Source organism: Crocodylus siamensis, chromosome 2 (assembly GCF_052110815.1).
Source record: "Crocodylus siamensis isolate JL-2025a chromosome 2, ASM5211081v1, whole genome shotgun sequence".
Classification (NCBI taxonomy): Eukaryota; Metazoa; Chordata; order Crocodylia; family Crocodylidae; genus Crocodylus; species Crocodylus siamensis.
In genome coordinates, this window is record NC_143396.1 from 115622222 (window position 1) to 115910579 (window position 288358).

Genomic DNA, 288358 nt, shown 5'->3' on the forward strand with positions numbered 1-288358 from the left:
TTCAGCATACTGTTATGCAGTGTAGAGATACTCAAGCTAACTCTAAATGGATTTGGGTTATTTTTAGGTACAAGAAGCAGTTTAGTTGCAGTAGAACAGAGCTCTGTGAGAGCTAATTTACCCAGCCTTTTTCTTTTTTTTTACGCTTTTGTGTGACTGCTCAGAGGACCTTTTTCAGCCAAGTAAATTCCCTCTCACACACTTCCTTCTGGTACCTGTACTAGTTTAGCTATCTCTGCCCTGCACATCAGTGTGCAGATTTACACGCTGTTCTTTTATCTAGTCTGTGTCAGATGAATCCCTGGGAAGCAGAGCTATGACACCACCACCCATCCCAGCCCCCTGATATAAGGCTGTGGGGCCATCATATCCTTATGCAGCTGCAATATAAGGCTACGGACAACTGGATACAACTCACAATATAAACAGGGACACTTAGGACAAGACCAGCTGCGGGCCAAGCTGCAAATTGCAGAAATGCTAGTGTACGTTAGTGGGGCGTAGGTTGTAGCCATGTTGGTCTAAGGGCATAGGCAGACAAGTTTCTTTGTGTGAATCTGGTATCTTTTATTAAACCAACTTAAATAGCTGGAAAACATTTGGATATATAGCTTGCTTAAAGTTTTTTTCCAAGTAATAAAAGTTATCTGATTCACCCAAAGAACCTTGTTTGCCAGTCTAGGTTAGTGCCACTTATATCCTCCTTTGTCTAGTTTTACATATATAACTTGGCTGCAGCTGAAGTTATAGCCCAAATCTAAAGCTACACGCTACTTAACAGGTACAAGCTGCGAAGTGCAAAGCATACATAATGCCCATTGCTTTTGTCCCCAAAGACAATTGGAGCACTCTGTGAATTCAGAGACAGGTCTAGTACATGCATCCTGGTAATCCACAGACCTTCATAAAATAGTGATTTCCTAGAGAAGCTGCATCGGATAATGATGGAGTTCCTAAGGCTTACTGACCAGAGGGCTTCAATATTTTCATGGTCAACTTTTGTAATGTGATGACCTCTCTATAACTTTCCCATCAGTGAACCTACACGCACACACATACCCCAAACCTCAGTGAACTTACACACACAGCTATTCACATCCATTGTTTGATTTCTGGACTGTCTGTGGCTAGAAAACCTCCTTTTCTGCAGTGACCACTGCTCTTTCAGGCTAAAATTAAAACCTCCCTGGACTCCAAGTAAGCAGCCATGAAGCCCAATAACAACTTTCAAGGGAATTGCACCTTTTAAAAAAACCCTTGAAATGGAAAATTTAGTAATTTAGTGAGAGCTCTTTAACCACCAACATTAATGTCAACCATCCATTATCCATACCAATTTCTATGGTTCTCTGATGCCCTGTGATGGAAAAAGTAGGAAGGAAAACAACTGAAGCATTATCAGTGGCATGGTGAAAAGCTCTGAAAGGCACTGAAAGCGTCCAGCCCAAGGGTTTTTTGCCCTGGCCACACATTAAGCAAAGAAAGTCTTCTTCTTTACCAAAATGGTTCACCGAAATGGTTCCCTAAAATTAAATCCCACTAAAACTATTGTAGCCTGATAGCCACCTTGTTAACCACAAATGTTGTAGCACTCCCAACTATGAATTATCAGACTGCTCCCTGGAAGAACTCACATTCATCTGAAATGACCTCTCAGAACAGCAAGAAACATGTAGTAAACAAAGACCTGATAACATGGTGTCTTGGAATATCCTCTTTCATATCTTGGAAAGTCCTAGAAGTACTGCAGAAAAGCTTGCAACTCAGATCCATGCTGTTTTCAATTAACAAAAGAGTCAGGAGTGCCTGTAACGTAATACTAGCTATGATCATCATAAGCTCACTTAGACCAGGGAAAGCTCTCTCACACTTTAGATTGCAATCATGTGGCAAACATTTGGCAAAACTGACTTCTCCAACTAATTCCCAGTAGTTTTCCATAATCCTGATCAGGGTATTAGAGAATTAAGCACAGACAATATACAATTAATATAACTAATAAACACTGATTGCAAAAGCATATACTCAAGGGCATTCATCAGTACAACATGACTACTGTTGTAATCATATGCTATGACTATAGAAAGCGAAATTTTGTAAGGATTTTTTTTCTATCACAAATGTTTTCCTGAGAAGACAGTTTTCTCGGAAAACATTTCCTGATGGTATTTTTAAAAAGAATTAGAATTCTTTTCTTTTAATACAGGGTAAACTCTGAGATGCCAATATGAGTCTTTCAAAGTTAAACTATGAACCTGAAGTTTCCATAGTATTTGAGCACCTCACTGCAGTTCATGAAAGCTTCTGCTATATGTACAAATTGCTTCCACTCTGAATAAAAAAATGACTCTGAAGTACTGTAGGGATTGTGTTTAATGGCATCTCTTGGAAGACCTGAGTGAAGAACTAGTAACTTTTTTTCCACTGTTGTTTATAACCGATATAAACCAGAATCTTCTGTCTCTTTCTTCCCTTACATTAATGAACCCTGAAAATTATCTAAGATTACTTATAGTATATGGTAAAATAAGGGAAGGAAAAGAGAGATACACCCTTTTCTACTGTGGTTTGTCTGTGGAAAGTAGCCAGTTAATTATCCTGTTCTTCCCCTGTCAACTCATCAAGCAAGCATGGCTTGTAAAATCAGGCAATACATACTACAGACTGCACTAGCAGGATTACAGTTCTAATTTGACAGCTTGCTGTTATCTGGATGTTCCCTGGAAAAGCTTAGTTAAATTGGCAAGTTTCTCTGCTTCCTGTCACTAACATAATTTCATAGTCTGAACAGCTTAATTATTGATATGTGGGATAATAGTGATTAAAAATCAGAGATGCACTTATTTGAAAGGGGAGGAAAACTACAATAGAGCTAAGTGAAGTGTGGCCCAGGGACAAATGCACCCCCGCAATGACACAGTGTATCCACAACCTAAAGGCTACCAAGATCAAGATGGTTCAGCACATGACGAGATTATTCACCTATGCTGATAGCATATCTCTGTGTAGGAGGTATGTATTATTGGGACGGGCCCAGTTCCGCTCCTTCTCCCCTTTAATAATACTTTATCAAAATACAGTGCAATTCACATTAGGATCTTAAAGCACTTTGGTATATTTATGTGGCTATCTATGGTCAACCCTGAAGATTGTCCTCAACCAGCCCACATGACATAAGCTGCTTCTCCTTGACTTACCTAGCAGCTGATGTACACTGTTCATCATGCACCGCCTTGCTAGAAGCAGTCCGTTGCCTTTTCTTCTACGCCTGACTGTAATTACAGGTATTTGAGACAGGAAGTGGAGTGCAGAAGGGCTGAGAGTCAAGACCAGAAGCTATGACATTGGTATTAATGGTGGCAGAGGAAGATGAGACAGAGCCTTGATCTCAGGCCCTGAAAATCAGCAGGGCTTTTCGGACTGGGATGGACATAACTAAAATCTCAATTTCTGTGCTGGGAAAGAAGTGCAGTCCCAAGAGCCCTACATGTGAAATTGTATATTGGTGCATTAAAATACAGTGCTTGTCAACCTACTACTCTCACACAATATCTTCCCTAATCTTGGGCATTGACACTTGCTTTCTATCTCCTTCCCAGCTTTAATTCTTGATCCCTGCACCATGCATGGACACATTGCTTTATGAGATGCAAATAATTCTTCACCATCAATGGGAAAACTTGGTTGAATGAGAACGTGGGGTGTTAATTAGAACGATTTTGCCAATACAAGCTCAGGCTTCCACATATCGCATAGGATGTGCATGGACACTCCATGACACAATAACTGACAGCTCTAGCTAGACTGTAATTTAACTTTAGCCTTTCCTGGTGCATGAGAGTTATTTTCTGAGGTTTCAGACTGACATTTCATTCCAAATTTCAGCTACAAGAATAGCATTGGCAGCTGGGAAAATATAGGGTTAAGTGATTTTATAGTGTTACCCAGCTGTTACCAGACCCCCATACATCACTCCATATGGACAGCATCCATAGTCTGATTACCTTGCCACACATTCAATTTATGGCACAATGGAAAACAGCCATGAAAATATTATACATCTTTTGTAGAATATTTTTGTGGCTAGTTTCCCATTTGTCATGCCATTTAATTCCTTGAGCGTGTGGCAGAGTTATTATTTACAGCGTGATTAACTGGTTAACTGCATCTTAAGTGTAACGTCTGCCAGGGGCCTGAGCTCTGATATGTGTGCACACATACACAAAAAAAGTAACAGCCGTTAAATATCAAAATAACATTTTTCCTCTCTAGACTGGCTGCCTGTTGGTTTTTTTGTCTTTTGAGTCCATCTGTGTCTTCCCAGGTTATGGAAGTGGGAAAAACATCTGTCTTCTTTTTAAATAGTTTGTGTGTTTGCTTCTAAAAGGAAGTCAGAAACTGCCAAGGATTAATTGTCAAGATCCTTTATTGTTTTCCTTTTTATACCTGTTATATCTGAACTAAAAGTCCGTGCTGTCTCACCAGTATAAACCTGGATTAACTAATTTTAGGAAAATCAGCTCTTTAAAGGACAAAGAGCTAATCTATAATAATACATCTTATCTGATCATCCATAGAGGCTGTGCTAACACTAAGATTTTTTATTTAACATTTCTAACATCTCTTCAGCTCCATATGTGGTAGTAGCACTCAAAGGGATGCTGTGGCAAGTCTGGTACACCCAGCCTTTTAGCCAATAGGATATCTAGGCCTTTTCAGACCAGAGTCAGATGAATGTGGTTAATAGCCTTGTGGTTCTTGTATTATTCTACACACACTCACACAGGTACTGGCACAAATTGAGCTGTGTTGGTCCTGGATTATTAGAGGGAGAAGTGCTGGTGAAGACAAGGCTTAGAAATATCCTTTTAGAAAAAAAGCTGAATCCTTAATATATATAAATCAATGCTTTGGGGGCTAAATTCATCAAAGTGAAATATGCAGCCTGGTCTTGTCTTATCCCTTATGAAAAGGATTTAATCTCTTTACCATTCTATATGCAGAAAGCCCAAAAAGGTCAGTTTCTTCTTTTGTTATATTAGTGTATATATGAGTTAAACCTCATGAAATCAGAATTACTCCAAATTTACATTAGTTTAGTGGAATGAACCCGAATTTGACCCATTGTGCAGACAGTGACTGTGGTGCTGCATTACTTTGGCCAAGCACTGAACACTATCAAAAGAATGATTGTAAGATTGATCACAGGAATAAGCACAGATGTTGCTCAGGCTGTTTCTCTTCTTAATCCAGAATATGATGTATCAACAGCAGCAGTAGCTTCAGGAAAATTTTTGATGGACAAGAAATAAGGTATTATATCCAGCTCTTATCTACAATGTCATATGGTATTTCATGCCTGATGTATCCTATTCACAAAGCAGTATAGTTTGATGCCTAAGCAATTAAAGTCAGGATTCTAGTTACCAAGATTTTGAAAATAACAAAATTCCTTTATACTTCTGTGTGGGATGAAAATCAAACCCTGGATTTTTACACATGCAAGTTTATGCTCAAGAATTTAACAACCTTGTTTAGCACATTCATTTAGTTACTTCAGATAGTTAAGATAAGGGTCAGATACACGTCTGTGTGTTTATTGAAGCCTACACTCTGAAACTTTAGAGGTTCTTTCTTTTCCATAAACCCAAACATGGTTTTCTCATTTATCATTCAGTTCTATTAATTTAATTTATCACAAGACACAATAATCTTAAAAAGCAAGTATGTTACTGTCCAACTCTGCAGAGGTTGTGGGGAACTTGCTTAATGTCTCCAGAAAACTAAACCACGTAGTGACAACAGCACATACTTAAAATATCACAAAGAATGGCATGCAATAAAATATGTGATTTAGCTCCTCCGGGGCAGGGACGGGAGGACCATTACTGTAATAATTAGGAATAAGACTCCTGGAGAAAAATGAAAACCTTCCATCCAGATCTGTAACATGTATTTTCAAAATACTTAGAGTCCTCTCAAAGATATTTTTTCTTTTGTTTTCGAGTTGACATCTGGAAGCTGCAGTTTAGCCTTAAAACGTCAGAATAATTTTATTTAAATGCAGGGGTGCTTAACATAAGACGTTCAAAGTAAATGAAGTTCAAAACAAAAACAATGTAAAAGTTTTGTTCTCTTAAGATGAAATTATTTTCTTAGTCACAGCAACAAATTCTGTTGTTTAAATTTTCCAGTGTAACAGTAATTTTTGTATAGTACTTGAAAATACAGAATTCTATGATTTAAACTTGGGACATATTCTAAATACAGGGTGCAGACAGGCATAACGCTTCTCCTAGTATTAAATTATATGGATATATTAAGCTGATTGGATATAACTATTATACCTGTCAACATAAATAGGAGCTAAACAGCTGTAATTTTAAACCTTTCATATTGGTATTGGAGCAAACAGACATAACAATTAATTCAGAGCCATGTGCCATCCACCATCTGCTTTTAAAATGATCTTAAAGTTACATCTGACCACAACTATGGTAACAGTTATATGTATTTAGGTTTACTTCCAGATTTACATCCAACTGAGATCATAATTTGACCCAGTATCTTGAAACAGAAAAACTATAGTATCCTAGCTATTAATGCCATGTATGTAACTGCCATATAATACACCACATTGCAGTATATGGCAATGAAGAATATAGTATATTGAATAGATCACCCCTGGCAAAAGTACCTTCTGGGTGGAATAACAAGTCTCCTTTGGGATATGTTCTTGGAATTTGCAAGTATCTGCTTTTAAAATCTACCAAAAATCTTAAGGGAGATTTCAGTAGATTTTTCTGTTTTTTGAAGGGGTCTTTATTCACTCTGGAATCAGATCTTTCCTACAAGAAACAGTTAATCTGTATAATTCATAAAGATACTTCTCTGAAAAGAACAATTTTTGCTTTGGAATGTACCAGCTTACCCCAAGAGGCAGGTATTTTCTAACCCAATTAGATTTCCTTACAAGGTTAAAAATATTCCTGAAGCTGTCTTCCATGCTAGGCTGTACAGGCTGAATACTGCTATGTTATCAATACAATCAGTATATTTCTTCAGAAACAAAGTGTAAACATCCAGCCACTGCACTGAATAGAAATGTGCTAAGTACTTTTGCTTCCTTTCTTGGTTATAGTTATGAGAAAGCGTTTGTTTGAATGTGGGGGAAAATTAATAGATTCCCGAGACTCCATTCTTTTGCCAGCATTCACAGTGGTCTCTTCATGTTGTGTAACACATGGGAAAAGGAAAAAATGGAAAGCCTCTTGTTAAAATATTTGCTGCATATTACTTCCACCCCCTTGTAAATGTACATAAGACCCAGTAACTAGGAATTTGTGAGAATTTTACCCCCAATTTCATTAAGAATAGGTTTAGGCTCTCAGGACAATCAGAAAACTCTAAATTTTGCTTTTTACATTCACTGGCATGAATCCAAAGCAACTCCATTGCATCTCTCCTGCAGCTTTCACATAAACGTTGAATATGCTCGGGAGGGAATGGTATTCTGGAACTGCACAGGTAAATGCGGTTACCTACTGCACAGGTAAATGTCCTGGATGTGGATATACCACAAACCATTACAGCTATTAAAGAATGGGAGATTGGTGTGCTGCTGCTCCTGCTAGCACCCTCTGCCTGGTCAGAGGATTTAGCATGTGGCTAGGTTGTCAGAGGCTACCAAGTGATCCAGTATTATGAGCTTGGATGTTGCCCATTGTCCATGGCTAATAGGAGATTATGCACATTGTCAACACCATTTCTGTACTATAGCTTTCCTGCTTAAATTCTAGCTGTTTAGTGACCTGCAGGGAAATGAGTTTTGTGATTTCCATTTTCTTTCCAAGGGACAATCACACAACTATTATTATTTGGCAAACTCAGTGTTGCCAACTCTTATGATTTGTGGTGGTGTTCTTAAAATCTACACTTCAGGAATATGAAAAACATAGCTCTTTCTTTTATCTGTATATTTATATTTAAATGTAAAAATATAGATAAAAGAAAGCATTATGTTTTTCACATTCCCAAAGTGTAGACTTTAAGAACAACTCCAAAAATCATGAGAGCTGGCAATACTGCAAACTTGCAGATTGAGTTTAGAGATGCCAGGGACTCAAATAGGTATAGAGTTTGAACTATGCTTTCATGAATAGCTTGGTGTATTTAGGACACTGCTGAGGCCACATTGAAAGTGTTCTGTGAAGTGTGAGTACACTGTGCTCACGCACTGCCCTGTGCCCACTTTGTGAGTAACTAGAGGACTTCCCGCTCCAAAGATGCTCTTTGGCAAGCACAAAAATTAAACATGCACATAAAGTAGCGAGTTTAACTGTAATCTACCCTAGATGCTTTCTTCTTGTCCCCAGTTTTTAGCCCTGGTTTCTCTCATGAACAGACTTTTAGCAATGTGAGAGAGCACAAAATAGGCAGGTTTCTTCTTAACAGCCACATGGATGCTATCACTAGGACTCCAGAAGACAATGAGACAACTCTATTTATTAACTCTGGATCCCTCTGCACTGAACTTCTATTTCCTCTCTGTGTGTCAAACATCTGTGGATGATCCCACAAAAACTCTGGCAGCTGGCTGGAAAGCAAATACAAGTGAAAGCATCTGTGTTCCAGAGAGCACAGCTGTATGAGTGACTGCTGATCTGTCTGAGGAGGACACAACATGCCAGCTGTTTAACAGGATGAATTGGAAGAGAGATCCATGGGAGACTGTCAGAGAGAGGCCATGGCACACTTCAAAAGCATTTTTCTTTCCACTCCTCTCCTTTTATGTATTTACTCATATTGCTTGAGTTATTTCACCTCCTTCATGTGGTAAACATTAGCAAAAAAGCAGGTACAATTCCGAGCATTGATCTTTGGGCAATTTCTTTAGGTAAGGAACATAAGCTCCAATACTTTTTCAGGTGTCAGGACAGATGGATTATCTCATTATTAACCCCCAAATTCTCAGGGAGATGAAATGTCTCTATTTTGCCTTGCTACCTAAATTAGCTGCCCTGCAGATCATTTTGCTTAGCTTGTCTACGGTCAAAAATGTCCTGCCCAGAGAGAACTTAAATTGTGGAAGCATTCGTTTCTTTAATGCCTTTCTGTAAACTGTTTTACTTCATTGTGCTGCACTGAACTTGGCAACTAATCTGTTCTTCTGAGGAATAAGATATCAGCAGTATTTTCCTCATCTTTAGACTAATTGCAGATTAACCTGAAACTCCACTTCTTTTTTAGTCAGCAGCAGAGAAGAGCAAGTATTGAGAAAATTATTTGTAACCTTATCCAAGGCTTTTGTATCTTATAGCTATTTTTGTGAGTTTCGTGAACAATTGTATGAGCAAAGTTTTGCTAGCGCAGCTGAAGTGTAGAGTGAATCTCAGGCCAGTAATAGAGATTTCCTGATTAAATGAAATGCATTTTGGCAGAATTGGAGCATTTTAAAGGTCACATTATTCATTCAAGGAATGACAACACCCTGAGCAAAACACAAAGGTATAATATATGTTCCAAGGATCTTATAGTTTAAAAAACAAAAATATCTAAGAAGAGCATATTGTGAGGCCATGATGGGGGTTTAGCATTAGTTCTAGGATAGTGACAATGACATGGGTTAGTGATTATGAATGGACGGAAAAGTGATTTTTCAAGAGGGATTAGAATGAGAGAAGGTGACAAAATATAGAAGTTTGCAGGAAGTGGGAGTTCTAAAAAGTAAAGGTGGGAGGAGGAAGGGAAAGAAATATTGAAGCTGGCAATGGACCATGATAAAAATGTGTAAAGAATCAAGAATAGAGATGAACAGAACCTTGAAGATACCGGTAAGAACTTTAATCTTAATTTTCAGACAGAAAGGTAAATGGTAGGAGTACTAAGGAGGAGGTATTGGGCTGCTTTCTTCTGGAAACAGGCAGAGACCAAGATGAGGGGGGAAAGAGGTTAGTTGGAATATCTAAATTCTGAGCCATGGGGTCAAGAGAGAAAAAATGAGTGATTTTTAAAGAAGCAAATATGAAATGGTTAACAGGAACATTTAACAGAGGCAGAGAAGGGAGCGAACAACTGAAGTTCATCTCGAAGAAAAAAGACTTCTTACTCCATTTGCTTTGCAGTCAACATTGTCCAGGAACTATTTAGTGCTCTATGCACTCGAACAGCTCTTCAGAAACAGCAGGAGTCCTGAGGAGCTCAAATAAAATCTTTTTTGTTGTTGTTGTAGGAGAAGCTGCTTTGGTCTGAAGTTTCCCTGCTGTGGCAGAAAAGAATCAAACTGACCTCATGCCTTGAGCCACTTTCTGTGAGAAACAGCATGAATCCCTGCAGCAGGGGCACAGCAAATCAAGGCTTCTAGCAAAGCAGAACAGCAACATTGTTTCAGCTCAATAGCACTGTGTGTGTGTGCAATCTATATCCTAACCTAGAGCCTGAAAGCACTTGGACTTTCTTACAGCTGTAATCTTGCTGACAGGTAAAAAAACCCAAACAAACAAACGTAATTCTTTTGCTTTCCAGGTATTCCCTGTCCCCCTTTTAGTACTAATTCTTTTGGTCCAGTTTCGGTTCTTTTGTATATTTCTTTGATTTTATTTTAGATAGATGTTCCTGCATGATAAATTGTCTACTCTCAGTTACCTTAGTACCAGTCACAGGCAGGGTTGTAGGTTTGCAATTTGGAGCAGAATTTAGCTTGGTGATTTTAAAAGTGCTGTTCATTACTCTACTGAACCCGGACAGGAGGCTGGTATGGCTGAAGCGAGAAACACCTTTTTGCAGTCACCCCAAACCCAGACTCTTCCTATTCAGAATTTTGAACAAAGCATATACCTCTCTTCCTTTTCTTTTACTATTTTTCTGTTTCACTCTTTTTTGTGTTCAGCTTCCAGCCAGGTTGTTCTTACAGTGTTTTTGGAAGTAATAACTACTGAATAGATAAATGGGGGAGCGGAAGGAGCGGGGACTCAAAAGCTTCAGAGAGGGTGAGTTTGTCACTAAAGTGCAGGCTAAGTCTTGATAAATTCAGTTTCAGTTCCTAACTCCGCTTCTTATGTAAACTTGAGCAAACTGTGTGTCATTCACTAGTGTTTCCTTATCTGTAAAGTGGGAAGAATATTTCCTTCCCCATGAGTCTTATGAAGAGAAAAGGCAATCAGGACTTGTAGTAGAGATGATATCTTATTGGTCTAATAAAGATTTTTGCAAAAAAAAAAATTCTTTAATTGCAAGCTTTCAGGCACAAACACCCTTCATCAGACATATTGGAGAAATGACTGTAAAGGTTCTCATGAAGATAAATTCATTGGTGTTTTCAAGGCACTGAAATTATACAGTGGGGAACTCTATAAAAATGTCTGGAGAACTAATTTGGCCAAGTTTCCAGTTTGAGAATTCACCTTTCCATTGAAATGTACTGTGCCAACTGTTTAATTCTTCCATAGTTGAAGGTCTGGGGAAGAGATGGCGCCCTTGTTGATTAGTTTAGTCAGTTTTGTGTAAGTACAGACAAAAAACACATGGTCAATTAACTGGAGATTTTTACTGCCAAGAAATTGATATTAAGCTGTCAAGAAAGGGAAAAGTCTGACCAGACTTTTTAAACTAATTTTTAAATGTGATATTAATTTTGACAGTTATAATTATGTTTATAGTGAGTTGTCACACCTGTCGCTAGGCAATGTATTTTTCCTGGGGCAAATTTGTCCTCATAGGAAAACAATATAATCAAACAAATAGTGTACAAACAACAATCAGATGAAGCCAAACCTGTGGTCCTTCCTCGGACCCTGAGAGGGCAACCCCCACTCTGTACTTCCCCTCAACACCACAGCCCTCCTTCTCTCTCTTGCTCCCCGCTTTGCGGGGGGTTTTCTCTAGGGCTAGCCAACCATCAGCTGGCCCAGTGCTCCTAGGAAGGCAGATTATTATGATCCAAATCTTTGCAGCTGGGCTGCAGCCCCTCAGTCAGGCATTTTGTTATGATGTTGGTTATTGCTTTTGTTTAAATTATGTCAGATTAAATGCAAACTAAATAGCATTGGGCAAGTTACCGGGAAAGCCTCAGGCACTGCAAATTTCCATCACATTTGTACATTTATCTAAATGTTGTCTTTTCAGTTTATTTCCTGGGCATGCCCTCACTTCTTTATTGATACTAAGATATTTTAAAGTGTCTGTTTGGAGTCCTAGAAGCCAAAAATCTACACAAAACACATAGATGTAGCCTTCTAGATTCATTTTAGATGGACAGAAAGACCACACATGGCAAAAAGAGAATTCAGAACCCATCACCAAAAAAATCTTGCTTTTCAGCCCACTTTGCTCCTCAGGCTAGGCACAGACTTTCAAAAAGTCCAAGGAAAAATTGATCCCTTTACTCCTCATCAGTGGTTTGCCTACCACCTCACCTCTGGGCAGGCTTTGGCATTAGTACTGTCCTCCTTAGTAACGGGGGCTTCCTGTTCCACACTTCCCTCCCTTTTTTCAAGTTACAGTTGGGGTTCCTGCCCCTTCTTTGCTTCTCAATGTCATTGCTGCTTTTTGGACCACAAATACTCTTCATCTAAAGAGTTGTTGTGGGTCTTGTCAGTTTTCTTGCTTTCCCCCTACACTAGAACCACAATCTTCTAATTTTTGTCCCTTCCCTTTTTGGCCTGAGAAGCTTCTTTCTTCACATCCTTTTCTATTTTGTGCCTCCTGGAGAAGTCTACATTGATATTCTGTTTTCTGGGGCAGTGCTCTATGGAGAAATAGTATGGTTGTAAACTCAAGGCCCGTCTCATCAGTCGTGAGTTACCGGTTTTCATGGACTGCAACCACTGTAAGGGGGCGTGATCTGTGACAAGAGTAAATTGCTATCCTAGTAAATGATATCTGGCAAATAATATGCTGCAGTCTGCTGGGAGCAAGAGGAGAAAGGGAAAGAGGAAGAGGAGCCAGGTACCAGATAGTTTTTCTGGGAAGGTAAATGAGCAAGATCTGCCTATGTTTGACTAGCTAAGTGTTTGTTTGGTGGGCTATGTACTTGGACATGTGCTCTAAACAGCTAAGAGTGCTGCTAGCTAAATGACTGCTGCCTGTGTCTGACAAAAGTCCTCACGAGGGGGTGGAGCCAGGCTCAGGAGAGTATACAAGGAGACTATCTGATACTGGCTGGGTTAACCTGAGTGATCAAAAGTGACTACAGAGCTCTGGGTACAAGGCTAAGGGGGAGAGGGACTCAGGTGGTGTTTGTTCTCAAGCCTTTTGCACAAGGGGAAGGGCCCAGATAGGATTAAACATCCCACAGATCAATGCTTGCCTATGCAGATGGTGTCACCAGCTGGGTTTTGGCTACTTTGAGCAGGGGATGTTGTTCAAAGAAGAAGGATTGCAAGGAAGAGACGGGATCTACCTGACAAAGAAAAGGAAGAGCATCTTCATAGACAGGCTTGCTAACTTTGCTAGGGGATGGGAACTAAAATCTTAGGGTAAGTGGGGGAAGTGGGTGACCTGAAGGAAACACAAGCAGGAGGGGGCAACAAGGGAGGCCTTCTCATTCTTCCTGAGAAAGTAGGGCAATTGGCTAATTACCTCAAGTGTCTGTACGCAGAGCCTGGGAAACAAGCAGGAAGAATTAGAAGTCCTCGCTCACAGTCAAAAAACCATGACATGATTAGAATAATGGAGACTTGATGAGATAGCTCACATGACTGGGTGCATATAAACTGTTCAGGAAAGACCATCATGGGAGAAGAGGAGGAGGCGTTCCACTTCATGTAAAATAGCTGTATGATTGCTCAGAGCTCCAGTGAGAAGTTGGAGACAGGTTGTGACCATGATGCCCCATAGTGTCTGTGCAGCTCCCACCCAGCTCCTTTTCTAAAGTTGCCATCCTTCATTGTTCACCCGCCACGCCTTGTTGTTATTGAAGTTAAGTAAGGGAGGCTGTCCATGGGCCTTAGAGTGAGCCCAAGTCCAATCAGCTCCTCAGTGGGTCCCTCCCAGACCTCATCAGTCTCAATCCAGCCCTTATGCTAAATAGGCATCCTTGGCTTGGCTGTGCCCCTGCATGGCACCTATAGCCTTAAGGGCAAATTGTGTGGCTCCTTTCCTCCCTTACACCATGCCCCAAAGATCATGACTGTTAGCTCTTCCAATGTTCCTTTCTCTTAGCCCCTCTTGGGATTTTCAGACCCTCTGGGTCTCTCCACCCTCTTTTTCAGGACCCTCAGACCCCTGGCCCCTCATGCAGTCCCTCTCAGGAACTGTAGGCCCTCTAATCCCTGCTCCATCCCTCTCTGGCTGGTGGGTCCTCTTTTCCACATCTCAGCCCCTACCTTGGCTGGTGGGCTCTGCTCCCTGGCTCAGCCCCTCCTCCAGGATGAGGAACCCTTTGTCCATGCACTCAGCCCCTTCTCTGGGCTGGGGAATTCTCTGCAAGCATTGAGCCCATCTCCAGCAGGGCTCAAAGCCTGTAACTCAAATAATAATACCAACATAAAACAAAGGCCCCTTGCCTGCATAAACCATTTCTTCTCTGCCCCAGGTAATATTTTCTGGTTCCCAGGCTTGCAGAGTTGCTCTGCTTCCCCTACCATCTTGGGTTCTTCAGGAGCCCCTCTGCTCAGGCTCTCAGGGATAGACTACCTGACCAGATCAGGCTCTATCTACCTGACCAGATCAGGCCCTCCTCCAGTCAGGTGAGCCTCCAATCAGCACCCATACCACCTGGAAGCTGCCTCACACACAGGTTCTCTCTGTAAAGTGGCAGGCACGCCACAGTACCCTTCTACACAGGCCTGTTGAAAGTCTGTAGGTTAGGATCAGAGGGGACAGCAAGAGTGATGTTATGTAGGGTGTGTGCTATAGACCACCAGATCAGGAGGATGAGGTAGATGACGCTTTCTTCCAATAGCTAGCAGATGTTCTCGATTACAGGCCCTGGTTCTCATGGCAGAATTCAGTCACCCAGACACCTGCTGGGAGGGCAATACTGCAGTGAACAGGAGATCTAGGACATTTTAGGAGAGTGTTGGAAACAACTTCCTGGTGCAGGTATGGGAGAGGACAATTAGGGGCTGTGCTCTTCTTGACCTCCTGCTTACAAACATGGAAGAATTCGTGGGGAATGTAGTAGTGGATGTCAACTTGGGCATGAGCAACCATTAGATAATTAAGTTCAGTATCCTGAGGAAAGATAGGAAGGAGAGCAGCAGAGTACAGACCCTGGACATCAGAAAAGTGGACTTTGACTTGCTTATTAAACTCATAAGCAGGAACCCCTGGGAGACAGTCTGAGAGTCCAGGAGAGGTGACTATTCATTAAAGAAACCTTACTGAGAGCACAGAAACAAACCGGCCCAATGTACGGGAAGAATATGTCAGGCAACCAGCTTGGCTTAGCAGAGAACTCTTCAGTGAGCTTAAACAGAAAAAGGAATCTTACAAGTAGTGGAAACTACAACAAGGGAGGAGTATAAAAGTATTGCTCAAGGCATGCAGGGATGAAATCAAGTAGGCCAAAGAGCATTTGGAGTTGCAGCTAGCAAGTGATGTGAAGGGTAACAAGAAGGGTTTCTGCAAGTATGAAGTATGTCAGCAACAAGAGGAAGATCAGTGAAAGCATGAGTGCCTTACTGAATGGGGGAGGCAGTCTAGTTGACAGATGAGGCAGAAAAGGCTGAAGTACTCTATGCCTTTTTCACCTCAGTCTTCACAGGTAAGGTCAGCTCCCAGATTACTGCACCTGGCAGCACAGTTTGGGAAGGAAGTTAGCAGCCCTCAGTGGTGAAATAATAGGTTAGGCACTGTTTAGAAAAGCTGGATGTGTACAAGTCCATGGGGCTGGATGCAGTAGACCCAAGGGTGGTGAGGGAGTTGGCTGATGTGATTGTAGAGCCACTGGCCATCATCTCTGAAAACTTGTGGCAATTGAAAGAGGACCCAGATGAGTGGAAAAGGGTAAACATAATGCCTATTTTAGGAAAGGGAAGAAGGAGGGTCCAGGGAACTACAGACCAGTCAGCCTTACCTTAGTCCCTGGAAAAAGTAAGCACTTGGGGGAGAAGAAGGTAATTAGGAAGAATCAGCTATATTCACCAAGGACAAATCTTGCCTGACTAACCTGAGTGTCTTCTATGATGAGATGACTGGCTCTATGGATGTGGGGAGACCAATGGATGTGATATACCTGGACTTTTGATACAAGGCTTTTGATACAGTCTCCCATGGCTTTCTCATACGCAAGCTAAGGAAGTATGGGTTGGATGAATGGACTGTAAGGTGGATTTAAAACTGCCTGGGTAATCAGGCTTAGAGGGTAGTAGTCAATGGTCAACGTCTAGTTAGCAGCCAGTATCAAGTGGAGTGCCCTACAGATTGGTCCTGGGGTTAGTTTTGTTCAATATTTTTATCAATGACCTGGAAGATGAGATGGAGTGTGCCCTCAGCAAGTTTGCAAATGACACTAAACTGTGGGGAATAGTAGATACACTGGAGAGTAAGGCTAGGATTCAGAAAGGCCTTGACAAATTGGAAGATTAGACCAAAAGACTCTCATGAGGTTCAACAAGGACAAGTGCAAAGTTCTGCACTTAGGATGGAACAATCGCATGCACCGGTACAGGCTGGGGACAGCCAAGAAGCAGCTCTGCAGAAAAGCATCTGGGTCTTACAGTGGACAATAAGCTGAATATGACCCAACAGTGTATTAGTAGGAGGGTTGCTAGCAGATCAAGAGAAGTGATCCCCTCTATTTAGCACTGGTGAGGCCACATCTGGAGTACTGTGTCCAGTTTTGGGGCTCCCACTACAGAAAGGATGTAGACCAATTGGAGAGAGTCAGCAGAGGGCAACAAAAATTATTAGTGGCCTGGGGCACATGACTTATGAGGAAAGACTGAGGGAACTGTGCTTATTTAGTCTGGAGAAGAGAAGACTGGGGGGAAAGGGGGGATTTAATAGCACCCTTCAGCTACCTGAAAGGCTGTTTCAAAAAGGATGAAGCTAGACTGTTCTCAGTGGTGGCAGATGACAGAACAAGGAGCAATGGTCTCAAGTTGCAGCAAGGGGAATGTAGATTATATATTAGGAATCACTTTCTCATTAGGAGGATAGTAAAGCACTGGAACCAGTTAACCCAGAGAGGCTGTGGAATCTCTTTTAGACAAAGTTTTAGCCGGGATGATCTAGCTGGGTCTTGGGTTTGAGCTGGGAGTTGGAATAGATGACCTCCTGAGGTCCTTTCCAACCCACATCTTCTATGATTCTGTCTCAGTATTTCCATTACTCACTTAATTGATAAGCATTCCTTCTCAATTGTGGAACAACCCCATGCACTGGTACAGGCTGGGGCCCTTTCTGGAGGTTGTAGCTTCTAGCTTATATAAACAATAGGGACTTGGACCCCTCCCATCTTCTGACACAGAATGGCTTCTAATGCTATGTCCGAGGTGTCTATTTGCACTATAAACAGTTGCTTAAAGTCTGGAATATATACCACCGGCAAATGACATAGGTCTCCTTTCACTTTCTGGAAAGCCTGTTCTGCTTCTGAGGTCCTCTTCACCTTTGTGGGTGCTCCAGTTTTTGTGAGTTCTACAGGTGCAGGATCTTCAGATAATCTCAGTATAGGCCTCCAATAGTAACTGGGTAACAAAAATCCAAGACCTGCTTCTTAGTTGCTGGGTGAGCATAAATCCGCAAAGCCTCCACTCTGTCTAGGAGGGGATGAATCTGTCCTCCCCATGCTAGGAACCCTAGGTATTGAGTCTCTTCTTTCCCTAGGACACATTTCTTTGGCTTATCTGTCAACCCTGTTTACCTTAGTTCTTGGAGACTTATCTGAGAGCCTGTAGATTGTGTTCACAATCTACCAAGAAGATAATCATGTCATCAATATAAACTGCCATGATTCTGACATGGCATGTGGCAACCACTCCATGGAGCCCAAAAGGTATACATTTGAATTCATATAGGTTGGATTTCTATGTGGTGGGTTATTCCGTTCACTACCCCAGGGGCTTCTTGGAATACATCCTGGTATTCCCTCACAACTGTCCTAACTTGAGCCCTCTGTGTATCTGTCAGTTGAGCTCCTAATTGCACATGAGAGCTGTAGTTCTTTTTCCTTGGGGACCCATTTGAGTCCATCTGGGTATGGGGTTACCTAGAGCCCTCCTTAATTTTTCAGTGTCTTTTTTGCCTAGAAACTTTGCCTGTAGTGTTCCTCTGAGACTTCTATGTTGTGGCAATGGTTTCTTTAATTTTTTGGTAGTCCCATGCATTTGCCTAGATAATGCTTGACAAGCTGCTTGGGGCTGTCCTGTTAACAGGACACCTAGCCACATCAAAGGTTTCTAGCAAAGTCTTGGGATCATCCCCCTTGGTCACTTTTAGGAGGGTGAAATCCTGGCTGCTCCCCTCAGTTTTCCCATGTGGGTGTTTGAGCTGCTCGTATAGTGTTTGTTGTCTGGTAAACAGTGCATTCTGCTCTTCTATTTGCTGGGCCTGACTATGCACCATTTCTTCCAGCTGCTACTGTTGTCTCTGTAATAGCTGGGTGATCATATTTCAGCATTTTTTAACTTCCTCCTATTGTTGGATTAGGTGATGAAATAATCTGTTCTCCTCCATGTTGGCTCTTGGGTCCTTACAGCATTTTGCACAGTGTTATGCACAATGAGTTCAGTTTGCTGGCCACTGCACTACTGTGACAGCTATAGAGGAGGATGTGAGGGGCTGCCATGATGCCCCCTCTATCTGGTCTGGCTCCACACATTACCCCTGGTTGCAACCTATTCATTCACCTGCCACACTTTGCTGGTAAAGGAAAAAAGTGAAGGGAAACTGCCTTGCTGGGGCAAATGAGTTTTAAGTCCCTCTCTTTCTTATGGCTCTCAGTGTGTATGTCCTCAGTCCTATTCAGCTTCAGGGGTTAGACTCATGGCCTCCTTCCTCCCCCATACCCATTCCCAAGATTTGTATTTGAGCAGGGCTTCTCTCTCACTCCTCTGGCCACAAAAACTTTGTTGGGGCTTTGGCCTTCCCGGCTTTGGCCCCCTTCCTCTGGCTGGGTCCCCTAACCCAAGGGCCATTGTTGTAGACCCCAGCTTCTTGGCCCCAGGCTTCATGGCCTCAGGCCACCCCTCTTATGGGCTTTCACCTTCCCAGGTTTGACCTGTCTGTATTTTATGCCCAACCCTGATAGGGCCCAAACACTGTCAGGTCCCTCAGGCACAACTATGGCTTGTGTCCCTGCCCTGGCAGGCTCAAGCCCTCCACATGCCCCCTGGCACCACCCATGGCCTCTGCTTCTCCCCTTTTAGCCACTCCTGGTCCACCAGTGTTAAATCAAAACATAAAAGAAAGCCATTGTTTTAACCAAAAGTCTACCCTGTTCAGGGTAAACCAAAACCAACCCAACACACAAAAAAGCACTATCACTTAAAAATCCCCTTCCCCCCTCTCTTGGGGTAACTAACATGTTTCAACACAGCCCATCTCTGGGTTTTCACCATTCTCTGTGCTTAGAATTCTTTGTGTCTCCCTTGGTACCTCCCCCCTACAAGTGCCCAGAGGATGGCATATTTAAGCATCCTGGCATGCAGCCCCTTCTAACCAGATGACTTTGGTGCAGCTGTGTCTCCTTATTCCTCATGAGGTTGTTTGCCCTACTTCCTAGCTTTGGCATTAGTACTCTCCTCCTTAGTAACAGGAGCCTTTGGAAAAAGGCCAATGTGGTGCCGATCTTCAAGAAAGGGAGGAGAGTGGATCCGGCTAACTACAGGCCCATTAGCCTGACTTCTATCCTGAGGAAGATCTTAGAAAAGTTTATTAAGGAGGCCATCCTTGATGGACTGGCCCAGGCTAACATCCTAAGGGATAGCCAGCACGGGTTTGTTGCGGGTAGGTCTTGTTTGACCAATCTCATTTCTTTCTATGACCAGGTGACCTATCACCTGGACAAGGGAGAAGAGATTGATGTCATATATCTTGATTTCAAAAAAGATTTTGATCTGGTATCCCATGATCACCTCTTGGCCAAACTGGCCAGTTGTGGCCTTGGCTCCACCACGATCCGCTGGCTGGGAAATTGGCTCCGTGGTCAGACCCAGAGGGTTGTAATTGATGGCAGTCACTCATCGTGGTGCCCTGTGACTAGTGGGGGTCCCTCAAGGGTCTGTCGTTGGACCCATACTGTTCAACACCTTCATTAACGATGTGGACATTGGAGTCAGGAGTGGACTGGCCAAGTTCGCCGATGACACCAAACTTTGGGGCAAAGCATCCACGCCAGAAGATAGGCGGGTGATCCAGGCTGACCTGGACAAGCTCAGCAAATGGGCAGACGAGAACCTGGTGGTGTTTAACACTGAAAAATGCAAGGTTCTCCACCTTGGGAGGAAAAACCTGCAGCATCCTTATAGGCTCAGCAGTGCTACGTTGGATAGCACTACAGAAGAAAGAGACTTGGGGGTCATCATTGACCACAAGATGAACATGAGCCTGCAATGCGATGCTGCGGCTAATAAAGCGACCAAAACGCTGGCTTGCGTCCATAGATGCTTCTCAAGCAAATCCCGGGACGTCATTCTCCCCTTGTACTCGGCCTTGGTGAGGCCACAGCTGGAGTACTGTGTCCAGTTTTGGGCTCCACAATTCAAAAAGGATGTGGAGAAGCTTGAGAGAGTCCAGAGGAGAGCCACGCGCATGATCAGAGGTCAGGAAAACAGATCTTACGATGAGAGGCTGAGAGACATGGGGCTCTTTAGCCTGGAAAAGCGTAGGCTCAGGGGTGATCTGATGGCCACCTATAAGTTTATCGGGGTGACCACCAGTATCTGGGGGAACGTTTGTTCACCAAAGCGCCCCAAGGGATGACGAGGTTGAACGGTCACAAACTCCTGCAAGACCATTTCAGGCTGGACATAAGGAAGAATTTCTTTACTGTCCGAGCCCCCAAGGTCTGGAACAGTCTGCCAGCGGAGGTGGTTCAAGCACCTACATTGAACACCTTCAAGAGTAAATTGGATGCTTATCTTGCTGGGATCCTATGACCCCAGCTGACTTCCTGCCCTTTGGGCAGGGGGCTGGACTCGATGATCTCCCGAGGTCCCTTCCAGCCCTGATGTCTATGAAATCTATGAAATCTTATAGTCAAGCTCCAGGAGGCTGTGCTCAAACATAAGGGCATGGGTCCATGGCTGGGTGTGTGGCCAGAGTTGGTCTCTGTGGGACAGTGCCCAAGTGCAGGCATTCTCCTGGGTTTAGTGTGAGGTGTGTGTGTACATTGTGGGGTGCTTCATGATGGGGTATGGGGACACAGCCAAGGGACACGGGTGTCCAGGTCCCAAGGCTCATGCAGGGGAGCCTTCCCCACTCCCCAAATGCCTGCTGGCAGCTGACAAATATCCAGAAACAGGAGGTGTGGCTAGGGAGAAGGTATATCCTGGTTTAGGTATGGAAGAGCTTGGGGGCCTGGCCAGCTGGGCACTCAACCAAAGCAGCTAAGTGCAGGCCAAGTTCTAGCATGCCTCCCTGCAAGAGGGGAGCAGAGCAGGGGGCCACAAAGGAGACTGGGATGCTGGTGGACAGTGACTTAAGTTGAATCTATAGGGGATCCGGGTCAGCAGTTTAATTTACCAGTCTAACCTAAATTGATGAAGTTGGAGTGCACATTGATCCAGGTCTATCTTAGACCAGGTTCCACCATTTTAGACCAGCCTATGTGTGCCAAACTTCTGTACAGTTATGAGTTTAGATTGATTTCCGATCATTTGGTCCGGTTTATGTGCAATTTCTGGATCTGGCCTCAGACACCCACACCCCTTTAGGGAAAGGCTTGGAAAACTAGAGTGTATGAGTTACTCTTGTGTTCAGTGTCAGTTTAACTGAACAGTCAAGTCTGAGTCATGTAAATAGTGTGCCAATATCAGTTCTTCCTATGAGTTGTCACATTTTGCACCACATTCTATTTTTTAACTGGTGTTCCTCACCCTTCTGGATCAGGCTGGGCACAACGGGCACTTCTGTTTACAAGTCATACACAGCCACCTTGTTACTTAAGATTTAGTTAAAAATTAAAAACCTTGTTCCAACCACATTTCAGGCTTCTAAAAGAAAACCAAACTCTGCAGAAATTTTCTTAGAAGGAACCTTCTGGCATATTCAGCATCTTCAGCACAGCAGGAAGGAATTCCAGGCTCATGAAGAGTGTCCTTGATATTCCTACCTGGAATAAAATGCCAGCTTCAATAAAATACATACTTGTTGATTTATTACTGTCCCTATGTACTCAGATCTTTCTGACTGCTTTCCTTTCATTGGTTCTAATTAATTAGTTCTAAAAATTAGGCACCACAATGCATGGCATTTAGTTGGCTATTAGATCTGATCCTTAGTGTTTTGAATAATGTGCTGCAATGAGCTACATTTTCATGACTTTAGCAGAATGACTATGGGTCCAAATTTTCCAAAGAAAAATTCCCAACTCTACATGCAAACATATCCTTGGTTAGGACACTCAGGAAGGAGAAGGCCTAGGTTCTGCCCCTTACTTTGGGCAGGGAGTCGGCTGGCCCGCAGGGGAGGTATTTTGTTCACTAACTCCATCATGTAAAATGTGAAAACAGACCTGTGAACAGGGACCATAACATCAGTTCTTTCTCAGTTGAGTACCCTAAGCACTAAGTTAAGTCTTCATGTTCCCTCTTCAGGAATGAATATACAAACAAGTTACTGCAAGATAATCTAGTGCATGAAGATACAGTGTATCAGCTATTGTGTAATAACTGTGTGCATCTACGCGACCCGCCCATTGTACAGTTGTTACTGCACAGTCATTTAGTACTTGCATAACCAAGTACTAAATGACTGAGCAGTAACCAGCATTTCTGTGCAGTAGCATCCCTGCATGGTTGATGAGTAGTGCTTTCTGCACAATATCTCATTAGTCATTACTACTGCGCAGTAGCTCATTACTACTCTGCAGTAATGTCACATCACAGTTTGTGCCTGGCAACACTACTGCACCGTAGTAATGAGCTCAGTAAGTGTCTCGTGTAGATGCAGCCACTGGGAGGTACTTCACCCCACTTCCATTAAGGAATAAGCTACCGGATGCTAATCAGGGAAAAATAGCCGGTGTGCAGAAAGTGCCTTGAGAATACCTGAAGTTCACCCTCTGACTTACCTCACAGTAACTGGTTTGTGTACCCATACCCTTCCTATTTGTGTAGCCACACCCTTGTTCTCTCATAGGCCCAGCAAAGCTTGACTGTTTATCTGCTCTGTGAAACGGGTTGAAAAGAAATACTATTCCACTATGTCCCGTAGGCATATGACTAGATTAGTTTTATGGAAGATGTAGGTGTGACTCCCCACAGGCAGAGGAGAGAGTTAAAGCCAGGTCTCTCACTTCTTGGTCAAGTATGCTATTCATTATGCTGATCTACAGAAAAGGGCAGGGGGTATCATCACCTCCTTGTCTATGAAGGAAACCATAAATGAAAGTGGCAGTTGGCAATTTGATCCCATTGGCATGAAATATGTTCTGAGACAGCTCATGAGATCAAGGTTGTTGGAGGACTCCAGTAGAGAAACGCCCTGCTTTTTTGATCAAACTTCAGTATAGTCTCAAGATTGACACTGGGCTGTTTGGACCTGTTAAAACTCAGGGAGTTCTGGGTATATCTATAAGTGTCCTTGAAACTTTAGAAATATGCAGCACCTCTAGAGGCTAGGTGGGAGATGAGTAGGGGTTTTCAGGATCACTATTTTAGACTTAGGTGCCTAAATCCTGCCAAAATGCCACTTTAGGAACCTAAGTGCCTTATGAGATCTGATTAGATAAATATAGAATGTTAATATATTACTGTATCCATATTTATTTTACTATTATCAAGATTGCTTCTAGTCAGCCCTTCTGGGCTTTGCTTATGTGCACATATTCTGTGAATGCTAAATTATATTGCTATTGATATTTTATGTTTTGGATAATATAGTCACCTTATTTGTTAAAGGCATTTGCAAACCATACGTAAAGTGTCTTCACGGGACACACACAAACTGCTATCCTGGTTTTCTAGATGTTATTCTGTTGCATTTCCTGCAGGCATTTCGTACAGCTTTTCTTTATGTAGCAATGTCAAACTTGTGCCCTTTCAAGTCATTTACCGCTCCTACCATCAATCGTGTGCCCATCTGATAAAGCTAAAGACCTATCAACATTAATAAAATTAAATTAAAAAAGGAAATGTTTACAGCTTTGAGAATTCCTTTGTGAATCCCATCTGATCAGTGAGCAATATGACAACTTATACAAGTCATTAGAAAGCTTCATTGAACTACTTTTTATGTTATATGTATATTTAATTGTAATACTTCACAGTAAGGAAGTGTTTTGCATCAAATAATGCTGTCTGTTATGATTAAGAGGGAGAACCAGATCCCCCTTCCCAGTGAAGTTAAGAAAACTGATTTTTACTGGTTGAGGGTCTGGCCTGTAATGTTAGGAAGACAATTTATAGTTAGCTTTATTTTTTATTTTGCTCTTCTGAGACAATTGATATATTTTTCTAATAGCTCCAACATATCACAGGGACCAATCCTATAAATTGTTGAGTTCTCCCAGTACCTAGGGAAGATAATGGGAGCTGACAGTGCTCTGCATCTCACTGAATCAGGCTATCAGTTCTGGATAGAAACCTAGGGGCAAGTCCACTAAAAGACTTAGTTATGTTATCGGTGTCTCAAGATTCCTACTCACCTACCATTTAACCTCATAGCTGTCTGAAATTCCTTCACCGTTAAACGTGCACTATTTGGCATTCACAGAACCATCAAAATCCCAATGTTGATAACTTGCTCAGCTTCTAAACACCAGCAGAGCTTTAAAACGATGTGTTCCCCTGCTTACCTTGCCTTCATGGTGTGATCTAGTAGTATCCAGTCAGTTCCAGCAAAAAGACTTTGGTGCCAGACAAGAATTTTTCAGAGTTGGCTGGCTGTGTAGGCCTCGTTATTACCAAGACGCCAGCAGTTCAAGCACCCTTCTGTGAGATGGAATACCAGTTTTGAAATCCTGACTCTCCCTGCTTTGGAGAAAAGGCATTAAGCCAGGTCCTCTACATCCCTGAAGAGTGTCATAATAACCATCAAGTAACAGAGTATTCTGTGGCAAGTCTGGCTTAGTCTCTCCTGAAATGTGATGCACATTGCCACAAACAGTTAATAGTTCTATGGGAAATGCTTTTAAATGTCAGTACCTATGGACAGAACACAGCACAAGTACTTCAGTTCCATTTCTCCTGAAACAAGGGAGGTAGCTGGTGATGCCAAGCTATTTGATGGGTGGAACCAAACAGTCATCTCAATATTTTTTTCCCCATGAGCTGGAGTGAATGTAAACTATAAACCTAGCAGTGAAAGGCTTTCTTTCTCATCACCTATGAGTTCTAGTCTTTCACTCATCAGCTCAGCTAGGGCTGAAAAAAAACTAAGAGGCAGGATGCATGAACGCTGTGGGGAACACCTCTCATCAGTTTGCAGTTGATCTAACATCAGCAATGATGGGCTCTGAATAGCTTCATTCAGATCTGTTGGCTGAACAAATGTCTACACCACAGATGTCTTGAGGGATGGGCATGAAAACTGAAGGGAAAAATGGATGGATCCTGAATATAGTACGCCATACTCCTCCAAAAAAAATCAAACAGAACCCAGAAATACACATGCGTATGTATATTGCCACCTCTTTCCGACCTAACTGTTCTTGTAAATTTTGTTGTCTGTAGTTAAAAATGGCCTGCAACCTAAATACTTACAGCTAGCAATGCTGCAACTGCAATATTTACTTGAATATAAGATGACCTTAACTGTAAGATGTCCCACCCAATAATTCAATTCTATATTTAGAAAATTTATAAATTTGTTATAATTTTATAGGTATAGTCTACTTATAGTAGGGCAGCCTTGAATTTGTTCCCTTCCCACTGCTATATCAGGGAAAATAAAGCTGAGAGAATCAGGTAGCCCCCTTGTCCTCTCCTCCCTCCAATTATTTTCCACTGAAGCCCCTCCCCCAGTTCGGATTGTCAGACCCCATTCTCCCTGAGCACATGGGAGTGAGGGGCAAACATGAAAACAGTGACCTTGAAATAAACATGACCATAGTAACTTGTATATAGGACTCTCACATTTGTGGAAGTCCAGCGGGAAAAACAATGCTGAAGGCCAACAAGCATGGATTCATAGCAGGTAGATCCTGCCTGACTAACCTTGTTTATTTTTATGACCAGGTCACAAAATGTTTAGATGCAGAAATCAAGGTAGATGTCATCTGCTTGGACTTTAAGAAAGCCTTCAATGCAGTATCTCATCCTACTCTCACAGATAAACTGAGTGGCGGTGATGTAGATGATTACACGGTCAGGTGGGTGGCAAATTGGCTTAGGGGTTGCACCCAGCGAGTGGTGGTGGATGGGTCAGTATCAACCTGGAAAAATGTGGGCAGTGGAGTCCCACAGGGCTTGGTCCTTGGACCTGAGCTGTTCAATGTCTTCATCAGTGACTTAGATGAGGGTGTGGAAAGCACTCTGGCCCAATTTGTAGATAGGGTAGGGGACTATCACAGGGCACTAAGGTGCCTGCTCCCTTAAGGGTAGAAACTGCCTAGAGAGAGGGCCCTAGGAGCCAGGCAGAACCCCACAGGTGCAGGTGGCCGTGGCAGCAAGCTAATGAGTGAATTAGCCTATATCTGCATCTGGCCAGGTGACCAGATGCACAGGGCTCTGGGCACATATAAGCCCCAGGGCTGAGGCCAGCAGGGATTAGTTCTCTGGCTGCTGCCAGGGGAGGGAGTTCCTGCAGAGAACTGCCCAGAGATGCTGTGGTCACCTGATGTGCTGCTTACAGGACTAATGGTGCTCCAGGAGCTCATCAGGTACCCTGGGCTGCAAGGTACTTAATGCTTGGGGAGAATTTTGCCTCTTTTAAAGAGACGTAGTGCACCCTGCATTGTTTGTATTACGTTATAACCCAGGGGCTCATATTTTGGTTGTTGTTTGTACACTGGTGGACTGGGCTGAAGTTATTGGGGAGGAGGAGGCTTCATTGAGGCACACTACCATGTAGAGCCCCAGCACCAGTGAGGGTGCACAGACAGGGCTGCGGAGAGCCCAGAGCCAATGAGGGTGCATTTACAAGGGCCCAGGACCTAGTGACAACAGGAAAACAAGCTAGATGGAGGCCTCATAAAAAAAGGACAATGTTTAATTACTACCTGCAAGGCATGGGGAAAGGGACTGTGGACACTAACCTAACCTGGCTTAAAAGAAAGATGAGAGAGAAAATTCTTCTTGGCACAAGCACCCTGGATGAGAGTAAACATAGAGTAGTCTCAATACTTTTCTGTCAGAGTGAAGGTGGAAAAAGGAGAGCTTAAAGCGATGCAGGAGGAAGGTGGTGCCCAGGTGGAAAAGCAAGAAGAGGTATTGGAGGCAATGAGAAGATTTTATGAAGACCTATACCAGAATAAGAAAGCAGACAGGAAGAAGATGAAGGATTTCTTGAAGGAGACTGAAGAAAAAGTAAAGGATGAGGAAGCAAAGAAGATAAAAGAAAAGATACACTTAAAGGAAGTGGAGGAGTACTTAAAATCCTTTAAAAAACGGAAATCACCAGGAGCAGACAGAATGCCTATGGAATTTTACAAGAAGGTTTGCATATGGATAAGGAAAGGTATAGCAGAAGTTTCAAGGAAATACCCTCAAGGTAGGAGAGAGCATCCATTGGAAGCCCATTCCAAATTCTGGCCACGCTTACCATGAAGTTCTTCCTAATGTCTAGCCTAAATCTGTTCTCTGTCAGTCTGTGACCATTGTTCCTTGTTACCCCAAGAGGCACTCCGGTGAACAGAGCATCCCCAGTTCCTTGCTGGACCCCCCTAATGCATTTGTAGGCAGCCACAAGATCACCTCTCAGCTTTCCCTTGCAGAGGCTGAAGACTTCCTGGTTCCTTAGTCTCTCCTCATAGGGCTTGGCCTGCAAACCCTTAATCATACAAATGACCCTCCTCTGGACCCTCTCGAGATTATCCATGTCCTTCTTAAAGTACGGCACCCAGAACTGGATGCAGTACTCCAACTGCACTCTGACCAATGCTGCATAGAGGGGAATTATCACCTCCTTGGCTCTATTTGTCATGCATCTGCTGATGCATTTTAAAGTGCAATTAGCTTTGCTGATGATTTTGTCACACTGACAACTCATGTTCATCTTGGAGTCCACTATAACTCCGAGATCTCTTTTTGCTTCTGGGCTGCAATCGTTCCCTACCCTCCGGGGTGTTGACTTCACCCCACAATTTAGTATCATCCACAAACTTGGACAGAGTACACTTCACATCCATATCTAAGTCACTGATGAAGACATGGAAAAGTACGTGTCCAAAAACCAAGCCCTGTGGGACACCACTGCCCACATCCTTCCAGGTCAATCCAGCCCATCTACTACCACTCTCTGGGTGTGACTCCCAAGCCAATTTGCCACCCACTGGACTGCATAATCAACCAGCCTCTTTATTTATTTACAAGAATGGGATGAGATACCATATCGAAGGCCTTCCTAAAATCAAAGTAAATGACATCCACCTCTTCTCTTGCATCTAAGCATTTGTTACCTGGTCATAAAAAGAAACCAGATTAGTCAGGTATGATCTACCTGCTATGAATCCATGCTGGTTGCCCTGCTGCATTATTTTTTCCCACTGGACTTTCACAAATGTGATCTTTAATAATTTTTTTCAAAGACTTTTCCAAGGATAGAGGTGAGACTGATTGGCCTATAATTACTCGGATCCTCCTTCCTCCCCTTGAAAATAGGGACCACACTGGCCCTTTTCCAGTCCCCCGGGACCTGACTTGAGCGCCATGAGTGCTCAAACAGCTGTGCCAGCATACAAATGAATGCTGAAGTTAAAGGTAATACAGCATGGAAAATGGTGACAGTAAGGCTACAGAAAACACTTTAGTTATGGTCCAGAAGGGTACTGTGTCCTTTGCTGGAAAAGTGGCAGCATTTAAGGCTGTGCTACTGCCGATTATTCCGTATACAGGAATTGTATTTCCACTGACATGGCAGCAGATGGCAAATGTACAGAAAGAAATATGTAGGTAAAGTTATTTGGGTAGATGTGATATCTCTTATTAGACAAACTGAATAGTTGGTACAAAGTTCTTTGAAGCTTTCAGGCACAAACACCCTTCTTCAGGCACAGGGAGATTCTGCTGTTCTGAGATCTCCAAGGAATGAAAGAAGCTAAAAGTGTGATAGGATGTCAGTGAGATGTAAATAGGTGGAAATTAGGAAAACAATAGGTAGAGAAGGGAGGGGAGGGGGGAACAAGGGGGAAAAATGGGTGAAGGAATGGCAAAGCTAAGCAAGGTAGAAAAGAGGAAATCTGTATGTTCTTCTGGAATGCCAAAAGAGAAGGGTTAGCTACAGCTGAACTGTAAAAAGCAAGAGAAGTGTGGGGATAGGGGCTGCCAGACCTGGGATTGTTCACCTATGCAAAATATGTGAATACAATATGCAAGGCAGTAACAGAGGAAGAAGGGAAAGCAGCTCTTATCAACTAATTTCGTGCAGCTGCAATTTTGAGGAAATGGGGGTATATCAAACCTCTTTGAAGATTTCATGGGCAACTGCTGATTCATTACATCAGGATGAAAGGGATTTATGCAGAGGTATAAAACAAGGAAGGTAGGATTGAAGGTCCTGAAGGATCATAAGAAATTGATGAAAGCGGTAAGAAAGAGACAGGATGGCACTAGTGGGAAACTTGACAGAAGGACAAGTGAAGAAGGGAGCAGTGATGAGTAAACAACTAAAAAATGAACATGCTGACCAAGAAATATCTAAGAAATATCTTGCCAGTGAGAGAAATGCAACACAGATAGGGATTGATGAGCTCAACAAGGTGCCCAAGGGAGAGGTGCAGGGAAGAAGAAATAGTGGGACATGTATTTGGGGAGTGTACATATGCAAATGAGGTGTGGGAAAGGGTCTGCTGCTTTCTGAGTGTCACCAAAATAAACCTGTCATTAGCATGGGAGATAGATGGTACTATATGAACTCATACCAAAGAAACCAGAAGAAACATTATTAAGGACTTTATTAGCATGTGTTAAAACTAGGGTGTGGAAAGTAATAAACCTCTGGGTGTTTACATGGTTGGCTTTCACTGAAAGAGAGTGCCTGAAGTTGGGGCCACATGAACTGAAATACTACATCACCTGGGAGAAGGAAGACATCAGAGAAGAAGAGGCAGAGAATAAGTGGAAGAAAAAGGACTGGACACAATTGTTTCACTAACCAAACAGAGGATTGATGCGGGCGGGGGGAGAGAGAGTTTCAGGTGATTACTGAAGTAACAGCTTTTTCATGGAGTTCTGTATAAGGAAAGATCTCTGTAAGGGTTTGGTTTTCTTGGGAAGTTAATGTATGTTGTTTAAGGGTTTAATGTAGATAGCCTAATGTTTTTGATATGTAGTTGTTTCTGTGCTATGAAGTCTTGGTAAAATAAGGATGCTTAATATGAGTAGCTTTGTAAGTGTAAGGTGATAATAATGTTTTAAATAAATTTTGTAAAGAGAAAAAGAAAAAAGGCTCCCTTCAGTATGTTTCCTTAAAATATGGGTCATGTGTTTTATTGTCATGCTCAGGTTTGACTGCATTTAGTTAAATTCATAGTTGGTTTCTGTTACTGAGCACATCTTGCTTTTGGCAGCAGTTTAATGATAGACAATTTACTTAATGAGGTTTCTCGTATGTGAATATAAGATGGGGGGCAAAGAGGGCTTTTTTCCTCATGTTGATGGGGGGGAACCTTGTTGTGTATTTAAGTAAATACAATAGTAGTAGCAGCAACTACTCTGAAAGGCTTGGTCTGTACTCATAGGCGGAAGGAGAGAAAAAATTGGGGTGGGGGGGAGAGCATATGTGTGCGTGCCCCCCCCATGGGAAAGTCTGTGGGGAAAGGGACAGGGGGAGGGGAAAGGGCTATTGGGGTGGGGGGAAGGAGTGGGGCTGGGGCTATCACCAGGAAGGAGCGGAGCCAAGCCAGGATTGGGACTGGGGCCCTGGCTGCCTCTTCCCCCATGCCTCAGGTCATTGCCCAGCACCGGCACACTGGCACACCCTGTGCCAACAAATCTGCCACCCCTCAGCTCTGCCCCAGCCTTGGCTGCCTCCCTGCACCAGCACCGGCCCCAGCCCCAGCCCCAGCCTCCGGGCAGGGTGTGGGACAAAGCCGCAGCTTGTCCAGGGGCTGTGGTGAGGGGTTGGCAGCTTCCGCCCGCTGCATGCATCCAAGGAGACATGGGGGGCATGTGCTCCTGGATCTGCTTGGGGCAGGGTGGGCTGCCACTGCAGGCTGGGGCTGGGGCAGCTCTAGGCTCTTCCCAGTGGGGGAGGTTGGGAAGCAGTGGTACTGGGAGGAGGGTTGGGTTGGCTACAGCAAATTTTGGAGTGGCTGCATCCTCCTCCACCCCCTCCCAGCACCGCAGCCCTGGTCCCAGCTCTCAGCAGTAGCCTGTCCTGCCCCGTGCAGATTTGGGGGCACATGCCCCCAATGCCTCCCAGGGTGTAGCAACAGGAGCTGCACCCCCCAGATGAGCCACTTGCAGCTCAGTTCCATGCCTCACCGGCTGTACAGTGCCTGCTCCTCCCTTAGCTCCAGGCTGCCCCAGCCCCACTCTCGCCCTCACCACTAACTGTGCACCCCTCCCTACCCCTGCTGCAGCTGCCACAAGCCCGCAGCTGGGCTGCCTTGAAGCCCTACTGCTGCCCCACGTTTGGGGGTGCTAAGTCCCATTAGCCCCTTCTTCCACCGCCTATGCCTGTACTCATTCAAGATAGCTGAGATATAAATTCAAAACCAATCATTCTTCTAATTTACCAGTCATAGTGCTATGATTAACTAATCTGACTCTCCTGCTTGTTTACTGTTTTATTTCTGTTGCTTTAGGTAGGGATCTAATGAACTTGAGGGAGCTGACAGTTGATTTTGTGGGCAACTGCCAGGCCCCCCCACAACTCTGATTGGCCAAGGGGCCCCAGTGGCCCTGTCCTTCCCACAGATTGCCACATGGCCTGAAACCACAGCTTAATTACCCTGATGAAGTCTGGGGACCATCCCCCCTCCCCTCCTCCTGTGCTCCAAGACTGCAGGGCTTCCTGCCCTCTTTTTTTTTTCCCCAGTAAGCCCAAGGTTTTTGTTGTTTTTTATGAAGTTTACTGTCTTTCCAGACCCTGTGGTTTTTTGCAGAGTCTGCCCAATTACTCAATTTTTGCAACAATCATGCGGTCACACTTTCAGTAGGTCCCTAGCTGTGGGGCTGACAAATTGGAAGTGTATTCACTGACCTTTTAGAGCCATAGATTCATTCTTTACTTAAGTACCTGAGTGTGTTAGTATCTTCTATAAGCCTACTTGATTAATATTTTCACCTCCAATGCATAATACTGGAGTGGCATATGTTGTGTTTAATTATAGGCTCCATGTTGCTTTTTCCACTTTAATTAGAAAGATGATGGAGAGCTTGGTATTGTACCCACACCAGTGAGAGGTATTTCATGGCACAGCTCCCAGCATAATGAGGCCCCATTCCTGACAGAGATCTTAGACAGTATACTTGTAGTAATTATTATTAATAATGATTTCTCTAGAATCATGCAAGTGTGTTGAACAGCAGCTTTACATTTTTTGTTTTACTGGAGTATACTTACTGTAGACACCTTAAAAAGCAGTTAAATTTACTTGGGATAAGTATAGTATGGGTTTGGTCAAAAGAGCACCTCATCTTTCAAAACTGCCTGGTAGATGTATCACTAGAAAATATTCAACTATTTAATTACTATGGGATCTGGACAACATCAAGATTCAGTTTTGAGTACTATAGTAATACTGTAAGTAAATACTGTCAGATGAATGGTATAATTTTAGATTCAGAAAATGTTTAAACATTGGGACAATAGCCAGTTATGATTGTAATGTACTAAATTATGATAGTATCAGGACAATATCTACAAATCCTTTAGGCAATATATATCAGTATACTTTATAGGTTTTACATGAAAGCATTGGGTAGACCTGGACAATGTTACTTCATTATTCTACAATAATAAAAGGGATGGCCCAGCCAACTATAGACCAGTTAGCTGACATCCAAAATCATAGAAAGGCTGATTCAGGATGCAGTCAATTAAAAAAAAAAGGTAGGACAATTAATATCCGTCAACATGATATGATGCAGAATTGCTCATCAAATAACTTAGTATTGTTTTCTTTGAAATTACAGTTCAGTGGATAAAAGTAATCATGTTAACACAAAAGACTTCTGTAAAAAATTGGACATAGATCTTCATGACATTCTGATAAAAAATAGCACCATGCAAAATCAATATAGCCCATGGGAAATGGGCTGAAATCAGGTTAACTGTTAGATCTTAAAAATAAGTTGTAAATGGAATATCATCATCTAATGGAACATCTAATGTTCCTAGTGAAGTCCCTGTAGTTATAGTAATAATCATTTAGTGATGCTCTCTAACTAAGGATCCTGAAGAAGTTGATAATTGGGAGCTAGTCCCTCAGTAGCCAAGCTACTCAGTACTTAAGTAGCTTGTTAGGAGGAGACAGCCAAAGGGTTTGCAGAGGCTGCCTACAGTTCCATGGTTAAAGTTGTTGTTTAGTACTTCTCATTCACATGCCTGTATTTTTTGAACCAGATGGTCACTACATGATATCAGGTGTGACAAATGAGAAAGAACTTGAAAGAATTTAAGATCCAAACTGAAAAACAAGTTGGAAACTGAGAGCAAGGGGAGTAGTGCAGCCATGTGGAAGGACAAGGGCCTCTATCAGCAATCTGCCTGCACAATTAACTTCCAGCTAAGTCAAGGAAGTTTTGCAACCTCCACCTGCCCTTCTGTTGTCAAGCAGAGAACTGGAGGGCATTCAGACCAAGGTCTGAGTGGTATCTGGCAGCCACAAGGACAGAAGAGAATAATAACAAAGGCTGATCTTCAACCTTCATGCATATTGGGGATGAGGAAGCCCTGGCCGAAAATAAAACCTTTACTTCTGAAAAGGTCAAAATATAGAATTAAGTCAAATACTGTCCAAATTTGAGGAGTACTGCATGCCAAGAAAGAACGAGACTCTAGAAAGACACAGATGTTTTATGTGCAAGTGAACAACAGAACAAAAAAAAGCCCAATATGTTACTGAACTGAAGAGACTGAGTGAAAACTGTGCTTCTGGGAACTTGACAGAATCTCTGGTTAGAGATAAGGTTATTTGTGGCATTATGGACCCTGCATTACAAGAAGGGCTACTGCATGAGGGAGACTCATCCCTAGAAAAGACTGTCCAAATGTGAAGGGCATGAGACCAGTCTGCAGAGCTGAATATGTGAAAATGTGGCCAGAAAAAGCCACCGCCCAGGCAGGGGGGAACTTTTCATTGGCAAGGAGATTAAGCAAGAGAGCAAACAGCAAGTGTAGAAGACAGCAAGCCCCCAGCTATTGTGCTGCATTTGAAAAGCTCTGTTTTAACTGTAATAAGAGGAACCATTTTGCCAAGTGCTGTTGATCCCAAACACCTCAAGTGCATATAGATGAGCATAAAGTAGAGAAGTGTTTCTTAGATATGGTTGAATAAAGCAAATCAATGATAGAAACTGGATTTTGTCAGCATAAGTACAAAAAACAATGGTTCCATTTAAACTGGACACTGGAGCTCAGGTTAATATTTTACCTGAGGATAAATATAGAAAAGAAACCAAAAGTGAGTGCAGCAAAAATCAAAATAATAGGCTATTCAGAATCAAATATACCAGTGACAGGGAAATATTTTGCTGTTATTCATTATAAAAAATAAAGAATACAAACTCACATGCATGGGGTACCTAGGAAGGTGATGCCAATTTCAGGTGTGGCAGCTTGTGAGAAACTGAATCTAGTTAAGTGTGTGCTTGCAGTATAAGACACAACATTCATGATGATCCTCTTGGCCATTACAGCCAAAATCTGGACTGTCTTCTTAGGAAGAAGCCAATTGCTCCAGAACACAAGAAGCAATCATGTCCTCATGGGAAGAAATGTACCTGTAGATGCAAATGTAAATACTATCATGCAGAAAGAGGAAATAAGCCTTGGTGGTCTGTAACCAATTAATTTTGTGCTATGTGCAAAAGCACAGCTGCCAAAAGTGCAAGTCAGTCGGATATAAGACGTGGCAGAAAAGCTTCCTACCAAAAATAAATCAGAAGCTGGATCAGATACTTTATCAATCTGTGAGGAAAGTGAAACTTCCTCCTGAAAGACTCATAGGTTGCTTACAGACATGAAAGAAACAAAAGAAAACAGAGCTTTACTTGAAGTTCAGAGCACTTCCACACCAAGCACAGCACACGTCCAGAAGAGGCATTGCATTAATTTGACCTGGCTAGCCCAACACCTGTATAGAGCACACGCTTCAGCAGGGCTTTTTGGTGCTTTTATCTAATACCTGACTGAATCAGCTATTAGATAAAAGTGCCACAAAGCCCCACTGAAGCACGTAATCTATATAGATGCTGAGGAGCCGGGTCAAACTAAAGCTTTTCTTCTTCCAGTAAAGCATTGTTTGGGAGGGGGAGGCGGGGTTCATGGCTGTCAGCAGCCATCAAGACTTGCAAAAAGAGTTGCAGAGAAGGGGGAGTAGGAATGGAAGTGGTAATAAAGACTAATTTCAAAGTGAAGTGCTAATAACCTTTTATCTGTGAATGGGTGTTAATTGATTTTTGGGTTAAGAGGGAATATGTAGTAACACAAGTTATGATTTATGATGTTCCTTAACTAAGGAGACTGAGGAAGTTGGTAATTGGGAGATGATCCATAAGTTATGTAGATTATTAGGAAGAGTGAGACAAAGGATCAGCAGAGGTTGCTTAATGTTCCACAATTAACATTTGTTGTTTAATTCTTCACATTCATGAATTCCTTTTTTTATTGAATTCAATGGTCTCGACAGTCCCACAGGGTATGACTTGATGTTATTTGATATCTCCCTTGGTGAATATAAATTATAAAATTACTGCTAAAAAAATTTGTAGATGACAAAAATGTGGAGTGGCAATGGAGTCTTGTCCATGGAACAAATCACTCAGGATAATTCAGTAAGGTGGCTCATTTGAACATCTGCTTGAATACAGCCAAATGCGGTCATAAGCAAGAAACAAAGAGCACAGACAAAAGTGACAATTTTCACCTGATCTAGTCACAGAAAATGGTTTATAGCCATGACCAAACACAAGTGCATAGCTGCAGACCACTTAAAAAATGATTGATTGAGTGAAAATCTGAACCCGTTTCAAAACATAGCATCTTCCCTTCCCTCCCATTCTGGAAATGGGAACAGGCTGTTGCAAGGGGAAACCAGCTGCAGGCTTACTAGAGTACTGCAAGCTAGAGTATCGCATCCAGTATAGGTCCCCCCACTTCAGGAAGGATGTGGAGAAGCTTGAGAGAGTCTAGAGGAGAGCCACTAGTATGATCCAAGGCCTGGAGGGAAGGCCATACGAGGAAAGGCTGAGGGACTTGGGACTCTTCAGTCTAGAGAAGAGAAGGCTCAGGGGGGACTTGGTGGCAGCCTACAACTTCATAAGAGGGGTACATCAGGACCTGGGACAACACCTGTTCACCCAAGCTCCCCAAGGGATAACAAGGTCTAACAGCCATAAACTCCAGGAAGGCCAATTTAGACTGGATATTAGAAAAAAGTTCTTTACGGTGCATGTGTTTAGGGTTTGGAACAAACTCCCCATAGAGGTGATGCAAGCACCTACTCTGGATTCCTTCAGAAAACAGCTGGATTTGTTTCTTGCTGGGGTCACTTGATCCCAGCTGACTTCCCACCTATAGCAGGGGAGCTGGACCCAATAATCTCCTGAGGTCCCTTCCAGCCCCTAAGGTCTATGAAATCTTCTGTAACTTGTGTCTGTGCTTCCTCCCAGCTGTTTTCAGAATGGAAGGGTGGAAAGGGAGCAGAGGGAGTTCAGTCTGAGGGTCTTTCATCCCCCGCTGGAGGATGGGATGAGTGTATTTGAACCCTTGCAAGGTGGGGGAGGGCCTTCAGTTCACCCACCCACCCTTCAGTGCTCTCTGGGAAACCCCTAAAACAAGTTCCTTCTCCCTTTCTTCCCTCCAATTCTGGAAACGGGGACAGGCTGTTGCAAGGGGAAACTGGCTGTAGGCTTGCAGCCAGCAACTAGACTCACCCTCCCTCCCCCCACCCCAGAACCAACAGTGAACTTCTGTTTGGTCCGGGGATTGTTGTAACTCAGAACGTTTCCTGCAAAACATTCTCAGTTACAGCAAGGAGCAGCACTTCTGTCTGTGCCCAAAGAACATAGGTCATGCCTGAAAGAAAGGAAACAGTATCCTGGAATACAGTGATACTGAAAAAGGCTTAGGGACGACAAAGGGGCTAGTTAACAGCTCCAAGTGCAATGGTATAAGGATGGAGATAGATTTAATTCTTCAGTGCATTTGCAAAGGAATATCGGGTAGGAGTGGGATGGCGATGTTAGCTCTATCACATTAGAGAAGAATACTGTGCCAGATTTAATGCCCATATGTTAGAAAAAAGGGATAGGAAACAGGATAGGAAGAGAGCTACAATAATGATGCATGTCTGGAAAATATGCCTTATAGTGAGAGACCAGAGAAGCTCAGGTTTATTTTGTTTATCTATGAGAGGTGATTAAGATCTACAGATAGATGCATGGGAAGCATATTTCTGATGGTAGAGGTCTTCTTAAACAAACCAAACAAACAAAGACCCCCAAGAATAAAAGGTTGGAACTGAAGAGCAACAAATACAGGGTAAAGCTAATTTGGAATTTTTTTTAACAGCAAGGGTAATTAAACATTAGAGCAACTTAATTAGAGATGCCATATATTGTAAACCACAGGTAATCTCTAATTAAAGACTAGAGTCTTTTCAAAAGATATGAAGATATTACGGGGTGAAGTCCCATGGTCTGTTATTCAGGAAACATGAAGAGAAGATAATCGTGACGTATATTGTATTATGCAAATGGTCACTGCAAAGAACTGTGTCCTAATAACACACCCTGAGCAGACAGTGATAAGGTTGCACTTCCTGTTCTCTTCTGCTGGAAGAAAGCCAATGCCAGCTGCTGCCTTCTCAGATGTCAGCTTGCTGCAAAGCCTTGCATGAAGTTGCACGATTGTTAGTTAAACATAGGAGCAGAAGGGAAGGCAGGTATAGTGCTGAGCTGCAGTTTCAATTATTAATTGAGGTATCTCTGTATCACAGCCACTATACAGAGAGAGAATGATTGCAACTACCATGCTTCCACCCACTTACCCCTTTAGTGAAATCTTGGCCCTGCTGAAATCAGTAGGAACTTCTTCATTGATTTCAATGGAGGCAGGTTTCACACCTTGTTTCTGTACAGGTGAGCATGATCCTCACTGTAAAAGTAGCAGCAGGTCTTGACTATAACCACATGACTGAGATATTAACACAACTGCCCATGTCTGATGCTAGAACCAGGAAATAAAGATCCATCTTGCTAGAATCCCTTTATGTCACTTCTTTTTATTATGCAGAGAAAGGTTTATATTGTTGTTCTCCTTCTCCTATTTTGTAGGTGCTGCAGTGTTTTAAACATACAGCATAACATCTAAAGGTTACTTCTTACCCTTGACAAGGGATGGTGGAGAGAGACGCCTACACGAAAGGCAAAATTTAAGCCATTCTTGGGATAAATATATAAAGCAAGTCACTTGGTATTACTCCATAACCTTAAAGAAAACTGCAGTGCTGTGTCTGCTGTAAAAATATAAGGCAACCATAAGAACTACTAGCATGTTTTGGTCCTGGATTTTCTGCTAAGGGTAATATTTGATTGGATTCCTCAGATCAAAACCTGATCCCCTGGAATTCCCACTGTAAGTTCTTTATTTGATACATTATATCCCAGAAACTTTTCTGGGTTAAATAATCCAAAGTAGCAATAAAATTAAATGGCCAGAATCTTGCCCATATAGTACAAATATGGAAGCAGCCAGTTCTTAGGGCAGTAACAGGAGTGGACAAGGTTCACAAGGTTCCAACCAGTTGTAAAGAGATCATCATTTCATGGCACCAGTGTCTTTGGCCCTGAGCTTTCCTTTTGCATTATGACTAAGTAAACCAGACTGAATTTGACTAAGTTTATCCCTAAGAAAAAGAAAACAAGGCCTCAGTACGTGCTTACTGATCTGCCCGTTTTATGCTTGATAATTATATTTGTGTTTGGTATGGAAGTAAACTCAGAGATGTAACTAGGAATGTTGCCATTCTGGGCAGAGGTATTGGAGATCATGGGGGGAAAGGAGGGCTGTAGAGTGCCAGACAGCCTTAAGGTGCAGCTTGCATCACTGCGGCACAGACTCCCCACACAGAGGCTGCAGCTGCCGTGATACAGGCTGCTGTTGCCATGGTGCAGGCTCTCCAAGACCCACCATTTTGGTGCCCCATCTTAATTGGCACCAAAGGGTGGTACCCTACTTATCCACCTCTAGTTATGCTACTAAAGAACAGATGATCAGGAACAGTATTAAGATCAAGAATATAAATAAATAGGTAAATATAAAATAAAAGGCTCAAACAATTACAACAAAAAAGATGCACTGGTTGCTTATTTTGTGAGCAGAGCTTGTTGTGGCATAATGAAATGAAATCCAAGCTTAATATACCTAGCTGTTGCATCTATTCAGTAATGTGGATGGTGGCATTCAAGGAAGAAGTTTGTGTTGAGTTCCTAGGGTAAAGTACTAAAATTGTGATCACACTGAAAAAATGTAGGGGCTATTTCAGGCAAAATGCCAAGTCTTATGAAAAAAAAATTATCCAGAAAAGTAGTGTAGCAACTTGCAACATCTCATCTTGATCATCTGAATTAATAATTGCCACATATTGGAAACATGAGATTGATGTGCTGAGAAGGCTTCTGGAATAGCAAGGAGAAGTGCCTAAGAGTGCATGCCAAAAAGATTGATGGGCACATTTGGCATTGGCAGACATATTCCTGTATGAATTCTGATTGCTAGCTTGAAGGCCTCTTTATGTCTATATGAGAAGCTGCAAAGCTTATGAAATATTTCAAACCAAATCATCCAAGACAAATCAAGTAAATACAAATGTTTCTACAAGAGTCCAAATGCTGTTCTTACTCTGGGGGCAACCTCTGTGCCAGTTCTGTACAAGAAGCTTTAGGCTGGTCAGGCTCTTTTAGGTGAAATGCAGTGTCACTGCCTCCAGTGCATCTGTAGAAATTACCTTTAAAAAAACAAATGGGAGGAGAAAGAGGAAGGCCTTTCTTCCTCCCTGTCCCTCTGCAGTAGTAGATGGACCTGCCTATGCATGAAGAAGAGGCCCTGTCTTTAAGAGTAGCATAGGTCCAGCTCTGGCACACATTCTACAGGAAAAATCCTGCTGGACTCAGCCCAGAATTCCTCCTGGGGAGTCTGTCTACAGCCTGCCCTAAGCACACATTGTCCAGAATGCCCAAGAGTATCAAGGCAGAATCTTTCCCTTTATTTAGCTCCTCAAAGACTTTTGGACACAACAGGATATAATGCTACTAAATAAATAAATCGTTCCATAACAAAAATAGAGTCAGCTCCTCATGAATACGAGGCCAAATTCAGACCAGTTTAACCCCCGTGGAGTTGTGCCATTTTATACCATCTGAATTTAGCCCCAAAGCAACTTGGCGTTGTTGAGATGCCTCCATTTCAGATTAGAACAGTGCTGACGCATTCCTTTGCCTGCTTCACCCTTCATTAGTTTACCAAGATGAACCTGAAACAAAGAGCTTTGCAGTCTGATTTCGAACCACTGGGTAACATCTTCATAGAGAAAATCTTTCTCCTAAGATTTTCAGTGGAAAGCACAACAAATTAAAAACCTGAAGAGCAGAGGTCACTGGAGATGCTACTTCTCAGTTTATGAAATAGAAGAGAGTAGGATCCAGCTGATCATTTGTGTATTACAAGCACTTCTGAGAAGCTACTGCTTTCCTGATGGTCCTAAAAAATATTGGATGTTGCTTTGATCAAGACAAAATGTTATATTATGTTCAAATCAAAATAAGAGGAAAGTGCTACTTTGCATGACTTCCAGTAAAATAAATGCAACATTCTCCCAAAGGAGAAAACAAATTATGTAGTAAGGGAGCAGTCTGTGTGGATTTGGGAAGAATTTCAAGTAATTATTAGGAAACTATTGGAAGAATAAACTCACAAGACACCCTCGTGACTCACTGGGTTATAACATTAGAAATTTGTTCTTTAATTACAGTAAGTCAGCATAGGCCACCATTGTGGCCCATAGTAACAGTGCAAAGGAGTCAGAAAATGTGAGTAAACAGCCAGACGGAGATTCAGACTGCATGTAGCTTCTAACTGTGTATGGACAGGTGTCAGACTTGCATAGCTTCCTGTACACTACTTTATCTTGCTCCTACTGGCAATTTAGAACAGGTTCCTCTTAGTTGGGCCAGGAGCCAAAATCAACCAAACATTGTCCAGACCCAAGCTTAACGAAGGACAGAAGGGTGGTAAAATCCACCAACCCTCTAACTCCCAGGTAAGCTAAATGCATCTATTAAGTCCAGTAAGTTTGTGGCCACCAGTAAAATCAATTTAATTCTGTGAAACAATTCTCACTTTACAAGTATATGCACTGAAATACACAAATAAAAGTCCAGTCTTAAACCAGGCTTTTTTTCTTGTTTGTATGTGTGAGTAATGAATATGCAGTGTGTGGGGTAGAGGGCAAAAGTGGGCCACTTGCACATACACACATACCTTTAAATATCTGTATTTCTCAAAATTAACTCTTCCTTCACCATGCTCCAGTTTTGGGCATATTTACATCACATGTTATATATTGGATTGGGGATATCCCTGGCACTTTACTTTACCTACGTCTCCTTTTATAGGTATACAAAAATCATATCAATTAAAAAAACTTTCTTCATCCAACACACCAAAATAATTTAAGTTAGCGGAATAAAAGGCAACCAACGCAGCCCTAACGCAGCCTCCTTGAAAAAGGCAAAGAGCATGGATCTGTGTCCAAGCACCTCAAATAATGCTGAGGAAATAAACCTGAACAGTTCATATTCTCAGGAATTTTAAGACATCCTGAGTTCATAATTCTTGTCTAATTTCTTTAAAAGAATCAATTTAATGTGACCTAGTTGTGCTGTATTTTTCAATTAACTGTGTATGTAGTGACATTGTCAGTGTCAACTCCATAGGCTCAGATTGTAACCCTCTTGGCACCTTTTAAAAAATATTAAAAATTAAAAATGGTGAGTTGTATGTCCCTGAAAGCCTAGCTAGAGAGACCTCAAGATTGTAGTTCTGCTTCTATCCAAACTCTGTCCTTTCAGTATACCCCACTCTTGACTTGGAAAAGATACAGAGAAAGTTCTGTCTCAAGCTTGTCTCTTTGGGTGCATGCAGACGTTCACTGTACCCACTCTACTGTAAGTTGGGTTCAGCATGTGCACATGATCACCAGTGCTGGAAGCTATGCTGGGAACCTGATCTTAGTAAGTTGGGATGGGAGGAGGGGCAAGCGGGATCAGGATCAGGGAGGGTTACTGGGTCTGCGGGAGATCTGGTGGGCCCTCAGGGGAGTTGTCCAGCCAGGGTTGGTTCAGGGGGTGGGGTAGGAACAGTGCAGCCCCATGGCTGGGGTGAGTGGCTGGGCTTTCCCAGTCCCAGGACTGTGCTCCAAACATATGCAGACTTTCATTAGAGTGGGCTAATCCATTTCCAATCTAATTTAGTTAATCTCATTAGGTGAACTAAATCACGTAAAACCAGCCATGTTTTGCCTATTCTAACCTCCCCAAACATTGTACAGATAAGCACTTAGATGGACCTATTCCTAATTAGGTATAATTAACCGTAACTGTAATGTGCCGTTTGACACATTTCTTGAAGTATCTGGGCAAGAGCTCTGGTCCAAACTATGAAAGTAAGTAGCAATCTTCGAGTGCCAGCATGAGACAAAGAACCTGGTTCTTTGCCAGGAGTATGTGTAGTCAGGCCTGCATGCAAGTGTTATGAAACTTTTTTGTTTGTCTATAGTTTGATCACAATGGATTCCCATCTGCCAACAACTGACACTGCAGGAGAGATGATTATAAGGACATCACACAGGGGAGGATTGGTAAGAAACACCTTTTTATGCTTAAACTTTTGGAACCTTAGTGGATAGTTGTTATAGCTGGGGGGAAGGAAGCAAAGATAAGTGACTCTAAGTTACCTATGCCCTCACTGATGCTGGGAGCAGACAGTGAATCAGCCTCACATGCAACCTAGAGGAACCACACAGTGATTTATAGCAACTGAAAGAATCTCATAGGCCTCTGCCACCCAGGAGTGCATCACATTTCTGTTTTGTTTCCCGATGCCCACAGCAGGCCTCTTGCTTGCTCAGGTATGTTCTTTGAGGAAAGCGGGACTATATATGACTCCACTGGTTTTATACCTGCTGCACATTCTCCACACTGGGTGAATCCTCATCTGTTTGAGGCAGCTGTAAGTCTCTTGTGCATGACTGGACCAATGCCAAATAGGTTTCTATAGGACTGAGGAGCTGGCCTTTTATGAAGAATAATGTCACTAATGGGGAATGGTGCAGAGGAGACACAGACTGGGTCCAGCAGAAAATCAAGAACAGAGTACTACTGTCTCAGAAAATAGCACCTTTTAAATGTTGATCCTTGACTGAATATCTTGCAGGTTCAGGTGTAGCAAAAAATGGTGCAGCAAAACATGGAAGCCAAACTACAGCTGACCTAAAAAAAAAGGGGTTTCAGGGACAATTTTCTGCACTGTTCCAACAAATAGAAAAGGGTCTGACCCTGTAGGCAAAAGGGTTTCCATTTAATGTGCCCCTCTTTTTTTTTACATTTTCACAGTGTTGATAGTGTAGCTTTAAAGGATTACAGTCTGCCTGTGCTATAATTGATCAAACAATCACAGCCTTTGAGGAAGTGAACTGTGCAGAGGGTGAGGTCACTAAATGACTCGTAAATTTTGGAGCTAAAGAAAATCACTTAAATACTAAGAAGAAAATCTTATGTATTCTCTTTTAAAGGGAAACCATGTAGAAATGACTGATTATTTAATGTGGGTATGAATAAACATTGCCTCTTTTTAAGCATATAAATAAATCATTGTCTATGGACTATATCTGTGCATATTTGTTGTTTTTGACAATGACGAGTTAACACAGACTCTAATTTATATATTTCAGATGTGTAGAACAAGTATTTATCTTTAATTGTATCTTTGCTTTGCATTCATTGTGAAGCATACAAAACAAGAATGTATCATCTCAAAACACTACCAGATCTATCGTCTCTCCAGAAGTAAAGCATGAATGCTGCTATGAAATAGTTTTGTGTTGAAAAACCATTCTGGCTATTTTACTGAACACACAAACATCCTGTTTTGCTACAAGTAGCTCTTGGATTTTAATAGAGTTTACTTACATGTATATTACCCAAAATCCTTTTCAAGCCATCGCTATTACACATCAGTGCTGTCAACTGAGTTCTGGGAACAAACTGGAAAATTTGAGTGAGAGCTGAGATGCACTGAGTTATTTCCTGTATGCTTTGCATGCCAGAATTATGGAAGGCTTTTCCCACTTTGAGCCTTCACATCTTGCTTTTGGCTTTTATATACACTCCTCACCTTCAGAAGGAAAAGAGAATGTTTAATATTACTCATGGAAATTTATGGGATACAGTGAGAAAAGTCTGGTTTATTTCCAACTGTCTGTAGTCTTGAGAGAAAAAGGTATTCTGATCTCTGCTCTGTAGCAGTCTTCTGAGCCTCTGTCATGTAATTCTAGGAAGACAATCTTTTGTATGGACTATATTCTTTTATCTATGGACTACATCAGGGCTTTGCTACAAGCTCTGAGCAAAGGGCATAACAGTGTTGCACTAATACAGCAGTGCAACACTACCTTCCTCCAGGATTTTCCTTTGCCTTGTGCTGGGGAAAGTTCACTGTCTAAGGTGTATACCTGATGCAGAGTATGTTCCTCCAAACTGATTGTTAAAGGTAGTATTAAAGGTACTACTTACTGTACTAGGGAGGCTTGCAGCAGCAAGTACGTAGATGGGTAATACCTTGTTGCTTTCATGTGTCTATGCAAATGTGGTCAGGATTTTACTCTAAAATTTGTACAATGTGCAGTGCAATGGACACTTATTTTCAACTGAGGCTTATGCTATAAACATTTATTATTACCAGCACTACTAATGACAATAATATGACACATGGGATAGCGTATGTTGCAGCTGACATACACACTGAGTCGTCTTCTGTTTTGAACAAGATTGTAAGAAACTGTTCATTTCAGAGTGGAAGACATCTATGAGATTGTTCCTCTAAGCCTGTGTTGTCTATGATTATTTACATAAGTATTATATATATTTTTGTAAGTACTAACAAAATAATCTGCACAAATAAAGCAAACCAGCTAGTACAAATACATCACAACCATGTTCGCAAATGGATTTGGAAATATAACCCCAGTTTGCATTAGCCAGAAAAAAGATAAGGTTACTGTGAAGACTTAGGCTTTAGCAACTTCAGGGTAGAATGATTTTAAAACTGAGAACATTTATGAAGTATGATTTTAAAAATCATAAGGAAATTTAGGGGGAGAAATGTAGAAAAGGTAACGCATTTTTTCATTATTTTAATGAAAAATATCCAAAGCAAAGCTAGTAAAATATAAATTAGCATGCATATTTATTGTCAGGTGACTGGAAGGGAAAACTTGTGACAACATAGGAGCACAGGAACTGCCCTAATGGACTAGGTTTGCTGTCCACTGAGTTTAGTATCCCGTCTCTGACAATGGCCTGTGTACTTAGATGTTTGGAGGAAAGTGTAAAAATTCTTCTCACATGTTTGCACTCGAAAAGAATTACTGGCTTCAGTGGTCTTATGTGGAAATACGTTTCAGGGTCTAATTATGAATTCTATGAAAAAAAGTATTTTCCTTCACCAGCTCTGAATTTTTTCCACCTTTTGTTTCACTGTTTCATTGTCCCCTGTTCTTGTCCTTTAAAACAAAGATGGCAGAAGTCCCTGGTACATCTTTTCTATGCCATTCATTATTTTTTATACTTTTATCCTGTTCCCTCTTATTCAACTCCATTCTAAGGTCTCTTCTGCAGTCTCTTTCTAGGACAGACATTTTGCATGCCCTTGATCATTCAATGGTTTATTCTACCGATGCTACGCCATCACCTTGCAAAAAGCAGCATGGTATTTCTTTATCTCATTTCTTACGCAGTCTAACATCTGTTGTTAAAATCATGGAGCAGAGGCCTTCACAGAGGCACCCACATTCTGTTCCTGAGCTAACAGTTAACTTAAACCTTATATGGTGGTATGAGTAGTTTAATGTTTTGTCTTCTATATACATTGCTTTGCCTTTATGAAAACCGAGCATCATTTATTGTCATGTTGCCCGTTCATCTTTGTTTTGGTCTCTCTGAAGTTCTCTTTTCGGTCCTTTATTGAAGTGTCTCTTTTTGGCCTAAATAGTATCTTATGACCATTTAGTCATGTTGGCTTACAATTTTTGCCTTCCTGATCCACTTCTTCTTCAGCAACACTTCTGAGACTGTATAATAAAACGAGACAGGTATATTCCTGTTAAGTTTCCCTTCCTATAGGTAGCACTTTATTATAATAAATCCTTAGGGATGAAATTAATGGATACTGCATAAAACCAAAGCAAGTGGATTTCAGGCCTAGAAGGTAAATGAGGACAGAGGAAGGAATCTACTTCCCCAGCCCATGGGCAGACTGCATAGCTATTGACCTGTTTTATGTCCTGCTACCTCCACATACATCCTAAATCCCGCATTAGCCCTTTTGCAGCTGGTGTGGAGTCCCTTTAAACAGTGTGACATGATTTCAGGGGTGTCTGCTTTCCAGTTTCCAGAGATTTGCAATAGCTTTATTTGGAGCTGAAGACACTGTATTCATCTTTGACACTGGGATGAATTCCATCCTGTAATAATATTATTTAAGTCTTCTTTGTTATTAGGTAGGCCACTTGTTTTACATCCATTTCCTTCTTTCCTGCTGATGATATCTATCACTGTGTATTGGCATAAGATATCAGAAATGCTAAAACTCAGGACCTAGAAAGTTATGAATTGGACTATATCAAGCTTCCTGCAGTGGACAGGGGTGGGGGAGAACCGTGCAACAGAAGGTGGTCTGAATCTTGAGATGCGGTATTTCCTAACAACGCTGTGAAATGGCAGGGGGAGTCTCTAAAGTGAGAGACCATAGAAACTGCGAGTGCCTCTGAAAACAAGGTGATTTAAAAAAAAAAATTCAAGTACCTAAAAAGGATTTCAAACTGCTGAGGGTACCCCAGACTGAAAATCTGGGTGTTGGTGCCCTAATCATAGCATCAGAGAGAAGATGGGCTGGAAGGGACCTCAACGGGTCATCTAGTTCAGTGGTTCTCGACCTTATTGTACCAGGACCCATTTGTAAACACCAATGGCCGGTCCCAACCCAGTGCCCCTCACTGCCCTCCACCCCCAGCCCCCAGCACGTGGGGCAGAGGGTGGGTGTGTGCAGGGCTAGGGGGGGCTCCCAAGCAGCCCCGTGCAGACTAGAACTCTACCAACTTGCAAAGGAAAAGTCACAGTTTCCCACATTTTTCTCCTTTAAAGGAGAATCCATTTTTAGAGTTTGTTCACAATCCTTTCATATACTCTTGTGACCCACTTTTGGGTCTTGAACCATGGGCTGAGAAATGCTGATCTAGTCCAGAGTTTCTCAACCAGTGTGCTGTGGCACAATGGTGCACCATCAGAAATGAACAGATCTACCGTGGAATTTTTGGGGGAAATAATCACACATTAGAAAAATAAATGAATAAGTGAAATATATCATTTATATAAATTATTTTGTGGACAGAACTATGTCTTGTGTATTAGTATTGGGCTATGGACAGACCTGTGCATTAGTGTATTATGCCATGCTTCCTTTCTGGTGTATGAATGTGAGATGGTAGGTCATGCTACACACTAATGACTTTGTACATGGTAAAAAAAAAAATCGTGGGGGGTTGTGCACTACAGAAAAAAATTATTAATGTAAGTGTGGCCTTGGGCTGGAAAAGGTTAGGAAACACTAATCTAGTCCAGGATCAGCTCTCTCCAAACCATCCCATTCGAACCATAATTTAAAACTCTTTAGTAAGACTGCCCTCAAATCTGCCCCAGCACAGACCTAACACCCTGACCACCACAGGTTCCCATGTTGATCCTCCAACAGTGAGGTTTTCTCTACCTTGAGCCTTTCCACCTTGGAGAACACACAATACCAGCAGAATCTCCCTATGCCTGACAAAGGGTGTTTGTGTCTGAAAGCTTGCAAAGAACTTTTTTCCCAACCTTTTGGTTGGTCTAATAAAAGATATCACATCTCACCAAAGAACCTTGCCCGCCTATGCCCTTAGACCAACAGGGCTACAACCAACAACCCTCCAACAGTGAGTAGGTAGTTTATTTTCTGCCTATGGGGACTTTTTACCATCTTTAATTTTCCCTGAGCCTGAGGAAGGGTGCGTGCGCCTGAAAGCTTGCAGAAAAAGATTTTTTTTTTGCAATTTCTTAGTTGGTCTAATAAAAGGTATCTTCTTCTTTTCGGTTTGCAAATATATTTATTTCTATATACAGGTTTCCCTTACTTTATGCAGGTTCTGTATGTGTGAATTTGCTGTTATGTAATGACCCTTTTTATACCAAAAATTTGTTATATGCAAGGTAAATTCACTCTTATGCGATCGGTGTGGTGGAAACCTGCAGTCAACTGTTTGGTGCGGTGCATTGTGGGAGTGACATACAGCACACCAAAATATAGTTTCCTGTGTGAGTCTGTGCTCCTCGCTCGTTCTGTAGTTCCCATCCCCATTACAATAGTGTCCTGTGCTTATGTGTACTGTCTGCTGTTGGTGAGTACCAAAATTGTCTTGTAAAAGTGGTAGAAATTGGTTTGGGGGTCAGTACAGTCAAGGTCTTGGAACATATCTCTATTTGTTACATTGTAAAGTGGGTTCCCTTTATGTGAATTCCAGTGATGCACCGTTTTCCAGGAATACATATACAGCATAAAGCGAAGGAAACCTGTATATAAATAAATATATGTATGTAACTCCATCTCCAACACTCTGCCACGTGGCCCCTGTGGTTCACTTGGCAGCTCAAAGCACGCTAAAAACCTGTTACGCAGTTTGCACCGTGCAACCGTGCACCCATCTCCATACCCGTACCCCGACCCACTGCCCTCTTCAGAGGGTCTGCTCCTGAAAAAGTAGCCAGACCCTTCTCCACCAAATGAGGTCTGCCATTTCTTTCCCATTGTCCCCTTCTGTCTTCCTGTCGCACCAGCTCGTATCATCTCTGAACTAAGAGCGCTAGAGTTTTGCATTTGTCCAGGGCTGGCCAGTCCTATCCTGCAAAACCTGTGGCTGCAGGGGACCCTGCAGCCCAGGGGCCCCTGCATCCAGCCACTTGCCCCCCTCCCACCACTGCCAGCAGCTTTTTCAGCTGCTTGCCACCCCCCCCACTACCACCCTGTCCTGCCCCACTGCTACTCCCTGCCCCCATTCCTGCCTCCCCCCCACCCTGCTGCCACTGCCGGCTTCTTTGCATCAGGCAGCTCCAAAACTATTTCTTGCAGGGGACCCCCCCAAATTGCGGGCCAACCTTGCCTTTGTCCAACCGTGAGGCACTTCGCAAGGTTGGGGAGCTTGGCCCTGCCACTTTTCCAGATGAATCATGCCACTCCTTGAAGAGAGGCAAAAGAAAAGCCTAGATATAAGGCTCCGGGTGGCCATCTGCAGCGACCCTCTCCTTAGGGACCCACTGAGGCACCTGAGCACCCCCCGGCTGCGCCCTTCCCAAGGCAGCCCAACCCCCCGCCTCCTTTTCCCCTTCCTCTCCCGCGGGCGCCTCAGCGGGGCAGGAGCTACCCCCAGGCCGGGCTGAGGCCGGGCGGGCGGGAAGGGGCCAGGCAGCGGCGGGGGCCGGGCGAGCACCTGGGAGCGGGGGGTGGCGCCGGGCGGGGCGGGAGGAGGCTCCTGCGGGAGCCGCCGCTCGGGGCTGGGCGGGAGTACGGGGAGCGCGGCGCGGCGCGGCGTGGAGCGGTCGGCATGGAGCAGGACGCGGTGGAAGCCTGGCTGGACGACCACGGCGGCTTCGCCCGCTCCTACTTCGTCCGGAAGGCCACCAGGTAGGAGCCCGCTGCGCCCGTCCCCCCGCCCTGCGGCGGTGGGGTGGGGGCGGCCGCCGCTGCCGCCAGGGGGCAGGCCCGCGCCGGGAAGTTTCCCTTTGAACTTGAGGGCTGCCTGCTGCACCCCCCGCAGTGCTGGGAGCGGCGCGCGGGGCTGGCCATGCTGCCCTTCGGGGACAGGACCAGGTATCTGGCGCGGGCGGGAGAAGGGATGCGCTGGGGCCCGGGAAGAATTGCCCCCCCTCCTCCCTTGCCCCCCGCTCTGCTCCTCAAGCCTCCCCCTTGTACCCCAAGCTGCGGCATGGGCAGCGCGAGGCCAGGGTAAGCCAAGTGGAGCTGGTGCTGGGGGAAGAGCAGCCCTTAGATTGCTCTTCAGCCACTTCGGAAACTGGGGGTCGCCAGGAAGGCTGCATTCATAGTAACCCTGATGCTGGGCTGGTTTCCCTCCTCCACCAGAGAGGCTTGGTGGGCCTCCTGGACGGCTCCCTTTGGGGAAGGGTGGCTGCAGGCAGAATCCAGTTTGGTGCCATTCCCATGGCTAAGTGAAAGGTCCCTGACTTGGAGAGGAGGTGGCCGGAAAAACACCTCTGGACTGGCAGGGCTTGCCTGGCAGCCGGTTGATGCTTTTTACAACAGTGGGAGCACTGCATTGTTTTTCAGGGACGTCCGCCTGACCTGAGCGGAGTTTTTCCTCTTTGGAATTTACTTTCTCCATGGCAGGTTGTCCAGGACAGGCAGTTGCTCCTATCTTGTACGTTAGTGGTGGTGGAAGAGGCACCTTTTACAAACCATTTGCTAGTCTGGCTGGTTCTTTTCTTCCTATTACGCTTAATAAAACTGAGCAGTTGGAGAGAAGCAGCGCGTTTTGTTAGCAGTTTGGCATTCTGCATTAAGCCACTGTTTTGGATCCCTGGCTTGAGTGAGAGTGCTACGCTGTTCGTTCCACGTTGTGCGTTGTGTTTGTTTTTTAAAACGTGCACAATTTGTGCTACGGTAATAGTTACCTTGAAAGAAAATGCATGCAGTTTCCACAGTAGGGTTTCCGTTGCTTAACTTTTTACTTGGTCTTCCTTTGACATTGTTTTTAACCGTTGCTCTAAAAGTCTAACTTTGTACTGCAGTGGTTTGGGTTTATTTCTTTAGGAATATAAGCAGATCTTTAGAACAATAAACCAAAAAAAGAAAGAAAGAATTAATCAGGTCAGCCAAAGGACCTTCTCTTTAACATTGCAAATATGAGTACAAATGTGCAAAATGGAATTCAGCTGCACCATTTGTTACAGAGTAATGTGATACTTTGGGGCTGGGAAGGAATACTAAGGTCATGATCCAAAACCTACTGAAGTATCTCTACACTGACTGCAGCCGGCTTTAAATCAGGGTCTAATTTAGCAACCATGTGTCGCAACATAAAAATTGATTATATGTGATGTTCCTCTCCACGTCATACATTCATCCTGCCAGTCCCCACTCCCTGAGTAGCCTTTTGACTGTGCCCACATGAGTAAGGATTTGCATACATTGTGTCTCAAATAAAAACAGAAAGATTAATTTGGGTGGCTTTATCTGAAAAGATTAGGTTTACAAATGAGAGTAACAGTTCCATACCTCGGTTCTAAATTCTAAGGGATGTTTTTGCCTTGTTCCCTTTTGCATAAATCACTTTGACATGGATGTGTTTCTCTGTGGCTTCAGAAATAAGCACACCTCCTGAAAGGCAGGACTTGAAGAGAAAAGATACATGTTTGTTTATTCACAATTGGTTCTACTTAATACAGCTATATTCATAAACCAGAAATGTCATATGCTCCATTTGGAACCTTTGACATTAGATATTCTGGACCCATGTGAGTATGGGCTAAAGGTCCAAGCAGAAAGAAAATGTGAAAGTTGGTTTTATGGCAACAGTTTAAACTTTATTATCGGCCATCATTAAAAGTCAAGGTCTGATCCTGCAGGATGGTATATACCTTTCTGTGGAGGTTTTCAGGAGGAATTCCAAGTCGTGCATCATCAGGCTGCATTATTGTTTTGAGTCCAGGATGATTCAGTGAACTGGTGAATTTTGTGTGTAGGTTTAACTGTGTGTTATGTTTCATTTTCTACCAAATACAGTGAAAGTGTGCAGCCTAGGCCCTGTAGTGTGAATACTTATAAGCAGCTCTAACTTGCATAGACAGTCTAAGTACACATGAATAAAAACTGCTCACCTGAGTAATGCCTTACAGTATCAGGCTGCTTGCTACATTTTATAACTTTGTTTTGTTCTGGGCAGACTAAAGATATGCAAGAAGCATAGAAATAGATATTCAATTTGAATTTTTATGATTGCTTTGATCAGAGTACAGAGTAATGAGGATACTTCTTCCTAGCAAACTCAATGAAATTATAACAGGGATGAGTTCAGTGTAGGCTACGTAAGCTATTTACAGTATTTTTAGGGTATGTACCTCTTAGGCAGTTTGTTCTTAGTTCTCCTCATTAAGTTGCTCCTTTTTTCCCCAGCTTCCTTTGTGGTTGAAAATTTTAGCATTTTATATCTAAATAGAAACAACGTCACAAAAAATGGAGAGAAGGGTTTTTTTTTTCCCCAGAGTAAAACTAATTCTTCTAAACTTGTACTGCATCTGAGTTGCTTTTAGATTGTAGCTTGTGTTGACCCCATATTATGGTTGTACCTTTTTTGTAACTGATGTTAAAATTATAATCCTTAATATTGGACTAGGATAGCAGTATAACTTGCAGTCCTTACACCTATAAACTTGTAGTGAATTAGGCCTGAATCTGATTTCTGTAGCCTCTTACTAAAGTTTTAGTAAAATAAATAAAAAAAAAGGTAAATAAAAAAAAATACAAGTGACTTTTATATTTGATAAAACCTTTATCCAGTTGTCATATCAAATTCTACATTAAACTTAAATCCCAGTTGGAGATGCCAGACTACACTATTCCTGGTTTTTCTTATTGTCCCTCTTTAAAAAAAAAAAAAAACTAAAAGAAATTCCTGTACTTCTTTTTATGTCCTTTGCAATGAACTACAGGTACTGTTGAAAGGAAAAAAATCTGCTCTTGGTTGCCGGCAGTTTTAGGGCTGGCTTCCTAAATACATGGCGTAATAGATGAAAATCATTAAACTAAGCTTTGTGTTTTTCTTAAAAGTATTTGCTATAAATACTTCTTGGCTTGTTAAGTATAGTTGGAAAATGTTTACAAGTGATTTGCTTCATTGCTGAAGATTCTGGGGGTGACATTCACCAGAAAAAGACACCCTGGTTCGAATCCAGTGATTGCATGGCTTGAATATAGCAGTGATATTTGTTCTTTTGCAAAAGGGCAGGTACAATTTATTTCCCTTTTTATTGGCTCCAAGTAGTCCGTTTGGGGTATACCAGCTGTGATATTAGGTTTCTCAGTTAAGTGGCCTTCAGGTTTACATGTTTAGAGGGATACACAGCAAGCTCTTTCATCCCGGGCCATCCATTTGGTGTTTAGCTTTTAAGCTTATGCTTATTAAGTATATTTTTTGTGTTCTCTCATGGTTTTGTGTTGTAATACGTTTGCTTAATTTGTTTCCACTTAAGAAAAAGGTTGTGCGTTTTTGAACAAATGGAAAGAAGTTCAGGCTAATGCATATATTCTGAACTATTAAAAATGCTGTACTGAAAGTTTTTTTAGGAGAGTTATTTTCGAATAGCCAAATTAGGAACATATTTTCAAATCTCTAAAAATATTAATCTTAAAAATATGTAACATTTTTACTTTAATGAGCCAAATCCATCCCTGGTGTAGCCTGTGACTTAAATGAAGTTATGTTATGCTGACTTCACTGTGTTTTCTCCCATTTGCACCTTTGCTTCATGTTATATGCATGTATAGAGCTTTGCTAGAGGGAGAAGTGCAGGTAGGAGAAATGCATGATAGGGCTTCTTAGGAAGGATTTTGAAATGTGGTTTTATTTATTTATTTATTTTGTAAAGCCAATTACCTTAAAAACCTTTTCCTCACTTGTAAGTAGTTTCCACTTCCTTTAGCCCTTTTCAGGAAGCTCACATCCCTGAAGAGATGTCTACAGTGTGTATTAACATCATTCTAGTATACCTTTTTAAGGCACCAATCCAGCAAATGCTGGATGCATGAAGAAATTTTACTCATGTGAATAATTTACACTGTGCCTGAATATTTTCAGACTATGCACGCAAATAAATGTAGGCAGGTTGCAGAAAAGGGTAGTTTTGGGAGCAGGGTTTAAAGAAAACAGACAACGTACTAATACACCTTGAAAAAACTATCACTTATTCAGGAAAGTTTGGAGTCTTTAAAGCAACAATTTGTACTTTTATTCTCAGCTGACCACAATCTGGCTTCCTCTATCACACAGAACTGTCGGTAGGAGTTCTGCACAGGAATCAAGTGTAGACTAGTTTCCAATTAGTACAGAGCTGCCACATGAGAGAGCGCTTTTGCTGCCTGTTGTACACCTCAGATGTTAAAGAAACACTAAGGCATGCCCAATGTTAATTGAAATGCATTTTGCAGTCCTTGGAGGACCTGGAAGGAAAAAAAAAAAGTGTGTGGTTGTGGGGTGGGTGGGAATTGTTATAACAGTTCCTTCTCTCTCTATCTTCAGAGTAATTTACAGCTAGTGCCATTGCAGTATTTATAATACCAGCAGGCATTAGAAAGCCCAATCTTGCTCCCATTGCAGTTAATACCACAACTTCCTAAGACTTAAGAGAGCAATGCCTGTAGATTATTTTTCTTAATAAAAATGAGGGTAGAGGAAATGTAAGTCTGTAGGCAGCTCTCTTTTTAGGTTGGTTTTTATTTTGGAATTTTATTTGCAAGCAGTGTACAAAATCAGAGCATAACTCTTATGATGTTAGAAAAAACATGAGGGGGAGGCAGTTCACTACATTTATAGATGGGGAGGTATGATGGATAATTAGATATTCCCTGTAGTGCTAAAAAAATTTTCAATGGATATACACCTATAAAAATGTGGAAATTTTGGTTATCAGCTTCTATTGAAGAATCCTCCTGAATTTTTCACTTGTACAGAGAGCTAACAGAAGAGTTGTGCATCACTTAAATTCCGCTTTAGTTCTACTTTGAAGGCTGGCCTTCTGTACAAGAGCTGAATTAAGCCTATGTATTCGATGTGTCTTAACTTAAAATGTGCATGTTTAAATGTTCATGGTATATTCTTATGCACATTTGAATGTTTAAAGGTGAATTGTGTGGAGGATGTAGGATCCAGGTCAAGCACTGTAAACAATAGAGATTTATACAATACGTTTCCTGAGTCGGCCTCCGGCTGCGCAATTTATTTTCATTTTGAACTTTAAATTAAGGGAAAACTATTTTGCCTATGTCATAGACAAATACAATTACCAAAATTACACAATACAGGTCTCCCTCCTCTGTACTGGCAAAGAAGATGTAAGTAAATTTACATGGACTACTTTATGTGATTTATATGAATTGCTCGAAAATAGCATTAGATGCAAAAGACTATTTACAAAATGCCAGAAAAGAAACCTTATTCAAATAGCTCTTGTGAATAATTCAATGGTGGTAATTTCACATTGGGTCTGGCACTGGGTATATAGCCACAAAATATATTTGCTTAGTAAAATATATATGTATATATATTCCCATTTATTTATGCATCAAGAGTGGACTCATCCCAGTGCAGAGGGCTAGCCCAAAGCCTCTGCACCACTTAAAACGCACTTAGGCCCTATTTTGGGAGCTTAAGTAGGATCTAAGTGGTATATAGGCCTTGTGCTGGCTGGCTGTGGAAGGCTGAATTTCATTTTTAATATTTCCTTATTAACTTCAATAAGAGAACAATTGAGTCCTCAGTTTTTCTGACAAGAAGCAAGCAGAAAAAAAAAGGCCATGTTTGATTATTTGAGACCTTGACTTTTGTATCCTTGTGGCTTTGTTATGCCTTTCTTTGGGTTGTGAACTCCTTTCTAGGAATGCATAATTGTTCTTGTAAAAATTTGAGCCTGTAGTTTAATTATGAAAGATAACTTGCAAATAGTCAGGAATAGTAAGTTAACATCAGGACACTCAGTTTTCTTGGTATTTTCAGCTTGGCCAAGAAATCAAACAATAAGATATATTTGGGAAGGCAGAGGGGGGTAGGTGGGGGGCAACCCAGCATTAGACAAGATTTAATTTTTTTAAATTTATGTAATACCAGAAAGCCATTTATTTCACCTCTTTCATTAATACTATCACTGCATTGAGAGCCAAAGAGCTCTATTTAGCTTTGGATTAATACCTGTATAACACCCACACACACAGGTTGTGTATGGTAAAGGGTGTGCTTTTGGTGGTTGTGTATCGTTGGGGGGGAATATTACCCCTGATTTGGCCAGGTGCTCTGCATATTGAAACCTGGGGCCTGTATTTGGGCAAAATATTTAAAATCTTCTGGCCTCATTGGGGCAAAAAGGGGGAGTGGGGGAAGAGGGGGGAAATAAGGGTCTCAGACTCCGAGACAGACTTTCTCACCCTGTACCTGAGGCTTTGCTTCTACGTATCTTTCACTTACCTCTCCAGTGAAGAGGTGGGGGAGACACCTCCCCCACCCCTCATGGGCAGCAGTTTTTCTGGCTCCTAATTCAGCTGTGCAGATCTGAGCTACCCCAGGAGAAAAAAGAAAAACCTTTGTGAGCTGTTTTTATATATCTGGTGTGACATCACCCAAGCCGTGTCCAATTAGGAAGTGCCATGCTCCAGCCTCTCTCTTACTCAGTCCACCTGGAGAATCTGCTTCCTCTGGCCCAATGAGAACAGCTCAACGAAGGTTTTTCCTTCTTTCTCTTGGGGCTGTTCAGGCCTGCACAGCTGAATTGGGAACGAGAAAAACTGCTCCCCATGCTAGGGCGGTCTCCCCACCTCTTCACTGGAGAGGCAAGTGAAAGCTCTGTAAAATGAAAGCCTTAGGTATAGGGAGAGAAAGTCTGTCTCAGAGTCTGAGACCCCTATTTCCTTGCTCTTCACCCCCCCCCCCATTTTTTTTTGAGTGGGATACTACCATGGGGGTATTAATGCCTGGAGCAGACTGACTAGGAATGGAGTCCTGGCAGTTACTGGCCACATGGACCTGGCCCCACTGTTTTGTAATTGTAGTGCCTCAGCACAGTGGTATAGCTGAGACTGGATGTCCAGGCTGCATCCATGGGCTTTTGCCCTATTTTTCTATTTCACAGCTAGTGCATTTCAGTCTAGCTATGTGGCTGAACCCCAGCCATATGTTTGGCTGGCAGATTTGGACCTGGCACGTTTGAGTCAAGATGAGACCTGGTACTTTTTGTTGTTGATCCAGGCCTCTCGGCCTCTTGAAGGCTCAGATCAAGTGTAGGCTTGGCTGGCTTTTGCTGCCCAGTTCAGGCCCAAGCCAAGATAGGCCTGACCTTACCTCTGAGTTGTTGTATAGTTTTCTGCCCAGCAGAGTTGGGATTGGGACTAGGGATTTTGGGGTGAGGTGTGCTGACGAAAGCAGCAATTAACTCCTCAAAGCCACCATGTGGAAATGGAGGTCAGCACTCTACCACTTCTCCAGGAGCAATGGTGCTGGTAGCAATGCAAAAGGACTTTTGAGCATCTCCCCGTGGCACAGTGAACCCAAGGAACAGCTCATAAGACTCTGGTGTGGGCCCCCCTCTCCAGCCCATTACTGAAGGGCAGGTGTAGGGCTGAAGGCCCCCAGAACTACCCTTTGGGGAGCCTCAAGTCTCAGACTGTCTGGGCCAAGATGAAGTCTCCCCAAGAGGGTGCCACCTTTGTAGTTAATAGTGTTTTAAAATTCTGTTTAGAGTTTTCTTTTGGGGTTTTTTGTTTTTAGTTTCTGTAATGTATTTGGGGTTTTGTATTTACAAGCAGGGGGTTTTGTTTATATGGGATACCCCAGCAAATTTAGTGTTCCCATATTTCTGGGTGGGGGCTTGAGCCACAAGTATAATTTATGGGGTGCCCTGACATGTGAACCCAACCCTTCTTGCTGCTGGTTGGTGCTGGCAGAAGGGTGACACCTGTTTACTTGAAACATGAGTTCTCTCATTGAAGTCAACTAGTTACTAGACTGCTTGCATGTCTAAAGTTATGTAAGTGTTTAGGTTTGCTAAATTGTGCCCATAAATGGATACTGTCTTTAAAATCATCATTCTTATGTCTTTAGAAAAGCTTGTGTCTATTGCTGTTACAATTACTTTCGGTTTCAATTCTAACTCAAAAGGATTAAATAAAAAAATAGTTTTCTTATTCTGCTTTGTTCATCGTTTTCTCTGTTTTCCTTATATAGTCATGCAGTTTCCCCTATTTATTTACACCAGTGGTTCTTACCTTTTTAGACTCTGTTTAGAAAAATAATAGAGCAGCTCTTCTCTTGCAGAGGACTCAGAAATACCACAACAGGTCAGAATATTTTTAACAGTATGTATTGGTATTTGAAGTCCCTAGGCTTATCATGGGAATCATGCAACAGTGCTAACATTTGCATGGCACCCCGTGGTACCCTTGAAAGGTTCTCAAGGCAGCCTTGCTAAGAATAGTTTACTTACCAATTTCACAAAGCAAGAGAAAAAAGATTTTTTTTTAAATATCTGAATTTGTAATTGTGAAAGTCACAAGCATTGGGAAGAGAATTCAGGGGCAAACTTAGTACCAAAACAGCTTTAAATGCTTCTTCTACATTTACTTTTCAAGTTGATGTGGAGCTTTCAGATGATTTCCACATCTGAGATGAAGGAACTGGAAAGTAATTTGTTGACATCTAGTGGTTATTCTGAGAAAAGAAAATTGAGAAATTGATTATTAGACTCCTCTTCAGAGACTACTGACATCAAAAACAGCAGAATAAGGCCCTAAGAATTCATGCAGCTAAGTATTAGCAGTCTGTGCCAGATGACTTCAGACTGAATGTCTCTCATCATGTTTATCATCAGTTAGCTAGATTCAGCAAAACATGCCATAGTGCTGTTGCTGAAAAGTGTGTGTTTAAACTTCAGGTGATCTGTATCAAATACGTTCAAGTAACAGACAAAATGTATTGGGATTAATTTTGTTTTGTTTTAAATTTATCTATTATTCATGGGCTCTTTGGCACTGTAATTATTATTATGGGTCTTTGATATGCCCGGGGCCAAGTGTATTTTAATAATAATATTTTTTGTCCTGCTTTATCACCTTTCATCTGAGACTCTCAAAGTGCCTCTCAAATGTTAAGGGTTGTATTGCAAATGTCGTACAAGTGTGAAATCTTGGCTTGTGTCAGTGAGGCAATCACAATTGGCCATAACTCATTAAATGTCACTTTATTTTTCTGTGGTGGGTAACTACAATATACATCTATTTTATGGATGAACAAGATGAAATGGAGAGAGAGGATGAGGGATGACTTACCTAAGACACAGGCACTGCCTGGCCAGACAGACGTGGTGGGGAAGCTTGCACATGCTGCCAGCATCCACCACCCCATGCTGCCACCACTCTGCATCTGGTCACACACTTCACCCCCCCCCCCCCGCATTCAGCCATGTGCCACCCCCTCCCCCCACCCCCACTCTGTGTCCGGTTGCCGGGGGTACACTTATTTAAAAAAGGTTGAAAACTCCTGATCTAAGATAGCACACTGAAGTAATGGCAGAACAGCAGACAATGGGAGGGTGGTTTGGTGTATTGGCCACTCTTCTGGGAACTGAGAGACCTTTTTTTTCCCCAGCTCTGCCACTGACCTGCTGTTTGACATTGTTCAAGTCACTTTTCTTTCTGCCTCTGTTTCTTTCCCATCCTTTTTTTGTCCTTCCCTATTTACATTTTAACCTTGTTGCTGTAGCACCTAATCCAGTGGAGCCCTGATCACAGCTGAGGATTCTGGGTTCTACTACAATTCAAATTAAAAAAAAAATGAATAGGATATATGTAGTTGTGCTTATGATTATGGAGAGACACATACAGGGACAGATCCAAAGGTGCTTCACGGTAATGGAAGGAACCCCTTTCCAGCCCTCCCCTTGCCTTTCAGTTAGTGCCATAGGAGCAGCAGCTATGGACTTTTTTAAGCCTCCCAAAGAATTAAGAATTCCCTCCTTCCTTTTCCATCCATAGCATGTCCTATCCCCTCTCATTTCCCTGCTCTCCCACCTACCAGTGCTGCTGTCCCTGCTGATCCAGGGACAGAAGGGGTCCATAGCTACTCCTGTCCTTTTCCAGGTAGGCTTCTGGTGAGTCAGACTTAGCTGGGGACAGCAACAGTGGTGGATTGACTCTTCTCTGCTTGTTTCCCCTGGGTGTTTCCTGCCAGTCTGGGTGAAGACGCATGGGAAAGGAACCCACCCACTGCCACCTCTGCTGTCCCTGGCCAATTCTGGCTCTCCATGAAACCTAGCTGGAGTAGGGCAGGAGTAGCTTTGTAGTCTACCCCTCACCCCAGGACACCTGGGGACAATGGAGGGGAGGGGACATATCACTGAGAACAAAGGGGAAAAAAGGGAGGATCCAGAACAAGGAGGGAAGATTCTTACCTGGTTGGGCGATTTAAAGTCCCCAGCTGCTGCTCGCACTGGGGGGTATGCCTACCCAGCGGTAGTGGGGGAGCTGGGAGCCGGGAGTGCAGACACTCCTCCAGTGTCACTGGATGCTCCCGCACCTCCCTTTACAAAATCTGCATCCACCTATAGACGCATACAAAAACATTTCCTTTAAATATTTTTGTTCTCCATGTTAAAAAAAATAACATCTTACATTCCCCTGTAGTAAAAAATAGCCTTTCCCACTTCTTCCTCTGTTGACTCATGCCACATGGCAAATGTAGTAGCCACTATTCTCACTGTGTCCTGACCTTCACCACTTGAATGAGAGGGAGGATGGAATGCGACTAAATGCAAATGACAGTAACGTGGTTTTCCTTGACAGTAGGGAAATTAATCTGTAGTTCTGTATGTAAAGCCAAAATCCCAAATTTAAAATATGAGCACAGACCTTTCCGTCACTTTTCATCCATCCATTACCGAATAGCCACACATTTCCTTGTATTTTAGTTGTACAGGTGCTCACATATTAGGTAGTTTGCAAAACTTCTGTTGATTTCTTCTGTGAGCTGATTAGGTACAGTATAAAGCATCCATATGGGATAAACGAAGATAATCTGAGACGTCTGCATTTCAGATTTTTACAAAAAAAGAAGTTTAAAGCATGTTTATTGTGTAGGTGATTAGAAGGAGGAATGGCAGGGATACTGTATGTGCTTGTCAGCAATGGAAGATACACTACGTTTGGCAGAGGGGTGGTCAGGAGCTGGTATTACTGTGTTAAGTCCAGCTCTTTTCAGGAAAACAACTAATAAAGCTGGGGGTAATATGGGTGTACTCCACTTTGAAGCACACCAGATATGTGTATATTCTGCTTAATGGCATAATTCAATGTAAGTTTCTGATTGTTGCATATTGATTATATTAAAGACTTGTTATCTATATGTCAGTTAAATACATACATTTTTTGATGTATGAAGAATCTTTCAGGGTTACCTTTTCTCATTAGGAATTCTGGGCAAAGTTCTGGATGCCCCAGGACAGGCTCATGGGAAACAGAGTAACATAAGGCAGCACATAAGGAATGAATGTGTATTATCATAATAGCTCACCAAGCAATGCCTGAAGGGTTGTGCTGGGGTAAAAGAATTGTATGGGTTTGAAAGGGGATCAGATCCTAATTGATTTGTAGGTCACCTCGCCTTAGGCATTTTGGCATTTAAAGTGTAGGCACCTTTCCTAGGACACTGATTTACACTGAGAGTTCATTGTCTACCTTTTGGTACAATGAATGGGGAAACTTGGTGCCTCACAATCCAGAATACCTTAGGTGCTTAGGGCAGAGAGGAGCCTACAAGCAGTCAATAAATAACAAGACTCTGCAGACCCCTGCTTTTGTGTCTGATCTTGGACATCTGATTCAATGCTGCAAGGATATGCCTCCCTACATGCCTGCATCAGATCCAAATCACTTGGAGGGGAGATGCCTAGCTAAACCAGAATGACTTAACAGCAGCACTGAGTTAAGTCTAAAACACAGTATCCCTGCTCACTCTTGAGAGTATGGGCAGTGGCCCAGGTCTAGGTACCTTGGAATTTTTCAGGCCTGAGCAATTCTGGAATCATTCTTCATGACATGAGGGATGTCTGCACCATGGGAACAGCCTGCCCACACTGGGACAGTTCCAAGTACCCACTGTCCACATGCTCCTGCTTGTATAGTCCAGACTTGGAAATGCTGTCGCAGGGCCACAGCAGGGTCTTTCCTAGCTACCCCTTTGAAGCATGCCACAGTTTGAGGCAGCAGAAGAGTGGCAGGAGAAGGATGATCTCTCAGTAACTGTCATATTTCCAGTTTCAGGTGTCAGCAGGTGCAGATGAACAGGTTGGGTTGGGAGTGCCCTGGCTGGCGCACAGTGCCAGTACGATGTAGACATGAGCTTAGTATAAATTCTGCCTGAATCCTATGTAGGGAGACGCCTGAGTGGTAGATTACAACCTGGTTTCCAGGGAATGTGCTTTCTTGCAACACACCTGGATGCCAGTGTTTGCTTCTGCCTACTGCACTCCTGATCTCTGCACTCACATCTGCAGCAAGGCCCTCTTTAAGGGCCTTTGCTCACTGGAGACTGCTTGTGTGAATGTGGAGCATTTCCAGAATCTAACTCTTAATTTGAATCAACTTGAATTTTCCATTTTCCATTAATTTCACTTGCTTGCTGGTACAGATAGACTACTTGTATTATTGTCTGCTGAGTAAATAATTGTTTCTAAAAGTGTTGTCTTTGTCATGCTTGGCTAAATGAAAATGTACCAAAAAAGGAAACATAAGTCATTCCTCTGATTTTTTTAAATTGTTTTTTAATTAAATGGGCTAAACAGATAATGTTTTGCATTTCCTTCAACATAAAACACAAGTCCTTCCACCCATGCATACAGTTGTGTGAGAGAAAGGAGCTAAATGATTTCCTTATAAAAAGAGTTATTCAGAAAAAATCAGTAAACTTGTTCTCATTCCAGTTAAATTTAAACAGTTTTACTGTTACTTTTATTCTGGCAATGCCTAAACAATTTAAAGTTTAAGAAAGTATTTCAGGAGGGTTTCAGTAGCTGAAGATTCTTTTCCCTCAATCTGCATGATCCTTAAAATCACGGGCATTGTTGGCAGGTTACTGGACCATTGTCAAAGTAACATTAAAAGGAAAAAGAATATGCTACTCTTAATTATACATTCTGTTACTTTCTTGGAGAATTTCACAAGAGTTTTGTTCAGATTCTAGGGGCTTTACAAACATTAGTACTCTAAAACTTCCAATGAGTAGTCAGTCCAAGCAAAATGAGAGTACCTGAGAGAAGGCCTGCAGGGTTGAGCTCCATATTTCAGGCATGCCTTGAAAGTAGGTGAATGGAATGGATTCGTCCTTCACAGGCAGTGATGACCTCATTCAGCAGGGGAAGGGGGAGAAGAATAGAGAAAAGAAATGGGAAAGAAAAAGGGAAGGAGAAAAGAGAAAAAGAGATGGAAGAAAAAGGAGAAAAACGGGAAATGGAAGAGAACGAAGGAGGGTCATGTGAGTATGTAGGTGACTTATAAGTTTTGAACAATATTTGTTTTGAACAATCTGCTGCAGCAGGGGCAGGAGAGCAATGAGGACTAGATATGGGAGGTTTTCGTTTTCCTGGCCACGTATTTCTTCATTGCTTCTGCCATGCATTACTGTTTAAAGGCCAAGCATGGGATGGTGTCATCAGGAAGCACGGGATCAGAAGCTGCAATAGGAATGGTCTTCTCCTGCTTAGACTATGTGCTGAGCACAAGCTTTTGGTTACTAATACTGTCTTCCATTTCCCAACTGGAAGAAGACATAGTGCATGCACCCTCACTCCAAGCACTGGCATCTTGTCAGCTATGCCATTGTCCGAAGGAGGAACAGATATGATGTCCTTGTAACCAAAGCAATGTGTGGTGCTCAATGTGGGACTGATTATCATTAAAGATCATGATTCAAACCAGACGGCATCTGAATGGATGCAGTGAACCAAAGTGACTCAAAACTGTAGTGCTGATAAATGATAGCGCTAGGCTGTGTTTTGCAAACCATCTGAAAGATCAGTTTCACACTATACTGCTCCATTCTGACTCCATTGAAGTCAACTGGAAGCGGCTCTGTGAAGCTATACACTCTGCAGCCCTTGAGACCTTGGGAGCAAGTGTCCACAGACACCAAGACTGGTTTGATGAAAATGGTGAGGAGATGCGATGTCTCCACAGAGCCTACCTCTATGATAAGTCCGCGTCAGCACAACACACCTACAGCTCGATATGGAAGACTATTCAACACAAGCTGCGATGAATGCAGGACACATGGTTGAGGAACAAAGCAGATGAGATCCAGTACTATGCTGACCGAAACAATGCAAAGAAGTTCTTCAATGCCATAAAGGCTGGCTACAGTCTGCCCGTTCTCAGATCCTCCCCTCTGCTGTTTGCTGATGGGACCACGCTGTTAACTGGCAAAGCCCAGATCCTCCAGAGATGCACTGAACACTTCAGTGCTGTCATCGATCAGACCTCCTCTGTCAACATGGATGCTATATACAGGCTGCCTCAAATCACCGCCAACACCTCACTTAAAGCTCCACCTACAATCACAGAAGTCCAAAAGGCTATACAACAAATGTCTAGTAGCAAAGCTCGTGGAGCTGACGTGATTCCAGCAGAGGTCTACAAATCAGGTGGTCATGGCCTTATAGGGAAACTAACCAAGATCTTCTGCAGTAGGTGGTCACAGGAGGTAGTCTCCCAAGAATTCAAGGATGCCTCCATTGTCCATTGTACAAGAGGAAGGGAAATCGCCAACTCTGTGACAACCACAGGGGCATCTCCCTCCTCTCAACTGCGGGAGAGAGACTTCTGAGAGTCCTCCTCATCTGGTTGACCAACCATCTAAATGACCTACTGCCTGAGAGTCAATGCAGCTTCAGAAAAGGATGTGGAACCACTGACATGGTGTTTGCAGTCTGGCACCTTCAAGAAAATTGCCAGGAACAGAACATTGACCTTCTCCTCACATTCGTTGATCTAACCAAAACCTTTGACACCGTGAACGCCTCTGGGAAGCTGGATACCTTCAAGTCAGCCGGCCCTGACAGTCTACACCCCAGGGTACTCAAGGAGCTGATGAGCATCATAGCCCAGCCTCTGGCACGGATCTTTTGAAAACTCCTGGTGCTCTGGTGTAGTGCCCAAAGACTGGAAGAAGGCCAGTGTGGTGCCTATCTTCAAGAAAGGGAGGAAAGTGGATCTGGCTAACTATAGGCCCATCAGCCTGACTTCTATCCCAGGGAAGATCTTAGAAAAGTTTATTAAAGAGGCCATCCTTAATGGACTGCCTGATGCCAACATCCTAAGGGACAGCCAGCATGGGTTTGTTGCGGGTAGGTCTTGTTTGACCAATCTTATTTCCTTCTACGACCAGGTGACCTATCACCTGGACAAGGGAGAAGAAATTGATATCGTATATCTTGACTTCAAAAAAGCCTTCGATCTGGTATCCCATGATCACCTCTTGGCAAAACTGGCCAGTTGTGGCCTTGGGTCCACCACAATCCACTGACTGGAAAATTGGCTGCATGGTCGGACCCAGAGGATAGTAATTGATGGAAGTCACTCATCATGGTGCCCTGTGACCAGTGGGGTCCCCCAAGGCTCTGTCCTTGGAGCCATATTGTTCAACATCTCCATTAATGATGTGGACATTGGAGTCAGGAGTGGACTGGCAAAGTTCGCCGACGACACCAAACTTTGGAGCAAAGCATCCACACCAGAAGACAGGTGGGTGATCCAGGCTGACCTGGACAGGCTCAGCAAATGGGCGGATGAGAACCTGATGGTGATTAACACCGAAAAATGCAAGGTTCTCCACCTTGGGAAGAAAAACCTGCAGCATCCTTATAGGCTTGGCAGTGCTACACTGGCTAGCACTACGGAAGAAGGAGACTTGGGGGTCATCATTGACCACAAGATGAACATGAGCCTGCAATGTGATGCTGCGGCTAGTAAAGCGACCAAAACACTGGCTTGCATCCATAGATGCTTCTCAAGCAAATCCCGGGATGTCATTCTCCCCCTGTACTCGGCCTTGGTGAGGCCGCAGCTGGAGTACTGCATCCAGTTTTGGGCTCCACAATTCAAAAAGGACGTGGAGAAGCTTGAGAGAGTCCAGAGGAGAGCCACGCACATGATCAGAGGTCAGGAAAGCAGACCTTATGACGACAGGCTGTGAGCCATGGGGTTCTTTAGCCTGGAAAAGTGCAGGCTCAGGGGTGATCTGATGGCCACCTATAAATTTATCAGGGGTGACCACCAGTATCTGGGGGAACGTTTGTTCACCAGAGCGCCCCAAGGGATGATGAGGTCAAACGGTTATAAACTACTACAAGACCATTTCAGGCTGGACATAAGGAAGAATTTCTTTATTGTCCGAGCCCCCAAGGTCTGGAACAGCCTGCCATCGGAGGTGGTTCAAGCACCTACATTGAACACCTTCAAGAGTAAATTGGATGCTTACCTTGCTGGGATCCTCTGACCCCAGGTGACTTCCTACCCTTTGGGCGTGGGGCTGGACTCAATGGTCTTCCGAGGTCTCTTCCAGCCCTAATGTCTATGAAATCATGAAGAAGTACAAATGCCCTGAAATTCATCAGTATGGTTCAACAGTTCCACAATGGCATCATGGCATGCTGTTTGTGAATGGCGAATGCTCTGACCCCTTTCCAGTCACAAAGGGCGTCAAGCAGGGCTGTGTGCTCGCACCTACCCTCTTCAGCTTGGTAGTCTCTGCTGTGTTGTTGGATGACTTCCAAGATGATGACCTTGGTATGAGGATCAGGTACCATTTTGACGGAGATATCTTCAAGCTGTGCATGCTCTGAGTGAGCTTCAAAATCGAGAGAGCTGCCTTTGGCAACTTGCACAGTCATAAGTGAAGAGGATTATACACAGGCTCACAGACTGACATGCAAAGATCCATGGATCTACTCTCATCAGTGTGTGACACCCTAAAAATTCTCAGCTTTTGCATAATTTCTGGACCATCAAAGCTACAACATCACTCTTTGGTTACCAAAAGTCATGAGTCGGATCACATGCAATCATAATACTGCCTTCAAAATCATGAGCGCTTGACAGAGAAAGAGATCTATTTATTTATTTATCTTCTATTTTTAAAGCCTTTAGAACTCGGTCTACCCAGATTGTTTAATTGTTCTCTCATACCTTAGTTAGGAACTTACTGTTGTTTTTGAAAATTAAGATTTATATGTAACCACTTTCCAATAGGTAATTGAGTTTTAAGAAAAACACCAAATATCATGAAACTCGTTAATAACATGAGAGTTGTCAATAATTATTTTATTCTGAGATAATTCACAGCATTTTTATAGTGCTATTTATGTATTGATTCACTTGCTTAATTCTTCTGAGGATGCTTATGGCCACTGTCATCATTTGTTTCTTAATTTCCCTTTTAAAATGAAGGAAATGGAATTTAAAGATACCAAATATTAGCTTTCTTATTTTGTGTCCTAATGAAATAACTTATAGCATAAGTTGGTTGACATGTTCCTTGCAAAGGAAGGTTTTATTTAATGCCTTAGCACAAAATCATACTTCCAACATATTAACATTTAATTGTTTCAAATACTGTAAGGAAGGCTGGTTTATAATCAAAACCCTGATAACATATTAGTCATTCCTCCCTTTTCTTCATCTGGAAGAGAATTTGCATGAGACATATGGATAAGGTTAAAACTCCATCTGAGAGACATTATATAATGACACTATAATGAAGAGAGATCACAGAAGATGATTATTATGTGTAAAAATTCAGTTTACTTCCTTTTAGTTTCTAAACAGTTTTTAAGTTAATCACATTGATCTTTTTCTTTCCATGGTAACAGTAGAAACATTTAATTCCATAAAGAAATCATTTCATTGCCTGACATTTTTGCCAGTAATTGGATAGATTTGAGAATTTGTGTACAGGCACTTTATAATAGCTGTTGATTGGGGGTATAAATAATAACAGTGTACCTAACATTGTATTATGTTCTTCATGGAAATTGTATAAACAAATGGGATGAAGTGCTGACCCCACTGAAATCAATTATAATGCTCACATTGACTTCTCTGGGTCCAGGATTTCATCCAGGGTACCTTACCTGAAAGGGCTTATAGTCTGAAACCCCATGCTTCAAAAAAAACCTTACAAATATGCTTAACTGAATGGACTGTTGGGCCCATCAAGGTCAATGGGACTCGCCATACATAACAGTATTTTTCCCTAAGGTTGAAGAATCAGGACCAATATACCACCATTAGGTGAAGATCAAATTCTATCCATTGCTTTGAAGTATACTTGAAATAATGGCTTTAGGAATTAATCAATCACTTTGACTTTCCTTTGTCAATCGTTTGTAGCACCCACCTAAAGTACTGAATTCTGCAATATAGTTGAGGTCTTTCTTTAAATAGAAAACAGATTTATACAGAGCTGTGTTCATACTGAACATATATAGATGCAAATCTAGCATGATTAATTTCCCTGCTGATTGATAGCAGGGATTAACACCTCCATATTGGATAAATTAAGATAATCTGAGATTTCTGCATTTCAGATTTTAACCAAATAAAAGTTTAAAATATGTTTATTGTGTAGGCGATTAGAAGGAATGGCAGGGATACTATATGTGCTTGTCAGCAGTGAAAGATGCACTGCATTTGGGGGAATAGTCAGGAGCTGTTATTACTGTATTGAATCCAAGTCTTTTTAGGAAAACAAATAGTGAAGCTGGGGGTATTTGGGGAATATGGTGTACTCCACTTTGAAGCACACCAGATACATGTATATTCTGCTTAATAGTGTACCCCAACGCCAGTAGCTGAGTGTTGCATATTGCCTATATTATATTAAAGACTTACGTGCATATCAGTTAAATGTGTAAATCTTTTGAAGTATGAAAGATTTTCAGGCCCCATAGTCTACTTTATAGCTTAAACTCATGTTAACTGCATTGTAACTATATTTACATCTGTCTGCTTTATAACTAACTGAAGTCCATATAACTGCCAGAGAGAGTGAAGAGGAGACAGCTGTCAGAGAGATGCTATTAGAGCCTTGAATGTCAGGGGAACTGGTCAGTTTTTAAACCGCTAAAGTAACTGTCCTCACATCACTATAAACAATGCTAAGTACACTGCCTTCTCAGTACTGATATTAGCATTTTCAGAAAAGACTATTTTCTTTTGTTTTCTAATAGGTTTGTAATAATCAATGTCAGGTTTTGAAAATGAGGGGGCACTAATCAGTTTCAAGATTGGAAATATCACATTACTGATAGTGCTGTGTATTTCATATGCAGTGATTGATTTATATAAAATTGAGAGAGATGCATGTTTCAGGTAAATCCGCGTTTTTTTTCAGTCCCAAGGATGTGCACTTCATGGAGTTCACTGCAGTGAACTTTCTAAAAAATGGAGTTTGGGGAATGGGGAGGAGTGAAACTATTAATGAATTCAAATCAAATTATGCCAGATGGCAAAGTGGCTGAAAAAATGGGGGTCAGGGAGAAGTCCAAGTGAAGTGTCATTAGAGATTTTTTCCCCAATATCTTTTAAATTAAATACTTTTAAACATGCCAACATTTTTCATTTTGACATTTTTTAAAGAATTGTTTGTTTTACTTTACTTCAAAAGGAAAAAAGTCAATAAAAAAATTTTAAAGGTTAAAAGAAGATTCAGAAGAAAAAAAGGATTTCATTTCAGGTCCCTTCCTTTGCCCAACTCTATTCAAGCATATATTTAGAGGAGGGGATGTTTTGTAAATAGTATGAAAAAGTGACCACATCACATGCTTTAAAATTTACACTTCTTAGTTTTTGAAAAGGCACAGGTGGTGATAAGCTGCTATTAAATTCATGTTACATATTTACCAGTTGCAGCATTTTAAGGAATGGTGAAATTACTTCATTTCAATTTTAATATACATTGAAAAATTATAATTATTGTAACTGGGAGACTGAAAGTCTACATAGTTATGAATAAGAGGCTCGATACATAGTTAAAAGGATTTCCTTAATTCATTTCAGGCAACTTCTTTTTATTAAAACAACAAAACCAAATAATACCGTGCCTTTTAAAAAGTCATAGCTGCATGCAGGTGAGCAAATATACTAGACCTCCAGAGACTGGCAGGAACATCCATTCATTTTGAAATAAATATATTTTCTGAATTTTCTGAAGATTTTTTTTTTTTTTTATCAAGCTCCTCTTAATAATGCTGCTGACCTGCTCCAGTAATCATGCTTGCAGCTTACCTTTTTCTTTGTTACTGGGATTGAAAAGTCACTCAAGAAGAGCTCCCTCAAGCCCTTTCATTTAGGACCTTACGTACTCAGTACCATCCAGGATTGAACCGTTGTGCAGTAATTCTCCTCCGCAGCTTCCTGTCTTATCTGATCCAGGTTTTTGTTGCTGTCTGTCCAACAGCCTAAATTCTCTTTTCATAATTTTGCTTGTACTGTCAAATTTTCAGTTTCCAGGTTTTCTCACTATAATCTGGCTCTCTGACAACCCCTGCTCTACCATCTGTGTAGAATAAAGTTCTGTTCAAGCTGGACAAAAGCAGATTTTTTTGGAAACAGAGACATTGTATTAATGTGCCAGTACCTTACTGCTTTTCCACATTTAGAGACTGGGGGGGAGGGATAAATCTTAACTAAAATGCCAGAATATATTATCAAGTAACACAAATGTTGCACACGTATGCTGTCACCCATTAAACTGAACGGCCATAATTCTGTGAGTAAAGTTCCACATGTAGAAAACACTTTTAGTTGAAAACACTTTTAAACAAAAATGCCCCCTTTCTAAATTAAAAATTTTGTTATTTCAAATTTTTCTCCTTTTGGATGAAGAATCAGATTTGTTTTCATTCTTATATATTTTAAATAACTCTAATGAGAATAGTGTTTCATTTTGTTGTCTTGCATATTGATTTCCAACATAGGAAAAACAAGGGGGGCTTTGTTTTTATGAATAAATTAAAGGCTAAACTTTTGAGATTATCGTATTTATAATTTTTCAGTTTTTAAGTATGGAAAGCGATGTCCTAAGTGGTAGTACCCTGCCTTAGTCATTTCCTTTGATCAGGCATATTTCTTTTTTTATGAGACATGATGTTGGTACTTGAGTTAGATTGAGCGCTGGCTGGAAACAAAGAATATCATGTTAGAGAAGCAGAAAGGGGCATTTAAGCTGCTTTAAAGGGCAATGTTGTGGCATGTACAAACCCCCCAAATGTTCAAATGCATCTACTATGGGTAAAAGCATTGACAAACATTGTCCTGGGGTGTTCCCTTCTATTTATGCTCGGATCGAAAACATTTATTCTTCAATCTGTTCTTATCTTTCAGAGATTCATGTACAATATTTCTTATTCTTTGATTTTGTTTTGTAGAGAAATGGTCAATGCATGGTTTGCTGAGAGAGTTCATCCTATCCCAGTTTGCAAGGAGGGAACCAAAACCCACAGTGAATCTTGCTCTTGCTCTGCTCAACTGGCTACCTGTGCTGAGATCACCAACCCTGGTACCCCAGCTAGGAAAATCTCTGCCTCTGAATTTGATAGGCCTCTAAGACCTATTGTTGTCAAGGACTCTGTAGGAACCGTGAGCTTTCTCTCAGACTCTGAAAAGAAGGAACAGATGCCTCTACAATCTCCAAAGATTGGGACTGATATAGGAGATCAGTGCTCAAGACTCTTAGAACTAGTGAAAGATATTTCTAGCCACTTGGATGTCACAGCTCTTTGCCACAAAATTTTTCTGCACATCCATGAGCTTATAGCTGCAGATCGCTATTCCCTTTTTCTGGTCTGTGAGGACAGTTCCAATGAGAAATTTCTTGTCAGCCGGCTATTTGATGTTGCAGAAGGTTCCACCTTGGAAGAAGCTTCCAACAATTGTATCCGCTTGGAATGGAACAAGGGGATTGTGGGACACGTAGCAGCCTTGGGCCAACCTTTGAATATCAAGAATGCATATGAGGTAAATATGAAACATTGTAAAACTGAAAATTTGGCTGTTATAATTTAGGACTAAAATGTGAGTGCACATAGTATTAGCCAGTATCTGATACTCTATGTGAACAATTGTATAAAATCTAAAGCTGTATATAACTGGGCAAAGTGGGATGACTTTGAGTGCAGGAATATTTAGGCTGAAGGTCAGGGTAAAAAAATTGATAATAAATTCTAACAGTCTGTGAAAAAGCTGCTGAAGTGATGTGGTAGAAAACCTGTAAGTGATTTAAAATTCAGCAGGACAAACCAGAGATTACAACTCTACCATCATAGGGCAGATTTTTGTGCTTCTAAAGTTAGTGATCAAAGAAATTTTCCCAACTGGAATTGCACCAAAGATAATGTGCAGAATATTACTTCTAACTGATTACCTCTTAATCATTCTGAGTGGATTTTTCTAAAGTTATAATGATATTTGTAAGCAGTGTTTCTCAGCAGCTTCACATAGGATGGGTATAAAATAGGCCTTAACTGTTGTCATACACGAGGGAGCTGATAGGTCCCTATCCAGGTAAGCACACGGATGCTTAGTACATTACTTCAATTGGACTACTCAAGTGCTTAATGCCACACACATACTTAAATTTATTTACCTGAATTGGGGCTGGAGTTCTGAATCAGATAGTGAAACCAGACATTGCTGACTTAAAAACTAGTCTTTAAGAATACATTGCTACTTTTTAGTATGATAAAAATGCACTTAATATATTGTAATGATACATTGTAAAAGAAATGGAAAGGAAAGGTAATTGATCCAATCCCACCATTTTGTAACTGAGCTTTTTGATATTCCCACTGCTGTGTGTATACATGCAAAGGGAATCTTTAAACATTTTTTTTTTTACTCGTAGTGTGCATGAGAGTGATAATACCAATGAGTTTCTGATGTAACAGAATTCTTTTACACACTTTAAAATGAGTATTTGAGGGTGGGATTTAAAGGGGACGTGCTCAGTTTCAAGTGAATTTGATTGCTTAACTCCATTAGGCTCCTTTTGAAAATTCGGGCCATGGTGACCTGTTGTTTGATTATTATAAAAATGACTTGGCAGTTGAGTCACATTGAAATCACCTCCTTGCAGTAGTAATGCAAAAAAAAAAATAGTGATTTTTTATTTGCACACAGTAGAAACTGGACTCTTTTTCCTCTGACTTCCTGATCTGTGTAAACCTTACACTTGAAACCATTTCTTCTCTACCCAGCACTACAGTTATGTAGTGAAGAAAGAGCTTTTTGTTTGGGCTTTAATAGCTCTTATCTTAATATAGGCCACATACAGACATTCATTTTCAATTGGGGATTGTTGTTCTTCCAGGAGAAACCACAAGTATAGAGATGTCCAGGATTTTTCTTCCAGAGCACAAATTGCTACTCCAGAAGAAAAATAATCTGGGAACAACCAGGGTTAAATCACTCTCAGAAGACCTTCTCCTTAGAGACCAAATATCTGTACAACTTGCCTTGCTGAAAAAAGCCATGTCACAATCCTCCAGCATCCCAGGGTGCTTTGCCCTACCCCTTCCTTTCCCCTTGCCCCCTCCCAAGACAGTGTGTTACTCTGGCTGGACTGTACTACTCCAGCCAGGTAGGGAAAAGAACAACCCTCCTTATAATCTCCACATTGTGCTGCAGGGAGACGCAAGCAATCCAGGTCAGCTGATCAGGACTGCCCTGTATACTGCTGCCCTATATACACCTGTCTCCAGGCAGACTGAGGGAACCTGCAGAGAGAGTGTGCTGAGATGTGTGTATTGCGGGGGGAAAGCGGGGCACAGCTTTGTAGTGTCAGGACTGCAAGCTCCTTGCTCTTCAGGGTCCCAGCATTCAGATGTCTCCACCTCAGATTTTCTACCAGGAGAACAAACCAAGGAGAATTCTTCCAGTTCATTTGAACATATAAAAGCTCTAGTGCTTGAAGTTTGTCTTCTCACTTTTGTGTTGACACCATTCTGGTCCATCATTTTAGATTATTTTATTTAAACAATATGAATATAAATGCATGTGGATATTTTTTCTGATTTTTCAGTGCCTATTTTATGGACATTATGGATACATTTTGTAGCAACAATGATGAGTTTTTAGTAAATGATTATTTTTCCTTAAAGGACTGGCCCTCTCTAAAGCTCCAGGGCTAGACTTTTCATTGATCAAGGGTAAGATTATTTAGTAGCTTGTTTTGATCTGGAAATAGCTTTTAACAGTGAAAAAAAGACCTTTCTAATATTTGGGAATAGGTTTCTATGAAATATATTCCCAAATGTTTGTTCTTATGTGTGTTTATTGTTGGCTTTAGATCCAAAATCATTCATTTCAGGACCTTTTTAGCCATGACTATTTTTCTGAATAGTTTGGTAATTTCTTGTGAGGATGGAAATGAGGCAGAAATCGTAAACTTGCACATACAGCTATTATAGTAAATATCTAGGCTGGAAAAAGCTTTACCTAAGTTTGTTGCATTTTCCAACCCTTACATTTATCCACAAGTGCTTATATTGTACATACACAGTTTATTTTCTACAACATTTCCTATAATTCATTCTGTCAGTACTAACTTTTATATTTACATAGTTACTATCTTCTAATGGAAACATTGTTGCCCTGGGTAACAGTTATGTGAATGTTGGAATTCCTCTAGCCCTATAAACTGGAAGGAAGGAAAACAGTCTTTGAGCAAGTGGGTAATTTAATTACATTTTTTTTCCCTTACAAGGATCCCCGATTCAATGCAGAGGTCGACCAGATCACAGGGTATAAGACACAGAGTATTCTTTGTATGCCAATAAAGAACCACAGGGAAGAGGTAAGTTGCAATACCTGGATCATCTTGTACAACAGTGTTTCTAGCTGTGTTACTCTTTTCAGCTGTAAATCATTATTACACAATATAAAATATGAAATAGATTTGTTTGGGTTCTATGACAGATATTTTTACGCTTTCCCGTTCACTGATGCAAACCAAATGGCATTGGTCAGAAGAACTTGGATTCAGATCAGTGAAAGGACATAGGTACTTGAAATGAGACTTTTTATTTAACTTCTCTCACTGAATAAACTAGCTAAATTATTGTCTAATTAAATTGGGAGTAATGGCCCTGGCTGACCCAAATAATTAAGCAGATCTTCCTTTCCTACCTATAACTTGTGTTTAAAATAGTTTTTCACTGCTTTATTTATCATTAGAAATTTACACTCCATGGCCACACATTGATCATGCTTTTGATACTGTTATCCCAGTCAAACATCCACTCCACCTTCGGGATGCTGGTTGGCAACAGTTACAATGGCATTGAACTAGTCAATGAGCAAATAGAACTCCACCATGCTCTGATATCTGACCGAGTGGTGGTAGCACATGTGACTGATGCAAGGGGGGGGCTTTATATTTTGCTCAGATTGCTTTTTTTCTACATATAGATAGAAACAACTCAAGAATGCCATAAACCGAGTAGTTGAAATCATAAATTCATGGCCAAAATTCAGCTGGCTGTGGTATAGATGTTTTGCTACTTGCCCATTCCTGCTGAAACGTGAGGGAGCATTAGGTACTGGTAGTCCCTACTTAGATACACTGGCACTGATTTAATGGTTTGAATGAACCTATAAAATCTTAGCTGAGTTTCCCTTTCTAAGTGAAACAGCGCTTCTAGTTGAAGTAAAGCAGTCACTTCTTTTTTTAAAAACATGGACTACAAATTAACTAACTAGCAAAGGCTGAAATGGAAAAAAAATTGTGTGTTACATTCTCTCCTATTTGCATGAATTTTGAGGGCTCTGACGGCACTTTTTTAAAGTCACTAACCATAAGGTTTTTATCACCTTCACTATAACGCTGAACTGGCACATTTCTGGAATGAGATTTTGATTCAGTGAATTGAGTCGTAAATTACAGTCTGTTTTCAGCATCTCTCTTAAAAAAAAACCCCAAAAACCAAAAAACACCCAGGCTGCACTCCTCCCCCTCCCCCCCAATGCAGCTTCTATAATACCCTATCTTGCAGCTAAAATAATTTGCTTAGTTCCACAATGTCAATAGTTAAAATCCAGATACAGAAAAGTCCACTCCTCTGCTATATACCTGAGAGACATCTTACATAGAAGAAAAGCTTTGAAAACTGGCCCCTGGAGAATGCAAGTATTATCTTCTGATCTGTTTGTTGTCCACTACTGTTTTTAAAGCAATATTTAGCATTCAAACAAAATTATCTAAAAATAAAATCTAAAGAAAATTGTATGTTTGACTATCAAAATGTATGATACTGAAGACTTTTTCAAAAGAGGTAGAGCATGCTCAGGTTTTCCAAAACTTCCATGCGGAGTCTGAGATGAGGAGTCCTCCAAGGTCACTCAAAAATAAAGAAACATTTTTTAAAAATTACACAGTGTGAGGAGGAAGGAGCAGTTCTGACCCATGGGGAAGACTGAAGGATTTTAGGCAGGCTTGGTAAAAGAAAGCAACAGAATTACAGAACTTCAGTGTAATAATAAAACAAACTATTCTAAAGCTGATTCTAGCTGAGAGAACCATGAAGAAGTATGTATTTCAAATCTGGGTCTGAACAACTCTGCTGTATTTATCTTCAGGCTTAAAGGCAATAGGAGGCTTATACAGTGCTAGTTTTGTTTGTAATGAGCTCCCTTTTCTCCCCATGAAATAATACAGAAGCACGCTGATCAAACGTCAAGTTTGACTTAAAGGGCTTTGCAGAGAGTTCTGATATGTGAGGCCCCTATGCACAATCTCTGATAACTAAGTAAAACTTCTGTCCAACCATCCATATCAGATATCACCATATGGTATGTTCTGGCAATAGTTATAATCATTTAAAAGAAGAAGCAAGAAAGTTATTCAGCCACAAAAACTGGGTCTTACTCTACCAAGGGAAAAACAAACTGGCCAGCAGTAAAGCCATTTCAAACTACTTTCCTATTTGAAACTTTCAAGAAATTAACATAAAGCAATGTGTAGCATAGCATTTAGTTCCTTCTGGGATTTTCCTTCTGGAACGTCTCAAGTGTCAGTAGAAGTTTCATAGTTAGACTCTACATTTTATTAAGTTAATCACACTGACTATAAAATGTATGTATAAAAGAAGAAAAACCACAATAAAAACTTTAAAATGGCCTGAATTCTTATCATCAATAGTACAGTGGCCACTACTAAGAGTAAATATTCGCCAGCTCATATTAGCCAGCACTTAGCACAGAGTTCCCACGGTTATTTTTTTGCCTTAGTTATAAGGGGAAACTAGCATCATCTGGCTACAACTCTAGTTGTAAGCCTTATACCAGTTCAGTATAATAATGCCATTTCAGACATCTGGATTGTTGCAGTTATCTTCTCTCTCTTGTGAAGATTGCTTATACATTTTGGTTAAAAGCACTGTAGTTAAAAGCATTCTTAGTGTACCAAGACCACTGCACACTGCGGAAAGGAAGCTTTTATAACATCATAGGAACTTATGGTTGGAAGGGACCTCATGAGATCATCTATCCAGCCCTCTTCTCTAAGCAGGATCATCTCTAATAAAGCCATGCTAGTTAAGGGTCTGTCCAACCTGCTTTTGAAAACTTCCAGGGATGGAGATTACACAACTTCTCTCAGTAGCCAGTTCCAATGTTTGACCAGCTTAGTCAGAAAGTTCCTCCTCATCTCCAACCTAAATTCCCCCTGCTGGAACTTGAATCCATTGCTCCTAGTCCTGTCCTGTATAGCCACAGAGAAACACCTGTCTCCATCCTCTTTATAATTAGAATCCTTTCTTTGCAATGTTTGAATAAAATACTAAATTTCTCAAACAATGATACAAGTCTATGTTAAATTCTAGGAAATAATTCTCTAGTACAGAGGTTCCCAAAGTTTTTCTTACTGCATATCCGCTTCCAGATGTACCAGCTGTCCACATACCCCTACCAGCATATGTTTTATATTTTAACCTCTTAAATGCTAGTTATTATTATAATGAAAATTTAATCAGCCATTACACAATTTCTCACGTGTACCCCCCGCAGAGATGTCTTGCATACCCCCAGGGGTATGTGTATCACAGTTTGGGATCCCCTTCTTAGCCTAAATCAACTCCTCTTTGGGTTATACTCCAAAATGTATAGGATTTTTCAACAGGAACTCTGAGCTGAATTAACTGAAGCATCACTCCCACGCTCTGATCTGAAGTACGTGAGATTCAACTTCCTGCTGGCTTACTAGGTGAATGTTTCATTCTGGCAAAGATCACTCCAATTGTTTGGCTTGTTTATTTTTGTTTTTAATTTTGCCTTGTGTCCTGTCACTGAGTAGTTCTTCCCAATAACTCAGGGTGCTGTGCTATTTATAACATCTTTTTCTTAAAGTCTTGCTGAACTTGATGTTATAAATCTAAGTCCTGTCATTGAACCTAGGAAAGTTCTCCACCCTCACCCCACCCCACTGCAGGTATCAGTTATGTCTAGGGAGTGCAGTGTAGCTTAGACCTACCCAAGTTAACTTTAAACCAGTTAACTCAGATACCTGTAAAAGTCCATCTGTGACAACACAGAGTTAATGCTTGATTGCAGTGTGGATATACCACCACTTGACTCACTAGACATGTCCTTCAACTGATGCATGTAGATATTGGCAGTTCAGCAGCCAGTGAAGGCATGTGGTAACAAAGAGAAGGAGATATGATAATGTTAATTAAAAACTGGAGTCTCTAAATAAATATTGTATTTTCATGCACATGGCTTGCCCTCAATTAAGATAACCCCCCTTGTTTTTGCTAGGCAGAATGAAGAAGAAAATATATTCCTGGGCACATCTACACATACTATTACTGCACATGAATAAACTGTAGAGCTTATTGCCCCACAGCTTATCACTCCCAGGTGCACTGTTTTAACATGCACTTGGAAGCAATTAACTCCAGAGCAATAAAGTCTGCAGTTTATTCATGTGCAGCACATGAAGCTGGGTCAGAGCAGCCCTGGCTGGCAGGGAGCCCAAGGAGTCAGCCTGCCAGACTGGGGCAGCTTCCCCTGGCTCAACATGCTGTGGACAAGCTGGCTAGGGCATGAAGAAGCTTTATTACAGGGCTAGCCAGCAGGCAGTCCCCACGTTAAAGCAGCCTTATTCCCCAGCTATCCCTTCCAGCATCTACACATGCACTACTGCAGAGTTTTTTAGTTTGTAGTAGGATAGTACTTTTATTTATGAGAACTATCCTGCTACAGAGTAAATTAATTTACTCAAGCCTAATAGGGGTACGTGTGTAGATGCTGAGACATTTACTGTGCAGCTAATTAGTCAACTGTGCAGTAAAAAGTCTCAGGTAGATGCAACCCCTGTAGTAAGTAGTAACTGAGTAGCAGCAGCTAGAGAGCTGAGCCTCCGTGTGGATTCTATGCAGACTTCACTTTTGCTTTTGCTTGGTAAGTGGCAAAAACTGCTCTTGCCATATTTCCTCATGTCTGGAAACTTGAGTTTCCAGAAGCTGGTTTTGGAAGGGGTGGGAGGGAAGGTGTACCTGGGATGTGAGAAGATATGGTAATTGTCCTGGTCTGCACTTTGTAGACATGAATCAAACACCACTTCTACAAGTAGGGAAGCAGAATAAACTTGAAATCACAAAGCCCACTATTTCATATGAATAGGCTTCTTTCTCTTTAAATGATAGAGTTGACTTTCTTCTTCCTTTCACCATCCCTTGCTTTAGCATTTTTCTAGAGGTGCCAGTTTTACTAAATCATGAAATCTTCTCAGGGAGCAAAAGAATGTTCTTAAAGTCAGCAAAAAAGAAAATAATAATGAAGAAGGGAATTGGCTCCCTTTGGGGCTGAAGTAGCTTTCACAGAATTAGGTCTGAGATCTGAATGTGCAAAAAATATAGCAGGAAACATCAGATAAAACTCAGAATATAGCTATGAGCAATGAAAAAATAAGTTGTTTTCCATGAAATGCTGAGGTGTGCACTGCCACTTCTAGGGCTAGGAGTCAACTATCAATTTCAAACAAATAGTAAGTATAATAGCCTCTGACAAATTAAAGGAAATCTGTTTTCCTCCTCCTCCTCCTCCTGCAGGCTTCCCTCCCTTCCCACCCCACCCCCCCTGCTATTTTGGGCTTGGACATCTGGCATATTTATACCGATTTACTTAGCCTTTACACTGTTGTTAAAAAGAATAGGTACAGCTCTATGTTGGTGTAACATATTTGAATCTGTAGTAGAATTACCGAAGAAAAATCTACTAAAACACTACAGTTTAAGTTGCAATAATGTAGGTTTGTGTGTCTGTAGCTTGTTACCCAGTAGCTGTTTGCCTGAGACAAAGAGGCTATTACCTGCTCCCTACCGCTTAGTGGTGAGGTGCCAGAGTGGTAGCCAGCTGCATGCAGCTGTCTGCTTGCCTGGTCACTTTGGATCCTGGTATAGTGCATAGCTATGTCCAAAGCCAGTACAAGTTACACCACTGTGAAATGTGTCATGTGTCCATATCATTTGTGTGAGTTTTTGGTATTTGCAACATACTTCTTATAGAGAACTATAGAAAAAAAAAGTGCATGCCAAATATGTATATCCTTTGCTAGGCACAAAGTGGATTCTACATGTTTTATATACAAGTTATTAGGCAAGTTTTCTGTATTTTTCATCTTATGGTTGTATATCAAACATCATTCTGTTTTAGTTTGGGGCCAGATCTTCAGCTTGTGTAACCCAGAATTGATTTCTTACTGTTAACGCAGTTACATCAATTCATGTCATTTGACTATCTGGTCCATTTAAGATTTTCCTCTAGAAACATTTGTCCTAATTTTGTAATTACCCTAGAGACTGTAACAGATCCTCTTGAGTTGTATGTCTTTTCCTAATTACCTGGGTCTAGGAGAGTTCCCAATAGCTTGGTTAAAAAGTACACATCTGAGGTTTTTATCCTCATTATTGTTACTAGACCAAAATCTGCATAAGTCAATGGAGTTCACTGGGATTTGCTAGGATATAAATGAGGTCAGAGTCTGGCCTGATACAGTTTTCAAAACAGGTGATTCTGTATGAAGAAATGGCAGATATCACTAAGACATCTTCTAAAAGTTTATCATATCACTGAACCAAAGACATTCTAAAGGTTGTCATCCACATAGAAGTTTTACCTTGATCAGGAGAAACTTGACTTGCTAATTGTTTTATTCCTTTTCCCCCTTTTGATTGTCTGTTAATGAGGGGTGTTGATAAGGGTCCAAAAATGAGCAAGTTAACTTGGTAGGCATGCCTTCCCCAGTGAAAGAGAAACCTGCAGTGCTAATGAGGGGAGGCTAAACGGTCTCTTTAGTATATACTAACCATGTGTTTTTACTGTTTCCTTGCAGCTGCTTAAGCACCACAAGCTTTCCTTTCATAGAGGGAGAGTGTTTACCTAAGCCAAAAGTGCTCACCTTTTGGATGCTTTAGTTGGTCTGTGATCTCATTAAAATTGTCTTAACTCACTGTGGTACACAGCTAATAAAAATGAAAAGAAGCCAGTGGTGTGAGTAAGGATCTGAACTGCAGCCCGCACACCTCTAGGTTATAGCAAGAGGAGGTGAAGTGGGTAAACAGTTTAGTTACTGTTCAGAGTCAGCTGCAGAAGGATTTAAAGCAAGCTTCACCTCAGTATAGCTATGTGAATGGTAGCTGGATAAGAAATGCATCTCAGTGAAGTCAATAGGAATCTTGCTGCAGGGAAAATTGGGCCACTGGGATGGATCTGACAACCAACCCCTTATTTTAAATAGATTTTTTTTAGCATATCACTTCCAGTGGTCCATACTGCAAAATGATGATATGACTTGTGATACCATTATTCTGGGAAGACTAGTGAAAAACTAAAGACTTTGGCAGATGTTATATTGGTCATGTGTTCGATGTGAGTATCATAAATTGTAATACAACAGTGGGCCACACATTAAAATTATCATGGGATATTTCCATGCCACAAAGGAGTTGATGTTCCACAAGCAACTTCTTTGTGGCTGTTCCACCATTTTTAACCAGGGTTGAACTGGTTTTAACGTTTGGTATATTATCTGTCACACAATACTCATATAATAGCTGACAAATGTAACATCTGCCAGGGGCCAAGAATAATCTTTCCCATTATGAATCTGAAACTGCTCTTACACCCTCTTTTACTTTTTAACAATAAGAATTTTAATGAATTTCATATGTATAGACAAAAAAGTTCTTTTGATGTTTTCTGTCCTAAAGAGGAATTGAAAACACCATCATTTGAATCCTGCAGACTTTATACCTGTAGGCTCACAAATCAAGCCAAATCTTTAGAGCATCATTTCTGGTTTGTTGCAGATGTTTAAAAAATGTAATTAAATTGAAAGTTTAGTTTTTAGCATAGCTTAATCTGGGCCAACTTTTTGGGCAGGTATTCTACAAATTATGCCTGCATACTTTCTGAGTGCCACTTCAATCCCCTTCCCCTGCCTAATCTTCTGGTCTGCTTTCTGCTCCATGCCCTGTGCTCCTTGCCTGATCTGCTGCTCTGTTCTCTGCTTCCTGCCCTACCTGCTACTGTGTTGCTTCTTCTCTGCCTGATCTGCCACACACACAAGCTGTTGTACCACTTGTGGTACACGTGCCATAGGTTAGCCACCTCTAGCTTATCCGTCTCAGTGTGTAATCATTCTAGATATCACCATTAATAGTATGGTCTTCTATACTGGCAATTTCTCAACCCTAATTCACCACCATTACAGCTTTGCAGGGGATGGAAATGGCAGGAAAGAATGCAGGTAGGACCTAAGTACTCTTAATGAGTGGCTGTTTGAATAGTGCTAGATGCATTCACTTTTTTTTCTACAGGTTCTGTTCTTGCGGCTGTTGATGTAGTTCTGTCTTTGGTGATTTACACCTATAACAGTTTTTGTGTAGACAGTATCAGACAAAATGTTCTTTGGCCTGTTCTGTTAGGTTCTGAGCCTGGCTTGGTGTCAGTTCATAGATTTTTAGGGTTGGAAGGGACCTCAGTAGATCAATGAGTCTGCCCCCCTGCGCTGGGTAGGAAAGAGCGCTGGGGTCAGATGACATTAGCTACCTCAAAAGCCGTAGAGTTAAATCAGTTTCTGTTGGCCAAGAATTCGGACATTAGACTTGGGCCTAGGAGATGCTGCATGAAAGAGAAAGAAATTGATTAAAGTACTATTTTCATAGACATCAGGGCTGGAAGGGACCTCGAGAGATCATCGAGTCCAGCCCCCTGCCCAAAGGGCAGGAAGTCAGCTGGGGTCATAGGATCCCAGCAAGATAAGCATCCAATTTACTCTTGAAGGTGTTCAATGTAGGTGCTTGAACCACCTCCACTGGCAGACTGTTCCAGACCTTGGGGACTTGGACAGTAAAGAAATTCTTCCTTATGTCCAGCCTGAAGCGGTCTTGCAGGATTTTGTGACCGTTCGACCCCGTCATTCCTTGGGGCGCTCTGGTGAACAAACGTTCCCCCAGATCCTGGTGGTCACCCCGATAAACTTATAGATGGCCATCAGATCAACCCTGAGCCTGCGCTTTTCCAAGCTAAAGAGTCCCATGTCTCTCAGCCTATCATCATAAGATCTGTTTTCCTGACCTCTGATCATGCGCATGGCTTTCCTCTGGACTCTCTTAAGCTTTTCCACATCCTTTTTGAATTGTGGAGCCCAAAACTGGACACAGTACTCCAGCTGCGGCCTCACCAAGGCCGAGTACAAGGGGAGAATGACGTCCCAGGATTTGGTCGAGAAGCCTCTATGGATGCAAGCCAGCGTTTTGGTCGCTTTATTAGCCGCAGCATCGCATTGGAGGCTCATATTTGTCTTGTGGTCAATGATGACCCCTTAGTCTCTTTCTTCTGTAGTGCTATCCAACGTAGCACTGCCGAGCCTATAAGGATGCTGCAGGTTTTTCCTCCCAAGGTGGAGAACCCTGCATTTTTCAGTATTAAACACCATCAGGTTCTCATCTGCCCATTTGCTGAGCTTGTCCAGGTCAGCCTGGATCACCCGCCTATCTTCTGGCGTGGATGCTTTGCCCCAAAGTTTGGTGTCATCGGCGAACTTGGCCCATCCACTCCTGACTCCAGTGTCCACATCATTAATGAAGATGTTGAACAGTATGGGTCCCAGGACAGAGCCTTGAGGGACCCCACTGGTCACAGGGCACCACGATGAGTGACTGCCATCAATTACAACCCTCTGGGTCCGACCACGGAGCCAATTTCCCAGCCAGCGGATCGTGGTGGACCCAAGGCCACAACTGGCCAGTTTAGCCAAGAGGTGATCGTGGGATACCAGATCAAAAGCTTTTTTGAAGTCAAGATATATGTCATCAATCTCATCTCCCTTGTCCAGGTGATAGGTCACCTGGTCATAGAAGGAAATGAGATTGGTCAAACAAGACCTATCCGCAACAAACCCATGCTGGCTATCCCTTAGGATGTTAGCCTGGGCCAGTCCATTAAGGATGGCCTCCTTAATAAACTTTTCTAAGATCTTCCCCAGGATAGAAGTCAGGCTAATGGGCCTGTAGTTAGCCGGATCCACTCTCCTCCCTTTCTTGAAGATCGGCACCACATTGGCCTTCTTCCGGTCTTCGGGCACTACACCAGAGCACCAGGAGTTTTCAAAGATCCGTGCCAGGGGCTGGGCTATGACGCTCGCCAGCTCCTTGAGTACCCTGGGGTGCAGATTGTCAGGGCCGGCTGACTTGAAGGTATCCAGCTTCTCAAGATGTTCCTTCACGAGGTCAGCATTTATAGAGGGTGGGGGATCCCCAACACCCGGATCTCCCTGTCCCATAGCAGGCATGGGCGTCCCGTGGGACTGATGAAAGACCGACGCGAAGTACCTATTTAATAGGTTGGCTTTTTCCTGGGCGTCAGTTGTCAGTTGCCCCATCTGGTTTAGCAGGGGTCCAACATTGCCCTTGCTTTTCCTCCGGCTCCCCACATATCTGAAAACGGACTTTTTGTTGTCCTTGATGCTTGAAGCTAGTTGGAGTTCAGTTGCAGCCTTGGCTTTCCTGGTTTGCTCCCTGCAGGACCGGACCAGTGCAGAATAATCCTCCTTGGAGGTGAATCCTGTCCTCCATCCTTTGTAGGCTTTCCTTTTTAGCTGCAGGAGGTTCGCTAGGTCCCTGGAGAGCCAGGAGGGCTGCTGTGCCTTCTTGCTGCCTTTCCTCCATGTTGGAATAGATTTGGCTTGTGCATTGAGGATCGCTTCCTTGAGAAGCAGCTACTCTTCTTGAACTCCCATCTCCCTGGGGTCATGGTCCCTAAGGGCCTGACCAACAAGCCTCTTGAGCTTGTCAATTCGGCTTTTCTGAAGTCAAGGACTTCTGTGTTGCTGACTGACTTGCCAGCTTTACGGCGGATGGTGAAGGTGATCAGCTTGTGGTCGCTGTCACCCAGCTTCCCATCGATCACTAGGTCGCCGATTAGGTCGTCCCCCGTAGCCAGTACCAGGTCGAGCAGCGCTTTGCCTCTTGTTGGCCCATAGACTTCTTGAGTCAGGTAGAGGTCATCCACGTGCGAGAGAAAGCTTTGCGACGCTCGGATTTTGCTGAGTGATCTTCCCACGAGATGTCCGGGTAATTGAAGTCACCCATGACAACCAAGGTTCTGGAGCAAGCGGCCTCAGTCAGTTCCCGGGTGAACTCCTGGTCAATCTCAGGACTTCAAGTGGGAGGTCTGTAGTAGACTCCCACCGTTGTGGCCCCTGTGCCGTATTCCCCATGAATTTTTACCCAGAGGGTCTCTAGCTGTCCATGCCAGTCGCCAACATCAGCTTGCAGGGACATGTAGCTTTCCTTCACATAGAGAGCTACACCCCCGCCCCTTTTGTCAACACGATCCCTCCTGTACAGGGTATAGTCCTCTATAACCGTGGTCCAGTCATGGGTGGAGTCCCACCAGGTCTCCGTTATCCCATTGACGTCATAATTCTTTGCACTGAGCAGGAGGATGAGCTCCTCCTGCTTGTTGCCCAGGCTCCTGTGCCCTTAGGGGCTTTTGCCTTGCCCACAGATTGGGGCAGGGGTGGGCTCCCTTAAGTGCCTTGGTCTGCTGGCTTTGCAAGGGTCGCTCAGCGGGCCAGCAGTGGCAGTAGTCCCCCCATCCCCCAGCGGGCTTAGTTTAAAGCCCGGTGGAGCAGGTCAGCCAGCCTGGCTGAGAAGAGCCTCCTCCCCAGGGGGGAGAGGTGGAGGCTATCTTCCCAGCAGCTCGCTGCCTCTCTCGCCAAAGAGCGGGCTGTGGTCATGGAAGCCAAAGCCTTCCCGATGGCACCAGCTCTGCCGTCTTTGGTTCACTGCATGGATCCTCCTCTCCCTCCTCAGCCCGTAGCCCGAGACTGGGAGGATTGACGAAAACACCACCTGAGCTCCCAGACCCCTAAGCCCCGCTCCCAATTCCCTGTAGCACCTCATGACCTGGCTGGGGGTGCTCCGGGCCGTGTCATTGGTGCCCACGTGAATAAGGAGCATGGGGTAGTGGTCTGTGGGCCGGAGGATCATAAGATCATAAGGAGGATCAATAGGAAGATCATAAGATCAGAGAAAAATGGGGCTGAAAGGACCCACTAGGTCATCTAGTCCAGTGCCCTGCTCACGGCAGAAATATCCCTAAATCATCACAACGAGGTGTTTGTTAACCACCCTCACAGTAAGAAAATTCTTCCTAATATCAAACCTAAATTTCCCTGACTGCAATTTGCTGCAACATTTTCTTTTTCTTTTGATACACGTATGTAGGAAATATGTGTAGATTTATATCTATACTGTTAGAAATGGTATTGGTAAAAATCCCATTATTCAAAGATTAAAAAAAAAACCCAGAATGCATGGGGAATTAAAAATAGCAACATCCAGACCTGAATGTCTTCTCATTTTCAGTGTAAGTCAAGAGTATCTCCACTGAGAAAAGACCTGATTTTCTTTTCTCCTACCATACCGTTTTCTATTTGTGTCCAACATGAAATCACAAAGGTAAATTTATGACACTATCATCATTCTTATGGCAGAAGATTGCAAGCACAAAGATAAAAGCAAGATCCATAAGAAGGTGAAACAAATTTGTGCGATGGTACACCAGTCAACATACACATATCTGTAAGAATTGCAATAAGAACATAGATCATTACTGCGCAACTGAATTATTTTTGGACAAATTTTCTCATTCTTCATACTTGCCCCTGTGAAAGTCTTTCTTTAAATTCCTTTGTTTTTGTTGGCTTCTGTAACAGTTCCCAGTTTCCAAAAAGGATGTCCATGTTCTGGAAGTACAATACAGGGTTTTAAATTGGTCACAAGTTGATGGGGATGGAACAATTTCAAAGCAACCCTGAAATTTCATTTCTGCCCAAACATCAGAATCACAGCTTGTACCCAGGGAGGTGGAATTAGTGCTCGTCAGAAGTCTCATTTTCACCCTCAACTATGCAGCAGTTTAGCAATCTGGCAGCCAGATGGATGCTTGGTTACTATTAGGAGTGTTTACAGAGAGCTGGGCAACAGCTTTCTCCACTCCAAAGGTAGTGGAGAATAAACAAAAAGGCAAATAAAACCTGATGAGGGAAAACAACGCAAACTCTGGGCTGTGAGCTTGTCAGGGATTGGGGGGAAGAGAATGTTGAGGAAAAATGTGAAATGCATTGCCTAATTTTAAGGTGGGATTATGTATACATTTCCTTTGAATGTTAATCCATTCAGCAATCTCTATTGATTAGTTGGGAATTTTCCTCACTCTGGACTTTTTAAAATTCTGCTTGTCTTGTTCAACAGCCTGCAAGTATCTCTGTCTAGTTGTGGAGACAGGAGTGCTGCCCCAAGCACTTGACTCAGTTATATGTAAAAAGTGTTCGACTGATTGACTAAATGTGAGATTTCAGTATTGTGCAAGGGCAGCTGCTTTGTGAAAGTAAGCCAATAAACTCCTCAGTGTTGTAAGAGGAAATGGCTTAGATCAGGGGTCAGCAGCGTTTTTGAGTAGAGTGCCAAAAACATCCACAACCTTGACTTGTAAGATGTTGGCATGCCAGGGAAAGATGGTAGGAGAGCCACAAGGGATCCAATACTTGCTGTGGCAGTTCAGCTCTAGCCCCTTCCCTGCCATCTGTCCCAAGGTACATGTGCCAAGCAAAAAGCCTTTGCGTGCCACGCTCTAACACCAAGCCAAAGGTTGCCTACCCCTGGCTAAATCTTGGCCTGTGGTATGTTTGCTTTGCTTTAGTTCTGTGTGGCAAAATGGCTATTACCCCAGTTCATGGCTAGCTGAGAATTCCTCTGGCCTGTCCTGAAGACCAGAGGCAAAGGACAGCTTGAAGGTAGCAGACAGCCACCTTTACTAACCTCAGGTTCATGTCAGAGTTGTGTTGGATGTGGATCTAATCCAGGGTGCACTTGGTACTGGTTTCTAGGGAATGCTTTTTAATAGGGGTGCACCGATAAAGAGAATTTTTGGCCAATACAGATGGCTGATTTTTAACGAGCCATATTGGCTGATACCGATCTGAAAGCTGATATGTAGTCGGGCAGTTTGTAGAGCAGTATCTGACTGGTAAGTCTGTTGTAGGGGAAGAGGCAAGGGTGGAGGGAAGGGGTGTGAGGGGGCACAGATCAAGACCCCGGTGGTGAGGGAGGGAGTGGGGCTGAGGTAGGTGCTGCGTAGCCAGGGCAGAGCATGGGATGGAGCTGCGAGTGGCTTGTCTGGAGGGAGTGGAAGAGCAGCTCCCACTGCTGCATGCCCCAGCCGATTGCTGATACAGTCAATTTTCCTTATATTGGTGCTGATCCAATATGGGACCAATGTATTGGTGCATCTCTACTTTTTAAGGCTAAGCCCTTAAATATTGCATCATGTTTGAGCAGAGTATTGTTTTTAAATTCATACTCCACCTTTCACCTAAATCAGTTTACTGCATCAAAAGATCACTTCTCTGGCTGAATATCTTCAGTAGGTCTAAAAACATCAGAAACTCCATTCTTAAGGGACTACCACTGAGGATTATTTTATGCATTTTAAGAAATAAATTTTAATCTCAATACAGAGAATAACTTGAAATGAGAAGTTCCAGCAGATGTGTTTTGTATTCTGAAAAGAATTGGCCAGGATTGTAAAGCACCCTAATCAGGCTTTTATATATAAAAAAATGCACAATCTTGTTTGTTTCAAAGGAATTAACAGATGTTTAAGGAAGTTAGCTTCTCTGTTCATAAGAGGTCTTCCTAGTAGTAAATATATCAGTCTGTTGCTTTCACTAATTATTTCAGAAATAACAGCACAAAGTACTTTTTTCTGGTTCAAACAACAACTATTCTTTTTACCTTCTGTGGAGTGACTTGATACGTATAAATTACATGATGCATATGGGAACTCTGTTATCTGAGGCTAGTTTGTCAGTCATGCTAATATTCAGCACATCTAAAAGTTCAGACATTGGTTACATTAAAGGTGTAGAAAGGGTGCTGTAGGCCTGGAGCTTAATCTAGGGCAAGGCTGTCCAATTTCTAAGTAGCCAGTAGCTTCACACCATGCTCCCAGGCACCCCTTCCTCACTACACCAAGTGTGCCTGGGTACCCTACATGCTGCAGGGCATCCCACCTCATCTGAAGCTCCCCAGCTGTAGGCTCCCTGCTTCATCACATTTTTTGGGTACCCTAGACTGCAGACTTCCCCAGGGCTGTAGTCTGCATTGAGCAGCACTGTCCTGCCCTGCTCTGCAGTCAAAGCAATGGAGGAAACAGTGGTCAGGTAAGAGCCTGGAGCCCTCTATTTAATCCCTTGCAGGCCACAAGTTTGACAGCTTTGATCTAGGGTATCAACCATGGGCATGTAATTATACCTGTATTCAGAATTTGTCATCTGCTTTAAATAGTGCTATCCATACAGTCCAAAGGCAGACTCTAGACAATTGCCTAATTATTTGTCATTTGATTTTCATTGCATCAGGTTGTTGGTGTGGCTCAAGCTATTAATAAGAAATCTGGAATTGGTGGCACGTTCACAGAGCAAGATGAAAAGGTATTTATTATAGGTGGACTCTGTGTGTGTGTGTGTGTGTGTGTGTGTGTGTGTGTGTGTTCATTCTATGAGCAATAGATTTCTTTTATGGCAGCAAGAAACCTTGAAATTACCAAATTTATACTAATCTTTGAACAAGTAAAAATTATTGGCAGACTATTTTTTTATCTTTCTGAGGTTTTCAGAAATGAGGATGTAAATTAGTTTACTTTGGGGTCAGGTTTCTTTCCTCCCCCGTTATTTACTGAATGTATTGTTAAACAATCCAGATTCAACAGCTCGCAGCAGTGGTCACCTGTGAAAAGAATCTCGCCATGGACACTACAAATATCAGATTATCATTAAAGCTGCCAAGCAACTTCTAAAATAATTGCATAACTTAATTTCTGTATACACTATTTGCAAAAAAAGAAATGAGGCATTGGAGAAATTATAGTCAAAGCGCATCTTTCATAATCAGCAGTGCAGAAAACATCTTGATTCTGAACTCTCATTTGTGGTGTGTTTTTTTTGTTTGTTTATTTTGTTTTTTCTCAAGTGTATTGAGACTTCATATTCAGGCTGTGATGCACCAAGAAGGGTTGAATTCAGGCCAAAGGAGTTGACTTAAACTTTGGCAATAACAAAGTCAGAATTCACTCTCTTCCCTTTCTAATGGAATGCATAATGAATATCTGCAGGACATCAGAATTAATCCCTTGCTGAAAAGGAAAGCATTCATAGCTTTGCTAATTCACGTTTTAAAGATTTAATTTCTTCATGTAATAGATTTGCATCATCTTCATTTGATTTTTTTTTTTTTTTTTTATGGGTGAAATTACATTCACATGTATTAAGAAGTTTTAGATAACCACCTCCTTCTGATAAAGCTGTACCTAGATAAACAGGAATATCAGCAGTTTGTTTTGAAATTGGAAAGGAGATTCCTAATGAGATAGCAATCACAAATGAAGACCAACCAAAGAAAACATTTTGTGTGATTTGCCAAAATTAACCTTAAACGTGAAGCATTATCACAAAATTATACTGCTGGAGTTCTGACCATAACAGATGGATGGGCTTTTCGTTAAAAGATATAAACACTCATATTTCTATTTGGTTGAAATCCTGGAGAGAAAAATAGCATAACCATTCTTGTTCTTCTGTAAATACCTCTTGTCTTAATATGCTGTGAAACCATTTTAGGTCTGTGCCTTCATCTCACCTAAGACTGAGATGCTAGCAAGATATTGGAAAAAATGTATTAAAAATGTCCTGGTGGAAGTTAAATGTCAACTTAATTAATCTTGGTATCTCATTGCTTTTCAGGATTTTGCTGCTTATCTAACGTTTTGTGGAATTGTTCTTCACAATGCCCAGCTGTATGAGACTTCATTGCTTGAAAATAGGCGTAACCAGGTATGACCACCAGACTTATTAAGGGACATGGGGATTTTTATAGTAAGGTAATATTTAGATCCTGTTATGTACAGTTTATGCTTTTTCCTATATGGTGGACGCTCCTTGTCTGTTTTTAATTTGTTTCTTTCTTGGGGAAACCATATGAAAAAGGTTTGTAGAAACAAATAGGTGGAAACTATTTCAAAATTTTCCGGTAGGGTAGAATTTCAAAGTTGCTGCTAGAGTGTTCAGAAAAAAGCTTTTGGGTCAGATTTGCAGACCTAGTTCCAAAATCCTTAGACACACTAAGTGATAATCCAGGCACAGTTAACCAGATGAGAATTCCCTCGGCAGAAGTTACAGCTGTACACTATAACAATGCAGTGTCACAAAGGAAGTAAGATTTTTTTCAGATCCGTTAGTCATAGTAGATGACAACTGTGTTCAGAAGTAATTTCTACGTCACATAAAACTTAAACCTATTTTTCACTGCTGTGAAAGCTAAAATGCGCACACGTGCATGCATACATATACTGACAAATATGGAAAAGACATATGCATAACTAATGTTGTCCATCTGTGAGGGGAGAAAAATGTTGTCGTAAAGTGAAAATACTTTCCAAGGCTTGGGCTTATTTGGAAAAGCAGAATGCTAAATGCCATTCTGGGCCTAAACACGTCTTTCTGGTTTAAGACATTGTGCAGCTACATACACTTCTTAATTTCATTAGGAGTCTTCACACTGAATGCTGTTCATGATACAGGTTCTTGATCTGCTCTCTGTCTGATCATCAAAATTTAATCTGCTCTCTGTCTGATAATCAAAATGTTGGTCATAGGAATGCATTTTAATTTATCAGACGGGGAGAGAGTCAGGAGGACAGGTAGCATAACTATTGCTTAACTTTCTGTGAAAATTCAAAAAGCTGGTTTTTTGGGTTTTTTTTTCCTTCCAGGTACTTCTTGATCTTGCTAGTTTGATTTTTGAAGAGCAACAATCCTTGGAAGTAATTCTGAAGAAGATTGCTGCAACTATAATCTCCTTCATGCAGGTGCAGAAATGCACCATTTTCATAGTGGATGAAGATTGCCCTGTGAGTGTGCTTCGTTTTAACCTGTAAATCCTATGAACCAAGCCCTTCACTTTTCTGTATTCTGTTATGGCTGCAGCAAGTACAAGGAACTGGCATATGAAGCCTGCTTTATAAAATAAGAGTCTGGACAGGAAATGCACTAATTTTTCACTGTCCTCTTTAATTCACTCCTCCCGTTCCAATGCCTACTCATCCTTTGCTTGCAGACTTGCTGATCCTAAATCAGACTCTCTGTGATTTGATACAGCCAATTTGCATAGAAGGCTTATAATCTGTCAGCATGATTCTACCAGGAGGATCATTTTAATTTAAATGTGGCCCTGTTCTGGCATAGGCCTGATGCACAAGGGCTGATAATACAAGGTAACAGAAAAAAGAGGAGAAACTGGGGGGGGAAAAAAAAGTGTTACAGCAGGGTCAGGGCCACGAGGCATTGGCACCTGGCATGTTTACACCAGGGTAGAAAAGGAGTGGATATGTGGTGTATGTCCTTCCACTAGTGTAAATTATTAGAATTTGACTCTTTTTTGACTTGGAGAGATGTGGGCAGTGGGGCCCCCCAGGGCTTGGTCCTCGGGCCTGCACTGTTCAACATCTTCATCAGCAACTTGGACAAGGAGGTGAAAAGCACCTTGTTCAAATTCATGGATGACACTAAGATGTGGGGAGAAGTGGGCACGCTGGAGGAGAGGGACAGGCTGCAACTAGATCTGGACAGGTTAAAGGGGTGGGCAGATGAGAACAGGATGGGTTTCAATATTGACTAAGTGCAAGGTATTGTACCAGGGGAGGAAAAACTAGCAGCATACTTACAGTCTGGGAAACTCCCTTCTCATGAGCACAGAGACAGAAAAAGATCTTGGAGTCATTAGCGATTCCAAAATTAACATGGGCCGCCAGTGTGGGGACGTGGTCAGGAAGGCTAACCACACTTTGTCATACATCCGTAGATGCATCACGAGCAGATCCAAGGAGATGATCCTCCCCCTCTATGTGACACTGGTCAGGCCACAGTTGGAGTACTGCGTCCAGTTTTGGGGACCGCACTTCAGGAGGGATGTGTGGACAGTGTCGAGAGAGTCCAGAGGCCACTCGCATGATCAGGGGACAGCAGGGCAGGCCCTATGAACAGAGGCTATGGGACCTGAACCTGTTCAGTCTCCACAAGAGAAGGCTGAGAGGGGATCTGGTGGCCATCTACAAACTGGCCAAGGTGCACCAGCAGTCAGTGGGAGAGTCTCTGTTCCCTTGAGCACTACCAGGAGTAACAAGGAATAATGGCCATAAGTTGACTGAGGGTAGATTCAGGCGAGATATCAGGAGGCACTAATTCACAGTCAGGGCGGCTAGGATCTGGAACCAACTTCCAAGGGAAGTGGTGCTCGCTCCTACCTTGGGGGTCTTTAAGAGGAGGCTAGATATTCACCTAGCCGGGGTCATTTGACCCTAGTGTTCTTTCCTGCCCATGGCAGGAGGTCGGACTTGATGATCTTCTGAGGTCCCTTCCAGCCCTAATGTCTATGAAATCTATGCCCTCTTTGCATGCTTGCTCACTTGCTCTATAACTTAATGCTTTATGCAATACATCCAAAGCCTGCAATCAGTGGCTTCTCTGTCTCAATGTTCTCATCTGTAAGATGCAGATGATGATGATGTGTTGCTTCATGGTGGTGTCTGGGGCTAAATTCCTTAGTATTTACAAGGTGCTGAAATACTGTCATGATAAGGAGCCACATCTTTTCAATACATTTAAAAGATGCAATGGGCTTAGTGGCATGATGCTCCTGAACTGTCTGCATGTCTGCAGAGTATGCACTCTGTCTGCGATGTGGTGAATGTTGAGAGAGATTGTACTAACATTAAGCTTTGGAGTTGCTTTGTAAACATGTCTGTGCTCACTATGGGGCGGAGAAACTTTGCTGAGATGCAAGAAGCTTCAGTGATGTAAAGTGGCTATATTTCTTTGCTTGGAGCCAGATATGTTGGTGTGGGGTGTTAAATGCACTGAAATTTGCCTCAAGGCACACACAAATCACTGCAGTTTATTTTCCCTTTATTACTGCTGTCACTGTTAATTATGATTTTTATTACCCACAATCTCGATATATTTCTTTGCAGTAAGAATCTCTTTTGCCTTTCCAGGATTCCTTTTCTAGTGTGTTTCACATGGAGTCTGAGGAATTGGAAGATTCAGCAGATGTCCTAAAGAGGTGAAACTTGCTCTGAATTTCAGTTCATCATAGGCCAATGAAAATGTCTATGCTTGCAATCGTTTTTCACAACAAACAACTTTCATGTTATGCAAACAGACAGCATTTTAGTCTTATCTCTCTTGTGGTTTAGGGTTTTCCTTGAGATGCACACATCTAACTTTCTCTGGCTTCAGTAGAGTCACCCAGCTATATCAGAGGTCAGAATAGGGCCTGCTTTTTAAATCTTTCTTCATTTTCTATGCAATGTTTTTTGAAGTTAAATACACATGGGGAAAAATGGTTAGCTCTGTAGCTCCATCTTACACATTTGTCATTAATTATCTTCCCTTTATTTTACACATTTGTCATTATCTTCCCTTTATTTTTTAAGATAACTATTAGATTTTGGTAACACAAACAAGTTTAACATCATAAGAGCACTTCTTCCGGAGAAAGACAAATTGAGGCACAACTCTTCATGGTCACAGGATAGCTGTGACCCCTGTGTCATTCCCCTCCCACCCCCAACCCAGCCCAAGCACAGAATGAAACGAGATACAGTGCATTTTTTCAGCCTTCCCTCTGTGGATGTGGAAGGGAAGGGAACCTAGAAGAGTATACTTGACTATTTTGCAATACCCTTCTTCAGAAGGGCTTTGGTAAGGCGGTAAGAAGCAGCACTATGCTAGCCAAACTGTATTGTATGACGGGCTGCATCCTCCTGCACACATCTCCTGTCATGCTCCAGTTACACAATCATAACAGAAATATTGCCAACCAGCAACTTCAAAGAATGCCCTTCTAGTTTACATTTCAGGTAGGGCAGGTTTTGAGCCCTACTTAAAACCCAAAGATTTGGCAGCATAGTTTTAGAAGATGAATATAATCTAACCAAGTAAATTGGAAGATTACGGCTAATACCTCCCATAAATAGGATTATTTTCATAGATTTTCAGCACTAGAAAAATTCTTTACAACATTGCAATTGTGGTTGCTTCGATTGCAGTATTGATTCAGTGACTCTTCACCATGAGTTTTTGTCAGTTAGGAATAAATCAATATCTAGGAGTTCTGGTTGAGTCTTGAGTTCTATATCAGTATAATTTAAGTAGTAGTAGCATCTAAAGACCATGGTAAGAATTAGTGTTAAGCATTGTACATAAATGTAGTAAGGCTCTGAATGAGTAAGTGCTCACTTAAGGGCACACAGTAAATAGTAATCATAATTAGTAACAGTGCTACACATTCAGACAATTTATGGTGCCACAGTGGCAAAGCAGCCACAAAGATATGCACAAAATATGTGAAAGATCCTTTGGCTTATTTGTATGGCACCATAAATTGAATGTGCTACACATTCAATTTATGGGGGGACAGGGGTTAGCAACAGGAGTGGGACAGCCCTGGTTCTGATGCTGAAAATTGGCTGCTGGGACAGCAGGTTGCTAAGTTCTCTGTGGGAGGGAGTCTAAGGGCTCTAGCTGCTGGAAAACTGGTAACTCCTGAGACAAGCATCCTTTCCTTTCCTAGTCTGCAGTCCCTGCACTTTGAAGGCAGAGGCACTTTAACATGCCAGGCTGTAGGATGAGCCCATTATTTTTAGATGGCAAGAAGGGGTGGGGGGAGGCTTCTAAAAGACACATGTTAATCTGGGCTGTCCTTGGGGTTGGGCTGACAATCAGCTGACTGTCATACCTGGCCCTGGGAGCCCCAGGTATCACACCAACCCAGCCAAGACTGTGAGGACCCGTCTGACAGCTAGTTGTCAGCCCCAGTCTCAACAACCCCAGATCTGGAACCAGATGGGAGACAGGAGCAGCTCTGGGCCTGGAGCATCTCTCTGATTGGGCTGGGGATAGCTCAGTAGTGGCAGGATTGGGATTGGAGGAATTTTATGGCCCATCCCAAACATCACACTTCCTGCTATGTATATCTACCATGGCAATGATGCAATTATTTTAACATCTGCCAGGGGCCTACGTGTCAAGTAATTATCATCTTAAAGTTTGGGGACTCATGTATTTGTAATTCTTTACATTTACTATACAATACATAAAGAATCCATTTCCTAGGGCTAAAGGAGCTCAACAAACTTCTCACATTTCAGAAACATTTCCCTTTAAGCAACTGGGGCCATGAGCCTCATATTAAGTGAAGCAGCATAATGATGATTAGCTAAATTTCTTGCTTTAAGCACCTAACCTTCAACCCAGGTCATTACTGGATTTTTAAAGTAGTGCTTTTTATTTGAACTCCTCTATATGGAGTATTCTCTCCAGCAAGAGAGATCGAATTTTGCTGAACTTTTTAGTCCAGTGTTTTCTGTGGCGGGGCACTTGGTGTTCCTGCCACTTTAAGAGGTCAGGCAGTCTGCAGGGCCACTGGCAGGTGGGATCAGGCCTAATTAGAAAGTCAGCTGACCTGGGGGCTGGCAGGTGCAGCTTGGCCTGATCAAGGGTGTCACCTGACTGCATGGGCAGTGCCTGATTGGAGCAGGGCTGGGCTTTCACAGATGGGTCACAAATTGGCTAGAGGGCCACATGCAGAGAGTGGTGGTGGACAGGTCATTTTCAACCTGGACGAATGTGAGCAGTGGGGTACCCCAGGGCTTGGTCCTTGGGCCCACACTGTTCAACATCTTTATCAGTGACTTGGATGAGGGGGTGAAAAGTACCTTGTTAAATTCGCGGATGACACTAAAATGTGGGGACAGGTGGGCACACTAGAAGGGAGGGACAGGCTACATCTAGATCTGGACAGGTTACAGGGGCGGGCAGATGAGAACAGGATGGGATTCAATACTGACAAGTACAAGGTGATGCACCTAGGGAAAAAGAACGAGCAGCATATCTACAGGCTGGGGAACTCCCTTCTCATCAGTGCAGAGGCAGAAAAAGATCTTGGAGTCATTATTTATTGTAAGATGAACATGGGCCACCAACGTGAGGTTGCAGTCAGTAAGGCTAACCGCACCTTGTCATGCATCCACAGATGCATCATGAACAGGTCAATGGAGATGATCCTCCCCTTCTATGTGACACTGGTCAGGCTGCAGTTGGAGTACTGCGTCTAGTTCTGGGGGCTGCACTTCAGGAGGGATGTGGCCAGCATCAACAGGGTCCAGAGGAGGGCCACTCGCATGATCAGGGGGCAACAGGGCAGCCCCTACAAGGAGAAGTTACAGGACCTGAACCTGTTCAGCCTCCACAAGAGAAGGCTGAGAGGAGATCTGGTGACCATCTATAAACTTACCAGGGGGGAATGGGAGAGTCCCTGTTCCCCTGAGCGCTACCAGGAATAACGGCTGTAAGTTGACTGAGAGTAGGTTCAGGTTGGACATCAGGAAGCACTACTTCACACTCAGGGTGGCTAGGAGCTGTAATAGATTTCCAAGGGAAGTGGTTCTCGCTCCTACCTTGGGGGTCTTCAAAAGGAGGCTAGATAATCACCTGGCTGGGATCATTTGACCCCAGCATTCATCACTGTCCATGGCAGGGGGTCGGACTTGATGATCTACTCAGGTCCCTTCCGACCCTATCAGCTATGAAACTATGAAAATGAGTAGAAATTACTGCTTTCTTTTCTTAACACCCCACCTTCCTTTGCTGCTGGCTCCACACTCTAGTTTTGTGCCTATCCTTGCATATGTGCCTTTAAAGCTGAAAAATAATTGAAGCCTAGTCACATAGCAGAAGGGTAGAATGCAGAAGCCCGATGAGAATGGGCGTACAGAAGGAGGTGGGCCCTCTTCCAAAGAAGGCAAAGAGGGTCATTAGAATTAAAGTGTCTTATTTAAATACATAAGAGTATGCAATTAAGAGAGAACTGGTTGATTTGTAAGTTATTTTAAGCCCTTATGTGGGGAAAGCAGATGGTCTGTGTCAGTAACAGAATCACTATGCAATCAATTGTGCATTCACTCTGAGAGCGCATTTTATATGAACTTAGAAGCAGAAAATTTACAAATGTTACCATCTGCTCTTGGTTTAAAATATGTGGATATCATCTATTACTAATATACAGTGTTGTCAGCTATCTACAGATGTATATTATTTAAGGGTTCTATTTATGTGACTTAAGCTGTCATTCGTTTTCTGACCTTCATTCTGTTAGACTGTACTTGATTCATTTATTAAGTGTGGTAATCCATTTCTAAAATATCTCTAACTGTCCTAACATTTAAGAATGTAAATACAACTCAAGCCTGGAGCTTGTCTGTATGACAGAGATTTTTTTAATGAATTTAATTAAATTGGTGCAAGCCACTTTAGACCCTTCAGTTTCAGTTTAAATTAGGCTTATTTACTGAATAAATGAGAAGCAGGTTTCAGCTAAACTAAAATGTTCACACAGGGTACATCTATATGAGAAACTGCACATTTGCCTAATAACACTGTACAATAGCGTGTCATGGCAGAAACCATGCTAATAGCATATTGTGCAGTGTAATTAAGCTCATGTGCAGTAAATGTCACTAAATAACAGTGCACCAGCTCTACTGCGCACTTGCTCAGTAACTTTAGGTACTGCACATTTATTTAGTGCTTTATTAAGTAAGTACTAAACTAAATGTGCTGTATCTAAAGTGCATTAATGAGCGTGTAGACATGCCCACAGGGAGTGAAACCCAATTCAAATGAAAGGGAAACACAGATAGAGCTTGTATTGATTTTATTAGGTACATCTTGAACAAAGAAAGAGCTAAATAAATTCATGTATATCTTGTGTATTTCCTCATATTTAATGACACAAAATAAACATGCCTCAAAGTTGAGGATTATAATGCGCTCGGAATATTATGAATTATTTGTTCTTCTGTAGTGGCAAGTGCATCTAGGATGTTTGAACACTATAATCTCCCTTAGTTTAATTTAAATGAGATGTGAATATAAAAATTTAAGCTGTTCTGGTCAAATAGCTGTAGAGTGCTATTCTATATTTTCATTGACAACATGGGTCACAGAGTAGATGAGCACAGCCCACAGCTTTGTGGTGGGTCAGAGATGGCCCTTGGATCAGTGTGTGGGAATTGGGCTTAACTCTGCTTTTCCTTTAGATTTATACATGATAGTTTACGTTAGCATTATGATGTGCGTGGTCTCCTACAAAGATTGGAATAAATAATATCTGTCTATCTTTGGTACTCCATCAGGGACTACGATGCAAACAAAATCAATTATATGTATGCTCAGTATGTCAAGAATACAATGGAACCTCTTAATATACCAGATGTCTGCAAAGACAGAAGATTTCCATGGACGGTAAGGAAATTGAAATGAAGTTCGGGATTTAGTAGTAAAAGACATAGGTGATCTTTGTTTGCCTTCCTTCTATGACCAAATCTTGTGTTTGCTACCATTATTACCACTAGCTTTATTTAGCTTATTGACTGCCGGCAGCCAGAACTGTTTAGACATAGGAAACACAGTTTCTGCTTTAAGAAGTTTTACATTCTCTAAAGCTAAACAATACTGTTTTAACACAGTGGGCAGGGTGTCCAGTAGATGGATTTATCACAAAGAAGGTCAGTTATTTCTCCATGAAAGCAGGTGGCTATGCTGGGAGAAAGAAGTATGTTCTTAGGAAAGCATTTGAAGTGAAGGGAGAGGATGGAAGTTTTTCACACCAGTCCTCTACAGTTTACTTTGAGACTTGGGAATGGTCTCAGAGGTCCCACCCACCCTCCGGATGTGTATCATAGATGTGGGCTGTTTACTGATCTGGAGAGTGTCAGCAACTCTCGATCAGTATTAGCTTGTGATACGTTGTTCCAGTGACCATGTAGAGAGAGACTGGAGAGTTAAGAAGGGAGGAACAAAAAGGCAAAAGCAGATTTGGTATTGGACCAGATACATAAGAACTCTGATACCTTAGAGTCCCTGTAGGCAAAAAACAAGGCTGCAGCTCTGTTGTTTATTCCAAGAACAGTACTGAAAAAGCTGTTTGCTGTTCTTTTATTTCCTTTTAGATGAAGACCAGGTTGATTTATACATTTGGGTCAGGGAGAGAATAGTATAGGGAGGAGGGTATTGGCATCAGGGCTTCCTCTGCACATTCTTCCCTCTGCAGTCAAACAGCAGAAAAAAAATCAGGAAGCACAGAGTCCAGCAAGATGGTTCCAGTAAAATGATAGCAGGAGCTGACAGCAGCCTGTTCAGTGCTTCCCATTTTAATTGTTTACAGTTTCACTGTAGTTTTGAAACAGAAGCCAGTAGGGGTCTGAGCATTTTCAGCTCCACAAGTTAATAGGAGTTGAGAGTGCTCAGCAGTTTGAGAGATGTGGAGTCTATTCTGCCAAGTATCCCCATTTTACTGCTTGGTTATTGGGAGAAAAAACAAATGGCTGCACTAGGTCAGGAGCTAAAGAAAAAGGTGAATATTCAAAAGGAGTCTTAAAGTACCTGAAATAAATACATTAGGAGCAGTTTCAAATGAGTGTTTGTCTGGGACAAACTCTTTGCCTTGGCAGCAGACTTCAGATCTTCTGCTCATGCAGAAATGCATTGATCTGAGCTCTGGATGATTTCTTTTATGCCTGAGGGGAAAATGTTACCAGGCATTTACTTCTGGCTATATGCACACAAGGCTCATAAAGATGATGTCGTGCAGCTGTGGATAGGGAATAAGGACTGATCTACTTTAGCAAAACGACAAAGGGCTCATCTATACCACTGGTGCTGTGGGTCCTGGATAGGACAGGGATGTGTACACTCTCTAGTCAAGTCCACATGCATGCTCCAGACCTGAAGGTTCACTACCAAAACTGCTCTGAACTTGCCCCTAACCCCTACTCTTGAGCCAGTCTCCTGAAGGCCTGAGAGGTAATGGCTGAAGATGAAACCAGAACTGCCTTGCTTTATATTCAGCATAATCTCTTGAAAGTTTTCTACAAAGAGAAACACATACTATCATTCATTATAGAAAAAATGTTCTTTCATTTGTTTAATATCCTGTTCCTGTGCCCGAGAAAAGTTAATCAAAGCACAAGCATCAAAGACGTATCTATTTTTCTTTTCCTTGGATGGAATCAGACAGAGATGCATTTTGCTTTGTTACACCCACGTGACCCAGGCAATAGATGTAACAGAGCAAAATGATAGCCATTTTCTTTTATTACCATGGATTTGAGAAAAATACTTTCTTTTTCAAACAATGTTATTGTTCTTATACAGGTGGTTACTATAAACTGATTGCAAAACATGTGAATTGGTATTTTCAGGAACTGTACGATGCTATTGTTATGATATTGGTCACTCCTTGGCCCTTGACTTTACCTCCTTCTAAGGTCAGCTTGCATTACTAAGACAGCCCTGAAGGAGTTCCTGCAAGTTGTCCTGGGACAGAGTGTAGCCATTTTAGTTTTGTACCATGGATCTAGCCTGTGGAGTTCCCCACGGGGTCTGACAATATGTTAGCAGGGGAACACTGGCAGCTAATTGCCAGTCCCCTGCTATCAAATTTCTGGATGTCAGGAAAACCCCAGAGACCCAAGAATGTGGCCCTACACACTGGATTGAGTGCACAGGGCCAATAGGGTGGTGCAGGGTCAAGTGGGACCAAGTGGCATGGAGCCCAGTCTGAACCTGTGGGGCCTGATTGGACTCATGGACTGGTCCCAAGCCACTTATCTGGCCTACAGGGCTAAAAGCTTGAGCATGACTGCTTCATAGCATTCAAACAGTCCCTGTGGAATGAGAGAAGGCTAATCCTTAGAAACCCTCATGGCTGGTGGAAAGGAAAGAAATCCGGAAGCCTCACCAGTTTTCCTCAGCTGCTCCAACTGAAATGCTGACCCAAGGGCACTGTTCATTTTCATAAGCCTGATACATTTTAACAAAAAGAAAAGAAATCCCATAGCATAAACAAGCGGGTACAAATAAGTGTATGTTTACGTTGAGACATTTTTAGTATTAGTCTGGAATTTATTCTCATAGGTTGCTTTCAGGGTCCAAATCTACTGCCGGTGCTGAATAAACAGGATCTAAAGATATGATCCCTCCCTTGAAGTATCTACAATTGAAGAACTGTAGTTTATAATATCATTTTGGCCTGATAGTTATGGCTACTATATAGGGCTCTGCAGATTTGTAACACTGTTTTTTAATTGTTTAACAGAATGAAAATGCAGAAAATATAAACCAGCATGTAAAGAGTTTGCTGTGTACACCAATAAAAAATGGGAAGAAGAATAAAGTGATAGGTATTATCAATTTTATTTTATTTTTTTTTACATTTCTGCTTATGTACTATTGCATGCCCATTAGTTCAATATATTTTTTTATGACATTAACGTCCATCTTTGCATGGGATAAAATGCATCTACAATATGTTACAAGTATGTGACTTCATAATACAGTTTTGCATTCATCTGTGTAATTGGTATACAGAAGTACTTCTATACACCAGTGGTTTGCAACCTTTTTAGTCCGAAGACAGCCCTTATTAGGCTCAAGGCACCCATCAGAAAATGCCAACTCTTAGTTTTCACTTGTTTCTTGACTACAGAAAATTGCTAGAGTAATTCTTCTGTTGCAGAGAACTTGGGACAGCCGCAACTAGTCACAGTTTTTTGAATACTATGGATTTATATTTGATATCTCTGGGTCAATCTTGTGAATCATGTCTGGTGTTTTTAAACCACACATGCGATGTCCTTTTAAGGGTGATGCAGGGTCTCTCAAAACCGTAAAGTGTCACAGCACACTCCATGAAAATCAGTGTTTTACACAAAAGTGATATCCTAGCAATATGGAAACTGAAATCCTGGGAGAAGATCCTTAAAACAGAGAAATAGTTTTTCAGTTTTCACGTAACATATACTGTCATACTCTTGTCTGTGATTTCTTTACCTACTACCATTACCAAGTAATGACAACACCTCAGATTATCTTTCTGTGCTTTTTCAGTTTGTTCAGTGGGTGCATTTCACAGTGCTTTGTGAATTGTTTTCTTTTCTTGTTGTAGATATTAGAATCCCTGTTGCTTGTGCATCTTTCATATGGCAATGGAAAGGAAAGACTGTTTTTAAAAATAGGAAAGTGTAATTACAAAGATTGCTGATTACAAAGATCCTCTGTCAGGGATTGCTTTAAATTGTTTTCACCTCTTTTTTCATATTTAATTGTCCAGATTTCAGGTTAATTGCAGATTCTTTCAATATTTATCTGTGAAATTCATGATTTCACTGATTTTGCAGATTTTGTGAAATCTGGCACTGCCCATGAGATCCAGGCAATGCCTGTGAAATCCATGGGGGGGTGGAAAAACAAAAAACAAACACTTACAGAAAAGAAAATGTTAGTTCCTCAGAGGGAGCCAGCAGGGTGCAGAACAAGAGGAAGGGGCTGTCTGCTCAGAGTTGACGGTTAGGGATGGGGGCTACATGACTAATAGCTCTTGCAACCAGTCAGTGGCAAGGGGTGGGGCCATATGATAGGCAGCACCTGTAGCCAATCAGTGGTGAAGGGTGGGGCCATAGGAGCCCCTTGGCCAGGAGGCATGAAGTGACTGCCTGAGCCAATGTTTTGCCCACAAAACTAGGGGGCAAATTAAATAGGTCCTTACCTATGACTTAGATGATTAACCACTAGCTCATTAACAAACATCATTACTTATGTGATGGATTCCATACTCCTATTCAGTCCCTTTTTGTCACTCTGTAGATCCTACCTACTGGATGGTAAATCCCTGCTAGTCTAAGTGAGCCAGCATGAACCCTGCACCAGTCCATTTACCACTGTTCCTCTGTCACTGGGGAGTGTCTGAGAGAAGGAATGTGCATAAGGAGCTGCACTCTGCCTATGCTCCACACCCCACTCCCACAACACCAAACAGAGCTCAGGCACTGGAGTGAATCAAGCTTTGTAGATCAAGCATGAATTTATGAAAAGGCCTTACTCAGGGAAGTTCCCCTTGAGTTCACTGAGAGTCCAGATTAACCTCAATGCTTGCATAATGGCCAGCCAAAACTAAGCAAGGACCTTATGGTTTTTTCCTATAGATATCACACACATGTATGTGTTTGCAAACTCTTTGGACATAAATTTATTTTAGCAGATGCTAGCTCAAGTTGGAACCAAGTGGGGAGCCTTGCCTTCACCTCAGAAGAGTAACGCCTCCAAAAATATAACATGCAGTGCATATGGAGATGAAAGGAGCTTGGAAGCCATTAGACTGTTTGCTCCATAAAGTATTCAAGAGTCTGAGGATAAAATGAGACTCAAGGTAGCACTTCTAAGAGGTGCAGCATAGAACTAACAGTGTAGGGGACTGTAATGATTTGAGCTACCCTTATGTCCTAATCTCGCACTGTAAATGGGAGCTTGGAGACTTATGTAAGTTGTGACTGCCTCTTTGGGCTGCCTATAAACTATATGCTACATGCTGTAGTCTTAGCACTGGCTCTTGTGGATCTGCATCTAATTATCTTTAAGGATCTGGGCCCCGGGAGTGTAAGCCCTGCTGATTTATACTAAACATAGAGTGTAATTGCAGTGTGTTGGAGCAGACTCAATTTAATCGAGTCTGCTGGAGCATAGTAATTACTGTGCTCCAGCATACTCCAGTGTCACGTGTATCAGCATCCTTGTGCTGAAAAATGGTGGTGGGGTGCTTTAAACTAAAGTTGGTTTGATGAGTTTTAGTTCTAAGTGCCCCACTGCCATTTTTCAGCATGACAACACTGATACACATGCTGCTCCAGATGTTTTAATTTGTGTGGCTCAGACCTGCGCTAATTAAAGCACCCCAGCTTCCCAGAGCATGTCTATAAACACTAAGTTCCTAGTTATCTGCACCACTTTTGAAAATGGATGCAAAGTCCAGATGCACAAAGGTAGTTAGGTACCTAACTCCTGTTGATTTTAATGGGAATAAGGTGACTAATGGGAGGTAGGTACCTAAATATCTTTGGAATCTGGCCCTTCAGCTCCTCTGTTTCTTTCTGTGCTTTTATACCTCAGGGGTGTTGATTTTTAGGACCTCCGTCCCCAAGGAATCATGGAGCCTATATACACGTGCATTCTCAACAGCACCCAGGTCCACAAGAAGATATAAATGGAACTCACCAGTAGCCATCATACAGCTTCCTTATCCTTTCACCTCTCAACCAAATTATGTAGTCCCATCCAAAGGAAGGATGCAGAAAACAGGAGTAGGACAGCAAATACATATAAAGGGATGGCATTTAGAGAATGGAGATACATTAACTAATTCATGCTTCTCTTATATGAACCTAGGGCCTCATTTTATGGAGACAGATTGTACTTAGCCACAAATACCATGCAACAGATAGAGTAGAATTAGGTTACTTACCTAATTCTCAACAATTAGGTTTGATATTAGTTTCTTAAACTGGATTGTGGGAAAACTACATGTTCTCTTATTTTAAAGTCACCTACCAAAAAACAGAGCCGAGTTGGAGATTCAGATCATTAAAGCTTTAATTGGAGGGTCTGTGCTATGCTTGTTGGTTTAGGACAAAATTCATGCTCTCATATTAGTTTTTCTAATATTTTTGGTGGGAATTTATGATTAAAACATTGGTGTTCTCAAGCAAGTTGTCCATTTAGGTGGGTTTTTTTTAAAGCTTCTGAAGGAGCAAAAGTCCTAATAATTCTCAGTGAGACTTGCTCTTCCAAATGCAGATTTGGATCTGAACTATTGCAAGGATAAAAGTTATCCCCTAACATTTTCCTCAGACAGCAAGCAGAAATCTTCATCTATACCTGCAGCAGTCCACTTTAGAGAACAGATAAGGAGCCCTAGGAACGGAAGAGGAGGAACATGTTCCATTGGTGGAGGAAGACAGGCCAGGCCTCCCTAAGGTTGGCAAGATCAAGACCACTGCCACCAAGAAGCAGCAGTGGGTGGAGGCTTTCCTTTGAGGGGGACAGAGGCACCCATCTGCTGGCCTAACTTGTTGTTTTAGGAGATCTGATGCTTGCTCCAAACCCAGATCCAAGATGTCACAGAAGGATTACTGAAACTCATCTGGCCCTCTGCAAGCTGCTCATCTGTGGGCACCAGTGATACTGCCTGGGGAAATTGATTACAGGGATCTGGGTGTAAGGGTGAAAGGGAGAGGGGCTCAGATGATATTTTTCTTGATCTTTCCGGTCAAGGGAAAAGGGCTTGGGCAAGAGTGGATGCATCTTACAGATCAAAGCATGTCTGCACAGATGGTGTCACCAGAAGGACTTTGGTTTCTTTGACCATGGGATGTTGTTTGAAGGAGGAAGAGATGGGATCCATGTGACTAAGAAAGGAAAGAGCATCTTTGCAGATAGGCTTGCTGGAAGAGGGCTGTAAACTAGGTTGCCAGGGGATGGAGACCAAAGCCCTGAGGCAAGAGGCAAAATGGGTGACCTGGAAGAAGCACGAACAGGACGGGGCAACAAGACAGGCGTTCTCATTCTTTTTGAGAAAGTAGGGCAATCAGTTACCTCAGGTGCCTGTACATGAATGCACAGAACCAGGGAAACAAGCAGGGAAGAATTGGAAGTTCTCACAGTCATGGAATTATGACATGATTGGAATAACAGATAGAGCTTGCATTACTGGAGCACTGTCATGAATAGGTATAAACTGTTTAGGGAGGACAAGCAGGGGAAAGAGGAGTTGCACTTTATGTAGAAGTGTCATATGATTGCTCAGAGCTCCAGTATGAAATTGGAGATAGGCCTGTTGAAAGTCTCTGGGCTAGGGTCAGAGGAGAGAGCAACAAGGGTGATGTTCTGCTATAGACCACCAGACCAGGTGAGGTGGATGAGGCTTTCTTCAAACAGCTAACAAGTTTCCTGATTGCAGGCCTCAGTCCCCCTTACCTGCTGGGAAGGCAATGTAACAGCACATGGGCAATCCATGACGTTTTTGGAGAGTGTTGGGGATAACTTCCTGGTACAGGTATTGGAGAGGCCAACTAGGAGCTGTGCTCTTCTTGACCTGTTGCTCACAAACAAGGAAGAATTGGTGGAGAATAGTAATGGATAGCTACTTGTGCAGCAGTGACCATGAGATGATTCAGTTCAGGATCATGAGGAAAGGAGGGAAGGAGAGCAGCACAGTATAGATCCTGGACTTCAGAAAAGGAGTTCCCTGATGGAGTCAAAGTCTCATGGGCAGGATCTCCTGGAAAACATGTGATGGGCACGAGTGCAGGACAGTTGGTTGCATTTTAAAGAAACCTTACTGAAGGTGAGGAAGATGAGCAGGTATGGCAGAAGACCAGTTGGGGTGCTCAAGGAGTTGGCTGATGTGATTACAGAGCTGCTGGCCATTATTTTTGAAGATTCATTGCAGTTGTGGGGGGGCCCCCTCAGATGATTGGAAAAGGGCAAGTATAAATGCCCATCTTTAGGAAAAGGAAGGAGGATCAAGGGAACTACAGACTAGTCAGCTTTACCTCAGACCCTGGAAAAATCATGGAGTAGGTCCTCAAGGAATCCCTAAGCACTTGTAGGAGAAGAAGGTGATTAGAAACAGTCAGCATGGAATTTACCAAGGGCAAGTCATATCTGACCAACCTGATTGCCTTCTGTGATGAGATTACTGGCTCTGTGGATGTGGGGAGACTAGTGAACGCAACATGCCTGGACTTTAGCAAGGCTTTGGATACAGTCTCCCACAACATTCTTGCAAGCAAGCTAAGGAAGTATGGGTTGGATGGATGGACTGTAAGGTGGATAGAAAACTGACTGGATCATCAAGCTCGGGGTAGTCAGTGGCTTGATGTCTAATTGGCAGCCGGTATCAAGTGGAATGCCCCAGGGGTCAGTTCTGGAGCCATTTTTGTTCACTATTTTCATCAGTGACCTGGAAGATGGGATAGCATGCACCCTCAGCAAGTTTGCATATGGCACCAAACTGGTGGAGTAGTAGATATGCTGGAGGGTAAGGCTAGGATTCAGAGAGATCTCAACAAATTGAAAAACTTGACCAAAAGAAATCTCATGAGGTTCATTAAGGACAAGTGCAAAGTCCTGCACTTGGGATGGAACAGTCCCATGCACTGCTACAGGCTGGGGGCTGACTGGCTAAGCAGCAGCTCTGTAGAAAAGGACCCGAGGGTTATAGTGGACAATAAGATGCATGTGAGCCAAGTGTGCCCTCATTGCCAAGAAAGCTAATGGTCTACTGGGCTGCATTAATAGGAGTGCTACCAGGAGGTCGAGGGAAGCGATTCCTCTCCTCTATTCAGCACTAGGGAGGGCAGATCTTGAGTAGTGCATCCAGTTTTGGGCCCCCCCGCTACAGAAAGAAAATTGGAGAAAGTCCAGCAAAGACAACAAAAATGGTTAGGGGCTAGGACACATGATTTCTGAAGAGAGACTGAGGGAACTGGGCTTATTTAGTCTGGAGAAGAAAGCTGTTATTAAATCCTGCCAATCTTCTCAACTACCTCAAGAAGGGGGAGGGTTCAAAAGATGACAGAGCTAGACTGTTCTCAGTGGTGACCAATGACAGAACAAGAAGTAATGGTCTCAAGTTTCAGCAAAAAAAGTTTAGATTAGATGTTAGGAAAAGCTCTCTCAGTAGGAGGGTAGTAAAACACTGGAACAGGTTACCCGGAGAGATTGTGGACTCTCCATCTTTGGAAGTTTTTAAGGTTTAGCAACACAAAGTTTTGGCTGGGATGATTTAACTGAGGATGGTCCTGCTTTGAGCAGGGGGTTGGACTAGATGACATCCTGAGGTCCCTTTCAACTCTCACTTTCTGTGATTATCAGGAATAGTCACTCTATGACTCCATTTTATGTTTAAGCTAAATGGTCTGGAGATCTTTTTTTTCCCCCTATGACAGAGGTTTTCTCCACCTGAAAAAAGCAAGTCTCTTTCAGATGGAACAAGAGGATTTACAAAAAGACTCTTTCTGTTCTCCTTTTTTCTGCTTCTGCATCCTTTAAGTTTGCAGTGGTGTCACAGGGTGGCACTTGCGAGCGGCTGTGAGCTCGGTAGTGCTCCCTGCCATGTCAGTTAAGGTGATCCAGCACCCTCAGCTCGCCCGCCACGTCTTTGCTGTTATAAAGTTCAGTATGGGAGGCTGCCTACTTTCACCTTAGACACCGCGCTGGTGTTACCTCCGTTCCCACTGGGGTGCTCCAACACCCCCAGCCTTATGGGCAATGCGTGCCTCCTACCTCCCCTTCAGCACGCCCCAAGCCTCGCAGTTGTCCCTGAACGTTATTAGGTCCCTCGCCCTCTAATGCCCTCTCTGGTGCCCCTGGGCTCGTCACGCCCTGGTGCCCCTCTCTGACACCCTTGGGTTTGCTACACACCTGGCACCCCTGGGCTTGTCACGCCCTGACGCCCCTCTCAGGCATTCCTCGACTTATTACATACCTGGTGCCCCCTTACCGGCGCCTCTGGGCTGGTCCTACTACCCGCACCCCTTTACTGGCGCCCTTTGGGCTCGTCCCGTAACCCGCACCCCTCTACCGGCGCCTCTGGGCTAGTCACAGTCTGTGCCCCTCTATCGGGGTCCCTGGGCTTGCCTTGCCCAGGCAACTCCCCACTGGGGCCTGTCTTGTGCTCTCCATGCTCCTTGCCCTCTCGCCCCCCTCTGGGGCCTATGCTGCGCTGCCCGTGCTCCTGGCCCCTTCTGGGGCCCCTGGGCTTGTCCATACCCTGGTTGGGGCTCAGGTGGCCATGGCCGTGCCTGGCCCCCTGGACCACCGTTTGGGTCACTTGCCCCACTAGGGCTTCTCCCCGACTCACCCCACAGGGCAGGGGTCAACACCCCCCTGGGCTTGTCCATACCCCAGTTGGGGCTCAGGTGGCCGCAGCCATGCCTGGCCCCCTGGACCACCATCTGGGTCACTTGCCCTACTAGGGCTTCTCCCCAACTCACCCCAGAGGGCAGGGGTCAACACCCCCCCCCCCCCAACACGCACCTCACTGGCACCAACAGCTATGCCTGCCCAGCACCGCTTGCTGTGCCCCACTGGGCACCAGGAACCCCCAGATTATTGGGGAGCTCCCGTGAGGCCTCCTCACACCCCTACAGCCTCACCCAGTCCTCTGGTCTAACAATAACTCAACCACAAGCCAAACAGCTTCCACATAAACAACAAGGAGCCTCCAGGCTCATAGCAGAAACTTCAAGCCATCCTGGCTCCCAACCACACCTCGGTTAGGGTTTGCACTCTCCCGCATCATTGCGGCCAGTCAGCATGTTCAGGCTCCAACCCTTGACTCAGCCTGCTCAGCTCTCCCACAGAGCTCCTGCTCCAACAGCTGCCAGAAGAAACCTACTCACTTAGCTCTGGCCTGGGCTGTTTATAAAGGCCTGGCCCTGCCCCCTTCTGGCCACATGACCTGCCTGGTTGCCCCAGCAACCGGCACCTGAGCTGCCATGATAATTGGCAGCTGTCCTTAATTTCTCTCTGGATAGGAGGCACCCTAGTGCCCCCATGACAAGTGGCAACTTTATAAAATGTTTCTGAGGTATTTTAAGTGTGTTGCAAGACTCCAGAATTTTGTTGGAAATGGACCTACAAACAACTTGTGGAAACTTTGAGAACAATCTATTTAGAGTATTTGGCCTACAAGATCATGCATTACATTTACTTCAATTCTCCCTGTTTTTATTAATAGCAACATTTACATGAAAACAAAATCTATGTTTTTAAGAAACCATCAACTGTTGTGGCTTATTCACTGCTGAAAGTCATATCCCCTATTCATTACATCACAGTTGCTATGGAAATTATTAGTTTTCTAAACAGGGAAAATAGTTTCCTAAATAGGAAGCTGAAAATATGAAATCTACAAGACTGTCCCATACCATCTATAGAGTGTAATGCTAGATCAGATCTTTCTCCCTAGGATGAAATCAGTGCGTCTCCCAGTGAATTCTCATTCATTGCTGTTGCACATTATTTTTTATTATACTGTGTTGCATTATTTGTATTATAGTAGGGCCTTAAGTTTCCATTTAATCAGAGATCAAAGCCTTTTGGCACAGATCCCATACTCTTCCATCAATTACAACATTCTTATCAATCCAATGAGAATATTATCTGGTCCTGGCAGAATTTCCAAAAACAAGGCATAATCTGGCAAAAAAAAACCCCAAGCCCATGGCTTTTATGTACAGGCAGTTTTGACACTTTTCTATGTAGAGAACCTTCATGATTCTAGCAACTTAGCCTACCTATAGATGCAAAAACCATTTTGTTTTCCAAGTTGCTACAGATTATAGCAGAGAAGATGTACATGCAGTGGCACATGGAAACTCTTATGATATTTCTTGTTGATTTTTTCCTTAATCTGAAACAAGTAATTTTCAACTGAAAGTGTAGATTGCTAAACTTTTGGGAACCTTCTTAGTTGAGAATCTTCTTAGTTGGGAACAAACAAATCCTTAGTTCAATACCAGGTCTTAAAGTAGCTGTTGATAACACCCACTGTTGAAATAGCTGCAAAATAGTTTCCATTGTTATCCAATACTTGTAACCTGTGCACTGCTCTGCAATAGCTGAGGATCTGGCCTCACAACTGCGCATAATAAGTAACAGAAAGGTAGGAGTCCAAATGTTAGTTTCATTTCTACCTGTGCAAATTTTAAAATAATTCTATCGAAGCAAAACCCCCCACCATCTTCCAATAGTGATATATGTTGAGGATGTTGCACAAAACAGTATTTGCTATTCCTGTTTTAGTTGTTAAATATGTTACTTCATACCATATTTACCTGAATCCAAGATGAGTTTGAACTTAAGACAACCCTCCAATAATGAGATTCTGTACATGGAAAAGATATACATTTGTTGTTATTTTCCATGTATAGAATATAATTATTTGAGGGTCTTGAATTCATCCCCTACCTTTGTAGCAATAGGTGACAGACAGTGGGGGAGGGAGGGAGCAGGTGATGTAGAAGTCAAGCAGCCTAACCCCTGACCTCTAGTACCTGCCTTCCTGCTCCACATACTGCTTGCCCTCTGGATTCAGTTCCACACAGAGCACATGGTTGTTTTGGCACCAGCTCCAGCCAAGTGGAGCTGAAGCCCAAGCCAGAGCTGCTGCCACCCTTACTGCTGCTGCTACCAGCTGAGCTGGGGCCAAGGCAACTGCATACTTCATGCCCTGGGCTAGAGTGGGGCTGGAGCCCTGTCAGAGCCAGAGGGTAAGTGGCAGTGGGGTGTGGGCAGAAGGGCAGAGGCAGTGATGTCAGGGGAGCAGGCAGCAACTGTGGCTCCAACTCCAGGTGCAGCACCTGCCTGCCTCCCGAAGCACCGTGTACTCAGATCCAAGATGAGGAACTTTATTCCACCCCACAAGGTTAAATGGGGAAGAAAACCTAGTCCTGGATTCAAGTAAATCGGGTATGTGAACTATCTATATCAGGTGTGCTCTAGATTTTGTTCCTGCAGGCTGGGTGAGGCCCAACACCACCACCCCCGTGCACCAAGATCAGGCCCTTGTGCCCTATGCCATCTTTGCCTGGCAGGGAATCAGGCTCTGGGGCCCTACCAGGCTGGGATCCAATCCCAGGGCATTGCACTGCCTCTGGCCAGCTCCAGCATGCCAGGATTGCACTTAATGACTCCCACACTCTCCCTGCTTAGCTGGGACTAGTCCCAGCACTATATCCCCTGGTCAGTGCCTGGACCCCAGGATTGTGCTCATGTCTCCCCTGACCAGCCCATGCATGCAAAGATCAGGCCCTGCACCATCATACGTGCCTGATCTAGTGCAAAAGCCATGGCCCACAGGACTCCCATGGATCTGTAGGGAGCTCCACGAGCTGGATGACACAGTACTGGGGACTACATTCGGCCCTTGGGCTGGGGGTTAAGCACCTCTAATCCAGAGCATATAATGCACAGTATGGTAAAAGCTGTAATTTTAAATTTTGTAATGGTGTTTTTTTGCTTGTGTGTGTGATATAGCTTGATTGAACAATTGATAGATATAATCATACAAGCAAACTATATAAATATATATAAATTATTTTAATTTTTTTGCATTTGATCCAGCATGTTTGCCTTCACAGTCCAAAAGCTTAGAGACTCACACACACACACAATTCTATTCATATTCCTAAACAAAATGAGTAGAGTCTGCGATAACAAATACAGCTGTTTGTTTTGTATTAATAAGTAATCTGAATTTAGGAATTGATCCAAACCCGACTTTAGCTTTTCAGTGACTTTGTTATACTTTGGGTCAGGTTGTAATAGGAGAAACCATATCTTTGTAGAATCAGAATTTTGATTTGAACTTTTATCCTGAATGCTAAGTATTTTTACTTGGCTCACTTTTTTTTTTTAGCTTTCCGGTTCTGGTTCAAATAAGGAAGTGCAAATTCTGTGTACCACTATCCTGACATTCATAAATGTTCTTTTGGCATGGTTACAAAAATCTAATTAGCCTCTAAAGGACAAATTGTCTTTAGGGATTAAATCAATCTGAAGTACTATTAATAATAAAAGTCAAGTTGAAAACTACTTTCTAGAATTTTGCAAAATAAGCCAGCCTGTACAGACCTATATTTCTACTTTTCATAGATCTCCACAAAACAACATGTACTACTGTAGTATTTATTCAGGAGCACAGTAATATAATTCTAGTAAACTTTGGGGTAGTATGTGCAGTAATTACCTTAAATGCATTTTTTGTTTTCTGTAATATAAAAATGTAGAGATATTTGTGTCCTTTCATATAACAAAGTAGCATTTTGCCTATTTCTGTGTATTTTTTGCTTACTTCCTGTGTCCTGTCGTAGGTGTGTGTCAGCTTGTGAATAAGATGGAAGAAAACTCAGGTAAAATCAAGGCTTTCAATAGAAATGACGAGCAGTTTTTGGAAGCTTTTGTCATCTTTTGTGGTTTGGGGATCCAGAATACCCAAATGTATGAAGTTGTGGAGAGAGCCATGGCCAAGCAGATGGTGACATTAGAGGTGAGCCCAAAATCTAGGCAGCCCTTATTTGGCTTCATACATAGTATAAATAATATATGAACAGAATTTGGCCCAGTCTTTTGTACCGGGGTGGTACTGATTTGCTTCTTGTTTCTGCATTTGCCTGCATAGTATTTTATTTGTTGTTGTATTTTAACTGCACTCCTGGGGTTTAGTGGTGAACATGAACACAGCATTCCCTTAACATTAGGCTGGACATTGGGTACAGAGATCAGCATAGCTGGTTTGTCCTATTGCGTAGAAGGAGGAAATGGTTTGGAGGATTAGGGGCTTCCTCTTCTTGTCTGAGGTTTTCTGTGATGATTTTGGCTCAATCTGTTAGACAAACCAGCATGGAGAGTAACAGCAGCATTACTGTAGGCTTTCTGCAACTTCCTCTGCCTACATCAAACCATATCAGGCACGAACGTCATCTGGTCATAGCCTTTGAATTGGTTACTGTTAACTGTAATGACCAGGGTATTAAAAGGAAGCTCTAGCCTAAGATGCTAAACTGCTTGGAAGATAACTGTAAGCCAGAAAGTTAAATGTGATAGACTGATATTCAATGTGTAATAGTATCTTTGCAAAATTTGTAAACTGTGGAATATGTAGCCTCAAAAGGAAACATGACGGCTCTCTTGTTAACTTGGACCTAAGCATTTTAAATTGTGCAGATAAGAACAGTGCCATCAAAGCAGTGGCAGAGATCTTTAAAAGTAGGGTCTGACCACTTATTTACATCATAAGTTAGTACTCCACTCTTTTTTATCATCTAAAAATAAAATTTCTTTAGAGATAGAGTTTACTATATGATGAAAACATTTTCTCATTAAAAACTGAAAATATTTTGTTGCGTGTATATGTATGTCCATATATGCAACAAATTTCGTACGTCTCCAACCCTGTAACATTTTCGTCTTTTATTCTCTGGACTAAAAAATTAGCATGAGTTTATTTTGTTAATTTAAAACAAAAATATTTTCTCTCAGACTGTTCTGCCAAGTTTTTATCCAGGGCAGAATTTTCTTTTTTGTCTAAGTTACAAACTCCTGAAAGTAAGGTCTTATTATGACAGCAGTGTCAGGCTTGTAATTATAGCTGTTCCGTGAGCTATGTGTATGTCAGATCAGGACATGAACATGTTCCACAGAGATAAGGAAAAGAAAAGAAAATCAGAGCTCTTTGCCCAAAACTTGTTTAAGTTTTCTCCTTTGGTTGGCTATATCAAGCCTTCACGCATTGGGAGAATGGTAAATTACATATATCAGCCCTGATTCTTTGATGCATTGTGAATGTGTACATGTCTGTGCCTGTGCAGAGCTCCGTTAAAGTCAGTGGATCTTTGCAAAGGTACAAGTGTTTGTCCAAATATGGTGCATCACAAAATTGGAATTGCAGTCTGAAATCTTTGTGTTTTAAAGTAACCCCAGTAATTTGGTTGTTCTTACATTGCATGCTTTCATTTGTACTCAAGGCTCTTTCTTTCCTTCTTCTGTAGATCCTCTCGTATCATGCTTCAGCTGCTGAAGAAGAAACGAGGGAGCTGCAGGTAACAGCGGTAATTGATTTTTTTTTTTTTACTATTATTTATAAATTATTCTGTTAATGTAATGAAGACTGACTCCTTTATGAGGACATGACTGATAAACATGCCAGGTGTGTTTAAAAAAAAAAAAAAGCTTTAGTTGCTTGGAGGAGTCTTAGTTACTACGAAAGCAGGGTTGTTGCTGCATTGGTACATCATGGAACAGGAAAATGCCACTGTGAGTCATGAGCAATGTAGTCTTGCTAGAAAGATTGGATCATAGGGAGAACAGAAGCATGACAGACTTTGAACAGAGGTTCTCAGTTTAGGCAGGCATGATGATTAACATCAGACTAACCCACACAGTGTTCTTGTAACTCGGAATAAAAAATTGGGAATGTTGAGAACTCTTCCTTCGGTGGAAAGTTTTATTGTTTTGACTCTGTACAAATTAGGGTGAAAACAAATTGAAACATCAGGATTTCCATAACAGAAATACCATTCTTCAATCATTGTACTGCAGATACCATTTCTACTGAAATCCCTACCTTTGTTCATTGTGTGATTATTTTATTTTTTGTGTGGTTGTTGGTTAGTTTTAGGTTAGAACCACTTTCCTGATGAATGAGTATTTGTGTGATACTGTGATTAAGATACTCTTCCTCAAGAGAAATTATCCTGTGGCTTCAGGCCTGGGTCCAGCCATTTTTCATTCTTTTTTTCCCTCTTGCACTTCTGTTGCTACTTCCCACTGTTTGTCATGTGTTTTTATTTTGTGGGGGTTTTTTGTTTGTTTGTTTTCTTGGAGAACTCAATCACCACATTCTTCATTATCAAATTGAACCCCATGATACTTCCATCATTAGATATACTTTTTGGACCTTGACCTGTTGTGCCTGGTATTTCAGCACTGCGTGTAAAGTGCTTTGAGAATGTCTGATATAAAAATGCTATGGAAGTGCAGTATTTTGTTTCTGTGATAGCAAATATTTCATACTGTGGTATGTCTTTTGACTTCATGGAACATTTTAATGTCAAGGGATTCTGTTGCCTCTAGAGCTTCCATGTTCAGTATGCTGCTCAGTTAATTTTGTGTGTGCTTTGTATTTTGCTCCCATCTTTGCAAGTGCCTTGGTTAATGTTTAGTTTACCACTCAATACCTAGCTCCCACGCAGCTCAAATTTTTGTTTGGATTCATTTCTTGCTAGCTCCCGTCTCTGAGTTCCAGGATAAATTTGAGGTTGATATTGGAAATTGCAGTCAAAAGATTGTAAAAAACTAAATTTAGAAATCCTTTACAGACTTGCATAATAAAACAATGTTACAGCTAGATTTGGCCCCTGGATTTATAAAGATACCCCCTATTGACTTCATCAAGAACTTGTGTTTTGTATGTACATGAGTTTGACATTTACATCACTATGGTCTCATACATGTTATCCTACAGAACACAGAATAATAATGGATGAAGTAGCATATGCTAATAGACTGTTTAGCAGCAAGGCTGTCAGTGGCCAGTACTCCCCCAGCCGTCTGGTGACTGACCCGGAATTCAGACATCACTAATCCACTGTTCTCCCTACCTTGAGACTGGAAGGCCATGAAGAACATAGTGGTTAGTTTGTCCCTCTGTCTGTCAACCCCTTTGTTAGAGTTTCTGCTTTTCAGAACAGAACTTTCTTTCTGCTCTGTTGTATCTTTCACCATTCTGAGTTTAAATACTTTTGGGAAAAAAATCACTCCTTATGTTGTTTTTAATATCTTGAAAAGAACCCCAACCAAATCAGCAGACTTCTACTATCGATCGTGACTGCATATTTATTATGTTATGATTTGTGCTAAAAAGAGAGGTTTCTGCTTTCTATACATATGCTGGTGCTTTCTATACGTTAAAAATATAATCCAGCCATCCAAACAAAAATTGATACAGCAGCCTCCCCAGAGTTCCAAATGAAAAATATGAAACACCGCAACCATAGGCCCTAGCCCACAGAGCTTTCACCTTCTTTCAAAAACCTGGAGAAAAAGATGAGATTTGCAGCATACTCTGGAAATCAGGAGAAAAACCAAGGTGAGGGTTGACTTCAGTGTACAAAGCCTTTGTAAACCAAGTCGGGGGTAGATAGGAAATGAGCCTCTTTGCTACTGACGCCAACTATGTCAGCCTCATACTGAGAAAGAAATGGTCTCTCTCTTCTAAGCTGATTGGAAATACCTTAAGGCTCTTTAGAGTGAAATGTGCATCAGTCCAAAAGGAAAGAAATTGTGAAAATATTTTGGAAATGTATCCTCCAGAAGATGAAGGCAGTGATGATCACAATAACTAGAACTACAATCAAAATAAATTGTCTCAGTCTTCTGCCCAGACATAAACTGGGCAAATAAGCTATCCTAGTCATTACATGATTGTCTGAAAGCATCTGGAGCGTCTAATAATGCCCCAGATCATTAACTTGGAAAAACAAATGGTGTGTTCACAAAGGCAAAGGGGCAGGTATGCCGCTTGTCATGTCTTCCAGTTGGTTCCCCTCCAACCAGCATCACTTCTATTTGAGCAAAATTGAGCTTCCTTCAGCTAATCATCATCTATGCCTAAAACCCTCCCAAGCACCTTTGTAAAGAGCAGGCTGTCACTCAGTATACTGAAAACTCAGCAGCCCAAGCTTCATCATTAATTCTTCCTATTGACTCATCTACACATTGAACAAGAAGAGGCACGAGAGAGAGCTCTGTGAAATACTGCATAAGACTTTCCTTGTCACTGAAGATTTCCTTGAAAATAACTGCATGCGGGACCTTTCAGGAAAGAGTCACCCATTAAAGGGCGAGTCCCATCAGTAAGTACTCTTTAATTTTTGCATGCAAATAGTATCATGATTAGCATAACAAAGGCAGCTGAGGGATCAGTGTGGACACTTGGTATTTGTCACTTAGTTCATCTGCCCAAACAAACAGTTTCTGTGCTCTGCATGTAAACAGGTCAGTGATCAAGTTCAGGAGATCTGGAAGTCCTAGAAGCTCAGACTTGCCTGCTCACGACTTTTTCTCAGAATCTTAAACAAAAATGACAAGAATAGATACTGGTCAGCCACTGCCAGGTTAACAGTATAGCAAATCAGGTGTGTGGTTGGAGGTGTGGGGAGGTGAACTGAGTGACACCCACACAACAGCTTCCTTAAGGGAAACTGGTAGCCTCTTCCCTCAGGAGAGGAAGCATTGCAGCCTTGACAGTAACCAGTCATGATAGATGCCGTTATTCCTCACTGGTTTTCAGCAGCAGGGGAAGACATAGGTCAAAAGTGAAAGTTGTGGTACATTATGTTTTCAACAGCTCGTTTTCAATAGCATCACTTGGCCTAAATTTGGCCTCGGAAATCTGCTTGTTAGAGGTAAGATTCTCTAAATGTCAGAAATCTCTTCTTTAAAGCAAATTCTTCCCTTTCCCCCCAGAGATGATCCCCTTTAATTCTGTTGTCATTTTCTATGTCTTCCACAACAATAAAAGTCCTAATAAAAAGATGCAGGATTTCATTGTTGGATACATTTGTGCCAGTAGTATGTCATAGGAGATTTGTTAATTGAGCCTTAGCATATATTCATGCATGTGTCTGACACTGAATATTCATGTTTATTATCTTTGATTGAACCATTCCACTTCTTATAGGCCAGCCAGTAAGATGATGTATTGGAGATATAAACTTCTGCAATATGTCTAACCTGACAACTAGAACAGTCACTAAGTGGAGGTTTTAATCTAAAATGATTACAGATGGTTATTCAGAAATTAAATCTGGTCTTGCAGTCCATTATCTGATGTATGAATTTAAGTTTTGTTCCCTAAAATTAGGATGAATACCAGTCTTACTATTTAAAACTCTATAGCCAGCATCTACCATTTCTATTGTATTTGGACACATTTTTGTTTGTTTATTTATGTTTTTAACAGCAGAGTGAAGCACTAGGAAATGTAAGAAAATTTTCCTGCTATCATATCTATCATATTTTTTGGAAGCCATCTGGTGTTTCTGTACATTCATGGCCTTAGCAGCTGCATAGGAAAAATCAGGGTCAAACAACTCTCAAGATAAATAGTACATTTTTGTTTGGCTGGTAATCTATAGACCTAGTTTTAACTTTAATGTTGAATATCTGTTACTAAAACGTGTTTTTTTGTTAGGAATGTGTATTTCAGTCTATGGGTTAAAACGATTTTTCTGTTTTTAATTGTAATCTGTGTAAGATACTGACTGAGAAAACCATGGCATTAATGACTGCATTTGTAGTGTTCTTCTTAAAGACAAGCTGAAAGGTTAAGGTTAAGCATGTGTTTAGGTATTGTCCTGAAGAAGGTTTCTTTCTGAACTCAGGCATATGCTGTCACTGCCAGATATGCTTTTTGGTAGCCATTTTCATAGACTAACAAGTCTTTTGTGGTGAAATCCCTGGTCAAACTTCCAGGCCCTACTGCAGTACTTAAATAAATATAGTAAGCATTACTCACATAGTAAGCTTGTTACAGTGCAGTTATGCTCAGAAAGGGCATTAAAAGTAGGTACTCTTCTATGACAAGCTCTTTTGTAATTTTCCCATGGTACAAAAAAACAAAGCACAGTCAAATGGAAGAAATGGTCAGTTGGGAAGCTAGTGCTGGTTTTAAAAGATGTAGTGGTGTAGACTAGGAATCAAGATTAAAATGATAACAAGTGTCATAGCTTTCATGAAATAGAAAAGGGGAGAATAGTCTCTGGTGTTTCTGGGAACTGAAATTCAGGTCTGTAAGGTGTGTATAGCTGGAAGATTGGGGTTTCTATCTCTCAGTTTGAATGAAATGTACTCTTTTTCTATGTAGGCAGCAAAACCAGAAGCAAAAAAGATAAATTATAGAAGAGGTCAGGATATGAGCATGGGCAAACGTTCTTTTGAGCTCCCACTGTGTGCATCTACCCTTTTACCTCATGGAAGATCTGGTTATGAAAGTCTAGTGTTTACTTCACTTTATATAGATGTGGGGGGAGGTCAGCAGTAGTGTATCTAGGGGGAGGCGAGTGGGGCCTTAGCCCTGGGAACTGATTTAGAGGTACTACCAGTATGACCACTTCCTTCCAGGAGTCTTTGCCATGGCAGGTGCAGCTCTATGCCAGTAGTGTATCTGGAGGAGAGTGTGTGTAAAATGATGTCCCCTCTCCAACCCCAGTGAAGCTTTGCTATGGGAGGCCAAGTCCTGCACCGGAGAGGTCAGGGAAATGAACAGGACACTAGGAGCTGCCTCAGGGAGTCTTTGCTGCTGCCTGTTCCTCAGCTTCAGCTGCCCAAGCCCACACTACTACAGCAGCAACCGCAACAGTAGCATCTGCCACCAACTAAACAGAGCTTGGGAAAGTAAGACTCTGCTCTTCTCCCTGCATCTCCCCACTCCGTTTCTCCCCATCACCACCTCTGCCCCAGGTGCTGAAAGAGCTTTCTGTACCTCTGAGGGTCAATACCCAGTGGCAGCGACAGTGATATAGTAAGACATTGCATTTGGCGTTCTTAAAAACATGCAAGCAGACGGTCAGGGTTATATCCTGTCTACCCCTTTGCACAGTCAGGATAATATCCTCCAATTTTAGTATGGCCCCAGACAAATTAAATGTCTTTCTGAAATGTCTTCTGTTTTACCGGGGACAAGAGCACAAGCTCCAGTGCAGAGAATCATAATATTCCACTGACTTTGGAATTACTATCCCACCTTCACCATCTTGAATGAATGAATGTAATCTCTGTTTTATCAGTACTTTGGAGGTGGAAGAACATGGTGATTTAATGAAAGCAAAATTAAACAGTGGCTCCTAGTTCATTAAATCATTGTATGTGTAGCTGAAAACACTAAAAATGCTACGGAAAGAGTATCAAACTCACTGTAGGCCCTAGAATTAACCACAGGGGTTCCTCCTGGGCTGGATTTGCAAGCCAGCAGCAATTTTAGTGGGGTCACATTCAGGTAGCAGTGTGGAGCTCCATTTAGGCAGCAGCACAAGTCCAGGTGGCTGCTGCTGATCACTACAGCTGTCTGGGTCCAGGGACCCCAAATTCCATGGTAGGCCATGCCCCCCAGCTTCTGTTGGATGAATGGTTCTGTAGGCTGAATCTGGCTTGTGAGAACATGTATAACACCCCAGCGTTACATCACTTGGAAGTTATTACAGCTAAAGTAAAAAAAACAGTTCAAAAAACCTAAGGCTGAATTGATTCAATCTTTGCAGGTTAGCCTGAATTGCATAGCCTGAACCAATAAGCAAGTGAACTTTGGATTCTGGAAATGCAGTCGCATGTCTGCGATGGCCCAGACGAAAAGCCAAGGAGTGCTAAGGCATGCCTCCCTCCTTGGCTGGATCAGACAGCTTGGGCCAAGTTTAGTCCACCCAACCTGCAAAGTGGGGTTTGCTGAGGAGGTGCTAAGCATCTTGGGATGGTGGGGGACTATGAGTTAACTGGAGGGGATCTGGGACAGAAATTCAATCAAGTGATTTAGCCTGAATCAGTTCAGTCTGGGTACATACACAGAGTACTGACTTGGTGACAGTTAAGCTGACTTAACTTTTTTAAGCTGACTCATGATAATATAGCTCTGAGGTGTATAATTTTCCTCTGCATTTAAGTTGACTCTGTTTTATATACATGTGTATGCTCTGACAGTTGAGTCGTATTAGTCAAGTTGTCTTAGCTCACAAGATGGCTACCACCATGTCAAGGAGCTGTACACGTGTACACTGCAACATGGCTTAACTTAAGTTGCCTTTGTATGTGTGTATGCGTCCATCTACGTTTATCTTAAACTGGTTTTGAAAGTAGTTTATGTGCACTGAACTTCTAGCCTAGGGACAAAAATTGCATATAAACTGGTATAAGTGATCAGAAACTGGTTCAGATGTGTAATACGACAAAAGTTCAGTGCATATAAACTATTTTAAAATGGCTGAAACTGGTTTAAGATGAACCTGGATGGATGTAGTATCAGACTTAATTGATTGGGTTAAATCAGTTCATTGAACTTCTGTCCCAGATCCCTCCAGTTTCAAGTGAATTCCCAGCCCCCAGCAACCCAAGATGCTTTGTGCCTCCCACACAAATTCCCCCTCACAGGGTGGATGGGCTAGCCTTGTCTGCTCCAGTTGAGGTGTGCTTTAGCACCCCCAGCTTCTGGCCTGGGCCACTGCAGACATGTGGCTGCATTTCTGGAATCAAAAGTGAATATCTGTTCACTTGCTTATTGGTTCAATCTAAGTGGCTTGGACTAACCTATGAAGATTAAATTGATTCAGCCTCCAGCTTTTGATTGTTTTTACTTAGCGTTATTGTGTTACAGGTTTGAACTGCTTTCCCATTGCTTATACCAGTTTATGTGTAACTTCTGTCCCTAGCCTAGGTTTCCTGTGTCTTTAGATTATTTCCCTTGGAGAATATTCTACTGGCCCCCAAAGTGGGACATAACTTTGTTTCCTTCATTTTAGATCCACCTTAAGGCAAATAATGTATAGTTGTGGGGTTATTTTTTTTTTTTTATCTCAGTTCCATAACCTTAGCTTCATGATTCGGTATTCCTGATTTAAGTACAGCAATAACATTGAAAAGGTACAAAAAGTTGTGTGGAATAAAGCTGAATTGAGATCGTTAAAAGATATCCTTTCTACTAGGAGAAAGATCTGAGTTGTACAATTACAAGTAGTGTTATGATTGGTATGGACACCTACTCCCTCTTTGGAATACAGTCTTCCATTCTGGAGAGAGGTAGTTGGCCACGTTTTAGTCTGTGATTGTGCTCGCTTGGGTGAATATCTCTCATTCTTTGAAACTGAACTGATCGTTGTCACAGCCCTAGGAAAGCTTCCTTTCTGAATGCTCATCAGGCTGCTGTTTGGATGCTGCTTCAGTGAACCCAGCTGTCCTTGCACTCTCCCTAATTTGGGCAGTTGCATACACTTCTTCTTTCCTTTAGCTTTTCTGGACATAGACTATTTTTTCAGCTCTGAAAGTGGGACCTGCCCTTTGCCCCCAGGACAGCTGCTGACTCCTGCCCGACCCTTCTTTAAGCTCACCCTTTCTCAGAGTTCTAAACTTGTGGGCACTTTGGGCTGCAGTCCATCTCTTCGGGGACCCACAGTAATTGAAGCACATCGGCACAGGCTCTGCAAAGGTTTGTACCACAATTACTCTTTAGTTTGGAGATCATGAGAGAGAGATCAAGACAAAACAGCAAAGCCTCTAAATACATTTTCTCGTTTCAGCTGCCTCACCCCTCTTGTGAATTCTTGGGGTTGGGTCAGAGGTTTTAAACTCTGACTTAAAGTATCCAGGTTCCTTCCTTCTTTCCACAGCTTCTCCTCTGCAATATAATCTCCTTTTGCTCCTGCAACCAACTTTCTGCTTCTAATCTGGTCTAATCTTCATTTTTATCTTCCACTTCCTGTCCTTCTCTCTTTCATTGCTGCTATCAGAGCCTTTCCACTATTCAACAGATAGCGATTGATCCATTTTGCTTGATGAGGTCCAGCCACACCCTTTGCCACATGATCCAAGTCTCCAACCATGTGGTCCAGTTCTTTGTTGCTACCCCCTAGATTTCATACTTCAAAAACTGGTGTTGTGGGCAACAGTTATCTTTTTGTATGACAGCGTGCCATTTAAACGGAAGAACATAAAAATGTAACAACCTACCTTGAGCAAGGTACAAGAATTTCTCCTGTTACCACCTATAAGTCTTAGCTCAGCAGGGGAGCAAAACACAGCAGGGTAGTAAAAATCTGGACTTTACAGACTGACATTATGCAGAGTTCCCGGTGTCAAACAATTTGTTAGCTCTATGCAGATTCCCAGATTGTCCCAATCAATCCTGGCTGTAATGTGACATAATGAGAGTATACGATAACATGATGATTACCAAACCAAGCTCCTATTAATGGAGGTGATTATTGAAAGCGGTGTCAGCTGCTTTTCTTCGTGTTGCAAGTAATTAATGTTAATGTGACAACATGTGGTATTGGATATCTTGACTTTGTGGTAGCTAGCAGATCTGAAAATAGAATGTGGTTTCCAGGTCACTGGAGAAATGTTTACTAAGCCTGTGGTGGGTCAGCTTGGATTCTGTGTCATGAGCAAAGGAGAGAGGTTTGGCTTTGTGGCATCTAAAATTGATGCTGAAGAATGTATAGGACAAAGGATAGGATTGAACAGAATCAGATAAAAGGAGTCATGTAGTTTGGATGATCCTCTTCCTAGCAGTTTTTAAGAGTCTTTTATTAAAAAGAGAAATCACTTCTAGTGTAAAAGCAATAACACCCCAAGAAAAACACATCTGTTACTTCATAGGCTGAATCTCAAAGGTCAGACCAGGGTTATAATGTTGGCTCTCCATGTGTTTGCTTTGCTATAGTTGTGTATGTGGCTTGCTGAGTAATGTGAAAGACAGGTCCTGCACACAGAACCGTACAATCTAAATCTAAGCTAAATCAGAAATGAGAGAAGGGACAGGACAAGTATGTGTCTGGAAGATAAGAGAGAAAATGCTCTTTGGCACATACCTTACTGAACAAAGAGTATATTATATGATTACTGTTAAAATATTATGAATTAGTGCATTAGATTTTTTTCTTTTACTGTAAATAAAGCAGGCAGGGACATCTGTACGTAAACTAGCCTGACACTTCCTCTTATAGTCCCCTGTTTTCAGCTGCTTATAACTTTGCTGAACTTTAACCACATGCACAGGCTGAAATTTTCCGTGCTTGCTATCTGCCTTGTGGCACTTTACTTTTCTCTTTCTGTTTAAAGTCTCAGCGAGAATGGGTCTAGCCACTTCTCCGCTTCTGAGAATGAACTTGGGAGAAAAGTATTTTTTCCATCTGTTTCTTTTTTGAGCTCTCATGATTCTGAAATGTTTGGTAGGAATTTGACAAGGGCTTTGTGTTAGAGAGGTACCTTTTTGCTGTTCTAAAAATCACCATTTACACATACTTACTATAGGTAGTTAGAGGACTGCTACTAAAACCTTTTCAAAATCAGTGGCATGATGTCACCCTAGCATATATAGGTAACAGAAGAAAAGCCCAGGGTAAGGGTAAACCTGTTGCCTTAATTCTGTGAATCAAACATAATTAATGTTAAACAAAGAAACTGATAAATAATAGGGTGTAGTCACCAGCTTTTAACACAAAGGTGACATTTTCAGTGTGTTGATGTTTGTCTGATGCAAAAAGACACGAGTACTGCATACTCTCTGATTTGTCACTGCTCGATTCATTTTCATTTATGTTCTTCTAGGCTGCTGTAGTGCCATCTGCACAGTCTCTCAACCTGACTGACTTCAACTTCAGTGACTTTGAGCTTTCAGATTTTGAGACAACACTGTGTACAATTCGAATGTTCACAGATCTGAACCTGGTGCAAAATTTCCAAATGAAACATGAGGTATGGATGCTACAGAACTGTACTATGTTGAAAGGGTAAACTAAGGGAGCAGAGTCTAGATAACGTTGTTATCACCCTTCCGAGGGTGCAAATTGAAAACTAGGTTCAAGGAGTAGTTTACCAGTGGCTTGATGTCAGATTGGGAGGACATGTTATTTGGCATCATAACAAGTGCCTATCCTGGTTTCAGCTTTGTTAAATGTATTTTCATTAATAACTTTGATGATGGAATAGAGAATACACTTATAAAATTAATGGGTGACACCAAGCTGAGAATATGTGCAGATGCTATGGAGCACCGGATCAGAATGCATAATGATCTTGATACATTGGAGATATGGCCCAAATCTGTAAGATTAAAGTCAATAAAAAGATAAGTGCAAAATACTGCACTTAAATTGGAGAAACCACATTCAGAATCATGAAATGAAAAATAACTGGGATGATACTATAACAGAGTGAATAAGATGCAACAATGTGATGTTGTTTCAAGAAAGCCAAATCTTTTTCTGAGATGCTTTACAAGAAATGTTGCCTGTAAGACATGGGCGGCAATTGCTGCACTTTGCCTGGTCTTGCTGAAGATTCAGCTGGAATAGTATGTCCAGTTTTAGGTATCCCATTTTAGGAAAAGCATAGAAGAAAGCAATGAGAACAGTAAGAAGTTTGGAAAGCATGACCTTAAAAGTATTATGTTTGTTTTCTCTGATTAAGAGGAAGTTGAGGGATGGGACATAAGTCTTTCAGTATGAATAGTTGTTAGAAAGAAGTCAGTGATGAATTGTCCTCTTTGGTCACATCCACATGGTATACTTATTTTGCTCATCAGCAACATCTTCAAGCATGCCACCCTGCTCCTCATTGTCTGCTCCTAAACTAACAGCAGCGTAGCTGTGTTTACATGGTATTGTAGGTGAGTTAATTTGTATGGGGGCAGACTAACTGGTCCTATCTTTCACTAGTGCTGATTAGCCCACTTAAAGTATCTCATAGATATGGCCACACTATTACTACATTGCCTACAAGGAGCTAGACTTGTGGAGCGCTTTAATGCGTGTGCAGTGCTGCCTCCACCTCCCCTCACAGCTGCTTCTGGTCCTCTAGTGTTTTCTAACTTAAATCCAACTTAAATCCACTCCTCTGGGTGCTCCCAACTAAAACCAACATGAACTTAATCCTTCTCCTTTGTTGGACCACCCAGGGGGTAAAAAGGAGAGAAGGGGGGGGGAAAAAACCTCCTTTGTCCTTACCCACAAGGGCTGCCTTTCCTGAACTTTGGGATACCACCACGGTCTGCCTGGGAGTCCTGCTTTCTTCTCACTAAGGACTAGACTGCCCCTTCTTCTAGCCTGAGAGACAGTCTTTTTATCCCCCCACAAGCCGTTCCCTGTCCGACCAGCCAGACCTATTGTCTGATCAGAGCACAGGGGTTGCTCATTAACTCTGATGAAGCAACTTCTGCCCATTTGTCAGCAATGGGGATGGCAGCACAGAGTTGTGCAGGGGGTGCCTCACCGTGGCGGTGCAGAGGTCTCAGCGGTGGCACCGAGCTTCCTCACCCAACTCCACTCTGCTCCTCTCTGCGCTGCCAAGCTGGGTCCCAGTCACTGTGCTGTGGAGGCCCCAGGGGGAGGGCAGGAGGGCGAGGAGCCCCAAGCCTGAAGCAGGCAGCCTGCATCCACACCCCACAATGGGCTCCACTAAGGCTGTGCCACCCATGGGGGAGGAGGAGCCAGGCCCTGTGCTCCACTCCACTGTAGCAGCTGCCACCTTCCATGGGTAGCACCTGGGGCCCAGATACTGCTGCAGGGGGCCAGGGGGCTATGGACCTGGGTCCCTGGCCCCATAGCCCTGGCAGCTGGGGGCCCCCTCCAGCAGGGTTGTGGGGGGTTATAGGGGCTGTGAGAGGGGAGTGAGGGGTACCAGAAGGGGTGGGGGAGCTGTGGGTTGGGAGTGAGGGGTCTGCACCCTAATGAGCAAAAGGGGGCAGGGGGAGCTCTGATTTTTCCATGATAAAACCCCCAAAATCAAAAGCCAAAATGTATTTTATTACTAGCCAATAGGCTAAAGTATGCTGGCAATGTTCTTTTCTGTGTGTGTCTCTTTTTTTTTCCTGGGATGCAAGATGTTGATTATATTTGCTATCAACTTGACCATTTCAGAGGACTACTAAAACCCCTTTAAACAAACAGATGTCACATCCTCACCTGGTATAAATCAGCATAGCTCCAGTTACATCAAAACAATGATGTTACACCAATAGAAAATCAGGCCCATTGACTTTCACTTTTAAGCAACTAAAACCTAGGGCCAGGCCATAACTTTAATTTTGTTCTGTAAAGTACCCAGCACATGTTTGCTTTTTCCTTAGTAATAATACTGGAAATATGGTCATCATCATTAAAAAAAAGTCTTTAATATACTTAAATGCTTCCAAATTTCATTTTATGTTTTGATCACAGTTGAACTCACATTTACTTTCCAAACGTCTTTCTCAGCCAGCCCTTAAGAAAGCCTTTTAATTCACTAGAAATTGTCTTTATAGGAAACAGAAATACGGAGGTGACACACTGAAGAGTTGAATTCCTATATTTAGATTTAGCAGCAGGGCATCTGAAATGCACCTTTTTTCCTTGCTTTTATTCATGGACAGGTGTCAACCAAATAGAAAAAAATATCATATTGGCAAACATATCAAATTGGCAATTTGGGAAGTTAATTTTCTTTATGCCTACTCTTAAAGAAATGTTTCAGTATATAACACAGCCTTCTGAAATTTACTAACGAATAAGGAAAGAGGAAAATTTCCACAAAATATAGTTGTATTCATTTTTCTGCGTGAAAAGAATAAAATTGTAGTGTATTTTACATTGAATTGTTTGTTACAGGTTCTTTGCAGATGGATTTTAAGTGTGAAGAAAAATTATCGGAAAAATGTTGCATATCACAATTGGAGACATGCATTTAATACAGCCCAGTGTATGTTTGCTGCCTTGAGATCAGGTAAAATTCAGGTATGTTTGGCATTTTTCATTTTAAGACCTTCTTAGTTCACCAAATACAGTAACACTTGAATAGGCTGAGTTGTGATCTCAGTAAGAACTATGTCCTTCTGCTGTATCTCCACTGAAGTCCATGATGAATACTTCACATTCTGGCTGTATAACTTTTTAAAAATTATTACCATGGGCCTGATCCCACATGATGTTCCAGGGTGAATGTTATATACACTACTGATCTACAGGATCATGCCCTTTCTATTTAATTCAGCTAATGGCATTTTATTAGTGCCTGCTTGTATCCTACCCCAGTCAAGAAAGTACAGAAGAGTGTCCCTCTTACACTGTTTTCCTTCACAGTATCCAACATACAATTTTTTGTATTTTGGAAGAGAGCTACAAAAATGTAGAGGGCGAAATGTAGTTTCAGCTGGACCAAAACTATTTGTGAATTCAGTTAAAATCTAGCAACTACTTTTAACCAAAGGGGAGGGGGCATTTGTGGAAGTGCTGCAATGTTCCTTTTTTGATATTTCTTTAGAGCAAGCCTTTTAGTCCTTCATTTCACAGGGGCAATTTCATTTCAAGACTGACTTAGTTTTATATTAAAACAGAGGAAAAAACTGTTGACAGGAAATTAAATACCCCAAAAGTAAACACATCATAGCTGGCAGCAGGAGAACGACTTTCCTGAGATGAAACTTTTCAGAGTGTGTGCGTGTGTGTGTATGTACAGTAAAAGCTTTGTTATCCGGCATGTGTGGTGGTTAGGGGGGGTGCCAGCTATCAAAAAAATCGGTTACCTAAGACGGTGGTTTTTAGCCAGATGTGAGCAGGGGAGGGGTGGCAGGAGGTGGGGGTGGCAGTGGCTGCATGTGGAGCAGCAGCAGCAGCTCAGGGTGGTGGGTGGTGGTGGTGGTGGCTGCCGCGTCCAGGTCCCCACCGACCCCCCTCCCTCCCCCCGCACCATGCATTCGGCCAGCCAGACATTCCAGTTAATAGAGTAGCACTGGTATCTGGTTACTAAAAGCTACGTTAACTGGCATTCTACAGTATATGTATGTGCATATATGTATATGTATGTATATAGATGTGTATGTAAGGTTTCCACTTCACCTGACTTGAATTGTTTTTTGCTTCAACAATGAAACTAAAAAATGTCATTGTTCCTCCATATTTATTCAAGAGTCTTTGTCTTTGGCACAGGATGGCTTGTGCCATCTGACAGTACCATATTTACCTGAATTCAAGGCAACTTTGAATTTAAGATGACTCCCAAATAATTAGACTCTATACCAAGAAAATTCATATATATATTTGCTATAATTTTCCAGGTACAGAATCTAATTATAAGAGGGTCATCTTAAATTCATCCCCCCTCAACTGCTGTATGAGGAAACCATTGGCTGGGGTGCAGGGAGCTAGGGGGATCAGGCAGCCCCCTTGCCTTCTGCCCCCAACTTTTCTCCCCTACAGCCTGCCTATCTACTCCTTGCAACCTCTGCCCCACACTGTTCTGCACAGCCTCCGCTGTCCCCTTCCTCCCACAGCCTCTGCCCCCTTCCTTACTCCCCCCAACCAGATGCAGCTCCAGCTCCATTTTCTCACTTGTGGCAGGCAGGGCCACACTTCTACAACAGTGTCCTGAGGCCAGAGCTGTACCACTCCTGGTTGGCTAGGCCAGGGACCAAGTTTTAATGTGCTTTCTGCCCCTGGAGTGAATGGAGCCAGAGCCAGATCTATGCCTGAGAGTAACGGGGAGGGAGCAAAGGCTGCAGTGGGTAGGCAGATGTGGGGGGCAGGTGGCTACTGTGGCTCTGACTCTACCCTCCCCCCTTCCCCCACACATACACAACTTGTATTCAAGATGAGGAGCTTTTTTCCCCATGATGAATGGTGGAGAGGGAACTTTGTCTTGGATTCAAGTGAATACAGTAATTTATTTGAGAACATAGATGAATGTTTTCCTGTGGAACCAAATCCAAAATTAATACTGAGTAGAAGAGAGGGTAGCTAGTATTCTCATACATTCTGCAAAAAACTAGGCATGTCACTTTCACTTTGTGCATAGGTTTTCTGTGTGGGTGATCTCTGACCTTAATAGCTCAGGTGCAAGTTGTTTTAGGAACCTTCTTAGCTCCCATTGTGTGTTCCATAATTGCTGTATTCCTGTCCATTGTGAATACCTGCCAGCCTAATTTACAAGAAGCAAAAGGATTCTGGAGTCTAAAATGGCCTAGAGTGAGATTTTTTTTCAATATTATCTGGTCACTAGCCAAGTAAGCTTTCTGTCTCTATTATCTATATTAAACAATGTTGGAAATATGAAGTGGCCAGGGAGAAGCTATAACTCCCACTTCTTGGCAAAGTACTCCTGCAAAAGAATGTGTTATAAATGAGTTGATTCTGTGTTGACCTTTTGATTAAAATAATAGATTCTTTAGCTGCTAAAAAGGGGCATTGCTTCACGGAGAGGGCAGAGGACTAGGGCTCATGAGACCAGGGATCAGTTCCAAAGTCACCACTTTGCTGGATACTTTGGGCATGACATCCTTTGTCTCAGTTTCCCATCTTCTTAAAAACAATGTTTAGAATGGTATTGTCCTCTTTCACTGAGATATAATGAAGGTTGCTTTGTAAGAACTGATGTAAAGGCTGCTTTATACCATTTAATCCGGTTTTTAATATTGCAGTTTACGTAAGGGAAGGAATTGTCCTATTGTGATTAAATTTATGTTCATATGTCAAAGCTCAAGAGGTTGTGTATTGACAAGAAAAGACATCATGCATTAATATCAAATTCAAAGCAAACACATTTTTTCTTGTATTTTCTGTTATGTGCAGAGCAAGCTGACTGATCTAGAAACACTTGCTTTGCTGATAGCAGCACTGAGCCATGATTTGGATCATAGAGGGGTGAACAACTCTTACATACAGAGGTAAGCAAATCTCCTTTGAAGTAAAGGAAGAACACAAACATATTTTCTTATTTCACTAAAATAAAAAAACCAAAAACTACAAAATTAAATACAGTAAAACCTTGCCAATTCACATAAAAGGGAGTTAGTTTGTGACTTAATACGTTTTGCAAATCAGTATAGGGGTATATCTACCCAGCAAAATGTAGTGCTGGATAGAAATAGCCAAGCTAGCTTTGAGTGACCTTGGATACTGGTAGCAGCATTGTGTTCTCATAGTGTACCACATGAGTACTTGGAGAATCAGGGCTGTAGCTGAGAATCAGAGTTAAATTATTATTAGCCTATGTGGAGCAGCATGATAACTTGCCTATAATGCTTCTGGTATCTGAAGTCATTCATTCAGTCCTAGCTTGTGTGTTTCTGCATAGCCCTGAATTGTCGTATAGGCATACAGTGAATATGAAAGTGGTAGGATAGGTGGAGTATAAGAGTGATTTTACATGTTACATTTTGACCATACTAGATCTGTGAGGTGTTATGTAGTATTAAAGTTAGAATGTGCTGTGAGCAGCTGCACATTAAGGGTTAATACTATTTCTGGCCTGTGCTGCTCTGCCTTGTGGCTAGAGAGTTGTTGAGCAGGGGTTTGCCTTGGAGCCAGGACACTTGGGCTGTATCCCTGCTCAAGGAGTTGAGGGGGTGGCAAGGGAGCTGGGAACAGTGCATTCTGGGATGACAGAGGTTGGTAAATGCTCATTTTTATCTTCATGAACCAGGTCTAAGTTACCCTAACACATCCTAGGTAGCACAGCCCAGAGCTAACCCTCACCTGAAGTGGCATGACTTAGAGCTTTTTGGAGGGCACTCTGCATGAGGTAAAGAGCTTTAATGTGCAGATGCTCATGATTTAAGAGCCCCTAGTATGGTCAAAGTGTACCATGTACCTTCACTCTAAGATGCACATTGATTCAATACTTTTAACCCACCAGTTATACCCATTTCCCTGACTTTGTTGTATGCCAGATAGGCTAAAACAGATTTAGGGCATTTAAAATGTATACATTTAGTTAAAAGAAAATGCCAATTAAAAACATAAAACCAAACTAGATACACAGTTTATGTAAGATGATTGTGAAAAGTCTAAAGGAATAAATTTATCATAGGATGTTAAAACCTACTAAAAAATGAGAGACTGGTGACTAAGGGCACAGCTGTACTGCCTGAGGACCCTTCTGGGGACTCTGTCATACTGTAAAGCATGACATGCCTGTCCTGTGCATGTTATGGATGCACTCCCTAGTCAGTGCTGGTTAAGCAACAATAAGTTCTCACTCTCTCTATTGGTATTAAGATGGCTATATTACATTCATATTGGGAGGCAGTGTGCACAGAGCAAGTGTGCCATGCTTGACTGTGCTACTCCCTGAGGAACTGCTCGGATGGTGTGGGCATATCCATAGTGTTAACCAGATATAGACACACCAGATATTAGCACATCGATTCATATTAGACGCTGAGGTAGGGCTTACAAAAGACTAAACTGTCGTAGGGAGTACAAGCCACATTTTCAAAACTAATTTAAACATGTAGAAGCATAGATCTCACTGAAAGGAACATCCTTCTCATTAATGCTGTCTAGTGACTTCAGCACTTTTGACATTTTATCTGCTGGGATCTAATCACTGGAGTGGTCTTCATCATTGAAGTCAGTGGAAGCTTTGCTGTTATTCAGTGAGCCACAGATGATCCCTCTAATTATTAGAGCTGTGTGAAGGATGAATTTCTTTGTTCAGAAGGGAACTGAAAAATAAAAAAAATGCAGTTCAGGTCAGCCCAAAACGCTTTCTTTAAAAAAAGAATAAAGTTGGACTTTTAAATTTCATCTTTGAAATGAAAGCTATTGTTTCAGCATGTTCAAAAGTCAAAACATGCTATTTAAAAATAATTGGGATTTTTGTTTTGGAACAGAATATTTTGCTTAGTCTTTAAAATAAAACATTTACTCTTTCTTAAATGTTGTCCCTGTTTATTTCGGCCAAAATGAGTGGCAAGTTTCAACCCAAATGTATGAGTAATATTGCTGACCCCAAAACTGCTGCTGCTTTTTTTTTTAGTAAATTTACTGTTCACCTAAAAATAATTCTCTCAGCTCAATATATTACTTCATTAATGAAGAGACAAAGATTCCTTTGGTGATATTTTTTATTGGATGAATTGCATAGCTGGGATAAAGTTAGACAAGCTTTTGAATACAACACATTCTTCAGGTCTTATTTGAAAGCTTGTCTAACTTTAGCCCAGCTATGCAGTTGGTCCAATAAAAGATATCACCCCAAAAAATCCATGCCTCTTACATAATTCCTGGACCATAATGGCTACTACACCACTCTAACACTACTATTCATTAATTAAATAGTTTGATTAGGAAAAATAGTTATAAAAGAATTGCAGTAATATGGCAGCAATGTTTTATCCTGACCAGCTTTGCAAAAAACATATAATGTACATTTCTGGAGGTATATTTCTGGCAAAGTTGGTGACTGGCTTTGAGGCTGACTGGAAAGGAAAGGTGTAGGATACCTTACTCCCTGTATAGAGTAAGGTACTATGAAGGTAGCTCATATGGGAGGGAAGGCATGTGTGAGGGAAGGACACTGAGAGCAAAGGAAGAAAATAAAAGAAAATATTTAAGTCCAGATGTTTCAGTTCTTTTGTTGACAATTTACATTCAAATACTTGGGTTCAAAATTATTTTTAGCATGATATTTATGACAACAAAAAAGACTAAAAATCTGGAGCAGTGATGTTCCTGTGTCCCCAGATGGGGGAATCCAGTAACTTGCAAGCTTAAAGTGATTGGAGCCATCTCGCTATTTTGTGCTTTATTTATTTAAAAATATATTTCCTGGAAAACATCTGGAGATGCGTCATCTTCTTTTAAAAATGTCCTGGGAAAAAGTCATAGACAGCAAAACCCAACATTCACCCATGCCACAAAAGCAGAGGCCATTACAACTTAATAATGTTTTTGTCACTAAAAACAATTCCAGGCATTTTGTTTTTTAAGTAATTTGGGCTGGTGGAGACCAAATTAAAAGTAAAATATTGTCCAGGTATGAATCCTTTCTACTTTGTTTGTTGGGGGCGGGGAAAGTGGTATTTGGCATAAGTTTTTTCTTCCTTGAGCAGTGGCGTTTTAAAAAATACAGAGAACGGTCCTGGTAGCAAAAATTACAGGAAGTGGACTGTGTTTTAAGATCACTTGGCAGATGCACAGCATTTTTTCCAAACCCATATGTAAAGAGCAGTGAGAGAAAGCTACATAATCAAACCATTGTGTTCTTAAAGAAGTGGTGTCCTTGGGCCTGGCCTATTGGCCTAACAGAAGCATCGTTGCACTACTTTGTTCAGAACCTGAGGGCATTTTTACACGTGCTCTGGGAGTGGAGGGCTATGAAGATGCTTTAATTAGAGCAGTTCCGAGAGCCGCTCCAATTAAAGTGCCCCTCTGCTTTATAATGGTGGCAGGGGTGCTTTATCTAAAGCTTGGCAAATAAGCTTTAGGTGAAGCACCCCCACCACCATTTTGAAGTGTGGGGACACTGATATACAAGACGCAGAGGCTGGCTGGCAGTAATTACTACACCAGCAGAGTCAATTAATGTAATTGCAGTGCATTGGAGCAGCCTCCTGGCTCATGTATAGGCACCCAGAGTTCATTCCCACCATTGGGTCCCTCTTTCTAGTCTACAAGTGCCAAGTAAGCCTTAATTTGGTACAGTGTTTAGGGAAATAATTCATGTCTTTTCTCAGATACGTGTCTCTTCTAACCATGATGTACTCTGAAAACGAGATCCTGGCCCCACTGAAACTGTGAGGAGTTTTGCCATAAATTTCAGTGGAGCCTGAATGCCACCCAGGATGCACTGGCTCCAATCCTAATGCTAACTTCACCCATTAGCCTTCTACTAATCATTTGCCCTGGTCTCCAAGGAGCTGCTTGACCAGCCAGTCCACTGAGACCTAGGACCTCCATTCTTGTATCTCCCCTTTCTTGCTCCATCTGTCTATTCTCCCCCCATTTTTTCTGCTCTTGGTTCCTTTTGTTTATATGCCTGTTTGCAGTGTTGTTTACAGGGGCTCAATCCTGCAACCACTAATTCATGAGTTATTCTTAGCAATGTAAAAATCCCCATGAAACTGTGTATTTAAGGATCACGCACAGACATAAACAATTGCAGGATCATATGATAGCTGAGTACAGGATCAACAGTAAACCAAGCTAGAGGGTGATTCCTGACTAGCCCTTAGCTAGCAGGATGACATCAGAGAGGTGTACCACAGGAGTTAATATAGGTAAAAAATAGCGGATTTGTAGTAATAGAAGCAAATCACATCGCTATGCAATGAGGGAGAAGGAGGAAATTTTGAATTTTCCAAAGAAGAATTTCCATGTTTTGTCTCAAGCCACTAGCCACAAGTTCAATATCCAAAACTAAGAAACGGGTTTAAACTTTGCATCCAAGCAATTAGTGTTGTTCTCTATTGCCACTTTGAATGGTACAGTAAAAGCTGTTACTCACCCCCCCCACACAGCATTTTCTCATGGATTTTTCATTGATACTCAGGGACAGAACAATTCCTCAGTAACTAGCTCGTGATAAATCAAGGCATTTATGTTGGAACACAATGAGATACAAAACCTGAGAGTGGGTAGGGGATTACAAGCAAAATAGGAAACAGTTGGCATTGATTCCTAGAGGTCCTGATCCAAAGTCCATAGGTAACAACAGGTGCTTTTCCATTGTGGACTTTTTATGAAGCCTGTATTGCCATTTGCTGTGCACATTCCCTGAACTTACAGAAGAGCAGCCTCTGTAGAGGGCTGACTAAAAGTCACATGGTAAACAAAGGCAGTTGTGTAAATCACCAAATATTAAAATAAAATTCCCCTTGAAGTTTTCTGTCTCATTGCCCTTTGTTATTGCTTTTTGTTTGTCACTCCATAATTCTGTCCCTTAAAGATTCTTACATTATTTCCTTATTCCTTGTGTATTAATGGCCTCTAAAACCCAGAATGCTAGAGCTGTCAGCCTTTGACAAAGCAATTGCATTGTTTTTGCATTTGTGCTCCCCTGTGAGTCTCTGGGAATGTGTTTGTTCTGCTTGACCAGTCACACGGAAGAAGGAGAACAGACAATGGATCAAGAAAGGAGCACTGGGAGAGCTGGTTAATTGACACAGAGCAGAGTGAGTTGTGCTGGCAAATGCTGCTGAATGGTGAATGCATTTGACTCAATTTCTCAGTTTCCCAATGTGATGTTTTTACTTCTCAGAAGTGAACATCCCCTGGCTCAGCTCTACTGCCACTCCATCATGGAGCATCACCATTTTGATCAGTGCCTGATGATCCTGAATAGTCCGGTAAATGGCTTCTTTCTTTATGTGTTTGACTGAAACCCTAGCTTGTTTTGCTTGTATTTTTAGTTTCTGGATAGATTCCCAGCATTGTACATTCTCAAAAGAGCTTCATTCCTTTTTGGGTAAAGAAAACAAATACAATATTTTGAAATCAGTCCCACTTGACAACTAGGCCTTTTCAAGGGCAACTTTGACAAGGGCAGCTTTGCTGGTCTCATTTTGAGTACCTGCTTTCCTGGACCAAACAAAATAAAAAGCCTTAATTTTGACACACTGTAATCAGTAACAAATGCTTCTCTGAGCCAGAAATGTTGCTCACATGTTAAGGAAGATTCATGCTTATATGTGCCCAAATCAGTTTGAAAAAAGTGACATATCCCATGGCTACAGATAAGCTTGAACAAAGCCCCAGAAATAAACACATACAATGTGTGACATTTTGCTTCTTCACTGGAAAACCAGCTGTTTGGCATTCACAGTGAGAGTGAAACTGCGTATTTATACGGTTTGTTTGGTATTGCAGGTTTGACAAAAGCAAGGAACATATAGAGACAGATTCCTCTATCCTCATCCCCAGGGTGCCTTGATTTTGCTGTGGGTTGCTGTTCTTGCATATCTCTTATGAAATGTTTTGTTTGTGTTGTTTTATAAAGGAATGACTTCTTTATGCTTTTTGCCATATGATACTTAAGCTGCAAAGTTCTTAAGCCATGATTTTTGAATCGGCCTTAGCCTCTTTACTGCAGAAAAAGAAAAGGAAACTCTAGGATGTGGTTTGTAGCCAAGGGACTCTTTGGAATGAGATAGACTTAAAGTCTCTTTGCTTCTCTGGTTCTCTGCCTGCTAAAAATACTATAGGATTCCACTGTATAATAATTTACAATACTGTTCCTGGAACTTTTGGCCAATATTCAAATATACTGCAATATAGTTTGCAGGGAATTTGCAGTAGAGAGCAGAGGAAGAAAAAGCCAGCCGTTACAAGAAAACAACCGAGAGCAATTCAGAACTTAAGTAGAGATGTAATAAATTGTTGACATGTACATATTTGGTTGTTAACATTCCTCTTTTTGTCTTTGTAAAGGGAAACCAGATTCTCAGCAGCCTTTCTATTGAAGAATACAAGGCCACTTTGAAAATGATAAAACAAGCCATTCTTGCCACAGACTTGGCACTGTACATTAAGTAAGTTAGAAGCAAATTTGGCTGACCAGCCCCTGTCAGATGTTTGAATTGTGTTGGCCCAATTATGAACTCTTTTTTTCTTGTTTTTGCTTGTTTTAAGGAGAAGGGGAGAGTTTTTTGAACTTCTAAGAAAGAAGCAGTTTGACTGGGAAGATCCTGTGCAGAAAGAGCTATTTTTGTAAGTTAATGGCAGAAGTTTAAAAGCCATACTGTGTGCTATCGTTTGTCAGATTTTCCATGCCACACTGCTGCACATTTCAGTAGCACCACTGTAGGACTATGAGATCCAGGCCTACACAAGCTGACACAAGCCAAAGAGGTCAGTGAATGGATGCCTAACTGAATATTATTGAAAGAGCTGCAAGGGCTTGTCTAATGGACACTGGTGGGTGACTTGTAAAGTTATATAAGCTTTTCTATTATTCCTAAAGGGTGCAGGATTCCTGACACAGTATCAAAATGTTCTTTTGCTGGGGGTGCATTGTCCTAAAGCAGCGAACTGTTAAAATCAGTATCCTAAAGATTCAGGGAGAGCTGTTTGTTTTGAAACATATTCATTTTTCATGAAAGCAATGAGTCTGAAAGGCACATTGAATTACCTCAGCCATGTAGCTGAATCCCTAGGCAGCTTCATCAGTGTGCTGTGACCCTGCTTTGAAGGCACAGCCTTTAGGAATCAGACTTGTTCAGTGGCCTTCCTGCTGGAATAGACAGCAAAGTTACTACTTACCATCAATGATGACAATGATTTTTGTAATGTGGTACCCATTCAGTCGCAAATACACTGCAACCAGGTCACGTTATGTGGGCCCATCAACAGCTAATGGACTACTCTCAACAGACATGATCTAGATTTGCTTGGGTCTGCTGACACAGGAGAACAACAGAGTGCCTTGTTACCAAACCCCATCCATGTAGTCCCCTCTGAAGATTATTTTTATAATTTTCCTGTATTTTCATCAGCTTTTCTGACTTTGATTTTATCATTGGATTCCTTAATTACTAGCATCTTGCTTTAATGTTACATGAGTTTCATGTTGCAACACATCATGGGTTTTCTTTTCTTCTGCAGAGCAATGTTGATGACTGCCTGTGATTTGTCAGCAATAACAAAACCCTGGCCAGTTCAACAACGGGTATATGCCTTATTTAAGAGTTACTAAGTGCTGGTTATTCAGATTAGATCCCTTAAACCTCCCACCTTGGAAAGGTATTGGTAGAGGATGAAGCCTTAGGGACCAGCCCTGCAAGGTGCTCAGTGTGGGAGTTAAAGGAGTTCAGCACTTGGCTGGAGAAGGCCCTGGGCATCTTGCAGAATCAGTCTATGTGGCAGTAAGTAGAAGGTAACTGTACAGTTTTCATTTGTTCCCAAATGTTCTGTGTTACTAGAAGGCAATAGCACACAGTCAGGTTAGTTTTATACCAAGCATTAGTAACAGAAGCTTTGTCTGGTAGTCAGTGAGCAGGTCTCAGACACAGTTCTTCTGGATTGTAATTACTTCTCCAGCTAACATGCTGTGATGCTCTGAACAGAATTAAATTTTCAGAAAGATCTTCATTTGTATGCAAGTTTATTGTCATTTCAATCATGAATTATCTTACTAGATACTCATTGTATGCTGTTTCTTTCAGTTTAACATGGTAACTGTGTATGTTAATTAGACCTGCATGTCAATATTTTGAAAAGGGACTGGTGATTTGCAAGGTTGGGTGTTCTCAGCTTTTTTGGGGTTCTCGGCTGGAATGGACCTGAATTTCCTAAGGTGTGTACTTGGTAATTTTTGAAAGGAAGAGATTAGGGCCCCACAAAAACCCAAGTGCACAAATCACTAGTCACTTTTGAAAATTCTAGTTGTAACCTCTAATTTAAAACAAAAATAGTTCTTAATATTCACTTTACCCATTTGTAAAGTAATCCTTGTCTCTCAGGATGGTTGTGAGATTTACCTTTGTTAACCTATATAAAGCAGTCTTTGGACAATAGGGTGTGGACAAGTGCAAAGCATTATAATTTCAGAGGAGCTTCTGGCCTTGGACAGACATATTGTTTGAAGCATTCCAAGTGTGTTTGAAGCCCTCCAAACAGCAAATGTGCAGGCATGTGTGGTCAAAGAAGCACTTCAAAATGATCTGCAAAGACTGAGGAGCATTTTTGAAGCACTTCCTGAAAAGGCTCCATTGTCTTTTGATGGCCCACAGCACTTCATTTCCCCTTCATCACCCCCCTTAACATAATCTCCAGGGAGGGCTGGAAAACAAAATTCCATGTATGCCTCTCAGCCAGTCTCTAGAGGTGTTGAAGACCCACTAAGTACACAAGAGGGCACTCATTTGTTGTCCCTCCCTCCCCATCCAGGGAGGTGAGCCGAGTGATGTACAATGCTGATAACCAAGGAAAACCATGTTGCAGCTCTTTCTTGGAGGTCATGTCTACTGCATGACATCACAGCAATTTTTAAGTGCTCCAGGAGAAGGGTCAGGGGAAGGAACACATCTGTACAGCACTGAAGCACGTGGAATCTGAACTGCTGCAAATGTGTATCTGCTCTTGGCCTCTGGGACTTGCTAGGTCCAACTCTGTCTTGATATGTAGTCAGTGAATCCTCTCTGAAGTCAGTGGCAACAACATAAGGAGCAAGCCCTCTGGAAGTTCTTCACAGCCACGGCTGAAATCTATTTACTGCTAAGCCCAGTGTTTCAGAACTAATGTCCAACAAATGCCACTTGTTTCAGTTACATCTCCTTATAGTAAAATATTAGTGTTTGATGATTAAAATAGACCTAGTTTAGTAAAATAATTTCATCCAAGCAAAATGTTTCATTTGCCATTTCACTACTTGGCTGAGCAGATTTAGAGAACATGGTTCAAGTACTAAAGATTTCACAGATAGGCCTCTTGAGAAGTCAGTTCAGGACATCTCATTAGCCTATCAGGTTTAGGACTTCATTCTTTTGTCATTAAGGGCAGATGTCCTGCAATTAAGTTTTCTGTTTTGGCTCTGCACAGAGAGTGTATCACCAGGGCTTTTGTAACTCACAGATGTGGTATGTTGCTTTTTTGCAGATAGCTGAGCTTGTAGCTACTGAATTTTTTGACCAAGGAGACAAAGAAAGAAAGGAACTCAACATAGAGCCAACAGTAAGTAAGAGAGCACACCTACTTTCAAGGTAATTGCTGTCAGTGGGGCCTTCCTTTCTTTCTCTTCAAATATTATACTTGCAGTAGCAAGTCTATGATCTATAGACCCAGCTCCTTTCTCACCATTTTGACAACTAATGGCTAGGTTCCCAAATACCTGTCTGTCCTTTAGGCTACTGACACAAAGAACATATATTTCTCAAAGGTAACTGACACCGCTACTAAACTACTGTATTGTCTTGCATACACACACGTGTCCCCCTCTCCCAGTACACTACAAGCCTTATTTCTGAAAGGCATTAAGAAGAAATATTTTTCCAGAGTTATGGCTGCAGAGAGCAGGGACAGAGCCTAATCTTCAGATCATCCACTCTCTTTTCCCTGCTTAAATATAACCCTAGCAGCTGCTAAAAACTGGTCTCCATGGCAGTCATGGACCTATGATCTTGAAGAGAATTTAAAGAGCTGTGAAACAGGAAAAGCCCTAACAGACAGCAAAATTGTCCTATCATAGGTAAAAAATCAGCTTCCCTGGTTAATACACAAAACAGCTTTTGTGGGGAATTATTTGGGGTAGTAGTTGTGTGCTGTATGCAAGAAAATATGGTAATTGTCCAGAAGGGGAAGTCTTAAAGAGCAGTGCAACCTGTATCCCACCCCAAACAAGTAGATTTTCCAACCCCACCAACTCTCTGGCCTCAGAGGAAAAAGGTTTCCTGAGGCTGGTCATCCAAGCAAGCTCCTATGTTGTAACATAATGTGGTTCTACGTTTCTGTGCTGAGCCTCCTGTGCTTTTTGAAGTGCTGCTGGATTGGATAGTGCCAACCTGACCCATGGATTTTCTTATTTCATTCATTTTACTATAGAGCTGATTTACTTGGTATGTGTTCCATGAAAGCTGACTAAATTGCTTTATGATTTCAGGATCTAATGAACAGAGAGAAGAAAAATAAGATCCCTAGCATGCAGGTTGGATTCATAGATGCCATTTGTTTACAGCTCTATGAGGTAAGGTGTTTGACAAAGGACCCTTCTGAACCAGAAACTGAACTGAGTACTGTAGCCTGCAATAAGGGCAGAAGATAAAGTTAGAAGCACTTAAGTGGTTCAGTAGCTCAATAACATAAGACAGTTTGTTTTTTGAGTTCAGTATTCATTCAAGAAAAATGACTGTGTGTTCATCACAGATTGCTCATATTGTGGTTGTTTGTGTTAATCATTGCAAAAACAGGTAGGGGCCGGGCAGTGTATTCTGGAGAATGCACCTGGGAAATGGGAGGCAGATCACTGGGTCATATGCCTGGCTGTGCCAGTAAGTTGCTGTGTACTTTTGAGCAAGTTGCAACATATCTCTATGCCTTTTTATTTATAAAATGGACAGTCATCCTCCCCGCCCCACTCTTCACAGCAGGATTGTTGTGCTGTCTCTGAACCCCTTAGGGCAAATGAACAAGTTAAATAGGATAGTCAGCAGTAGTCCTACAGCCTCCACTTCTGTGCTATGAAAACAGCTCAGGAATGGTATTTGGGAGGAGGGGGTTCCCAGACAGTTCCTTTTAAGGGAAGGCAGGCTGCTGTAGGGGACTGCAGGTTCCCTGCCAAAGACCTGTTATTTAACCAGAGCCATTATGGATCAAAGAGATTCAGAGTTCACAACTCTAAAGACTGAATTTCTGAGGAGGAGGAGGAATACTTACCCAGAGAAGAATTCTAGGGAAACTTTCCATTATGAATCTCATAGGAGCACTGGCTCTCTTGTCAGCTAGCTATTGAATGACATTGGATTAGATTGTGTCCAGGCCCTGCATGATTGTGCAGAAGTACAAAGAAGGCAGAAAAACTTCCTCTCTGTGCTCCTGCTTCACAGCAGAGCAAAAGCCCATGCCTTGTGTCCCCCTGAGCACAAGGTGCACTCCTGCCACGTGGCAGTAACCCCTAGCAAGTATACAGAGCCATTTCCTCAGGCATTGGCGGGGGGGACTTGGAGTGGAGCCCACACCGCACCCTTAGAAGGAGGATGCTTTCACAGGAAGCTGTTTTGAGCTTCCAGTGGGGCTGTGCAGCTCAAAGCCATGCCTGAGAAGCATAGCTCAGGCCATAAGCTCATTGACTAGATATTAAAACAGTCTGTAGTAGAGTGGCAGCTGTTGGTCCATACAGGAATGCAGGACCATGCATATGTGTTCAGGGTAAGTGTCCCCATATTTGACAGAGTATAGGACAAAGAGCATTAGATACCAGGGTGCTGCAGGGAAATGCAAAGAACAGCCCCAGTAAGGAGAAAGGTTAGGCTGCAATGTACATCTTGTTGCTGTTTAGGTTTAATAGTACGGGCAAATCGTAGATTAGAGCTCAGTATGGAGCAAATTAAGTGTGTTTATTCTGTATGGAGCAGCTGTGAACTCCACCTGCTTATATGGATACTTTAATAAGTATCAAATACAAATTATTTCATAAAAGGGCACTTGGAAAATGAGCAAGAAACCAGCATACTCTTACTGTTCTAATGCTGTAAAAATAGCCAGTGAACTCAGCTGTAACTTCAGCCTTCCCACTAAGTGGGTGCTTCACAAACTTCCGTCTCACCTCTAGGAGTTTGCCTACATGCAGAAGGACACCTGAGTTCCTTGCATCCATGAAGGTCTGAATAGGGAGGGGAAGTTAACAGATGGGCATGGTGGAGAAGACTAAAGTTTTTAATATCTTGTTTACTTTAGTCCCTGCAGAAAAGTCAACTGTATGGTGATAAGCACAGTTAAGACAAGGGAGGCAGAATAGTCAGTCTAGAGCAGGGGTCAGCAACCCCCGGCACACATGCTGAGCATGGCACGCAAGGCCATTTTGCTCAGCACACCACTGCCAGGCCAGACTTTAAGCAGCTGCTGCCAGCTGTGGAGCCCAGGCTGCTCCCAACAGGCAGCTGGGAGGCTGCAAGCCCTGCTGCAAGCAGACTGGTACAGCTGGGAGGCTGCAAACAGCTGCTCTGGGCTCCGGTATGTCAGCACTCTGGCACCTTCCAAGGTAGATATTGTGGTTTTTTCGGCACTTCGGCCAAAACATGTTGCCTACCCCTAGTCTAGAGGAACAAAAGAACACATCAGAGAGAACTTGGAGAAGCTAAGTGTTTTTAAGTCAGCAGGGCTGGGTCAGATTCATCCTTGAGTACTCAAGGAATTGGCCAAGGGAATTGCAGAGCCATTGACTGTTTTCTTCAAGAACTCCTGGACATTGTTTGACGTTCCAGAAGATGAAAAGGGAAAATGTCATATTCATCTTTGAAAAAAGGGAACAAAGTTGATACAGGTAATTATAGAGCAATCAGTCCAACTTTGACATGAAGAAAGGTAATGGAGCATATCATCTAGGAACTTTTTTCTAAGCATTGAGAGCAGGGGTATCAAATGTACAGCCTGCAGGCCTTAAGCCAGCCTATGGATCTGTTTCACTCAACCTTTGGGGCTCCCAGACAGACCAGGAATCTAAGGGTGGGGCCTGCTGCTAAAGTCTCAGTGACAGAGCCTGGAAGTGGTACACTGGATATGATGGGCCTGAACTTCAGCAAGGCTTATCATAGTATGCTGTAATGGCCTCAAAAGTAAGCTAAGGAAATACTATGTCACTGAAACTACTATAATATGGATACAGAACCTGTTGGATAATCATGCTCAAAGGGCAGCCATCAGTGGCTCACTGTCTAACTGGAGGAGGTATCAAGCAGGAACCCCATGGGTTGGTCCTGGATCTGGTACTGTTCTGGATCTTAATGATACCCTTTGCTAAGGTAGAGATATTTTAGAGCAGGGCTGGCACATGTGCAACAGGTGGTACTGACAGCCTCTGTGTGGCATGCAGCAGACAAGGGACAAGACAGACAACACCGTGGCAGATAGGGCAGGAAGCAGCAAACAGTAGTACACTGGGCTGGGAGCACAGGTCAGGGAGCAGAGCAGCAGATCAGGTAGGGGAAAAGGATTAGAGTGGCACTCTGGAGGGATATGGGGCTAATTTGTGACCCCTGCTGTTTTAGGGGCTAGAATTGAGATTCAAATAGACCTTGGTAAACTGAGGGAGGGGGTAGTCTGAAATAAATATTATGAAATTCAGTAAGGACAAGAGTAAAGTATTGCAGTTAGGATATAACAGCCAAATATACAAACACAAAATTAGTAACTAGCTGGGCTGCAGTGCTACAGAAGAATACCTGGGGGTTATAATGGACCACAGGCTGATTATGGTGTGCTGAATATACTTAATAGCATACTGGGTGTTTACCCAGATCTCAGCTGACTCTTAATTTAAGATGACCCCCCAGAAATTAAATTATGTAGGGTTACGTATACAAGGAAAGTATGTCAATTTGTTATAATTTTTCCATGTACAGAATCTAATTATTGGAGGGCTGTCTTCAATTCATGCTCCCACCACTGCAGCAAGGCAAGCAGTGGCAGGAGGGAAGACAGTGTGGGAGGTAGGGGAGGGAGGGACAGCAGGGGAGTCAAGTGGCCTGACTGCTGCCCCTATAGCTCCAGACTCAGACTCAGCTTCTGCCTGACCAAGGTGAGGCTAGAGCAACTACGTGCTCCACTCCCCAGGCTGGAGCTGGAGCATAAGAGATGTACGGAGATGACAGGGAGGATAGAGGTGTAGTGGTTTTGACTTCAACCCTGGGTCAGGACAAGAGGTGGATCCACAGTAGCTGCTCCCCCCTGCCCACAACTTGAATTCAAGACAAAGGGCTTCCCCCACCCCATGTTACATGTGGGAGGCAGCTCAACTTGGATTTGAGTAAATATGATATTAATGGGATTGTTGTATGGAGGTCATGGGAACTGATTCTTCCACTCTATTCAGCATTGGTGAGGTCCCATCTGGAGTACAGTCCTATTTTGGGCATTACACTTAAGGAAAGATATAGACAAATTGGAAAGAATCCAGTGATAAATATGATCGAAGTTTTGACAAGTATGACATGAGGAAAAGTTGAAAAACTGGGATTGTTTACCCTGGAGAAGAGAAGACCGAAGTGGATTTGAGAAAAGTTTAGAAATACAAAACACAATATATAGAAGTTGGTGATCAACTGTTCTCTTTGTCCCCCAGAAAATGAACAAGTATTAATGTGCTTAAATTTCAACAAAGGAGATTTAAGTTGGATATTAGAAATAACTTTCTAACTGGGAAGGATTATCTAGAGAGACTGGAATTTCTATCACTGAAAGTTTTGAAATTCAGGTTAAACAAAAATTTGTCTAGGGCAGCTTAGACAGAGATGATCCTGCCTTAACTAGGAGTTTGGACTAGGTGACCAGTCGAGGTTCTTTTCTGTCATGTTTTTTCTAGGAAAGCTCCAATAAGTTGTGCATAAGAGCCTGATTCTTATCTCACCGTGGTGTAAATCAAGAATTCCACTGAAGTCAGTTGTTTGAATGCAAATTAAATTCATGGAGTAAAATTGTGACTGGTTTCACTCTATATGTACTGACTTCAGTATGGCCAGGATTTGCTTCATATGATTGTGCAGGCATTCACTAAAAATTCTAAGGGACATTCAGCTCAGCTGCAAGGTCCTTATACATGGGATTTAGTGCCACTGAATTACAAGCTAATTGGAGTATTCAGATGAAATAATGCTTCAGAACTAAGCCTTTTACAGCCTAAGGATGTGTCTCCATCAGATGTAGTTGGGAAATAGCAAAGGGAATATCACAGAAATACCCATGGGTTTGTTTGCAAATGTCACTATTTTTTTCAGTAGAAACTTCTTAACACATACATGTATATATTTAAGCATTCTAGTCTATGCCAGAGGATGGGAATCCAGTTTTCTCCAAAACTTGTTTTCTGTTTCACCCAAATATGGCAGGTCACTCTTGCCTGGTCTCCAGCAGAATAAGAAATCTCAAGACCTGAGACCTTCGGGCATTTGTAGACATGCTTACGCCTCAGTGCTGGGCGCTTTTAAAAGCACCTGGCATCCTGGCACATGTTGTATAAGTGGCAAAATACATGTCAGCGCTGAGAAAATGGTGGTTTTGCAATCTTGAATGCATGACATTCAAGGTCTGTTTAGTTCAAAAGCACACCACCACCATTTTCTGCATGCTCATGTACATTTCACTGCTTATACAACTGCACACGGTGCAGCGCAGTGCACATCAGCTTGCACGTGGAGCAGAATCGATTAATCGAGTCTGCTCCAACCCACCGGATCTCCAGAGCATTACAGGACAAAAAGGTATGTGTAGAAATACCCATCAAGACCTCAAATATAGTCTGCTTTGCAAAACCAAGTAACTGTGTTTGTGTTCGATTTTGAGTGGAAGAGAGCTTTTTAAAAAACAAACAGTTTTCAAGCAATTTTCCATTTCTTTTAGGCCATGACTCACGTATCCGAGGCCTGTTACCCTTTATTGGATGGCTGTAGAAAGAACAGACAGAAATGGCAATCCTTAGCAGAACAGCAGGAGAAGAATCTGATTAATGGAGAAAGTAATCAGTCCAAACGGAACTGAGTTGCTGGGTTAGCAAGCATGTGTTTTAAGTTTACTATAAAGTACAATAATTTGGGAATACTTCATTTTGCTATACGCTGTGTGTGGATTTTGTGTATGCTTTATCACTGCTGTATTATTTTTTCCACAGCCTTTAAAAGCATAGCATGATCACTTTTATGCCAGTGTTCTATAATGATTATATATTCTTATATTTTATTTGCATGAGGTGAAACAATAGATTTGCAGGTAGTTTATTCTACCCAGTTCTACACAGAGGTACAAGTTGCTGATACTGGACTTGGTTGGAGGGCTTTCAGCTTTACAGATGTATATATAGATGTTTATTTAGTGTTTGTGACTGGCCAGTACCTTAAAACATACCATATTCAGCACCTTGCTTCCCCTTATTTTTTTGTTGCATCCTCGTATGTAAGTAGTGAGCGATGTTGTCTGCTCTCCCGCAAGTTGCCAGGAGGCAAGAAGGATCTTGGTGATTGAGGTTTGCATTAATGGCTGAATCTAATACTCGTTTTACTGACAGAACTTCTATTGAAGTCAATGAGAGCTTCACCTGGAGATGCAGAATTGTGCCCAAAGTGACAAAGCACAGGGACTTGTGTGATATATTGTATCAGGTGTTTCCTGTTACAAGGATGTGTTATCCCTTCACTCTTTCCTTTTTGAGGAATTTTAAAGCAATCCTGTGAATGAGTAGACATAAAAGACCTAAACTGAGATTTGCAATGGAACTGTTCTGACATTTGCTTAGAGCTAGTATAGCTGCTTAATAGACAAGGAAATGGCAAAATGCAACAGCATAGATCATTGGCTGCCTGGGAAGAACATTTCAGATAAAACATACAGGAAACACAGGAAAACTGAACTCAATAAGATTCCTTTTGATGGTATGCTAGTGTTATCTTTGTTCTAAAGATCTATTTAATATCATGACCAACAGACTGAAGCACAAGAAGGAAAAGCATAAGCAAATGTGTTTGTTAAAGCAAATGATAAAAACTGTACTTATTCAAAAATCTGATCCAGAGAGAGGATGTGTCTGGGGATTTGTGTCAACAGTCTGATTCACCAGATTGAGAATCTAAGAAATGACCATGACCAACTGAATAATTGCTTGAGATTGTAGAAAGTTTTTGCATTAATGTTGGGAACTAAAGTATTTTTATTTAAAAAAAAAAAAAAAGTTTTCAGCACTCATTCTACTAGCAACAGTTTTTAACCACAAAGTCTTAAAGCAATATGGGAAAAGACATAAAGCAAAACAGTTGAGAATACTGCAGGGACTTAGACTTTATATATGAGGCATAAACATTCAGAAAAGACTTTATATATGAGGCATAAACATTCAGAAAAGGAAAGAGAGCCAGTGGATTTGCATCAGATATAGAGGAAACCAGTATTCTTCAATAGAGGAGATAATGCATAAATTCTTTTGAATAAGTCACTAGACATTTATTAAACAAAGCATAGGGATAAGACATCCAAAAAAGGCAGCACATTTACCATGTGATGCCACAAGAAGATGAATGTCACAGTTTTAAAAGCTGGAATTGGTAGTCATAAGTTAGTGATATGGATGCAAATATGGATGTATAAAGATGCACACAAATGCTGTTTATAATGATTTGCATATCTGTAATATATATATTTTAATTTATACCAGGTGTAGTGGCAACCAAGACTGGTTTATGTAAAGGCCTGCATTTAGTTTGACTTCACATTCAAAAGGTCAGAAACTTATTTGAAAAACAGTTTCTGAACAGGTGAATCCACAAATTGTAGTTGAAAACCTTGCAAGAAATTTTTTCCCTTGAGATTTCTGGTGTCATCTGATTATATTATTATTTCTAGTGCCATCTGGTCTGGAATACCTGTTGGGGAGGACCTGCTTTTCAGCTATCTTGTTTCTGATCCCAAATAAAACTCAGAAGCACTTAAAAATCATGAATAACAAAGAAATGTTAACTAAACATTTCAGAATCTTCCAAAGTGTTAAGTTTTATACTAGAAATAAAGGAATGTGAATCCTTGTATTTGGCGACATTTTAGCTAACTCAGATTAGAAGCCATTGATCCCTAGTAATTCAGTAATTTATTATTATAATACCCAAATTTGGAAACGTTTCTTTGAAAAAATACTTAACCATTTGCCATTCAAGTTTTTAAAAACCTTGTTATATAATTTATTAAAAATTCTTGGGGTATTATGTTTTGTAGTATACTATGCATAAGTTTATATGTATATATAATACTGTGCGTGTGTGGTATACTTAATAGGCATAAATATAGTAGTTGCCCTTAAAATTTAGCAGTTACTCCTTTGAGAAATAGCTAAGACTAGCTCAGGATCCTCATATTTTCATTTTTACCATAGGAAAAACTTGGACACTTCATGTATTGAAGTAGAATTATTTTCTTATCTATGCCAGTTGATAAGAGTTTACGCGCATGGGTGTGGGAATGTGTGTCTGTGTCTGAAAGGACAAAATCTCTACAAGTTTATAATTGCTGGTGTGGTTAAGACCAAGGCTTCATTGGTGATGATCACATAACAAATCAACTATAGTGATATTTCCTTTTAGCAATATATAATTTACAGTAAGATCCCCAACATTATATATCTTATTTGCTATATTGTATGTATAACATAGCTTTATCATGATTTTATTTACACTTTTTAATTGTTGTAAAAAGGGTAATGGAGCCATACCTTTCACATAACAAAAATGAGTGCAAATCACACAGATTGCCATCTTTTTTTTATTGCTACTTATACACAGTTTTACAGAATATATACGTAGGGTACGCACATATATATGTACACTGCACAAAACCTCTCCCTATTGAGGAAAGCGTATGTTTGAACAAATATAGAATTATATTTTGTAGCGAGATTTCTATCTAACGACTATCATAACATTTGTATCTATATATTTATACAAAACACATGCACACCCTTTGAACTACTGGTTCAGGGCATTATAAGTGTATTTTGAGCACTCTAGGCAGATTCCAAGATTGTTCAGGTGATTTATATTTTGTTTCAGTTTTCCTCCCAGGTTATGATGGTTGTTGTTGTTTCAACACTTGTGTATGGATGGTTTGTATGCAGGTTGCAGATAAGTATTTTTTTTTTCCTTTGGCAATACAGGTGACCATAGAGGATGTGTGACAGCTAGTTGCACTTAGCTGGTTTTGTACATCATCCCAGCCAAGGCTTTGTGTAGCTTAAAAACCTCCAAGGATGTAAAGTCCACAACCTCTCTGGGTAACCTGTTCCAGTGTTTTACTACCCTCCTAGTGAGAGAGTTTTTCCTGATATCTAACCTAAACTTCCCTTGCTGCAACTTGAGACCATGGCTCCTTTGTTTTGTCATCTGCTGCCACTGAGAACAGTCTAGCTCTAGCTCCATCCTCTTTGGAACCCGCTTCAGGTAGTTGGAGGCTGCAATTAAATCCCACCTCAGACTTCTGTTCTCTAGACAAAATAAGCCCAGTTCCCGCAACCTCTTCTCAGAAGTCATGTGCCCCAGCCCCCTAACCATATTAACTGCCCTCCAACAAAATTTTGTTGCCTGAAATGTTGATCAGGACAGAGGGTAAAAGTCTTCTGTGGGCCCAGTCTTGGTTCCATTGAAGCCACCAGGAATTTGCACACCAACGTGTTTGGGAGGAAGCATTGTTGGAGGGGGTCTTCACATTTCTTTCAATTAAGACCAAAAACGCTGCTAGTGCCATCAAACAAAATTAGTTCCCACTGAAGTAAATGAGAAACATATACCCAAATAAGAATCTGACTTTAATGTAGACTTCTGTGCTTTCTTTTCTTCCATTAAAAAAAATAACACATTTTAATACCAACCAAATGAATGGGTTGTCCTGGTCTTCTTCCAATTAAAAATAAGGAGGATCTTAAAAAGTAGTAATAAAGTCCTTAAAGTAACCTTGCTCTTACATTGATTGCAGAACAAATAAGTTTTCACATGCACTACAAAGACTTAAAGAAATCCATATAATTATTCTTCTGTAACAATTTGTTTGCTCCCTTGCTTATAAATCAGTGCCATTTCAGCAATCGGTGAACCCTTAATACCTTCCAGCATGCTAAAAGTTAAAGTTGGTTACTTTATGCTGCTTTCAGATGAGCAGAGAGGGCGGATGGTTTTTATGACACAAGGGGGTTTTCGTTTGGGGGAAACGCTGCCATTTTTATAGAGAAGCACTGCGTTTTCCCCTCTTCACAGAAATGGGTCTGATTCAGAAATGCCATTCAGAACCAGGCACATGTAAAAGTGAGCTTTTGATGGATCAGCGTTTCCATGCTCAGATCTACATTCAGTTTCAGATTCCTTTGTCTTTCAAGGGTCAGTTAGGTGCAATTCTGATCTAGCCTGTGATGTTGAAAGAGGCCTAAGTCAGGTAAGTTTATGGAGTGGACTTCCCTGCTGGGTTTTTCGCAGTTATGTAGCCCAGGGTGTCAAAAATATAGCCTCTGGGCTGAATCTGGTCCGTGGAGCCCTGGGATCTGATCTGTGGGTTTCCTACCAACCCCATGTACTGCATGTATCACATGCTGGCCTCAGCCCCATGTGCCACATTCAGCATGTGGAGCCAGTATGATGTGCGCTGCATGTGGCACTGGACTCAGCACTGCATGCAGCACACAGGCTGGTCTGGGAGGCATGTTGCATACAGCGCCCTACATGCTGGCTACAGCGCCAATCCAGGTTGGGCCCACAGACCATCCTGGCATGGTCCACCTCTGGTGCTGCATTCAGTGCACAAGGCCCAGTCAGCGGCCAGCATGCCACACGGAGCCTGCGAATCTGGTCCAGGGCTTGTGCTGCACAAGACGCCCACATTAGACGGCTCTGTATGCTGGCTCCAGTGCATAGGGATGGTCTCTGGGCCTAATCCAGCCCAGGGGGCCAGATGAGTTTGGCACCATTGATGTAGCAGAACCAAACCCTAGAATGCTGATTAGAAACAATGAGCTGATTCATACTGTTCTCACAAAAGCTACATGGAAGTATCTTGTGAAGGCATCAACTGAGCATTTGATTTGTATCAGTTCTGTAACAATCGGGCGTGTGTCTAAAGATGTGCAGTCTACATTCCAGAAGCGCTCCGCTGTATTTTACTGTTCTTTGTTCTGCAGCATTCCCCAGAGACCTGAACTATTTCAAAAGAAAAGCTTGAGTTTTGGAGTTTGAATACAGATGTGAGCTGGACAAAAGTCAGATGGTTAGGGCTGGATGTTCAGGTCAGACCAACAGAAATGAAAGCCCCCATTAGTCAGGCCTGGGTAACGAGTGATATTTTTCTAAATCAAGCAAATGGTGATATTGGGATATTTCAGCATTGTTGAATGACTGACAAATGACTAGAAAAGCATGTGTTCCACAGACAGTAGTCTTTTTCCGTAAAGGAGCTCATACCTAAGTACCACTGTTTGTAAATGTGTATTAATAAGCAACGCTATGCACCCTGAGTTTTCCCATTCCATGCAGTAGGACCTGCTCGTTCAAACACTCGTTTGCAGTTGCTGCGATGATTCCCATTGAAGTGGGAGTACGATTGTGCCCCAGAGACTTGAGGAATGGGTCATATTTACCATTATTCTTGCCTATACTATTAAAAAGTAAAACACCCTGGACCAGTTCTTTCTGGTCGTGACACTTCCTTGATCTTTTAGTGAACTGAACTAGCCCCACTGATTTCATTCATACCCCGCAGGTGTGACTGAAGCTTGAATTTGGAGCCCTCTTGTTGTATATCCATGGCAGACGTGTGTGTCACTTAAAGAATGTAGTTTGGAAAGCACTGTAAATGGTTTAAAAACAAATTTCTATTGCAGTTTAATAAAAAATAAATAATGAGCTGTCACTAGCCACTAAGTGTGTCTATTTGTATTCTTCTACCTTTTCAAAATATTTGAACAAATATATAGTTTCTGGGCACAGTATTTTTGTACTAGCCTAACAGGGTTACTTTGTATATTATGTCCTACTTTTAAGTAGCATTAAAGTCTTGAATGTTAATTTGATCTTGCCTTTTCAGTTTTCCCCACTACACAGTTCATTGGCATAACTTTCTTTAATAGTTAAGAGAATGATTTGTCCTAGTTACTGTACAGTAAATGAAAGGAAGAATATTGGGTTATGTAATTTTCTGTGTCAAACTGCTTTTCAGTTACTTATTTCCTCATTCTCTTCTTTGTACTGTTTTTTCATGCTTTGTAAAATAAAAAAGGAAGATGTCAACTAAGCTTTGTCTATTGATCATTAATTTTAATGAGCATGAATTTTCAGAGCAGCATCTTAGTCCAAGAAGTTGCTTATAACAGTTTTGATATTAATTGGATTATTGAATTAATTGTATTTATTATTAATCCCTGAGGAGCTTAGAGATACTGCTATGGAGTATTATAGAATTTTAGCATCGGTGTCAGGAAATTCCCCAGCCATGAGCTTTGTCAGAACTGAAAACCAGTGACACAATGTTTTTCTTCAAAACGCAACCCAAATAATTTAGTGTTATTAACCACTAGAGAGCACTGCAGTTATGCATATCAGAACCTGTCATAAGCAACCTTATTTATTAGCAGAATTGGCAAACAGCTCCTTTAAAGTTGCTGTATGGATATAATTGGTCCCTTGAGACACAGTCATACAACAGCAATTTAGATGGGTCTTATCTAGTGACTTTAAACAAAAGTGTGAATATATTCTCTTCTGTTCTCTGCCTGCTAGGTATTAAGAAACCATACTTCTGGCTGAAGAATTATTTTAGCTCTAGACAAAACAAACAGATATGTGTAGCCCTTAAAAATAACTGCCCCTTTTGAAAGAAGCCAAGAGGCCAGATTTTGAGTCTCAGATTTAGATTGGTACCAACATGGGCATGGCTGTTTCTTTGCCTGAACTAACCATTGTTTGTATGTGCAAGTGACCAAGTGCATCTGCTTATCAGCACCTAATTTCTCCTCTGTTAGGAGAGAGCCTGAGTTATGGGGTTAAGGAAACCAGTCCCTTCTTATTTGTTCCCCTTTTGGTCCTTCCATTCCTTGCTGCACCAGGACTCAAGGGCCGTGCATGGATGTTTGATTCCCTAGGGACAACTAGAGGTGGTGCACTTTGCGCCACTGTTAGTTGTCCCCAGAGAATGCCTGTCCTACTCGCGCTCTGGCGTTCAGCAAGTTAACTCAGGAGGGGCAGGAGAGGCTGGGGCCAGGATTAGATTAACCCCAGCAGCCTTACCTGGAGTCCTGGGGGCCTCCTGGGACTGCAGCAGTGGCAATCTGCCACATGGAGCCTGGCCGGCGGTGGACTGTGGCTCTGGCTGGCCAGGCTCCACCTTTTTGTGGCAATCTAGCTGGATATCCAGGGGTCAAAAAACCCCCTCCATGCTGCCTCCTTCCAATGCAGAGAACAATGGAACATGCAGTATGTGGGGCCACAGATGTGTCTGCGGCACCACATACCACATGGCCACACACATCTGGATATGGCCAAGAGGGCTAAAAAGTACTTTTTGTCCCCTATAACCAGTTTTCTCTTTCAGTATGTTTTTGAATGAAAATGGTTGTGATTGCTGTTTGGTGTAGAACTCAGTATTATAATAAGTGTGTTCAGAGCATGCTTGCCAATTTGGACCCCTTATGGGATTTAGACAGGTTTAGATATAGGCCTAGTCTGAGGGCACAGACAGAAGTGACAATTTTAGCCTAATCCAGCCACAGAAAGCAGTTTTTAGTTGTGACAGTGCACAACTGCAGATAGCTTCAAAAATGGCCAATCAGATGAAAATCTTACCTCTCATTGCATGAGGGGTCAGATGAAGATGTTTCAAAATAGAGCATCTTATGTAACTTCTGTCTGCGCTGCCTGACAGCCTCAAGCTGTTTTCAGAATGGGAGGAGGGAAAGGGAGTTGGAGGGAGTTTGGTCTAGCGGGGTTTCAGCTCCTGCTGCAGGGTCAGGGTGGGTGGTTTGGAGCCCTTCCCCTTCCCTGTTCTCCCCAAGTTGAGGTGGCTCCAATTCACCTATGCATCAGCTGGGGAACCTCTAAAATGAGCTCCCTCTGCTCCCTTTCCCCCTTTCCCATTTGGAAAACTTTGACCCCTGCTCCCTGCTAGGCTGCATTGTGAGGGAAAATCAGCTGCAGGCTTGCAGCCAGCAGCTAGATTCCTCTCCCCCCTGGAACCAACAGTGTTGGTTCCAGGGGATCGTTGTAATACAGAGCACTTCCTGGAAAGTGTTCTCAGTTATGGTGGGGAGCTGCACTTCTGTCTGCACCCCAAAAATTGCTCAGCTCTGCCAAGATGGGTAGCTATTCTAGGTACAGTAAAGGCTCTGTTATCTGGGGGGTTGCTAGATAATAAAATATGCCAGTTAATTGAGTGGCCTGAACAGGCATCTTTGCCTGTTTGGGCCACCACTTCTCCTGCTGCATCTGGGGCGTCATCGCCCCTCCTATGGCATTGTTGCCTCTCCCACAGGCCCTGTGGGCCCCGCGGGACAGGGAGGCAGGCCCTGCACAGCCTGTTATGCCCCTGGGCCGTGGGGGCTTGGCGAAACTGGAAGTCCCACGGTGGGCACTTCCGGTTTCACTTGACCTTACAAGCCAGCATGCCGGTTAATAGAGTGTGTCATCGTGCAAGGTGCCGGTTAACGGAACTTTTACTGTATATGCAGAAGAATGACTTTAGGAAGGTAGGGAACTTTATTGGTGAACACATAGGAGCCTACACTCTTTAGGTGCCTAACAAGGGACTTGAGGATCACACTTCTGGATTTAGGCACCTAAATGCCATGTATACCTTTCCAGGGCACCTAAGAGCCACCTAGGTATTTTCTGGATATCTTTCTGAACTACAAACGTCATCCGAACTCTGATTCTGTTGATTTCTGTTGAGTTTTATCCCTGATCTTCATTGAAGCAGAGTTAAAGCAATGCTGAGTTCTTTTGAAAATATCACTTGATATCTAACATCTCATTTTTGTACACGTAAGTTAGGTAACTGTATGGCAACCTCTTCATGTGCACATTTGAACACTTGATCCTAAGAGCCCCTACTTATAGCTGTACACTGTGGAAGCACAACAATTGCTGTATAAGGGTGACTGGCATTGTTAATATTCCCATGGAGTTCCTGGACTGCTGGACAAGAAACAAAGAAGAATAGGAGCTAAGATAATCTTGTTAGTAAAGCCATCATGCTTTCTTTCACACTGGTGATTCCTACAGGCCCTACATAGTTTTTAAATTAAAGAAATGGATGCTTTATGCTGCAAGACAGGCCCAAATATGAATGCATTTTTTTAGAGCTGGTTAAAACTTTTGTGCAGAGTATTTTTCAAGAATTAGTTTCATTGAAACTGAATTTTTTCATGGTGAAGATGTCACTGGGCAGGGGGATTAAATTTGTCAAAAAAAGGTCAAAATTAAAATGGTTTCAAAAGGACTCTTCAAAATAAAATGGTAGCTGAGTTTACTTTTAAAATAAAATGCCATTTTTGGGCTTTCTGGTTTTAAAAAATGTTACATCCGAATATCAATTGAAAATTATCATTTTTGATTTCCTTCAAAAATGCTGAATTTTCACTGTCAATTCACAACCCTTTGACTTGTTTTCCCCTTGGTGAACATTTTTAACATGGCAAAGTTATTCTTTTCTGCTTTGGAAAAAGAAATTATGAAATCTCCCAGGAATAGGTGGGCGTGGGTGTGAAAATTCCATCTTCCAAACAGCTGACCAAGTTTTTTTGTGATATTTTATAGACCCCTGAAGTTTTAAGTTATAGCCAGCAGATGGTGCTGGTTATTCTGTGGAGAAAGGAAGATAAATCTTTCAATAACTAACTACCAGCACTAGGTAGTAGGTGGAGATTAAATGAAATACCTTGGTGCTTATGTCAGTTGCCGTTGCTCTGATTTCTAGGTGGGTTCAGTTGTGGTGGCCAGCAGCTCGATGAGAAGAGGAAAGAGCACTTCACGATGCAGGTATGGCCCATTCCAGGGCAGTACTAACAAGTGTCAGAAGGTGCCGCATGCAAATCTTTGTAGGTAAATACTGAAAAAGCTTACAGGTAGTTTCCCTGAAAATAGAAGTTGTATACAAGGGTCAACCTGCAGGCCCTTTTTACAATAGCTAACTGTCAGCTGCACCAACCACCCTCTCTTACTCGTTCTTTTCTTGTTCCTTTGGGTAAGGGCCTGGATAAGTAGCTGAAGTTATGACAGTGCTTCCACTGAAAAAGCAAAAGTGCTTTTATATGCCATGGGGAATAATAGCCATTTAGAAGCTGATTTGACAGCATCATTCCATGAAATATAAGCCACATTCTAAAAGGTAGGTATTTTTCCCATGCAACAAGTGGAAAATATAAACCATACAAATTAGAAATGCAAAAAACCCATACATCTGCTTCATGCCCCTTGCCAGAGGATTTCTCTTTACAATGCAACTTTGCTCCTATCCAGTCCAGTTTATGCTTATGATTATGTGCAATTGCTAATTGAGAGAGATTTGCCTGAGAGATGGCAGGACTGTGGGTGTTTACTCCATGCTTTCAGTAACCAGATTAGCTTTATCCTAAGTGCCTCACCCAGCCAGATCTCAGTCAGCGGACATTCTTACAGAAATATCAGCCATATCCCAGTAACAGCAAGGAAGTCCTCAGATGCCTGGCTTGCTATCTGCCATGAGATAATCCCAAAGCCGTTATGTCCTCAGAGAGCGGAAGAGTTGTTTTTTTCATTCATGGGGTGGAACCCACGCTGACCTCCCTGTGGCTTTGGTCCAGCATTTGCAGAGTCTGTTCTTGGGAAAGTACACATCCTTGACTGAACATCATTGGAAAAGCCGTTAGCAACTATCAAGCTTCTCCACTGAGGCACAGCCAGCCACAAAACTCCTGAAACCCTGCCAGCCCCAAGCCACAGCTGCCTGCCCCATCCCTACCAGTGCATCACGTGCTATGGCTCCCAGAAAAACCCAGAGCTTCAGCTCTGGTCCAATAAGCAGACACAAATAGTCTTCCACAAAGAGACAATCCTGAACATACTATGCAAGGTTTCCACCAAGATGCGACAAAAACCCTTCCCACCAACAGCCACAGCAGATCCCCATGGAGACTCTTGCAGATGCTGAATTGTATAGGCCAGTGGTTCTCAATCTTTTCAGACTCCAGATACCTTTCAGAAAATTCCAGCTCTTAGCTTTTAAGTCTTTTTACTACAGAAAAATAATACTGTAGAGCAATTCTTCTGTTGCAAAGAACTCAAGAAGACCACAACAGCTCAGACTATTTTTGACACTATGGGTTCGTTTTTGAAATCTCTGGGTTTAGATGCGAAAACACCTACCTGTGATTCACAAGATAACAGAGCTGGTATTCTGCGGCACCCTCTGATATTCTGTAGCACACTTTGAAAAGCTCTCACTGCAGAATTGTGTAAGTGGTACCCAGAAGGAAATGGGACACTGGCAGTAGACAAATCAGCAGGCTTTATTATGATGCATGGATCTCTTCAGCAAATGGTAAAGCCCGACTGCCCCAGCTGCGACCACCACTTTCTGGCTTTTCACGAGTCTTTGGCCATCTGTGTCACAGTCAGAAGTGCAATAGGATCATGAAGCAGCCATAATGGGCCTGTGCCTACACGGGCACATTGAATTGGAAATGAGCATCTGCCGAGATAAAAATCCTTGTGCACACAACCACATTTGGCAGTGGCACTTGTGTCCATTGCAGTCCAGGGTTTCAAAAAAGCTGATCATAAAAACTGACACTGAGTGCACAAACCTTGTCCCACTCCTCTCCCTGCCCCCAGCCTTAAAAGCATGCCTGAAGTCCAATAGGAGTCCATCCTTAGCTCCTTAGTATCAAGGAGTTAATCTGAGTCCTAAATAAATATTTCACCCTCTGGAATTAGAAACACCATTTCAGTTTTGTTTAAGTGAACACTGTAAGTCTTGAAAATACAACATGTTGGGAGTGGAATATTTGGCTGTGTTAAATTTTATAGGCAAGTGAAAGCAGACACGGTAGAGTTTAACTTATCTGCTGGGCATCAACAGAGACCGCTCTTGATCCAAGAGAACTTGTTGAAATAAATTGAATGCACTTTTATGGGAGTAACATACATGATGAACTTGTACTACTAAATAAAGTCCACAGGAGATGTACATGTGTATGCTGGACTTTATCATCTACCTTTGTATCCACTGGCACGCATTCATTGCTATAGTATTTGAGTAACTCGCAATAATTATTTTATGATCACAATGTCCTTTTCTGGTACCATTCCCATTTATAGGTAGGGAAGGGAGATACTGAAAGGCTAAATGACTTTCCCAAGGTCACATGTGGAAGTCAGTGATTGATCAGGGAATAGATTCCAACTTCTAAACACTCCTTCCTGCCATGATTTATCCTTCTTTTCCTAAATGGAAGTGTAATATTTATGTCTCCATATCATAAGGCTTTTTCCTTTTTGTATCTTGTTTGACACAAGTATTGTCTGTTTCAGAGGCATGACCAAATTAAAATCTTTGAATTAGCTAACCACCCAGTTAGATTATCTAACTAACCCTTGGCGGAGTTCGGATTCATACCAGGATCAACTCCAGGGGCCGACTTTTATGGCTGGCTGATATCTATATAGAGTTCAAGTTCAAATTCTGGGGGATTTGCAGGCAAAGCCATATAACGCATCTTGAGATCTCAGGTCTGTCTTAAAGATCACATAGCATGTTTCCTTGACTGCAGTTGGAGTCTGCTTGCAGACGCACCTTATAATTATTGTGATAATAAATAAATGTCCCGGTCTCTGCTTGGTACTAGGTGTTATCTGTCTGGAAACTACTTGGCTAAGGTTCAGAATATACATATAGGGCACTATTACATTTTTGCATCTCTTAAGTGCTCTAAATCAACAAGCTCATGTGTATGAAAAAAATGAAGGTAATACACCACTCAGTGGATTACTTCAAGGGACTCCCTCTTCAAACAGCTTCAGGCCCTTCTGTTTTCCCTGCTTTCTAAGGCAAATGCCTGAGTAAGCAATGGTATTCAACCTAGGGATGCGCAGGGCAATAGACCTGGATGAAATGATGGGGTGATATACTAGCTGATTTGCATAGGCCTTTGCTTCGGGTTTGGCTTCAGCCGATTTGGGGGACAGTGATTCAGTTTGGTGATTTGAATCACTGTCCCAAATCGATTCGGCTGAATCACCGAAACCCATCCCCCAGCCGTACTCCAAGCCTGGCAATGATTGCCCCACCTGCCCCAGCTCCTGGCACTTGGCGAAAAAAAAGCCCTGACTCACCGAGTGCTGCCAAGTGATCTGTGCTGCCCCCCCACTGCACAAGCCCCCCAACCCGTCCTTACTCCCCCATTCCCCCCATGGCTGCTTTGCCCATTGTGGCTCTGGCCCTTTAAGAACCCCCCCAACTCACCATTTCTGCCGGTTGGGGGCCATCCCTGCTGCCCCACGCCACGTGGGGGGCTCTGCATGAGCCCCACAAAGCTCCAAGGCTGCTGCAGGAGCAGTGAGTCCCAGGGCTTTTCTGTTTTTTTGTTTTTGTTTTTTCTTAAAGGGCCAGAGCTGGGGTGGGCAGGGCAGCCATGGCGGGACTGCGGCGCATTGGGGGTCTTGTGCAGAGCCCCTATGCAGTTGGGGGCAGCAGGGATTGCTTCCCCACTCAGCAGCACTCAATGAGCACTGGGACTTTTTTTTAAAGGGCCAGGAGCTGGGGCAGGCGGAGCTGCCATGGTGGGGAGGGGGGCTGGCAGCGGTCCCCCCATGGTCCCTTCCACAGCCCCCCACTCCCCCACCCACTACTCACCAGCTCCAAGTCTGGTTGCAGCTCCCTGCTGCAGCCACTGGGGACTGTCCAACTCATTGAAGCTCTCCACATCTTTTCCGAAGATTCGGAGAGCTTTGAATCATAGATTTCATAGACATTTGGGCTGGAAGGGACCTCGGAAGATCAAGTCAGCTGGGGTCACAGGATCCCAGTGACATAAACATCCAATTGACTCTTAAAGGAATCCACAGTAAGTGCTTGCAATACCTCTGGCGGCAGTTGGTTCCAGATCTTGGGGGCTCTGACTGTAAAAAAAGTTCTTCCTTATATCCAGCCTGAAACAGTCTTGAAGTTTGTGGCCGTTTGACGTAGTCATCCCGTGGGGAGCTCTGGTGAACAGACGTTCCCCCAGATCCTGATGCACACCCCTTATGTACTTATAGGCTGCCACCAGGTCCCCCCTGAGCCTGCTCTTTTCCAGGCTGAAGAGTCCCATGGCTCTCAGCCTCTCATCATAAGACCTGTTTTCCTGCCCTCTGATCATGCGTGGGGCTCTTCTCTGGACTCTCTCAAGCTTCTCCACATAGTTTCATGGTTTCATAGTTGGTAGGGTCGGAAGGGACTAGAGCAGATCTTCGAGTCCGACCCCCTGCCATGCCAGGGAAGAGTACTGGGGTCAAACAACCCCAGCAAGGTGTACATCTAGCCTCCTCTTAAAGACCCCAGGGTAGGAGCCAGCTCCACTTCTGTTGGAAGTTGGTTCCAGATCCTAGCCGCCCTGACTGTGAAGTAGCGCCTCCTGATGTCTAGCCTGAATCTACCCTCTGCCAGCTTGTGACCGTTATTTCTAGTCACTCCTGGTAGTGCACGGGGGAACAGGGAGTCCCCCAGTGCCTGCTGGTCCCCTCCGACTAGTTTGTAACAGGCCACAAGATCCCCCCTCAGCCTTCTCTTTTGGAGGCTGAACAGGTTCAGGTCCCGTAGCCTCTCCTCGTAGGGCCTGCCCTGCTGCCCCTGATCATGCGAGTGGCCCTCCTCTGGACCCTCTCCATGCTGTCCACATCCCTCTTGAAGTGTGGCGCCCAGAACTGGACGCAGTACTCCAGCTGCGGCCTGACCAGTCCCACATAGAAGGGGAGGATCACCTCCTTGGACCTGCTCGAGATGCATCTGTGGATGCATGACAAGGTGCAGTTAGCCTTCCTGACTGCATCCCCACACTGCCAGCCCATGTTCATCCTGGCATCAATGATGACTCCAAGATCCTTTTCTGCCTCTGCACTGACGAGAAGGGAGTTCCCCAGCCTGTAGGTATGCTGCTGGTTCTTCCTCCCCAGGTGCAGCACCTTGCACTTGTCAGTGTTGAATCCCTTCCTATTCTCATCCGCCCACCCCTGTAACCTGTCTAGGTCTGATTGCAGCCTAGTCCGTTCTAGCGTGCCCGCATCCCCCATCTTAGTGTTGTCACCAGATTTGAACAGGGTGCTTTTTACCCCCTCATCCAAGTCACTGATGAAGATGTTAAACCGTGCAGGCCCAAGGACTGAGCCCTGGGGAACCCCACTGCCCACATCCCTCCAGGTCAAATAGGACCCACTCTCTGGACACGGCCCTCCAGCCAGTTAGTGACCCATTTGACTGTGTAGGTGTCGACACCACAGTCCCCTAGTTTTTGAATGAGAATGGGGTGAGAGACAGTGTCGAAGGCCTTCCCAAAGTCCAAGAAAGACTATGTCCACTGCTGCCCCTGTGTCTAAGGATTTGGTGACCTGGTCATATAAGGCCACCAGGTTGGTCTGACAGGACCTGCTGCTAATGAACCCATGTTGGTTGCCCCCAAGCATAACCTCCCCCGCTGACCCCTTGTGGCCATGTGCCAGGATAATTCTCTCAAAAAGCTTATGCAGGATTGAGGTAAGACTAACTGGCCTGTAGTTCCCCGGGTCTTCCTTCCTCCCTTTTTTGAAAATGGGAACCACATTGGCCCTCTTCCAGTCCTGTGGCACCACATCCTTTTTAAATTGTGGAGCCCAGAATTGGATGCAGTACTCCAGTTGCGGCCTCACCAAGGCCAAATACAGTGGGAGGATGACATATTGGGATTTGCTAGAGAAAAGTCTATGGCTGCAAGCGAGAGTTTTGCTTGCTTTGCCAGCTGCAACATCACATTGGTGGCTAACAATCATCTTGTGGTCAATCATGACCCCCAAGTCCCTTTCGGCCATGGTGCTAGCAAGCATAGCACTGCTGAGCCTATAAGCAGACTGCAGGTTTTTCTTCCCAAGGTGGAGTACCTTGCATTTTTCAGAGTTGAAGGCCATCAGGTTTTCCTCCGCCCATTTTCTGAGCCTGTCAAGGTCGGCCTGGATCACCATCCTCTCCTTGGGCGTGAACTCTTTTCCCCAAAATTTGGTGTCACCAGTCCACTCCTGACACCAATGTCCACATCATTAATGAGGATGTTGAAAAGGATAGGCCCAATGACAGAACCTTGGGTGACCCCACTGGTCATGGTGCACCACAATGATTGACTTTCATCAACTTACCACTCTCTGGGTCCGACCTTGAAGCCAAATCCCCAGCCAATGGACTGTGATGTAGCCAAGGCTATACTGGCAGTTGGGCAGTTTTTCTATAAGACGGTCATGGGATACCAGATCGAAAGCTTTTTTAAAGTCGAGATATATGACATTAGTCTCTTCTCCCTTATTCAGGTGATTTGTCACCTGGTCGTAGAAGGAGATGAGATTGGTCAGGCAAGACCTACCCGTAACAAACCCATGCTGGCTATCTCAACTTCTCTCAAGAAGTTGCCTTCAGCCAGTTTGTCAAGAATGGTATCTTTGATGATTTTCTGGAAGATCGTCCCGGGGATGGAGGTCAGGCTGATGAGCCCGTAGTTCCCCGGATCTACTTTCCTCCCTTTCTTGAGGATGGGCACCACACTGGCCTTCTTCCAATCCTTGGGCACTTTGCCTGAGCGCCATGTGTTCTCGAAGATCCGTGCCAATGGTCAAGCTATGATGCTAGCCAGCTCCTTAAGTACCCCAGGGTGTAAGCTGTCTGGGCCAGCTGACCTGAAGGTGTCAAACCTCTCAAGGTGTTCCTTCGCATGCTCAACATTGATGTAGGGTAATAGTTCTCCCTCACCCTGAATGTCCCATACTGTATTGGGCAGAGCTGTCCCTTGGGGCTGGTGAAAAACCGACACAAAATACCTGTTGAGCAGGTTGGCTTTTTCCTGGACATCAGTTGTCAGTTGACCCATATGGTTTAACAGGGGTCCAATGTTGCCCTTGCTTTTCCTCCGGCTCTCCACGTAACTATAAAAGGACTTTTTATTGTACTTGATACGTGTAGCTAGTTGGAGTTCAGTCACAGCTGTGGCTTTCCTGGTACATTTCCTACAGGTCCGGACCAGTGCAGAGTCCTTTGGGGTGGATCCAGCCTTCCATCCATTATAGGCCTTTCTTTTTAGATGCAGGAGGTTCCCTAGTTCCCTGCAGAGCCAAGGAGGCTGCTGTGTCCTTTTGCTGCCTTTCCTCTGAGATGGGATAGACATTGCTTGTGCTTTCAGGATCACTCCCTTGAGGAAAAACCACTCTTCCTGAACTCCCTTCCCCTTTGGGTCGTGGTCCCTTAGGGCCTTGCCAACAAGCCTTCTGAGCTTGTCAAAGTCAGCCTTCCTGAAGTTCAGGACTTCTGCTTTGCTGACTTGCCTGCTTTATGGCGGATGGTGAAGCTGATCAGCTCACGGTCGCTGTCTCCCAGCTTCCCTTCGATCATTAGGTCGCTGATTCAGTCATCCCCCATTGTCAGTACCAGGTCAAGCAGCGCTTTGCCTCTTGTCGGTCTGTAGACTTCTTGAGTCAGATAGAGCTCATCCACACACGAGGAAGCTTTGTGACTGTTCAGATGTGGCTGAGTGCTCTTCCCACGAGATGTCAGGGTAGTTGAAATCTCCCATGGCAACCATGCACCGGGAGCGTGCAGCCTCAGCTAGTTCCCTGGTGAATTCCTGATCAAGCTCTTGATCCTGGCTAGAGGATCAATTTGGACCTTTTAATTAGTCCCCTGATTCGATTCGGATTTGGAGATTTGCCACTGAATCGGGCCGAATCTCCTCCGAATCAAATCATCACTCAAGCTTCACACAGCCCTAATGGGTGAAGCCAATTCTGGAGTTAATGTCTCTTCCCTGAGAAAACCCTGCTTCCAGATAAATTAGTTTGGGCCCCATAGCCAAAATCCAAACCATACAGTGCTGTGTGGATCACTGTAATCACTCAGAAATTATTAAGTTGATACAGGGTACATACAGTATCCATAGTACTTATCCATAACATGTAGAGGTGACTACTGAGTAATTAGGGTACTAGGCTCCACATTGACTGAACTTTCAATCCATTCCAAGGATTGAAGTTTAGCCTCATTTGGAAGACACTGCAGTGGAAACAGCAGCCAAGAGAACCTTCAGATCATAGCTACTTTGGATTTCCAAGTCTTGTGATGCTGGTGACACTAAATGGAAAAAAACTGAGCCAATATGGGGGTGGGGAGAAAGCAGCTTTGAATGAGAAGATAAAAAAAATTCTCACATAGGAGTGTTTACACATACACAAATGCTTATCTAAAAAAATGAAGTACCTAAAATACCACAACACCTGGCACACACATTAATCATCCTGGTAACTGGCCATTTTAAAAAGAGGAAACATAAATATACAGATAATTTGGTTCTAGATAAGAGAAAACCTCTTAGAAACAAATTCTTAAAATAACTGAGTACGCTAAAATCATAAAGCACAGAGCTAGTGCTTGATATCATGGAAGTTTTGTTAACCAACATATCACTACAGAGCCCTTACCTTTCTAAGTATACAAGCTAAAAATGAATTTTATTAGTAAATATTAAGAGCCATGAACCAAAAGATGACAGCCATAAGGGAAATACAGTGTGCCCAAGCGAGGGACTAACATAAGAGGGATGGGGGGTGAGGAAGGGAACGCACCTAGGTTACAGAAAATAGTGTCAGCCAACTAAACCCAGGGGTGGAGGGAGAGTTGCAAGAAGATAGATGCACACAAATGGTCCACAGTGGTGGAGGGGGTAGGTTGAAGAAGTTAGTCTATAGGGTCTTATCGCGGGGGTCCTCTTCGGGAGGAGTGGAGTGTCCATCACTGAAGATTACTCTCAGAGTCCATTAGGTACAGAGGGGGATTCAGGTGGTCCACTCTGGGTCAGGCCTGATGGTGTCAGTGTACTGGTGATGTTCTGCGATGTGCTGGATGTAGATGTTGCGGGACCAAGAGATGGTGTTGGACATCATGAGGCAGCACATCAGCTTGGCATAATGGCAGGAGATACAGCAGGCATGCAAGACACTCCCGTTGCTGCGGTCCAAGGCTCCGAGCGTTCCCACGATTAGCATGTCTAAACAACAGCATATTCCAAGACCTCAGAACATGTTCTTACTGTGTTCAAAGGAAACCAGCTTCTATATGCAACTGTTAAACAGGCAAGTGCCTCTTACAACACAAACCTTAGAAACTTTAATTTGGATTTGTGAAGTAAACTGGTGAACCAACAAGAAATAACACTAAAGTTTCCAAACAAAATCATAACCTCATAGCAGGTGGGGTATTTTGGTAAAAGGTATAGTCAACGAGAAATTATTTACCGTACCCCACAGAAATGAGTAGGGTTGTGTAAATGCTTGTAAAAAGGGAAGGGTGGAATCTTCTGAGCTTCCCTTGAAATATATCCTGAAAAAAATATTCAGAAAAATTTTGTAGCCTCCTAGCTGGAACTTTTTGCTTCACTAACACACCACAGCCATTCAACCAGTTAACCTAATTGGCCCTAATAGGCACTGGTTCAAATATCCTTTGCTGGAAAAGTGTAATTCCAGATACAATGATCTAAACTGTTATTGTAGGCTGGGTTCCTTTATTTTTACTTATTTTAGGACTAATTAATGCTGAAGGCAATATGCCATGTAACCGCTGGTGGGAGAGCAGATCTAAGCTATTGCAAATACATTTATGTCACCCTGATCTTTGGAATGCCATTTAATTTGCTTAATATAGCTTGATGTGATATATTCTTGATTATCAGTGATGGCATGATTAGATACTTGTGCAGTTAATCATTTCTTTTTGCCTACTAAAGGTTAATAATTGACTCATACAGATCAAACTTCGAAACTATGGTCTGATTCCATTATTTTAAAATAGAATCAGGTTGAAAAATACACCATTTGGAGTTGACTCCAAAAAGTCTCACATTTAGGAATCTATGCTACCGAATGCCATCAGATCAGATGAAAAGGAGCACCTTTTTAAAGGCATCCTTTAAAGCCATAGTTATTTCCCCATAAAAACTCTTGTGTGAAAAATTGCAGGGGCAAGATCTTAGATGGAAAGAAAGGCTCATGCTAACTTCAGACAGGAAAAGCAAACCTCAAATGCAGTCAGAATCTTAGGGAGTTTTTTTATGTGCTCCAGGATGGGGGGTGGGGGGGCACTTTAATTAAAGCGCCCACAGTGTCATGTGTATTCAGCATCCCATTCTTCAAAATGGCAGCAGGGGCACTGCCATTTTGAAACACAGAGGTAGTGAATATACATGATGTAGAGGCTGCTGGAGCATGCTAATTAGCATGCTCCAGCAGATTTGATTAATCAAATCCATTTGATTCATCAAATGTGCTCTGATACATGCTAATTAGTGTGTGTTGGACCAGACATCTGGAGCATGTATAGGTGCCCTTAGGGACAGTGTCAAAATCTCTCTAAGCAAATGGTGGAACGCCTATTTTTACCAAGGCACCAGACCTTGTTGCGTACCCAGATGCCAGCTGTGCCCCTTCATCAACACAGACCACATCATCACTAGACCAAATAACACGGATTATAACATATTTGCTGTCATCTGCTTACAGTGCTCCTTTCCTGTCTACATTTTGTAGCTTTCATAGACATTAGGGCTGGAAGGGACCTCATGAGATCATCAGGTCCAGCCCCCTGCCCAAAGAGCAAGAAGTCTGCTGGGGTCAGATGATCCCAGCAAGATAAGCATCCAAACACTTTTTGAACGTGTCCAGAGTAGGCGCTTGCACCACTTCTGGAGGGAGTCTAGTCCATACTCTAGAGACTCGGGACAGTAAAGAAGTTTTTCCTTATGTCCAGTCTAGAATGGTCTTCCAGCAGTTTGTGACTGTTAGACCCTGTCTTCCCTTGGGGTACCTGGGTGAACAGATGTTTTTCCAGACCCTAATGCATACCCCTGATATACTTATATGCTGCCACCAAGTCCCCCCTACGCTTTTCCAGACTGAAGAGTCCCATGCCTCTTAGCCTCTCCTCATAAGGCCTGCTCTCTTGACCTCCGATCATGCATGTGGCTCTCCTTTGGATTCTCTCAAGCTTCTCCACATCCTTTCTAAAGCATGGAGCCCACAACTGGATACAGCACTCCAGCTGCCGCCTCACTGAGGCCCAATAAAGTGGGAGGATGACGTCTGGGGTCTTGCTTGAGATGCATCAGTAGATGCAAGCCAGGGTTTTATTTGCTTTGTTGGCTGTGGCGTCGCATTGGTGGCTCATATTCATCTTGTGGTCGGTCGTGAGCCCCAAGTCTTTTTCGGTCATAGTGCTAGTGAGTGCAGCACTGCTAAGCCTATAGGTCTAATATGGGTTCTTTCTCCTGAGGTACAACACCTTGCATTTCTCTATGTTGAAAGTTATCAGGTTTTGATCTGCCCATTTTGTGAGTCTGTCCAAATCAACCTGAATCCCCAGTCTATCCTTTAGTATGACCCCACTTCCCCATAATTTGGTGTTATCTGTAAATTTAGCCAGTCTACTTCTTACACCCGAATCCAGGTCATTTATGAGTATGTTAAAGAGTACTGGTCCAAGTACTGAACCCTGAGGGATGCTACTGGTCACCATACGCCATGTTGACTCGGTTCCATCGACTACCACTCTCTGGGTCAGACCACAGAGCCAGTTCCCCAGCCATCAGGCCATAAGGTTGTTGAGACCACAATTCCCCAATTTTGTCATGAGGACATCATGGGAGACCGAATCAAAGGCTTTTTTGAAATCCAAGTAAATGACATCAGCCTCTCCTCCCCTGTCCACCTGGTCATAGAAGGAGATGAGTTTGGTCAGGCATGACATATCCAAAATGAAACTGTGTTGGTTGTCTCTCAGGATGACGCCTTTCGTTAGCCTGTTGTTGATAGATTCTTTAATTATTTTTCCATAATTTTTCCAGGGATTGAGGCCAAACTGATTGGCCTATCGTTCCCTGGATTTTCCTTCCTTCCATCTTTTCTTGAAGATAGGCATCACATTGGCCCTCTTCCAATCTCCAGAAACCTCTCCTGAGCACCACGATTTCTCAAATATCCTCACCATTGGTTGCACTATGATGTCAGCCAACTCTTTAGCACTCTTGGGTGCATTTCATCACGGCCCATTGACTTATGGATATCCAGCCTCTCAAGGTATTCCCTCACAAGGTCTTTACCAAATGTAGGTGTGTGGTCACCTGTACCCTTGTAGCCCTGTGTCCTGTCAGGCAGGGTCCCCTTAGGCTGGTGAAAAACAGATGCAAAGTAATCATTAAGGAGATTAGCTTTTACCTGGGTGTGGGATTTCAGCTGCCCCATTTGGTTCAGCAGGTGACCAACGTTGCCTTATTTGTCTTTTGACTTCCCACATAGCTGAAGAAGGACTTTTTATTGTCCTTGATTCCCGTAGCCAATTTGAGCTCGGTTTTGGCCTTGGCTTTTCTGGTCCGTTCCCTACAGGTGCAGGCTAGTGACGTATATCCTCCATAGAGGTATTTCCTGTCCTCCAACCCTTATAGGCTTCTAAGATTCAGGAGGTCCATGACTTCCCTATTGAGCCAAGGGGGCTATCTGGGTAGAGGCCTCAGTGGTACCAAAGGGGGAAGCTCCAGCTACAGGGAGGAACAGCGGGGATCTTCGGGGTGCACATCACCACCATCACATAGGTAGTAGTCTGGGCTACTGCTGTGCAGACCCTTCTCTTCGGGCTTACCGCCTAGAGCCTCTTGGCCCTCCTGCACGCCCTCCTGTGCTAACTCATATGCTGGGGCCCAGAGTATACCTGTTTGCATGCTCTGTTCATGTGGCTCCCTAGGGGGCTGGGCTAAGTAGGAGCTGGGGTGGAAGGCATGACCCTCCTTGGCTCCTCTCAGCTACCTCCTGCTCCTAACTAGCGCCCTCCCACCACGGGTTCCACTAACCTGCCATCTCCATGCTGAAGGTGGGATCAGGGTCTGCTGGAGGGGTTCACCAGGGTCTTCTGCTCTCAGGGGCACAACGGGCTTGCACCCATGCGACTCTGCCAGAAAGCTGTCCCAAACTGAATTGAAAAAAACGAGGTAATCCCTATGTATAAAAATGAATGAACGTTGATCTAAGTGCTCTAAGTGTGCCAGTAATACTAGAAACACAAGCCTGTGGCAGAACACTTTTACTCCCTGGACATTCCATCACTCACCTCAGAGGCCACATCCAGATGAGCTCAGACATGCAGTATTTGGCTCTGGAGACCCATCTGTGGTGCTGCACCCTGCACATGCAGGCATTTCCCATGCTGCTACCTTCCAGCATGCGGGGTGACCCTGGGAGATCCTGGATTGAAAAAAAACCCACACCAAAAAAAAGCAGGTTAGTGCATATGGCAGGAGTGTGTGCCACCCAAAACTGGAGCCTGGCCAGCCAGATCCACACCCTAGCTGCTGGCCAGGCTTCCTGCTGCAGCTGCAGTTCTGGGAGACCCCCAGGATCTCAGGCGAGGCTGCTGGGGCCAGTACAGTTGCTCACCCCAGCCTCCCCTTTCCCACCAAAGGGTACCTGCTGCACGCCGGAGCATGCATAGCACAGGCATTCCCCAGGTACAAGGTGTGCCACTGCTACTTGTCCCCAGGGAAACAAACATCTATGCTCATCTGGGTGTGCCCAGAGAGGCTGTTCTTAGATGACAAAACTTTAAAAATGAACTTGAAAGGGAAATTGCCTGATAAAAAATCATCTACAGACTGGACGTTTTAAGTGTGTGGCTATATTTTAAAGAAGACTTATTAAGAGTGTAGGAACAAACCATCCTGATATGCTGGAAGACAAGCAAGTATGGCAGAAGACTAGCTTGGCATACCAGGGAATTCTTCAGGAAACTAAGTTGCAAAAAGGAAGCTTGTAAGAAGTGGAAACTTGCACAAATAAATAGGGAGGAGTATAAGAGCATTGCTCCGGTATGCAGGGATGAAGTCAGGAAGGCCAAAGCTCAGTTGGACTTGCAACTAGCAAGGGATGTAAAGGGTAACAAGAAGGGTTTCTACAAGTATGTCAGTAGCAAGAGGAGGATCAGGGAAAGTGTGGGTCCCTTACTGAATGGGGGAGGCAACTTTGTGACACAGGATGCAGAAAAGGCTGAAGTGCTCAATGCCTTCTTCGCCTCAGTCTTCACAGGCAAGGGCAGCTCCCAGACTACTGTACCAGGCATCACAGTTGAGGGGAGGTGAGCTCTGAATCCTAGGTCTACCCTCCAGCACATCTACTACCACCCCCCTCCCAGCTTGGTGTGATCTGCAAACTCTATCTACTTAACAGGCCATTCATCCAACCTGGACTTCCTTAGCTAAAATCAAGGTATACGTAGCAGGGAATTTTTCAGGAAACTAAGTTGCAAAAAGGAAGCTTGTAAGAAGTGGAAACTTGCACAAATAAATAGGGAGGAGTATAAGAGCACTGCTCAGGTATGCAGGGATGAAGTCAGGAAGGCCAAAGCGTTACCAGCTGGTCAAGGGAAGTGATTAGTCCCCTCTATTCAGCGCTGGTGAGGCCACCTAGAATTGTAGAGTCATAGAAAATGAGGGTTGGTAGGGACCTCAGGAGGTCATCTAGTCCAACCCCCTGCTTAAAGCAGGACCATCCCTAATTAGATCATCCCAGCCAAAGCATTGTCTAACAGGGTTTTGAAAACCTCTAAGGATAGAGCTTGAGTACTATATGGAGTACTGTGGAGTACACATCTGGAGTAGCGTGTTCAGTTTTGGGGCCCCACTACAGAAATGATGTGGACAATTGGAGAGGGTCCAGTGGAGGGCAACAAAAATGGTGAAAGGGCTGGGGGATGTGACTTATAAGGAAAGAGCGAGGGGAACTGGGCTTATTTAGTCTAGAGAAGATTTAGAGGGGATTAAATAGTAGCCTTCAACTACCTGAAGGGAGATTTGAAAGAGGATGGAGCAGGACTGTTCTCAGTGGTGGCAGATGACAGAACAAGAAGCAACAGTCTCAGGTTGCAGCAAGGGAAGTTTAGGTTAGATATTAGGAATACCTTTCTCACAAGGAGAGTAGTAAAGCACTGGGACAGGTTACCCAGAGAGGTGGTGGAATCTCCATCCTCAGAAGTTTTTAAGACCGGGCTAGACAAAGTTTTGGCTGGGATGATCTAGTTCGAGATGGTCCTGGCTTGAGCATTGGGTTGGACTAGATGGCATCCTGACGTCCGTTTCTATAATTCTGTGAAACTGGGACTATGGATTCTTATCCCATTACCTGAATTAGTTTTATAAAACCTATGTTTTCCATTCTTCTGTTTTTCTCTTGTACCCACCCTGCCCCTCTCTGCAGTGCCCTCTTCTTTTCCCTTCCTGCTTCCCTACCATTTGTATTATAACCACTGCTTTCTATTTAGCTTCTTGCAGTCTCTTCACAGCATCTAAAGAGGAAAGACTGCTGCTTATGAAAGCTAATATTATACATCTCTGATTTAGTTTGTCCATAAAGGTGGAAATCTACCTTGACCTCTTTATATGCATTATCAGAAAAGCTTTCAAGATTCAAAGGGTGATATAATGTTTATCTGTGAGAAAGTCAAGGTTACTTTTACTCTGTGGAGATCCTTAAGTTTCACCAGTAAATTGTAAGAATGAAGTGCATCATGTTGTAATTGCCCACTAAACCTTAGAGCAAGAACTGTCTGTGTAAAGCTATTAGAACTACACTGCTACACACATATCAGAGGTCGCAAAAGATCTCATATAGTTGATGGATCTTTGACGCAGATTTACACAGGGTCCTTGGGCACATCTACATGAGATGTTAAATGCACAGTAGCATGCAGGGCAAAAACCATTCTAATATGCTACTTAACAGTACTATTAGGGGCGTGTGTAGATGAAACGACATTTCTCGTTTACACCAACACAGTTGTGTTTGTGTTTGCATGACCTGGGATTTCCTGCTGCTCTAAAAATCCATTTAGTGCTTAGACTACTTTAGACTACCCGGAGATGGGTTATTATGTGGTGCTTCCCAGTTACACCGCCCCAGCTATGGATTTGTTCATGCAAACAGAGACTCCGAAGACTTCTAATGAATCCCCTTTGCCACGAAATGGCACTGTGTTCCAGCATTTAGCCAGTAGGTGCCACTGTGTGATTTCTTTTTTTACCTTTGTTCACTCCTCACCCCTCCCTCACAGCACACTGTGGAGTGGCCACAGGTTCGGATCAGGTCTGCAAATTATTATTTTTATTGTAACAAAAAGAAATGGGGGAGGAAGCCAATATTCTCTTAATTTACTACCCCCTCTTAATTCTTCCGCCCCCCGCCACCTATAATATATGTCTTCCTGCCCCCCCAAGTACCCTCCACCCGTGCCCCACGCACCTCCTGCCATAGTTTCATAGTTTCATAGTAGCTAGAGTCGGAAGGGACCTAGGTAGATCATCTAGTCCGACCCCCTGCCTTAGCAGGAAAGAGCACCGGGGTCAGATGACCCCGGCAAGGTGCTCATCTAACTTCCTTTTAAAAATCCCCAGGCTAGGAGCCTGCACCACTTCCCCTGGAAGCTGGTTCCAGGCCCTAGCCACCCTGACTGTGAAGTAGCGCCTCCTAATATCTAATCTAAACTTACCCTCCGCCAGTTTGTGACCGTTATTCCTGGTCACTCCTGGCAGCGCACGGGGGAACAGGGACTCCCCCAATACCTGCTGATCCCCCCTGACCAGTTTGTAGCAGGCCACAAGGTCCCCCCTTAGCCTTCTCTTGTGGAGGCTAAACAGGTTCAGGTCCCGTAGCCTCTCCTCATAAGGCCTGCCCTGCTGACCCCTGATCATACAAGTGGCCCTCCTCTGAACTCTTTCCATATTGTCCACGTCCCTCTTGAAGTGTGGCGCCCAGAACTGGACGCAGTACTCCAGCTGCGGCCTGACCAGTGCCGCATAGAGGGGGAGGATCACCTCCCTGGACCTGCTCGAGATGCATCTGTGGATGCATGATAGGGTACGATTGGCCTTCTTGACTGCCTCCCCACACTGCCGGCCCATGTTCATCGTGGAGTCAATGACGACTCCAAGATCCTTTTCCGTCTCCGTGCTGGCAAGAGGAGAGTTCCCCAACCTGTAAGTGTGGTGCCGGTTCTTCCTCCCCATGTGCAACACCTTGCACTTATCAAGTGGGCATAGCTCCTGATGACAGCTGCAGCAGCATCACTGTAATGGTAAGTTTTCTGCAAGTAGTTTGAAACTTTGGAGTGAGTGCTTACATGACTTCCTTCAATACTGCAAACCTTCTGAACTTCATCACATTCCATTTCAGAACCACGACCAAAAGTCCAGGGGCAGGACACTGCCTGCCAGACCTGACGCCCAGCATATGCAGTGTCCCAGGTGATATTTAGGAAATATGTCCCACCAACATTGTGTGTGTGTGTGTGGGGGGGGGGGAGTCCAGTTTTTCAACTATGCTCCCAACCCCTCTCCTCTTCCCCCCTCCCTGCAGAAAACTTTCATGGGCAGAACTCACTGGGGGTGGCAACCAGTAAAAATAAAAATGAAGAGAGTGGAAGACCTATATTGTGCAGATTTGCGGTTGTTATTTTTGTACTTTATTTTATTTTTTTATACTTTGCATATATTTTATATTGTGAAGGTGCTGGGGAGGAAGATCCCCCTTTTTTATAATACTGTTATCCTTATTTATTTAAAATCTATACTAATGCACAGTTAGCATCACTAAAAAGCCATGCCCCAGTGCTACTGCACAGAAGCACCAGTTACTGTCCATTGATATAGTACTTGGTTATACAAGTGCTAAACTTCATGTGCAGTAACTATGGCATGTTAATGAACCCCTTTGGTGTTTAGATCTCATGAGGAGAAAGGTCAGCAAAGACTCAAAGCAACAACCTATAGGGGACAGTATAGAGTGCAACCGGTAGTTGACCACAGGCAGGTGAGTTTGGTTTGGATCTTCAGCTTCACCTGTGAGAAAAGTCAAAGATTCCCGGGTGGCACAAAAACAAGAGCCTAGCTGGAATGAGTGCCTGAGAGGAAAAGTGCACTCACAAGTGTAATGTGTTGAGAGGAAGAGTCTATCTGGGGCACACAGGAGTTTTGGTGAATCCTGAACCCATTTTAATGATCTATACCATTCCCCTGACTTAGAAAGTTTAAGGTGCTCTTTTTTAAAATGTTTAGGAGGCTACATGGGAATAAGATAGATCTGGAAACCCATGGTCTTCCTACAAACCATGCAAAAAAAAAAAAGGAAAATGGTGAGAGATCTTTATCAGAAAGCTCACCATATCCTGAAATAATCTTTTTTTTATCCAGTAGATCTCTGGGAGAGAGAACTTTTGAACTTTTTGAATTTTTGACACAAACTTGACAGAGTAGCTTTGAGAAATTCTGCTGAACACCCAGTGATGTGAAGTTGAACAGGCACTAGCCAAAATAAAATCACCAGTTAGCTGCACCTCATCCTGAAGCACTGCCTGACATTAATATTTAGCTCCTGCAGAATATTGTTAATTCTTCCAGTAGGAAATCAAAAGTGAGAAACTAACACATATCTCTGATGTAAAATAAAATTAAAATTAAATAATGCTTTTTTGGGGGGAAGGGGTGGGCTAGGTCTAAGAAGTCATCTTTATCCACTATAAAAGGCAAAACAAATATTCTTTATTTTAGCTTCTTAGGATCCCAGTTCATTTCTGTGGGAGCCTGGGACACTGTGAAACCAGGCAACAGCTTTCTCAAAGAGGGGAGAGAGCGAGCAGGGCATATCCAGGAAGTAGACATCTACCCCCAAATTCTCAAACTGCTGATGGTCTGTCTCCAGCCTGGCCTTCATATTCATCCTAACTCATGTGAACCAAATGTTCCACTGGTTCCATGGAAGACTATATTCAGTTCTGCTGGTATTTAGAAAAAGAATAAACTTCTACTTTTCTGCATATAAAAAGTACTTCAAATGTTAAGCATTGCAATACAGATGAAGTTGAGATTGAAGAAAATAATTGCATATTTTTCTCTTTATTGAATTTAACAAAATTTAGTAATAGTTGAATCATGATGTCAGAGAAAATGAAGTTAATAATTTGTTAGCCAACAATAAAATGAGTATGAACTATAACCGGACACAAGGAATCTGTAACAATAAAACACTATATGTAATATATGAAGATTGATAACTTCAAAGGTCAAAGACAAATGATAATGTAATAAAAAAGAAAATGAGAACATCTTATTGCAAAGAGGAGTAAGTTATCATTCAAGGATCAATTAGGTTTTGTAATAACAGCCCCTGACCTCAAGCCAGGCAGTACAGCGGAACTGATCTGGGGGGAGGAATCTGCTCTGTTACATCTTTCAAGCTCAGCAGTTTTCAAACTTTTTAAGCTGAGCCCCACCTTTGAGTTACAATTTTATTTGCACCCCCCTACCCCCATCACCCCAGAGGAACACCACAGCCAGGCACAGGGCACCCCTCATTCTAGGAGCTACTTGGGTCCGTGGGCTCCACCTGCCACGGCTCCAGTGCATCCTGCCGTGGCCCCACTGCAGGTCTAGGTTGCATGCCTGCCACCCCAGGCTCCCTGAGGCACAGCAGCCTGCTGGCAGAACCTGCCCAGGTCTCCCTGTCCCTCATCCCCCTGGCAAGGCTGTAGAGGTACCAGCTTCTTCCAAATTTTTTGTCTATACCCCCCCTAATGTTCCTTCATGCCCTCCCAGGGGGGTGCGCCCCACATTTTGAATACCTCTGTTCTAGATTTATGTCTCTAGAACAAGGAAGGTAAGAAAGGAATTGTCCCTCTGCTAATTCCAAATCTTTTCCTTAGATAGTGTAGTCCTTTAGGGTGAGATATACTGTCTCAATCTTGTCCTAAACGCCAAAAGGATGGATTCCCAGTGCAGGAAATGAGTTTTAAAGTCTAATATTTTAACTACTAAAAGCATCTTTTCTTTTCCTATCAAAAGGAAAAGGGTTTTTTTTTCAAAGTTTGCATTGAGGCATTTTACACTAGTGCTATGTAAATTGCATGTGAAAATTACTATAGAGATCTAAATGATGTCTTATATTTAGGACAGTGTATGCCTGCCCCATAACTTTGCATTTCTCTATTACCTACTCCCATCAAAACTGTTTTCTTTTTACTTTGTCAGAGGAAATAAGGGAAGGAGATGTTATTTGTGTTAACTGTATTTTCTTCTCTGGTAGGTTAGCTGAATTCAGACACTGGTTACAAAGTAAAACTGACTGGGGTTTTCCTTTGGTATGGCTGGCCTAATAGCTTTCTTGATTCATTTGACATTAAACTTTTAATGAAGCCTGTCTGTCCAAGCTGCAGTCTGCAGTGCTTGCAAAATGTCAGCTCCTGCAATGACAAGTGGCACTGTTACAATTCTGTGTGTAGGGGGAAGTCCATTACCTTGTGTAGAAGCCAGAGTTCAATCTGGTATCATGGAGTTAGACCTTCCTGGAGCTAACACTTAGCCAGCACCCAACACTTGAGCAGTGGCGTATGACTCAAAAAATTGCTGTCGTCCTATATAATCTCAGCTTAGTCTTTACAAAACCCTTTCATGTATCACATTCAACTCATATGCTATGAACGCATATCTGGGTCTCCGTGTATACAGAGCACTCACTATCCCTCCTGGGTTTTTGTGCCGCCTCCTGGTCCCCATCAGTTCTCTCTAAACCTGACCCCATAAAGGCACACTCAGACCTGATAGTTATCACGAATATTTCATAATGCTCACACATTTGTCATGTCTTTCATGCATTACCAGGCTTGTGAGCATGTGTACGACTGAAAAAGCCTCTCCTAGAAAATACCCTGTTATTTCCTGAGCTACAAACCAGGAGACCATGAATTTGACAAAATCCATTGATTATTTCTCTGCTGCCATAGTAGTCATTATTCATAGTGAAGTAAATCTATTGCAGCCTCCACACAGGGAGATGTTTCAACATTCAGCTGTGAAACCAGGTGACATGAGTTCAACAGCAGATGTTCCAGATGTGATCTACTTTATCTAGTATGTGCTTTCTCTAGCCTTTTGTTCTTTGGGGTGGCTACAAATGAATAGGTAGTTTCCAAAATAAATATTTTTCAAGAACTCAATAAATAGCTCTTTCTACTTACTTCTTCCCTTTGCTAGTTATACATATATAGAATAGTTTCCCATCACAACCCATATTAGCATTTAAGTTTAGGTTTGTGTATGGTTGCCTGAATAAACATTTGGTTTATTTTCTTCAGTATATAAAGGCACACCCAGAAGCATAAGGTTAATATCAGTAATACATTTTCTTAATACACTTGCCCCTAAATCCTTGTCTTTACTGGCTTGCTGATTTAAACCACCATTGTAATGTCATGTATAAGTGAATCTAGTAACTATTATATGCCAAAGAAAGAACAGTACAGATATTTTCATCTTTTGGGAGGCGGGATTTGGTGAGGTGGAACAGAGAGAGATCTTTATAGGTCACCTGAATAAGCTACAATGACTTGACCTTGAGGAAGTCATGTGACCATCTGAGCTTTAGCCAGCCACATCATCCTGTAAATTGTTCTCAAGATAAAACAGAATATATATTCCTGTTGCAAATCTGAACTACATCTCAGGTTGAGCAGAAGCACCACAAGAAATCTCCCTTTTTGATCAGAAAAATGGCATTTGATGGTACCTGGAAGGTAGACAGAAGTGATAACTATGAAAAGTTCATGGAGGTGATGGGTAAGCTTTATTTTCTATTATGTCACAGAAGGATAATTCTAAGTACAACTATTTAAGAGTGATTGTTGAATGCTGGCGATGCCCTCCTTGTCCTCCTTTCAATTGCCTTTTAGTGTTCCTGCTCATTTGCTGACTGTCTAATACTGCCTTTTAACTTCTCTGCCTACCATGTATTCACCTCCAAATTTGTCAGCTTTTTCCCTCTACAGCTAATTTCCAGGGTAAGTTTTGGATCTCAGGTACACTGGAGTAAATACGAAGTAACTCTGTCAATGCAAGCAGAATTATTCCACGTTTACTTTGGCATAAATGGGGAATTCTCTTACTTTCCTAAATTTACCTAAAAAACCTATAGAATTAAAAAAACAAAACCCCAATATCTTTTATATAGGATTCTACAGCAAGGATATGATTTTCTGTCTATAGTTTCGTTAAATATTACACAGGCAGACATTTTATCTTAAAAGCTACAGTTTTTTAAGTAATTTCCAAAATTCCTATTTAATTTCTGTAAATTTCACTTGATTTCAGCACTATTAAATTCTATATGATGTTTCCCTAAGGATTAGATGGTGAACATTGCAGATTACTGCAGAGGAACTCATTGAAAGACAGTTTCACAATAATGTGCCAACCGGTAAAGAGATGTAACACATGCACCTAAAACTGGGCTTTCAAATTTGCACGCTGCTTTTGAAAATGCCTCCTGTTACAAGTGGTGGTTGGTTTCAGTCTCTGTGAAGATGGAGGGGGAATCATCTTCTGCAGTTTACAAAAAAGGAGACTCGTTTCCAAATAACTATATACATTGAAATGTATTTCCAGTTACTTTATTTAAATGTTGTGATTTGCGATGAAATTAAGAGCTTAGGAAAAAGAAAATAACAACTGGTCTCATAGCTGTAGAAAGAGAAATAGTTTCCAAGTCACTCCGGGTGTGAACCCTGCTGAAGTTGCTGGGAGTAACATCTGTTTACGTCTGGAATGAGTTTGACCTTTATAACTCATGGGAAATGTTCACATAAAGAAACACAGTGCAGAAAATCTAGAAATTAGAAACCTGGAGATGAGTGACACAGTAAAACAGAGAATACATTCCACAGGCCTGAATAGTTCAACAAAGGGACTGATTTTTTCACTGCCCTATCTCTGTGGAAGTCTTTAATCTTTTGCAAAATGAATGGAAGTTAAGGGATAAAACATAGTTATTCTGGTCTGAGGGAGTCCTGCACTAACTTTACTAACAATAAATTCATCCCCTATTGGACCTGATGGGATAGATATGTATTTAATGTGTTTCTTTCTGATTGTTTTTCTAGGTGTTAATGTAATGAAGAGAAAGTTAGGAGCTCATGACAACCTGAAAATCACTATTCAGCAAGACGGAAATAAATTCACTATCAAAGAATCAAGTACTTTCCGTTCCATAGAAATAGTATTCACGTTGGGAGTTGAATTTGAGTACAGCCTGGCTGATGGGACTGACCTTACTGTAAGAGGCTCACTTTCGTATTCTCGACCTGTACTTTTACTAAAGTTATCTCTGGAATTAATGGTTTATTTAGCTTTCTGATTTTATGTAAAATTTGACTATCTATGTAAAGTATGTACATGTATTCATGTAGCAGAGAGCAGAATTTGGCCTCCAACTTAATGTTTATATTTGCACTATAAAAATAATCCAGTCCTCCCAAATAAGCAGTGCCGTCTAACTTAGGTCATGTTGACCCTGCAGTCAAGATGTAACTGCAGCTCGTACTGATAACAGGATAACCTCAACTGCACAGAGTTTAGCATAAGCTACAAAGCCTGCCTGAGAAGCTTGGTACGCACCTAATGAGCCTGCACTGAACTCTGTGCTACCAGAGTTACTGCCAGCAGTACCTGAGCTGGTTTGTTTAAAGCTAGATCATGCATAGCTACTTAAGCTACTGTCAGAGCAGTGACTTCACTGTGGATATACCCATAGTGTGAGCCCATAAAAGTATATTACAGCTGTTTTTAGCAGCTACACAGCTTCTGGGAAGTGTCAAAGTCTTGACACTGAACACTGGAAATCCTTTGTGACTGGGGTATTTCCCTCCATGTAATGGGAAATGAAAGGTGGGTGGTTATTCGAGAGAGGCTGCACTTGTCTCTGTCAATGAAAGAGGCAGACTTATTTGTATTTTACTGGACCCAACGTTCCTTCGGGGTCCCTTCCAGCCATATGATTCTATTCATTAAATTAAATATATATACTAAACCTACAAATCATACCAAATGTTCTGTACCAAACCTGAATTTGGGGGCTATGGTTCAAAATTCCCACCGAGTCCACAAAAAAAGACTTTTGCTCAAATCTGAAAAAAATAGTTTCAAATTGGTGGACTCCCAAAATATTTAGGGAGCTAGTTTGTGTGCAGCACCATGTGAACACGGCTGTTACAGCTGCAATGGGTAGTGGTGTAAACAACTTCTGGTTTTGGAAGTCTCGGTAGTATTTGGGACTGTCCTGGATTTTGTTCCCTGGAAGCTGGTTACTTTACCAGTACCCTGATCTCAGAAGAAATAAAACTTCTATCAATTTAATATATATATGTATACAAATAAGTATTCAAATTAGAAGAAATCCGGAAATTTCTTGGAGTTGGAAAGTCAGTAAAATAGTTTCAGTGTATCTCCATTTTACAGGACTGTTGACAGTATGCAAAAATATTAAATTGCTTTAACTCCTTTTCATGCTTTTTAACAGCATTTTAACAGCCCTGCCATATGTATGAGTCAATAGTAATACAATTGTCTTGGATATATATATTTTTTTACATTGTAGGGTTCCTGGAACATGGAAGGAAATAAGCTTGTGGGAAAATTCAACAGGAAGGATAATAACAAAGAGCTGAAGGCATTCAGAGAAATAGTAGGCGATGAACTGGTTCAGGTGAGTTAAAAAGCAACTGGAGGTTTTTCTGGTTAATGTAAAATATCAAACTATAATAAACTCAGACCTGTGTTAAAACTAGCTGAAAAATGAGAAATGCATGTAAAATCTTTTTTGTTCTAAAAATGTCCCAGGTTTGTTCAACATCTGCCATTTTTAAATTAAGATCCACTGGAATTTCAAAATTTACAGATTAAATAAACATGGCCATTTTTTAAAATATTATCCTACCCATGTGGATTAAATTCAGTGCATGTGTCCTAAGTCAGTGGTGCTCAACCCTCCAGCCCCTGAGGCCAGATAAGTAGTGTAGGCTCTGCCGCATCCTTCAGGTGAGGTTGGTCTGCTGGCCTGATTCATTGTAGGGAAGCATGTGGGGTCAGCCAGAGAGCGTGACTCCGTGTGCCAGCCAGAGCCTGTACATTGGATCTGGCCACAGACTGACCCTACTTGCTGCCCCAGCCCTGCAGGCCAGATCCAACTGTGGCCAGACCCCATGCTCTGGCTTGACACCACGTGTCAGATCCAGCTGCAGTGACCCCATAAAAGCTGATAATTAATGCTGCCACCATTCCTCTACCACCAAATTTCTGGATACACAGGGAGCCCCTCAGGCCAGAATGCATGACCCCATTGGCCAAAGGCTGAGCACCGCTGTCCTAAGTAATATGTATAAATAGCAGCCCACAGAATCCAACCTCATTCTGAAAGAGACCTGGATTCTAGGGCTGTGTCTGTTTAGTGCTTTATGGGCGCATCTACATGTGATGCTACATCACCTTAACAATTGCTACAGTGACATAGCATCAGCGGGCTTTATATGTGACCAGCAGCTACATCACCGTAGTAACATGCTCCCCTGATATAGCACACCACTACAGCGAATTAGCTGCTAAAAATAACCGTGCATCGTATGTATAGTTCAGTACGGGCTGTGATTCCAATAGGAAGTACTATATAACGGCGCAGTAACGTCACCATAGTGACATGTGTAGATGTGCCCTATAAGACACCTATCACTGTAGTATATCAGTGGTTCATTGTCATTAATGAGTGTGTATTTTCACATGCACTTTTATGTTCTGCTCTGTTCTGTTACTTTCCCTTCAAGTAATGTGTATTACAGCTGAAAACTTGCCTCATATTTCTTAAAAGTCACATGACTTTTCCATTTCCATTAAGGATCCTGCCTCACTTGAATAAATTAATACAGGTTGAAAGATTTTTTAAAAAGGGGGGGAAAAACACAGTTCCAACCTTCAGTCTTTCTATTTGATTTTGGTGGAACTACTCATATGAGTGAGCTGGGGTTACTGTTGAAGTAGCAACAGGAGTGCACCCTAATATTGTAATGCTGTGATAGATAATAATGTGGGATCTGTGAAATAAATCTTAGAGGAAGAAGCCACTGATAACAACTCTTTTTTTTCGTTCAACTTTACAGACTTATGTATATGAAGGAGTTGAAGCCAAGAGAATCTTTAAAAGGGGTTAAGAATCAAGCCTAAGATGGTAGTCCAAGACAAACCAGAAAAATAGTGGAAGAATTATATTATACATGACAACTGTATGCATACAGACCCCCCAAGCAAACACCAAATTATTGGTCACTCATCCCTGATGTAAAAACAGCCATTTCCAGTCTTGCCAATATTAAATAAATAGAAAACAGGTGTATTTGCACTATAGATTGATACCTGTTTAGATATGTAGCATGTTTAAGTGCTGCAAAAACTATTTCCATTTTGTAAATAATATTGTTTCTGCACTGACACTGAAGTTGTGATTTGTTTTCATTGCTGCAAGGTGTATGTTGTTGCATGCTGCTTGTTGCTCTGTGTACTGCATATTAAGAGATTGTATAATTAATTTAAAAAAAACTTTAAAAAAACCCCCAAGCTCTTAAGTTCCTGAGGCTTTTACATACACATACTTTCCAGAAGTTTTTGTGTACGTAGCCACAAAGATTGTGAGTTTGATAATATAGTTAATGTTTAAGAAGTCAAAGACATTAATAGGATTTCAAGCTTTTGTTGCAAATTTACAGACTGTGTTTTTTCAAATAAGCTATGAAGTAAAAAACCCTCCCTCTGGTACATCAAAGACACTCATTACATTTTAAATAACAGAACTATTATAAATGCCCCATATACATCTGTAGTTTATATTTTACTGAAGAAGGCAGAGTAGAAATGCACGTAATAGACTAAATGAATAGATTAACTTCATTGTGAAGCTCACAAAAGCTTATGCATCTCTGATTCAATTAGTCTATAAGGTGCATCTGTACCCTGCCTTCTGCCTGACTTCAGAGTAATGTGGTTAACTACCTCTCTCTGCTTATATTCTGCTGTAACAGATGGAATTAGTAGTAGAACTAATCACATTAGATCTACTTCTACTATAATCTATACTTTGGTTGAATTCAGATGAAATTTCATCTTCTGTGTTCTTTCTGTATTCATGTCCTTTTTTTCATGGTGTCTTTCACTGAAACCATACTAACTATGAGATGAAAGAACAGGCGAAACTCTTTTGACCACGATACAAACTTTTTCACCACTGTACATCTGCTGCAGGAATATACATATAAGGATAGGCAGAGCTTCTTCTGGTCTTGGAGCTTCTTCTGGCCTGATTGCCAGGGATAGATAGCAGTTTGCCTTGATGTTTCTATTCAGATCTCTCAGTGTCAGCCTTAGTGTTTGTCTGAGATGAGGGGTGGCAGGCTAAATGGACAGAGAAGGAATATGGTTGAACTATGTGGTGGTAATTTGTGATGTATGGTGATTCTAAAACACAAAAGGAACCACCGTAATCATCCAGTCTGACCTCTGGCATAACGCAGGTATTGCCTAATAGATCCTGCAGTGGAGAATTACTTTTCCCTGGCCACAGAAGTGAACGCTCTTGAGCTGTAGGACTGATGATTAAGCTACAACATTTATTTCAGAAAAACAAGCAGGACTGATGCAGATCATGATGCTGCTGCTGCAATCCTTGGGGCAAAGCAGTTCCAATGGTTAGTTCCCGTTACTGTCAAACAACTGCAATTCACTTGCAATTTCAGTGTTCTAACCACTGCTTTTACCCACCGCAGCTTGAACCTTTGCTTTCCTCTTACAAGCTAGAAGAACGTAAGAACATGCTATATCAAATATCCCCTTATACCAGAAACCCCCTTCCTGTGTAGATGTTTATATAACATTATCAAGATCCCTTTTACTCTCTTGTCTTTAAAAAAACTGCATATTGGGCACAGTTTCTCACTTCAGGGAAGGTTTTTCCAGGTATCATGTGATCCTTTCAGCTCCTTTCTGAGCCCATTCTAATTCCATGAAACTTTACATGCCTAAATGGCAGCTACCCAGTGACCTAACTGCCATTTTTGATACATACCCAGTTTGCAATTCAACTGCACATGTGGTGTGTACATGGAAGCACCTCCACGCTGAGCTGGGAGGAGGAGGCTGCCCTCTGGCTAGGCAGGTACACAGCTACATGTGAGTGAGTTAGTCATGAATGTATAGCTGGCAAATGTCTTGTTTACCTTAGCTTCTTTTCCACCATGGAGAACACAGAAGAGCAGCAGAGTCTCGCAATGCCTGGTGAAGGGTGTTTGTGCCCCAAAGCTTGCAAAGAACTTTTCCCCGGGTATTTAGTTGGTCTAATAAAAGATATCATATCTGCCCAAAGAAACTTGCCTACCTATAGTTGGCAAAGACACGCGTCTTTTGGAAGAGCATCTATTGCAGAATATTTTTTCCTTAATTCTCCCAGTCTTTCTCCTTTCTGGGCATGCTCAAAGACTTTCTTTGCCAATTTTTTTTTGCTGGTTTCTGCAGCTCCCTTTATCTGTAGGTATTTTTGTCCAAAGTGTCTAACAGCTCCATCTACTGGTTCAAGAATATCATGCAGAAAGAATTGGAAGCCCTGATACCATCAGAAGAATGAACCCATCGGGGTACCTGATAGTCAGGGATGGGCATAGCTTGTTTAAGAATTTAGCTGTTGAGCTGCCTGCAAAAGGTCAACATGCATATAGCTGAGCCTATACATTACAATGACAAAATTCTCCATTTTCATAACAATTTTGGTAGGATGAGATATATCAACTGTTGGCCTAGAGAACGTTTTGTTCCCTCTTGTTTGTGGAGTTACATGCAAAACACAGGGCTATTAGTTCAGAACCCCAAGCTGCAGCAGGGGAAATTTGGGTTGGAGATTAGAAGGAAATTTCTGACTATGAGGGTGGTTAAGTATTGAGACAGGCTACCTAGAGAAATTGTGGAATCTCCATCCTTGGACATTTCCAAGAGCAGGTTAGACAGACACCTGGCTGGGATGGTTTAGCTAGGAATGATCCTGCCTTGGGCAAGGGGCTGGACTAGATGACCTTGGCAGGTTCCTTCCAGTACTACTTTCCTATGATCCTATATGTTTGGCTCTAGGAGACTGCAGAGTTAGAACCTGGATCTGTTGGAGCGGTATTCTTGGAAACGTGAGCACTATTACTCTGCACTATTACTATTTAGCGTAGGGCTACCGTATGTCTGGGTTTTTCTGGACATGTATTCTTTTTGGGTCCTCTGATCTCTGTCCAGATGACTTTTTGAAATATGAACAAATGTCCGGGATTTTGTTCTGATAGTCCTTTTTCAAAACTGGTGCTCATTTTCTAGCTTGCTCTAGCGGTGTGCATGTATACCAGGGAGCCAGGTTTTTCATTTCATGTGCAAAAACACGGATTTTCCTCTTTAAAGGAAGCCTTCCACCCTGCAAGGAGGTGCTTGGGGTGAGCAGCCAGGGGGCAGCACGTGCATCTGCACACACACGCACGCAGCCAGCATACAGCCAAGCAGGGTGGTGAGAGCAGCCCCAGCAGCTGAATGCAGGTAATTCTGTGGGGAGAAGGAGGTGGAGGGCCAGAGCTTAGGGACTGTCTGAGGCCCCAATCATGCACAGCACCAAGGGCTCCAGGCCTCAACCTTTACTAAGGCCTGAAGTGTCAGGCCCCGACAGTTGCTATGAACCAAGGCACCAAGCTCAGACCACTGCAGAGGCCTGAGGTGCCAGGCTCAGACTGTTGCTAAGGCATGAGGCACCAGGCTCCGTATACAAGCCTCTGGAGCTTGAAGAGCAAGGCTTTGAACACATGGAGCTAGAAGAGCAGGGCCCATGGAGTTGGAAGAGGAGTGCCATGGCATACTCCTCTAGGAAAGATGGTCTCCTGTTTTTCTCTGGCTTCACATGATCAGGGCAGGATGAGTCGGAGGCATTTAGAATATTCCCTGTGCCTGTGACTTGGGGACGGACTCGCTGCACTGAGTAAGTGAGAAGGAAAGGACCTGGGACATAATCTGTACGGGATCTTCTTTGACAAAGCAGCACTAGGAGGTCACATGGCTTGGACAGCAGACCTATCGAGCTTATGGCCTGTAGGGTCTGTGAGATCAGTCAGTCTGACTTTTCATGTGGTCCCCCTATTGCTCTTGTCATGGACTGTATCACTTATGCTTGCCTAACACATATCTTCCAGAAACGCATTGCTCTTGGTAGGAGGAAGATACTAAGCAAGGGTGAATTCACCACTGCCCTTGTTTGCTGCTTCCAGTGGCCAATCACTCTCAATATTAAAACCTGTACCTCGTTCCTAAATACACTGGGTCAAACTTTGGCTTTCATCCTCAGGCCCCTTCTTCCCTCCTAACCTACAAAGCTGTAGGAGTCAGGGTCACCTAGGGAAAAGCCTCTGCTGTATCAATGCATCACCTGATTGGTCCCTCAAATCATAGTGCATGAATGGGGTGACCCAGTGCACAAAGCAGGAAATAGCTTCAACCTCCAGCTGGGCTGGCCAATGTCAGGACATCAACCTTGCAGGGTGTGCTTCAGTGTGACATCATCAGGGCCTCAGAGACGACCTCAGGCTATTGGGCAGGGGGGCAGCAACATCACAAAGGCTTTGACAGGATAAATGTTGGCTCCTCTTCACCTCCCCCTACCGACTTCATTTCTGCTTTCCTCTAACCTGAGAAGAGCAGTGCTGGTGTAGCTGTAGGTTTCCTAATGCTTTTGGTCAAAATGATTGTATATCAGCCCATGGAGCTTGAAGAGCAAGGCTTCAAACCCACGGAGCTAGAAGAGCAGGGCTTTGAGGTCATGGAGTTGGAAAAGCAGGGCTTCAAGCCCATGGATGTGGAAGAGCAGGGGTACACAGCAGTGGTGCGAAGGAAAAGGTGGACAAGGTAATACAGAATCAGTAGCAAGAGTCTGAATTGATGGAGAGGGAGGAGCACAGGGATGAAGCGATAGAGATGGATCAGAACAACCTGTGGCATGGGTGCCACAAGTGACACAGGCAGCCTTTGTGGCACACAGCAAACTGAGGAGGAGAATGCGCAGCTCAGCAGCAGGAAAAGCAGGGAGCAGTGGGTGGGAGGAGAAAGCAGATCAGCATATTAGGCAAGGGAAGGGGCTTGGAGTGGCACTCAGGGAGGGTGCGGGGTACATCTGCCTAACATGTTGGCCCCCATTGGAGTAAAACAACCCCCTTCTCTGGTTTAAAAATGGACATTTTCTTTAGAGGAGGCTTGAACAGAGAAGCTTCACTTTCTGTTTGCAGAAAGACAACTCTGCAGGATATCTCCCTATTATAATCGCGTTAATATGCAAGGCGACAAGATGGCGGGAGTCCCCGCCCTTCATGTCATGGGACCAAGGAGGAGAAAGTTGCAGCGCACGCTTTTTGAAAACCAGACAGGTGACAGGGCGAACTTACCGATCATCATGTGCATCGCCTAGGTAATATAAGGGAGCACCTAGCCGCACCCGAGTGAGGTCGTTCATCACCTGCTCCGTTATTACAAGGGACGCTAGCCTGATCACCAGCTTCTGCCTCCCGTCTGCGATTAGCAACCACTAGACACTGTTTGCTATCACCGTGACATGTCAGCACGTACCGCCAGTTGTATTCTTCTTGTCTGCTTCTGTCTTCTCTCTCCCGCAGCTGCCGCCGTAAATAATTAAAACCCTTTGATTTTTCATCACCCCACCCGCTCCTTGTCAATTGTTTAATCGCAACAATGTGCAAGCCGACTTGCACAACCCCACTGTCCGCTAAAAGTCTCGAAAATTTTATCTCCGGTCCTCACACACACCAAGTAGCAGCGTGACATGGCGTCACGAACAGGATCGGGACTTTTAGACCCACTGGTCACCGCATGTCCGTGGGGCAGGGGATGCCGCCCCACCGAAGATGACACCGAATTGTGGGTGCACATGAACTACCACTCTGCCAGTTCGGCTCCCAAAGCTTGCCAGGGCTACTTGTCCTTAAAGAAAGGCCAAAAGGAATGGGCTTTTGAGGGGTCACCCTCAGCCTTGGGCTGCCTGTTGACGGACCCCAGAACTTTGTTCCGTCCACTCGATGAGGGGCAGTGTCTCTGAAGGAAGTTAAGGGGTACAGGATAGGAGACCCGGGCGAGGGGGCTGCGGCACTTAAAGAGCCTTGGGGTCGATACGCCCGCGGATAACTACTGCTGTCCGCCCTTGAAGGAGGGCTCCATGGGACATGAAATGGCAGATCTGATAAGTGACTTAGAGACGCATGGAAAAACCACACACAAGTGGATGTGGCCCACGTGGGATAAGACAAAGTGCCTGAGTATTCTGTATCAGCACTTTGTAAATACTGTGTGCTCATACACTAATTTGGAGTCTCAACTCCATGCTGTGGTGCAATTGGCAGCCGATGAAGGCCAAGAGAAAGTGAAGCAGGTGGCAGAGGCGCCATTGCCCGGGAAGCCTGTGGCTCCGCCCTCAGCGCCGCCCCCTCCATACAACGGTCCGGAGGGTGGGCCGGTAGAGAAAGCTCCATCTGCCCTTTACCTGAAACTGCCAGCTTCGCCTGACGTGCCACAGTCCACGCCCCCAACGACACCAGCTACGCCTAGGGCCTACCCGGTAAGAACCACAAAGATCACCATCGGGCCTGCAGGACAGCCAGTGACAAGCACTTCCTGGCGAAGTAGGTCACGAACAGAGATACATGACCTAATCACCTCCACGTCCCGCCACCTGGGGGAGCTGCCATTAGTCTGGCTGGGCCGCATGGTCATAGATTTTGGTTATGATCGAGTGGACCAAGAAGAAAGCATGATGATGCTCCGTAGCCCCACTAGGGCCTCCGGATTAGGAGGTATTAATGCTGCCATTCACAATCATGAATTCCCCTCCCGGCACTAGTAGTTATTGCTTTGTCCATGACGCGGCATACAGTCCATGAGGGGCCCAGGTCCGCCACCAGCAGAGGACGTGACCAACTGACGAACTATATAGTAGTGTTCAGTTATTATCACTGGGAGCCAAATATTAATCCAAGAGGGAATCTTACCCCAGAGCAACAGGTGGCCCTATACCCTCAGCGATACCTCTCCGATCCGGGGTCAGTCCCAATACTACTGGCGGAAGTAACTGCGGCCTGTGACCTTTATTGGCCTAATGATCCGACCTCTTGCCTGTGGCTACAAACATTCTGCGGACAGCTAGTCAGTAGCATGCCCAAGGCCTTCCACAAACTGCCTGTCGACCCCCCGTCCGGTGGCCTCGCTTCAGCTGTTATGGCCATGTCCTCAGGTGGCTCCAATTGCTACACCATTAGCCAACCGAAAGACCCCCCGCGGCGCACACCAAAAAACCACGCCATGTTCGGGTTCCTCCTCAATCAGGGAGGAATGAGTAAGCAGCAAATCCACCGACTGAACCAGGAGACGCAAGAGAAGTTAGGCGCTGCCCTAGGATTCCGTTGGAACGATGAATACCAGCACGGACTAGAAGCAACAGAGAGACACCCAAAAAATAAGTAGCGGCCGTTGGCTAGGGAGCCCCACCTGGGGACGAGCAGCCATACACTACAATATGGTACCACCACCCTTCCGACCCGGCAGCTGTCCCTACGCCCCACCATACACTGCTAGACACAGGAGCACAAGTCAACGTTATCACCCCCATGTTGCCCCATGTTAGTATAGGGACCAATATCTTTGTCCAAGGACTGAATGTAATGGAAAGTGTTCCAGTAGTCAAAGTCCTAATCTCACCGTTCAAACCAGTACGAGCAGCAGCGAGGTCATTCTGAGCCGTTTTGGGCACCCAAGTTCTGTTAGGAGTGAGCGGCATAAGACAACTTCATCTTGGAAGATCCATGTTACAAGCCCTCCCGATTAGAGAGCCCTCCATTGTGCCACCCACCGTCAAGGTTCACCCACACCACCCTGAACTTCTCCGGAAAAACTTATGGAAGTTCCCACAAAACCTTTAAGTACCCACAAAAGTACCTTTAAGGGCAAGCCTTGACAATTTATTGCAAACCCTTCTTGCGAAGCGCCAAATAGAAGTCGTTACCCAATCCAATCCGTTACCTGTCACCAGGATGGGGCATCATGAAGCCATCGAACCCTACCCAAGCCCGACTCATTGTCGATTATAGAGCAGCCAATGATTGAATAAGACCCCTGGCCACCCCAGCAGTGCTGTCCATCACTCAACTACTTCACGACGTACATTTGCACACACAATCATGGGCCAACAACATTGAACTGAAAGGCATGTTCTTTTCCATCCCCTTAGACGATATGGAAGGACTTCTTAATATGTGCGTAAACGGAGTGATGTATAAATGGAAAGTACGTCCACAAGGCTATCGCAATTTGTGAGTGACAGTGGTGGGGGCACTAGCGCCAGTTCTCGAAAGCATAGCAACCCCAAGCTCTGTGTGCATCTATTCATACGTAGACAACGTACTAATAATTGATGCCGACCCCGCCATGGTGCAGGAAATAGGCAATCGAACATGTGTGGCCCTCACTCAGGCTGGCTGGACAATTAATATGGAAAAATCAGTAACCGAGCCTAATAAGCAGTTCACGTTCCTGGGAATTACATTTTCACCCTCAGGAATATCAGTTGGAAAGCCTGACCAGTTAGCCACCTGGAGAGAACACCATCCGAAAATGAAAAAACAGTTCCAAGAATTTTTAGGGCAACTGATGTGAGCCCGACACTTCCTGCTGCCACACTTGCACCCCTTTGTTCGACGTCTTCAGAGAAAAACACGGGGACACGCCTGGCGCTTCTGACAACTCTGACACAAAGAAATTTAAGGAACTCATTGAGTTTTTCCACATGCCACCGCACATCCACAGTTTCACACCGACGGAGCCCCTGCGAGTCAGCTATAACTGGTCGAAAGACCAATTATCGGTGGTAGTGTGTAATGCCCAGGGTGGTCCAATTTATTACAACTTTGCCGCCATTGCGGGTGAGCAACACTGGTATGGACTTGCCCTCGCCTGCCTGACCCTCCAGTTGGCAAGCCCATTTTCAGTACAGCACGGCATTATTTACGGGCCTAGCGCTGAGACCTTTCCTGGCCTTAACCCCAGCAGGCCATCTGCTTGCTTTAGCGGCCTACCAGTAACTTGGGCTAGGCTGGTTAACGACGTTCATGCCACGTGGGGCAGTTGGCAGTTCCAAGAAGAACTCGCAACATGGCCTGCGTTCCTCTTAAACTCAACACAGTGAAAGATGTGCAAGATGCACTTCAACGGATAATTCAGTGGTGGAGTGAACCTGTCGAATTGCAAGCAGACAGAGGACCCAGTTTGCCATGGCACGAAATATTACGCTCCACACACATCTTCAATATCACCCAGAGAGCAATGGAGTAGTAGAAAGAGCTAGAGGTCTCTTAAAACAAGCCCTTCTAACTGCGGGAGACGGCAATTACAAAGGATGGGAGCGACACTTACCCCAAGTCCTAGCTAATCTTAACTCCAGCAAACCACACTGGGACTCTCGAGCCCCCACATCCCCTGCACCGTGGAAACCCATTTACGCAGCCGGCGATCTTGTATGGCTCATGATTCCTAAGGGTCCCCATCCGTCAGACCCCCTTGAAACCACCGTATTGCAACTCACCACTTACCCTAATACATATTGGTATGAAGTTCCTCGTACTCACATATTAACACACCATAATTGGCTAAGCCGATGCGACCCAAAATTGCTATAAATCTTAGCTAGTTGTGTAGGTCTTGTTAATTGTTATTGATGTGTTATCTTGTTGCAGGTTCTGAGTAATGACTTGCAAGAAAATTCCTTTCTGACATTAGCTATCGTGTCCCGCAACTGCATAAATGATACCTTCATTGCACGTACTGACCAAATCCCCAGTGTTCAGCAGCTAGGCCTTTCATTTACCCCATTTACTTTTAATAATTCCTTCGAATTCGCATGCTGGGCCAATTTTCCTAGTTGCCTGTCGGGGCGTCCCAGCACAGTCAATGGCATTTCCCTAAATCCTATTAATTTAACAAACTCAGTGGCCCCCATAGTGTGGCTAAAAAATGGTACTACCATAGACCAACTACTGTTGTGTAACACCTCCAAGCAGCAAGCAATTTTTATGTGGTGGCCAACCTTTAATAATAGCAGTTGCCACCACTCCGCATGGGTTTCCCAACTTATAAGCACCCCCTATTTCGGAAAAGTCGTTTCCTTTCCAGCAGGCCTTCAAACCTTAGTCTCGGCCTGTAAAACAGCAGCAGCGCAGTGCAACTACCCAACTAGTACCGATGCAGTTACGTATGTTCCATCAAACTTTAGCCCAACGGCTTTTGGGCAAGTGTGTGCGCATGCTCCGAAGCTAATTCTCCACAATTGTTCCAATTCTCCAGCAACCACTCCCTGTAATAGTTGTTTCCCAAAAGATGCCTTACCACCAGGTTGGGTATGGCTTAATCTTAACACTTCTCATGCCTTTTTAGATATCCAGCCAGATCCCAACTATACATGGACATTAGTCACCACCGTCCTCAACATGAAACAGTATACTTTACCACGAGTCGCCTTTTTTCCAACGCCCACAGACTGGCCATGCAAAACGCAGCGCATGGGATCAAATGTCCCACCTCAAACGGCTAGGCACTATATTCCCTTCAGTCAGTACCCCCCATGCATTAACCAAACTTGTGTATCTTAACCAAGCCTTCGAGGCCTTTGGAAATTCAACAAAAACAGGTTTTGAAAAAACGTAACAAGTGATCAACGAGCTTCAACAAGCCGTTTACTTTAACTGCCTCGGGTTAGACTATCCGTTAGCCACAGAAGGCGGCCTTTGCACCGCCCTAAACGACATCTACAACGGCTCTTCTCCATCCGGAAGTGACAGTCAGCTACAATGCTGTTTGCGTTTTACCTCTGCTAGCTTCAATCTCACCGAAGTCCTGCAAGGAATTGACGTTGCCCTCAACCTTACACGCCAAGCCTGCGATATTGGTTCTAACTTTGACTGGATGTTTAGCTGGCTCGACGTGTTCGGACTCGGTCACTTAAAGCGCCTAGCGGTTACACCCTTAACCATTTGTTCTGTTGGTGTTATAATATGTTGTTTATTCTGTTTTCTATTGCAGTGGCTAAAGTCATGATTAGTACATTTACCTGCATTTGTATACACCCACTTACCCAGTGACGAAGCAACTATGAATTCGGCCGTACAAGAGCCGTACCCTGAAGATGAGTATGGTACCACAATTTAGAACATCTTGCTGCCTCGTGCAAGGGGACATGTCTCCCTATTATAATCACGTTAGTGCGCAAGGCGACAAGATGGCGGGAGTCCCCGCCCTTCATGTCACGGGACCAAGGAGGGGAAAGTTGCAGTGCACGCTTTTTGAAAACCAGACAGGTGATAGGGCGAACTTACCGCTCATCATCATGTGCGTCGCCTAGGTAATATAAAGGAGCGCCTAGCTGCACCCGAGCGAGGTCGTTCATCACCCGCTCCGTTATTACAAGGGACGCTAGCCTGATCACCTAGCTTCCGCCTCCCGTCCGCGATTAGCAACCACCAGACACCATTTGTTATCACCGTGACATGTCAACATGTACTGCCAGTTGTATTCTTCTTCTGTCTTCTTTCTCCTGCAGCTGCCGCCGTAAGTAATTAAAACCCTTTGATTTTTCATCACCCCACCCGCTCCTTGTCAATTGTTTAATCGCAACAACGTGTAAGCTGGACTTGCACAACCCCACCGTCCGCTAAAAGTCCCAAAAACTTTATCTCCGGTCCTCACGCACAGCAAGTAGCAGCGTGACACAGGGCTCCTGCCTTTCTCACATGGATACATGTGGAATTGCCCCTTGCTTGCAGCTATTAAGCTAGTCACTCTCCACCTTGTGGTACATGTCTAGCCTATTCAGAGCCATCCCTAGGGGTGTGCTGGGCCCAGGGCATACGAGCCTGTTATGGGACCCAAGGTTGGGGTGGGGAGCAGCCAGTGTTGGTAGCGCGTGATGGCAGCATGTGGCAGTAGGGCCTGTACAGGACTGTCCGCATGGCCCCTCCCCTTCCCGCCCGCCATAGGGACAGCCTTGAGCCTACGCCCCTCCCCTTCCCCCCACCATAGGGACAGCCTTGAGCCTACGCCCCTCCCCTTCCCCCCCACCATAGGGACAGCCCTGAGCCTACATTTGTCCAACTTATTTATTTTTCTCTTAATTACAGCCAGCGGCCAAAAGAGTGAAATATAAAATTGTTTAGATCAAAGAAACTTCAGCACATTTTATGGGAACCAAAGTGTCTTCTGATGCTCTACACAAGACCTTGGTGTGATGGTTGCAGGACTCTGAAAAAGGCATAAGGAACCTGAGGCAGTTCCCAAGGCAACCAAGCAGCCCTATTCCGGGGTGGCCTGCTTGCCTCTCTTCAAGAAGGCCCTAGGAAAGGTAGGCCAAAACAGCCATGCCCCAACCCAGTGTTTCCTGGTGTAACAGGGCCCTGCCCGAGCCACCAACTTTTCCAATGGCAGGTGGTCAGCATGAGCCTGGCGGAGGAGAAAAGCATGCAGCCCCCTTTAAGGGGATGTATGCCCAGCTGTGCTGGAATAGCCCAGGCCCAGGTGAAATACTAGTGTGGACCCCGAGAGACCATCTACTTTTTAACCTCGAGAGTGTGAAGGATTAGCTCGCTTCTCAGTCAGGGTGAAGAACATTTCTTTAGCATGGCTAGTCTTTTTGCGTAGCCTAAAGCAGAGTTTTCATGTGGCCAGAAAGTCAAACTACTTCAACCCAAACAGGATAAGGGCTTCTTGGAGTGTGATACTGGGATGAAGTAAGCTGTTACTACAGGCCACCCTAAATGCAGTGTGAAGTATGCCAAGATTAAAAACTATGGGAAAGGTGGCTGTCAACTGGAGAACTTTTATCAGCGCTGCAGGATGCCCCATGATATGCTATAATCTTGTACCGAGCCCCCTGTGACTTGCAATATTAAGGCTCAATGTAACTGCATAGCTTTGCAAGTGTCTGCCTTTGTGCACATAGAGGAAGAAAGCATAAAAATAAAAATAGGTTATATTGCCTAGTCCATGTGGGTACTAACTATGTGGCCAGGAGGAGCCCTGATCACCTGATGGAGGACTACCATGCTCTGGGGTGCGTGCTGAAGGAGATGGGCGCACAGGTGGTTTTCTCTTCTATCCTGCCAATGAGTGGACGAGGCAGACGGCATGAAATGTGCATCACGGAGACCAACTGGCGGCTACAGGAATGGTTCTTCGAGGAGGGCTTTGGCTTCCTCAGCCACGACCAGCACATCACGACAAGAGACATGCTGGGATGGGACGGGCTCCACCTTTCCCCTAAAGGTAAGCATGTGTTCTCTTCTAGGTTGGCGGACCTCCTCCGGCGGGCTTTAAACTAGGCTCGTCGGGGGAAGGGGAAGATGAGGGCAGAGAAAACATCAGACTGCCAGACCAAACAGCACCCACAACTACAGCCCAGCCCAGACCGACGAGTGAAGCAATCAAACAGGTAAGAGGGAGGGGCCAGGGTAACGCTGGGACTAGGGGGTCAGTACACACACCCACAGGAGGCCTCAAATGCCTCTACACAAATGCTCATAGTATGGGCAACAAGCAGGAGGAACTCACCCTCCTGCTGGCTGACACCAGCCTGGATATAGTGGGGTTTACAGAAACGTGGTGGGACGAAACGCATGATTGGGCGGTCCATGTCAAGAGCTATAGGCTGTACAGGAGGGACAGGATAGGAAAGAGAGGTGGGGGCATGGCACTCTATATTAAGGAGGAATACACATCCTCGTTAATTAGCAAAGAGTCAGGGGAGGGGCACCCTGAAGTGCTTTGGGTTAGAGTACAAGGCAGTCAAGGGGAAAGGGACTTACGGTGGGAGTCTACTACAGACCTCCCAACCAGGGAGAAGAGCTTGACCAGGATTTCTTGGGTCAGCTCACAGAGGTAGTGAAAGCTAAGGATGTGGTAGTCATGGGGGACCTGAACTTCCCGGACATCTGCTGGGAAGAGCAGTCAGCCAGGTCTGAACGCTCATGTAGGTTCTTGGCCAGAGTGCAGGACCTCCATCTAACCCAGGAAGTGCACAACCCCACCAGGGGGGACGCCTTGTTGGACCTAGTGCTGGCCACGGGTGATGACCTGGTGAGGGGGCTGCGGGTGCTCGACCACCTGGGTGACAGCGATTATTGCCTGCTGGAATTCACCATCCAGCGCAAGGTGGCAAAGGCATGCAGTAAGGCAGTGGCCCTAAATTTTAGGAGGGCAAACTTCAGCGAGCTAAGGAGGATAGTTAGAGAAGCACTGAGGTCCCGGAGGGGAAGGGAGCCAGGTGTCCAAGGAGAGTGGTCGCTCCTTAAGGAGACGATCCTCCAAGCCCAAAGGAAGGAAATCCCAATGAGGATCAAAGGGAGCAGGAGAACAGACAAGCCTCCGTGGCTCACCAAAAGCATCTGGGAATGTCTCCTTGCTAAAAAGGAGGCTTACATCCAATGGAAGGAAGGGGTCATCACCAGGGAGGGCTATTCTGTAGTTGCTCGGGGATGTAGGGGGGTTGTTAGGAAGGCCAAAGCAGAGATGGAACTGGGGCTAGCTTCCCAGATTAAGGACAATAAGAAGTCCTTTTTTAAATACGTAGGGGGTAAAAAGAAGGTCCCGGGCAATGTGGGGCCCCTGCAGGACGCCATGGGAAACTTGGTCGTCACACCAGATGGCAAAGCTAACATGTTTAATGAGTTCTTTGCCTTCATCTTCCTAAGTAGGGACCAGAACAGCCACCTCCCTGCTGGGCCCCCCTCGGGCCCCGGGAGAGGCACACCTGGGCCACGGGTTAGCGAGGATTTAGTTAGGGAGCTTCTGGAGGGGTTGGACGTATTCAAGTCAGCCGGCCCAGATGATCTCCACCCTAGAGTTCTAAAGGAACTGGCCGAGGTCATTGAAAGTCCCCTGGCACAACTTTATGAGCACTCGTGGTGCTCTGGTGAGGTACCGGAGGACTGGAAGAGGGCCAACGTGATCCCCATCTTCAAAAAAGGCAGGAAGGAGGACCCGGGAAACTATAGGCCGGTTAGTCTCACCTCAATCCTAGGCAAGCTGTTTGAGAAAATTATGCTGGCACACATCCAGGAGGGGCCAGCAGGGGACTGCATGCTTAGGGGCAACCAACATGGGTTCATCAGTGGCAGGTCCTGTCAGACCAACCTGGTGGCCTTTTACGATCAGATCACCAGATCGTTAGATGCAGGGGTAGCAGTGGATATAATCTTCCTGGACTTCCGGAAGGCTTTTGACACTGTCTCTCACCCCGTTCTCATTAAGAAACTGGGGGGCTGTGCTATAGACACCGACACAGTCAAATGGGTCGCCAACTGGCTGGTGGGCCGCACCCAGAGGGTGGTAGTGGATGTGTCCTTCTCAACCTGGAAGGACGTGGGCAGTGGGGTTCCGCAGGGCTTGGTCTTCGGGCCCGCACTGTTCAACATCTTCATCAGCGATTTGGATGAGGGGGTAAAAAGTACCCTGTTCAAATTTGCTGATGACACTAAGATGTGGGGGGACATGGGCACACTGGAAGGATGCAACAGGCTACAATCAGACCTAGACAGGTTACAAGGGTGGGCGGACGAGAATAGGATGGGTTTCAACACAGACAAGTGCAAGGTGATGCACCTCGGGAGGAACAACCGGCACCATACCTACAGGTTAGGGAACTCCCCTCTTGTCAGCACGGAGGCGGAAAGGGATCTGGGGGTCATCACTGACTCCAAGATGAACATGGGCTGGCAGTGTGGAGAGGCAGTTAGGAAGGCCAACCTCACCTTGGCATGCATCCACAGATGCATCTCGAGCAGGTCCAAGGGGGTGATCCTCCCCATCTATGCGGCACTGGTCAGGCCGCAGCTGGAGTACTGCATCCAGTTCTGGGCACCACACTTCAAGAGGGATGTCGACAGCATGGAGAGGGTCCAGAGGAGGGCCACTCGTATGATCAGGGGACAGCAGGGCAGGCCCTATGAGGAGAGGCTACGGGACCTGAACCTGTTCAACCTCCAAAAGAGAAGGCTGAGGGGGGATCTTGTGACCTGTTATAAACTAGTCAGGGGGGATCAGCAGGCACTGGGGGAGTCACTGTTTCCCCGAGCACAGCCAGGAGTGACCAGGAATAACGGTCACAAGCTGGCAGAGGGTAGGTTTCGGTTAGATATCAGGAGGCGCTACTTCACAGTCAGGGCAGCTAGGGTCTGGAACCAGCTTCCAAGAGAAGTGGTGCAGGCTTCTACCCTGGGAGTGTTTAAGAGGAGGTTAGATGAACATCTTGCTGGGGTCATCTGACCCCAGTATTCTTTCCTGCCATGGCAGGGGGTCGGACTAGATGATCTGCTCAGGTCCCTTCCGACCCTAGAAACTATGAAACACCTGATTCATCCAAAGATTCTAGATTACCTTGCACTCAGTCATACCAGGCACCTGCCCTCTGTGGTGTTACTAGGGCCCTACCCGGGGTACATAACGTACTATGGCCAGCCTAAACTCTGCAGCAGGTGTGGCTTGGAAGGGCATTTAGCTGCCTTCTGTAGCCTGACTGTTTGCTACAGGTGTGGCGGCATGGGGCTCAGGGCCAAAGCCTGTAAAGAGCAACTGAAATGTACTGTGTGGAGGCAAGGGGCACCTGCAGTGCCAGTGCACCCATTGCTTTGTTTGTGTCTTTGAGCCTCTGGCACAGTGGATCGAGGAGAAAGGGTGATCAGCGGGGTTAGGGTCCTGAGGGGAGAGGAATTAAAAATCCTCTTATACATGGATGACATGATGCGCACGGTGAGTGATGAGGTGTCCCTGGAGAGGGTAATGAAGCATGCAAATGAGTTTGAGGAGGCATCCAGGGCGAGGGTGAATATAGAGAAGAGTGTTATCCTGGCAGTAGGGAATTGGGGGGATTTGGGGAAATTCGGATTGCGGGTGGAGAGGAACCTAAGCAGGGGCGATGCATAGGGGGTGCACAGGGCTGCACACGCACCCCCCTGAAAGCACCGGTGCACCCCGTCAAGCTATGCTCCCTGTTTAGCCAGTGGGCAGGGGGGCAGGCAGGAACACCAGTGTCCCCCCTGAAAGCACCTGCCGGGGGACGGGGCTGCCAGCAAAAGTGGCCGTGCTGCTTCTAGAAGTGGCCACGAGAATTCTGGAAGCGGCACAATGCCAGGGACTCCCCCCGGACCCTTACCTGTCAGCAGAATAGGCCACCAAGGAACATCCTTCCCCACCCCCATTGCTGACTGGTGTCTGGCTCCAGAGGCACCAGACACCATGAACTTAAGGTACTGGGCATATGGACGGATACCTCCTACGTATCGCCACTGGTTGGGGCTGTTTGGGAGCAGGTGGAGAGGGGTGTGGGCTTGACAGATTCCTTATGCACGACTGGGAACTTCTGTTTTAGGCAAGGCTTGGAGAGGTTAGGGCTTGAAGGGCTGGGGTGTGCCAAAAGAGTATTTAAGTTCATGGGGGGAGGGGGAGGGAAAGGATGACTGATGTTGGGGAACTGAGATGGAAGCAAGTAAGTAGGGTGTGGAAAGGGCTGGTGGGGAAGGAATGGAGAGGGGAGCGTGAAGAGCTGGCATGGAGGGTGGGGTGGAACATTTTGCCAGTGCAACAGGTGCTCTATCTCTGGGGGCTGTCGTGCCCCCCCAAATGCCCAAGGGAACTTTGTGATGAGCTTAAGTGCTGTGGGACTGTTTTTATGCTCAGTGGGTGTGGGGATGGGTAGCCATGTATTTGAACGATATGGAAAGGGGAACAGGGATCACACTTGAAAATGTCTTATATGGGCTAACACAGGGGACTAATGGGACATGGCGGGATAAAGGTTTTGATCATGTGTATGAAAGTAGCACTATGGAAATTGTGCTCCCTGTTAGCACTGAAGGGTTCATGCATTTCCACGATGGAGTGTTTGTAGTTAGGGATCCACGAGTTGGAGTTTAATAGAGGCAGGGATGGGGATAAGAGGGCAGGAGGGGATGTGAGGTTGTGGCACAGGGCGGACTTCAGGTGGTTGTTCCAGCCCCGAATAGGTATTGGCTAAGTCAAGGTCAGGCAGTTTGTGCTGGAATGGGTGGACAAGAGCTTATGTATGGGATACAGAGGGGAGGGGTCTATCCCGCCTCACATTTTGTTTCTGGCCTATGTACCCAATGACTGAAAAAAAAACATATATGTAAGAAGCAAGTTTATTTGTTGTTGTGTATTACCTTTGCCTCTTGTTGGCCGATATTAGCTATTGCATATGTTAAATTGTAAGCAATGTTGGTTATCATCTTTTGTGTGTGGAAAATTTTTTTGAATATGGATGCTGCCAATGCTGGAAGTTGGTTTGACTATGAGTGGAAAATTCCACAGCAGAACCAGAGCTGCCCCTTGTGTGACCTTTAAGGCTGTCAGTCAGTCATGACCTAGTTTCTGACTCGCACATGCTCAGAATGTGTGGGGCTTCTGACTGAGCGCAGGCTCAGAGAGAACTGCTCTGACGAAATTAGACCAGAACTTTCTAGCCAGGGAGCGATTTGATTGGCTACAGGTTTCCCATAAAGACCCGTGGGCCCCTCAGAGAGGGGGAGGGTTTGGTTTAGGCGGGTTAGTTGATGAGTTGGTAGTGTTGTAAGTTGGTTCTGATACAGTGAGTGACCAGTGAATGGAGGGAGTTGCTCAAACTTCATACAGAGGCTTTGCTTAGCTCTGTGAGAGGGAGAGAACTTCCCAATCCCTCCTTGGGACTTCACACTCCGGTTTGACTTTTCTATCGCAATTCTGATTACCTCGTTCTGATTCTCGGCGTTCGCTTTGACGATGGCTTGAATTCATCTCGGAAGCTTACTCCTCCACAATCAGCCCAGCCCGACTTTCAAGCCACAACACGTCTCACGCATCTTGTTCCCGAATTGGCGTCACGATGATAATTCGGTGGTTTATTAGTTACAGTCCGTTTGTCTATGTTCCTATATATGAGCTGTTGACCAGCCCTAGGACTAACCAACAGGCAGCCGCACCTATCCCTCAGGGGGTAGAAAGCAAGGGTTTGTTGGGGAGCCCTGTGGGCCAACAGACCCCTTTTGTCGTGTTTGTGTTCGACTAAACTGTAACCGAAGATTCATCACATCCTACGCCTCAAAGCGTAAGTTAATAAACCCTGGTTACTTTAAGGAAGGAATGATTCACGAATCTCAGTTCTCCTCGCCAGAAAACCTGCCCTGTTTCCCTGTTCAATTGCCACCCCGGCCCACTGTGACACTGGGGTTTGGTTCAACCCCCCGGGACATGGCGTCACAAACAGGATTCACGGGAGGCGATTTGGAGACTGAGTCGATCAAGAACTGCCCATGGAGCAATAAGGTCAGCCAGACCGGCAGTCTGGGCGATTTGTGGGACCATCTCACTTACCACCAAGCCGTGAATTGGCAGGAGAGACCATGACCGGGTACTTGTCCCTTCGGGGAGATGGCGGGGAAGAACGAGCTGTCCAGCTCACCCCGGGTGCTTTGGGCTGTATTATAAAAGATCCTCGGGCTGCCTATCGCCCAAAGGGAGAAACTGGATCTATAACCTTGCTAAAAAAGAAAACTCCGGGCATAGCGAAGTCACATCCAGACCGAGAATTTGCTCGGAGCATCCAGTATATGAGAGAAGGGGGTGAGGATACTCCTCCCAATGAATTTAATTGCCCAAGCCTTACGGTCAGGTCCACGGGGCACAAACTAGCGGTACAGCTACGGGAGAGCCTGGAGAAGAACACGAAGAAGATAAAATGGACGGGCGTAAAATGGAAAAAGGGCTGTATAATAAATATCTTGTTTAGAGAGTAAGTGGCTTTATTGAGAGAACTCACGGATACAAGGGGCCAGCTCATGGCCATGACCAGAGCCGTGAATAATAATTTGGCCGAGCGACCATTACAACATGGCGCCGACCATGCGGCAGGTGCGCAAAAAATTGGGCTGACGCCACGGCGTCCAGCTCCGTCCACACGCAGCCCGCCTCCCAACAAAACACCGCCTATGACCCCGCCCATCTGGAACCCACCCCCAGCAACAGCACTGCCCGCTATAATCACGTCACCGCCCCCGTACATCAGCCAGGGCCACCCAGAGGACATACGGGAGAACTGCAACCACACGCATTGCCAAGTAACCAACAATGTAACTGAAAACCTGGAAACGGATGCGATCGAGGTAACAAGTAACCGGACAAGTGAAAACAACGGCAGGAATGTAGCTAGCACAAAAGAACCCACAAGCAATGTAACTGCAAGCAAGAGTAACAATACCCAAAAGATCACCACACAAGCAAGCAGTGAACCAGAGATTACATCTGCTTATCCAATAGCAGTGCAAAAGTTTGTTATGGGACCCCAAGGACAACAGCAGACAACCACTACAACGAGGTCCAGGTCACGTTCAGAAATGAATGAACTTAAAAGAGAGACCACTATTAGAAATGAAGAGACCCCCATAGCCTGGTTAGGGAGGCTAGTAGCCGAGGCTGGAAGTGAGCTAATAGAGAAAAACTATTACAATTAGTGAGAAATGCAGCATGGAGCTGAGCAAAAGTGGTGGATCCGATCCCAGTATTAGCAAATTATTACTGGCCCATACCATTACCCGCGCTTGCAGTAGAAGCTCTACAAAGGAAGGTTCATGTGTGGCATGAAGGAGTTGTGAATAAAGCAAGTGCCACTACATTAATTCATGCAGTCATTGGGGCATCTTATGCTCTCTGGAATCCAACCTTCAGAGCATTAAATCTTACACCAGATCAGGTGCAAGGGGCATGGCCGCACTGGTATGCCACCACACCGGGAGATGTTCCCTGTTTAGCAGAGGTTATAGAAGCAGCATTGGAAATTTATGGGGGACATCAAACTATAACTGCACAACTATTACTAAGCCCTTCTATAAATGGACCGGTAATGCATACCTTAGGCTTACTGGATCAACTCCAGGGGGCAATGAGCCTGAGACCCCAAAAGAGCATATATCCTGCTTAAGACGAGGGACGCGAAATACAACAAGCCTACCCCATCGGAAGTCCTAAGAGTCCTTATCTTCGATCAGTTGATAAGAGACCATATTATCAAGCATATCAGACGAAAGTGACTAGAAACCCACCACAAGCCACGAAGAATCAACAACCGCAAAATTCACCACCTCAGAACCCAAAAACTTCATCAAGCTATCCATTTTTCCAAAGGACACCACTGGAGAAGGCTATATTTGCCTTTTTGCTAGAGAGGTCAGGCCTCTCAAAAGAACAACTGTGGGCACTTGGGAACGAAGGACAAAAGGTTCTAGCTAAAACATTAGGTTTTGAGGAAAAGAAGCCAAAAAACCAGTAACCGCTGTCTGCAGGAGTCCGACGACCGGCAGCTACACCAGCCTCATAGAACGAAAAGGCAAACGGAGAATGGACAACGAATCACAACAGCCTGAACTAACCCGATACCTACCAGTCCCAAAAAAGGATGATCCACAATGAGGAAAATTGCCCTATCACGACAATATAACCTTTGAAACGATTATGCAAGATTCTATGAGTCATGGAAAGTTTAAGGTGGACCAGGAAGCGATAATGTCTTTTCGGAAGGGGGAAGCATCAGGAGAAGATACCACGGAAGAAAGGGGATTACTGGTTTCAGGGGAGAGTGTCAATGTAGCAATAAACCACCTGAGAATTTTCAATGACGACCCGCGTCCGTATTCGGTTATTAAGGTTCAGGATCCTGAAAAGCCAAATAGAATAGTCCCCACGAAATTTTTATTGGATACAGGGGCACAAGTAAATGTGATAAAAGCGACGATCCCTCACATCAAGACGAATCGAATAATGCTAGTACAAGGCCTAAACACTGCCACTACAACCAATCGGGTGAAATTTTTGGTGGAGGGACACCAAAAAGATCTGGATGCGGTGCTAGCAAGTATATGTATTTTAGGAGTGCCAGGGATAAGAACTCTTAATTTAGAACATCAAGTGGTAGAGGCATTGCCTATAAATATTATTGTAAGCCACGAGAGGCATAAACCTGAGTTAAAGATCACCTCATCATGGAGTTATAACCCTATCCCTACGAGGACTCAGCTTCGAGAACCATTGACGAAACTATTAAAACGCTTAGAAGACCAAGGATCAATTATTGCCATCTATGCAAGTACAAGTACAGGGTGGGGTATAGCGAAGCCCGGAAAACCAGCTGAGGTCAGATTAGTTGTAGACTACCGAGAGGTAAATAATCGTTGCACCAAATTGGCACAACCTACTCCATGCAATTTGATTCAGAGCCTGAGGGAGATGGCTGAATATCAGGCGGAGAATTGGCTAGGTACTACCCTAGGTTTAAAAGATATGTTTTTTCCAATCCCCATTCAAGACGATGATGGAGTGTTAAATATGTGTGTAGCCGGTAAGATGTTCCAATGGAACGCGTGTCCCCAAGGATATCAGAACGCCCCCGCATTAGCTACTTCTGCCATGAATTATAGTCTCAAGAGATTCCGCCACAATAACCCAGATAGCAGACAACTAGAAGTATGGAGTTACACTGACGATGTGACTATAATGGGTTGAGTGGAAGAAGTAGTCCTATGAGTTACCCAGGATCTCGTAAAGCACCTCACCAAAGATGGATGGACAGTAAATTTGAAGAAGTCAAAATTGGAACCGACATCTAAAATCAAATTTTTAGGAACAATGTTAAAAGGGGCAAAGCGGTACGGGGTATCTCACGGGAAGATGGATGTTACTACCTTTTTGAAGAATAAAAACCCACGAATAAAACCGAATTCCAGTCCATCCTGGGAAAATTAAACTGGCTAAGACATTATATCCTACCCGAACATCTGTCAGTCCTATCAACAGTTCAATGACAGATCAGAGAAAAAACGAGAAAAAAAGCACTGTGGACGGAAAAAGATACAAGAGCTTTAGGTAAGCTGCTTAACACCATTGAGAATATATCGTTGAGTGCTATAAATCTCAAGTTCCTTTAGTAGTAACAGTAGGATTCTCGGAAGAACACCTGTTTTCCACTGTGAAAGACTCTAGCGGGAATCTGGTGTATACCACGCATCGAACAATCCACTCAGCGCAACACCGGTATGGTACTATCGGAAAGGTTTTGATGGCTGCCCAGTTAGTTGAACCGTTATCCACAGGGCATGGAAAGTTGCAAGCGGTAGAGGCTACTTTAATCCCACGCTTGCTCCACGACCAACCGGATCCATGCTTCCAGGGGGACCTGTCCACCTGGAGCACCCTGGTGCTAAATCACCTGTACCAGTGGCACCACTGGAAGCATGTGGACATAACACCTCTGGAACTGGTCAGACAAGATGAAAAAATCATTCTATACAGAACTACGGAGCCCACTTGGATGGCCTCGGACAGTACCACACGAGGTGGAGGGAGATACAAATATTATTGTAAACCATGTCAAATAAATCACGTCCACTCTGGAAGCTAGTCTGCTCAACGAAATGAACTGTTAGGTTTTAGAGAACTCTTACTACATTGTCTAAAATGTTACAATGGAACCATTCCAATTCCGGTCCTCGCTATAGATTCACAGTATATCTATAAAATTGTCACCGGCCGAGCTTCACCGTCTGAGAATCTCCACGTTTGGACAGAGATCTATGATCTATTAAGTGAATTTGAGATACCACCATTAGTGAAGCACACCCGATCACATACCATAGATACTGACCCTGTACATGAAACTATAGATAAAATATTACAAGAACTGAATTGCACAGAGCAAGTACTCGCCAATGAACCCATATGTACAGACCCATACTTGACCTGGTTGCATGAGCATTGGAACCACCCAGGTTCTCGAGCATGCCATGAGCAATGGAACCGAGTAGTAAGAGGCAAACCAGGGTATGGCAACTCGCAAGATTGGAAAAGGATAGTCCAAGCGTGTGAAATACGCGCAAAAGAAAAGTACCACCCTACGGGAAATACAAAAGATGTCTTTGATAAAACAAAATTTAATCCCGGGAAGACGTGGCAAATTGACTTTTTGGGACCATTACCTGAAGCTACCGTTCCAAATAAAGGACTGATAGTGGTGGATCTGGGAACGTACCAAGTTACAGTCATTCCGTTATGAAAAACACATGCCACGGCTGCGATATCTGCACTGATGAATGTATTTTCCATCTGCCAAATACCAGATGTTATTCAATCAGACAGAGGACCACCATTCACCTCTACAGCGATGGAGAGATTTGCCACATCCTATAACATACACCGGCACCATCACATACCTTATCATCCTCAGTCGAACAGTGTAGTTGAGAGAGCTGTCGGGTTATATAAAGAGGCACTGCGGACCAAGGGAAATGGATCGTATGAAGAATGGACGAAACATAACCACAAGGTGCTTATCAATCTTAATAATGAAAAGGAACTCTGGGCTATAAAAGAAGTCGCACCTCTCGATCCCTGGAAGGCTAAGTTCCAGTCCTCAGAACTCGTGTGGGTCACGCTTCTGGACCCAAAGAATAAACATCCAAGAGTTCTAAAAGGAGCGGTCAAAACACCGGAAATGTACCCTAATACTTACTTGGTCAAAACTTGAGGAAAGTGGACAGAGTATTATAGTCCATCACAACTGGTTGACCCGAGGGGCTATAAAAAAATGTCGATAAAATAGGTTCATGATGTAAAAACTGTGTATAATAGTATTGTAGACCCCGTTCTGTCCCATTGTGTTTTATTTTCCAAGACAGAAGTAATCGAAGGCATGGAGAAATAGAATGCTTCAATCAAGCGGCTGATCCGACAAAAACTACCAAATCACGGAACGTTGGGACAATCAGACTCTTTTGCTATATATCTTGTATATATGTTACTGTTGCAGCGATTCCCGAACTTGATGTTTCATCCAGTTCTGTTCTTCGACTTTTATCGTTATGGGCTAATGTTACTGGGGACGATGAAGCGGGAAAAGGATTGACTGCATGTCTAAAAGTTCCCATGTCCACAGATCAGATTCTTACTCCCTATGTTATACGCCATAATGTTACCGAATGGTTTTATCGAATCTCGGGAAGTAAGGTATCATCCATAAATATCACCCAAGATTCGCTAGAGAATGGAAAAAGGGTAGTGAACTATGCCTGGAAGAAGAATTTAACCATTTTCGATCTTTATGATTCCAGAGGAAATAGGTGTGAACAGACCCCTATAGAGGAACACTCATACGCACTAAGAGCCAAGGAAACACCTTGTTCAAAGGTTCCATGGGGAATGAACCCAGGGGGAGAGAAGGAATCCCACGGAGATGATACCCTCCATTGGAACCCTAAGTCTATAAACCCATCCTGGATAGTGTCATTTCCTCCTTACCCGGGACCAGGGCAGGTGGCCCCAGTTATCCGCGTTCCTCTAAGAGAACCAAGACCCATAATTAAGTGGAAGGTCAGCTCCACAGATAAGTACCTGAGGTTTTACTATCCCGTTCTTTGAGCCGCAGTACTTAGTGCAGCTTGCCATGGAGTAAGTAGTTATGTAGATAGGAATTACCCGGCCCAGCTTTTCCAGTTTAAAGGTAGTTGGTTCCGAATTGTACACATCAGCCCCGCTGGGACTAGCGTGGGCCTGTAATGATGGATGGCTACGGTTGAGGTTGCCCGCCATACTTTCGAAGGTTCAGTGTTTTCTAGGTACTGTCCTATTTGGCCTCCATTATCCACTAACACCGCTCACCCTCCCAGTCCAGCTATCTTACATAGGACTGTCCGATCATCCTGACCGGTTTGGAGTTCCCTCACTCAAGGGGAAAAGATAGCCTAGGGACTGAGTTGGGCATTCGAAGGCCTCTCCCTATGGGGTCTTGGGATTGGGAAAACACGGATAGCCCTAGCAGAATTAGCGGAGCAAGTTGAACTCCTGGCCAATGAAACGGCGACAGGGTTTCATTTGATTGATCAACAGCTCTAGCCACATCTCGCATGACAATGCAAAATAAACTAGCATTAGATACCCTTTTAATTCAGCAAGGGGGATTGTGTCAATATCTCAATCTATCCCGCGAGATGTGCTGTATTGCTATCCCAAATGTGTCTATCCCCCTCCAACAACAGATAGTAAAAATCAGAAAGACAGCGGAAGATGTTAATGCCGTCTCTAGGCTCAGAAAGGGATGGTTATCCCAAATCTTTAAATGGTTGGGGTGGAATGTTTCATCATGGGTACTAAATTTGTTGACACCTTTATTATCATTCCTGTTTATTATTGTTATTATAATTACATTAGTTTGTTGTGTGTTAAAGTGCGTTAGAAAGCAGATGTCAGATTTATCTGTTTTTGTTTATACTCTTGTACTGACTCATCTAAGTTTAAAAGAGGAAACCAAAAACGAAGGTGATTACGAACTCTGAAGAAAATTTCCTGCGTTGACAGCAAGGGGGCATGTGGAAACATTTTTTTGAATATGGACGCTGCCAATGCTGGAAGTTGGTTTGACTATAAGCGGAAAATTCCACAGCAGAACCAGAGCTGCCCCTTGTGTGACCTTTAAGGCTGTCAGTCAGTCATGACCTAGTTTCTGACTCGCACATGCTCAGAATGTGTGGGGCTTCTGACTGAGCGCAGGCTCAGAGAGAACTGCTCTGACGAAATTAGACCGGAACTTTCTAGCCAGGGAGCGATTTGATTGGCTACAGGTTTCCCATAAAGACCCGTGGGCCCCTCAGAGAGGGGGAGGGTTTGGTTTAGGCGGGTTAGTTGATGAGTTGGTAGTGTTGTAAGTTGGTTCTGATACAGTGAGTGACCAGTGGATGGAGGGAGTTGCTCAAACTTCATACAGAGGCTTTGCTTAGCTCTGTGAGAGGGAGAGAACTTCCCAATCCCTCCTTGGGACTTCACACTCCGGTTTGACTTTTCTATCGCAATTCTGATTACCTCGTTCTGATTCTCGGCGTTCGCTTTGACGACGGCTTGAATTCATCTCGGAAGCATACTCCTCCACGATCAGCCCGACTTTCAAGCCACGACACGTCTCACGCATCTTGTTCCCGAATTGGCGTCACGATGATAATTCGGCGGTTTATTAGTTACAGTCCGTTTGTCTATGTTCCTATATATGAGCTGTTGACCAGCCCTAGGACTAATCAACAGGCAGCCGCACCTATCCCTCAGGGGGTAGAAAGCAAGGGCTTGTTGGGGAGCCCTGTGGGCCAACAGACCCCTTTTGTCGTGTTTGTGTTCGACTAAACTGTAACCGAAGATTCATCACATCCTACGCCTCAAAGCGTAAGTTAATAAACCCTGGTTACTTTAAGGAAGGAATGATTCACGAATCTCAGTTCTCCTCGCCAGAAAACCTGGCCTGTTTCCCTGTTCAACTGCCACCCCGGCCCACCGTGACACTGGGGTTTGGTTCACCCCCCCGGGACATTGTGTTATGTTAAAAAAAAATGTGTTTCACTGTCACTGTGACATCATCAGGGCTTTGGAGAGGGCCTCAAGCTTTTGGGGAGTGGGACTATGACATCACAAAGGTTTTCACAATAAATATTAGCTCCTCCTCACCTTCCCTTATCTGCTCCATTTTTGCTTTTCTCTAACCTGAGAAGAGCAGTGGTGGTATTACAGCAGTTCTCTTATCATTTTTGTTCAAAATGACTACGTATTAATCCATGGAGATTGAAGAACAAGGCTTCGAGACAATGAAGCTTGAAGAGCAGGCTTTGAGCCCAATGAGCTAGAAGAGCATGGCTTTGAACCTGTGGAGCTAAAGGAGCAAGACTTTGAGCTCATGGACCTGGAAGAGCAGGGGTATGAGACAGTGATGGAGAGGAACAGGAGGACAAGGCAATAGAGAAACAGCAGCAGGGGTCTGAATTGATGGAGAGGGATGAGCATAGGGATGAGGTGACAGAGATGGATTAGAACAGAGTTGGGCAAACTGTGGCATGGGTGACACAAGTAACACCTTTAGCATATGGCAGAGTGAGGAAGGGGATGGACAGCTCAGCAGCAGGTGGGAGGAGAAAGCAGAGCAGCAGATCAGGCAGGGAAAGGAGATCGGAGTAGCACTCAAGGAGGGTGCAAGGTATACCTGCCTAACATGTTGGCCCCAATTGGATTAAACAACCTCACTCTTGTCAGAACCAAATTTGATAACAGTGCTGGTTAACACGGGGCTAAGTATTGACATGCACAGACAAGCTATGGAAAATCCCCAGAGGGCTGACAAGCATGCCCAGCACGTGCCCCCTGTATGACCCCAGGCTTGTCAATCATGGCTCTGCCATGAGGTAACCTGACTTGTTACCATGCGCATGCCCAGTCTTGCTCCAAGCATGACATAATTTGACTAGAAATTTCCACAGAAAAAGTTACCTGATTGGCTACCTGTTTAATATAAAAGGCTTGTAAGTTTCCACCCACAGCGGAGACCAGACCCGACCTGAGAGCAGAGACTGCTACTGCAGAGACTGCCTCTCACGAGAGCCTCTTAGGCCTAGAGCCCTGGTTCACCTGCCAGAGCTCCGCTGGTCTCCCCACTACTGTGGACTCACGGCATACTTTTGCTTTAACTGACGCTCGTCTTTGTACCGATCACCTGTTATTGATCATCGTTCCGGCATCGACTACGACACCAGTTATCCACATTCCATCATCTCCATCATTGTTATTGACTTTGGCCTCGTTCATCATTCTCGTTATTGTTCTTACTTCTGTAACCAAGTGACCTGCCTATGCTACTTCTCCATCTGATAGCGTAAGTAACCAATAAAATTTTAACCTGTTTTGAAACTGCACGTGTCCCGAACCGCTCTGACTCCTCACCGCTAATCCCGCCCGATCCGATCCGTACCCCAGCCCACCGTGACCTTGGGGCCCGAACCCGACAACTCTCTGGTTTAAAAAGCGACATTTTCTTTACAGGAGGCTTGAACAGGGCAGCTTCGCTTTCTGTTTTCAGACAACCCTTCAGGACTCTGCCATTCTAACATGGATACATTTAGAATTGCCCCTTGCTTGCAGCTCTTAAGCTAGTGTCTCTACACCTTGTGGCATTTGTCTAACCTACATTTCTCCAACTTGTTTATTTTTCTTCTCATTGTAGCCAACAGCGCAAAATGTGAAGTATAACATTGTGTTTAGATTAAAGGAACTGCACCACATTTTGAGGGAACCAAAGAGACTCTGGATGCCCTTGACAAGATCTTAGTGTGATGGTCACAGGACTCTGTAAGGGGCATAAGGAACCTGAGGCAGTTCCTAAGGCATCCAAGCAGCTGTATTCAGGGGTGGCGTGCTTGTCTCTCTTGAGGAAGGCCTTTGAAAAGGTTGGCGAAAATAGCCATGCCCTAACCAAATGTTTCCTGGTGTGACTGAGGCTCACCCAAGCCACTGACTTACCAGATAGGTGGTTATCATGAGCCTGGCAGGGGAGAAAACTCAGCCCCACTTGAAGGCATGCATGCCCAGCTGCAGCTGATCAGTCCAGGCCAGGATGGCTGCACTGCAATCCAACTGGCTGGCATCATGCTAGCTGGAGGGGGCATGCTGAGTGGCCCAGAGCCCGGAATAACAGGACTAAAATATGGGCCAAAGAGGGAGGATCGGGAATGCACCAGGACTCCAGAAAGGGTCCAGCATGTTTCCCCTGCTGCTGTGGTAGAGGGGCACCTTGCCACCAGATACCACCAGGCCACAGCCTACACCAAGGTCCCCATGCAGAGCAGTGCAGGTCAGGTGGAGAAGGGAGTGGGCATCATGGAGAAGTTAGTTGGGAGAATGGCTGAAGGAGCTGTGCAGAGACAGCTGGCTGGCATGGTGTTATTGACAGGGAAGGCTGTGGGCCAGGAGTGCCCCAACGAATGATGAGCTGCAGTGCAAGACCTGCACTGAGCCCTCGGGCCAGTCTAAGCCACATAGCATGCTGTGAGGGATGCAGGCAAGGGAGGACCTACAAACCAGGTTCAGTCACCTATTCCTGTTGTAATCCTTTTGAAACAAAGGCACAGGTGCTGTCCTGAGCAAGCCAAAACCCCCTCCCCCCCCCAATAGCACCTAGAAGGAAAAGAACCAAGCGGAGACAAAACTTGCCATCAAGGTGCAACAGCTGACTGGAAAGGGACGAGGTGTAGGGAAGGAGGAGCACCACAGAAGGCCAACGCAGACTCAAGCACACCAAGACCACCGAGTGACCATCTTATAGAAACAGTAAGTCATGGCAGGAGAGGAAGAAGGTGCACTGCGGCCAGGTGAACAGGGCACACACCACCCGTCACCAGCTTCTCTGGGGTGAACCTGTCATACCTGGCCAAAATGATATAAAGCAACTTGCATGTTGGAATGTTTGGACTCAGATCCCTGGATTAGATTTGGACTCTGATTTATGGAGAACAGCACTACTAAACTACAAATTGGTTAGACTCGGAATCAACATTACTGCATCATCAGAAACTTGGCTCTCAGATACAGGTTTCATTCAAGAGAATGATTATACTATCATCTGACATGAAAAGCTAGTAGGAGAAAGGAGAGAGCAGGGAGTAGGCTTTGTATTAGGAACAGCTTACTAACTTTCTGTGAAAACCCTTTGCTGTATTCAACTCACGACGTTCAGAGTACACACACAGAATAGCTTCATCACATTGTTCAGTGTTTATGCACCTACCCTTCAAGCCAGCGATGAAGACAAGAACGTTTTCTACCAACAACCTGAAGAACAGATTGAGAAAACTCACAGAAATTAGACCATTATAATACTTGGCAACTTCAATGCAAGAGTTCGCTATGGTTTTGAGAACTGATCTGGTATTCTGGGCAGACTTAGAATTTTGAATATGACTGAAAATGGCCAGCAAGCGTTAGAACTCTGTTGTGATAACCCGGAGTTGAATTGTTTTAAAAGTTGCCTAAACATTTGAAATAACCTGGGGACAGCCTGAAGTTAAAAGGTTTGTCTCAAACATTGTAAGCAAGCACATTGCCGCAAATGCTGACTCTGTAGTAACAAGTGCTGGGGAAAGTGGGAAGCAATGCAGATCAGTGCACTGTAACGGCCTCCTTAAGCTGCAGCTTGTGTAAAGTTGGTTGTTTGCTAATCTGAGCATGTGCAAAACAAAGGTCACATTTCGGTCAACTCAGCTACCACCAGAAACCCCCAATGAGCCCACTGACTCAAATGGGGAAGCTTCTAGAACTCTGAATTGCACGAGTCTGAATGAGTGACAGCCAGAGGCGGAGCCATCATGAGGGAAGAAGATAAAAGGCGGACAGGAAAACGCGCGCTCGTCGACCCACCACCCACGGATCCAGAAAGAAGCGCCAGCAACAGAGACACGCGCCGACAACGCAGGATCCAGGGGTGGTGATATCTCTCTCTCTCTCTCTTTTTCTCTCTCTCTTTTTTTCTCTTTTTCTCTCAAGTTCTCCTTCCTTCTCCTTGCCTCATGTGAATGTTTCTAGTAGTGAATCTTGACCAAGGGTTTTAAAGTTATTATTGAGTTAACCAAAATAAAACCGTTAATTGTTTACTTTGAGAGTGTTGCCTAACCACACCGCACAGAGGATTGCAAAAGCACCTCTCCCTTCACCCCACTGAGTGGGACGGGACACTCTGTGCAAGTCAAAATCTGTGTGTTACTAACACCTACTTCGCTGGGAAAAAACACAAGAAATACATTGTGGAAACAGCTAAGATCAGGGCAGTGGAACCAATTAGCTCTAGTATTGACCAGGTGCAACCCCTGCATACAAGGTCTTATCACAGTGCTGACTGTGACATTGACCATGCCTTAGTCTGTTGCAAAGTCAGAATCAATGCCGAAAAGATCCATTGTAGCAAAACTACCAGTTATTCTCAGATTGATATCAGTTAAACTAAGACACAGAAAGATGCAGACTATTCAATGAAGAGACTGTAAAAGCAAGCTTACCTAAAACTCAACCACCAAAGCTTGGGAAAGCTTACCATGCTGCTGTAACAGTGCTTGGCAAAAACTCAAGAAAAATACAGACTGCTTTGACAAGCTCTCTGAAACTCTTTTGCCATTGGTTGCGAACAAAAGGAAGTGCCAACCATCTATAAGAAATCCCCCAACACCACAGCCCTGTAAAATTTGAGAAGGGCTCAAAGAGAAATGCAAAAGGAGGCTAAGAAGTGGACCCAAGGTTTTTGTCTGAAACCCTGATGATATTCAGAAAACTTCTGATGCAGGTGATAGCCACAGAATGTACAAAGGCATCCACGAGCAATTGGTCCAGGCAGGAAGAAAACAGCTCTGCTGAAAGATTTCAACAGAAATGTCATCACTGATAAAAAAAGACAACTCAAGTGTTGAACTGAACAGTGTGGAATTCTATACTCCATTGAAAATGGAATCAAACATGAAGCTAACCAAAGATTACCACAATCTTTGTGTACAATCTTCTACATTAGAAGATTTGCAGAAAGCCATTACATTGATTCCTTGGAAGAAGGTTTCTGGCAACAACTGTTTGCCTGCTGAAATCTACAAATGTACCAGTCACAAGTTACTGTGAAAGCTCCATGAAGTTACACTGCTCTGTTAGAAAGAGAAAATAGTACCACAAGATTTCAAAAATGCTCGGTTTAGTTTCATAGTTTCTAGGGTCGGAAGGGACCTGATTAGATCATCTAGTCTGACCCCCTGCCATGGCAGGAAAGAATACTGGGGTCAAATGACCCCAGCAAGATGTTCATCTAACCTCCTCTTAAACACCCCCAGGGTAGGAGTCTGCACCACTTCTCTTGGAAGCTGGTTCTAGACCCTAGCCGCCCTGACTGTGAAGTAGCGCCTCCTGATATCTAACCGAAACCTACCCTCTGCCAGCTTGTGACCATTATTCCTGGTCACTCCTGGTGGTGCTCGGGGGAACAGTGGCTCCCCCAATGCCTGCTGATCCCCCCTGACTAGTTTATAACAGGCCACAAGATCCCCCCTCAGCCTTCTCTTTTGGAGGCTGAACACGTTCAGGTCCCATAGCTTCTCCTCATAGGGCCTGCCCTGTTGTCCCCTGATCATACGAGTGGCCCTCCTCTGGACCCTCTCCATGCTGTCGACATCCCTCTTGAAGTGCGGCGCCCAGAACTGGATGCAGTACTCCAGCTGCGGCCTGACCAGTGCCGCATAGAGGGGGAGGATCACCCCTTTGGACCTGCTCGTGATGCATCTGTGGATGCATGCCAAGGTGCGGTTGGCCTTCCTAACTGCCTCTCCACACTGCCGGCCCATGTTCATCTTGGAGTCAGTGATGACCCCCAGATCTCTTTCCGCCTCCGTGCTGACAAGAGGGGAGTTCCCTAACCTGTAGGTATGGTGCCGGTTGTTCCTCCCCAGGTGCATCACCTTGCACTTGTCTGTGTTGAAACCCATCCTATTCTCGTCCGCCCACCCTTGTAACCTGTCTAGGTCTGATTGTAGCCTGTTGCATCCTTCCAGTGTGCCCATGTCCCCCCACATCTTAGTGTCATCAGCAAATTTGAACAGGGTGCTTTTTACCCCCTCATCCAAATCACTGATGAAGATGTTGAACAGCGTGGGCCCGAGGACCGAGCCCTGCGGAACCCCACTGCCCACGTCCTTCCAGGTTGAGAAGGACCCATCCACTACCACCATCTGGTACAATTATGTAAAACAAGGGGGACAGAAGTGACTGTGACAACCACAGAATTACCTCCCTTTAGAACATCATCAGAAAATTGGCACTCGCGTTATGCTCCCTAGGCTGTTATCTCTAGGTGAAAGAATCTATCTTGAAAGTTAATGTGGTTTCCATTCAGGATGCTCCACCATTGATAATGATATTTTTGGACAAGCGATTACAAGAGAAGTGTAGAGAAAAACAAATACCATTGTACACAGCCTTCATCTGTATGACAAAGGCCTTCCATACATTCAACAGTCAGGGCCTTTTTCCTGTTCTGAGGAAACTGGGTTGTCCCCAAAAACTCTGGAACATCATTTGCTTATTATATCAAGGTATGAAAGCACCTGTAGCGTATGAAAACAAAGAATCAATGCCTTTGACATCAACAAAGGGGTGTGTCTTTAACCTGTGCTCTTTAACATCTACTTCTCATTCCTGCTTCTTCATGCAGTCAAGGACAGCAATGATGGCATTTATCTTCAAACCAGACTAGATGGTTCAACATCACAAGGTTTAGAGCGAAAACCAAGGTGAAGGAACAGGTACTGAGAAATTTCTTGTTTGCGAATGATGCAGCCGTGGTTGCCCACAGTGAATCTTCCCTGCAAAATCTCTTGAGCAAATTTTGTGTGTTATGCAAGAGGTTCAGGTTAACAATTAGTGCCAAGTGTCGTGCATCATGAGGTTGAAGGACCAGAAAATGGTAACAAGCTGTGTCACGTTGGGCGAATTCATCAGGCACCTGACAACACCTCTTAGGCGTGCACCCTGATCCAGAGGATCGACAATTGCCTATGTATACCAGCTGCTGAGTGCTTGGTTAGAGGTATCTGAGGACAGAAGAAAGCAGGGGATCTGTCTAGTTCTCAGTGGACAAATGTTCACATGGCCAGGAAACTTAGGAACATACTGGTGGTTGGAGAGTAGCAGGAAGCTCGTGGTGTGCATGTTTACCAGGGGTCCGGGTTTTCCGTTTGCTACGGAAAAGCGTGGATTTTCCTGTTAAAGGAGGAAGCCGAGGGTTTCCCCTTGCAAGCTGGCAGCCTTCCGGCCTGTGGCACCAGCATGACCCAGAGGGGTGGTGTACTGTGGGTTGGGAATGGGGGCACCAGCAGGGCTGGGTTGGGGCTGTAGCTTTATTTTTGTTTTACATTTAATTTCTGAGGTAATAACACTTGTTATTTACTGTAGCAGTCAGAAAATGCCCCCCCCCAATCATATTGAACCCCTCCCCTGGACAAGCATCCTCTTTTTTAGAACTGGAAATCTTTTTTAGAACTGGAAATATGGTAACTTTAATTTAGCGTTGTAAACTGCCCTGACACTAATCCTGCATGTAATCAGGTTTAAGTGAAAACAGCTTCCCTACAGGCTTGTACCCCTACCCACTCAGGCACACGATGATTACACGCTAGCTGTTCCAAGCAGCAGTCCCTGCCTTTGAAGCCAACACAAGGTTGCAGGTTTGATCATTGGCCAATCTCTTGTAGTCCCTTCAAGCCTTACTTTTCTATGATAAATAGCAATGATGCTGGCCCATATCCCTAGCCTATCTCCAGCCTGCGCCTGCAGACCAGTGCTGGGCTGGCTTTGTAAATGAGACCCTGGTGTATTAGGCAAAGAGGACAGAAGTGGATTGCTCCTTCCATGACACATCACTGCAATCTTGACAGCCTGAGGGGGTTGGCTCCTACGTTTTTACCTATGCCCCTCAGCCCCTTCTCTCTGGCTTGGCTGCCGCCCCCAGCCACAGCTTTGTGCCACCCCTGGCTACTAGGTGCCCTATGTCCCCAAGCATGAGCCTAGCCAGCCCTTTTGCTCTCTGAGGCGGTGGCCTGGGGCACAGCTAGGCCTAAGCGCCTTGCACCACCAGGAAGCCCCTGCCTTTTCCTGCTCGTGTCACCCTTACATAGGCTTCTAGAGGCCCCTTTCCAAACCCGTCACAGTCTATCCACCCCCGTATCTGGGCACACGCCCGCCCCAGCCACCAAACACTGCAACCGAGGAGGCACGCCCACTCCCTCACGAGAGCCTGAGCGCGAAGGGCAGCCCAACCGGCGAAGGCGCATGCGCACAGCGTAGGCTCAACGGTCAGCGCCAGCCACAGACAGAGCGAGACAGGATTCCATTCGCCCCGCCCCCTCTCCAGAGAGAGGCTGCGGGGGGCGGGGCGAGTGGAATCCCATTCCCTAGTGCGGCTGGCGCTGACCCTGCAGCCCAGGTCACGTGGGGGAGGGGCGGAGCTTCGCGGGCTACGTCATTGCGGCCCTGCCCCGATCATCCTCTAGGGTCGCGGCCTGGGAGACGTGACCAGCCGCAGGTAGTCGAAGCTCCGCCTCTCCTCACGTGACCGCGAGAAGTGGGGCGGGAGCGGCCGGGTAGTCGCCATGGAGGCGGAGGGGCTGGGGCTGCAGCTGCAGCGGCGAGGCCCAGGGGCCGTTGAGCAGGACCCGGCGGCGGGCACAGCGCAAGGGCAGGCGCTGTCCGGCCAGTCTTATTGGCTCGACTTGTGGCTGTTCATCCTCTTCGACCTGGCGCTGCTCGTCGTCGTCTCCCTGCTGCCCTGAGGCGCCGCGCGGTGAGCGGCCCCGGGGACTGGGCGGCGGGAGAGGGTGGGGAGCTGGTCCCATTGCCAGACCCATGAGGAGAACTGGGGAATCTGCCCCCCTGGCGCTGCTTGAAGCGAGATCAACCCCCCGGGGGCTTGTGCTGCCGAAGTGTCTCATTAAGGTTTCTGCTGGTATCAGTGGGAGCCCTGGCAGGAGTTGTCACACCTTTGTGCCCATGGCTGGGGAGGGAGATGTGGCTGAGACGAGTTCCAGGTTTGCAGGTTTAACTGGTGCCTGCACTCCCAAACGAGCTGGCTTGACTGCAACTCAGTCCTGTTTCTCACCCTGTGGGTCACAACTCAAAAGTGCGTTGCAAGAATGATACGCGGTTGGTCCAAGAAAAGATAGTTGGGATAGAGCTAGACAATCTTTTAAATGCAAGATATTCATCATCAGGTCTCAACTCTTAGTTATATCCAAGTATTTAAAAGTTTACAACAGCCCCATGAAATGACCAGGAATTATCTCCATTTTAAAGATCAAAAACTGAGGCCCAGAGAAGCCAGAAGTATATGTTAATTGTGGGAGATCGTTTCTTGATGCCTGGGGACCCTTCTTTTCAGAACTGGGGGGAAGGGAGGATGTGGCCAACATGACTCATAGCTGCAACTGAATTCAAAGGGAGTACTCAGCAAATTGAACTTGGGATATGCAGAAAATGAAAAACACAATTTGTGACCAACTCTGAAAATAACCTGCTCAGCATCATCTTGGAGCTCCTTGACAAAAGCAGAGAATGATTACAGCAAAACTTAAGTTTTCCTATGGGGTGGTTTGCAACCCACTGATTTCACAGAAGGTTGCTAAATTCAAAATAAGCTTCTTGCCTATGGCTTTTATGTCAATGGGTACCACTTTGACTCTCTGATCTCAATTGCAGGAGACTGCTGAGGTCTGCTGTCTCTACATATGCTCCTGGGTAGTTCACATGCCCTCACATTCCTAAGGGGTTAAAAACCTAACTCTGTGAGGTATACAGATTGGACTACAGCATTGAATCCAAACCATTCAGCTGCCTTTACCTCATTTCATTGGGATGCTATGAAAATTGATTTGTTTTGAAATAGTTGAATTTTGCGGTAATCAGTGACATTAAAACTGATGAGGAAATAGTGCTGTTGCCAGAGCAGAAGAAGACTTCACGTTCAATGGCAAGAGGAAAGTAATATATTGAGCAGCTACCAACCTGTGCATGTCCCATACACTGAATGGGACCCCAGAAGCTTCTAGAAAAACTTACGCCCATGTCTGTAAAGATCATTCATATCTTGGTGGCATAAAGCACATGATGCTTCGCAACTCTCTGACTGCTTGCCTTTTGCAACCTTAACGTTTTACTTTGATGTAAATTTTTCCATATAATAGAGCTGTATCCCCACTGCCAGCACCCCGGCCTTCATTCTTAGCCCCCCCCCCCCCCCCCCCCAAAAAAAAAACCAAACAAACTTGCAGTTTCCAGTCTGCCTATTACTAGTAAGAATCTCAGAATACACATCTGAGGGAATGTCTTTTGAAGTAGTCGTGAGCTTAGCTTATCTATGGCTAGATCAATACTGGATACTTTCTCCAGAATTCTTAGTGTATGTAAGTTTATCTTAAGAAAGCTTGCCAGATCATGCCAGTGAAATATGATGTTTGGCTGAGTTACTACATTGCCTTGGCTGTGGTTAGATTATAGCCTGTGGGGCTTGGTTGGTGTGGCTCTGGAACCCAGGAGGTGAATGCCACCATCACTCCCCCCTGCTGTGTCAACTGCCATTAGTGGAATAGTCTTAAAGGAACTACTACTAGTTAAGCAACCCTGAAGCAAATCCGGAAGATCCTGTGGCAAAACTATGAGTAGACAATAGATATTAGTTTATTAAGAATACTCAAGTGATTAAGTTTTGACAAGCTTGTCCAGACACTTCCCATTTACTGTTAGGCTTCATGAGTGTCAGAACTATCCAGGGTTTTTAAGTCAGTTGTATTATAAGCAAACCCCCAAACACGTGTCCAAGCAGACATGAGGAGAGACAGTTGTGTAAAAAAGAAATAGACATGTCATGTTGCCAAAATGCTGTCACTGAAAATATTTCATTTGTGTAAGACACACTAATAAGAATTCTTAAAATATATTTTTTGGTATTAGTATTAAACAGAAACCTTGGCTCTCTTACAACCTAAACATTTTTTGTACTTGAAAACAATGTCATATTTACCCATCCCTTAACACTGCAAGAGTAATCTGAGAACCATTTTTCTATTTCCTGTAGTGACTATGTCTGTCCAGGATGACAACGCTTATGAAATCAAACATTGCCGTGGGAAGACCATGCATGCATTAGCAGAACTACAGCTGGCAACCTGATTCTCTGTTGAGCCCTTGCTTATTGAAGATGCGTTTACTGCGGGACTACAGTGAATGGATGGGAGGAAGTGGGATGTTGTGATTTGGTTAATCTACAACCTGCTTAACATCTAAACAACTGTAAATTGTGCCTTAAGATAAAGTAAAACTAATTTATCACTTTCCAGTTACTATGCCTGGAAGATAGCTTATATGGTCAACATTTATTTTTCATTTGTATAAAATAAAGTGACTTAACTGCTAAATAAAAGACCACTGAAGACAATAGTGCAGTTCAGAATGGCTGGCTAATGTAGTCTGTATAAGAGTTGGAAAGTCCTGTAAAACAAAGCATCCTGGCTTCTACTTTACCTCTTAGAAGTAAAACCAGCTGTGCATGAATGCATGCTGCTTACTTATTCTTTTCTTAAAACTACCTAGAATGAGGACTGCTTTTCTTTCGAAGAACCGTCAATTCTGGGCACACCTGGAAAATACGGATTAGGATAATCTTATTTTAAAAGGCACAAGCAGATTCTGACATGAAAACCCCTTTCCAAAGTACAGGATGCACCTGGGGGACTTCATTAGCCTTAACTTAATTTGCAGAAACATCACCTGTCCCATTCTGGGACCATTCTTCATATTATTCAAATATTCTGAAGCAAGATGCAGGAATAGAGGTAAACTGTTAGATATCTAAGTCTGGGATGTCAAATATCACCCTAGTTATGCTGAATACTGGTCTCTATTTGACTGTGTAAGGAACCTCAGGTAGAGGCAGATGCATGCTAGTGTAATCTTCCTTTTCACTGATGTTAACTGAAGGAATTATACAGGGTATACACGTTTATGGTTGGTAGCTGTACTTAAGGTAGCTACCCTTCAGTCAGGAGCATATAGCACAGGGTAGGGAAAAAATGCAGCCTGCAGGCCAGATGCGGCCCACCGGGCCTCTAAAAAATTCAGAAAATTAATATTTATCTGCCCCTGGTTGCCTGCCATGTGGCCTTTGATGGCTTGCCAAAACTCAGTAAGCGTCCCTGTGCCCAAAATAATTGCCTGCCCCTGACACAGTAGTATATGAATTGATGTATTCTCAAATTCAGGCACCTAGGTTGGCCTTTTGAATTACATTTACAAAGTGCCTCAGTATTATCACACTTAAGCCAAGCTCCAGAAAGAGACTCCAGATACTCTTAAAATGTAATGCTAAAACAGAAATTCATTTTTGAAATTAGTAAATAGTTTATGTAAGGTGTTTACAGGTTGACAAATGGAGAGCTTTAAGGAGTGTAAGCTATAGTCCAGTCACCCTGCAGATTAACTGTTATGTTCACAGTGTTGTAACATTAGGTCTAAAATCTAGTTGGTTAGATGTTTCAATATGTTCTTACAGTTGGAGTGATTTAGGTAAGATTTTTATTGTTAAATGATACAGAACCGTGCATGAATTAAATGCTGAATTTCATGTCCTAGTTCTACTACAGACTTAAGTCTAGAGAAAGCTTAGTGTGGCTTGAGGACTGACTGTTTATATCTCAACTAAAAGTTAATTTACTTGCTTGGCATTCTCCATGTCAAATTCCATGTAGAGCCTACATCAATTTATTTCTGCCCCTGTTACCTGCTCTTCTATTATTGACCATACTGTTCCAAATTCCTTTTCTTTCCATATTGCTTTTTTTTTTACATCTTTTCAGGGTCTTACTCTTTTCCTTCCTGTAGTTGGTTTCTAAAACACTGCCTCTAGGAATTTTGTTGCCCGTTCCTAGCACATGCCCTAGCTACTTTCATCTCATTTCCATCTTTGTGATACCAGTTTTGAAGAATACTTTTGTAGAATTTGTAGATAAGAGCAGCTTCACCTCCTTCCCAAGACTGTGTCATCTTCCAGAATTTACTGACAAAAATATGAATTTTACATTGCTGTTACATAATTTTTGTTCCAAGACTATTTCTTTGACCTTCAAATCTTTATTGAATAAATGCTGCTCCTGCTTTTTGTATATGGTTTTGGCTAATTAGCAAAATCATTGGAGGGGCAGGGTGGCACAGATAAAAAATATACAGTGATGAACTGAAAGAACTGGGTTTTGCTTATGGCATGGAGGACTTACACAAAAGAACAGATGGAACATGTGCAAAATGCACAGGACTAATCAAAGTTCAAGAACAAAGAAAGTTAATTTAAGGCTAGAAGTTGAAATAATCCTTTCCAAATGAGCACACATCCCTTAGCTAATTGAAGTAGGTGGGAGCAGCGATTCACAGTTCTTGGTCTTAATCAGTTCCAAGAAAATTTGGAAGGAAAAAAACAAAACATTTAAAACAATCAAGTCAAGCAACATAGCAGCTGACTTGGTTATACAGTTTGAAAATACTGAATAGTGACTAATCCTTTTCTCACCTGTGATTTGGCTTTGCTTTTCCCTCCTCCCTCCTCTACTATTACAATCATTTCTATTGCTGTTATTCTATGAAGACCAGAATGAGTGTTCATGGAGAAGTATGCAAGAGTTTAAACTAGCAGGAGGGAGTTTCCATTCATGCAAGTTTCATATTAATTATACTTACAATAGATCTTTTTGTTCCAGGGAGAAACGAATGTTGCAAAACTGTGGGTTTCTGCAGCCGTTAATAAAAATGGCTTAACCTGTATCTTGTACTCTTTTCAAGTTCTTCCCCCCACAACTTCTTCTCAGTTGTCACAATTTTTTTTAAGTTAGCAAAAACCTGATTTAAGTATTTTGTGTTCTTAGGATAGGAGATGGTCAGCATGAAGAGCAAGAACTGCGTAGAACAATGATTCGTATCTCATGAATATTTGCAGGATTCTACAAAAAGTGAGGTTTATTTGCTTATATAATAAGAATAACTTGGACACAAGGATGCCAGATCTGAGGAAATAACATTCTTTACAAAGCATATCTGGCAAATATGATTTGGCAAAGGTGAGTTTCACTGTTCAGTTAGAAGTCTAATTTCTAAAGAGTTAAAATGTTGGAACGCTCCATAAGTAGTTTTATAAATAGTCAGATGTTGGTCTTGCACTAGAGTCTAAACCACGCGTGTAAAATAAAGTACAAAAAGAAAAAAGTTAGCCACAAAATTGGTTTAATGTTTTATCTAATAGTTTGAACAAGCAGAAAAATGCAACTTTGCAAGATAATTCTAAAGACTGAAAAATATATTAAGTTACAAGACTTGTTAAATGTATTTACCATTACAAAATGTGTCCGTTTCATACAAATCTATAATGAGAAGGGGACATTTATAAAAATAAATAGGCACCCTGGGTAAGTCAAATCAACATTTCAGGTCATACAGTCAGCAAATATTAAATATGTGCATGGAGTGCAGAATCTAATATAAAAACAAAGTGTTTCAGTTAACTTTCATGTGCACTGTAATAACTATACATGGGCCTTATATAATAGGTTTGTTTTGGAAAGTGCTATTTCAAGCAAAGAGGGGAAAGACTCAAGTCCACCTAAATTGCTTCCAGTGAAGATGTTGCATTTCAGAACTTAGGACAAATCTAAGCAGCTACTCTGAAATAAGCAGAGTTTGTTTACCAGTTTTGCTCGCTAGCATTCTGGAAACCAAATTCACTGGCATCATTAACAGGCATTTATATTGCTTTTTTGTGCAGAAGTACAAAGGTTTGCTGTGGACACTTAAAAAGATAGTATTATACTGTATCACTATTCACATTTGTTGCTGTGCTGTTTATACATAAAAATACTGAAATTTCACATACTTTTTTTCTGAAAAGCTTTACAAATTGTACATTATTTACAAGTTCTAGCACTATTAGAGTTTTACAAATATCTTTTTTTTTTAAACAATTAATTGGCTATGTACATGTTTGTGTGGATGGGTTATAAAACAAATTGTATACATTTCTTACAAAATAATAAAAAAGATTAAGTTCTAGGAATTTTCCAGTTTTCACATATCCTATATAAAAATAAGAATTTTTCAGATTTCACTAGCATTTATGCCTCCACATGCAGAATGTATTCATTCTGGAATCCATGTTGTATTCAGTCTTGCAAGTACTACTGTGGGATTTTGAGCAGAAGGATGGGTCTAAATGGACTGGTTAGAGATATCTGGTCTGCTACATGTCATATTCCAGTTATACTAAAAGTTACAAGTCTTAGGTTAAAGAATTAAAGTTAAGACACTGTCCAAGCAACCAAAACTTCTGTTTTAAGTGTAGACCTTGGATAAGTACACTAAAACAACTGTCAGCATTTGGTTAAAGCACTGTAATTCACATTAAACAAATAAGCTTTTCTGATTAGTCCAAGTCATAGAGGGTTTTTAAACCAATGCACTTTGTAATGTTCAGTTTTGGAACTAAAGGCATTAACACAGGTGCCATCAGCAAAATTTTATTTTAAGATCAAAATAAATAACTTCAGGAGGACTGAGCTCCCAAATACTCGTTTAAGAATCATAATATGTTGCTGATCATGAGTAATTTCATGAACAAGAAATTATTTGAAGCACTAACCGACTTGAGCAAAGCTGGGTTCTGAGCAGGTCTAAATGGTCAAGATTCAAATAAAACCCTTTTTTAAGGCAACTGTATAGTTAATCAATTAATGAAATAACTAAAAACTGCTTGGGAGTTAATGACTGCTAGTTGGAAAAAAATTGCAACAGTAAATCAGACCAGCTCAATGTTGCTAAATTCTATGGTAACTTTTCAAGAGGGAAGGTAAAAGTAGATGCACGGAGTTCAGTTGATAGTGGAGTTAATTTTGTGTGCAGTCATAGAATCAGTCTTAACAGTAAGATCATAACTGTTATGGAATCTGCCTCAGCTGCAATGAAAATAAAGCCTCCTGCTTTAAGTAGTAGTTTATGCATCACATCATTTTGCCATACACTAGGAAATTTGTAGCTGAATTCTGATAAGTATTATATCATTGCTTGTGGAAACATGACTAGAGGTTGGCAAGGTTCTTTGGGTAAATCTGATTTTTTTTTTTTATTAGATCAACTAGAACAGTTGGAAAAATTCTTTGCAAGCTTTTGGGGTACAAACACTCTTCATCAGGCTGAGGAAGCATCTGCAGTTCGTCTGCGCTCTTCCTGATTAGGGATTGTAAGTTAGAGCAAACCAACATTATTAGGTTAAAAAAACTGTATACAAATATGAAGATGTGTATAGAGTTTTTACCTACGGTTCTTATAAAAAAAACCGTGAGAAATTTGTGAAGTCTTCTCGTTGTTAAGGCATTTCAAAAAAGGAGAAATTCTCTGGGTGAACTTGTATTAAAAGACACGTAAAGGTTAATGAAATTAGACTCTCACAGAAGTCAGAAGAAAAAAAAAATGGTAACTCCTATTGTTATCCACTACAAAAAACACTTCCATAAACAAATACTGTTTTGATTATGTATATATGCACACTGTTATACATGGTTCTGTAGTTCGTGTATCCCTCTGAACAGTCTAAGGAATTACTGCTTAATTAAAAAAAAACAAACCAAAAAACAACCCAAAACCACTTTTCCCTTGGTCTGTGGGCACTAAACAACAGGCATATTAAATCTTCCAGGAAAAACTTGTAACACCTGGTTAGTGCCAAATGCAATTCACGGTACAAAATTCAGAAAGGAACCAGTTATGAATTAAAATATCAAAGTGTAACAGACGTATATTGAGAAAGCGAGTATCAGCAAGACAGAGGTAAACATTAAGGCAAAAAATGACAAATCCAAGATCAAAAGACCAAACCTTAGCATGTGTTTTTTCCAGCTCGTTCATATTTGCATAATCATGTTAAGTCATATCTTCTAAATGAAATATAGTACCGGTTGTCAGACACTGAGGAGTCCAAGCTTCTCACCCACATGAAATGTATGGATAAAATCCATGATTTACTTTTTCTACCTATTGCAGTGTATACTTTCTATATGTGGTCTGTATCTCTGTTCAGATGCAGGATGACTGGAATCAACAGTATTGTGATAAGCAGTGCCCAGTTCTTTGTGGAAACTCCCAGGATCTGCAAAATACAGTTTGGGTCTCTGGTGATATTTCATCCTGTATGTATCAGTCATACAGCTATCTACTGAAAAATAGGTAGTTAGAGAAACACTATCATTTGCATCTGGAGAATTAGCACTTGGTCCCATGTGGCATGATCCTTTACTTAAAAGGTTAGCAGACAGAGTCTGAAAATCATTAACTGATGGGCCAATTGGAAAATCTGGTTTGTGAATAGAAGGCTCCTTTCCTTGAAATGCTTCTTTAAGTCTTTCTTCATTTGTACATACACCTGCTTCTGATGCACTTGAAGCTGTACCTGTACTTTGCCTCTGAAAATCTGAAGGATTAACATGCATGAATCCTGTCAATTTTACATCACATGGAGGTTCATTACTTTCTGCTCCGGACAAAAAGTTCCGAGTATACTTCTTTGGAGGTAAAGGAGGTGGAAGATTTTGGTAAACAGCTTCTGGTACCCAAAGATGATCAGTTCTACCAAATGACTGAACTGTACGTACACCAGACGAAAGCGGCATCACATTGCGTTGCTCTGATGTGCTCTGGGGTACAAAAGATGACAGCCCTGCCTTTGATGTAGCACTTCTTGTAATAGGAGCCTGCAGCTGAGAAGATAAGAGAAATTCATTGCTATTCAGCCTCTTTCCACAGAGAGGTTCATTTTCAGTATTACAAGAATGGGGTAAGCTGTCAGCACAACACACTTGCATGGCTGTCTTCTCAAGTTTATCTGAATTAAGCCACTCTAAAGAACTCTGTTCACAGAGCTTACTGACTCTAGTCTCTCGCTTAACATGGTCCTTATGAGTTGGCTGTAGAGTTGATGAAGGAAGAAGTTTCCAAGTACTCTCAGGTATCTCAATCCTAAAATATAAAAATGCATAGGTGTACAACCAATCATTAAAAAAATAAAATGAAAAAAGGACACACACTATATATTCATACACACAAAACAAATATATGTACACAGCTAGTCCAAGGAATATATTTCCATTACAGAATTCCTGGATATACAATTTAAATATTTGTTACCCTTGATCTGACTGAATGAGGGAATCTACTTAATAAATATTTGTTCAAGAAATTCATAAAATTACTGCATTTCTTTCTCGACAAATCTAAAGTATTAGCAAAGCTTTAGAAAAAATTAGACTTGCTTCCAACAAAAATGCACAGGATGGAATAAATTCTAGGTCCTGTTCCTAGCTCTCTCACACAGTTTGGACACACCAACAAGTGTCAAAAATTGGGAGGGGAGGGGCAGGGAATCCACTTACACTTAGGATCCTGATTTTCAGAGGTGCTGGGCACCCAGAGCTCCTAGGGACTCCAGCTGGAGTTCAGGTGCACAGCATTTTCAAAAGAGAGATCTCAGATAATAAACAAATCTCCATCCATTTTCAAGAACAATTTTCAAAAACTAATTCAACACTATGGTGATATTATCATCATCTATTATAGGATAACGTACACATTGGATAAAATCCAAATCTCTGACTTACATGCCAGATAAAATGCTGAAACATTTGATTCTCTGTTGATCAAGCCTCAAAACCTGAATCTGTTTTCCACACCTTTTGAAAAAGCAAGCTTTTCAGCCTCATTTTGACACACTGGGTGTTAATATATATTCACAAGATGTCAGAAACAAGTATAACTACAATTTAGTGGACAAGGCATGATATGGTCATTTTATAAGTTTCAGAATAAATTGATGTTAAAATGAATTACCTCATTGGAGGACTGTGTACCTGCAGTTCTGATGGGAAATTATTATGAGGTCTGTAATTAACTTCCGTACTCATCTGGTCTTTCCTCAAGTCTGAAAAAAAAAAAAAAAAAACAAAAAAAACAAAAAAAACCTGCAAATTTATTTCATATCAAGTAAAATGTTTCTTCCTCAAACCTTCCTCAGAGCTCACTAAAACTTATTGGCACTATCAGAACAAACTTCTACAGAACCAGCCAGTTCACTGCTTTGAGTGTTAAAAAAGACCTCTATGGTAGTATTTTCTGCAGTACTTCCAGTGCCACACATGGGGCCAGGCAGAGCTCCAGTGTCAGTTCATGGCTGAGACGGCGTAGGGAGAAAGAATCTAGGTTTATTAGGAATTAGGACCTTTTGGAACAGAAGGGATGGTCCCCACATGAGCCAAAATGGTCGTAAGCTGCTGGCAAACAACATTAAAAAGGGGGCAGAATAGCTTTTAAACTAAAACCAGAAAGCCTACCAATGTGGAACAACACAGTTTGGACTGACGCACCCTACAGCAGTAAAACTATAAAAATAGGGATAAGAAACTGGTTAAGACGAACATAAGCAAATACCTTTAATGAGTAAAAGGTCACATGGAAGTAACTAACCAGGCAACAAGTAGTACACGTTTTTATACTAATGTTAGAAGTATGGAAGGTGGGGGAACTTGAATGCTTAGCAGTAAATAACAAGATTGATGTAATAAGCATCTCTGAAATATGGTGGAATGAGGGGAAAAATAAGCAAACAATGGGATGCTGCAACACTAGGATACAAATTATATAGGAATGATAGAGTAGATTGTGGTTGGGGAGTGGCACTTTACAACAAAGACTGCATGGAATCAGATAGGTTAGATTTTGCAAACGACAAAAGAGGTACTGTAGAACCTCTTTTCTAACCACCTTTGTGGTTAGAAATTCTGGGTTTCAACAGAAAAAAAATCATCTCAGGATATACTATTGGCCCACAGATGATGGCAGCAGTGAGCTAGCAATGCTTAGGGAGTTGAGAAAGGCTCCAACACCAGAAAATGCACTACTAATTGAGAACTTCAACTATGCACAAACAGACTGGGTCAATCTAACATCAGGCCAGGAAGCAGAGACCAAATTTCTTGATAAGACAAGACTGCTTCCTGGGGCAGTTAGCCCTGGAACCTACAAAAAAGAAAAGTCATTCTAGACCTAATCTTAAGTAGTGCAGGATTTGGTGCAAAGGGGAAATTTCGTTACTAAGCCACTTGGCAATAATGACCATAATGCAATGGGGTTTGACCTCCATGTAGGAGGGGAGACAAGAAAGACAGACCACCAAGATGAGGAAGCTAGTTAAAGGTTAAAAGGGGGCTTCTAATTAGAGGTTGAAAAAGGAGGAATTTGCAGGCAGGGTCAGAACTGCTTAGGAACACCATATTGGTGGCACAAAGCAAATGCATACTGCAGATCAAGAAAAATGGAAAGTGGACCAAAAGAAAGCCAGCATGGCTTAATGGTAGAGTTACAGAGGCAATAAGCAGAAAAAAGGGCTTATTTAAAAAGTGGAAGTCAACTCCTAATGAGGAAAATAAAAGAGCATAAACACTGGGAAGGCAAATGAAAAACTGAAATAAGACACGCTAAGAGAGAACTAGAGCTACATTAGAAGCCAAAGGCCTACCAGGGAGTCAGCTGAGCCTTTGGATGATTAGGGTGTAAAATGGGCGCTAACAGATGATAGGTTTATTGCGAGGAACTAAATGCATTCTCTGCATCTGTCTTCTCTATGGAAGATGTTAGGGAAACTCTGCCACCAGATCCACACCTCTCTGGGAACAAGTCAGTGGAGCTGACCCAACTTGAGGTTTCAATAGATGAGGTCATTAAGGAAACTGAGAAGCTAAACAGTAACAAAATCACCAGAACCTGATTCTTCTATTCAGAACCTGATGGCATTTTTCCCTAGGGTCGTGAAAGAAGTCAGATCAGAAATTGCTGAACTCCTCCTAACTGGAAGGTTTCCAGTGTGACTCCCATATTTAAAAAAGGCTCTACAGGGAACTACAGACCAGTGACCTTAACTTGTGTTCCTGGAAAACTGGTAGAAGCAATAATAAAAATCGTTCAGCATGTGGGTGAACATGACTTGCTGGGGACAAAACAGCTTTTTCAGAGGGAAATCGTGCCTCACCAACCTACTGAAGTTCTGTGAGGCTGTCAACCAGGTGGATCAGATTGATCCAGTTGACACAGTATATCTGAACTTCCAAAAAGCCTTTGACAAGGTCTCCCCCATCAGAGATTCTTAATTAAAGTTAGGTACTCATGGAATTACAGGGACTGTCCACCTGTGGATCAGAAACTGACTCCAAGATCTGAAGCAAAGACTGAGGATAAATCGTCAGTTTTCAGATTAGAAAGAAGTAAAGAATGGGACACCCTAGAGATCTGCATTGGGACCAGTGCTGTTCAACATACTCATAAATGATCCGAAAAAGGGTGAGTAGCAAGGTGACCAAACTTGCCGATGACACAAGAATATGCACAGTCATAAAGACCAAGGCAGACTGAACAACTACAGAATGATCTGGCACGACTGTGCAAAACTGCAACTAAATGGCAGATGAAATTCAGTGTAGATAAGTGATGCAAAAACAACCCAAACTATACCTACATTATGATGGGTTCTACATTAGCTGTTACCACACAGGAAAGATCCAAGTCACTGTGGACAGTCCACTAAAAGACATCAGCTCAGTGCTCAGCAGCTATCAAAAGTGAGTGAATTGCACATGGAAAGTATCATTATGCCCCTTTATTAGGTGTATCCCCTGCCCATCTTGAATACTGTGTCCAGTTTTGGTCCTCACACCTCAAAAAGGGTACAGACAAATTAGAGAAGGTCAATGAGGATGCTTAGCAGTGTGGAGAGGCTTCCATATGAGGAGAGAGAAAAGAGGCTTGGCCCATTCAATTTAGAAAGATGTTTGGGGGGTGGGGAGGGGCTTGATAAGGGTTTACACAAAAAACAAGAAGGTACAGAGAAACTAAATAGAGATTTACTATTTATTCTTTCACAATTCAAGAACTAGGGGCGGGGTGTCACAAAAGGAAACTAGTAGGTAGTAAGTTTAATACTAACAAAAGGAAGTTCTCTCTCACACAGCATGAAATTGAAGTATGGAACTCAATATCACCAGATGTTGTAGAAGCTGACAGTTTAGCTAGATTCAAAAAGGGACTGGACAAATTCTTGGAGAAGAGAGGCATCAGTAGCTATTGAGCATGGGAATTAGGAGATACAGCTCTGAAGTAAGACCTTAAATGCTGGAGACTGCAAGTGACAGGAACAGTTGAAAAGCAAACGAAAAAAAACACTTTTATCCAACTCACTCTCCTTTTCAGCATCCACTCTCTGCCACTGTGTGACGGGAGACTAGACAGGATGGACCTACAGTCCAACCCAGCAAATGACAATTCTTATGTTCTTAAAGAAACGAGTACAGGTCAACAAAAATCACTTCCAGTGCAATTCCTCTTCATAAAACAGTCTATTTGTGTGTTGTTGGGTTTTTTTAATCCATTAAAAATCTTTCAGCTGCAATTTCCAGCTCTCCCAAATTAATATAATCACAGTGAGAAAATTAGACCATGAACTACAATACTTTTTAAAGAGCTGTAGGCATGTTTTCAAGAAATGTTTACTTTTCATCCAATTACAAACACTATAACAAAGGATTTTACAAAGAGCAGATTTACTATTGCCTATGTTTACACATTGAAGAACTTATTTAAGCAACAGAAATTATAAGTTATTCTATTAATTATCAAACACTTAGAAACTACTAATATAACACTAATAAAGTTTAGATGTAGTGGGTTAATTCAGGCAAAAGATTAATTTCAGCTCCCAGAAAAGTATAAAGAACAATTGTTTACAGTAACCATGATTCTTAGAGATGTGTTAACTACCTACTTGCCCCTACTGATATGCATGCCTTGTGGACACAATATCCGATTCTTGGCCAGCAAACTCCATTAAGGGTCATACCTGTGCCCTCGCACACCTCTACACAAATACATCAAGGACAGAATGATCCTAGCCAATTCCTTCTTCAAATATACACTTTAGACACAAAATATCCTCACTGCCACACATTTGCCTGTTCACCGACCTGCATTCCTGCATACTGGCTTTTATCCCTTCCACGAGATCACAATACAACTGGAGACCCTCCCTCTGCCTGAAAAGGGTGTTTGTACCCCAAAAGCTTACAAAGAACCATTTTTCCCCAATTATTTAGTTGATCTATTACATATTATGACATTTACCCAAAGAACCTTGTCTGCCTACGTTCTTAGACCAACATGGCTACAACCAACATTCTCAAATATACAGACAGTGAGTTGCAGGACTCTCAGTAGTGGGCACAGGATTGAGGGAGGATCCTGAAATCACTGTGGAAACTTCAAAGAACAGCAGTTTTTAATGTGGTTACTAACAATGCCCTCAGACTGACCAGTGGATTTGACTTTAGTGACTAACAGCTATTTGTTTCAGGATAAGTACTAAAGCTCCTATTTAAAACAACAACTGCACAACAGCCCTACTACATCAAACATCTGGTCTGAAAGCCTCTACAAAAGCACAGCAGCTTGTAAAAGTCTGGACAGGGCTCCACTTAGCTGCCTTTATGTAGTTTGGAATGGAAACATTCTTCAAACATGTTGAAGGGGCCTGTCTATAGGAGTGGAATGAGCTCTGCTATAGCAAGGTGGAGCTAGCCTGGCTAAAGTCGGACCCAGAGGGTTGTGATTGATGGCAGTCACTCATCATGGTGCCCTGTGACCAGTGGGGTCCCTCAAGGCTCTGTCCTGGGACCCATCCTGTTCAACATCTTCATTAACAATGCGGACGCTGGAGTCAGGAGTGGACTGGCCAAGTTCGCCGATAACACCAAACTTTGGGGCAAAGCATCCACGCCAGAAGATAGGCGGGTGATCCAGGCTGACCTGGACAAGCTCAGCAAATGGGCAGACGAGAACCTCATGGTGTTTAACACCGAAAAATGCAAGGTTCTCCACCTTGGGAGGAAAAACCTGCAGCATCCTTATAGGCTCGGCAGTGCTATGCTGGTTAGCACTACAGAAGAAAGAGACTTGGGGGTCATCATTGACCACAAGATGAACATAAGCCTCCAATGCAATGCTGCGGCTAGTAAAGCGACCAAAATGCTGGCGTGCATCCATAGATGCTTCTCGAGCAAATCCCGGGACGTCATTCTCCCCTTGTACTTGGCCTTGGTGAGGCCGCAGCTGGAGTACTGCATCCAGTTTTGGGCTCCACAATTCAAAAAAGGATGTGGAGAAGCTTGAGAGAGTCCAGAGGAGAGCCACGCGCATGATCAGAGGTCAGGAAAACAGATCTTACGATGACAGGCTGAGAACCATGGGACTCTTTAGCCTGGAAAAGCGCAGGCTCAGGGGTGATCTGATGGCCACCTATAAGTTTATCGGGGTGACCACCAGGATCTGGGGGAATGTTTGTTCACCAGAGCACCCCAAGGGATGACGAGGTCGAACAGTCACAAACTCCTGCAAGACCGTTTCAGGCTGGACATAAGGAAGAATTTCTTTACTGTCCGAGCCCCCAAGGTCTGGAACAGTCTGCCAGCGAAGGTGGTTCAAGCACCTACATTGAACACCTTCAAGAGTAAATTGGATGCTTACCTTGCTGGGATCCTATGACCCCAGCTGACTTCCTGCCCTTCGGGCAGGGGGCTGGATTCAATGATCTCCCAAGGTCCCTTCCAGCCCTAATGTCTATGAAATCTATGAAAGTCAGACTGTTGGAAACCCATGCAGGTCACCTTCATGACATGGATTGCCCCTTAATTCTACAGAAGAGTAACTAATAGGTGTGCTCCTAAAATATTTTGTCCTGTTAATGTAAAAAGACTGGATTTACTACCTTTAACATGTTAATTTAGGTTCCTCTTAGTTTAAGTGAGATTTGAGAAAGAAACTTGAGAGGTAGACGGGCTTATTTGGGCCTCAGACAAAATTTGGGATGAAGCTTAAGAGACCTTATCCCAAGGGAACACGGTATAAAAAGGGCTTACATCTGCTCTGATCTTTGAGTGGATACAATGGCTACAAAAAAAATGGTGGCAAAAGAAGCAGGTACTTAGGGGCTTAAGTGGGGCACCTCTTAAAGAGTGGAAGAAGAGTTATGCAATAGCAAAATCAGTTTCCATACAAAGACAGAAATTACTTCTATAAGAAACTCACACAAAGTAATTCTGTTACAAATATCTTGAACAGAATCTCTTTAAAAAAAAAAAAAAAAAAAAAATCAATATAAAAGTAGAACCCGTGTCCAATTCAGATTTTTCCTTACAGGAATAATTTCTAGTTAAAAGATACCAGGTTTAGATCCTTCATTATTATACAGGAATAAAGGTCTGTGTTACTTCAAAATAATTTAGCACATTTACTAACAATCGTTAGCAAGGTTTACAGTAACTAGTTTAGCTTTCAACATCTTGCATAATTGGTAGATCTTGCATGGCAGATGTCTATTATCTAGTTATATTTTCTATAAAATTACTCCTTACTAATATGAATAGCAGAATCAAACTGAGAAATTCAGTAGCTTTTTTACGGAAGTGAAAAAGCCTTCCATAAAGCAGTGATAAAAAGTAGACAGAAGAAGGCAGCAGAGGTTTGCAAATAGTCACCAAGAGAGGCATTCAATCAAAGCTGGTTCCTGACAGTGTGAGGTTTGTGCTTCCAGAATTCCAGCTAATTTAAAAATAGACGTGTTATTTTTCTCTTCTGCTGACATGGAGAGCCATGCATGGTTAAAACCAGAGAGAGAGTCTATTGGGAATTTTGGCTCCGGGTTCTTCACAAACCTAAATATGGAAGACATTAGCAAGCTGCACGGCAAAAGCCTCAACACAATTATCAGCAGAGCACAGAAAGTTTAAACAGTAAATTAACAAAAATCTTGCCTTCTTTCAAAAGCCTGTCAACAGTCAATATGCTTTCTGAGACCAACAACATCCCACAAACATCTGAATAAATTTTTTCAAAAGACTAAAACCTATATGTCTATATCCAACAGGTAACTTCCTTTCCTGTGATAAAGATTAAAATTAATCAATAAACTTAAAAATATTTCCTATATAGCATGTCAAAATACTGCAATTAAGAAATAATACACACTTCTAGTTAAAAAAAGAAAGCAAAAAAAAAAAAAGGGAACTTCATCTCTTTATGAATATAGTTTAGTTATGGATTTCCTGTTGTGTTTTTAGAACAGAAGTAGAACTACAAGAAAGCCGTGAGTTATGCAACTTGGCAGTATTTTCTGGAAATTAAATCAATATTTTTAAATAAAACCAATGGGGGAATTAACTTGAGAGTTCAATGCAGTTCAGTGTCTTCAGTGGTAGCAGAATTAAGCTAATGATGGACACTTCCAAAAAAAACAAAGTTACCTCTACATTATCAAGCCGTATATGTGGGGGAGGCCAAGTGATCTGCTTGATTTCACACAAGGAAATATGAACTAAGTATTGTTTTCTCTTATTCTGCTTGAATCATGTACAAGTGTCAATGTACAGTTAAGGTTCTTCAGGTACATTTGGTATCTTTTACTAGACCAACTAAATGTATACAGTTAACATGTATATGTAATTTCTTTGTTATGGCAACATTTGTTAGGGGAGTTGGATAGTAGTTGATCATCAGTTCAACTGACATTTAAACTAAACATTCCGGTTTGTTAACCCCACTCCTAAGAGGTTAACTATAAAATGACAAAATACAACCAACATCCCTAGTCTGTTTAAAAAAAAAAAAAAAAGTAAACGTAATCTGAAATGATTCAGTTTAAAGACTGCCAAGTAATGGACTGATGCCTTTTTGTATTTTTGAAAGTATTTAATCCAATGTAAATTTAAAGGCTTTAAAGACAAAGCGACCCCCCCCACACCCCTTTTCTTTAAAGCCACAGATTTGGGGACAAAGCAAAACCCTCACAACTGGTCTTCCTGCATCTAACATTTGTTACTATGCTTATGGGAAAAAGGACAAAACAGGGGAATAAACTAGGTTGGCATGTACTCATTAACCTTGCAACTGTAGCCTGTAGTTCACTCCTTACTTGAAATTTACCCTAAAAATATGTCCTTGTTTTAAAAGGTTTTTTTTTAAAAAAAATATGTAGACACCCAGTTTGATCTGGAATATATAACTTCTGAACACTTCCATAACAAATGAATATCAATATCATTAATTTTTCCAGTCTGACCTCAGGATTATTTAGAATGAATGAATTTAAGACATTTTCTAAATACAGTATTTGAACACTTTATATGATGGTACTTTTAACAATGTTTCTGTAACTAAACAAGTTCAAGTATTTAATGTAATCCAATATGCATCTTATGCAGAAGATATCCTTTGATACAGTTCACAATTTTTTCCTTGTGCCAGCAAAGAGCAGTTTTAATTCTTCCTTTCATGGTACTAAGAATATAGCACAAACGTATCATGGTATAGCTCAAACAGAGTATTGGTATTCCACATAACATCAGACAATTGTTAATTACTTCATGTGACATTAAAAAAAAAACAAAACAAAAAAAATAGGTGAGTTCATCTTCTATATTCCAGAAAGACTTTGAATAATACAAGGAAAATACTTTGAATTTGGGGTTAAATGTAAGGTGCTACATTTAGGCATCAAATACAAAATAACAAACGTGGGCTGCTTCAGGCTGGGCTGGGATCATGCTCAGCGCTCCAGGCTGAAGTGTGTATGGAGCACCACCAGCATGGAGCAAACAAAATGGGGCAGGGGGGTGGAGGAGAGGGGCAGCAGCTACAGCTATGGCCCTAACCCCAGGAAAGGCCTGGAGGCCAAGCCACAGCACACAATTCTATGAAGAGGGCCTTCTTCCCCACCACCCATGTTAAATGAGAGGTAAACCATCTTAGTATTGAGTAAATATGGCAGGCATTTTTAGACTGCAAAAAATAAGGGCCATTAAGACAGGTACATGATAGCAGGCTTGTAATATCTGAAGGCCTGTCAAAGATGGAAAACAGCTTTTTTCCACTACTGCAGAGAGAAGGATATCTATCAATGTTTTGAAGTTGCAGCAAAGTAGGTTTAAACTGGATATCAGGAGAAAATTTCACTTTTAAAAAAACAAGGCAGTGGAACAGACTAAGTTACAGAATGTACTTTCTTGGAGGTTTTCAAGACAACGATGTTGGATAAGCATTGATCAGGGATTATTTAGGAGAAGCAATGCCTGGAATATGCTGTGAAAAGCAATAGTTGGAAACCCAGCAGATTCCCACACACACTGCCCAGGGACTATGAGAAAACTCTGTAGCTTGTAGTGGGGTAAAAATTGGAGAGGACCATGCTCAGTAACAGGAGAATGGATCAGAGCTCAACAACAACAACAGCTTAGTTATAAAAGTAAATTAAACAAGCTGGGACAAGTTTACAGAAGGGACAGGATGACACCAAAAGTTCCTTAATCAGGGTATGTGATATGCCCAACTGTGTTAGTCTCCAGGTTGCAAAGTAGATTGGGAGGATGTCTGGTTAATCCATGCTTCTGGGATTTACAAGTCATCATATGGGACTGGGAATGTGCATTTTCCTCTCTGTCAGAGTGGGGAGGGAGGAACAAAAACCAAAGTGCTAAAAAAATACCCCACAAAAAACCTCCTCTAGGATGGTTTAGAAAAGGGATGCTCCTACCTTGGGCAGGGGGTTGAACTAGATGAACTCCTGCTGTGCCTTCAGTTCTAATTTTCTAAGACTATGAAACCTACACAGCTTAACAGAAAGTTATAGTACAGTTTCTATAAAATAAAATAACCAAATATTTACTGGCCCCAGCCAATATAGATTTTGTATAAGTACAGAAAATGTGACTGTTCCACCATCATTAGATTGAGATTTTGGCTGACCCCATACTATTTCCTGTAATATAAGTATTCAGAGGCATTTATCAGCTTTATAGGAAACCAGGAGACATTTTAATATGGACAAGGAAGCCGATTTCCTTTTCCAAACGTTTCTTCCTGATACGGCTATATTCCAAGGAAAAATTGTTTGAAGGAGGTATACAGCTATTGAAGAGCTGACAGAGTACTTAGTAAAAGGAAGTCTTTGCGTTGAGATTTCAGAAAGACTAACCTAAACTGATCAAGTTCTCATCCTTGCTAAAAATAATTTTCAAATTTTCATTACAGTAAATTGCCAGAAAACAGAAAAAAAAAAGGGAGACTTCAGATAAGCATGAGAGAAAAATGTTTGAAAAGGGGACACTTGAAGATGGATATTGGAACTATTTCCAATAATGATCCTTTCTTGTATATAATTGCATACAAAGTTGTTTACTCTAAATGTTGTCCAGCTACAGAAGCAAGTGTTGTATAATTTAGCATACTAAGATGTGGGTTACCAAAATACTACACCAGGTCACTACACTCTGAATTACGAAATGATTAAATGTAATTTACAACAAAACATGACTCACAGTATGTCTGCGCTACATAACCCAGTGTATTGTAGATCTCCAAACTAGCTCATTTAGAAGCGCACTGAATAGCAGTTCCCCATTCCTACCACACTGTTTTGTGTAACTACTATGCTGCTTTCCATACCCAAGCTACTTAGGGTTAGCTTAGGTACTATTACACCAGTCTCCACTGTGCAGCGTAGACACATGCTTGATTAATATTTCAAGAATTCAAGGGGGAAAAAAAAAATCAAATCAAGAAAATGAACTTGTATATTTTGCCAATCTAAATACACGTATTGGTCATCACTAATAACAGTTGTTAGAGGAAGATAAAAGTTCACTTTCACACAAATTGTCAATCCTATAAAGTATAATAAGATTACTTCTAAACACCAGCTTTTGTCAAGTCAAATTTGGAACCTTTCAACTTCTAACACTGTAGTAAAATTATGAAACTAAACAATTCTGGCATGTCTATAAATTCTTTATGAAGCCCTCCATAGAAAGACAAATACAAGTTAAAATTCTTACCATCAAAATAGTTCCTGTTTTGCTGAGAGGTAGACTGCAACATGTTTTCAGGTTTTTTGGCTGTTGGAGTCAGGTCACTGTAAGACAAATGAGCCAATACAGTTTATACTTAACTTATGAATACAAAACCAGTTGCCTACGCACACTTACATACTAAGTTTTAAAAAATTTATCTTTATGTATATAAATCTGGGTGCCAATATTTTCCTTACAAAATTTACTGATAAAGAGGTCATATCTTTCAAGCCACACAGTCCTCGGACAAGCCATACTACACACTGGCCTTTTGAAGATGGCTGAATCCTAAAGCTACCAGCAATTGAAAAAGATGTGCTGACTATGAAACACAATCATCAACCATATCTTATTTGTTTTCAGTGGTATTTGTTCTTCATGAAGGCCAGAAGTGGTTATATCCATCATTTAATGGAAAGCTTTTTTAAAGGCAAAGAAAGAAACCCAGATCCAACTTGTTTCTTTGAAAATTTTCTCCTCATGTCAGAACAAAAGAAAAGAAAAAGGACTTTTATTAAAGAAAGGGAATGCTACAGTTTGTGGCCCAGCCAGAGCAATTTTGGAATTTCACTTTATTTTAATCAAAAAAACTTGAGCCAAAAGAAAATTAAGTTAAGTGCAAGGGGGGAAATAAAATTATAAAACCTTCTTCTCAACAGCAGTCCTAAACATTCTGGTCAAACTTTGAGAGTTATTTAGGCAATGACACTGATGAAAAAGAAATTTAGTAGTTTGAAACTAGGTGTCCAATACATTTCCTATGCAGATATTGAATGTACAAATTGCCTCTTCTTTGTAATATTACTTGGTAAAGCATTTGTGGGAGGAGGAAGAAGAAAACATTTAAAACAGCGCAGTGCAAGACACTTTTCTCTAAAGTCATCTTCCCCTGCTTCCTGAGAAGAAGTCTCATGAAGTTCCTTTATGGCTTGTTAAAGTTATGAGCCTGTAAAATATATAGTGAGAAGTGTTCTAAAGTTATCTAAACCTTAATTAACATTTCTCAGTGTGCAACACACCTCAGAAAAACTTACACTACTGAATTTGTCACTCAGGTTTGACTGGTAAAAAAAAAAAAAAAATTAAAGGAAAAATGCATTTAAAATAGTATAAACAGCTAAATCACCAAATATGTTATATTTAAATATGTAATTTCTCATTTTACCAAACAGTCATTTCTAGACATGCATAAAAACTGGTTTTGTCATTTGTCTGCAGTCTTACAAAACACAGGAGGGTAGGAGAAGCATTTTGGCTGACCCAAAATAAAAAAACTTTCCCAGGGCAAGCCAAAAGCAGCAACAATTTGCTTCAGACTTAAAATGTAATGTTTTAAGGGGTTTTTTATTGTTGGATTTTTTTATAATTTTAAAAATACTTATTAAAAATGTGATTTTTTTTTTTTTTTTTTTTACTGAAATTCCCTCTAGCTGTACACTAGGACAGAGGAGAACGATCACTAGTCAGCTGTTCTGTTGCAAAGGATTCATTAGCCCACTCCTACTTTTCTGCAGGTGAAGCTAAAAGGCAGACATTTAGCTCCGACCAAAAAAGTATTGCAATTTAGAGCATGCAGGTAACAGTTAAAGCAGATTTAGCTGTGCTGAGGCAAGTTCCCTGCCTCCTGCTTTGGCCCAAACACACGCACTTTAAAAACACGATTTCATCTGTCTCTGCCCTTGATAGAAATCCTGCCCCACCTCCTCCAACAACATCACAACAAAAATGTTTTTATTATTAAAATACTGCCAAAATACCCAACTTAGTGTTTTGGTCAACCTCAAATAATCTGTCAGACAAATGTCACCCAACAAAAATATTCAGGAGGCAAAAGAGCCTGGACTAGTATTGGCTCTCTCAACTTATGACAGGGGTGGATAAAACATGGCCCTAAGGCTGGATTTAGCTGCATAACTGACCAGATCCAGCTCACGGCAGCTCCTGTGCAGGGATGCATTACGATTCATCGGGCCTCCAACCCTGCCCCACCCCATGGCTGCAGGCTCCTATCCTGGCCAGTACAGCAGCAGCAACGACCAGAGCAGGATGTGCTGTCCCCCAGGCCTGGGACAGGAGCTGCAGCCGCCCCCACCCACAGGTCTGCAGTGGACCTGGCACCAGAGGTGCAGAGCCGCTGCCCGCTGGGTGCATGTGGCAAAGACTGAGCTCCAGGGGCAGCCCCTCACCCCACCACAGCTTAGTCTGACTGCAGCAGTGCCCGGCAGCCATGGCCCACCACATCATGCACACCAGCCTGGTCTCATCCACACTGAGGCAGGAGCCCAGCTGGCCTGTTTGTTAATCAATCTATGCCCCTGTAGTACTCTGCAAGAGGCTATGCCCCACCTACTGGGGCAGCCCACACCACGCTCCATTCCCAGTGCTGCTCTGCTCCCCCCCAACTCCAGTGGGAGCTGCCTGGCTGAATCTTCCCACAGGGGCAGCTGCTGGAGGCAAGGAAAGCAAGGTCAGCACCTGGCCAGCTGCAGCCACACCAGAAGTTCCATGTGCTGACTTGGGCCTGAGCCAGCAGGGCTTTTCTACTTCCTTCACCTCCAGCTGCTGCTCCTCCTGCCCCTGCTGCACTGCTCCGAGCACAAGGAGCTTGAGCTGTGTGGTTCCTGCTGGAGGCGAGGGAAGCAGAGCAGAACTGGGAACAGCTTCGTTGGGCTGCAGCTGCATGGGGAACAGCCATACCAGAAACTATGCACTGGCCAGAGCTAGGCATACGCTACCCCAGATGGGGCTAGGCCTCAGGCAGAGCGCCATGGGGGCAGCTGCAGACCACACCACCCAGGCAAATTCTGTTACACGCACCCCCCACCTCTCCTCAGCCCCATCTGGCTCCCTGGAGGTAGCACCCAGGCAACACCCCACCTCACCCACAGGACAGGGTATGCAGCAAGTGGATTGGCCTTGCTCACCTGTCCTGTTCTCAAGCACTGCTCCCCACTTGCCCAAAGCCCCATAGGGAGTTTTGGCAGGTTGCTGTATGTAGGAAAGGGCAGTGCTAATCCAGCCTGCAACAGCTCCAAACTCTCTTGTGGCCCGGAGGTCCACATAATTGCCCATCCCTCACTTATGAGAAGGAATTCAAGGCTCAATAAAAGAAAAATAATTAGATATCTAACCAGTTGGAAATATAGTATGTAATGCAAGTGTTTGAAAGGTGTAAAACATGTAGAAAACTGATTGTGTTTACTGTGTTTCATATAGTATATTTTCAAACTAAATCTCACTATTAAACTTGTTCAGTAGTGCTCAACCTTTTGGTCCCACGGACAGATGAGCGAGCCAGTACACAGGGCCATGCTACCTGACCCGTGAGGCTCCCCACAGGTACCAATATTTGGCAGCGGAGGAGCAGCAATCAACATGCCAACACTCCCCCTGCTGTCACATTTCTGGACCGGGGGAGCCCAATAGGCCAAATGACAACTGTAGGCCAGATCTGACCCATGAGCTGGGGGTTGCACACCCCTGAAGCTGCGTCTTACTACATTTGCATGTACAAATGCATACACTTACATTTTAAACGCTTTGTGGTATAGATTTTAAATGCTTTATTCACTGAACTGCAAAGTATAAATCTAAAATACTAAGTTAATTAAATGTTAACTAGCGGGAGCCAACAAATTAGCTCTGCACCCCGATCCTCTTCCTCTGCCTGATCTGCTGCTTTACCTTCTGCTCCCTACTCTATAATCCATGTTTGACCTCCCACTTAGCTTTCCGTTTCCAGCAAATCTTCTGCTCTGCTGCCTATCTTCTTCCTGAACTGCTAAGTGCCATACACAGAGGCTGCCCATGCCACTTGTTGCATTTGTGTCATATATTGGCCACCCTCATTCTAGACCATGTATACCATTGCTTTCACATTTGATTAGCCCATAAATATTATCTACTGTTGGCCCAATTTTACATGTACAGAATTGATACTAGTTTTGAACAGGGAAGGACTAAGCCATGGTAGTTATAAAAAATTAACAATTTACTTGGTTTTGCATTTCTTTTTTATGACTACCTCCCACTTCCTACTTCACAAGCCCCTTTCAGCCCATCAGTTTTCTACACCTATTGTCACCAATAAAAAGATGGCAAATCTCAAACAGAAAGCTTGAACTTAATCCAGGAAATACCACATGAGCACCGAAAGTTTACCTGAAGGAAACAGGTTCTTTAACACCTCGGATATCCATTGGGTTGGTTCCTTCAATGACAGGTGAATCCAGAGTGGCAGATCCATTACTGATATGATCACTGCTTTCATATCCAGATTCAGTCCTTTGCATTTGCCAGTTGTCACCATGAACTTTTCTCTCTGTAAATACTTTTCCTTTCTCCAGATTCCCTTTTCCATCTGAATCCAGAGAGCTTCGACTCCCCATCTCCTGTTTCGTTTCATCCTCATAAATGGTCATTAAACTCTTCTGGGTTTGATTTTCTTTTGGCCACTTATTAAAGCTCTGCTCCTTTTCCTGTTTAGCTTTATTGCTTTGATTTGCCTTATGTCTTGGACTATGCTGCTTTTTTTCAGTCTCGCTGAAAATGCTGTCCACATTTAGTGTCTCTCGCATAGGCTTCCAACCTTTGGTTTTGCTTCTACTGCTGCTGCTGCTGACAACACTTCCCCTGTCCCTAGAATCTTGGCTGCTATCCGTTTCATAGCCAGTGGTATTGTCAATCCTAGATCTGTTCATCCCTTTATCCACAGCAAGAAAAGCTTCTGTTTTATTTGACCCAAGTACCTGTGCAGGTGGTCTGATTTCATGTGGTATACTTTCATGTTTGTAAGGTCCTCTTCCCTGGCTACTATAAATGCGCTGGTCAGCATATTGTCTAAATCCATTCCCAATAGGAGGCGATCCTGACTTAATGTGAGAGCGGTCTTCTCCAATAAGATCTTAAATAAAGATGAAAAAAAATAAAAAGAAACCTCTTCTGAATTTCTCCTTTCAATTAAAATAAACTCCCCAGTTTGACAATATTTTGCTTATGATAGCTATTTATTCCTGTCATACCATTACAGGCTAAACAAGCTCAAATGGCATGCATTTAGCAAAGAGCTAATGTTAGGTTTTCTTTTAACTTGCGAAACAAAAAAATATCAGTTATGCTGAATTTGCTATAAACCTTGTTTCTAAAGCCAGATTTTAAAAAATGTACCTCTTTGTCTCCCAGAGTCTTTTTTTGGTCCCCTGTCTGCATCTTTCCTTACAGAGGACTGGACGTTTCTCATATCAACTGCCTTCTGAGCACATTCTCTGGATATATCCTTGAACTTGTCCTTTTGATCTTGATGCCCTAACTTAACTGCAAAAATACTCATGATAGCATTTTTAATTAAACTGAACAGTCATGGTAAAAAAGAATGTACTATTAGCTTTATTACATCTTAGCTTTAACTACTAACATCTTAGCTGGGTAAACTAAAAATTTTCAAAAAATGATAAATCACCCATGCCTATTGCAAAATTATAAAAATAAAGTTTAATAGAAATATTAAATTATTTTAGATCAATTACAAAGCCTTGCAATTAAAAAAACAAAAAAAAACCCCAACAAACCACACACACATTTCTAACTGAACCCTTGCACAGCAAATTTTCTTTTAAAAAAAAAAGGTACGTACCTGGTCCCCTACCACCACTAGCCTGAACATGAGCTCTGCTGAAACTGGAGTTTTCAGGCTGAAATTTTTTATTGCCTTTTTGATTTGGAGGCTCTAAAAATCCATTCTCTTTTGTGTGATCCAATTTTGGAATAGCTGTTTTTTCAAAACCTATAAAAACAACATATAATCTATCTTTGGAAATGAAAACCTACTAATTTATGGGTAACCGCATTTAAATTACCTGAACTGGTTACGTTTAGCATGCAAACGAATTCTGGAATGTCTTACTTATGATAATGCAATTTGTCACAAATACGGTAATGGCATTTGTCCTTCAATTTTTCTTCATCATAGTGTAAACAGATAAGACTCAATTTTCCTTTTATTAATTCCAATTTTGAGAGAATCAACAAAATTGACAGCCATAAGTACTATAACAAGATTTTTAACATGCACCATAACTATAATGCAGTGTTTCTTAGAACTTTTAATTTTCCAATATTTTTATGGGATCAAAGGAAAAAAAAAAGGAAACAGTGACCACCCAGTTACACTTAAGTTAGAAAAAAGAATTCCAAGACTGCCTTCTTAAATAGAATTTCTCACCCTATATAATTAGTTCTAAACAACCCCAAAAAGGATAATAAAAGCAACGGTTAAGAGGCATCGCTTAGGCCAAAATTGCATCTTACACAATATTTATTGCATTTTCAACTTTTAATAATCAAGTTTAACCTGTTCATAATTAAAAAGAATTTCTCCAGTCAGGAATTCTTCATCTACATCTACATCTTTCAATTCATATTTTTCTGTGGTACAAAGCATTTGATCGTTCTAATGTTAAATAATACATGCCAAGTTTTTAAACAGGAAATCTGATTGCCTGTTCCCAGTTATTGATCAAATTTGATGCAATTAAAGTTCTATTAGTCAAAGCTTTATTACCTAAGTCTTCTCCATTTTTTGCTGCCGATTTGTAGTGAGAATGAATGATCTGTTTGGGTGCATCTTCTGTGGAAACAGCTGTACCATCTGGGTTAGCATAAAATAGCAACAATGGCTGAAAGTGACATCGAATGCACTTGGAGACCACATCTTTCCATTTTGTTCCAACCTGAGAAAAAAAATCCTATTTGCATCAAATATAAAAAATAACTAGCCACTAAATCCAATAAAAGAAAGAATACAAATACACCAGAAATATGCAACATTCATGTCTTGTACAATCTGAAAACATAGCACATTCAGAGCTACAGCTATGGCACATAAGATTGCTATGCAAGCTGCAGTAGAAAAGCAGTGAACAATGGTTGCATAAGCAAAGTAAACAAAACTACAAATACTTTGGGCTTTCACTAGTTATTCATTAAACAAAACATTACACTTCACAACCTGAAATACCCAGTAAACAGAGGACAGAACAGTAAAACTGCAGTCAATTAAAACTTGACTTAGTAATCTTTACGAAATGAAGACAAATTTAGAGTTGGGCAACAGAGGAGTTCTAAGTGTAGAAAAAGTTTACCTCTTTCACATTAGCATCATCAAACAGGACCCACTTGCAGCTCTTAGTGTGAAAGGCAAATGCACAGTAATGTCGGCTTGCGTAGCAAATCATCCCCACAAGATAAAGCTCAGCATTTTTAGCCTGCTCATCTGTAACCCTATAGAACAACTGTAAACATGAATATGTATCAGTTAAACAGGAAAAATCCTACTAGTTTGGACATTTTAAATTCATTAAGATTAATATCTACACCACTCGTTTGCCTCAGAAAAGCAACTACATCACTATAGTCAGGCTACAATTTATACAGAACTACTCTTTTTAAACACGTAACTAAAATATTAATACACAGATGGCACAGCAGTATTTTTGATACCCTGTGACCTTACATAAACAAAACATTCCAAAAAATTTTTGCAGAAGTGCTGGATGATTTTTTTTGGTCTGGGAGCTTAAGTATCTGCCACTGCTTAGGTATACTTTTAAAAAGGCTTTAACTGAACTTTTTTCTTTTAAATGGTTACACCTTGATTTTTTCATTCTTTATTATTAGTCTTAGCCCGCTACCATGCCTAGGATTTTAACTGGATCTTCAGCAATGATGCATCAGAAGCCAATACAAGGTTAATTTTTAACCTGAAATAGACATTATATCCCAGTTTGCCCTAATTACACTGCCTATCCCTAGGTAGTGTAAAAACAAGAGAATAGTAGCAAAAGAAATCAAGGGAAGCCTGTGATACAATAATGGAAGTTAACTAGTGTGCAAAACAAGTACACTGGATAATCTTTTAACTATTTTCCTTCCTTTGATCAAATTTATTAACACTCAGATGTGAAATACCTGTAGTCTAAGGTCTGAATCCTAGTACACAACTCTAACTGCTATTTTTGCAAGATAAATCGAGTACCATTCAGTTTACTGTGGGGGAATACCTGGATAAACCATACATGGTAAGGTACGCTCTGCACTGACATTAAAAATTCCACAGCGTTTTTCAGTAAGGAAGAGGTATGCTCTGATCCCTGTCCAACCTTAATTAATCTACTTGCATATCTGCTCTATGGCAATCTAACAACAGGATTACACTTCCATTAGACCCTTATTTTAATCTCTCCCCAACATGAATGGTGCTGAAGGAACAGATCTTGCGTGTAGAAGTAAAGCAGCCTGATATCTACCAAACTTGCTTTCTTCACTGCAGAAGCATACAATGAATAAAATTGGGAGCTGCAGAAGAGAGAGGATGCTTTTATTGATTTGGCAGCTAACTATCCTCCTGGAGAACTACTCTGCTCAGAATGAATGTAATGCTACACAAATCACTTGAATTGGATGTAGTCACTGTGCGCTCCTATGTAACAAAAGGTGATTGGACCTGTTCCTTGAAAACAATGCACTATAAAAATCATTAGTACTCTGACAAATTAGGTCCTAAGTAAATCTTAAATTAAGAGGTTGACAATTGTCAATTGATGCAACAATTCCTCATATGGAAAATAAGGATACTCTCTCTCTTCTGGGGTATGTTCTGAAGATTCTTTACACAGATTGTTCAATAATATTACTTCAGACAAAACTTCAGAGGGCAAGTTTCTGAAAGTCCAATTAATACATGACTTACAACATTTTAAATTTAAGGAAAAACAGATGAGGAAGAACATGAATATGGTGTATTAAATATTAAAATGCAAAAAAACAAAACAAAACAAAAAATCACTAAATTAGTTTTTTAGATTAGTTTTCGTTCAAATACCCCAGGAAGATAAAGCTGTGTTGCCAGATTCCGCATAACATCTTCTGTCAGGTCAGAATGTTCCGAATCCCAGACTAAACCGATTGTGACAATCTCGGGACAATTCATGAGAACACGACGGATTTTTATTCGTTGACCACAGTTACTCTGGAAGAAAGAAAAATAAAGGGAAGATACAATATGTCAAAAGCTTCAAGAATGCAAAATTTCTAAAGAAAATGACAAGAGTGAAAAAATGAATAACAATTCCTTCCACCACCCAAATTTAATTTTGCTATGGTTATTAGGAACAATTCAGAGGGTAAGGGATATATAATCTTAATCTTTACAAGAAGCACCCCAATAGTGTTATCTCCAATACCAGTGGAGCTCTCTCTCCATATCCACCACACACGTAACTTTTGAGGGAGACTATTTTTGCATGTTTTGAATTTTCCACCTTTTCTATCTCTACAAGAATAGAAAAGCAGACAATCACTGAAAGGTGTTTTTAGGACAACACACACAATGAACCAGACAGAAAACAGTCTGTTCTGTTACAGTCTGTTAAGTTATATCATTATGACCATGTCCAGACTAAAGCAAACTTCGCTCTGCAGATATAATTCCGATTCATGAAATAAAGCCTAGATATGCAATTTGGAAAAGATGGCAGTCTCTCTGAATAGAAAATGAATTTAAGCACATATGTCTCTGTGTGGGTCTGTGTGATGGGATTTATCTACACATGCAACTGACAAAATAGTTTTGTTAAGCTACACATAAATGGAGTTTAGTCTCTAGTCTCTTTGGAAAATTTAGCTCCAGGTCTTACTTTTAATGCATGTTAGTAAGTAGCCACAATCCCAAGTCTTCCTAATCTCCAACTCACAAGACTGCAGTATTTCTTTTTCCTACTTACAGGACATTTTCTGAAGTCATCAGTGGTATTTGCTGCCTGTAGCAACTCTGCAAACATTTCTGGCTTGAGACGTTCATGCCTTTCCATCATTCTATCAACTTCATTGCTGTAAACAGGTAGTAAGAATAAAAGACTTACCAGAGATCATACATTTTAAAAGTAAAGAAATTTTACCTATGACTACATTTATAATATCCTGAAAAAGTAGCAATGTATATGTAGGAACATTAATATACGATTACCATTTTTGCTTGCTACATTTGCCAATATCAAATTTTTATATGATTAATCTGCCAGATTAAGAGATCTGAAATAGTGGCAAGAAGTGGCAGAATAGCTCATCGTTCAGACCTGAGCTACAGTAATGCATCTCAGGTAAAAAGAGTAGTGAAATTCTTTATATATAAAAAAACCAAACTTACATGCATGTTCGAAGCTACAGAAAGTTCAACTTGTTTATGGTAAAAAGGCTACTGAATAACAAAATTTGTTTTAGTAACTTAGTTTCAGTAAAACCTGCCATATTTACTCAAATCTAAGACGAGATTATTTTTCCCCATTCAATATGAGAAAAACTATGCAGCATAGGAGACGAGGGGGAGAAGTCGGGGGAGAGCTGCTGTGATTCCAGCTCTAGTTCCTGCCCTGACCCAAGGTTACCGCCATCACCACTGTCTGTTCAATGCTGGGGCCAAGGCTGAAACTACCAGTAATGCCTGGCCTGGGCTGGAGTCACCTTATGCTCTGTGCCCCACACCCTGGGTGAAAGCCAGAGCAGCCACATAGGGTAAACAGCGGGGGGGGGAGAGGAGGAGGGGACAAGTGACAGGTAAGCAGGCAACAAGAGGGGGACGAGCAATTCGGCAGGTAACAGGCAGGGAAAGAAAAAGGGGCAAGGGTCAGGCTACATACTCCCTGTTGCTGCTTTTCCTACCACTGTGAATTTAAGACAACCCTCCCTTCTATATACGGAAAATTATAACAAGCTTGTAATTTTTCATGTATAGACTCTAATGAGAGGTGGTTTTAAAAATTCAAAGTCATCTTGGATTCAGGTAAATACAGTACTAAGACTGTCAGACTCAGAAGTTAAATTCAGTAAAAGAGGAACCAGTTAAAAGCTCCTTAACACACACAGCAATGGTTTTCTTTCATGAAAGAAGGCAACACCCATTAGTCAGGGTGGTTACTTTTATGCAATTAAGTTCTCAATACAAGAGATTGTTCAAAAGAGACCTGAAGGAGGCTATCAAAGAAAGAAATATTTATGTTATTATACTGATATATAGCAGGGGTAGCTGGAAAAAGGTGTGTAAACAATTACATAGAGGGAGGAGTCAAGAACATGCTGTGTTTTCAAGTAATGTGCAAAGAGGCAGTACAAAAAAGGGGCACAAAACCAGAGGAAAACAGACTTGCCACTGAAGGTACTTCTAAAGGTAAGTAAGACTTGAAAAAAGTTTTACACCTCACAAAACAGGAAGGAATTTTTAAAAATTTCTTTGCACGTATCATTTATTTTCAGTATAATCAGAGTTGTTACAGAGAAAAGCAAGAAAAATGCTTGAATTTAAGCTACTGTACAAAATGGAGACCACAAAAATACAATTTTTTTTTTAAAAGTACATCAGCCACTGTCCCCTGGACTAACAATTGTACCATTTTCAATTCCTCTGTCTTCCATACCTCCAACTCTTATTACTTCCCTGCTCACCCCAGACCAAACTCCATTTCTTTTTCAGTACAATACAACTGTAAACCTGGTCTTGAATCATCTTAATTCAACTATTCAAACCTTATTTCTGGCTTCCTCCCTGCCTTTTATATAACATGCAAAAGGCATCCAAGATGTTGCCAGGAGCAGAAGAGCTTGCTTTGTCAAAGAATTTGAAAGCAATAAAAATAGGAAATTGGAAACTGAGAAAGCAGATTCACAACTAGCCGTATTTTAGATTGCATTAGTAGCCATAATTGTAGCTATACTGTCTCAGAAACTTGTTACAATAGGCGTTTTATACTCCTAAAGCCATATATGTAGAAGCAAACTAAATCCTGCAGGAGATATTTTTAATTACATCTGAATTTACTGCCCTTTAATTGTGCTTTTTATGCGTTTATTCGCCATAGGCAGAAACTGACAAATCACCTGATGTTACACTTGTGATGCCAAAAATGGTGAGCAAACAGATGACCCTACCCTTGGTGGTGTTACATCAGTGGCCATGACAAAAAGATAGTGTAATATAGTACCACTTTATTGCAGGGAACAGCTATTTGCTTTGTGGCAGGAGAGTTTAGAGCTGCCTCCACTTCCCAAACACCCTGGAAAGGTGCTCCAGGGACTTGAGGGGCCTGATCCTATGCACCCTGGGAACTCTATTGCAGGAACAGACCCCCTTCAAACCCTGGAAGCACCTGCCCTACTTTCCCCACTTAGAGAAATGCCCTAAGGAACATCACCGTACCTCTATGTGGTTGAAGTCTGGGTTACCCACTTATGGAGACCTGTCTCAGGAACTCCACAGGCACTTCCCCTTAAGAGGGAAAAGCCTGCATAGACCTAGGAGTGGAGACACAGGACCAAGGCAATCCTTGTGCCTCCACATTGGGACCTGTGCTGACCCATGCTTCACCTAAAGGCCTGGGTCAGCACATGTCTTACCATGGAGGTGCAGGGCAGTGCAGGTCCCAGGAAGTTCTGGGGGCCCTGTACTTCACTGCTTGGACCCACACTGACCCAGGCCTCCAGTAAAGCATAGGTCCCAGTGTGGAGGTACAGGGCACTGGGGATTCCTGGGGTCCCACACCACCCTGTGTCTCTGAGCTATCCTCTGTATCTCAGAGTGAAGCATGGACCAGTGCAGGATCTAGCATGCGTATGAGCCAAGAAAAACAGGCCAGTGAGGGACATAGGGAAACCCTTGAACAAGGCAAGCATGGTGCTCATCCGTCCTATGTTGGGCCTCTGCCCAATACAGGATAATGGATTATGTGGGTTTTGCCCAATGAAGTTGATCAGCTCTGGCAGGATGTATCCTACCACAGCTGATCTGCTTCATTTGGCAATGTCTCTTTTACCCTAACAAGCCAAATAAAAAGGGTACTTCTTCCAATACATGCTTAATTAACTCAACCAAATCCTCCCTAATCTTACTTAAAAAACATAGATCAGCTAGATGTCTTAACTGAAGAAGAATGAATGCAATAGCTAAATAACACTTACCTGTATGATTTTTGGATTACTGGGGGGGGACAAGCGCAGAGAAAAGCAAAAAGAAAAAGTAAGTAAGGTTTCTTACCACAAGGCAGTTGTAGAAATGTAACGCACAAATTCCGTAAAAGGCAAGGGGTCTGAAGATGCCCCACAACTGCGGCACACGCACTGGAATAAATGGCATGTTTTAGTCTCCAAAAATCGATGAAATTAGAAATAAGTCACCACCAGATAAATCAAATATCTAACCTGTTCATATAATGTCATAGCAAACTTCTGATGAGCAATGCAGGATTTAGATGTGCACATATCTGTTGCACTACTTGGAACTATATGGAAATGAATCCTCTCAAGTATATTTTCCTAAATCAAAAAGGACATTGTAAATAGATTATTACCTCCTTGATTCACTTTCTGTGAATATCAGTCTATGTTGTATGCAGTTATTCCTCTTGGCTCTGGCAAACTGCCTATTACAGGCAATTTACTTTTAACATTGCCCCTGCTCACGAAGCCCTGTTCATGGCAACATTTTGGAGTACTAAGACAACATGAAGCACAGGAAGTTAGTGTAGAGCATGAAACAGTTCTGAAGGTCTCAGCTGCCCCCATCATTTCAATGGGTACTAATTCAGATACCAACAATACTTTAAATGTCAACATTACTAAATAGCTGTGCTCAAAAGCAACGCAAATAAGGAAGTTTCTTAAGATAATTTCTATGACAACTTTCTCCAAATTGAGGTAGAAAGTCACAGAAGATTTGTATGGGCCTTTGTATCAGTTGATGACGTTTCCTTTTCTGTGCAATACTGAGAGCAGCAGAGACCTAATTTGCTTAGCTGGCTTCTTGTGATGATGACCTTTCAAAATGGGGAAAATGAGGAGCTATCCATCTAGCTGGACTCTGCAAAGAGGGGAGGGAGGAATCTGGAAGAGGAGAGGAGAACAGAATGGTTGCACATCCATCTCCCAACCCATTTTTTAAATTTTTTTTAGGCACCTGCCTCTGCTCCATTGCCTATCATACTGAAGAAGCCACTGAACGGGGGGGGGGGGGGGGGGGGGGGCGTGGCTTGGGTTACATTTCCTTATGCCAGTTTATCCATTGCCTTTCATAACAGGACAAAAGGTCTCAAAACACAGACCATTCTTCTAGATAGGCATCATCCACCGGTGCTTTAACATAATGATATACATAATGATAAAGTAAAGTAAAGTAACCCTGCTTCAGTGGTAGTGCCCCTCTCTATTAAAGCACTCCTTAACCAAACGCAAGGTAGCAGAAGACTGGGAATACACTACAAATTGCCATGAGAAACATCAGCCCTAGATGCAAGCTGTTTAACAGCTAAGGGATTGGAGTTACCAAACTAGCCAAGAGGAACAATGATTTAGTCCCAGGCTGGAGCTGCTCTTCTTGGAAATTCTCATAGGCTACCATATGTAAAATACTCACAAAGCATTCTGCTGCATCATCCATCAATCCAAGCTGAAAACGCTGTTCATCTTTAAAGCTTTCAGCCAGGGCATGCCTCATATTATCTGATGGGAGTGCTTTTTCCCGACTATGTTGGAACTGTGCAAATATAGTCTGGAAATTAAGCAAAAATGATTCATAACTTCAGTGTTACTATTTCATGTTATACCAGAGCACGTCAAAAACTCTAAAAAGCTGCTTTGACAGAATGGCAATTGTTTTGTTCTACTTCATTTAATAAAAAAAATATGTATTTGAATATTTAATAAAACTACACAAAGTATATTAAATATATTAGCCTTTCTTTTCTACAAGAAAAAAAAAAGTATAATTTAAGCAGTTTCCTTAAGACTCTGCAAATAACTACACATACATAATACATTCATGATTATGTATCCAAATTTAAGTAAAGGAAGTAATACACCTTCACTACCAAATATAAAAAAAACCACAGAGAAGGGTAAGTTTATACTAATTTAAAAAATAACAGTTTCCTTTCAAGATGACTAAATTGCGTTATTCTGGCTGAGATTTACTCCACTGTGAAGCTATCACACTGAAACTGTTGTAATAGAGACTGGGCATGAAGTTGGGGGGGGGGGGGGTTGTTTGTTTGCTTTTTTACTGTCAACAAACAAACAAAAAATATCAAGAAAATAAATGAAACTGCTTGTTCATAGTTTTTATATAGCCCAAAGTTTGTAATCAGGGTATATCCTGGAGTCTCTGGATTAATAACTAACCTATACATACACAGGCGCAGCTTTGCAGATGCTGTGCATTCTACATGGAGGGAAGACTCAAGTTACTTTAGCATTTTTTCAAGAGCAACGGATTTGATAAACACAACAAGTATGTTACCACTTCAGAGATGTGTTTTTACAATTTTTTTTTGAGTAAAGTACACGTGCAAACAACTTTTATAAGCTACATTACATTGAAGAGGATGGCTCAAATCAGTACTTCAGTTTTTGCTTATTTTACAGACATACTTGGAAATGAACTACTATAACAGTCAATTAATTACTTGAACTAGGGCAGATGATAAGAAGTCAGTGTCTGCCACTTCAGAACTAGCCTGGAAATAAGCTAGCAGAAGGCTGTCTAACTGGTGGACCCTAGGACACATATGGCCGATGAGGACTTAGCTTGCAGCCCTGGGCTTCTACCTGGCCATTCCTCCCCATACTGCTCTGGCTGCAAAAGTAGCCAGAGTCTCCAGACTCCCCTTTCATAGATTGCTAGGGCTGGAAGTGACCTCGCAGATCATCGGGTCCAGCTCCACTGCTCTAAGCAGGAAGACAATTGGGGTCAAGTAACCCCAGTGAGGTAGGTGACTGTCCAGTTTCCTCTTGAAAATTTCCAGGATAGGTGACTGCACCACCTCTGGAGGGAATTTATTCCACAGTTTGGACACCCTGACAGTGAAGTTTTTCCTGGTATCAACCCTGAAGCAGCCTTCTAGGAGTTTATATCCATTGGTCCTGGTCTTCCCCAGGGGTATGCTAGTGAACAGTTGTTCACTGAGCTCCTGATGCACTCCTCTGATATAGTGTTAAGCCACTATAAAGTCCCCTCTCAACCTTCTCTTCTTTAGGCTAAAGAGGCCCAGGTCCCTCAGCCTTTCCTTGTATGGCTTGCCTTGCAAATCCCTGATCATACAGGCGACTCTTTTCTGCACCCTCTCAAGTTTTTCCATGTCATTATTGAAGTGCAGCACCCAGAACTGGACATAGTACTCCAACTGCAGTCTCACCAGTGCCAAGTACAGCGGGAGCATCACTTCCTTAGTTTTACACGAGATGCATCAGTTGATGCATGATAGCAAGTTATCTGCCCTGCTGGCCACCACATCGCACTGACAATTCCATGTTCATGTAATGGTCAATCATTACCCCTAGGTCCCTTTCAGCCAGGGTGCAAATCAGGCTGTCACCTCCAAGCCTGTATGTATGTTGAGGGTTATTTGCCGCCAGATGGAGCACCTTACACTTGGGCAGACTGGAACCGGATGAAGTTTAACACTTCCAACTCTCTAGCCTGTCCAGGTTCGCCTGCATCTGCAAACTTTCCTCCTCCTGCTGCCACTTCCTACCCCCTGGGGCAAGGCAGTATGGCAGATCAGGGAGCTGACAGTGAGCCTGGCACTGGGGTTCAAATGTATGGTGCAGTGGTAAGCACCTGCACAGGTGCATGATGCTGGAGAAAAGGGGGAAGGTCATGGACACATGGTAACAACAAGGGGGCACTCATATGGATACAGTGTAGCAGGGTTGTGGGTGCCCAGTGAAGCGGTGGGGAGGGACACAGGCAAATGTTGTAGTTATGGGGCATGTGGTGCATGGGGGGGGGAGGGGAGGTCCACAAGTATGCAGTGCACTGGGGGAAGGGAAAGGCTTATGTGGGAGGGGGGTCTCATGGCACATGTGGCCCCCAGCCACTTGCAAGTTTGACAACACTAAGCTAAAGTACCACTGCACATTTGACAGACAAAGGTTTACATTCCCCATTTCAGCAACATATACAGCTATATGCAATGTAAACTGAAGCTGCTGTTTGGGAGCTTGGCACATGCAGGGAGTAGCAAAATACTGAGTCAAAATACAGAACAAAAGGGTTAAGTCTACCTGACAGTAGAGTTAAACACACATTACATTTTCTTCAAAGAACACATTTAAATTTAATACTAAAAGAACCTTCACCCAGCAGAAAGATATTTATATGTAGCTGGTTTAGTTATTCAAACTAACCAAAGCAAATAAGAGTCCAGAGTATATCCACTATAAAATAAAAATATTAAAAGGCATAGAAAATAGTTTTCAACCTGTGGGCATAGTGCAAGTGATGAAGCCATAGGTAGAGGGAGAAAATATTATTGGGGAAAGGGGATTAAGTAAAACTTAGAAGATACTTCTAAACAGATATCACCCAGCAACTAAATCTGTGAAGAGGGAAGGGGAGTGTGGAAGGGAAGGGCCATGGGGTGCAGATCGAGGCCTCCCCATAGTGAGGGAGGGAGTGGGGCAGAGGCAGGGGCAAGGGGGTGGGGTGAATGAGGCCCTGGGGTGGGTCGTGGGATGGTTGGAGCCCTCCTAGGCAGCTCATCCAGGGGCATGAGGGGGCTCCCACTGCTATGTGCACGTGCAGAGAGGGTGCATGGGCTGCACATGCCCCCCAGATTTTTGTGTGGGGCAGAGCAGAGGTGGGCTGTCACTAAGGGGTGGGCTTTGTACCCTGATGCCATTGCCCTGGGAGCTACGTAACGCCACATGCCTCCTGCTGCCAGGTGGGCACAGGATACAACACAGCCAGCAACAGCAGCGGGGCACAGAGCCCCAGCACTCAGCAGCAGCCTACCTCCACTCCATCATAAGCACGAATCCAAGGAGCAGGTGAAGCCCCCTACCACATCCAGGTTGTGCTCAGCAGTGGGAGCCTCCTTGCACCCCTGGACAAGCTACCCAGGTCTCCAACCATCCCACTACCTGCCCTGGGGCCTCATTCACCCCAGCTCCTGCCCCACTCCCTCCCTCACGGGGGGGGGGGTGTCTTGATCTGCCCCCCCCATGCCCCTTCCCCTTCAGAGATTTACCTGGGCAGCCCAACCAAGTTTTGTACCATGTTCTTGTACTTACCAACTTTCAGAAAGGAAAAGGGGAAGTCCTATTTAGAAGCTGAGAGCTCAAAAAGGTGCATGCGGGGGAGGGTTAGGGTTGAACCAAGGTTTTTCTGAAGCCTTTGGAAAAAGCCTAGCATATCAAACATCAGATACCTGATCTAGCTATGAAAAATTCATTCCATATTTATCATATCAAGAATAACTTCTGGCACAGGAAGCTACATGAGTCACCTGGAAATATTTTCCACTCCTTCTGACAGATACTACTTGTTACAAATGTCTCTGGGAATCAGTCCAGCCCTAAAGCCATTCCACTGTAGACTGAGCCAGGCACACTATGCCAGCATCGGTATTCAGATTGTAGGAGAAAGTTGTGAAAATGAAAGCATAATACCAAACTATAACAGCATCGAAATAGGTTCCAGGACAGGTTATTAAACTAAATACAGATCATCTGAAATTAACTGTAAGCCAAGTTTGCCAACATCTGACATCTGTTGACTTTTGAAGGACTCCAACCAGACCCTAAAAAACACACTCACTTAAAAAAAAAAAAAAAAAAAAAAAAAAAAAAAATTTAGACCATCGAAACCAAAGGAAGTCCGTCAATTTATAAAACCTGCAAGAAGTTTAGACAGCTAGAATGTAATAATGCAGTATGGAAATGGTCAGACTCAAGCACAGACATTTGAAAGAATGGATGTCTAAAAAGGCAGCCTATGAGCAATACTGATACAAAACCTGTAACCTAGAAAAGTCCCGACAAGTATGACCCCTTTGTGTTTCTAAGCAGTAAAGAAGCCACCAGCTACAATGATTCATAGGTTCAAACCTCAGCCCAAAGCTGGCATTCTACCTGATCACAAGCCATTAGAAAGCAACGTGAAAGAAACTTGGTAACTGAACCCAAACAACCATTTTTTTTTAAATAAGACCCCAGCACTGTGAAGCAAGGACAAAGTACAGCCCAGGAAATTCACTACTTGTAGTAGATATGACCTTGTACAGGTCGTAGTTGATGAGACTGAAATGCAGATGTCTCCCTGGAACAAATGATGGAGTCTAGCAACATGTTACAATATTTTCAGATTTTTAAACAGGAGACTTCAAGCAATTCAACAAATTGCTGAGCAACACATTGTGCCACAAACTGTAAAACCACTGATTATCAGGGTCGGTCAGACCAAAAAGGACAACCCTCATACTGCCAAGTAAGGCACGAGCTGCGTATGCTGGATGAAATTTTGTTTAAAAAGGGAACCAGGCAATAATTCCAGCAGATCTAAGAACCCACATCTCGAGGTAAATATACCATACTTAATTTTCCAAATGTAAAGCAGAGAAAACTTCCAAGAGAATAATGGAACTTACTGGAACCAACTTCCAAGAGAAGTGGTGCAGGCTTCTACCCTGGGGGTGTTTAAGAGGAGGTTAGATGAACATCTTGCTGGGGTCGTTTGACCCCAGTATTCTTTCCTGCCATGGCAGGGGGTCGGACTAGATGATCTGCTCAGGTCCCTTCCGACCCTAGAAACTATGAAAACCCAGACTCATCTAGTAACATGGCACAAGTTCCCAACTGATAGTGCATGTTATACAAATATACTCTATATACAGACAGAAAGGTCCCTGACCCGCATTCACTGAATGGTGATAGGATCTGTTTCCAAATCCCAATAATCACACACATGCCACATGTGCAAAGCAGGATGTACGATTTTGGAATTGAGGATCAGAGTCCAGTTACACCACTACCACTGCAAGGAGAGCCTGGGAACATGATCCTGAGCCCCCCTGCACTGACAAATAGAACGCTGGGTGCCCAGTGAACCAGTGAGGACCTGGGGCTGAAAACAACAATCAACTGACCATTTGTCTCAGCCCTGGGACTCCATTAGCATGCCAAAATTGCTCAGGCACATTTCCCAAGGCTGAGACTGATAACAAGCCAATTGTCAGTCTTAGGGCTCAGCCATGCAGCCAGCCTCTGGCTGCACAATGGGGACCCAGCCACACATACAAATTGAAGTCACAATACAAACCAGCCACAAAATTATTCCACAAAACATGTGTAATAATTTTGTGGCATATTTCCCATTTTAGCCACACGTTTAAGAAATTAATTGTGCAATAAGTTGCTACCAGTTAATCATGTCTTAAGTATAAATGTCTGCCAGATGCTAAAGACACTAACATCCCTGAAGCTCCAATCCAACCCTGGAAAGATGTTAGAATAGGCCTGTGCACTACAAATTACAGGAACTACCTGGTTTAATAGATTGCTACTCCAATTTCCATGGGATGGACTACTTAGACATGACTCAACATTTGTCCATACAGTGAAAGTAACGTGCAATAACACAGGACAGTAGTACTCAACCTTTTTGCCCAGCAGGCCAGATGGGGAATGCCCAGGCCATCCATGGGCCAGATGGGACTGGGAATCCCAAATCAACTATCCATGGTTGGGATCAGGGGCATCCTGGCTCCATGGCCCTGTAGCAGGGAAGGAGGGAGCATGGTCCAGCCCCAACCCAGGCCCAAAGAGAGGGTAGGGAGGACTTGAGCTGACCCCATTTTGGGGAGGGAGAGGCTGGGACGTGGCCAAGTCTAGCCTCATCCAGGTGCAGGCGTGGGTGGGAGAGGGTGTGACCTGCCCCCAACCTGCTGCACAGGGCTTGGGCAATTTAGCAGGACAGAGAGGATGGCCATATTTATGGCCACCACTCCCCTGCCGCCAAATTTCCCAATCCGTGGGAAGCCCTGGGGGTTAATTCTTCCTTATGTCCAGCCTGAAGCGGTCTTGCAGGAGTTTGTGACCGTTCGACCTAGTCATCACTTGGGGCGCTTTGGTGAACAAACGTTCCCCCAGATCCTGGTGGTCACCCTCGATAAACTTATAGGTGGCCATCAGATCACCCCTGAGCCTACACTTTTCCAGGCTAAAGAGTCCCATGTCTCTCAGCCTATCATCGTAAGATCTGTTTTCCTGACCTCTGATCATGCACGTGGCTCTCCTCTGGACTCTCTCAAGCTTCTCCACATCCTTTTTGAATCGTGGAGCCCAAAACTGGACGCAGTACTCCAGCTGCGGCCTCACCAAGGCCGAGTACAAGGGGAGAATGACGTCCCGGGATTTGCTCGAGAAGCATCTATGGATGCAAGCCAGCGTTTTGGTCGCTTTATTAGCCGCAGCATCGCATTGCAGGCTCATGTTCATCTTGTGGTCAATGATGACCTCTAAGTCTCTTTCTTCTGTAGTGCTATCCAATGTAGCACTGCCGAGCCTATAAGGATGCTGCAGGTTTTTCCTCCCAAGGTGGAGAACCTTGCATTTTTCAGTGTTAAACACCATCAGGTTCTTCGTCTGCCCATTTGCCGAGCTTGTCCAGGTCAGCCAGGATCACCCGCCTATCTTCTGGTGCGGATGCTTTGCCCCAAAGTTTGGTGTCATCAGCAAACTTGGCCAGTCCACTCCAGACTCCAATGTCCACATCGTTAATGAAGATGTTGAACAGTATGGGTCCAAGGACAGAGCCTTGAGGGACCCCACTGGTCACAGAGTAAATCTAATCTTGCACAAAAGCACTCTTAAGTATACAGTGAATGTCCTCACCATGAGCTAGTGTAGAGCAGCTAAAACACTATAAATCCACACCTTAGCTTACTGAACACTGGACTATCCTCTATAGCAAGAGCCGACCAGGAAACTGAAAGCATATTTTGCAAGGTATGGCATACCTGATATGCTAAGCTCAGACAATCAACACAATACACTACAACATAATTCTAATGATTCTGAACCAAAGGGAAACCACACCTAAGTTTAACCTGTCATCTATTTCTGTTCAATGCCCCGTCTGCTCCTGAACCGTGCTAATATATTGTGCTATTTATTAAGGGTCACTCAACAAAAAGAAGTTGTGGCTAACAATCTAGAACTCTGCTCCTGTACGTGCACATAAAATTAAAGCTACCAAAGAAATGTAATGGAGTTTTGCTACACATGGTATTTGCTACAAGATTCTTCTCTGAGATTAAGTTTCAGTCCGTATGTCCTCAACATGGGCGACTAAACAGTAGGGGTGTGTGAAACCAGCTGTATTTGATTCAGATTCAGCCTGATCAGGGACAGTGATTTGATTCATTGATTCAGATCACTGCCCCAATTCCGATTTCGCCAAAACCAAATCTGAAGCGATTTGGATGACAGGGTGAAAAGCAGCCTGTTTAAATTTGGTATCATCAGCGAAATTTGGGATGAGGTGAGCACGCTAGTAGGAAGGGAAAGACTGCAGCAAGACTTGGATAGGTTACAGGGGTAGGCTAGCAAAAACAGAATGCGCTTCAATACTGACAAGTCCAGGGTGCTGCACTTGGGCAGTAGTAACCAGCAGCACACTTATAAGATGGGAAACTCCCTTCTTGAGACCATGGAAGCAGAAAGGGATCTTGGAGTCATTACTAACTCCAAGATGAACATGGGCTGACAATGCCAGGTTACGGTTGGAAGGGCTGACTGGACCTTGCCGTGCATCCACAGGTGCATCTTTAGCAGGGACGAGGTGATCCTCCCCCCTCTATGCAACACTGGTCAGGCCACAGCTGGAATACTAACGTCCAGTTCTGTATGCTCCACTTCAGGAGGGATGTGGACAACATTGAGAGGGTCCAGAGGGCCACCCGCATGATCTGGGGACAATAGGGTAGACCCTACAATGAGAGACTGCGAGACCTGAACCTGTTCAGCTTCACAAGAGAAGGCTGAGGGAGGACCTGGTGACCATCTATAAACTCACTAAGGGGGACTAGAAGGGTTTGGGAGAGACCTTGTTATGCCAGGGGGTGCTAGGGAAAACAAGGAATAACAGCCACAAGTTGTTGGAGAGTAAGTTTAGATTAGACATCCATAAGAACTGCTTCACAGTTAGGGCAGCTAGGATCTGGAACCAACTTCCAAGTGGGAAGTGGTGCTGCCTCCTACCCTGGGGGTCTTTAAGAAGAGGCTTGATGATGCCTACCTAGCTAGGATCATTTGAGCCCAGTTTTTAATCCTGCCCAGGCAGGCGGTCGGACTTGAAGATCTACAAGGTCCCTTCTGACCCTACTTCTATGATTCTATGAAGATTCGATGCCAATTCAGAGAATCAGCAATTCAGCCACAGACACAGCTTTAAATATTTTTTCAACGTACCTCCAGGTACCAGGCATGGCTCATGAATGCTGCAACGCTGGGGCAGATGGAGCATCCCACAGGAGTGTGGGAGGGCCCCCTGCGTGCTTGGTGGCGAACACAGAAGTGGACCAGAAATACTTCTGGTCCTCTTCCAAGTCCATCACCAAGCATGCAGGGGGGCCCCACCGTGCTCCCCTGGCTCAGCAATTGGCTGCAGGGAGACTCCATGTACCCCCCTGGACCCAGGAGGCACCAGTCACCAAGCCAGCCCCACACACTCCCCAGCAGACCCGGAAGTGGTCTAGAAGTGCTTCTGGTCCACTTCTGGGTCTGCTACTGAGCACACTGGGGACCCAGCCACGCTCCTGTGGGATGCTCCAGCCACCCCACCATCTCAGCATTCACAAGCTGCCTGATACCTTGAGGTATGTAGCAAAAACATTTAAAGCTCTGTCTGTGTCTGAATTATTGAATCTTTTTTAATTGATTCGGAGGGTTCCGATTCGATTCAGAAAGATTAAAGGGTCTCTTGATTAGATTCGGATTCAGGGATTTGGCTACTGAATTGGGCTGAATCAAATCAGTGACTGAAGCTTTACAAAGCCCTACTAAACAGTTCTTTTTCAGGCTTTTTCTACTAAACAGCTGGCTTATCTTCACACAGAGAGAGTAGATGAAGCACAGGCAAAAAGCATCTCCTCACTTAGACTGTTTCTACACAGTATTTTTCCAGGTTCTCCCTGTAACATTCATTCCTCTAAGTTCTAGACCTTACTAGCCATCCTATAGCATCACAGCAGAGCTTCCAAGACATTTTTATTCTCGGATTTTAAATTAACCAAGGCAACACAAACAACAACAACAAAATTAAGTGAAATGCATGAAAGTACTTTTTTTTTTCTCCCTACGCTTAAGATTACTTATGACTAGTTCACACTTGCAGGTATTTTCACCAGCAATAAAAGCAGGGGTTCAAATACCAGTGATAAGGATGGAAGTATAAAAATCTATGCAGAACAGAGCATTTGTTTATGAATGTCAAAGAGAATCCAAAGCAGTTTTCAGTGTGAAATTCATACAACTGAAATATGCAGATGTGATCCTTGTGTACAAACACATAGCACTTTTGAACTCTATTTCAATTCCCCAATAACTACAGTAACCATTCACTACTTTCAAGGGGGAAAAGCGCCCAAGACGAAAGCTGACAACTGTTACAACTGCCTTAAGATCTTACCACACTGGATTTTTTAAAAAGTATTCAAGCACAGTATAAAATAAAAACACAAACCTAATACACATTATGACTTCATTTTTATATTAAAAATTTTCAAATTTCTAACACAAAACCATTTCCGAGTGGTTTTTAAAAACAGTTTCTGCATGTTTATTTTTTAAATGTATATTTGAGAACAAAAACTGATTTCAAAACATCTGCTGCTGTTCTTGCACATCTGAAGATTAATATAGCAGTCTCTTTCATAACAGACTGAACTGGTATAAGAATGGTTAGTTTCAGGAAAGCATTAAATTACCCTGAAGAAAACTATTCTCCTCACTGTGAAACAAATGAAAGAATTCCAAATACAAACTGATGTACTGTTCATTTGAAATATTCAGTATTTACCTTTAATGCACAAAATATGCAGGCATCTCCTTGACAAACATGCCCTGTTAAACCTCTTAAACTCCGTCGGAATATGTCAAGCTGCCATAAAACCTAAAAAGGAAAAGAAGTTAGAATAGAAAATATGAATTCTATTTTATAAGGTTGCACACATAAAACCTTTAGATAAATTTACCAATTACTAAACTTACTGTATTTTACTTTATGCAATATGTAAAAGAAAAAAAATGTTAATTACCAAAAGAATTGCAGATTTTTCCATTCTTTTGGAATAAAAATGGAGGTTCAAGGAATAACTACTACTCAATGATTTACAGGCAAATCTGGTTCGCAGGGATTACATGAATTAATTGGAGATTAAATGGAATCATTACCAGGAAAGCAGTGCAAAGCAGAAACTACTACAAATCTACCCTTTTTATTATTTTAATTTTTTTTTGAACTTTAAGCTTCCCTTCCCTATGCATTTTCAAATGAAGAACTTCATAAACATAATGTATTCCAATCTGAATGAGACACTTTTCTTTCAGAGATCATGAAAATAATTTACTGATTTTGTAAAAATTAAAGGGTTTCCCCACTCTACTCACGTACCTGCCTGTATGATATGGCAAGTTTTACTCACTATGAACAGATACCTGAACTACCTCTCAGCCATGCTCATAATTCTCAAGAGGGTAAGTCCCCTGTGCAAAGCTCAGTGCTACTGTGGCTTGGTTGGTTCTCCCACTGTTTTCTCTATATAGAGAGAAAACCCAGGTTTTTCCTCCTTAAAGTGAGAAAAACCTGTGTTTTACCACATTTTACCGTGGCAAATGAAAAACCCAGATCCCTGGTTATCAGTTAACCAATGGAATTAGAGGAAGTTAAAATGGATAATTTTTATCCAATATTGACATCCCTAGCCCAAACACAGTCTCTGCTCCTCCTCCCTTCCTGCTGCCTTTTATCCTTGCTCCAGGTCCTGCAGGCTCATTCCCGACTGCAGCCTGGGGCATGGAAGATGCATCTAATCCAGCCCCAGCCTAGATCAGTACCAGCAATAGTGATGTGGCAGCTCTGGCTCCAGCTCCAGGCTCAGGCTGAGCTATCACCACCACTGCTATAAGGCTGGAGCAACCACACGCTCAAGCAGAGATGGGGTCTGCCGAAGGAAGGATGAGCGATGAGGATGCTGCAAGCTGAGGGAAGACAGGAGGCTACAGCAGCGGGTAGCACAGCTGCACCTGTAACCCTGACCCAGATTTGGGGCTAAGGCAGCTGCTGTAGCTCTGGCACATCTCCACATCACTTCAAACGTGAATTCAAGACAAGGGGCTCCCACCATGTTAAATTGGGGGAAAACCTGTTCTTGGATTTGAGCAAATTTTATTTCTTTAGGAAGAATATGTAGGAGTTTCTCCCTCATATATTCTATGGGGGGCTGCACTATACATGCATGTCTGAGATTATGATCAGGTCTCTGAATTCCTTTTTAAATCACAGGTTTTCTGACTAGTTCAAGGCATTCAAACATGCAAGTACATCCCACAGATTCGTGTTCTAAGCTTGCAAAAGATGGTAATTAAAGCAACTCCATTCAGTACAAGATTAGCTACTCGGTGATCTAGTTAAGAAAGCAATCTTGGGTATTTTAAAATTACCAAGACTACATATATTACTACATGGCATAAAAGTTTTAAAATTCAGTTCAGACATTTACTGGAAGTAGCTGCTGCCAGATTTGAGCAATATCCAAGAGAGATTCACAAATAAAACAGCATTCCTTACATTTAAGTGGTATTGTTTACTAAAATTTTAAATGAAATATATTCTATACATCTGATCAAAGTTGCCCAGATTAACAACTTTTAAAATACCAGTACTGTACTTTTCCCATTTGTTCAGTCCGCCTTAACCTAGCTTTAATGAAACAGGTTTTAGCAGTTCTAATTTATTCCTCAAAAACAAATAGCTATTAAATATTGATAAATATCAAGGTTCTCTAAAATAAGCACCACTTGGTTCAGGAAATAGATGTATTCTACCAGGTGATGTTTTAATTTTACTGAACGCTACTAGCATCATTATGATCAGTTTAAGAAAATGAGAAGCACAATAAATACCATTCAATGGAATTTTTTCTACATTTCCACAGTAAAAAGAATGTATATATTAAGTGGTAACTTTTCCAAATAGACACGTTCTAGATTGTGAAAACAACCCAAGTTTCTGTTCACAGACTTGTGACCAGAAATTTAAATAAAATTTAAAAGAATAATGACAGCATTTTCTTACCTGTACAGCACTGTTAAGGAAGCAACTGTTTTGTCCTGGTTCATTTAATAAACCTTTGGTAGGGGCCAAAGATAACATACTTCCAGGCTGGTACACTTTTCCAAGGTTACCACCTCCAGGTTTCCGTAAAAATTTTGCCCAGGCCATTATTTAAAAAAAAAAACAAGTTAACTGTATATAAACCAAGCTATTTGCACATTACAATACTTAAGAATATGATGTGTACAAGGCAAAAAGGGAAGGCTTAAGAGAATTTCCTTAAAGTGATAGCATTCTGTTCAGACGGCATAATGGTATTGACTTCCTTTCACAGCTGTTGGCTATCTATCAAAACAGTCAGTCAACTAAACTTATAACCATACAAAGTTGACTAACTTTGGAGACTAAAAAAGAGTGAAAAACCCATAAAACTTATGATGTTCTGTTCAGGTTAAAATATTGTGAAGATCCAACTTTGTTGGAGCAAAAGTTCTTGTTCAACAAATTGTACAGTAGCTGACTTTTTCCTTCTATGATAAATCTGAAGCAAAGTACTACTGCAAATCATGTGCTGAAAGTGAATTCTTAACACTATGGCCTTTGTATATTATAAAAATAGAAAATTCTTCTCTGGCATTATATTCCAGTTCTCCCATTTCCTTGAGTCTTCCTTTTCCTTTTAATGATATGGGCTTTTTCTACTATGGATTATGAACTGTATTCCAGTTTAGAAGACTGCCTTTTATTTTTTTCTTTTCCCAGTAAATCTGCAAGAGAAAAAAGAAAAGGTTTAAAAAACCTTTTCTACTATGTTAAAACTATGAGTTAAATAAAAGAACATGACTAAATAATACAAACAAGAAAAGGTTTGATTATTTTAACTTCTTTGTAGTCATTGGTTATAGTCAGGATCCAGAAAAATACACACTTTCTGTGAGTAAACATAATAGGATTATTTTTAAAGGATGCTGGTGTGAATCCATTAACACTAAGCGTCTCCTTCCAAAAACAAAACAAAAACCAATCAGAGAGCACAGTTGTATTATACCCATTTCTTCTCTTTAAAAATGTCAAGTTTAATGATAATAAATCAAAACCTCCATGTTTTGAAGTAAGTCTTAATTCACACGGCACTTTAAAACATATTTCTATGTTTTAAAAGTCAAACTAATTAATTAACAATTGCTTCAGTTTGTCGCAGAACTGTTTTTACATTAAGCACTATTCTATTCCCTGTATTATTAAACTATTAAAACATTTTTTTTCAACAATACGGCAGTTGCATTTCCTGAATTCTCCTTAATTGTGTCTTATCAGCAATAGAGCAAGCAAGTTAACAATTTCATCGTGTAGCTCAGTATTTTCTGAGCCATGGATTACCAACAGCTACTGATTCTACGGTTGGTGCAGAAGTCAAGAGTCTGGCTTCTGAATTTATAGCAAAGGATGTTTGTTTTGTATATTCATTATATGACTCGTTAAGAAAGTTAACACTAGCTATGACAACATCTTATGCTCAAAATACTGCATTATCCACTTAGGTCTGCATTACCAAGTCATCTGCATGCTACAACCTACTCATTTAAGATGGCAGCAGAAAAAAAACAAAACCTATTACTACCTAGTAGGTTAGAAAAATTTAAGAGGGGTGTGCATAGGACAAAGAAAAGAAAACAAGCTAGAATTCTTGCCTCACTTAAGCTGAGGAGCAGAAATGCACCCCAGGCACCGCAGTGCATGGAAACCAACTGTTAAAAATATACTGAGAGTTTAAGAGAGAAACTTCACTCCTATGATCATAATCATTTTGCTTCCACTGCACCAAACTTGCAGGTCATTTAAGTGTTACTTAACAGACAGACTATTATGTTAGTAGCTACAATGCTGTAGAACCAGTGGTAATTATTTTGCTGCAACTACAGACCTGGACAAAACAATTCACTACTTTTTAAAACTGTACAGAAGACAGAATGTCAGATAGGGCCCCAAGTATTTGTTTTTCTAAAATGACCCCAGGGAGAAGAAATCTGAGATCTCCAGAAGTGTCTTTGTTCCAATTCCTAGACCAGGGATGGGCAACCCAGCACACATGCCACAACAGCACGTGAGGCCATTTTGCTCAGCATGCAAAGGGCAGGGGAGAGGCCTCAGGGCCCAACCCCGCTGTCTGCTCTACAGTGCGCATGCACTGTACTGGCAGCAACTGCGCACGCACTTCAGAGCGGGCTGTGGGTAAGAGGCCTGAGGCAGCACAACTGTGGCCTCTCCCCCATGATCTGCTATAAGGTGCATGTGAACACCAAGGCACTAACCTGATGCTGGCCAAGACATGCGCACAGCACCAACCTCTTCCCAGTGGGGTGGTGGGCCCTGGGCTCTGCCAGGCCAGGAGGCTCCACCCATCCCAATGCCCCTGTTGCCACCTGCCCCACACAGCTGAGTCTGCAAAGGCATATGGTGCCAGCCTCTTCCAGGGGCTGGGCAGGACCAGGAAAGGCTGCACCAGCCTTTTCCCAGTGGAGAAGCTGGGCTCAGAGCGGGTGGGTTGAGCGCACCTGCGTGGCATAGGTAATGGCATCAGTGGCTGCGCTGGGAGGGGTGGAGTCTCCCAGCCCAGCCCAGTCCCCCAGCCCTAGGAAGAGGCTGGCACCGTGTACCTTTGCAGGCTGCGGCAGGGGCATTGGGAGGAGTGGAGCCTCCTGGCCTGGTGAAGCCATCGTACCTCCCCCCTACACTGGGAAGAGGCAGGGGTCCCACTCCTGCCACAAAGGGCGGACACCAAGGGTAAGGCAAATTTTGGCATGGCTGTAGCGGCCTCCCCTCCCCCAAGAGCTGCCCGTGCTCTGGGGACAGCGTAGCTGTTTGCAGTCTGCTCGGCCTCTACTCCCATAAAATAAAATTTCTCCAGTCCCTTGATCCTCCTAGTAGAGTTCTTTACACATGCTCCAATTTGAATTGACCCTTCTTCAAACTCTGACAACCAGACCTGTACAGTACCTAGATGAGTTCTCAAAGCTATAAACACTCATGCCGCATTTACCTGAATACAACACAAGGGTCTTCCCCGCTCCCCATCGGCATTAAATATATTATCATTAAACTGCTGCCAGAAGCAGCAGGTGCGTAGTAATGGGAACCAGCTATGAAGCTGATTAAATACAGCCAGCACTGAGCATATCTGTAAGTACATGGCCCACACTGAGCAAACATATGGCTGGGAACTTCCCCCCCAACGAAAAAGAAGTGCCCCCAGTCAAATCAATTCCAAATCCATGTGAATCATTCAAGAACCATATGTGGCCCTGCTACCAGCAAGCATCCTCCACCCCTGCCCGGAGCTTCAGATACTTCCAAATTCTTTGGCAGACATCCTACATGCAGGCCCAAGCCGAGAAGCTTAGGGTTCAGACACCCCCGGGCGTTGCTTGCCTTCAGCTGTATGGCCGCAGGAGCAAGCTAGGGAGGAGTCTGCACAGGGATGGGAACCTACCACAAGCAACTTGTTCAGATGAGTAGTGCCCATTGTGCACAGCCTCTCCCTCAGCGGTGACTTTTTCCAAGTCATGGGGAACCACTACATTGAATACATTTCAACTTCCATTTCACTCCCACAGCTGAGTTGTACCTTTCTCTCTCATTTCCATTGATTCCTCTTTCTTTAGCGACTTTAAATGTCTGGCAAATATTACCAGATGGAGCCCCAAACTGTTGTTGACACAGAATCTCTCCATCACCCCTCTCTCACCCTGCTGTATACAAGTAGTGTGATCCTGCACTGCATGAAGTGGAGCCACACTAGGTCATCTTGTGCCTCATCTGGATATAATTTTTGAGAGGATTCCAGACTCCTAATGAGAACACCTGGTCCCAGCCATGAGTGAGGAGCTAATTAACACATGGATCCTTATGGGAGAGGGAGGGAGCGCAGTAGGGTATCTGGAGCAGTGCTGACCTGTGGGGTCACCATGGCTCTAAGTGATGTGGACTCTGCCAGAGTCCAACCCAATGAAGTTTATGACAAATCATAGAAAAATAGGGTTGGAAGGGACCTCAGGAGGTCATCTAATCCAACCCTCTGCTCAAAGCAGGACTGTCCCCAACTATATCTTCCCACCCAAGGCTTTGTCTAGATAGGTCTCAAAAACCCCTCGGGATGAAGATTCCACCACCTCTCTGAGTAATTTCAAGGTCAGTGGGGTTTTTTTTCATATTTGCCCTTCAATTCCCTGCTGTTCCCATGCACATGGTCTGACAGAAAAGGTAGGGGGTGGAAGGGGGTGATGGGGAAAGAATTTAGGGAAGAAAGGCCAAAAGGCAAGGGGACTATCTGACCCTTGGGATTTATTTTCTATGCCTCCTGTGGCTGTGGGAGGGGGGCAAATTCAAAGCAAACTTAGACACTTTCCAAATATATAGTCTTAAATATTGGGGAACTGTCTTATATGCAGGGTCATCTTATATTAAAAAAGCAGTACTTTCCCAATCTCACCCAAAAATACCTCACCTGATGCATCTTAGAAATGCACTGATTCCTTTCCCAGTTGCATATAAGCATATTAATTAATTAATGGAAAAGCAAGCTAGTTTGCATCTTCCTCCACTGGTCCTAAATAATGCACTCCAAACTTCCACCAGAAATTGTTATTATTCCTCAAATATACAACCATTAATTTTTTTTTTATTGTTCATGGTTATTTCCATTACTTCAATCTTTGAGGTCATCTAATATTTCCTCTAGCATACACATTTCTTCTCTATATACATGATGCTTTCATACTTTACATCTGCAGCAAATTTCACTAGCACAATCCTATTTTGTGCCAGTCAGTGACTAAAGATGATCAGTCTCAAAATGCATGCTCCGTCCTGTTAAGTCATTTCTTTACCCACCTTACAATTCTCCCACTTATCTGCATCATTTCCAGTTTAACTAAATTACCCATCACATACTGTATCAAATGCTATACTTAGAGACAAGTTGGATCTACTTAATTTCTTTCATTTAGAGAAGCATATTATCTGGCATGTTCTACCTTTGGAAAATGCCATGTCGCATTATATTCCACTTCCATATCTCTAGTTATTCTTCTTTCAAAAACTATTCTAAAGCAGTGACTCCCAACCAGGGGGCCTGGGATAAGTGAGGTGTGATGAGCTAAGCAGACTCAAGCTTCAGGTGTGAGGAGATAAGCAGATAAAGCAGGGGTGGGCAATTATTTTCAGCAGAGGGCTGCTTACTGAGTTTTGGCAAGCCATCAAGGGCTGCATGACACGCAGCCCAGGGCTGATAAATATTCATTTTCTACATTTTTAGGGGCCCTGCAGACCAGATAGAATGGCCTGGCGGGCTGCATCTGGTCCCCGGGCCGCATTTTGCCCACCCCCGAGATAAAAGGCAGACTCAGGCTCTCCCTGCCTAGCTGCTCCCTCACCCTTCTGCAAGGAAATAAGCCCTGTTATTCAATTAGTTTTTGAAATTGGGTGCCACTCAATTCAAAAAAGTTATAAAGGAATGCTTCAAGTATGACAAGATGCCTTGAGTCAAAAAAAGGTTAAGAACCAGTGTTCTAAAAGTTTTGCAGGAGTACAAGTCAGACTGCCAAAAAACATTTATTTTAACCAGGACAGTGGTCAAAATTTGCTTTCACAATGCAAAAATGCGCAAAGAAATCCACAAAAACCAAGAAAAAGCAAACCATGACTTAAAAAAAAAAAAAAAGTACCTTTCATTCCATAAATCTTCTGGGAAACAACATATCTAATATGAAGCATATTGTTAGCCAAAGTGATAAAGGTTCAGAAATACTTTTGACACCATCACACTGCAAACGGCCTCCTTAACAGCCGTAAGGGATCTGTTATGCCCTAACTACCAGGAGAAACTAGGTAGAACAGTCGAATGCCAAGCCTCAAATCTTTTCTAAAAAGAGTTTTAAAAAAAAAAAATGTAGGTAAACATAAGACTGATATTCAGGACAACATAGTCAAAGTAGTCAACTACATGCAGCAGAACAAGGAGGCAAAACACTTCTGTCATCTACTAAAACCAACAGCAGTTGCTCTTGACTAACTCTAGGGTGAGCATGCCAGAAGTGCAGATGTGGTTACTTAAATACATAACAAAGATCTGCAAAACAGATCACAACTAGGACGCCAACTAATTTGCTAGTCTGCCTTTCATCTACAATATATGAGGATGAATTTAAGCACAAAACAAAAAAAAAAAGTTGCTCAACAAGTTTTGCAAGAAACTGATCCTAATTTTTTGGCCCTGATAATTCAGTTCCAGGCACATGAAAGGCCCTAGTCTAAAAAGCTCCTCTCAGAGGTTATGACAATGAATATAAAACCAGCAACATAGTAGCTTTTGTTAAAAAAAAACAACACTACTTAGATCCAAAGTTTGCTTTATTTGTGGCTCATCTACAGGTAGCACCATCCACTTCAGTAGAAAGAATTTTCTCAAATGTTAGCTTGTATAACAGAAACACGCACAGAAACTGCTGGCCAGTGAGGCTGGAAGGCAGCATTTGAACACACAAGTGGCTGACAAGGTCAACAAGTTTCAGTGGGTAAAGTTAGATTTGAAAAACAGATCTTTGTGCATGTAAATTCAAATATATGAGATGGTAGGACTGTGTTTGGTCAGTCAGAAAAAACTCAAAGAATGGAGGAGGGGAAGATGGAACAAGGTTTCAGAAGACACTTTAAGCACTAGCTCTGTAAATACTCCATTAAAGAAAATCGTCCCCAGAGCTAATTTTGGAGAATGGATTTTAATATTTTTAAATGTGAAAGGAATCTTTTAGTCCAGTTTTAAATGCAAAGATCCATTCACCCTAGGCCGCAAAACACTGGAACACTAGACCTCAAGAAAGAACCCCTGCATCAGCTCAGAATTGCACTGACGCCAACAGGCCCTCATATGAAGAAATTCACTTGAGTACCACTCGCTGCAGAATCCTGGCCCTACTAACATAACCATTACTGCAGCCTCCACTCTAAAATACCTTCATACATATTGGGGAGGGGGAGGGCAGGGCAGCAGCACAACAGCTAATATAACGTGTATGGCCTTGAAACTGTGATCTGGTCTACACTTAAGGGTCTGCAGACATATCAGCAAATTTCCCAGTAGACGTGAATGATATAAGCAGGCCACTTCTTAAGCCAGAGCTCCTCAAAGTATGCAAATCACTGGCAACAATTCCCTCCATTTCTTCCTGGAAGAAACCATTAGCAGTGAGAGGAAATTCGAGGCAAATGGAGAATAGCACCAACCCTTCCCACCCCCCTGCCTCCCGCAGTGGTCACTGTACTATGGTGGAGTGTTAATACACAAACTTTGGGAAATACTCGCTTAAGTGATTCCCCAGACAGAATAAGCTATATTGGCAACAAGGTTGTTGGAAGGGGGGGTTGCCAATACAGTTATACCTATTTCTATTAAATGACATGCCTAATATAACCATGACATTCTTTTCCCACATTAACACAGCTATGCTGGCAAAATTCAAGCATATACCAAATACAGCTAAACATTTCTATAAAACACATGCACTCCAGTTTTAAAATGTTGTTTTAATTTATTTCAGAAACCATTTGAGAATGACACACTCAAACATGGGTGAAGACTTATCACAACAATTTTCCTTTTCCTCACAGCTGCAAATACAGTCTTCCAACGGTTTGATGCATCAGATTTATGTATGCATGGTGGGGGAAGAATACATAAAGAAAACTGTAAATGGACCTAGCTGGGGAGAAATAAGTATAAGACGACACTATTCTGAAACAAAGCTGTGTCAGATTCTATTCAAAACAAAAAGGATCTCATTCAGCTCTTAAGTATTTATAGATAGCCAGTTTGTCTTGTGTTTTACAGGTGGCACAGAAACAAAAATCTTCTGTATGACGCATGCATTCCTTTATCCCGAACCAACAGTTATAAGATCTAATGCAAGCAGTACATCAAAGCTAGTTCTACACTAGCCAATGCCACAATTTAAATTTCTCAGTTTTTTTTATTCTTTGATCTACATTCCCAATCTACGTTCCAGAGTATTTATAGATATGATCAATATAAAAATTGAATGGCTATCATAATAGTAAGAGGCACATGAAATTTCATAATACTCTAACACATTCAAGAATAAATTTATGATCCTACTTCAATCCCCTCCTCCACCCAAGAGAAGCTTGGGACTGACCTAATCAGGAGACATGCTGCTGAATATGGTCTTAAGAATATGAACAGGCCTAGCTCCAGAAATAAAATATTTATAGGAACAGAATTATGAGGGTGTTTGTATATCTAAAATGAGCTAACTGATATATTCTTCAAGGAAGAAAAGGCAGTTAATACCCAAGTAACAAGTATTTTAAACATTAGAAACTGCCAAAGAGCTTTAAACTTGCTACATGATCCTCAAGTACAGACAGTCAGAAAGCCCAAGGCTGAATTGACTCAGTCTTTGCAGGTTAGTCTATGCTGCAGAGATTAAATTGAGAAGCAAGTGAACAGACATTCACTTTTGATTCAGGAGATGCAGCCACATGCCTGCAGTGGTTCATGCCAGAACCTGGGGGGTGCTAGAGCACACCTGCCAGCCACTGCCAAAGGGAAGAGACTGAACCTCTAAGGCTTCTCCCTATTCCCTCCTCAAGCAGAGGGGGCATGACCAGGCCCCTGCCCAGAGGTAGTACACTGGAGGGTGGGGGTTTCAATCCCCTCCCCAGCCCACACAAGCCCCCAGCCTAGATCTGCCGGAGGGTGGGAGAAGGAAGCACCTGCCAGGCTTCTTCCCTCACCCCACTGCCCCCACTCAAGGGCAGGGTGCATCTCCTGCCAGGCTGAGGAGGAGGTGGGTGGGAAAAAGGTGGTGCCATGGAAGTCATAAAAGCTTGAACAAAAATAGTCCCCAGTCTGAAGCGGGCATGTAATTGAACACTGCAGTTTGCAACCTCAAGCACTCAACAAACAACTACCAAAAATCTTGCCCAAGCTAAGATACAGCCCAGTAAAACACAGTGAGAAGTGAGAGCACCCATAGCTTAGTCCAACTTAAAATGGAATAAAGCAAAAGAGAAGAGAAAGACTTGCATAAGTGTTACGTAATCCTGAGGGTGGAGCATCTCCTTACAGTCAGGTACAGGCAGTCCTCGACTTAGAACATTTTGAGTTACAACGGTTCGAACTTACAATGTTTCTAAATTGACATCCTGTTTCAACTTTCTGACATCAGTTTCAACTTTACAATGCTTGATCTGATGTGACACCATGACAGTGAACAAGTCACTGTGTCATCCATCTCCCTGGAGAACATCTGTCCAAACTTCTTTGGACACTTACTTTAAGAAAGCAGACAAGACTCCAGAAAAAACCTGCAGTCAAGACTCCTGAGAAGAATCCAGCCAAGAACCCTCCAAAACATCCAACCAAGAGCCCTTCAAAAAGTCCAGCAAAGTTACCTCAAAGAAGCCCTTCCAAATCAATGATTGATATATACACATATATATATATACACACACATACACACACACACACTAAAGTAGTTATATTACTCATCTATATTTTGACTGAGTACAAAATTCTGGGTTATTTTTGGTGAAAACAGGGTATCGGGCCTTGGTTCAGGAACCAATCCCCCATTTATAACATTGTTTCCTATGGGAAAATCGGTTCCGAGTCGCAAGGTTTCAATTTAAGATGCCATTTTCAGGAACCAATTGTTGAATTCAGGAGGTCCTTCTTGGGGATCACCAGGTGGCCTTAGGTGTTGGAGTGGAGATTCCACAGGCCTCATCTCTACTTGGGTTTTCACAGGCATGCTTGTACCCCCTTGTCCCCCTTTCGGTTCCTTGACATTAGTATGCTTGCCACCTTTGGCAGGACTCTCATACATTCAGAGTCTGTTGTCTCTGCTCAGCTCTTCCAGACTCCCACCGTTTATAATGTAAATATAGTTCTCTGCTTTCTTTGGTCACACCAGTCCAAGCAGTCTGGGACCCTCTCCTGTTCCCTTAGCTCCATCTCCAGCACATACATGCAACAACTGTGCCAGATCTTAATCTGCTTGCAAGCAATAACTTCGACCTGGTTGGACTAACTGAAACTGGTGGGACCCTACTCACAATTGAGCAGCAGGCATTGAGTGTTACAGGTTGTACAGATGGGATAGTGTGGGGAAAAACCGGGGGGGGGGGAGGGGGGGGCAGGAAGCGTGTTGCTCTCCATGTTAAGGAACAATATACATCCTCTATAATCGAGATGGGATCAGAGGAGAGCCAAACCGAGGTACTGTGGGTCAGGATACAAGGGGATCGGGGGGAAAGGGACTTGGCAGTGCGGGTCTAACTATAGACATCCACACCAGAAGGATGAGTTAGACCCCTGGAATTCTCTAGACAGCTCTCAGAGGCCATACAGTCAAGAGATATGGTTATTGTGGGTGACTTAAACTACTCTGACATCCGCTAGGAGGAGCAGTCAGCCAAATCTAACTGTTCACATAGGTTCTTAACCTGCATACAGAGCCTCCATTTAACACAGGAGGTATACAATCCCACTAAGGAAAACACCTTGCTGGACTTGGTATTAGCTACAAGGGATCACCTGGTGGGGAATGTGCAGGTACATAGTAACTTAGGGGATAGCGACCATCAATTGACTGAATTCACTATCCGGCAAAGGGTGGGTAAACTAACCAGCAGGTTAGACTTCAGAAAAGCTAACTTCAGTATGGTCAGGAGATTTGTGATGCATTAAAGCTCAGAAGCATTGATGAAATGATGGTCCAGGAAGGGTGGTCATTCCCCAAGGGAATGATCCTATGGGCACAGGAGACAATCACATTGCGAATAAAAGGGGGCAAAGGGGCCAAGAAGCCCTCTTGACTGAACAGCAAAGTCTAGGAAAGCCTAAGGGCAAAGAAAGAGATATACAGGCTGTGGAAACAGGGTAGCTACCAAGAAGGAGTATACCTCCCTGGCTCGCACTTACAGGGAATCGGTTAGGAAGGCCAAAGCAGGATTAGAACTTAGGCTGGTGACAAAAACTGATGACATCAAAAAATCCTTCTTCAGCTATACAGGGAACAAAAGGAAGACACAGGGTAGCACAGGACCCCTACTACAGGACATACTAGGGCAACTGGTGACAGAGAGAGGGGGGAAAAAAAGCTGAGTTCTTCAATGAGTTCTTTGCATCTGTATTCCTAGACACAGATCAAGACAATCTTCCAATTGGATCACAGATAGACATAGGAAGGACACCAGCCCACCAGCTGTTAGCGCAGACTTAGTGAAGGGGCACTTGGAGGGGCTGGATGTGGTCAAATCAGCAGGCCCACATAAACTTCACACAAGGGTGCTGAAGGAATTGGCCAGTGTCATAGCAGAGCCACCGGCACGGCTGTTTGAGTGCTCGGAGAGTACCCAAGGCTGGGAGACCGATTTAACTTGAGCCAGGAAGGGGTCTGGGACAGAAGTTTCATTAACCAGTTTGCCCTAAATCAGTTAAGTCTGATACTACCAGGTTAATCTTAAATCAATTTCAGTCATTTTGAAACTGGTTTATGTGCACTGAACTTCTGTTCTGTTACAAGTCTAAACCAGTTCCTGATCACTTAAAGTAGTTGGTGTGTAATTTGTCCCTAGCGCCAATGACCATCTTAAAAGATATCCCAATGACTAGGGTACTTATCAGTTGGCAGTGGCACTAAATTGGAGGTGCAATTCTACCCTTCATAGAGAGGGTCGCAAACATCACATCTATTCCCCGCCTCCCAAGTACCTTTTGGTCCCTGACCAATAACTCAATACAAAGGGTAGGAAAGAAACTATACCAGAAAGAAAGCCTTAGCTTCAACCCCATTCAGTTCCTTGGCCAATGAGGCCAGTCACACACAGCATGAAGACGCTGGAGTCACCTGGGTTTGGTTTGGTTTTTTTTCCCATACCTATGTCTATAGTAGTTATTTAATTTGAAAACTGATAAGGTAAAAGAAAGGTCCCCAAAAAGGGAATGAAATTTGATTAGAAACAGATTTGAAGTGGTACAACATCTCTTGAGTAGACAAGCAGCAAGGTGACAAAAATGAGAAGCAGCAGACTGAGCGCACCATGAATGAAATATGAAATGAAAATTGGGACATGCAATCACACCCCATCTTTCTGACTAGCAATCTATTAAAACTATTACCAAGAGAAGCAAATGCCACAGGAATCTTGCAATAAAGGCTGACTGAATGTGTGTATCCTGAAGCATTTAAACTGACATTTTAAGTCTCCATTCCTTGTTGTTTGCTAATAAAACAAAGGCCCCAGTTACTCTCTTTCCATGCACGAAAATCCAGTGATGCCTCGTTCTGAAACTACAGAATGATACTGAAAGCTGGAAAGGATGTTAACGCAACATTTTGGATTTCTACACAGAACCTGTCAGTTTTGAGTTACACTGCTTGCCATCATAGGCAATTAATCTGATTCCAGACAGTTTAAAAAAAAAAAATGAATTAGTGATTAGAGTTATCTTGGCTTTGAAAACAAAATCAAGCATCTTCTACAAGCTCTTGAGTAAATGTTTTAACACAGAATAAAATCAATACTGACTATAATAGGATAAGTCATTCAACAATACATTAAGTCTACTGCATGTCCATGAATGCCTTACTGTTCTACCCTTACTGTACCAACGAACTAATTTTCTACTATTTATTTTAAAACCTTTTTTTGTTGTTTGTTTTTTGACTCAAGGCACCCCTTAAAAAAATGCCTGCTCTTAACTTTCCCTCATTTCTTGAGCACAAAAAACTACTAGAACTATTCTTCAGCTGCAAAGAGTTTAGAAATAACAAAACAGATGAGAACATTTTTAATGCTATCAATTCCTACTTGAAATCTCTAGGTTCATCTTGTGAGTTGTGTGTAGGTGTTTGCACACCTAACAGTGCTGATATTGTGCAGTACCTTAAAAGGATCTCACAGTACCCTGATTGAGAATCACAGCTTTATTCTTCAGTTCAGTTTTTAAAGTAGTTTGGTTTACAAAACACCATCCAGAACAAAGCTGCCTTTTGGGTTTGTCATAACAGATGTTTCACTTAGTTCAAATACAAAAATGCAATTAGCACCACCACTCTCAGCAGAGGCTCAAACAATCTCTTTGTGGTACTCTTGACCTTCCACACCTTGCTAACTCTTGAACACATGCAACCATGGTCTTATTTAAAATCCTAAACTCCCTGAGCTTTGCTCTCATAACTCTAATCACTCTTGGTGCTTTGTTCAGAACATTTCCTCCCCACTCCAACTTTCAGCAAAGTTTCCATTCTCAGCTGCTGCTGCTTCTTCTCCCACCATTAAAATCTTAACATACTGATATTTCCATAGGGATCCTCTGTCCACACCCTAAACCAGGCTGGTGGCAGAGTAACAGATTACACTCATGGAAAGGGATTGGGGGGGCAGCAGTATCCACTGATACTGCTTAATCTGTTCTCTAAATCCTACACTAAAGCTATAGCATTTTAGCTTCAATCACTTGTTTCATTCCGAGGACAGTAGCAGGCAAGCAAAGTTAGTTTCAACAATTCATCTGGTACACACTTTTAGTCACCAAGGATAACATTACTATCCTCCATCATTCAAGCAGGTTACCAGAGCACTACCTTTGGCTCAGTTCATTTTCTGGACCTGCTAATCTAGGAAGTTTCTAATTCTTGCTTCTTCTCCCTGAACAACTAAGATCCTTTCATCTATTTCCACACAATACAACAACAACAACACCACAGTGTTATTCCTGGCTACCATTCTCTAGGTCACAGGGACCAATTCATTTCAGTGCTGAACTCTGAAATATTAAAAGAGAAAAAATAAAGATTACTTGAACTGAATCTTCTTCAAGAACCAAAGCTTTAAAATAATTTAAGTACCTTTCCTTGCTTAGAGTACTTCTGTATAGTCAGAAACATTTTATGTGACTATCAACACAACCTTTGTATTTAATGCAATATTGCTTTAAGCCTTCTCGCCAGGAGTTCTCCATACCTCCATTAACATTTTCTAATAACTGTCCTAAAGACTGCAGCATTAAAAGTTTCCCTGCTAAAAACCTATTTATTCAACTTACATCTTTCCATGCTTGAACAATCGTTATTTTAGAGAAGATTGCCAACAAGTAAGCTGGCTTTAAAAACTCACACCTGTTGCTTACTTGCATTACAAAACCATGCAGCTAGAAGAAAGCAACAGCAGCACTTCTTGGCTGAAGCACTACATATTATTTTCAAAACAGCGTCTGGACTCCTGCGACTTTCATACCCCAGGCTGCCCCTTCCCTTCCTCACTCCATGAGGACAGAGCTGTGAAAGAAACAGGAGAAACCAGCCCACTGTAAATGAGTCCACTAGTTTAGAGTCACTTCTTTACTCCAGTGATTTGCAGCCAGGAACCTGGAGCAAGCAGGGGCACTAGATCCTTTAAAGGGTGTCAACTAGCAGCGAGGAAATAAGCAGGTAAGCATAAACTCAGGCCCTTGCCTGCTGCCCCCCCAACCATATAATGAGTAAGTGGGCTTCTAGAAGGGGGGTTGGGGGGGGCACACAATTCCCCACAGCTAGAGTCAGAGAGAAGCAGGGCTTGGAAGGAACCAAACCCCCAGAGATGACCTAGTCCAACCCCCTGAGGCAGGACTGTCCCTCTTCAAACCATCCCACACCAACACCACCTCAACCCTATACAAGACCACTCTCGTCCCTGCCCCAACCACAGGCCTAACACCCTGACCTTCCACACCTCAAGCAGGAGATCTGCAGCTTCCAGAGCAACAGGAGCAAACCAGGTTTTGCCTATTCCCACCCTGCAGTCTTCTCCCTGACCAGATTCCCTGACACCAGTCAGGCAGGGGAGTGCACTCCAGTCTTAAAAAAAGTGGGGGAGGGGAGAGGAAACCCTGCTGTAATGGCAAGGACAGAAACATGCCCTGGGTCCCCACTCCCTCAGGAGACCGACCCCTTCGCTCCCGAGCTGGGGGGGGAGGGGGATGAGGAGACGCTGCCCCTGCTCGCATAAGGGCAGAGGAGTCGGAGGAGACTTCCCGCAGTCACTCGCTCTTCCTTAATAATTCATGATCAGGTCTCATCTCCCTTCACTGAAACACCCCGGCGTGAACCTGTTCGTGAGGTCGCAGGTGTCCCCAGGGCGGCGCGCGCCCCCGCCCGCCGAGGGGCCCAGTCCCCCCGCAGGGGCCCGGGCGCCGTTAACGTCCCGCGCAAACCGTTGGGGGGTGGGGAGAGCGCTGCCCCCGGCCCGGCCCGGCCCCGCCGCACTCACCATAGCTGCCGCGCGCCCCTCGAGCTAACCATCGCCCCCGCCCGGCCGCGGCTGCTGCTGCGGCTCAGGCTGCGGCCCCGCCCCCGGGCCCACCCCCTGTTCCGCTGCGGGGGCCTGAGTCACGAGCTGGGGGCGGGGAGAAGAAGGGGCAGGGGCCCGCGCACGCGCGGAGGGCGCTGGCACGAACTAGGCGGGGGTGGGGTTCGGGCGCGCGTTCAGTCCCGACTGCACCGGTTCTTCCAGAAGCGACTGTTGGGACGCCCAGGGCACATGCGCGCCTTGGCTCGCCCAGCCGTCCCTGGGTGGGTAGGGTCGAAAGGGGGAGGGGCGGAGACCTGCGAGTCGGAGCGCCGCGCCCCACCCCAGCTGCGGGGGTGGGCGTGTCCCTTCCGGCTCGTGGGAGGCAGCGGCGTATGCGCGCGGCGGGTCGGGTGCGGTCTTAGACCCTGGAATGGGTCGTGCCCCGGGTCTTGCGCGCTCAGGCACGTAGCTACATACGTGTACATGTGCATAGACACCCACTCACACACGTACATACACACCCACACATAAACACTTGTACATGCACATGCATGCACCCACGCAGGAGCACATACATCTAACATATATACATACATATGGGTGTACATTTATGCATGTAGGATGCCTGCCAAAAGACTTTGGACATATCTGAAGCCCCTGGTGGGGTGGAGGATGTTTGCGTGTTGAACAGACACTTTTGGTTCTGGACTGATTCAGTTTTGGACTTCATTTGGCTTGGAACAGGAAAAATGTCTTTAAAAAAACAAAAATTGCACATGTCTACACATCCACACAAACACAAGTACATGTGTGCATGCACATGTGCACCCACACAGACACGTATGCATACATGCACATCCCACACATGAACACATACCCATACACATAAGCACACATGTACATGCATGCACCCACTCATGTTCGTACCTATGCACATGCATTGACACCCACACAAACACATGTACATGCATGCACACACAAGTGTACCCACACCCATGCACATGTACATACACACCCATGCACATAAACACACATATCTATACACATCCACACACATACATATATATACACCTGCACACATAAACACATGTACATGCACACACATATACACCCATACCCAAGAACATACATGTACGTAAATCCACATACACGCATGCACCCAAATACATAAATGCACATGGACATGCATACATGGGGGCCTATAGACCAGAACCCCGTTTCAACCCATGTTGTTGGTTACCTGTTGCCTTGAGTCAGCTGACATGCAAACCTTGTAATACCCCTCTATGTTTGCGCTGCTACCCCTGTGATCCTGTCGCAGATAACAGGAGTGTCATACCCTGTCACTACAACTTCACTTGAGAGCCAAACTCATGCTGGAGGGGCGTCCTCCATTTTCCCTTCCTCCCCATTCCAATTTCTCCTTTCTCTCTTCCCTATACTTTCCTCTGGCAAAACCTCCCGAGGGTCCTGCCTGCAGTCAGGGGCACTCGGGCTGATCTACACAATGCTGACCTACCCAAATTCTTGAACAAAACAGTTCAAAACTGTTCTTCAGACTCCAGATGTTACCTCCCTTGGAATAGCTGTGGTGTGGGCCGTCCCAGAGTAGGTGTTAAGCAATTAAAATATATTCCATATGGTGCCTCCCATAGTTGTTATTTTAGGATACCTGACCATTTAGGCACATAATGGTTACATCTAGAGCAAGCTTTCCTTTGCGCCCCGGTACCTACTTTTCAGTTAGGGTAGATGCTAAAGCCTTTTGAAACCAAGGGATTCTTTCCACAGGCTACGATGGACTTTAGATCAAACCTTTAATCGCTGTGCTGGGAATCCATGAAATGAATATAGTATCCCAGATGTAGTCAGAGGACATTTTCCTTCTGCTTCATAATGAGTTGGCCAGCATGCAGATGTGGGCAAACTATAGTTGCAGTGAGTTTGATTATTGCCATGCTGTACTGCAAATTCTTACCTAATATCACTCCAAGGTCTCTCTTAGCTACTGCTTTCCAGTTTTGTTCCTCTATGTTGGAGATCTGTGATTTGAATTCCTTTTTAGCAAAAGTATTAAGAAGGGTTTTTTCCCCCCAAAGTAAGTTTATGTTGCTATCTGCCCATATTTTTAATAGCTCAATATCCTTTCATATTTCTCTGTCTTTAGTGTTTGGAATATCTCCCAGATTATTTGTATGCAGATGCAATTAACATATTGTTTAGTCCATCTGAAAATCTTTAGTATTAGCGCACCCAACATCAGCCCCGTAGAATTACACAGCACTATTAGGAAATACCTTACTCATTTTCCACTACCCCTTGTTTATAACCTTTCTGGATGCTTTCATTTTGCATAGTGCTTTTCCAAATTTCAATCTTCCAACAAAATTTGTCATTAAAAAACAATTTTGACCCCTCATTTTTAAAATTTTTTTAATTTAAAGTCAAATTTAAGAAAGAATAGAAATACTAAAATCAGTAAGAAGAAAATCCCTTAGCAGTTTCTACTAATTTAACTAATTGCAATTTCAGCCAGTAACTATCAGGTTCATTCATTTCTTTCCCATAGGCAGTATGTTCTTTGCTATTCTTCTGTCTTCTAGGCCTTTCCAAGTTTTCTGAGACTTGGCTAAAAAATTGAAATTGTTTAAAAATCCCTTAATACCTTTGGATGTATATGATCAAGTTTTCTATAACCATTTATATTATTTATGTATTCTTTTGACAGCTCTTTATAATACACAGTTAGTTTTACTTACTATTAGTTTTTATCTTTTTTCCTCCTGAAAATAGATTTTAACATTTAACATTTCAGAATTTCCCAATCTT

General features: G+C 42.9%; 3 protein-coding genes and 1 long non-coding RNA gene across 10 annotated transcripts; 3 read left to right on the forward strand and 1 right to left on the reverse strand.

The window, feature by feature from the left end:
• Positions 1-43249: 43249 nt before the first annotated feature.
• PDE5A (phosphodiesterase 5A) lies at positions 43250-155604 on the forward strand. Of its 5 annotated transcripts, none has more exons than XM_090036634.1 (21): positions 43250-43294; positions 71985-72573; positions 75320-75409; positions 90545-90616; positions 91925-92014; positions 92953-93090; positions 95233-95300; positions 100435-100543; positions 103398-103482; positions 115012-115187; positions 116689-116748; positions 127013-127159; positions 130048-130173; positions 133003-133097; positions 138416-138503; positions 139585-139685; positions 139786-139863; positions 140758-140821; positions 142750-142824; positions 143750-143833; positions 149200-155604. In XM_090036634.1, exons 2-21 carry the CDS (start codon positions 71989-71991, stop codon positions 149335-149337), a joined length of 2469 nt encoding a protein of 822 aa, XP_089892760.1. In that variant the 5' UTR covers positions 43250-43294; positions 71985-71988; the 3' UTR covers positions 149338-155604. The 5 variants fall into 5 exon arrangements, with proteins under 5 accessions (XP_089892760.1, XP_089892756.1, XP_089892757.1 ...); XM_090036630.1 differs by lacking the exon at positions 43250-43294 and adding an exon at positions 50286-50421; XM_090036631.1 differs by lacking the exon at positions 43250-43294 and adding an exon at positions 50286-50421 and having other exon boundaries at positions 116689-116739.
• A 25522-nt stretch (positions 155605-181126) lies between these two features.
• Positions 181127-185793, forward strand: FABP2 (fatty acid binding protein 2). Its single transcript, XM_090034735.1, has 4 exons — positions 181127-181237; positions 182557-182729; positions 184050-184157; positions 185602-185793. The coding sequence occupies exons 1-4, from the start codon at positions 181171-181173 to the stop codon at positions 185650-185652; spliced, it is 399 nt and encodes a 132-aa protein (XP_089890861.1). The 5' UTR covers positions 181127-181170; the 3' UTR covers positions 185653-185793.
• Positions 185794-221427: 35634 nt separating this feature from the next.
• Positions 221428-229298, forward strand: LOC149870649 (uncharacterized). Its single transcript, XR_016440803.1, has 3 exons — positions 221428-221795; positions 224082-227109; positions 229168-229298. It is a non-coding gene; the product is annotated as an uncharacterized LOC149870649 (long non-coding RNA).
• Positions 229299-230064: 766 nt separating this feature from the next.
• USP53 (ubiquitin specific peptidase 53) lies at positions 230065-285765 on the reverse strand. 3 transcript variants are annotated; one of them, XM_090036637.1, is made up of 17 exons: positions 285509-285765; positions 270197-270942; positions 267920-268012; positions 257477-257611; positions 256267-256380; positions 256103-256185; positions 252804-252909; positions 251903-252049; positions 250164-250313; positions 249584-249752; positions 248657-248806; positions 248191-248337; positions 247186-247927; positions 243010-243086; positions 231917-232007; positions 230890-231049; positions 230065-230790 (listed from the first exon to the last, which is right to left on the reverse strand). In XM_090036637.1, the coding sequence occupies exons 2-17, from the start codon at positions 270341-270343 to the stop codon at positions 230065-230067; spliced, it is 3237 nt and encodes a 1078-aa protein (XP_089892763.1). In that variant the 5' UTR covers positions 270344-270942; positions 285509-285765. The 3 variants fall into 3 exon arrangements, with proteins under 3 accessions (XP_089892763.1, XP_089892761.1, XP_089892762.1); XM_090036635.1 differs by having other exon boundaries at positions 230065-231049; positions 285509-285763; XM_090036636.1 differs by lacking the exon at positions 285509-285765 and adding an exon at positions 285348-285461 and having other exon boundaries at positions 230065-231049.
• Positions 285766-288358: the final 2593 nt, after the last annotated feature.

What these genes read in the sequence shown, in the direction of transcription:
- PDE5A (XM_090036630.1), top strand. Translation starts at nt 50,342, where the DNA reads ATGGAGCAGGACGCGGTGGAAGCCTGGCTGGACGACCACGGCGGCTTC. An exon ending in GACTTGGCACTGTACATTAA is followed by an intron (nt 139,686 to 139,785) that starts GTAAGTTAGAAG and finishes GCTTGTTTTAAG; the next exon opens with GAGAAGGGGAGAGTTTTTTG. An exon ending in TTTGTTTACAGCTCTATGAG is followed by an intron (nt 143,834 to 149,199) that starts GTAAGGTGTTTG and finishes CATTTCTTTTAG; the next exon opens with GCCATGACTCACGTATCCGA.
- FABP2 (XM_090034735.1), top strand. Translation starts at nt 181,171, where the DNA reads ATGGCATTTGATGGTACCTGGAAGGTAGACAGAAGTGATAACTATGAA. An exon ending in AAAGTTCATGGAGGTGATGG is followed by an intron (nt 181,238 to 182,556) that starts GTAAGCTTTATT and finishes TTGTTTTTCTAG; the next exon opens with GTGTTAATGTAATGAAGAGA. An exon ending in TAGGCGATGAACTGGTTCAG is followed by an intron (nt 184,158 to 185,601) that starts GTGAGTTAAAAA and finishes TCAACTTTACAG; the next exon opens with ACTTATGTATATGAAGGAGT.
- USP53 (XM_090036635.1), bottom strand. Translation starts at nt 270,343, where the DNA reads ATGGCCTGGGCAAAATTTTTACGGAAACCTGGAGGTGGTAACCTTGGA. An exon ending in TCCTTAACAGTGCTGTACAG is followed by an intron (nt 268,013 to 270,196) that starts GTAAGAAAATGC and finishes TTTCCTTTTTAG; the next exon opens with GTTTTATGGCAGCTTGACAT. An exon ending in AAACAGGAACTATTTTGATG is followed by an intron (nt 232,008 to 243,009) that starts GTAAGAATTTTA and finishes TTTTTTTTTCAG; the next exon opens with ACTTGAGGAAAGACCAGATG.